At 42.0% G+C, this 210,822-nt stretch overlaps 12 protein-coding genes across 15 annotated transcripts; 5 read left to right on the top strand and 7 right to left on the bottom strand.

Annotated features, from left to right (window-relative positions):
- Positions 1 to 37,582: 37,582 nt before the first annotated feature.
- On the top strand, positions 37,583 to 52,420 carry mfsd2ab (MFSD2 lysolipid transporter A, lysophospholipid b). Of its 2 annotated transcripts, none has more exons than XM_080485249.1 (14): positions 37,583 to 37,821; positions 40,386 to 40,511; positions 41,492 to 41,616; positions 45,018 to 45,141; positions 45,954 to 46,032; positions 46,124 to 46,293; positions 46,446 to 46,536; positions 46,980 to 47,098; positions 47,448 to 47,531; positions 49,192 to 49,275; positions 49,368 to 49,480; positions 49,587 to 49,730; positions 50,165 to 50,341; positions 50,431 to 52,420. In XM_080485249.1, exons 1-14 carry the CDS (start codon positions 37,732 to 37,734, stop codon positions 50,483 to 50,485), a joined length of 1,581 nt encoding a protein of 526 aa, XP_080341375.1. In that variant the 5' UTR covers positions 37,583 to 37,731; the 3' UTR covers positions 50,486 to 52,420. The 2 variants fall into 2 exon arrangements, with proteins under 2 accessions (XP_080341375.1, XP_080341376.1); XM_080485250.1 differs by lacking the exon at positions 37,583 to 37,821 and adding an exon at positions 39,213 to 39,432.
- Positions 52,421 to 59,706: 7,286 nt separating this feature from the next.
- LOC308122526 (SOSS complex subunit C-like) lies at positions 59,707 to 60,650 on the top strand. Its single transcript, XM_080484362.1, has one exon. It carries the CDS (start codon positions 59,984 to 59,986, stop codon positions 60,296 to 60,298), a length of 315 nt encoding a protein of 104 aa, XP_080340488.1. The 5' UTR covers positions 59,707 to 59,983; the 3' UTR covers positions 60,299 to 60,650.
- Positions 60,651 to 62,002: 1,352 nt separating this feature from the next.
- yars1 (tyrosyl-tRNA synthetase 1) lies at positions 62,003 to 67,473 on the top strand. Of its 2 annotated transcripts, none has more exons than XM_080485403.1 (14): positions 62,003 to 62,123; positions 63,111 to 63,183; positions 63,267 to 63,413; positions 63,501 to 63,676; positions 63,785 to 63,914; positions 64,014 to 64,094; positions 64,301 to 64,393; positions 64,483 to 64,618; positions 64,727 to 64,812; positions 64,893 to 65,028; positions 65,991 to 66,082; positions 66,163 to 66,356; positions 66,455 to 66,596; positions 66,708 to 67,473. In XM_080485403.1, exons 2-14 carry the CDS (start codon positions 63,127 to 63,129, stop codon positions 66,816 to 66,818), a joined length of 1,581 nt encoding a protein of 526 aa, XP_080341529.1. In that variant the 5' UTR covers positions 62,003 to 62,123; positions 63,111 to 63,126; the 3' UTR covers positions 66,819 to 67,473. The 2 variants fall into 2 exon arrangements, with proteins under 2 accessions (XP_080341529.1, XP_080341530.1); XM_080485404.1 differs by having other exon boundaries at positions 62,031 to 62,127; positions 66,708 to 67,415.
- A 29-nt stretch (positions 67,474 to 67,502) lies between these two features.
- nhsl3 (NHS like 3) lies at positions 67,503 to 104,896 on the bottom strand. 2 transcript variants are annotated; one of them, XM_080485401.1, is made up of 10 exons: positions 104,805 to 104,896; positions 103,902 to 104,247; positions 74,718 to 74,876; positions 74,538 to 74,581; positions 74,299 to 74,437; positions 73,241 to 73,348; positions 72,990 to 73,156; positions 72,692 to 72,889; positions 69,150 to 72,579; positions 67,503 to 68,654 (listed from the first exon to the last, which is right to left on the bottom strand). In XM_080485401.1, the coding sequence occupies exons 2-10, from the start codon at positions 104,131 to 104,133 to the stop codon at positions 68,614 to 68,616; spliced, it is 4,518 nt and encodes a 1,505-aa protein (XP_080341527.1). In that variant the 5' UTR covers positions 104,134 to 104,247; positions 104,805 to 104,896; the 3' UTR covers positions 67,503 to 68,613. The 2 variants fall into 2 exon arrangements, with proteins under 2 accessions (XP_080341527.1, XP_080341528.1); XM_080485402.1 differs by having other exon boundaries at positions 72,692 to 72,886.
- Positions 104,897 to 117,155: 12,259 nt separating this feature from the next.
- Positions 117,156 to 121,613, top strand: sync (syncoilin, intermediate filament protein). The gene is made up of 6 exons (XM_080484885.1): positions 117,156 to 117,253; positions 118,246 to 119,686; positions 119,762 to 119,976; positions 120,061 to 120,268; positions 120,345 to 120,469; positions 120,550 to 121,613. The coding sequence occupies exons 2-6, from the start codon at positions 118,274 to 118,276 to the stop codon at positions 120,596 to 120,598; spliced, it is 2,010 nt and encodes a 669-aa protein (XP_080341011.1). The 5' UTR covers positions 117,156 to 117,253; positions 118,246 to 118,273; the 3' UTR covers positions 120,599 to 121,613.
- rbbp4 (retinoblastoma binding protein 4) lies at positions 121,330 to 125,427 on the bottom strand. Its single transcript, XM_080484886.1, has 12 exons — positions 125,185 to 125,427; positions 124,519 to 124,669; positions 124,288 to 124,433; positions 123,924 to 124,097; positions 123,698 to 123,813; positions 123,421 to 123,581; positions 123,197 to 123,323; positions 123,001 to 123,078; positions 122,820 to 122,896; positions 122,526 to 122,583; positions 122,337 to 122,447; positions 121,330 to 122,028 (listed from the first exon to the last, which is right to left on the bottom strand). The coding sequence occupies exons 1-12, from the start codon at positions 125,198 to 125,200 to the stop codon at positions 121,966 to 121,968; spliced, it is 1,278 nt and encodes a 425-aa protein (XP_080341012.1). The 5' UTR covers positions 125,201 to 125,427; the 3' UTR covers positions 121,330 to 121,965.
- A 1,191-nt stretch (positions 125,428 to 126,618) lies between these two features.
- Positions 126,619 to 136,843, top strand: tert (telomerase reverse transcriptase). The gene is made up of 16 exons (XM_080484190.1): positions 126,619 to 126,900; positions 127,990 to 129,274; positions 129,359 to 129,548; positions 129,632 to 129,785; positions 129,884 to 130,051; positions 130,143 to 130,304; positions 130,916 to 131,017; positions 131,114 to 131,199; positions 131,326 to 131,442; positions 131,585 to 131,656; positions 132,272 to 132,460; positions 132,759 to 132,885; positions 133,533 to 133,594; positions 134,627 to 134,751; positions 134,841 to 134,978; positions 135,871 to 136,843. Exons 1-16 carry the CDS (start codon positions 126,685 to 126,687, stop codon positions 135,972 to 135,974), a joined length of 3,297 nt encoding a protein of 1,098 aa, XP_080340316.1. The 5' UTR covers positions 126,619 to 126,684; the 3' UTR covers positions 135,975 to 136,843.
- Positions 136,844 to 136,946: 103 nt separating this feature from the next.
- Positions 136,947 to 141,774, bottom strand: LOC308122962 (sodium-dependent neutral amino acid transporter B(0)AT3-like; the record flags this gene model as incomplete). The annotated part of the gene is made up of 12 exons (XM_080485145.1): positions 136,947 to 137,162; positions 137,944 to 138,106; positions 138,200 to 138,359; positions 138,447 to 138,651; positions 138,769 to 138,925; positions 139,001 to 139,129; positions 139,215 to 139,327; positions 139,426 to 139,536; positions 139,596 to 139,777; positions 140,744 to 140,881; positions 141,015 to 141,155; positions 141,633 to 141,774. 12 exons carry the CDS (start codon positions 141,772 to 141,774, stop codon positions 136,947 to 136,949), a joined length of 1,857 nt encoding a protein of 618 aa, XP_080341271.1.
- A 1,238-nt stretch (positions 141,775 to 143,012) lies between these two features.
- slc6a18 (solute carrier family 6 member 18) lies at positions 143,013 to 153,087 on the bottom strand (the record flags this gene model as incomplete). Its single annotated transcript, XM_080485577.1, has 12 exons — positions 143,013 to 143,554; positions 144,254 to 144,416; positions 145,039 to 145,198; positions 145,286 to 145,490; positions 145,608 to 145,764; positions 145,840 to 145,968; positions 146,054 to 146,166; positions 146,257 to 146,367; positions 146,444 to 146,625; positions 148,851 to 148,988; positions 149,164 to 149,304; positions 152,946 to 153,087. The coding sequence occupies 12 exons, from the start codon at positions 153,085 to 153,087 to the stop codon at positions 143,339 to 143,341; spliced, it is 1,857 nt and encodes a 618-aa protein (XP_080341703.1). The 3' UTR covers positions 143,013 to 143,338.
- A 1,956-nt stretch (positions 153,088 to 155,043) lies between these two features.
- LOC308123212 (sodium-dependent neutral amino acid transporter B(0)AT1-like) lies at positions 155,044 to 161,061 on the bottom strand. The gene is made up of 12 exons (XM_080485575.1): positions 160,782 to 161,061; positions 159,895 to 160,035; positions 159,068 to 159,205; positions 158,809 to 158,990; positions 158,598 to 158,708; positions 158,390 to 158,502; positions 158,154 to 158,282; positions 157,734 to 157,890; positions 157,450 to 157,654; positions 157,218 to 157,377; positions 155,724 to 155,886; positions 155,044 to 155,625 (listed from the first exon to the last, which is right to left on the bottom strand). Exons 1-12 carry the CDS (start codon positions 160,975 to 160,977, stop codon positions 155,452 to 155,454), a joined length of 1,869 nt encoding a protein of 622 aa, XP_080341701.1. The 5' UTR covers positions 160,978 to 161,061; the 3' UTR covers positions 155,044 to 155,451.
- A 5,276-nt stretch (positions 161,062 to 166,337) lies between these two features.
- On the bottom strand, positions 166,338 to 173,687 carry LOC308123211 (sodium-dependent neutral amino acid transporter B(0)AT1-like). Its single transcript, XM_080485574.1, has 12 exons — positions 173,228 to 173,687; positions 169,684 to 169,824; positions 169,469 to 169,606; positions 169,203 to 169,384; positions 168,713 to 168,823; positions 168,519 to 168,631; positions 168,290 to 168,418; positions 167,769 to 167,925; positions 167,485 to 167,689; positions 167,235 to 167,394; positions 167,001 to 167,163; positions 166,338 to 166,899 (listed from the first exon to the last, which is right to left on the bottom strand). Exons 1-12 carry the CDS (start codon positions 173,418 to 173,420, stop codon positions 166,714 to 166,716), a joined length of 1,878 nt encoding a protein of 625 aa, XP_080341700.1. The 5' UTR covers positions 173,421 to 173,687; the 3' UTR covers positions 166,338 to 166,713.
- Positions 173,688 to 175,008: 1,321 nt separating this feature from the next.
- On the bottom strand, positions 175,009 to 181,446 carry LOC308123210 (sodium-dependent neutral amino acid transporter B(0)AT1-like). The gene is made up of 12 exons (XM_080485573.1): positions 181,035 to 181,446; positions 180,321 to 180,461; positions 179,156 to 179,293; positions 178,859 to 179,040; positions 178,642 to 178,752; positions 177,565 to 177,677; positions 177,350 to 177,478; positions 177,062 to 177,218; positions 176,775 to 176,979; positions 176,523 to 176,682; positions 175,690 to 175,852; positions 175,009 to 175,591 (listed from the first exon to the last, which is right to left on the bottom strand). Exons 1-12 carry the CDS (start codon positions 181,231 to 181,233, stop codon positions 175,373 to 175,375), a joined length of 1,917 nt encoding a protein of 638 aa, XP_080341699.1. The 5' UTR covers positions 181,234 to 181,446; the 3' UTR covers positions 175,009 to 175,372.
- Between the last annotated feature and the right edge of the window lie 29,376 nt (positions 181,447 to 210,822).

Below are 210,822 nucleotides of genomic sequence, written 5' to 3'. Positions count from 1 at the left end.
CCTCAGTCCAATAAAAAAAAAAGAAAGAAAAAAAGTCAGTTTGAATAGTAAACAGAACAGAGGAAGGAGCTCTTGGTAATTGCTGACTAAAACCGCACTGCCAAAGCTCTGAGAGAAATTTAAATACAAACTGGGCACTGCAGTGATTCACGATTGCCAAAAAATGCACACATAAAAAAAAGTAGAAAGTAGTTAAGTTCTAAAAGCAGATCTCGTTTTTCTGACTCTGTGTTTTACTCTAAATGATGTTATTGAACAGGGAACATTTCGCAGAGATAAGAGCTGATATATTTTTGTCTCAGTTGTTTTTGTTTTTGTTTTTTTTGATTGGTTGTGGTGGCTCAGATGGATAATGCAATAAACTGCCTCATAAACAAATCTCTAGTCTGAATGGTTTGGTGGTTCGGACCCTTATGTAACACCAAAAAGGGATGGGAACTTAGTTTATGCGGAGATTGCATGTGCCAGAGATTGACTCTGGATGAATATATAAGAGTGTGCCTGTCTTTTTTGCTGTGCAACAAGTGTGCAAAGCACTTCATCAGTTTGGGGTTCAGTGTCACGCTCAAGAACTGATTGGGGATCAAACCTGCAATCATCCGATTGAGAGACAACTTGCTCTACCAAGAGACCAGGGAGAGGGAAGTTCACAGAAATAGGACATGACACTCGTGTGTAAAATCACAAAAGGAACAAAAGAAGTTAACAAGACATTGCAACAAAACCAAAGGAACATCTGGAACAAAAGCCCTAAAAAAGAAACTCCTCTGGAAACAAGATGAGAAACAAACTGTGGTTGAACACAGACTGACAGAAAACACAAGGCAGAACGCAAGACTGAAGACTGCAATCTGCCTATTAAGTAAAGACCTATATTCTGTTTGAAATGAAAAGTCAAGAAGCTCATTGAAATAATCCTCCAGCCATTCATCTAGGATTATCTCAGTTTATTGTAAGTGATCATCAGTAGGGATGCACAATGGTATAGTTGTTAGTCCTCTCTCTTCACGGTGAAAATGTTAATGGTTCGAGTCCAAGTTTGGGGCTGTTCTGTGTGGAGTTTGCATGTTCTCCATCTGAGTGTGTAAATTTTTCCCCAATCGGTGCCAAATGATAGACGGATTAATTAAACATCCGAGCTCACAAACTTCAAAATGTGACGATAACTGTTTTATACCTGCTTCCGATAGATGTATGTTAGCTGAACAAGAATTATTTGGAACTATGGCGGGACCGTGCCACATTACCTCAAGGCAAAGCACATGTGCACGCGTCTGCCTTTTTAGACGTTTCAATCAGCTGTGCTCAATGCGAATAACGTCGCCCACTGAAAAGCAGCATTCAGTATGAACCATACACGCTGGAAATATTAAGCGGCCGCCTTGGAAATGAAAGCAAAGCAGTTGTGTTGCATGCATCGTGCACACTCATTTTCCATTTCAGTCATAATTTCTCATTGACCACAGTCGGGCTGGTCAGGGCTGAGGCGTGCACGTAGCCTGCAGGCTGTACAATCCCAGGGTCTGTGGCGGAGGTTGCTGCTCTGATTTTAATGGGATTTTGTTCTCTTCTTGATTGGCCTTAATGACTTTTAGCACTCCTGCCTCCCAGAAAGAAAATTCAGTGTTCCATAACTTCTTCTGGGTAAAGACATGCATATTATGTGAATGGATGTCTTAAAATCGTCATATGGATGAGAGAGTGTGTGATTGTCTGTCACCTATTATGTGATTTGAATAGCGACATGCTTTTTGATAGACTAGTGAATATGAGATATAAAGGATCTTCCCTTTGAAATGTGGCGTTTTAGTTGGACTCAATAGGAGTGTCAAACTCAATAAAAATCATGGCGAAGAAAGTTTGCTCTTTAACCTGTTACTTTCATTCCCTCCCATTCATTCTGAAACCTCTCATGTTATATTCATTTAGGACTTGTAGTCAGGCTTCCAGGGGATTCAGTATGCAGATTGGCTTTCAAGTAATGGGAGAAAGCAGTCGGGTATTCGACGAACCATCCGTTTTTATTTCCTCTCAGAAGACAGCTGATGTATATTTTTGACTTGGTTCATGGGTCTGTCATGTTTCCTTAACAATACAACCACGTCTATAAGGTAAAAACACAAACAGCTGTGTGTAATCAAATGAGGAATTGATTTTAATCAAAGAGCTGCACCGCCAATGATTAGCAGTTACACAAATGACATCAAGGTGGCAGGAAATCTATTCAGCCTTATGAGGCTACAGCTGGATGCTTCCACACATAACAAGCACACATCGCGGCAGTCTGCAGACAGGTAAATCAACTTTCCACCTTTGTGTTTGTTTATGTGTCTGTCTGCAATGAGGACACGGACACGGCCCATCCCAAATTACACATGCCCATCAGCGCAGACTGACAAGCAGTTGTTACTCAGCTGCTCCTCTTCTTTCTTCAGTGACTTTTATTGCATTCTTGGTAGAAATCAATTCTGGAGGAACAGGCTGTCAGCACAGACTGTACCCTAGAGACACACACACACACACACACACAGACACAGAGGTATATGGAGAGAGAAAGAGAGAGAGAGAGAGATTGTAAGTCTGAAAAAAGAGAGGGGTGTGTGTGCGTCGGAAAGAGGGGAATAACAAGTGTCTGCAGGAGAGGGGGAGACAAAGAGGGAAGAATTTAAGAAGGAAGATGCTGCAAAATAATGAATTTGAAGAGTGTGGGGGGAAAATGTAGACACAAGAGGAGGAGAGGGAGGGATGATGACAGAAGCGATGAGGAGAAAATGAAAAAAAAAGTATGAGAAGAAAGCACGATGGAGATTTGTGGAGGGTGAAGAGATAGAAGTTCACAGGAACAGACTTGGAGAAAACGATGCAATTACATAACCGATATTTGGCAGGGCAGTGTTTCTGAGCATTCTTGGAGCGTTGCTCACAATGACACACACACACACACACACACACACACACACACACACACACACACACACACACACACACACACACACACACACACACACACACACACACACACACACACACACACACACGGATGCGTATGCAAACCCTCATGTCAACACAACTGCAGAAGATCCTGCATATATGCATACAAACCAAAGTAAACAAATGCAAGCAAACAGTTGTCGGCGAGCGTTTCCTCAGATAAATCACCTCCTGTTTCAGATTACGTAACTGATGTCCGGAAAATGATCAGTGTTTGCATTTTCTCCCTCTCTTTCTCTCTCTCTCTCCCTCTCTCTCCCAACAGAGCTGATTGTTTTCAGTGTGTCAAACGTCTGCTCTGTTGACTGCCACTGTTCTTAGACATTGTGCCGAGCACGGGGTCTGGGAGACGGGTCTGATATTTGTCATTACAGCTCAACTCATTTCTCATGATCGTAATAGTGGCCAGTTTGGGATCATTTGGCCTCAATGGTTGTCAAGGTTTTGTGATAGCAAAGGATAGCTTGTGACATTTATGGTTGTATTAATCAGTAGCTAATATGTCTCACACAAATTAGTAAACAAATCATTTTGACCACGAATCCAACACATTCTGCTTGGTTTTCAATTATTTGAGGAAATACTGTATATCGATCTTGTGATGAGGTGATTACCTGTCACCGGCTCTATCGCAGAGCTGACAGTCACATATTACAATCAGGGTAGGCAGTCAAGTTTCAACAACTTGAGTTTAGTGAAACAGTAGCAGTGCTGCATCGCACTGAAGAAGACAATATATAAAAATATATATGTATACATATATGCATATTTTTTTTTTCTTCTTATGTAGACCTATTGTTCTAATATTTAATGTTATATTGTTCCTAACGAGCGTTGCTGTCTGCAGGGATTATTTCTTTTTTTGAGCTGCTGAACCCCCCCCCCCCACCACCAAAAAATAAAAAAATTCTATTAAAGTATCATTAAAGTTCTATTCTGTTCTGCTCTATAGAATCAGTTAACGTCTATTGGGCCGAACAATGAGTCACAAACTCCCTGACACTTCAGTAATCTCAACTGCCTCATCAAATATATAATAGTAATCATCCATAAGTGCCTGTTGGTGATCATGTTCAAAATAGCACGTTTCATATTAGATAAGCAGTATAGATATTATACCAGTATACAGTGTTTTTCTGTTCCAGTGGATCTTTGTGAGACATTGCAGTCCTTCACTGTCCAGATCACACACTGTTCGGTAAAGAGACATCTAGTGGTGAGAACTAAGAGTTTCCTGATCGCTGCACTTTGCTGCATTGGCCTTGAGGCCGTAAAAAAAAAAAAAAAAAAAAAATGCAGAGAGACAGACATTCTGTTTAGTCTGTACTTTAATTTTTTCTCCTCCTCCCCTCTATGTATTGTTGTGTACTTTTTGTATGTGACGCGTACATGAGCGTGAATTAAATATTTCTCTGTGAGCACCGCAGTGAGAGATGTACTGATTTATATGAGAAGTCACAGAGAAATGGACGAATCCCGCTGCTGTACTGACAAAAGAACGAGCACCTCACTCGACCTGTGAAAACACTGAAGATGTGACCTTGAGGAGCTGATAGGACAGGCCTGTGTGGCAGGTGTTTGTACAGACGGCCGTGTCCCAGCACTCTGATGCAGAGTCGAAATCACAGCCAACACAAAAGAATTATCTGCGCAATAACAAAGACCGTAACGTCAGATATATTCAAATCAGGTTGGAATGACTTATTCATGCCTTTAACTCAACTTGTGGTTGTTTATTTGTTGCTGTACTAAAGGTTTTACGCGGAGCTATTCGAAAATCCCCACAAACACCAGCAGCTTTTTTATTCAGAACATTTCAGAACAGATTTGTTACTTCTCTTTCCAGCATCAAGACAGATTTTGAAAACTACACAGGTGGAATAATAAACCGGAGAAACAATAATTCTTTTTGTCTTTTGAGCTGTGAATTTAAACAAGACCGACAAGGAAGGGAAACTTGTGGAGAAAGGTTTGTATTGAATGTGATGTTTCCACTCACCTGAAAGTTTGACCATATATTCTTACATCAGTGTCCTTCATTATTTTAGTCTTTGTCGCAACCAAAGAGACATTCGGTCTCGATCATTTTGTTCCATCCATCCATCCATTTTATATACTGCTTTACACAATTCAACAAAACAACACACACACTCACACACTTGCCTCTGGGCAGCTTATTTTTAAGAAATGCTTTGCTTTTAGATTAGGGGAAGAATCTAAGGCCCAGTTCACACGGCAACAGTTTCCAGTGAAAAAGGAAAACTTTCTTTGCGTCTTGAGGGTTTGTTTACATGACGATGGTGCTCGGAAGCACTGGAAATGGAGGAAATTGCAACTTTTCTGGAACGATGCTACTGCGCATGCACACCATGGTTATAGTAAATAATTCGTATGCACTTATGCAAGTAGCTGAATAATAAGAGCAATAGTTGCCTATTCTTATGGGACTTGGTAGTTTTATAGTAAACCGTCACCTGGAACAGCAATCCAACTTGGAGGTTTGTCCATATGAATGTCTGTGTACTCACCACTGTTAATGTTTATAGGGTATTGCTCGCCACACAAAACAGCCAACAGCACCCACTGGTGGCCGAGCATGAAAACTCCATTGTTTTCTGTGTGGAACGTGAAACTTTTCTGAACCGAAAGTGCAAAAACGATGCGCTTTCACATAAAATGTTCTGTAAACATGGTAAACTCCATAGAAAATTGCAAGCAAAATTTGAAAAAAAATGAAGATATACAAAAAAAAAAAAAAGGTCTATAAAATATATACTGTTGTAGAGAGCATCCATGAATAGTTTTTGATCGATAAACTTGTTTTGTCGGAAGATTTAATTTCGGTGGAACGTTGCAAAAACAGGAACAAGAAACAATACGTGCCTATTTTTCTGACAAACTCGAGTCTCTCAGGACTAAACTAATGACAGTGAAACAATTAAGCTGCAAAATGACCCAAATTCACTATTGAGGCTTTATTGTCATAACTTGTAGCGCATAATTGAATGCACTCGTCTATCAAGAGAGCTACGAAAGGCTCGTCGCTCACATTCACAATAAGGTCAACATACATCAACCACAAATGCATGGCTTTGACTGGGACACTTTTGGAGTTTTAAATACTCACTGATTGCAGAGGTCCAAGGAGTTTTTACTAAACTTGTCAAATAGTTGTCAAGCAGTGAAGTAGAGCTCAGATTCAGGGCACGAGAAAATCTTGATTACCGTCTTCAAGAGAAAAAAAAAAATGTTGTTGCTATGAGAACCGAGACGGTACGGATGTCCTTCAAAAGGTGACACTTTTCATAATCTTCTCAAAGCTTGTTTCTCTGTCTTTTTAACTTGAACTTGAACACAGAAGTTCTGTTGTCACTTTTATGTTACAGAAGCATCTGTAACTTTACTTCCCAAGAGAAAATGTGTACGCTTTCCACCTCTGTCACTTTTTACCGATTCGATGATAGCGATATGAATGATTATTGATTTACATTATTTGATGATTTCAAAGCCTTTCCCCATCTTTTGTAAAACACCAAAATAAGCTAGATTATCTCACCGTTCACATTCCAGCTCAGCAGAAAATGGCGCTGAAATTTAGCTGCCAGCTGGTGAACGTGATCGTGGCGTCAACGGCTAAAGAGCCAGATGCTCCCCGGCGGAGACCAAACATGAGCTAAAAGGAGAGCGAATGCTGAACGCCATCTCCCAAAGCAGCTGAAGACGGCATGTCAAATGAATGGGGAGGAGATACACGTGCACAAATGTTGATGTTACAGTTCACAGATGTTTGTAAGTAAAAATCAGTTTCCTTGTTTTAGTTTTTTTTAATCTTGTACAGTAGAAATGTATGCATGTCAGTCTCCCAGTGGATAGAAGGTGTTTGGGAGTTGATCAGTAAGAGTAATAGAGTAACTAAATGTCCATGTGGATGGACAATAACAACAATGACGGCCTCCAGAGTGGCATGACTCATTCATGCGCGCAGGATATTGCTCTCTGGGCATGCGTGTGTGGCTTCATTATGAAAATAATCAACAGCACCGGCTTGTTGCCTGACATGCTATGACCTGAAAAAAAAAGTTTTCGGATCACTTCAAACATGTAATGGAATCTTCCGGGGGTCTAATATCCATCTGTGGTGAAAATTTCGACGAAAATCCGTGCAGTCGCTTTCACCTAATCTTGCTAACAGGCTTACAGACAAATAATTATACGCCAATGATTTTATTACATCCTTGGCGGACAGTTTTTTTTCTTTTTTCCACCATCCAAGTAAAGCAGTGACGATAACTCTCACACACGAAGGGAGAAAGTTCCAGTATGAAACACAAGATAACAAAGATGTGCTTTGTGTCATGATGAGAGACAATTTCTTTAATCAATATCAGACTTAATGACTTTAAGATGTTGAAGGATTCTATAGACAATGAAAAACATTGTTGAAGGCGCACTAGCTGGATGAATTTACCGTATATGTAAGCCTGCGACTATCATGCCTGTGTCTTATTTCATCATTTTAAGAGCGCTGAATGTGCTCGTTTGCCGACTGGCCAACTGGCCCTGAAATGGTCTTGTTGCCTGGAGGCAGAGATGTGTGGCAACACACACACACACACACACACACACACACACACACACACACACACACACACACACACACACACACACACACACACACACACACACACACACACACACACACACACACACACACACACACACACACACACACAAAGAGCCTCTGCAGAGAGATCAAAAGAGAGGGTGAGACTCTGGCTTGTCAACAGTGAAGACTGATAGACAGAGGCATCTGTGTTGGGTCAGAGGGTGCAGGAAGCTGAGCGAAGGAGGACAGAGGCTTATCCTTTAAAATGACCAACAAACTCATCACACACACGTAAAATATCTGCGTTTCCGAGAAAGTTCAGACGGACTGAACCCATTTGTGCGGCAATCAGGCACAATATTGAGACTGTGTTATTTCGACGATACATGCTGTTATACAATAAGGATCGCGCCAAAGTTATAATGGTACAGCTTTAAAAAAACAAAGAAAAAAACAAAGTGCCAGTGGAGGAGAGATCAGAGGTGTTCAAACTATAAACAGAGTTGCCTACTCAACAGAGCAGGATGAGTGGAGATAAAAGCAACCGGGAGAAACCTCCTCGCCTCATAATTATTCATAATTAAGATTAATTGCCTTTTGGAGAGTGGGGGTAATTCCTATTGGCCCTGTGGGTGTGATTTCCCACACAAGGATGATTAGAAACAAAACAAGGCTGTCGACATAGATCTCCTCAGTAGTTAGCATTGTCTCTTCGTCGTTTATTTCTCTGAAGTAGTTCATTAATCTCAGTCCTGCTGAAAGGCTCTATAACATCATTCCTACAGAGGCGCGTGCTGGAAGCGGATCTGATTAACGCAATAAAAGACGCACGATTGGTACAAATATTCTACTTGAGGCTGACGTGATCAACATTTTACTGTACATCATGAATTGTTCATTCACATATTGTTGGTGGAAGGTGCCAAAGCTAAGGTCCCGTTTACACGACAACGAATACGAGTGTATCCACAAAACTTTCTTCACTTTTGGGGGGGGTCGGTTCAAACGACACTGGTGGGTGGATCCACCGTATCCGCGAAGGTTTTTATACCGGCTCCCAAGGTGGAAAGATTTTTTCACCCTCCTGCAGAGGCAAAGGATTTATAGTTTATGTTTATATCGTATTGTTCACCGCACACCTCTGTGTGGTTTCATTGGACCACTTTTTTTTTTAGTCTACACTAAAAACATTTTTTATTTCTTTCTCATTCTTCATTTGGCACTCTTTCCATCTCCATGTACTATGATGGACTTCATACACTATCATCATTTCACCAAGTCACAGATTCACATGAACATGAGCTGTATACTTTGCCATGTTTTTTTAATTTTAGAGCTCATGTCACCACCCCTCGAAGAGTATATAAGGCTCCTTTTTCCTCTCTAAATGTGGCAGCTTCACTGCTCATATGATAATTGAACATTTAAGGACGACCCAGAAGAATTGTGGGAGTTTCTCCTCATTGTCCCGCCTTTAAGATTTCTTCCAAATGACACATTAAGTGCCGGGTGCCCACACACCATCCGCTGTTTGGATTCATTGGGGTGTTTGGGTTCTCACCTCGCCACAAAGAGTGGCTGCTCGCCCTTCACCCCCCTCGTAAACTCTTCAACTCCTCCTCCGAGAGCCACGGAACACCCGGCAATTGTCTCACGCCATCCCTTGCTGAGGACGACACAATGGTTAATGTTAAACAATACCTCTTCCAGCTCCCCTGTAAGTGCAATGAGGCAGCCAACGTGTGTGTGTGTGTGTGTGTGTGTGTGTGTGTGTGTGTGTGTGTGTGTGTGTGTGTGTGTGTGTGTGTGTGTGTGTGTGTGTGTGTGTGTGTGTGTGTGTGTGTGTGTGTGTGTGTGTGTGTGTGTGTGTGTGTGTTTGTAATCTTTGTTTTTAAATGCCCGTGTGGAGCATATGGCCTTCTGACACCACGGCAAGAAGGTCAGCGACCAAAGGAATTTCAGTCATTCTGGGACTTTTCCAATCTCCCTTTCTCTTGGACAAATCCAGCCGTGAAGCACTCATGTCTGAAAGTGAATACACACACGGACACAAGCGTGCGATTTCCCACACACACATACACAAAAATGTGACAAATTGTTTGATGCAGGTGATCCGTGTTAATGACATTTTCTGAGTTTCTTGAAATAAGTTTGAATACAGGACCTAAATATTGATGTTTGTGTGATACTCACAAAATGTGTTTTGTTTATTATTACTGTCTAAAACAATTAAATACATCTTCAATAGAAGGAAAATAATCAGCCTGCAAGACAGCAACACAATTGACATGCTGTACCACCAAATGGACACTGGGTGGCAGCACCCTCCAGCAGCGTCACTCGGGGACCCTTGGCGAGCCGCCGAGCAAGTTGGGTTCATACTCCGGTTGAATGGAAAATGAACAGCTGTGTCCCTGCGTCGCTGATTTCATTACAACTTTTTCATTATTTACAGGTTGGTTACTCACACGCTGTGTTATTACAAATGTTAATAAGTTAATATGAATCCGCGGTGATGTGTTTTCTGTAAGCTAAATGTAGGTAATATGTAAGCATTTGAGTCTGTCTGTATACACCTCAGGAAATGGCGGCCGCCGTCCGATTCGACTGTTTTCTTTAGTTTATTTCTTTCGGCTCCACGACATTTGTGGGTTATTTCTCTGTGTGTGGCGCAGTGTTCAAGGGGTAGTAAGTTGGTGTTGCCGTTCAGATCAGGGTGAGCTACTGCTGGGGCCTCGTTTGGCAGCGCACAGGTTAATAACAGACGAAAGGTACACTTCAGTGCATTGGTTTTGGCGCCAATTTATGAGGCAGCCATCTTTATGATTATAGTTGCGTTCGGATTGTGGTAATGTAATACATTGTAGCTGCAAAGGGAATTTATTCTGTTGTATAAAGTGAACTCTTGCAAAATGTAGTTATAACAGTAATACTCTTGATGAGAAGACAGAGGTTTAAGGGAAGAAAGTGAAGACATGATTGATGAGAGACAGAAAATGTGATCTAAAGAGAAAATGTGTGTTTTGGTTTCATGCTACTTTTGATAAGTTATTGTTTAAGAAAATATGTCAGGAGACATTTACTGTCTGAAGACAGATCTATGAAGGATGCATTACTTCATGTTATCCAAGTGTGGATATAACTTGTGCTTCAATACAAAGCAAACAAAATAATTCACAAATGCAGTTATAGTGTTAAAATAAAGATGTGAATAAAGATACTCCGGTTGAATGGAAAATGAACAGCTGTGTCCCTGCGTCGCTGATTTCATTACAACTTTTTCATTATTTACAGTGAACACCCATCAACGGGTTATCTATACATCTGCCAGCGGAGACCTAGCCGGGACCCGCTACAGATTCTTGGGGGCTCGTCCGGGATTCTTCGGCACCACCTATGGGATCGGGAGCCGAGTTGTGACTACGCTGACCAGCAACTAGGAGGGAGGAGTGCATCATCCAGCCGCCAACCAGCAGCCCTGTCCAGCCGAACTGCGCCAGCCGTGAGGGAGACGAGGAGCCAACATGTCGAGTGGTGAGAGGAAGAGCCTAGTGTGGGACATTAGGAAGAGCCTGCTCACCCTGTCAGCTGAAGAGCTTCTTCGGGTCGCCAGAGCGGTGGACCCAGTGTCGGATGAGGACGAATCAGAGCTTGTCGAGGAGGACCAGGAGGGATGCTACGATCACATTAACTCGTTTATGTACAGTAAGCGGTTACTGGAAACAGAGGACGAGGGTATGGTTCAGTTGCTGGTGTTAAAAGATGCTATTGATGATGTAGTGAAATGTCGGGAGGACGAAATGTTAGTGTTAACTGGAAAGGGTGATTCTGAGCTACACACGGGGCAGAGTGTTTACAAGCTTGGTGACCAGGTTGATTTTCCTGATGGTTCGGTTATCATCCAAACACATCCTGAAATCACCACAGACACTCACAGTCGAATTCGCCACCCTCCTATTTCAGTCAGTACTGCATCACCTAGGGATATTGTGATACCAGATTCAGACTCAGTTAAGACCAAAAAGTTAAACGCACCTGATACAATGAACGCTGATTTGCTTAAAGCTCTTGCTAGCTACGAAGAGCTTAGTAAGACGCTCATACAGTACATACCAACGCAGGCTTTGCCACCACAGACCCATACTCCCTCGTCTTCATCTCTGCAAAGTCAACCAAGCAGAAACCCACCAGGGGAGCTCTCCTCTCAGTCGGCTTGTGAGGGGATGGTGTCCTTAAGGGAACTCAGTTACCTTCCCCGGAGAGAGTTCAAAGTGCAAGGGGGTCAGGTAGGTGATCAATCCTCAGACATCAGCTACAACAATGTTTGCAGGCAACTTGATGATGGCATCAGAGAAGGTTTTTCAGACTCAGAGATTGTCCGTGGTGTGCTCAAAATCATAAGACCGGGCATATTCAAGGAGATGTTGATAAACAAAGATGACATGACAGTGACTGAACTCAAGGGATTTCTCCAGACCCACCTGAGAGAAAAAAACAGCACAGAGCTGTTCCAAGAGTTGATGTGTACAAAACAGGATGAGAACGAGACACCACAACAATTTCTCTATCGCTTGATTGGTTTAAAACAGCGCATCCTATTGACCTCAAGATTGACTGACACTGACATTAAATACTCTGCAGCTACAGTACAAGATGTTTTCCTGCACACGGTGTACCAAGGCTTTGGACACAAACATACGGACATACGGAGAGAGCTCAAACCTTTGTTGACAGACAGTGGGATCACTGATGAGATGATTCTTCGTCATGTGATGAAAATCACCCGTGAAGAAAATGAGAGAATGAAAAGACTTGGCTCTTCCCGCCGACAGACTGTAACAAATGCGCACAGTGCACAACTCGAACCTGATTTGGGAAAGGGACCTAGTACCAGGTCGGAGAGTGTTGAGTCCAAGTCAAAACAAACAAAACCAGATCCCCTGAGAGACCTTACGACCAAAGTAGAGGAGCTTACCAGAATGGTTGAGACCATCCAGAAACAAAATCAACAACTAACCCACAATGGGCGCCAGTACAGTGAAAGTAGGACCAAATCTCAACGTGGAAAACCCTATGGTTGTCCAAGCTGTGTGGAACAAGGCAGGCAAGACTGTAAGCACTGTTTCATATGTGGGGAGGACGGACACCGTGCAGCAGGCTGTCTAAAACGACCAAAGAGACAGGGAAACTCCAACCGGCCACTGGAGAGGGACATCTAGTGACCGAGCCTGAAAAGAAGTCCCAATCAGAAAGTGAAAAAAATGACAAAACACGCCCTTTCTCACTCTCAACCCCAGTAATAGCAAGCACACAAAGTCATTACAAACAAGTATCTCAGCTCCCTCCCCAATCACCACGTGTGGCTAAAGCTGGAGCTATTGCTAGCTTGATTGGGAAACAGGCCCTTGTTCAGAGTTATCTAAATGGCTTAGCAGTCACTTCTTTGCTCGACTCTGGGTCACAAGTCAGTATAGTTAGCCGTGCCTGGAAAAATGAGTACGTACCTGACCTCAGTACTCACCCAGTTTCAGAGATCTTAGGGGAGGAGGAACTGAAAGTTATTGCAGCAAATGGTGGTCTCATTCCATATGATGGGTGGGTAGCTATTACAGTGAACTTACCAGGGAATTTGGACCCCAATCTGTCCATTAGTGTCCCATTCCTCATCAGCAGCTACCCCATAGATAGACCATTGATTGGCTTTAATGTTTTGGAAGTGCTAATTTGTGGACAACCAGAGAGGCTAACGCCAGTCCTTGCTAGCCTTCTTAGCAAGGCTATATCTGTTCCAAATGAGACAGCCGAAGCTCTCGTCAGCTTTATTCAGACAGCAAGGTCAGTCATGCAGCAGGTACGCTTAAGAACAGGTGCCAAGGATATTGTACTCCCAGCTGGTCAAGTGTCGTGGGTGAAGTGTCGGATTCCGTCCCAAATGGATGCCTCTACCCGGTTAGTGTTGTTCGAGACAGATGAGGACAGCCAACTGTCTGCACAGTGGGATGCAGGGACAGGTTTGTTTGAAATCCAGAACCCAACAAAGCCCTATGTCACCATTCCAGTTGGTAACAACACCAACCATGACATTACAATACAACGTAAAACAGCCCTAGGAATTCTCCAGCATGTTGAAAATGTTGTGGAGGCTGATATTCTGGACAAATCACAGCCTGCAGTGACTGCCTGCCAGGTCACCACCACTCAGATCAGCAACTCAGATCCACCTCTGTGGCACCCACCTGTAAACCTCGATCATCTTGAGGAAGAACAGCAGGAGGTTGCGAGAAAGATGCTTCATGAGGAGTCAAACGCCTTTGCAAGGGATGGGAATGACCTTGGCTGTATCCCAAATCTACAAATGGTGATCAACCTAAAAGACGACGTTCCTGTGCAGAGAGCGTACACATCCATTCCCAAACCATTATTTAAAGAAGTTAAAGACTACATTCAAGACCTTCTGGTAAAGGGTTGGATCGTGAAATCTAGGTCTTCCTATTCAGCTCCAGTTGTATGTGTGAGGAAGAAAGACGGCACTCTTCGTCTTTGCATAGATTATCGTCTCCTAAACCAAAGAACCGTGCCAGACAGACACCCACTGCCGCGAATACAGGATTTGATAGACACGCTAGGTGGATATTCAATGTTCAGTATACTTGACCAAGGGAAAGCTTACCACCAGGGATTTATGGAAGAAGGATCACGCCATCTCACTGCCTTCATAACCCCCTGGGGGTTGTACGAATGGGTTAGGATCCCATTCGGACTTTCTAATGCACCTGCAGCTTTTCAGAGGAGCATGGAGGAGATGCTGGGCTCTCTGCGAGACGAGTACTGCATTCCGTACCTGGATGACCTACTATGTTTCTCCAAATCCTTCAGTGACCATGTGGAGGTGATTCGCAAGGTCCTCAAAGCGCTGCAGACCCATGGGGTGAAACTACGGGCGGAAAAGTGTGGGATGTTCCAGAAAGAGGTTCGCTATGTGGGACGCTTGGTGTCGGCTGAGGGAGTTCGAATTGACCCCAGAGACCTCGAGGCAGTGATGGCTTTAAAAACCAAAACACCCCAAACAGTTGGTGACCTCCGACGGGTTCTCGGCTTCCTGAGTTATTACCGCTCCTACATACAGGACTTTGCTAAAATAGCAACACCATTGTATGAGCTGCTCCAAGTCAAGTCCTCCATGCCCCAACCCCCTCTACGTCACTGTAAGTCTAAGGGTCCGCAACTTCCGTCCAAAACACCTATCAAGTGGGAGACGGATCACCAAAGAACCTTGGAAAGGCTTGTCAGTATGCTGATCAAACCCCCAGTCCTCGCATACCCCAACTTTGAGGAACCATTCGTCCTACACACAGATGCCTCCGAGAAAGGGCTGGGCGCAATCCTCTATCAGCGACAGTGTGGAAAAATGCGAGTCATTGGGTATGGATCACGAACTCTGACACCTGCAGAAAGAAACTACCGACTGCACAGCGGAAAACTTGAGTTCCTTGCTCTGAAGTGGGCAGTGTGTGAGAAATTCAGAGACTATCTCTTCTATGCTCCACATTTCACCATCTACACGGATAACAATCCGCTTACCTACGTCATGAGCACTGCAAAACTCAATGCAGTTGGACACCGCTGGGTTGGAGAATTGTCAGAGTTCCACTTCAATATTAAATACAGACCTGGAAAAAACAATATAGACGCCGATACGCTCTCACGTATTCCACTCGATATCGACAACTATGTGGCGACATGCACGGAGGAACTGTCTCAGGATGTGCTGCATGCGACTTGGGAAGGTGGTAGAGCAGCCCAGAAGAAAGATGTAGCATGGATAGCTGCACTGTACACCTCTGCTAATGTAATGCCACAGCCTCATTCACTCTTGCCCGAAATAAGTCAAGAAGAGCTGGCAAAAGCCCAACGAGACGACCCTGGGATAGGGGAAATAGTAAGACTGAAAGAGACAAATAATGTTCTCACTGATGAGGTCAGAAGGTCAGGGAGTGGTCTCACTCGCAAGCTCTTTCATGAGTGGAATCAACTACATTTAGAGAATGGAGTTCTGTACCGTCAAACACAAGAGAGGAAACAGTTAGTCCTGCCCAGCCAGTATCGGTCAGTTGCTCTAAAACATCTCCATGACGACATGGGACACATTGGCACAGAACGTGTGCTCCATCTGGCCAGAGAACGTTTCTATTGGCCACACATGAAGAGATGTATAGAGGAGTATGTGACAAGAAAATGCAGTTGCATAAAACAAAAGAAACCCACCACACATGTACGCGCGCCAATGGGTGGCCTGACCTCTGCTTCCCCTCTCGATCTGGTTTGCATAGACTACTTACATCTGGAGAAAAGCAAAGGAGGCTACGAGTACATTCTGGTAGTAATAGACCATTTTACCAGATTTGCTCAGGCTTACCCAACCAAAAATAAATCAGGACAAACTGCAGCTGAACGGATATACAACGACTACATACCCCGTCTTGGTTATCCAAATCGTCTCCACCATGATCAAGGGCGCGAGTTCGAGAACGACCTTTTCCGCACCCTTGGACGGCTGTCAGGGGTCGGACACTCACGAACATCCCCATACCACCCGCAATCTAACCCCGCTGAGCGGTTCAACCGCACACTGCTGCAAATGTTACGGACACTGACAGACAGGGAAAAAGAGAGATGGAAGGAACACTTGCCACAAATGATACATGCATATAACTGTACTCGCCACGAGTCCACCGGTTACTCACCTCATTACCTGCTGTATGGGCAACACCCCCGTCTCCCCGTGGATCTGTTGTTTGGATTATTGGGAAACGCCGAATCAGTAACACACATGGGATATGTGGAGAAATGGTCAAAAAGAATGACTGAAGCATACAAGATTGCAAACAAATCCAGCCTGTCGTCAAGTGCAAAGAACAAGTCCTACTATGATCAAAAGGCGAGGGGCGTGGTCCTCAAACCAGGAGATCGAGTACTGGTTCGAAACATGGGTGAGCGAGGTGGACCCGGTAAGCTACGCTCATACTGGGAAAAGAGGATCTATGTGGTGAAGGAGCAAATCTCAGACAATCCTGTATATGTCATTCATCCTGAGGGAGACCCAAATGCAAGGAACAGAACCATACATAGGAACTTGCTGTTGTTAGTAAATGACCTGCCTGTTGAAAGCCCAGCACAGTCAGCTGACACTGTCTTAACACCCCGTCAGAGACAAAAACAACCTCAACAGAGGGCAAGCCCTGCCGACTATGGTGGTACACTGGACACCGATGAGGAGGATGGTGAGTGGACAGGAGGTTATTGGTTGAGAACACCTGTAACCAGGACAGTGCCTGGTCAGACTCCAAGGGGTCCAACTTTGACCCACAAAGAATGTCCAAATACATTACCGACGAGGGGGACCAACCCTAGTGATACGGATGAGACAAACCTACCTGAAAGAGACAATACGCACACGGATGAGACAAACCTACCTGAAAGAGACAATACGCACACGGATGAGACAAACCTAGCTGAGAGAGACAACACGCACACGGATGAGACAAACTTACCTGAAAGAGAGAATGAACAAGGCATTCCTGTAAAAGACGATAAACATAGCCCAAATGACAGAAAAAGGGATTCAGTCGGTAATGAATCGCGGATTAGTGAACAACCTGATGTCACTTACCTACGACAGCCTGGAGAGGATGAGCAAAATAGACAGGCTGAACAAGTACAGGAGGGAAGACTAAGTGGCCACCCTTATATGACTTGGCCCGCAGAAGAGGCACACAGAGAGATGAGGAGGTCGACCAGAGAGAGGAGACCGAGACCAATGTTCACTTATGAGTCGCTGGGCCAACCTTCAATACAAACCCATGTAAATCCCATCTCCTCACAGATTACCTCTACCCCCCTATCTTTCATGCCACACATGGCCAGACAATTAGTCCTCCCTGCACCTTGCGTGCCACAAATGTACATGCCTTACACATATTACATGCCAGTCACCGCACAAGTTTATTAAAAGAAAGCAAAAGGGGGAAAGAAAAAGGAAATTTTTTTTTTTCCGTTGTCATAAATGTCTGGAGCCATTTTTGTTTGTCGGGGTGGATGTGATACTCACAAAATGTGTTTTGTTTATTATTACTGTCTAAAACAATTAAATACATCTTCAATAGAAGGAAAATAATCAGCCTGCAAGACAGCAACACAATTGACATGCTGTACCACCAAATGGACACTGGGTGGCAGCACCCTCCAGCAGCGTCACTCGGGGACCCTTGGCGAGCCGCCGAGCAAGTTGGGTTCATACTCCGGTTGAATGGAAAATGAACAGCTGTGTCCCTGCGTCGCTGATTTCATTACAACTTTTTCATTATTTACAGGTTGGTTACTCACACGCTGTGTTATTACAAATGTTAATAAGTTAATATGAATCCGCGGTGATGTGTTTTCTGTAAGCTAAATGTAGGTAATATGTAAGCATTTGAGTCTGTCTGTATACACCTCAGGAAATGGCGGCCGCCGTCCGATTCGACTGTTTTCTTTAGTTTATTTCTTTCGGCTCCACGACATTTGTGGGTTATTTCTCTGTGTGTGGCGCAGTGTTCAAGGGGTAGTAAGTTGGTGTTGCCGTTCAGATCAGGGTGAGCTACTGCTGGGGCCTCGTTTGGCAGCGCACAGGTTAATAACAGACGAAAGGTACACTTCAGTGCATTGGTTTTGGCGCCAATTTATGAGGCAGCCATCTTTATGATTATAGTTGCGTTCGGATTGTGGTAATGTAATACATTGTAGCTGCAAAGGGAATTTATTCTGTTGTATAAAGTGAACTCTTGCAAAATGTAGTTATAACAGTAATACTCTTGATGAGAAGACAGAGGTTTAAGGGAAGAAAGTGAAGACATGATTGATGAGAGACAGAAAATGTGATCTAAAGAGAAAATGTGTGTTTTGGTTTCATGCTACTTTTGATAAGTTATTGTTTAAGAAAATATGTCAGGAGACATTTACTGTCTGAAGACAGATCTATGAAGGATGCATTACTTCATGTTATCCAAGTGTGGATATAACTTGTGCTTCAATACAAAGCAAACAAAATAATTCACAAATGCAGTTATAGTGTTAAAATAAAGATGTGAATAAAGATACTCCGGTTGAATGGAAAATGAACAGCTGTGTCCCTGCGTCGCTGATTTCATTACAACTTTTTCATTATTTACAGTGAACACCCATCAACGGGTTATCTATACATCTGCCAGCGGAGACCTAGCCGGGACCCGCTACATTTGGTTGCACTTTGGAGCATCGTGTAGTGGTTTCACATCTTGTTTTGTGGTTTCCATGTTCTCCTTGTGCAAAGACAAGCCTGCATGATTTCTGATTCAGTTTCAGCAGCATGAATTGATGAGTCCAAAAAAACCTCTTCACACTTCCCATGGAGAGATTTTAGCGTTGGATTGAGGTTCAGTATGAGGTCTTCTTGCAGTTTTGTTTTGGAAGCTCCACCAAACAGAGTCCCATCATCCCGTCATGCCCCTGTGTTTTCCTCACTGCCTCTACGATCCTTGTAATGCTGGTCAGGTACCTCAGTCAGGATTTCCAGGGTTATTTTTTATTTATTTCTTTTTTGCAGAGAACGGGCTGCATCTGGAAACAACGCTGATGAAAATGGTGAGAGTGAAGCAGAACAGTAAAGCTGCAGGCCTGAAGATCAACACAAAGAGATGAAGGATGAGTAAAGCTGAAACACTCCAGAGGCGCAGCGCAGAACTGGAGTGATAATCCCATATGGGGGGGAGGGGGGTATGAATAACACATTTTACTCTGTGCAATTCTTTAACCTTTTTATCTGGCGATTGAATATATTTGGTAACTTCCACGTTTCCTCATTTCCCTGAAACTTCATATTTGTCACAGAACACATGAAGAAATAGTTGTACCACAGCTGCATTATGCAGTTGACAGATAAGAAAGAAAATAAAATAAAAAATTGCACTGTAAGCAATTGCATCTATTGAGGCATACATAGGGGAGCAAGCTTTTTGCAAATGATACTTGATACTGAACACTGATAAATAAATAAATTGCCTAAAGGCATGTTTGGTGGACAGTGTTAGACTCACACATGAAAGATCAGGTCGCAGCCTCGGACCTAGAAGAGGTTTTTATGTGAAATAATTTGATTCACGCAAACATTTTTACACCGGCTAAATCATTTTATCATCCACAAATTCCATACTTACTGCTGTTTACTGATTTTGACTTTGGAAAGTCATGCGGCCAAGAATAATTACATAAGTAGCCCAGGGGTTGGTATAAAATGGATGCTACTTTTAAGTATTTTTAAACGCTCAATAATTAGTCAAATCATGCGACTATAATCCCTTGATTGGGTAAACCAGGAACAAGCCCGCACAGGCAATGTGTAAGTCCAACAATTCACCAAAAACAACCTGGACCCATGGACGTGATGTGTTATCAATATTTCACTTTCTCAAACTAATGAAGAAAATAATTGCTTATTTTGTACTTTCTGCACTTTACCAATAACCTGTAGTGCCAGAACATGAACCAGAATCGTGTTCTGGGGGAAAGTATTGAGCTGTGAATGTTGTGCACCATTACACACACACACACACACACACACACACACACACACACACACACACACACACACACACACACACACACACACACACACACACACACACACACACACACACACACACACACACACGCACAAACAGAAAATCAGATATGCCAGATGTAATCAATGGGGAGCATCTTGTTACATCTGAGAAGGGTGGGACTCTGAATAATACACACAAGCACTATTGTGATGTTGGTGTGTATGGGGGAAGGGAGGAGGAATAAAGGTGTAGGGGTGTGTGTGTGTTTGGGGGGGGGGGGGGGGGGGGGGAGTAAAGAAATGTCATTGTTTCTTTAATCACAGCCTATTTCCCCAATACAAAGGGAGTGAAGGGATGGAAAAGTGGCACTAAAAGAAGACAGCAGGAGATGGGAGAAGTATGAAAACAGTGCAGGCAGGGGTTCAATGTGGTGGAGGTGCTGGGGTGGGGTAAAGAGATGAGGCCATCTGACCCCAGGGAGAGGCTCTGGTGGTGGGCTGCGGCCTCTCAGGTGGCTGCCTCGTGCCTCGGGGCTTTGGCTGGGCTTCCATGTGTCAGTCTCGGCTTGTGACAGATGTCTTCTCTTCGAATGGAAGCCCAGAAAAGAAAAAAGCAGTGATCATGTAAGGGTGGAAGATGGGGGCTTAAGATAAGGTGATTGTGAAAATGTGATTCCTGGATTTTATTCAGTCTGCATTAACATTATATATATATATATATATATATATATATATATATATATATATATATATATATATATATATATATCTTCCACCATGATGATTCTCCCCCTCTCCCTCTCCCCTCCAGGCCCCCCAGACTCCTTACATGTAGCAGCCATGATGAGAAGGTGTTACTGACATGAATAAATGGTGACGATCACAGGCCGTGTGCCTCACTCCTTGCAATAAATCCATCTGTACACACAGCTGTTATTGTACCGCTCCTCTCTCCACACGCTGGTGCAGGAAGATTGGGGTACTTTCTGTGCACTTTTTGCATGTTGTGTGCACGAGACTCCCGCGGCAGCAATCCGTGAGTGCAAAGTGTGTGCTTGCAGTGGTTATGCTCTGAATCAGGCCGCGGTTGATGAAGCATCCCTCTGGGAAGCTGATGCTCACATCGAGCCTGTCAATCACCAAGATTGATCAGTCTGCTGCCCCTCCCTTGCTCATTCCAATCCGATCCCACTCGGCCCCCCCACCCCCGGTGATTAATCACTCAGTCAGTGGGACAGGTAACAGTGACATCATCCAATACTTCCCCCCTCCACCGGCCCTCTTAAAGAGACACACTGAGGGTCGGTGGTCAGCTAATTCATGGAAAGAGATCACTGGAAAATCATCCACTGCGTCTGCTGCGGTCCCTGAGGTAATCAGGTCTGCCAGGGGGTGAAACATAAATCATTATTTCCTTTAGCAAGTAGAGGACTTTATATCAGATGTACACACCGCTTTATCCGTAATAGCAACAAAACGATGGAAAAGTTCTTTAAATCCGAGGCCTTAGGTAGATTCCAGATTTCACTCTGCAAAACCTCTTTTACTTGCAGAAGGATTACCGATGTGTTATTTTGTACTTCCAAACATTTCATGATTTGAATTTGGGTGCATTACGTCTGCGATAAGTTCAGTTTGGATCATGTTTATTTTGATAAGATAACAAATAGTTTGATCCCCAAATTTGTCTCTGTTAACTTCTTTGTGAGGCCCAATCCAATACAACACAATACAAATGAACATTTGCTGTCTTACACGTTGATGTAAATAAGCCAGGAAAAACATTTATGCAGTTTGTATATATGTTATAGTTTATCTTTACAATAAAATATGGTAAAATTTAAGGTTGTGGTTTTTTTATTTATTTATTTATTTATTTATTTATTTATTTATTTATTTTGACGGTGGTTGTTGTTGAAATAATATTTCACCTTTTGAAGACCTGTCGGCATGTTTGTAGTTTCTAGTTTACTTTCATGAAATGCTCACATCCAGATCTCATAATCAGATATAATCAATTACAAATGGTCAACAAATTGCACAACATTAATTAAACGTAATTATTATTCAGATATTTATTGTGTTATGTTGACACACACACACACACCTGAAACACTAGAAATTGTAAACACAGCATCCGGATGGATATATTTCACCTTGTCTCAGCTCTTGAATATTGATCTTTGCATAATGTTAATAATACATGTGGTAGTGTGTCGTGATACAAATGATAACAAGTACAGTGCAAATGAGAGCAACATCTCACATCATGTGATTGGTGTGACCAGCGGTGCGTGGCGTGAAACGGACAGTTTGGACAGTTTGAAGTTGGGTTACACGTCAGGCTTATAGACAGACCATGAAGTAGATGATGTTTTTAGGCATTGAAAAACATATATTGCAGTTTTACAGTAAAATGTAGCACTAATTCTTCTTCTTTGTCTCAAATGTCTCTATGAAGACTTTAGCAGTTAACATACTGTGCACTGTAGGTTTACAGCTTTTACTTCTTTAGCAACGTTTAATAATACAATCGCATAAATCCATCAAAATGGGTAAATTCTTAAACACCGAAACACAAAAAACAATCAAAACAATGAAGGAATGATTGAGGGCGCTCGCCTTCCAAGAGCAACCAACATTGTCTCCTTGTGACTGTAGTTTGCATTATGACTCTTACACGTCCATCGACTCCATAGATGAGATCTCATTTCCTCCCAAACTACCTGCAATCCATCAACCAGCATGTGGTGATGGTTTCCCAGCTGGTGGGAATCAGTCAAAATTCAGCCTTGAAAGTTGGGCAGCTCCATTCTCCCATGGTAATGAAAGATGGTTTCCGCGTGAACTGGACGGCAAAAGCCTGGAATTTAAAAGCTTTTGCAAAAAATAGGAAATGCCCCAGCACAGAGTGTCTGCGCTTCAAAGCGTAATGCAAAACCATGTTAGCAGATCTGCGTCTGATGTGTGGTGTCATATCTGGGAATATTTTGTGGCGCTCGAGTGTTGAATAATGCAGCCTAACTGATTTCCCCTCCCTGTCTGAACAGCATTTTTCACCGGGCGAACTGCGCCCTCAGATCAATCTCCTGAAAGCCAACAGACTCCTGGAACAAAAACAGTAATTTCACCTGGCAGGTCGGAGGAGAGACGCCGGTCTACCGCCGCCTCCGTTGGTTAGTTTGTTTGTGTTCTACCAGCCAAGTGAAATTGCACCATTTAAGTCAAGAGAGTATGGCGTCGAAGAAAGTGATGTAACGGTTTCACATCCAAAAAAAGGGCAGAAAGCAAACACATGGAGATAAGGTTGATATTTTTTTAAAGCTTGATCTTATTTCAGGTGTATATTGGTTAACATAAACCCTATTAAAGCTGCTACAGGTTTTTAAAATCAGACTTTTATAGTCTTTATCAGGCAATGTGTAGTTAGGGGTCTGCACGGTAATCACAATAAAGAGTACTTTGATTACTTCTAAGTACCAGAAATACAAAAAAAATAGGCGGCTTGTTCTAAGATGGGCCTTTTCAAAAGTGCCAGTCCACAAGAATGAAACAGTAACAAGAAAGCTGTAACTTGTAATCAGAATCTTGCCGTGTCCCTTTCAGCTCTGCTTCGGCGTGACGTGTTTTGTTTGAACTCAAGGCCTCGGACATGAACAACACTTCGTCCGGAGACCCTGAACACCGCGTGCAGGTTTCAAGGTGGCTAAAGGAGGCGAAACACACTTATTCAACCAAAAAGTGGATTTTGCCTGGGTGGCATGGGGAGCTTTGACAGTGAATGTCTCCAGCTGCCATTTGTGTAATATTATCCCTGTGTTATGTTAGAGATATGTCGGGCCGGTAAGGTCAGTGTGCCGGAGGTTTTATAACCTTTCTCCTGCTGCTTTCAGTACAGACAGTGTGGACTGTCTGCTCCATGTCGCCAATAAATCAATCAAATTGTTTAAAGCGCTGCATCAGCCTGCTACAGGGACCTAATGCACTTTGCAATTACAGAGGATGAAGCCTTTGTTGAAAGTTGCGCATTAGAGAAAAGCGTAATCATGGGAAGTTGTTGAAAGCTGGAAGTTCAAAGGTTTAAGTGATGAAGAAGTGAATGCGTCCACGTTTTATTTCATATTTCTACAGATATTTAGACAAACACAAAGAGTTCTGCTTGACAAAGATGAATAACGTGATAGAAACTCATTTTCATCAGTGCTAAAAGGGTCATTTAAAGAGATCGCCTCTTTCAAGATCAGAATATGCAGATAATATTTTTGTTTAAGGCATCGTTTGAATAAACGCTGGTCAAGGGGAAAAACTGATCATACAAATGATAGATAGTGGTTTCTATCTATGAAATACCGTTTATTTGAGACAGTATACAAGCACAATGCAGTCCAGCATATTCAGCATATTATAGACGATTTCTATTTCTGTGAACTGAATGAAATGTAACACGTATAGGCTGAAGAAACACTTCCTGGAATAACCGCATAGCACATAGGTGACACCAAATAGATCCCCTACAGAGCAGCAATAGACTGTTACTGCCCCCTACTGGGGAAATTCTGATTCTCTTCCACTCGGTCTCGTTAGTAGATGATCTAAGCAGTAGAAGAGTACCCAAAACATATTGTGCATTATGTTTTTTCAAGGTCTTGCAACTCGCATGAAGGTTGCCTCGCTTTAATGCCTGTTCAATGTTTAATGACTGCATTGTCCGTGTTGAGGAATTTCACTCCAAGTCCCCAAAAATCTCTAATATATAAACCAGATTGTTTCCTTTTATTGAATTAATTTTTTGGAGTGATATGAGACATTAGAATTTTTTTTTTTAATACAATGAAAAACTTCTTTCTTCAAATAGAAATATTTAACTTTTTCAATAGACGCATTCCTGCACAAAGATAATGTAAAATCCTACTCTACAATTTGCATAATATGTAAGAAAATCAAAATGGAACACTGCAGTTTGGCACAGAATACATGTGTAATAATTCATCCATGCAGCTTTATCAGGCATTCTGAGTCACGAATACACATCAGAGGTTATGTTTCTGTACTCACGAGTACTCACACGTACACAGAGAGAACGCGCAAACTCACAGAAACGCAGAGAAAAGCTCAGCCTCGAGAGGCAAATCCCAGCAGTACACAACAGCCCAGGAGCTGCTGGAAACACAACGTGAATGCCATCCTTCAATAGTCCAAGCAGCCACACCAAAACTGTTTCTCAGTGAAAAAGTGATCATCATACAAAGCGTTTTTAGTGAAAAGGGTAAACAAATCAGGGGTAAATCATATAAGGAGTGAGCTCTATCAAAACAACATCTAAAAAACAACGTTTCTGTACCAACGAGACCCATGTGAAAGTCTTAAAAAGTTGTATAATCGGACCCCTCTAAGTACATGTGTGCTTGGTGGATTCGGGACGGCACAGCCCTATTTACATACTCAATTGAGATATGAAGGAGAGGCACACAGGACACAAAAACACACAGAAACCAACGCAGCCGTAACACTACTGTGAGGCACTCGTGCTAACCACTACACCAATCATAAATGTTGTGGAAAAATTGGAATTCTCATGCCAGTTGAATACATTTGTAATGTTAAAGTAAAAAAACCCAACAAAACAAAAAGAAACCCTTCAGTTTGTTTGGAGTAAGTGTACTTCTGAGGTTTTGGTTCCATCTCTGATACTTGTTTTCACATTATAAATTAACAATATTCTTATATTGAAGCTCCCTCAAGCTCAGGTATCATATGAAATATTCAAATAAATCAGATTTTAATTAACTACGTTTTCTTTTTTTGAACTCATTAATAAAAGAACAACGTATTTCTGCCACTAGGTGGCAGCAAAGTATTGGGGGGGAAACTATTTCATAGTAGCGGTTTGCGCTTGAGTTTATAATCCTTTGGAAGTTCTCTATGAGGAAATGAGGAATATCTGAGAGAGAGAGAGAGAGAGAGAGAGAGAGAGAGAGAGAGAGAGAGAGAGAGAGATGGCACATATTGATCCACAGCACATGTCAAACATCCATCCATCATCTGCTCTGCTTCATCCAACTCAGGGTTGTGTTGTGCTGGAGCTGAATGCAGCTGTGGCCACCAGAACCACAAACACTCACAGGATATTCTAAAATCACAAATGATTGTTTTATGATACTCTACTGTGAATCTGATCCCAATAAATGGACCTAGATTTATGTCCATTTGTGACAGAGAATGTGACCAAAGGTCATTTATATACACTACATCCAGTTTTATTGATGTATTTAAATTATATATATGCAGTCACACTGATTTAAAACTTGAAAGAGATGATAATTAACATGCTTGTAAAAATCCTCGTCACTGCCGGAAGTCTCAAGACTTTCCACGAAATGATAATCGAAATGATGATAAACGTAAACATTTCCATAGTGGATGATTTACAGTGCCACTTTATGGATCTGTGTGAACATTTTACTGCAAGCCGCAAGTGCCTTTCTGATCTCATAAAGCTTCCGCTCGCTCCCCCACTCTAAGTGATATACCGGGCTGCAAAGACGCTCACTTCATAAACAGTTCAAATGCAAATATGAAGAGGTCAGCGAGGACAGCAAAGCAAGAAGCAGTAAGTGAAATTCCTCTGGAGAGTTTAAAAAGGTAATTTGCAATCATCCCAGTTAATGGTTAACGCCTGAAGATAAGAATATCAGGCGTGTGTATGGCCTTGTCGGAAGTAGTTTTATTATGGCCTTTAAGATTTATGACATGGAAAAGTACTGAAATGATCTGAGGATGGATCTTAAATGAGCTTTTGTATTGTTTCTATATCCTGCTGCGACTGCTTGGCCACTTATGTTGACCTTTGCGTGCTTTCATTGTCCATAGTGGTCATTTTACTTACTAGAAAATACAATTAAGTGGCAACTTTGTTACACTGACTGAAGTGACGAGGCAAAAGAAGAGAGTGAATTGAAAGATTTATACAGAAATCATGCAGAAAACCAAAAATGATCCTATATTTTGTTGCTGTTAGAAGTTCTCTATTAATGAAATAGAGACTTTAACCTTAATAAGTTTATCCCTGCTTAAGTAACCTGAATAGAGAGTGCTGCTGGAGATGCAAGTCGGCAGTGAGTTTCAAGTGCAATTACTGGCAAATACATGTATAAGAAGTGTATCTGCAGCCCGTGTTCTGTTATTTACTTTCCTGGCTGCATAGTAAGTGGAAGACAGCTGCCAGCGCTATAGTCAAATGATGGGTCACTCGACCTCTGCCTAATGGCACAAGTATTAAATGCAGTTATTGAATACAGCTTCTTAAAAACCCTCAACACTTACCTGACACATCTGCTCGATTTACTTGATACTTCGTCTCCCTCTATGGGTCTTTTGAGACACTGCTAATTAATACTGAATCCCCCCTCCCACTGTCATTCACCTTTTAACGACAAGTAATTGCTTTTTTATACAGTGGATGTGATTGTATATATTTATATAAACCATCAAAGTTCAAAAAACATTTCTAACTCCATAAGGTATATAACCCATTGCCAGTTAGTAGAGGGATGTAAATTGGACTTAAGTCTGAGCAAATCACACACTTGAAATAAACCTACTAATAAAAGCATCCAAACACAAGTCGTTACTTTCACTTCTGCAAATATATCTCTATTTGAAGGGTTCTTTTCAAATGGGAATGTCCTAAAATAATAGAAACACACGCGGCAACAGATGTAGGAACCTGAGCACAGAGCCAACAAATCATCCGGCTGAAGGTTGAACCTGTGAACTCTGATTTCCTTTTGACAGTCCTTGTCTATTTTCTCCTGAGGGACAGGGGCAGACAGGCCAGAGGCTGAACGGACCTCTCTCTCTCTCTCTCTCTCTCTCTCTCTCTCTCTCTCTCTGGGAATCACACTCATGCACATGTCACAGTTTCCATTCTAAACATAAATAAACCCTGAGCACCTCCGGAGAGCATTGCCATACACAGTCAGCTGGATGAGGTCTATTATGACCGCCCAGCTGCTCTTGTTTGCGTCACATGAGGTGCTGAACGTATGATTGGTTGCGGTGACGAATATCTACCACAAAACCGCGATGGAGAGTCGGAACGCAGTCCAAAGCCTCCTCGCTCAGGTGCAAGTCGTCGTGTCCGGTGACGGTGACCGACGGCACTTTGATGCCCTGGGACATTCAGCAGTCGGGGTGACCTTCGGCAACCTACTAACCTCTGCCTTGAATCATTACACAGCCAGGGCCACCAGGTGACCTCCCACGTGGCTCACATGATCCACAACCTGTGAAACAACATCACAGAAAGACGCTGCTGCTGCGGCATGTGCGTTATCATTGTGTTGGTAATTACAGATATGAGGCCTTGACTTTATTGGACGAGATAACGATAATAAACAAAAACAAAAAAAGCGAGACTTGGCACATTACAGTATATACAACCCTTAGACAGCTCGACTTTGACCTTGTAACTTCAGTAATTGCATGTTCTTATGAGTCATGATAGTATTTGAGAGTGGAGGCTTTTCTGTTTGTAGTTCTGGACATGCTTTGATTACACATTGTCAGATTCCCTGTCATCTCTTCTTGCAGGGCTTTTGACAGCAGAAGTGAAGGTTCATGGCCTGGGCCTCCTGTCAGCGCTGCAGAGAGTGGATTAGAGCTCGTTGTCAGATGCACAGTGTTTGGTTTGTTTCTTGCTCTTTCATTTCCTCCTTCACCGTCCCCCTCACCACAACTGGTGCAAACAGAAAGCCGCCAGCTCGGAGTCTGATCGGCAGGAAGTTCTTCTTTCCCGCAATGCTTGCTATTCTTTCTCTATAGTTTAAAAGTACCAGGAGACGGTTATCTTGTAATTGACGCGGTTCAAAATGAACTGAAATTGGATAGAAGTGTCACTTTTTCCGAATAAATGCAGGAAAGATCTGATATTTATCACCTGCAGCTTATTTACTGTCTGCAAATACCTGAAAATATTAGGAAATACACTCATTTATTTTCCCGCTGAAGGTTGAAAGACACCATTTATGCCACTTCGATTCCCTTAACTCACCTTTTCCAAAGGCAACTGTGTGATTTCCCGCAACCATGTTCTGTTTCCTGCAAAGCAAAACATGTAAGTTGATTTTCCAAATAAACGGAATGGTGACTGTGCCCCATCAGATGATTGAATTATAAGTGAAAATACAGTTTCTTACCGGCTGCGCTGAATATCCTCATTGTCTGTGTTGCAGAATCACACATTCATAAGTTCTTCTCGGTGAAAATCTGCTGGGTTGACGTCAGAGCTGATTTACTGAGTGGAATGTTATGCTTTTGTACAGTGACGTGCACAGACTGTAGCAGACGGACACGTGTTGTTGTATTTTATTTATTTATTTTTTAAATATCATGTTGCAGAGGGTGGTGTTTGTTTTAGTTGAGACTCTGTTTAACTACATATTTGCATACGTGATTTTGTTAGTTACACATCAAAAAGGTTTGCATTTGATTGACTAATAAAAGTTTTTATATTTTTGACAGGAGGAAGGGCTTCATTCTTCCAGGAAATTGATCCTGTCCATATTAATACTCAAGTGTAAACATTTTAGAGATATCTCCCTCTATTTGTCCTTCATGTCATTTATTGTTTTACACCTTTTTATTGGCGTATTCCATTCAACAGTTCCCGATGTGTCTTGGTCTCTATGTTACTTGTATTAAATGTGCACATTTGGGCTCTATTGTATGTACAACTATGTATGTATGCAAGGATCGAGCCCTTGTTATCCTGTTTGAGCAGTTTGTTGGTGCTATATGAGCAAAGAATAATTAACGGTGTATTGACATGTATAGGCCAACATTGTACTCGTGACTGGCAGTACCTTCGACCCAGACAGAAGTTGCCTCATGTTGAGTTCAAACAAAGTCAGATGTAAAGGTACACAAATGATATGAACATCAATCTCATGAATGGATTGACGGACCTCAATCTTATCTTATGAATCACCGGTTTACATCCCGATGTTTGCGGTGAATTTATTCCATCGGTGTGTGACGTCACGGCTTCTTTCTATTTCTCACAAATCTCCTCTTGTCATTTCCTTCCCTGTGAGGTGTGTGAAAACCGCCGGGTGGCTTCTCTTTTATCTGCATGGTTTCATAAAGACACCGTCTGCACACAGGCAGCAATATTGACATTAACAACACAACCTGTGATAGAGATATCGGCCTGGTGTGCTTGTGTTATTACTTTATTGTCTCTTATAACATGTTCAACCTTTATTCTCCTCCTCGGTGTGTCTCACGGGGTAAAGAGTATACCTACAAAGATCTGAGCTCTCCGATCACAGCTTGCAAGACGAGTGGGAAGAAACTCAAAAGTTTTTGACCTCTGACTTAAGTCTGAGCTTCCCAGTGAACCTTGACAGGGTTTCGAGAGTTTGCATTTAAAGTCGCAACATTTTGTCTGTGAACACAGTATGCAGGGTTCCCGAGGCTTCATCAACTTGAGCAGTGACACGTCTACAGTTTCAGTTTGAGTGTTACTGGATCGCATTGCTGCTTTAGACTCAGTTAACCACAACATAGATACATAGATACATAGATACATAGATACATAGATACATAGATACATAGATACATAGATACATAGATACATACATACATACATACATACATACATACATGCATACATACATACATACATACATACATACATACATACATACATACATACATACATACATACATACATACATACATACATACATACATACATACATACATACAAACAACAAAAAATTGTTGGGAATTTCTCACACTGCTTTAAGTTGGTTTAAATTTTACTTGCAAGAAAGGGACTATTCTGTGTCAACTGGTTATTACAGGTAAAATAATAATAACAAAATCAACTTACTATCATCTGAAAAATGTCACAAGAATCAAAGGATTTCGGACCAAACAAGATTCAGAGAACCTGAGGGTTATATTTATATTTATATTTGTATATTCCAAATAAAGTTTCATTTATTCATTATGTAGTTCTTTATGACGCCACCTCAAACAAGGCCAGATGATCTGGAGACGGGGGACAGACAGTGACATCACCCAACTAGGTGAAAAGTCACGCTACGAACAAGGTCGGTCCAGTCTGATAACGCTCAGGTTCAATGTTCCGGCCTTCTGGGCCACACTGTCAAGAAAAACAGACTTTGGTTCAATCACCTCAGTGTTGTCAACAGAAGACATGTTTTGTGTTTGCGCCATTGTGGTTTGTTGTGTCTGGAGCAGGAGCAGGGTCACAACCGAGGCAGAGACTCTAGGTCACTAGGAGGACTGTTGGGCTACTTTATATAAAACTGACATGTCTGCTCTGCAAATTTGGTCAAAAAAATGTTAAAACCGCAAAGAGGAAGATGTGTTACTTCCTCTTCCTCTCTATGGTTTTCTTCAATCAGTTAAAAAAAGTGAACTGATGAATAGTGAACCATTATCTCTGCACCATTACAAATCACCCATTTACATTATTAAATAAAGTAATGTCTGTTTAAACCACGGCTTTTCAAAGAAAGGGAGGATAAAACCTCCTCACAGGGGTTTGACCACACAAGTACTGACGCAACGTAATGTGATAAATGTAAAGATGTAAAAAATCTCTACATAATTTTTTTTTTCTTTGAAGACACCAACAAAATATTTCAGGTTGTACGTTGTAAACTGAATTCTTGCTTAAATCGAGCTTGAGGGGCACAAAATTGAAAATCAGGCAAATTGTTGAAATCAAGTGGTGTGAGAAGAACAGATGAGATAACTACAGACTTGCATTTACATTGAGGTGTTTCTTCTGTCAGGACGTGGCTGGAATCATTTATTTTAGGGGAAAGGTCATCGCAGGAAGCATTTATCAATACAACACATGGCAAGCAATGAGTCAAGGCCAGAGAGATTCTGACCCCAGTCTGATAAGGATTCAGACTGATTGGCATGTTCACCGTAACCCTCCATTCGTCCTTACACTGGAAATAGAGAGATTTAACAATGATACACTGTATTTTGGGCATTTCGATACCGAATAATCTGTGTTATGTTCTTTATCTCCTTCAAATCAGACAGTGCACTTTTTGACCAATTCAATTCAATTCAATTCAATGAGAAAAAACACGCAGAATAACTTTAGAGGGTTTGTTCATTGGTGTTTTTTCTGTTCTCAGCCAGCAGAGGAACAGGTGAGGTGCACTTTGAACAAGTTATCACTCCTTCATCTTTCCATTAGGAAGACATATAAATCAGACAGGATCACAGTTTAACACAGGCCGGCTCATTCATTTCCCTTTCTCTGTTGGTGAACAACTTGCCTTTATGATAAAGGAAATGTTTCTCACGGAGAGCTTGCCAGACAGGATGAATTACTTTCTGCTGTGGCTAGATTCTTCTAACCGATTTAGGATTCCTTAAATCTGCAGAGGAGTGGCAATGTCAGACCATAACAATGCAACGATATCAATCTTCACCTACAGGACTATATTTGGTAACTTCCAAATTTCTTCTCTTTTCTCCCGAACTAACATTCAAAAATTGATCACGTGATAGATTTAGATAGTTATGAGTTGCAGATGTTTCGTTTCATCGCTTTGATTTAAGTTGTCAAGGCAGAAAAGGTAAAATGAGTCCGATTTTGGTGTGTTTATAATAGTTGTGTTTATTTAAATAGACTGTAAATTCATGAAATGTCCAAAAAATTACATTCTGGGATTAACTTTTCAATTTGGACTCATTATTTGAAAGAGTGCCACATGAAGGGTTGAGCTTTTAATACAGAAAGGCTTAGAGCGTTTGCAGAATTCAATGACTTCTGCTTCAAATGCGAAAATTCAAATAGTGATTTTTGCAGGTTGTGTGGAATCAACCGTCAACAAGCTGGAATGTTTGGGTGCAGGAAAGAAAACAGCTTCGGATTCTGGTCACAACAAGTCAAGCAACAGTTTTTTTCACCTGCATTGGCACAATCACGTTTATCCCCTCGAGCAGGATGCAGCAACCGGCGGTTCTGTCCCTGAAGCGTTCAGAAAACTAAACACAAGCAAACATTTTATCTTAAATTTGGGTAATTTACACACCAGTCATTTTCAAATAGACTCTTAACTTTTGACTAAAAATGGCTTTAAAATAGCTGGGGGGAAATAGCAAAATAAACCATAAGTGAAGAAAAATGCTATAAAAAAAAAAAAAAAAGAAAGAAAAAGATAAAAAAGCTTAAAAAAATGTAAATGACTTTAAAAGAACGCCAAAACTGTTAAAAAGCTCAAATGTCAAAATTTTAAAATACAATGATAAAAAAAAAAAAAAGAAGGGCGAAACCACTGAAATCAGGTCCAAAAACCACACTTGCAAGTAAAAATGAATGAGTGCAAATTTTTGTACATATATCAAAACTTCAAGTTAAACCTTATAAGCTGCATTCACCTCATTTTAAAGGCAAACATGTTTTCCGGCTCAGTTTAAATTTGATTTGATGGAAAGTTTCGAAAATGGTTCTTTTGGTTATAAAGGTTGCAAACCCCTGCCCTAGAGGAGATCTGTGATTACGACAACAGGTTAAGTCAGGACTGTTGTATGAGACTCGGTCACGTTTCATATAGCTCAAGGTCACATGACTATAAAAATGGGTCAGGTTAAAAACAAAATCAAGATCTGAATCAAGCAAAACAGGATTTTCTTTTCTTTTTCTTTTTTCAAAATACAAGAATTGGATTCAATATAATACATTTTCATAGGATTGGAGTTAATAGGTCACCAAATGTACAAAGTGCCACTCAGTACAGAACAATTGCTTCCCACTTTATCTCACCTCTTTGGACTCCGCTTCATGGGAAAACACTGAACTTCTGAAAACAAAGCACATGACAACTCCTCCTCAGCCCCTTCGCCCCTGCTACTGGCCTCACACATTATCATCGTGTGTGTGTGTGTGTGTGTGTGTGTGTGTGTGTGTGTGTGTGTGTGTGTGTGTGTGTGTGTGTGTGTGTGTGTGTGTGTGTGTGTGTGTGTGTGTGTCCCCCTCCCTCCTGAGTTTCCATCCCACCTGTAGCTCGGCTCAGTTTGACGCACGCAGGGTTCAGTCCGCTGGACAACCTCGGCATTCGCCGCATTGCGCGGCACTCTCAGATTTTTCACGCGCACCGTGTTTAGCAACAAACACACACAGTCATGTGGCTCCACTCGCTGCACACACTCACTCACTCACTCACACACACACACACACACACACACACACACACACACACACACACACACACACACACACACACACACACACACACACACACACACACACACACACACACACACACACACAATAAATATATCAACTGCCACACTAGTAAAGTCATCACAAGTTTCAGTGTGACGTCCATCAACAACACTGGTGTCACGGAGGTAGCACGGAGTGTACTCACACACACACACACACACACACACACACACACACACACACACACACACACACACACACACACACACACACACACACACACACACACACACACACACACACACACACTTATAAACTAGCGAATCTTGTACTCATGCTTTTCCAGTGTAACTGTCTCTCCCTGTTTCACAAGGAATAATCTCATATATCATTAAAACAAGTGAAATCATTGCTTCAAGGCGAACACAATGATGCACATTTGACCTCCGAGGGCACGACTCCAAGCGGCCATTGCCAAAGGAAAATGGGACAGGTAAGGTGATCCATGGGAAAGTATCTCGTCGGGCCGGGGTTACGTCTCTCAGGACGCCGAGTGCAGAGTACAGTCTTTGTCTGGTTGCAATAAAGTACAACAGTTTGATTTCAACACGCGAAAAGAAGGGAACGTTCATTAGCAAGGAGATAGCAGTGAGATACTTACCTCTGACATCGGCTGCACATTGAAATACAGCAGTTCAGTAGATTGAAATCATGGGGAGATAAATTAAAGGACATTGTGCTAAAGGTCTACAGACAAGGAAACAATTAACTGACTCAAACGTGTATGTTTTAGCAGCAATATTTACCCTCTAAAATCTGCATTTGTCCCAGAATGCAAAGAAAACACATTGCAACATGCACATATACAATAACTCTTAACTGTATTACGTTTTGGGACATTTCTGATAAGAAACGTCCATCCATTCATCGGCTTCATCAAACTTAACCAACTTGAAAAAGGCAGTGTACACCCCTGCACAGATTTTCAGTTAATCACAAGTAGTTGTCCCAAACAAATATTTGGAAAAGCCGTGCCTACCATAAAGGTAAAGACGCATGAACATTTTATCGACTGTTTTTCTCGCTCTCTCTCCATGTTTGTCAAAAGCAGTAAACCTTTCAAGCCAGTTGAAATTTACCAACACAGCTTCAGCCCTTCTTATCTAATCTGCAGTACACTGACACACATTGATTCGTCCTGCAGATTCACACCACGTGTGCGAACGCTCCGAACTTGACTGCAGAGTTGGTGAGGTCGGAGGTCGACAATCAAAAGACCGACAGCGCAGACGGGGCAGCATCCCGCTTTTAGGCAAACAAACAGTTGAATGGTTGAGTGATAAGGCTTCCTTGTACAATGACGTTGCAGTGTAACGACTGCTTGAGGCGGCGAAGGTGTGTGTGCTCGTACCTGTGTGGGGTGTGTGTGTGAGTGTGCCAAGACTGTGTGTGTGTGTGTAAGGCCGTGAGTAAATATTGCAAATGTCTATATGCCTCCTGCGATCCAGAGGCTCCTGTCGGACACACAGATGAGCATTCAGACCAGTGGCGGTGTGTGTGTGTGTGTGTGTGTGTGTGTGTGTGTGTGTGTGTGTGTGTTTGGCATATGTGTGTTGCCGTCCAGACATCAGTGAATGTGTGCTCAGCTAAACTGGGAACATACACTGTACAGTGCAGAAAAGGCTTCGCAAACACATGCCTGAGCCAAAGAATCCCAGAAACCCTCCGGCAACAATCGGGCAATCTGAAACACGCCACATATAAAAAAAATGTTGTTGACTTTTCTTTTTTCTTTTTTTTAAATTATACCACAAATGAGAATTCCTGTGTGGGCTTTCATTCAGCAGTCAAACTATATGTGTCGGCATTATCAAGTAAATATTTGCTGTGATGGTCAGTACAGAGAGAGGCGGTCACTTTGATTTGGCAACGGGTTGCAGGTAAGTTGCCAGAGAGCACGAGTGACCAGAGATAGCGCAACTGCAAACAGACGTCGGCCAAAATACACTGTCGTCTCAAAGGAGGTGTAGGCGCTGGAGGAGAGGCTCAAATGGATTTGGAGAAGTACATAAGTGACAGATCTGTGTTTTTTCAGGAAATCATTTAACAACTTAGAAATATTTTTTCGACAACTGAACTTCAATATCTCTGTGGATGGAGTACACCAGGGATCATTGTGAGGGCCACAAACATGTCATTACTCATTGCAGGAGGACCAAATTCTACATCTACTACAATTAGTGGGGCTTATGGAAGCTAATTTAGTGGAAAACACTAAATGTATTTCTTTAATTTTAATCAACATGCATGTATTTGATGTTTGCTTTACCTTGAAAAATCAAGTTTTAAGTGAGGTGAGTAAATCCAATTGGTTTAAATGTGTGTAAAATGACCCTATCCTACCTTTAATTGTGAAATCAAAGTATTGGGTCATGGTCACATGAAATCACGTCTGTTGTTGAACCAAGAAGGTCAAATATTCCATCCCTGCAGAATGAGCTTGCAATTTCATTTTTAAAAAGAAAAGCCACATCTGTTTATGGTTTATATATTGGGATGTCACTGTTATTGTGAGACATAAATGCCAGCTTAGCATTACTGCATGAGCTCATTGTGAGGATGAATTTATCACATTTCTTTGTATGAATTGATCATTTTATTATTATTGTTTTAAATGGCAATAAAAAAAATGTATTTCTATTCTATTCTATTTACTGTCCATTGACTGATCTATCTATCTATCTATCTATCTATCTATCTATCTATCTATCTATCTATCTATCTATCTATATATTCTTTTAATGTAATTATTTTCTTCTTTATATTAAAAAAATGAGATCATTGGATGAAGAAAAAAAAAAAACGGCCCCAGCTAATGACTGTTAATGATAAAGGCTGTGGTCACATCGAATGTAAACATGCAGGTTTGTTTGGGTAAATTTCAGCGTGCCATCTCTGAATCTCTTCTCAGGATCTTTATCTTGGGATCTTCTGGAGAGACATGTGCGGTGGCTCTGTGTGTCTGCGCGTCCCGCCCGGAGGGGCGGGGCTGAAGAATGGGGTGAATGGCACGTTGAAAAAAGTGGGCGGGAACCTCTAAAAATTACTACATCCACCCTGACTGCCACCGTAGCTCCTCAGTTTTCAAACAGATCCGAGCCACGAGTGAAACACTGGACTTTCTTTATCCATTTTTTTTTTTTTTAACAGAAATTAATCATATTATCTTTATTATTATTATTTTTTAATCTCTGCGTGAAGTTTCACCAATACAATAGTCGATCTGCGATGGCAAAAGGAGAAGGAGGTGAACAATACTCCAACGCCAGCTTATTGAACAAATCGGTCAGCTCGGATGGCATCAAGCTCGCGAGGAAGGTGAGTTCATTCATTCATCACATGAAGGGGGCTTGAGGGACGCATCTCGTGCGTCTGCGTGAATCCGTTCAGCAGGTGGAATAAAGGAGGTTTTGGACACGTTGGAACTCCACGTTTGAATGAGTGGGTCTCACCCGACAGGCTGACATTTTCCTGGGAGGGTCGCCTTCAGTTAGGGCGCGCGTCGCTCAGGTGCGATCTTCTGCACGATTACCGCCTCGAAAGGGAATTAAATGTATGAAACAATCGATAAATATGATCCGTTCCGTGTCCAACGCGGAAATCAATAAACCTCCGTGCTCTGGAGACCTTTTCTCCTCTGCGTGAATCCGAACGGCCGTGGAAATTCCGAAAATACTTTCATTCAAATTGAGGTTTTTACGCAGTCAAATGAGCGGGTTTGCAGACGACACCGATCGGTGGTTTTGTTTCCTTCCGTTTCAAAGATCTATTTTAAAATTTTGAGTAAAATGCAAGCTCGTCTGACTCTAAACCTGTGTAGGGTGTTGTCTCCTGCTTCATCCCTCATATCAGTTCATATGTGGATCTGTGCGCTCTGGATAGGGGTGTTTCAGTGCTGCATTCAGGGACACATCCGACCAACCCTCAATAGAGAAAATGATTTTCTTTAAAAAAATTTAAATCGATGTCTTATAAGTCAAACTGTTAAATTAACTTATGCAAGAATAGCAATATAATGCAAATGAGGACTATTTAATCTCCCCCTCGTTTGCAAACTGACACTGGAGTGGTTGCATCATACTGCACGCTATATGTGGGTTTTTGTGTGCAAAAAAAAACCCATAAACTAAATCTTCTCTCGATTTAGACTGCAATAAAGCGCGTCTGCTGCAAACGGTCCAGCAGTTTCATTTTCTCCACTAACATTGAACGCAACAGGGAAGCGCGCTCCAAGCCGACGTGTCACATACAGAAAGGACAGTTTCCTTTATAATATCCCATCTAAAATTGGTTACTTTAATCTTGTTTTTATTTGCTTATTTATTTATAAGCATGCAGAGTACTGCCCCTTGCACCCCCCCACCCCATATCTGTCCAGATGCAAAAGGATTGTATGTTATCAGTTTACAGTAGTAACATATAATCACTGTTAGCACTGATAGCAGTCTGTGAAGAAGTATTGGGGGGGGGTTACATAATACAACTGGACCCGTTCATAAAAGCCACATCTCACTCAGTAGATAATTCAATTACAATGGCATGATTGAAGCTGAGTAATGATCATGACAATAATGGAACAAGACATTCCTCCTGCTTGAAAGAACTGTCCATTCATCACAGGACATTATAAAAACAAAGGAGGGCGGAGGTATGTAGAACCACACCAATTCAGGTGGAACAGGTATAGGAGGATTGTGAGAAAAAGAGTTGCACTTGAGGTGTGCGTGTGTGTCACTGCAGCTGACACGGCAGGGTCAAGTTTGTTCCTCGATCAATGTATTTAACACCGTGGAGATCTGACCCCCCAAACATCCGATTGTCCAACTGTTGACATGAAAGCCATTGTGTTTGTGATTGCCTCTGTGTTCAGATGGAGCTGGTTTCTAATTTCAACCAGAGAGGGTTTTTGTCATCTACACAAAAGTAGAGGTGGGTGTAACGACAATGCTGTGGCTTGTTCATTCAGGTGCGCTCACAAAGACGTCTTGTGTTGTGGTCTAATCCCAGATGACATCCAGGCGACACACCAACACAAAAAGAAATGTTTTCGTGGCTCTAGGTCGTGTTCATAAGCTCACGGGACAGTAAAATTCCTCATTCAGCAACATTGAGGGGAAAAAAAAAAAGTCCTGGATTAGCTAAAACCGAGGGCATGCTGATCTGCACTGAACACACAATCCTCTGATTGGTCAGGAGGAGGGTGCTCGTCTGGTCCAACCTGCAGCCGTCGCTTTGTGTCATAATCCACTGCCAAGGTGGTGTCACCCTGGCTTTCTGATGTGAGTGACACCGCAGTGTTGTCATGCCCGGGCACTGACCGGCACAGATATGTGTTGTTATTAGAAGAGCTGCTGAGAGTCTGTGTGTTCAGGATGATATTCTATCTACAGTGCAGAAAAGTGAAAGGAATCCCTTACAGATCCAAGGGTTTGTTCCCCGGTGAGCTGTCCCTAACTGCTGCCAACACGCCGTGGTTCGCTTTCTGCCTGCGAAACTCCCGAGCTGCTGAGCTGCGCCGGTGTAATGACAATTTGGGCCACATTCCTTGTGAGGCACTGAGAAATGAGTCCTAATCGGACTAGTTGTAAAGAGGCAAGACTTGCAGATTAAAGGGTTCAGGCGGAAACTGAGAAAGTTGCCTATTTATAAGTCGAGGAACTCTCAACGTGTGTGCTGTGGTGTTGCAGTCACCCTGTTAGGAATAAGCGTCTGTCGCTGACTCTGCAGAATTGACCCCTCCTATAATTAAAAAAGGCTTTGCCCTGCCACAACCTGAAAAGCTGGCAGACAGCTGCACACTTAAAATCAAGTTTCGTGTGTGTGTGTGTGATTGTTGTCATCCATTAAAATACTTTTCTTTTTTTTTCTTCTTCTTTTTACAGCATGAGCACAGGAACAGGTTGTCGATATGCAACAAGATATGCTACGCCATTGGTGGAGCGCCCTACCAGATGACCGGATGTGCCCTGGGCTTCTTCCTGCAGATCTATCTACTGGATGTCGCTCAGGTGGGTATTTTTTTTATTTATTTATTTTTTTTTAAGTAATCACAAAATTCCTTCAGCAATCTTTTACAGATGATCAACCTGCGGAAAACAAATCTCCCTCATAATAATTGCTTGGACGTATTGCCCCCTTATTAGTTGGCCATATTCACACTGATCCATGCTGGACTCTCTATTATCCCATATTAGTGAATTGTTGCTGTAAAATTGGGGTTTTGACGCAGTTCTGATTCATATTTGAGTGAAGCAAGTGTATGAGCATTACCGACTGTGCACTGCAGTGGTCAATTCTGAAAATTTGGTGCACATCCTGCCACCCACGCTACTGCATCGGAAAAAAGGTCGTTCGAGGGTAAAGACTTCTACACGACCGGTCTCATGCCCTCGGACCACCGCCACTGTAAGGGCATACAGGACATTGTGAATGCCACAGCTTATCAACAATGGGACTTATTGTCCTGGAAAAAATGAAGTGGTGGAAAAAGTTTCTGTGCTATTTCAATGATTGATTCAGTGGTGGCGCTCTGCTGTATCAGGATGGCTTACAGGGGACTTGTTCGGGAGGGGCGGGGGTGACTGTGGAGGGGCTCGCTTTAATGGGCTCCGACACTAATCTGATGTTTAAGGCCACAGCGGCATGAAAGTCAGAGGCTTCTAGGGGGTTCGGCTTTGTTCGGCCTCCGACATTGTTGATTAATAGTCTATTGGGTGACACAGCGTGGCGCGGGTTGTACAGTGAGGACTGGAGCATTCATCGCGTCTGGACTCCACTCAAGCGACATAAATGAAGAGCAGACGGGTTCGGCTGCCAAGTGGCACCTCCAGAGTTTGGCCGGATTCTTGCTGTGGGCTGCCATTTCACTACTGTCATTGGAGAGCACATTTAGCATCCCTCACTCACTCAGTCAGGTTTACGGTCTCGTCTGAAAGCTTCACTGTACCGTGACAGTAGATCTTAATCCTTCTATTGTCCACTTTCACAGCTGGATCCTTTCTATGCCTCCATCATCTTGTTCGTCGGCCGAGCTTGGGACGCCGTAACCGACCCCACAATCGGGTTCCTTGTCTCCCGAAGCCCTTGGACACGATTTGGACGGATGCTGCCCTGGTACGTGTCACTCCCAACAAGTCTACATGTTTGTTTTTATTCCCTCTCTTGAGTTAATATTTGGGTCTCTGCCAAATTATGACCGTGTTGATAAAATTCAATTACGTGAGCCAAGCATTTGTCACATATTTCCTGCTGAAATTCCTCAATGGGGGAGCTTTCTGATCAGCTGCAGTGAGTCAGAGCTCCCCGTGGAAGTTTTCCAACTGTGCACAGGACGTGTGTGTCATTGTTAGGGGGCGGGGCCCGACTGCATCAGGAGAGCCAGCATCATCTCCTGTGAGGGTTTGCTGTAGGTCAGGCTGATGCAACTTTCTCATTTCTCGCACAGCTGGCCTGTGCTCATGTGAGCTCCTATTGGTGAACCTTCCGTCCAGTGTTGACGTGTACACACGCTATAGAATAATGCTCTGAACACTGGGCTGAAGTGGAAACAGCGATGAAATCGGGAGAGGTGGAGCCAACGTTACTGTACATTTCAGTACTGGCATCTGTCTGTAGGAATTAGTTTCAGCTGAACTCTTCAGATACAAAAAAAAAAAAAAAAAAAGAAATCCACCTTATTGTAGTTTGATTTGCTTTTGCATCTGTGTGTGCTGCGGCCAGGCTGAGAGAGTGGGAGGCCCTTGACGCTTCGGGGTTTTTTACACAGAAAAGCTCGCTGACCCTTTTTAATTTTTTTTTCCCTTTTACATTTTGCACCGCCTCTACCGCATACTACCACCTCAAACATCCTACACAGGTTCATCTCACTCTTTGCCTGTGAAGATTGCAGGGCCTTTAAGCTGGGGCTGCTGCATTGTCAAAAAGTGTTGGACCCCTCTTGATCTGTGCGTTCGAGGGGGGAATAGATCTTGCGGTTATGTCAGAGTAATGTCGGTGTAGGGTGTCGGAGGGCTGCCAGTTTTAGCAGAGGTTGCCTGTGTCCTGTCATCGCACAAGATGTCTCAACGCTACTGTCCCCTCAGTACATTGAGTACTTGCAGTGTGATCAAGATAGAAATGGGCGAGTGGAGGAGACAACATCAGGACATCTTTAATAATGAGTAGGACAGGGGGCTACAGGCCTGGGTGGTGCTACTCCCTTGATTGCTGGATGAAACATCCCCCGAGCTGCTTATTAATCGCAGCAGAAGGTGCGCACATGGGAGATGGACCTCGCCGTGAAAAGGCTCCAGTGTGATTTCCCATCTCAGCGTCAAGTGTTAATGTTTCCTCTGGTGTGCACATCTCCTGGATACCTGCATAATTGATACAAACCACATTGGAATCGCCAACAAGACGGTGGTTAGTTGAGTGAAAACCATTGAAATATGAGTGACGACCCATAAAGTAGCCAGTGTGAACCTCAATTTCAAATAGAGCTTTTTTAGGTTACTTTAATTTTGCCAGTTGTGCCACGAAGTAACAGTTGATTTTCAGCCAGCGCCGAGATGCTGAATATCGAATCCCAGAAAGTGGGTCACACAGGATGCTGCTTTTTGGATGGGGAGATGCAAATCTCACATTTGCCTTCAGAGACGGGGCGTGTGTCGGCAGTGAGGAGGAGAGGATGCAGGAATGACCGGCATGTTCAGTCCCGTTGGGGTCGGGGCCGCTCGTAAAGACGCGAGCAGATGAGCAGCCGTGCACGAAGGCGGCAGTCAAGAAAGCTGGACAAAGGCTGTCAAGGCTGCTTCTTCTTAAAAGCGCTGTGTTTAGGTGGTGGGGGGAGGGTAACTGGAGTCAGGCCGGCCTCTCATTGGCAGACACGACAACACACCACCCGTCTCAGCCAATGAGGCTGCAGCTCGCGCCAGCGAACGGCCCCGTTCGGATTTTTAAAGTGCGGCTGAGGAATTCATGAGGTTACTGCAGTTCAGGTTGCAATGGGTGTCACTGTTGCAGCAGCTACAAGGCGGAGGTTGTAGAATTTGTGGTATTTCTCAAAAAAAAAAAGAAGAGGAAAAAAAAAGGGCAAAATGTATTCAAAAATATGCCGAACATTGAAGCAGATCATGTAAAACATGATTTAATTTAGCTTTTTTTTTTTCTAGACCATGAACTCGGTTGAGTTCATTACGGTTCTGAGAAGCTGCAGAACCTGAATGCTTGGAAATGCTTCTCATACATATTATTGGGGCTGGGTAAAATGAGGAGCAGTATGATGAACAAGTTCTCGACTGAGGGTTGTCACTTAGTGAATTAACTCCCTGAGATTAAATAAGTCACCGCTCTCTAGTCAGCACAGCTATTTCCGATTTGAATATGATAGCAGAGCTCCCATGGCTCTCTGTGTCACTGCGGCTCTTCAACAGCATATTATAGTTCATGCTCCGGCTAAGAAAGTCATTCTGAAAAAACGGGGGGGAAAACCATGCAGAGCTTCTGTGGCTCTGTACGGTAATTGAATTAAAAGCATTGCCGTTGAAGTCAGCTGATGAGCCGAGCCCAATGTGGCATGTGTTCCCGTCTTGTGGTACGGATGAAAATGGCATCACTAATGCACATTTGTAAGTGTTCCGTCATCCCCTGATCGAACACCCGCTTTAACTTGCCCACCACTCCTGCACGCGCCCACTTTGATTTGACTGGAGTGTGCGGTTAGTCACGTCACATGCTCGCCTGCTTCTCTACACTCACTGGTATCACTGGGAATGAGCTTAAGTTGACGAGCAGCTGAAGGGAGCCTGCATCGCCGTGTCTTTATCAGTGCTGTGTGCATGACCTCATATCCTGTCCGATAAGGATTTAGCAATTCCCGGAGAGGTGGATGAGACAAGCAGGACACACTGTGTCTGCTTCTGTTTCCACATCCCACACAGGCGTGGCTCCTCTTTCAACCGTGCATCTGATTGGAGAGTCTCAGTCTGACCATCGGATAATAGCAGGAAGTGAGGAAAGCAATGTTGCTATCACGCACTTCCTGCTCTTTTTTTTTTTTTTTCTTCTTCCTCCTCATGACTTTAATTCACAGGATATAAAATGACCTAATTTAGCATTGTCTCAGTAATGGGAGGTGCCGAGTTCAAAAGGGGCACATCAAAATGGATTTCTTACTCAACAAGCTGTTACTCCAGATTCCTCAGCGATGTATCCTCACATTCATGTCAGATCTCGCCATACTTGAAGCGGAACTGGTTTCTTTTAGCAAAGGGAGCAATGTTCCACACCAGATGATGAGAGCCGCACGCGAAACACGGCTCTGGAAGAACTGGCACAAGCTGAATGAGTGACCCTCTCCAATAGGGTCCAGTTTGTTATGTAATGTGAGGCCCACGTCTGCATAAAGAACAAAAACTGTTTAGACCATTTCACGGTTAACTGAAATCACGTTTCATCCACTGATGTTGTTGTTGTTGTTGATGTGTCTCTCCTCCCTCCCTCCCTCCCTCCCTTGTGCCCATCCTCTCCATCTGCAGGATCCTGCTCTCGACCCCTCTGGCTGTGCTTTCCTATTTCCTCATATGGTACGTTCCCCCCTTTGAGGACAGCAAAGTCATCTGGTACCTTTTCTTCTACTGCCTCTTCCAGACCCTTCAGACGGTGAGTGCCACACTTGTGCGCACAAGAATATACAAGTTGTTCCATCTGTGCAACACAGGTCCAAGGAAAATAACGGTTAGCTGTATTCAAACATTTACAGCTTCTGCACTCCTTCACTATCTTTATACCAATCGTACAAGTGAAAGTCATCATCAGAAGTACACTGACTCCTCTTCCTAACCTGATAAGTTCAAAGAAATAAAGAAATAAAAGTGGGGCAATCATTTTCCAATATTTAAGGACTTTTATAATGCTTTGATTGCTGCTGGAAACAGGAAAACATGCGCACGCCTGGATCCACTAAGGGTAAAGTCAACACTGAGATTTTTCAGTGAAATTCTACGTGTTGGCATTCACTAACTTATCAGCGCATTGATGATCTGATAAAAGCCTAATTTGAAAAAAAGAAATGATTGCACCAGCCCAAAGAAGATACGAGACGTTACGAGAAGTCTTCACTGAAGTGGTTGTGTAACGTGACCAGAAATAGTTTGAAAAGAATCTGCAGTGCTCAGGAGTGGCATGAGATTCCTCCAACACATCACAATATTCATCTATATCATCTAAATAAGCTAGAAAATATCAACACGTTAAAGATCAATCCACTATTTTTCATCTGTAATTTCTTAACTGGAGGCAGTAAGCTTTCCTTTTTTGTAGTTTTGTCATATAAAGACATGGGAGGCGATGGAGGAGATTGATGATTTTCTCAAAATGCAATTTATTTGTCTATAATAACGTTTGCTGCCCCAAAAAGGCAAACACACCTCACTTATTTTTTAAATTTTTTTATTTTGTTTTGTTTCCCACAGTGCTTCCATGTGCCGTACTCTGCCCTCACGATGTTCATCAGCTCCGAGCAGAAAGAGAGAGACTCCGCCACTGCTTACAGTGAGTGAAACGGCAAAAACAAATAAATACAGCCTTCACATGAAACTCCTGATAAACCTCATCGCTTAAAATCTCTGATGGCTCTCGTCAGGGATGACGGTGGAGGTTTTGGGAACTCTGCTCGGTACGGCCATCCAGGGGCAGATTGTGGGCATGGCGAACGCCCCCTGCCTGCCCGGACCCGCAGACCTCGTGGCAGATCTGAGCAACTCCTCTGCAGGACTGAATGAGTCGGAACACGTCATTTCCCTGGATCACACGGTAACCGCTCCATCAGTCACGAGTTTAGCGGCAAACACTCAATGCATCTCTCTGTTTATGTTTGCGTTATTGCTGAAAGCTAGTTGAAATGATAGTTGGTGTTTTCTAACCATGAGCTTACCCCCCCCCCCCCCCCCCCCCCGCCCCCACAGAAAGCAGCCTACATGATTGCATCTGGCATCATCTGCCTGATCTACGTCCTCTGTGCTATTGTGCTGTTCTTTGGTGTCAGAGAACAAAAAGGTGAGGATTTCATCTGTCTTATCTTTCCTTCATCTCATTTGGTGGCTCAGATGGTGGAAGATTTTGTTATGATGAGCAGCTGTAAAATACTGTATGTATGTAAATATGAAGTACACTGATCCTGCTAAAAGCAGTGAAGTTCACCTACTATGAAAGCTGCATTCCAAGTATCCAGTTAGTTCTGAAGCTTCTTCTCTTCTCCAGTGGAAATACCGGGTTATAGCTGCAGGCTGTGGTTTGACTCCCGTCTCTGGTTAAGTGTGAGGTCTCGTGACTTGTCCTGGGACTAATTAGCTCGTCCAGCAAAGGGATGGGCTGCATGTAAAAAAATAAAATAAAAAAATAAAAGTGAAGTTAGGAATCGGAATAGATCAGAGGACATCAGATGATCTGAGAACGTATTGAAGCAGATTTAATTTGGTGTCTTTGCACATTGCTTTCAGAGTCCTGCCGTCCCAGGTCAGAGCCCATGTCGTTCTTCCAAGGGATTAAGCTGGTGATGAGACACGAACCGTATGCCAAATTAGTCATGGTGTTCTTATTTACATCCCTGGCTTTTATGGTAAGTGTGAGCTAACGACACACACACACACACACACACACACACACACACACACACACACACACACACACACACACACACACACACACACACACACACACACACAGTCTCACATGCACATGTTTTATGATGTAGTTCTAACTAGTTAATTTAGAGTATATAAGTGACTGTTTTGCAACTTCTTTTTTTTTTTAGTTCAACCACTTTTTCAACTATGTTTAATGTGTGGCGTCTCCTCTGGTCTGAGTTTACTTGGCATGCTGCAAGTCTTGGCCCACGGGTGTGTTTGTGTGTTTGGCTACGTTAGTAACATTTGACTAAAGGGGCCTCTGTGTTTTCTCCCCCGCAGCTCCTGGAGGGAAACTTTGCTCTGTTCTGCAGCTCAACGCTGGGTTTCAGGAACGACTTCCAGAATATTCTGCTGGTTATCATGGTGAGTGTCTTTTTTTTGTTTCCTAGAGCAGCCCAGTTTGTGTGGAATGGCTCAAGGCATTAGTTTTGACTGTAGACAAAGGCTTCGCCTCTTAAGACGAGCACATAAATTCGGCCTCTTGTTACAAGGCCACTGTACTGGGACACAATGTGAGGCTCCCAGCTGACAGTTTCTGTGATGTGTGTCCACTCCGAATGCCATCCCATTCCCACGGACGGTAGAGAAGACACATGTGTTTTGCTTTTCTCACCATGACTTCCTCATCAGTATTAAACTCAAATAATCCCTAAATGTGCCTCACACACACACACACACACACACACACACACACACACACACACACACACACACACACACACACACACACACACACACACACACACAGAGAAAATGTACAGGTTAGTGAGGGTGAAAAGATTACAAGCTTTGAGCCTTTACTTTATGGAAAGGATTACAAAGTCAAGGCAGTGACCTTCTTCTTTAATAAAACTGCAGGTATTTAGTAAGATGATTTAATATTTTTTTAGGGGCTTTCACAGAAACTTCCCTCTCTGAAGATTTCCACTAAGAGATCCTAATCCTCACCTCCTGTAATGCGATGACATGTCAGAGTTATCAGACCTTATTAGCCTTAATAAAGTTGAACAAATTGAGAGGACAGGTATTACATAAAGCGCCGGACCGGCTGCCAGCGGCCGGACCGACACGGGGAAGGTCGAATATAATGAAACCCTGTGAGAGAGCAGCGGGGACTTCGTTAAAGTGAAACAAACACAAAGAGTCTTGTGTGCCACCCATGTGAGGCACGTTGCAGAGAGCATGCTGCACTCGGCGCTTTGTTCTCCAGGCCTGTTGCGCAGCATGTGCGCTCATTTTTAAAGGACCAGGCAGTGTTTACATCAGAGGGAGTCTCCTTATGCTCCTCAGTTTAATTTGGCTGGGTGAGAGTTAACTTAAGCAGGTTTTATGAGGTCCAAACCCTTATTTGTTTATATCAACGATTGCGGTTGATAAAGCTCGCACAGCTGAGCTTGTTCTCTGAGTGATGGGACTGGCGTGACAATATCGAGACCTTTGCATGCAAATAAAACGTAAAAGGAGTGAAGCCACGTAATCGTCCCTATAGAGGACTGCAGGGAGCTGGAAGAAGTGGCGTGTGAGCGGTTCATCTTTCAGCTCAAAAAAAAGGTGGACAAACGGTGTTACACAGTGGTTTTGTGTTGCTTCTCCACCTTAGTCAAATATGTGACGGGTCAGAGGCCAAACCGATCGGACCCCCAGAGAGTCGGGCGATTTCCTCTGTGGAATCCTCCGTCGCATCCAAGCTCAGTTTTGTTTTGAGAAGCGCCCTTGAAGCCATATTGTCTTCCATTGTCACTGTTTGGTTTGGCAGATATGACGAGGTATTCTGCAGCGCCATCCCTCTGGTGCAGTCGATCTCTGAAGTGTTTTGAGAATGCATCCAATATTACACCCTCTTTTTCTGTTATGTAATGAAGATATTTGTCACTTTTTCCATGCACAGTCGCATTCACCTGCCATAGAGGCGCTTTTGTGGGATTTACGGAAACCTATTAGAGTTTTTGGCTTTAAAAAAAAAAAAGAAGAAATAGTGTGGTTAAAACAACTCTGAATGTTTTTGTTTTTTTTCCACTTGCAGCTCTCGGCTACTCTGGCCATCCCGTTCTGGCAGTGGTTTCTCACACGCTTTGGAAAGAAGACGGCAGTTTACACTGGCACCTTGGTAAGACTCGGTTTGCCCGCATCATAAAACACACGCATCACTGACAGGTATTCAGTATTCTATCTTTATCGTAATGTTTCCTTTTCCTCCAGTCTGTGGTTCCCTTCATGATCCTTGTGGTGTGCGTAAAGAGTAACCTGATCGTCACTTACATCGTGTCCTTCGCTGCCGGGGTCGGGGTGGCCGCAGCTTTCCTGCTTCCCTGGTGAGTCCCCCCCCCCCCTGTTGTTTATCTGGTGGCTTTTATTAAAATGTTTTATTTAAACCACATCGGATGAGTAGAGAAAATCATAACGCGTATGTATCCTCAGGTCTATGCTTCCCGATGTCGTTGACGATTTCCAAGTGCAGAACCCGGAATCCACGGGTCACGAGGCCCTCTTCTATTCCTTCTACGTCTTCTTCACCAAGTTTGCCTCTGGAGTTTCCCTCGGCATCTCCACCCTCAGTTTAGAGTAAGTCCTCACACAAACTGTAATTTAAGAGCCATGGGTCTTTTCTTGCGATGCACTGGGTCAGAACGGTAAAAAAACCAAAGAAAAAGAAAGAAAGAAAAGCCTGAGTGGGGCTTAGTGAAATCTCTTCGCGTACAAATCCCACATCAAAGCAAAGAAATCCTTTCACTTTTATTAGATTAAGTACAGTAAGTCTGGCTCTGCAAGCAGGCATCACAAGACTGACGACGGGAGCGGTGACTTTTTGAGCCGCACCTTTCAGTTTTTTTCACATCTCAAACACGTTCTGTCCAGATTTATTATTCTAGGTTATTTTTCTCCGTTTTTTTCTAATTGTGGGTAAAGGAATCGCCGCTCTCAAAACGAGGCTATTGATTTGGCGTGCACGACAATCTCGCACAGCAGAAATCTCAACAGAGTCACTCCCTTTCCAGCTTCGCAGGATACATCAGCCGAGGCTGCTCTCAGCCGAAGGAGGTGCACCTGACCTTGAAGTTGCTGGTTTCGGCCGCCCCCGTGGCTCTCATCATCATCGGCCTGAGCATATTGTACTCGTATCCGATCGACGAGGAGAGGAGGCAAGGCAACCGCAAGCTCCTACAAGAGCAGAGGTAACGCCCCCGTGGCCTAAAACACTCCACTGTCCTGCGTCCGAGTGATTCTCCAAACTCTAACTGGGGTTTGTATTGTTGTCGTGCAGGGACAACGCGGCAGACTCGGAAACGGACTCCACGGAGCTCGCCCCCATGGTCTAGGGTATTCTTCCGAGACCCACAGACCAATCGGGTGATCGGCTGACACTTTTGCACTGGGTGGGACCAAAACAGACCTGGGGCCCGTCGGATCGAACACACACACACACACCATCCGGCCACACTGCTGCTGTACCACCTACTAGACTTGATCCAAGTGTCATAGGGCCTCTGCGTTGGCCTTTCTGAAGACAAACATCCTCCCCTCTGCATTTCGTGATGTCCTCCCGGCGCGATGGTCCCTGCGTTCAGTCAGATCTTCAAACGCCTTACTTTTTGTACTACCTTTTTTGAGTACTTGTCGTCCTACTTTGAAATTGCACAAAACCATGAAATGTGTTGGGCGGGTGGGGGGGTGTTTTGTTGACAAAATCGGTGCTACTCGCTGGAGCTGAGCGGTTCCTACCTTTTGTACATAACACATCGAGCATTGACCTTGGTGCACTGCGCTTAAAAAACAAACAAAACAAAAAAAAAACCTCTCTTGTTCTGAGACGTAAACATTGTGAGCAACTTGAACAGCCTTAATGATTTCTCCCCGCTTCGGGGTAAAAGAAGAGCCAGAACCGACTGAGTGAAACAAGCCTCTGTCACTTGAGTCATTGACTTGGTGTGTGTTATTGTGCATCTTTAAATGTGGGTTGTTTTTTTTTTTGTTGCTACTTCTCCTCATAGTTTACAGAAAGCAGGCTGTCAATCAGCCTCATCTTATTTCTCATCTCGCAGGCTCCCTCTTTACACAGAGCCACACTAATGTGATGTTGCGACTAGTGGTCGAACGTTTGAGCTGTTAGGGGCTTGTTTTCCGTTCCTCGCCATCGTTCTGAAACCACTACAAGAGAAATGGCTTGTATCATCCAGCTATTGCCTTTTCTATTTTATTTATAGAACAGCTACTGACGACAGAGAGATGGCCTTACCTCTAAACGCTTTAATTACTTTAACACTGCGCTAAACGCCGGTACTAATTCAGAGAGATCATTATTTAAATATTTATGAGTTTGGATTTTACTGTCAATCAGTTCCTGCTTTTCAGTGAAAAAAGAAAACAAAGGTCATGCGTCCTGCAGTATTTAACTCTATTTAATGCCTGTAAGGTTGTTCCAACTGAACTAAAAGTTTAAAAACTGATCAAATCGGGTGGGAGTGGATTATTATTATTTTTTTTAAACATTCATGCGCCTTTTAATGCATGTTGCCGTTTTTGCATTTGAAAAGACCATATTAAGAGAAAAAAAAAAAAAAAAGGGAAGCACATAATTGTGGGGAGAAAATAAGCTGAGAAGATGGAGAGGTGTTGTTGGGTGTGTTTGGAATGTTTTCATTGTATGCACGTGCGTGTGTGTGTGTGTGTGTTGAAGAAACATCTGGAATATTTTGTGATCATCTCAATCCCTGCCATGAGGATTGACAGATTTCATATCTGTTGATATGGAAATGTGTACATGCAGTTTCATATGTTATACATACGGTTACATCTTCGACATGTTGTCTCTGACAACCGAGTTGCTGATGTGAAAATGTATATTTTGTTCACTTTATTATTATTATTATTTTTCTTTTTTTGTTTACGTCCCTGGAAGAGGATAAGGTGCCAACATGGTGTGGTTTGTTTTTCCTCCATCCTCACTAATCCTGTTCTAATGGTTGTACATCCTGTAAATGTTACTCTTGTTTTATTTCGCTGGTGTATTGTCTGAGGCTGTAGCCAAATGTGTGAGCTTTAAATCCCACAGGGACACACAGAAGCCTTGTGTACATGCCTCCTGTGCATATGTATATATTGTAAATGTCAAAACATGTAAATATCTTTGATATTTGTGGCTGCAAGTGAAATGGAACCTGTACTATGTACACTGTGCTGTAGTTATTTAAGGTAAACAAGCATACATTGAGATAAAAGAGATACGGTTAATAAATACTAATAGGTGTACTGTGAACACGTTGTCAACACTTCTTTGGAAAATGTCTATGCCCGTAAAGTAATGTCGAGAAAAACTAATGGAATAGCTTGCATTTTAACATCCTACAAAGAAAGTGGTATTGTGTCTGTCATGCATAAAACATAAAACAGAGAAGGCTTTAAACGCTTTAGTTTAGGTTCACCAGTCAACCTGAAATGTATTTTTTGGGACTATTTGGGGAAACGAGAAAACATGCAGACTCCACACAGAAAGGCACCTTCAAACCTTCTCATTTTGAGGCTGGAGCAGTAACAACTATACCAGGTGTGGCTCAAACCTTAATTCTTTTCTTGAAATTTAGAGGCGCTGATTCCCCACGGTACTGGAACATTTACATTGTAAAGTGATTTATTCAAGCATAAACTGATATTGCACAGGAAGAGCCTCCACTGCAGTATACTATGAAGAAATGCTGCTGTAGCTGAAATAAGTCAGTCGTGGTGGAACATTGATGGTTAATTGGAAGATGGTAAAAAATAAAAAGTTTGTATATTGAAGAAAGGAAAAAGAAGAACTTGGAGTATAAATATGAGCAATATCAGTTCTTATGGCAGAGATGTCTTTATAAGTCTCTTGCTTTTCTGGAATTCATTCTTTTTTAACTTTCCCTATTATTATGACTATATTTTCAAATTTTCTGACCCAATTAAAAGTTATTCTTTCACCAGTTAGAAATCAAAGCTTTTGTTACTGTGAGCTGCTCCCATCTAGTGTTGGAGGCTTTGAATTGCTGGAAAACATCAATATAAGGTTGAAATGTTTCAGATAAAATCCTTGTCGTTGTGCTTAGACATAGAATATTATGAAATGATAGAATAATTTTCCATTTAATTCAGATAAAAGCATCACATTTGGTTCCATCTATGTTTTCACACTTCTGTGGGAGATATCTTGGTTAATTAATCAAATGGTGGTCACTCACGTCAGTCACTAAAAGTCAACTGTTGGTCTTGGCCTTTATTTCATTCATGAAAATATTGTCGGCCAATGTTGTGCTATCCTTTGCTATTCTGATTGGTTTTACAATTATTGGATGGAAATTCAAGAAAACCATCGGGCAAAGAAATTATGAAGAAAATTTATAATTCTATATGTTCATTAGATTTCAACAAATCACGGTTAAAATGACCACAAAGTAAAACCACCTTATCTTTCTGCCTATTGCACAATTCAAATATTTTCTTATTGAACTGATCAAAAAGTGGCAAATAAGCTATTATCAAAACCTTTAAATGTATAAAAGAAAACTTTACCCAGTCCTGATCAGTTTCATCTTTTGGACACTAGAGGGCAGCAGAAGACACATCAAAACAAAGATGAGGGTCTTTTCATACTTCAAACTACAGTGTGTCATTTCGAGGTGATGACTTTATGTCCTTCAATACATTTCCATGTAAAGGTTCATTTCAGGGGGCTGCACAGGGGGGAAGTGGTTCGCACTCTACACTCACAACAATAAAATCTTGAGTTTGAGTCCCAACTTCAAACCTTTCTGCATAAAGCTTGCATGTACTTTCCCCTCTGAGTTTTCCCTGGGGAGTTTGGTTTCCTCTCTCAGTCCAGAAACACATATTTAAAGACATTTGGTGACTCTGAAATAGACCATATGTGCAAGAATAAATAAATCCTGCTGCTGTTGTGGCTCAATGAATGAATGAATCAATCAATCAATCACGTTGATGTCATTGTCATAAATACAGCAGAATTCCATTGAAGCAGCACAACCCAACATAATATGTTGAAGTCAGAAGAAAAAGAGAATAAAAGTGCATTTCTGTCAAATGGAATAAACACCCTAAATACTCATTCTCACAGTAGAGCCCAGTACAGGAACAAAGTGTAAACACTTGTATTTTGTTTGAAAAAAAAAACCCATAACATAGCATAACAGAAAAACATTTTTAAAACACCAGGGGCATCAAAAACAGAGAACACGTGGTCAGTTTGTGGATTTAATGTAAGCTTTGCAGCAACGCAAAGTCCAGTTCACAGTTAATCGGATAATCCTTTTACTTCATTTTAATGCCATTTAAGACATTTTATGTCCAGACAAAAGGACATCAGGATTGTCTGGATCAGTAGACAGAAAGTCTGATGTGTGAAGACTTTGCATTGTTGGACAGAGGAGGTGAAGATTTATCCATTACAGGCAACATGATGTTGGGATCCCCCGTTATTGGCGACTGGTGGTCAGGAGCCTCCGTTACTCCCTCTTGGAGGTCAGCATCCTCCGTTAACGGCCAATGGAGGTCAGCATCCTCTGTTAATGGCCAATAGAGGTGTGGATCCTCCGTCTTTCCTCCCTGGATGTGAGGATTCTCTGCCACTTCTCCCTGGAGGTGATGGTCCTCCACCACTCCCCCCTGAAGGTGAGGGTCCTCCGCCACTCCCCCTTGGAGGTTAGGATTCTCCACCACTCCCCCTTGGAGGTGAGGGTCCTCCGCCACTCCCCCCTGGAAGTGAGGGTTCTCAGCCACTCCCCCTTGGACGTTAGGATTCTCCGCCACTCCCCCTTGGAGGTGAGGGTCCTCCGCCACTCCCCCCTGGAAGTGAGGGTTCTCAGCCACTCCCCCTTGGAGGTTAGGGTCCTCCGCCACTCCCCCTTGGAGATGAGTTTCCTCCGCCACTCCCCCGTGGAGGTCAGGATTCACCGACACTCCCTCTTGGAAGTGAGGGTCCTCCGCCACTGCCCCCTGGAGGTCAGGATTTACAGCCACTCCCCCGTGGAGGTCAGGATTCACCACCACTCCCCCTTGGAGGCGAGGAGCCACAGTTACTGGTCCGTAGATGTGACGACTCAGCATATTTGTCCGACCGTTATCTTTGGTAGGAGCTAGCATCCTCCTCTTTTCGCTTTTCCCCTGAAAAAAACAGAAACAATTTAACATGAGTTGATCAAATATAGTTACAGTGCTTGTTCAATCGGTTTTAGTGTTGTCATGTAAACATGCAGCAATATCTGTAGACTCTGCCTCCTTACATAGTTGGCGCCGGCGCTCCATCCTGGGTGTTGCTGAGCATGGAACTCAGCTGCTCTTCTGGCCTGCTCTTTATATCTGGCCTTCTGTTCTTCTGACATGGATTTCCACTGTTGAACAAGTACAGCACAGTATCAGCACACACGCTGATGCTCAACCACAAGTTCAGCTTGTTAATATAAAAATCATCAGAATGTCATTGTTACTGCCTGGTGAGTGCTGACAGAGGGGATAAGACACTCACTCTCTCTGCCAGGAGCTTATTTACAGAAGCACTCCCGCTCCTGCTGTTGTCAGCCACCACGTTTGCTCTCTGGTCTTTAAGAAAAAGCATGAAGGCGTTCAGTGGCTTTTTGATGAACTCCGGCTTTTTCGCCTGCCGGTCCGCACGCTTTCTCTTTCTACAAGTGTAAAGAGAAAATCAAACTGAGAGAGTGCACATGACAGTTTTAACTAAAAGGAACATTTGAGATGAAATGAGCGAAAGAATTTAAGAAAAAATCAATTAACAAAGAAGTATAAATGAACATCTCATTAAAGACGCCCATCATGACGAGGTTCAACTGCATTAATAGAAATCTGTTCCACGTCATTTCAAATGTAGAGCCCGTCATCAAGGTGAAACACACATTCAGCTCAAAACCAGCAGAAGCAAACTTACTTTGAAAAGCGAACCACAGCGCCAGTCTCTCCATTCCTACACAGGCCAAAACACACAGACATTTAAACAGTGAGCAAGAGAAGCCACAGGAACTAGAGACCTGCGCTTACATGGATCAGATTTTCTCACCGGTATGAAACAACCTGCAGATCACTGAATGCGTTCGGTGGGAGTCTGGTCACTGGTACATTGCCCCACTGTAAACAAACAGAACGTGGCGTGAGACGGCATGTGAGGGTATCAATAACCAGTAAGTTTATGCATTTTGGTGAGCAAAACTCATTGAAACATGTAAACGTTATAAGTCAATTCAGTAGTTTCTTACTGGGTTTGCTGGAGCAACAGGAAGGCTTGCAGGTCCAGATGTGGGGCCGTTATTCACAATCCACTGGTAATGCAGAGGGAGGAGTGAGTGTCAGTAACCACAATAATCAAAGTCAGTCCATCAATATGAAGGTAAGGTTTTATTGTGGTTTGTTATTATCATTTTTCAATCTTATCTTAATTATTTATTGGTAAATCACGGAACATTGCAACTGATTATCTGCTTTTTATCTTTTTCGCCCATTTTAGTGTCTGTTTATAACTGTCCTGATTTAGTTAGATATTTTGGGGGGGATTATTTGGAAATTAAATCTGCTTTAATTGGAACTGTCTCGCCCCGTGATGTCATTGAACCTGTGTGACCGTTAATAAGTAAAAACCATAGCTAGTATTTCCTGGGGTTCAATTCCCCAGGTGGCATTGTCAAACATTCAATAACTTAAAAAAAACATACATACATACAACTCATATGTGAGAACTACAACCAGAATGTTTGTCACTAAAATTTTACAGTAGTGTCAATTTGTTCTGTCAGCTAACTCATTAAAATCAACAGAATCCTTCACTAGCGGATGTTCCTAATTTTGTCGGTATATAAACTTGTATTTCAGCAGATTTCCATGGTACTACTCTGTAAATGTATTGCAATGGAGTGTGGTGATGTCTGTCCCTGTGTCTTACCTGTCCCTGGCTAAAAGTCCCTGCCTGACTGCACTGGGCTGGCTGCAGGGTGTTTGGACCAGCCGTCAGGAGACTTGATGGCTGGAACACCTGAGCAGCTGCCTCTGTGGTCATCCAGCCAACATTTTGTCCTGCCTGGTGACCAGAGGACTGAGGTTGGATGACTGGCTCAGCACTGGATGTAGCTGGAACGTTTTCTGTGTCCCAGTTATGCAACCAGTCAATTGTATGTTGAAGTTTTGCACATGGCAGTTCGTCCAACAGCTCATCAAAAGTACTTTGAAACTCGTAATCCATGGCTGAACAGATGTTTGAGTTTTGGCCCTTGCACAACTTGAGTTTGATGAGAAATGTCACGATTCCAACAAAGCTTTGGCTTTTTTTTTTTTAATAGTATCTCTATCCCCCTTCGTCAAAACTAATCAGAGAAATGCTCACTCAATATGTTCAGTGATCAATTCTGTGGTTAAACTCACTAAAATGGTTAAGTGTATCGAGCAGCTCTCAAAAACACATTGACGCTCCCAACTCTGCAGGAAAGGACAGCAACTTCCAAAAAGCTCTTTGAGACATCATCTTTGTGATGTCACAAATTAGCGTACGGACATTATGCAAAATGGCCACGCCCTGGTTTTGGCATGGAATGCATAGACATATACGTGTATATATCTATGGTCGTAATATAAATATATATAGTATAAGTCAGTGACGTGCGGTGAGGTTCATGGCTGGTGAGGCACTGACTTCATCACAGTCAGATTTACAAACATATGAACCCTAAAGAGTATCTTATTCACCATTTGATTGGCAGCAGTTAACGGATTATGTTTAAAAGCTCATACCAGCATTCTTTACACATACAAACTGTAGCACACAAAAAAGCACATTTAATAATAAAAAAAAAACGTTATTATGGTGTTACCATTACTTATAAATGAAGTCCATGCGCCGCTCCTTCTGAACAAAAGTTTAGAAAACAGTTTTATTTTAGATATGTAATCCTCCATGTTAAAAGTAAGTCCAGGCGAGAGGAAAAAATAAACGATCGCTGCCGCTGCACTTGACTTGCTAACTGTAGCTTGTTGTCACTTATTCTGCAGCCGAGGAGTCGCAAGAAGGATCCCTGGGATCACTAGCGCCCTCTACCATGAGGCAGGAGAACTGCGTGCCTCACCCAGTGCGTCTTCGCAGCCGTTTTATGATTGCTCAGCACAAGAAACACGTTACACACATACAGTTGTTGACAAAATACACTGTACATTATATACCTCAGTTAACTAAACTATGGAAATTTATAATATAATTCATATAGCAAAAGTGTTTGAACATTTTAATCGCGACATACAGAGAGATAGCAATACGGTCTCACTGCACAGCAGGCCAGCAGTTAGCCGAGTCATTGCGCAATCCATGGTGAGGCTCAGCTGGCTGCTGCCTCACCGCAAGTCTCTTCTCAGTATTTGAACGGTAAATGTGAAAATTCAGCAATTTTGAATAAAAATAATCTAAGACTGGTGAAGTTAAATGGAAAATAACTTTATAGTATAATCACTGGATACATATAACAATTTAATTAATTTTTTTTCTTTTTACATTTTTTTTCTTTCCATGATGGCAGGTGAGGCACTGCTTCACCTGCCATCCCTGACTGCACGTCACTGGTATAAGTCATATTGACGCCTGGCGCGACCTACTGGAGTTTACTTCGCAGCGCGACGCCATCTTGGATGGGTCACCCCGTGCCTCCAGTGTATTTATTTCTACTGAGGAAGGCATAGTCCGCCTGCAATAATCATCACTCCCCGAATTTTCACACATAACGAGTAGGATCGTTACTGCTGAGCTACTTTGTATTATGTTTTTTATGATATGGCTTATTAATAAATGTTTACATTTAGAAACGGAGAGAGAGAGAGAGAGAGAGATGGCCCTTATGTACACACTAATAACACAAGCATGTCTTCGTTTTTATGTTTTTAAAACCAAAAAACGCCAATCTTGATTGTTTTGGTGAAGATTTATTCCAACACAACTGAGAGAAAAAAAACTGTGTGTGTGTGTGTGTGCGCGCGCGTGCGTGTGTGCGTGTGAGTGTGAGTGTGTGTGTGTCAGTGAAAGGGATGTTAACATAGTTATCTATTTATAACACTCAAAGACGCTTTGCATAATGAAACACACACACACACACACACACACACACACACACACACACACACACACACACACACACACACACACACACACACACACACACACACACACACACACACACACACACACATTTTAAATGAGAAGTTGGTAGAAAAGCTTTTTTCTTTATTTTGCCAACGATATGACTATAGCTTCAATACGAAATCCTAAAATGAACAACTCTTTTTTATCATGGGTACATACAGGAAGGTTTTATTGATTATTATTCATGTACATGGAATGTGATGGATGAAAGCGATTCCAGCCAACTTTCTCTCTCTAATGTTTTTTGCCACTGCCGCATGTCAGAGCTCATTGACCGCCTCAAGCGGCCTAATGTGTCCAAATAGTGTCATTAAATTCGCGCGCGCTCGCGCACTTCTGCGTATCTGCGTATTCGCACAACCGGAAATTAAGAGTGTACGCGCCTGCGTAACGTCCGGTTCGTTTGGTTTGTTTTTTTCCCCCCTCAATTCAACTCAGTAACGGCAGGAATTAAAAAAAAAAAGAAAGAAAGAAACACTTGGGTCATAATGTAAATCAGCTATTTCAAAAACTGCGTAGAGTAACGTGAGTGAATTTAATTCGTTGGTTGAAACCGCGGTGTGAAAGTGTCCGTCGACCCCTCCACCCGCCGTCAACAAGCCGCGCAGCGCCGCGTTTGGACCCGCTTCACGGACTTATCTATCGGCTGAAAGCGACCATGGCGGCAAACCCGCCGCCTGGCCCGGGCTCACAGAACAAGACCCGAGTGGCCATCCTGGCGGAGCTGGACAAAGAGAAGCGGCGGCTGCTGCAGAGCCAGTCTCTGGGGAGCCCCGGCGCCAGCGTCGGCCTGGCGGCGCGGCCCGGGCTGAAGGAGACCCGGGACAGCGCCGAGCAGCAGCACATCGCGGCTCAGCAGAAAGCCGCGCTGCAGCACGCGCACGGACACTCCTCCGGGTTCTTCATCACGCAGGACTCCTCGTTTGGGAACCTCATCCTCCCGGTGCTTCCCCGGCTGGAGCCCGAGCTTTAACTGCACGTTATAAACTGATTATTGTAGGTTAACCAACACCAGCAGGCTCCAGTTCTACTCCAATGTTTTGCATGCAAGTCTTCCCTCGTTTTGTTTCACGATGCACATGGAGCGTTGTTCTTTACAAATACCTCCAAACAGCACAAATATTTGTTTTTGTATTAAAAATTATATTGATGCATCAGGCAGCAATATAAGGCTTTGCAGAGAATCACACGTGTCCTGGTTCTCTGCATGTATTTCTTATCAGAACCTCTTGTGTCACTTCTCACTGATGTTTTCAGTCTTAAAGTCTGGAAAGGGTCCATGAATCTGACAATAAATGCACCCCCTGTGTGTTGGGTTTGACATATTTTTGTCCTTGATGTGTCTCAGTTGGGTTGACCTCAGGAACCTGGATGAAGGTGTGTAATCTGGAGGCACATGAAGCTGCATCACTCATACAATCATCTTCTTTACTGCTTATGGTAACTTCAAGTGCGAATATTATGGGACTTTGCCATGGAAACCAAAATGTCCAGAGAAAACCCAGACCGCCTGCAGTCTTTCTCCACACAGGAATACCCCCTGGTATCGACCTGGAGACGTTCTAGTGATGCGGTGAAAGTGCGAACCACTGCAAAGTGAACATGAATTCATTTGATGGGAAATTTCTTAAAAACTGATTGAAGCAATGCAACAGTTTGGAAATTCTTGAAATCTTTCTCATGAAATGAAGGGCAATAAACTAGTTTATAACTGGAAAGTTATTTGTTTTGTTAATTATTTCACCACTATCAGAATCAAACAAAAATGTACAGACACATTTATGGTTTTTTTTAACTGATAATTGATGCCTCCAGTAAAAGAAAATACATGCAAACATCATCTTATCAGTTTGAGCGTGCCTCATAGTTTTTTTTTAATCACTTCCAAAATCGAACAACTCAAAATAGCATGAGATATTTGTGTTTGCACAATAGTTATAAAATGAGTGAATGTGTTTACTGTTTGAATTCAAATGTGAAATGTAATGCTTAAATTCCAAAAACAGATACCATTGTATTGTAGTTTTAATATAGATGCACCAGTAAGCATGCTTCTATAGTTGTTCACTTCAAGTACTGAATGAGAGTTAAAACTATAAGTCAGACCTCTTGTCACGTAATAGTGGGTAGCACTCTTGTCTCACCGTGGAAGGTTCCCTGTTATGATTCCAGAGTGAGGAGGCTTTCTGTGGTGAGTCTGCACGTGTTAGTGTGTTGTTTTTCTGATTTCCTTCTGCAGCCTAAATATGTGAATATGTGTGTTTCTGATCTACAATGGACTGGTGACTTGAGTGGGACCATGTCACATCCGTGCAACTTTAGCCTCCTACAATCATAAATTAGATAAAACTGTACAAATGATGAATGAATATCCATTGGAATTTTCCCATGGCACTGGTTTAGTTCACCATTTCATAAGAAAATCTAGTTAATGTTTGAATATTTCCCCAAGAGCTTTCCCTACCTGCTCATCTTTCATAAATAAATATTGTAGTTTAACTGCTTGGTGTTTATGAGTGAATGGATCAAGTTTGTTGGCACTACACCCTGAAAGTAATGACAAAAATAAATATTTATACCACTAAATATTGTACATAAAATATCAGTATCATCAATGTGACAAGTGACAAACGTCTGACAAGTGACATACAAACAGAAATCGACTCACTCTGCGCTCGATTGCTCTCTCTTGTGAATCGAGCACAGAGGCTGCTGATGCAACACTCGGACCCTGACAGCTCCTCCGCGGCTCCTCTCTGTCAAAGATCTCCGCTGTGAGACCCGCACAAGACTCTGGGGTGAGTGAGTACCTCCACCTGTGTGGCTTCAGTTGAGAAGATACGAGAAAAGGAGGCGTTTGTGGGTTTGTGGCTCGTTTCAACCCGAATCGAGATGCTAAGTATTGTTAGCTGCACATGGGTGTCCGGCTAAAGGGCTGCAGTGGACTGGTCCAACAAGGCTAAGATAATCCCATTTTAGAGTTACAATAACGACATGTTATTCACGTATAAAGGGCTGAATTCTAGCTAAATGTCGTCTATTGCTTGTTTTTAAAAGATTTATCCACGGCTTCAAGTCATTTAAACTTCCGTGTGTCATCCCTCCCAGACTATTTTGGTATCGCCCAAATTATGAAATGTGTGATTTCATTCATACTAAAACTCATTTTAACCTTTTGGGAGAATGTGTTGTTTAGGCTATTTGATGTCAAAAGACAATTCTTGTCTTGCTAATTCGATTCAGACGTGTCAAATCCAGGATATGAAACCAAACAATCTGTTTACACTGATATCTGCCTGTCTGACAGTAGGCACACATATAATCCCTTTATAAACAGATGTATACGTGTGTGTGTGTGTGTGTCCATTGTACACACACATACAAATAGAAATACACTTATAGCACATATATCTTTTTTTTGACATGTCTGAATACTGTAAAAGAAGCCCTGTTTTGGGGCTTTTCCTAACAGGTTCAAGTATTGCATTTCTCAATTAAAACTGTCAAAATCTGTACTTTACCAAATGTATTTATGTAAAGTTAAACCCCTACATGATATGTATTCTTTCGTCTCACTTTATTTTTTTTGGCTTTATTGTCTCCCTTTTTTTCTTCTTCTGCAGTTCTTATTGAATTGTTGTAGGAGATGAATGCAATTTGGACTCTTGTACTGCTGCTATTACATTGGCTACTTAAAACCATGTGAACCGACCTGTTCTTAATCAACTATTAAATGCGTTAAAGCCAGCATGTCTAAGCTAAAAAAGAAAAACGTGTCTCCATAGTGAAGGACTCTGCACCATGGCCGATCAGCTGAGTCCAGATGAGAAGTACCACCTCATCGCCAGGAACCTTCAGGTGGGCCGTCCAGACGTCCATTCACAGTGAGTGAACCTCTCTTTCACATCAGTTCCCCTCATGAGGGTCTGGTTGGGTTGCAGGAGGTCCTCGGCGAGGAGAAACTGAAGCAGGTTCTTCAGGAGAGGGAGCTGAAGGTGTACTGGGGCACAGCGACCACCGGCAAACCCCACGTGGCTTACTTTGTCCCCATGTCCAAGATAGCAGACTTCCTCAAAGCTGGGTGTGAGGTGAGGATACAGCTCACAGTGCCGTTAAATCAACCCTTATTTTCCGGCTGCTCGTATATGTTATTTTGCTTCCCCTTTTTTTTTCAGGTCACGATTCTGTTTGCGGATTTACACGCCTTCCTGGACAACATGAAGGCTCCCTGGGAGCTGCTGGAGCTCAGGGTGAAGTACTACGAGCAGGTCATCAAGGCCATGCTGGAGAGCATCGGCGTGCCTCTGGAAAAGCTCAAGTTTGTCAAAGGAACCGACTACCAGCTCAGCAGGTCTGTTTTACGGACAGAACGCAGACATACACCGAACTGTTCTCCAAAAAACAGCTTTGCGGCGAAAACCTGAGATTAAGCGACACGTGTGTTTATCATGTTTGTCAGAGAGTACACGCTGGATGTGTACCGCCTGTCATCCATGGTGACCGAGCATGATGCCAAGAAAGCCGGCGCGGAGGTGGTCAAACAGGTGGAGCACCCTCTGCTGAGTGGTCTGCTGTACCCAGGACTGCAGGTAAGAGCTGCTGTAGATGCGTCACACTGCTCTTGAGTAGTACGATTCGACTCGCAGTACTGGGTTGTCTCAGCGAATACCATCCGTCTGTGTCGTCAGGCTCTGGATGAGGAGTACCTGAAGGTGGACGCTCAGTTTGGAGGAGTTGACCAACGGAAGATTTTCACTCTGGCTGAGAAGGTACGAGCGCCTTTTCACTTTCACCGGATTTTGGTGCAACACATACACACCGACATGTCGCGTTGACTCTTTAACAGGCTGACTAATACTGTAACACCTTTAACTGGGCGAGAGGGGCTAGAAAAATATGTATTGATGATTTTTTAAAAAAAAATTTATAACTTATCTATTAATTCAAGTTTGACTGTAACTTTTCTTGTTCTCAGTACCTGCCCTCTCTTGGCTATGCTAAGCGAGCCCATCTGATGAATCCCATGGTACCAGGACTGACTGGGGCCAAGATGAGCTCCTCAGAGGAGGTGAGGTTTCAGGAATGTTGTTAATCGATGAGGGTTGGGACTGAATATTTAGAAGTCGTAACTTTTAATTTCTAATTGGTGCGGACAAGGAGTCAAAGATTGACCTCCTGGACTCCAAGGAGGACTTGAAGAAGAAGCTGAAGAAGGCCTTCTGTGAGCCGGGCAACATTCAGAACAATGGAGTTCTCTCTTTCGTCAAATATGTCGTTCTCCCTCTGCGAGAAGGTACAAATCTATCCCCCACAACTCTTTCTGTTCCTCAAACTTTCTTTTGTTTTAATTGTAAAGAGAATATGTCCATTGAACTGATAATTGTTCCTGTTGTGTTTTAAGAGTTCCGCATCAAAAGAGATGCCAAGTTCGGTGGAGATAAAGCTTACACTGTGTTTGAAGAAGTTGAAAAGGACTTTGCCGCGGAGGTAAAATGTGTTTTCTTGTGAATAATGTTTAACTTTCTCTTTGAGCTCTGCTCTGGCTGACGAATCTCTCAATTTTCCAGATGATCCATCCTGGGGATCTGAAGGCGTCGGTGGAAGTTGCACTGAATGAGCTGCTGGAGCCGGTCAGAAAGAAGTTTGAGTCTCCAGAGCTGCGCAAGCTCACCAACTCCGCCTACCCCAGTTCCTCAAAGACGAGTCAGTGTTCTCCCGCAGCACAATACAGTTTATCGTTCCTATAGGAGAGGTCCTGTTGGGCAGATGCAAAAGCAGAAAGAATCTAAATTGCTGGGTTTTTTTGTACTTCACATTTTACCTCATCACCAACTCTTTCAGAGGCACACGAGAAAGCGAAACCAACAAACTGTCACAGACATATTTCATACAGAACGTCTGCTTTTTTTTTTTCTTTTATCTTTATCTTAGGTTTTCATGTGGTTGACACCAAATATTTTCTCATGAGGTTTTTATCTGCTGATCAGAGTGTCTGTTTGTGCACATCAGGGTACGCTGAACCTTAAATGACTTGTGTTGTGATCTGTTGCTATTTAGAAAATGTAATCTGACAAAACTAACTAGATTCCCAAACCGCACCCAAAAACCTGTTTTCCATGATTTCTTTCCAAATATTACAAGCTGAAGGACATGTTCAGAAATACTTTTTTCCAGCACCAAATCCTTCGTTCTTACTTAGTCCAGTCATCATTTTCTCCTTTAATGATTAACTATCCACTCTTTAAACACAGACTGGGATGAGTGTGTGTGGGCACATGCGCCTACACTTAACCCCACCGGTTAAAAAAAACAAACCAAAAAAAACCCGTAAATTCAAAAATATGGACGATATAACTTGCAACAGCTGAAGTGGATCTTCAATGAAATGCATTTTTAAAAAAAATACAAAAATGTAAAGCGCATGGCAAAATAAAAATGTGAAGGGTTTCTGTGAATAAAAAGACATGGTACACAGGTAATTTTAACATAAAGGATTTAGTATTAATCCAATGTGTTTTAACAGCTGTCTTTCTGTCAATAATAACCTTGATGGATATTGCCACAAGTGAAGCTGTGAATTGTCCAGTAGGGGGCAGAATTAGTCTGAAGTACGACTGAACTGCTTGGCCAGAATTGACATTGTTTTTGGGTGTGTGTGTTTTCAGAAACGGGAGGAAAAGCTGCTGCCTGTGGCGATGATGAACTCGCCCCCTCCAGACTGGACATCAGGGTGGGGAAGATTATCAGTGTGGAGAAGGTAAATATCACAGCATGCCCGGTGGTCTCATTCATCTGAACATGGCTTTTCATTTTTTAACACTCCGGATAAACTCGCAGCATCCGGATGCCGACTCGTTGTACCTGGAGAAGATCGACGTCGGGGAGCCAGAGCCGAGGACGGTCGTCAGTGGGCTGGTGGCCTACGTCTCTCCGGAGGAGCTGCAAGACAGAACGGTGCTGCTGCTGTGCAACCTGAAACCGCAAAAGATGCGAGGGGTCGAGTCTCAAGCCATGCTCTTATGTGCCTCAATGTGAGCATGATTGCATTTTTTCCACACAGAGAAAAAAACGGCTAATCGCTGGTCTTTCTTTTTACTTCACTTTTCTGATGTGTCGGATTTACTTCTAGTGAAGGAGAGCCTAGAAGGGTGGAGCCACTGGACCCTCCAGAGGGCTCGTCGCCAGGGGAACGCGTGTTCGTGGAGGGATACGAGACTGGCAAGCCTGATGACAAACTAAACCCAAAGAAGAAGGTGTGGGAGAAACTACAGGTATGTTTCAGCCACATTTTGTTGCCCTTAATAATAATTACTGTCTTGTTGAATCCCAGGTCTTATTTGATCTCTGAATAATTTAATTATGTACAAACTGTGACGTTTTAGGTGGACCTGAAGGTGTCCGGCGACTGTGTGGCTCAGTGGAAAGACAAGCAGCTGATGACCAAACTGGGACAGATCACGTGTAAGACGCTAAAAGGAGGCAACATCAGTTAAACACACACACACACACACATACCCTCATATTGCACCGACCCAACTGCTCCTTCTGGCCACTTCAAGAATACTCTCATCAACAAATCATCATGGCTGCCACGTCAGCTCTCATCATAGATCTCGGGGAGTGACGGGACATTGATGCTGCAAGTCTCGGATGAAGCGCGTCGCTGTGGTTTTACTTAAATACGTAAAAAGAAAATTCCTAAAATTCTTGGTTATGTGGTATCACTACTGCTTGTAAATTTGCACATCCAATGTTTAGAAAGTTGGGGAGAACTGAGCCTGCTCAGTTAAAGTGTTGTACTTTTAGCTCATTCCAGGAAGTCGCTACTAAAAAGTATCTCCGGTTTCTAGAATTGATGGAACGTTTCAATACTGCTCCCGGTCAAATTCGCACTTCATCCTAAATGTCAAAACTGTGGCTGATTTGTTAAACCTCATTAAAGGTTAGCTGGGCATCAGATTTCTATAGATTTATCATACCTTGTATTTCAAGATGGTTGTAAAGTCCACAATAATCCATCTAGTCACTGTCCTGTCATATCTCATCTGAAATAAATACTGGTTGAATTCTATGGTCTCCAGAAATGATGTAATTTTGTGATTTAATGGGAGAAACTTCATATTAGTTTTATTCAAGTAACAGAAGTTCAAAGAAGAAAAAAAAAGGAAGAAAAGTTTAATACACTTAGATTTTATTTATAGAAGTAATAACTGTACATTATGCTTTATAATCACCAAAAGTAAGCATTTGACCCATTAGAAGGAGTCAGAATAATTCACTCAATGATGATTCTGCTGGGGAAAAAGTGTTTTTGTGCAAATAGTGACGAGCTGGATTTTCCCCACATTAAAGGCTTGGGCCCGAGTGTTTAGATACATTTCCAGAAAAAGCAAGCCACCTCACACCAAGGCTGCTCCAGTGTATCAGTCATCCAGGGCCAGCCGCCTTGGTCGTAGCCCTGAAGGAGGTTTTCAGATGAAATAAGATTCCTAAATATTTCATATTTTGGTAGGAATAAAGGTGACCGACAGTGCTAATTAGTGGAAAGAACCACACATAAATAAATACGATACTTGCGTAACTGTTTCCCTAAAGGTTTCTAGGTATTGGCTGGTCTGACTTTTACTACAACCAAAAGCATCTCATTTGTTTTCCTTCCCATTAACGCTGTATGAAGGAGCCGCTATCGGCATCCCGTTTTTTTCTCAAATTCTGTTCCACACAGCAAAAAGCAAGACTAAGGTGTTGCGATGTTTTCATTATTCATAAGTCCAAGTGAGTAGTTCACGTCCTGCCATCCTGTCCTGCCAACCATCCGTTTTTCAGATTTCTCCCGACATCTGTGTGGATTCCCATGTGAGAATTCTGCATTAGTATATTACAACAGGAAAACAAAAACCCGACAGAAAACCTCTGTACAGAAATGCTTTGTGAAGTCTTTGCTCTGAGCTGCAGTTAAATCTATTCGTCCTCTGGGAGGCGATCCCGCACAAGCCAAAGATGTGCAGTCACCGATCACCCTGAGGGGCCTTAATAGGAGATAAACTATACCTTAGAAAAATACTCCACCATAAAGCTATTTTTAAGAAACTGGGAGTGACCCCCCTTTTTTTTTTTTTTTTTTTGCATAAATATGAAGGAAGGCCATTGCAGGCTAAGGCTTTCGGATAAGACTTAACACAAAACAACACTCGGATAGTTGAGCTTAATGTCTCTCAGTAATGTGATTCAGTCGGTCTTTGCTTGTTCCTCGGTGGAGGGGGGTTAGGGGTCTGGATCTCGGCTTGTTCAGAACAGCGTTTCAATTGTGTCCGCTGTCACTCGTGTAGCTGCGGGGAGACAAAAGACGAGTAGGAGGTTAGACCTTATGCCATCACTATAATACAGTTACAGGACCACATGTATTGACTATCTTGTCTTCAAGTAACTGAATTACTCAGACATGATCATGAGGTTGAGGTTAAGGCAGATTAAAGCGCGTGTTTGCACATTTGTTTGAAAAAAAAAAAAAGAAGGAAAAAAGCTAAAGGTAAGTCGGTAGTATTCGCATTGTGCTGGTGCAGAAAGCTGTATGTGTGCACAGTTTCTGTTTGCTGGCTCGAAAAACACAGAACCTGCTCGTTAAAGCAACATTTAAACTGCTTTGCTGTGCAAACTCAAGGTAATGCCTGAATTTCCATTCTGCTTTGTCATGACAGTAGAATGGTCAGCGAATTATTGATTCATGAATCAGCAACTCAACAGCAGTGCACTGGAACACACTTATATGTTTTTAGAGTCCACAAAGATAATTGTTAAGCAAACACAAAAGTTGCTGCCCTTACTTGTTTCGGGGAGTGTTATTGCACTCTTATGCTGCACTCCTCCATTCGCGCCATTCCCTTCGATGCTGAGCTCCGCCGGTGAACGTCGGGAATGACTGTGTGAGGGACTGATGCTCCCGGGGGCCGGCTTCTTTGCAACCGGTGGAGGGACCTTGTCACACTTCGCTCCACCGTTTGAGAAAGGAGCAGCCTTCGATTGGTCAGACACCAGCAGGAGCTCGGACACCAAGCTCTGCTTCAGCGCTGCCTGAGCTTCAGGGGTGGCGGCAGCTGTGGACTCTACAACAACCTTTTTTGTGCTTCTGGAGAAGATGAAGCTCGCGGCGGAAGCTGGAGATTTGTGCATGTTGCACGCTTCGGGTGATTTCAGGGACAAAGCTCCCGGGTCACCAATGCAGCTATAAATTGGTGGTCTCACCCCCAGTCTGGAGGAAAGACTGTCTCTTGAAGACATGGCAGCTGTTTTCAAACGTATGGCTTCCTGCAAGCGCATTGAGGGTGTGCTCATTATCACAGAAGATGTCTTCACGTGCTGAGGAGAAGACTTGAGTGACAAAGACTTCCGAATGGGCTTTTGAGGAATACTCTGAGGTCCTTGGACTGAGGCAACACAGCCCTCCTGAACTGGTGCGCTCTCATCTGTAGGCTTGGTGTCCTGAGAGGGCGCTTTCACCTGATCTTCGGTCATGTTGACTGATCTGAGACGAACCATCTGGAGCAGGGACGGCGTGACAAGGGGTATGTTAGCATCCTCCTTAGGAATGGGTGCACTTTTGTGCCGTGAGAGGAGCTCTTTGCTTCTAGAGTCTCTATGTGTTACACTGGGTTGCCTTCTGAAATTCACCCCGTGGGTTAAAGCCTCTGCTGGTAGAGGGGGTGCAAGTGGCACAGTTGTTGGCGCTGGAAGTTGAACGTTGTTGGGAATGGAAGGGGGACACGGGTCCTCACTTTTCAGAGAACTTTGCTTCAGGAAAATAGTTTGAGGACCTGCAGGTGTGATTGATACTGGGCTCTCTGCTCTTGTCACAGGTGGTATGGGAGGTGATTCCATGAATGCAGGTGAGACAGTGTCTGGGGCAAGTGAAACACTCTGCTCTATTGTAGAGGAAACCTCTTCTCTATCGGCATTAGTGTTTGAAACCTGCACAACAACGAGTGGTTCATCTTCGGGGGAAGCTGCTTCCAAGTCTGAATGTTCCAAAGCACACCCATTAGGGATATCCATCTGTGTAATACTGTTGTCCATCATCTCTGGCACAATGTCTGCCAGAAAAGGCGGGGGAGGTGGTGGAAAGTCCACCTCATCCGCTCCATCAAATGCAGGGTCCCCTTCCAAAGGAGGGGGTGGAGGCGGCCAGCAAGACTCCACAGCATGCACCTCCTCCTGCACCCGCTGCAGTTCATTCGGTGGCATTGACACTGATGACGGTGTCTTTCTTGATGGAGGAGGTGTAGGATGATAGGCCGGAGGAGGTGTAGGTGGTGGTGAGGCCTTAGTGATCTTAGGAGCTTCTATTGCAAGTGTTTGCATGGGTGGGGCTTCATTTGTCTCTTTCTCATCCTCACTTTTATCAGTTAAAATGGTTAGATTGTTTTGTGAAGACATCGTGTGGTCCTCCACAGTTAACTGGATTACTGGTGTGGTGCTGTCACTCGCGATCTTCTGCTGAGTGTCAGATGACTGTTGTGTTACCCAGTGTTCCTCTCTCTGCAGTACCATAATGGGTTTCTTCATGACAGGAGGCGGCTCTTTCTTTGGAGTTGTCTCTTCAATCTCTAATTCCTTCATTACAGAAGTACAAGTCTCTTCTTGACTGAGAACAACTACACTTGCTTCTCCCTTGTCCTCGATTAATGGATCCTCTTGTCTTGTACTTTTCTCGCCCTCCTGCTTATTATGTACAATGCCAGGATGCTTTGCAGGTAAAGTCTCATGCTTTGTTTTGTCTTCTCTTTCTTCTAAATCAGATTTTGCTGGTTTTGTGTGGCTTTCGCCCAAAACGTGTATTTCTTTACCGGTTTCTGTCTCGTTCCCAACCTGTTCCTTTGTGTCATCTTGTTGCTGTGCTGATTTCTGGGTGACTTTGCTTATATTGGTGTGTGAACCACACAGGAGCTCAAAGGTGCGTCTGTTGTAAGCCCATGTCTCTGGTGGAGGAGGACATGGTGCTTTGACTTTGGGAGGAGGTGGGATATTCAACAATTCTTTGATTTCCTTTGTGAAAGATGAAGGGTTGTTTTCCAATGAGGATTCTTTTGTTGCAACAGTAGGTGAGGATCTATGCTGAGGCATATTGGGGCTACACAATGAAACATCTGTATTGGCAAGCTCAGATGTGCCAGAGGATAAAGAAGTAAGCGAGGACGAAGGAGAAGCTCCTGAGGATGAAGCCCGAGACGCTGATCTCTCTGGCTTGACTGGTGTTTTCTTCTGCTTGTCTGGGGAAGTTGGTGAGATCCCTTTTGGGGAATGAGTTGGAGTGCCACTCTGACTTGAGTATCCACTGGAAGGTGACATTGTCCGTTCAAATTTCCCACCTTCTGAGGGCGTTTTCCGAGGGGAGGAATTGCCGTACTCTGGCGGTTGCTCTGTTGCTTTTTCAGCTTCAGTGGAAGCATCGTGTGTGGGACTTAAAGGGGTGGAGGAAGAATCTGGAGAACCTGTGTAGTCTGTTACGGGTGTGAGGGTCGCTTGATCTGTGTTGGTTAACTGTTTTATTTCTTCAGGTACATTTTCTGCACCAGTTATCACTTCTCCAGCATTGGAGTCATTGACGTCTATGCTATACACTTGAACTTTGGCGTTTCCTCTGATCTTGTTACCATGCAGAGAGTTTGTTCTTCTCGGTGGTGCCGGAGGCTGTTTGGTCTTCATAACTGAAAGACTACGAGCGCAGTTGCGCTTTGGATGTTCCTGATCAGCAGCCGACTCTGATACGGCCAGCTCTGTGACAATATTTTCACTTTTCCCACTGGGACTGCTAATTACACTCACTGAGCTGCAGAGACTGACGAGGTCTTGGTCCCCGCGAGCCTGATCTGTCTTGCCTTCTTGCACATTCACACCCACTGGTTGGGAGTTACCACTGCGTGTACTGGCCTTCGATGACACAGGAGAGGAATTTGATATTATTGTCCTCGAAGAATCGCTCCAGTTCGAACCTGAAACTGATGTCGGAATTTGCAAGAAGCCGTTTTGGGAACCGTCGCCATCTGATCTTCTCGACAACAAAGGGCTGATTGATGAGTCCCCAGATGTCAGACTGCTTTTGCTTACAGTGCGAACACTGCTGCCATGGTTGATACTGCCACTGTGAATCCGACTGTTGCTGCGATCAATTTCAATGACTTCAATGGAGGCAGGCAAAATCGCATTTGGGATGATGGTAGACAAGTAGGTGGCCTGAGGGGAGATAGACATCACTGGGCCCTGGGAAGAAAATAGGAATGTTGTAAATTTGATGTTGAAATAGTCAAACACAAAACTAAAACTTCAGGAATGTGATTTAAACATTGCAGGGATGTTCTTAACTCTTTCTTACCTGAGCCTCCTGAAGGAAGTTGAACAGTGAAGGAGTGAATGAGGAGGAAGTTGTCATGCCTGGAACTGCAAGGGACTTGGGCCTCAGGCTGGAGGTAGGGCAGAGATAGGTACCAAAGCCCTGGTGGTTGAGGGACTGCTCATCTTGATACATCATTTGAAGCTGTTTCCTCACTAGCGGATCATCACTCAATGTCTGCTGAAGAATGAAGAAATGGCTGTTGAGTGACAATACCCCAGCTGTTGTCTGTAAAGTAGCTTTAAACAAATCAATGTATTCTTCCTGAATTGTCCTTTACCTCAAACTCTGAAAGGTGCACTCTTGCCCCCTCTTTTTTTGCCATTGGAGTCCCTCCATCGACGGTAGGGATGATCACAACCCCTGGCTGGCTGTCATTCACTTGCCTGTCTTTATTGGAGAGCTGCGTTGACACGAGCGGTTGAAAGGTGGAGCTTCGGTGCAGAGCTACAAAGGAGGATCAAACCACTGTCAGCTATCAGCAGCATTGTTTCAATCACTTTTCAGGAAGTACTAATCCTGTGGACGTACCAAGCTCTTTCTGGACCTGGTTGGGAATACCCATGATGGTGGTCCTTCTGCTTCTCTTCTTGCTCTTATCTAATCTTTTCACTGGATTTAGAGGCTTGAATGTAGAACCTGGCAGACAGAGAAGAAGAAATCTTGACTTAATATGTAAACAGCAAGCATTAAGTGAATCCTGTCTCACGCTAGACTTTTGCCAACTGCAATACTGCTGATGGTAATCTGAGTGTGGACATTAAATGATGGATGGATTTATTATGAAATAATCAGCAGTTTTAAACAGGCCAGAATGTCTGTTTCTGAGTCACAGTCCCGTTGGGGGCCATCAGTGTTGCAACAAATTTAAGCTGTCCTCATGTCCAAAACTGAAATGATGATTTCATGGTGACGAGGATTAGAAGTCAGTGATTCACTAAAGCTTGTTAGAGTTAAGAATATCTGTAAAGAATTTCAAAAATATTCACAAGCAGATGTTGAGATGTTTTTGTTTGGATCAAAAAGATTAATGTAAACCTTGAGTCTGGGCAGGGGGAAAAGTATTTGGCAGCAAAGAACAAACCAGAGAAGTAATACTTTGCATTTCAATGATGAATCAAGTATATGTCTTTTTTTCTATATATGTATATATATATATATATATATCAAAAGGATGCATTATGATCAGACAGGAATCACACTAACTGAATGCACACACACATTTACACACAGTCTCATGTGCTTTGCCTTCTAGCTGTAACATAGACTGGCAGCCGCAGCCCGTCTTCAGCTGCTTAGAACCCTGCGTGTGTGTCAAGTTCCTCTTCTTTTGATTTCACACCATAATGGCAGGGGCACCAAGCAGCAAAGGAATGCGCTGTGCACTTTTTAAATATGTACATGGCTATGAATGACATCCCATAAAGTACTATACTCAGAAACAAAGGAACAAACCTTAATCTGCTTTTATCGCCTCTATGATTAGCTCATATTTCTTTGGGATGAACATGATACGAGTGATTCCCTTCCAAGCACCTCAAGACACACACACACACATTACCGGTTACAGATGTACGGATGCCCATTACCTTGACGGGTAAGCACAGGCCTTGTCGACACAGTGGAGGTTACTGTGGTATCAGTGTTCCCGGTGGTGGATCCTGAGTCCAGAGAGCCACCTCCGTCCCTGGAGCTGATATCCTGCTCCGGGCGGAGAGTGTCTGTGGACTGTGGAGGAAACATATACACAGCAGAGTTTAGGATTGTGGTGTTCTCTGTGTGCAGGAAGTGGTGGGAAAATGATCTGCAAAGCTTGAGCATCACTTACAGCAATGCTTTCATCGTCGGGGAAGTTCACTCCATTCTTGGTTTCTATACAAATCAAATTCAATGGGTTAGGGCATGGGATCCACCTTTAAATGTGTAATTTGAGCTTGCTTACTGTGAGTACATTAAGCAGGTTATGCATTTTTATACATGCAGCAACGACTCTCTGAATGTGTCTTACCTTCTTGTTGTTGTATCTTGAGTCCCTCCTGAGCCTCGATGTGCAGGTTCTCCAGGTACTGAGGCCTGCTGCCCTCGATAAAAACATTCTCCTGGTAGTGCTGCGAGGCCGTGTAGTGGACTGTTAACCTCTTGTGGTCTTCATTCCCCCTTGGGCCAGCTGCTCATATAGACAAATCACAAAAGACAGAAGGAATTGGTATTGCTGTTATGTGTACACTAGAAATGACTAGTCATTGCAGTCATTCATCAGCTGCTTCAAAAATGGCTGGATGCAAACCACCCTCGTTTCCCTACCAAAAACGATCTAATTATTATGAACTTTACTGTCATTCACAACATCCCACATTTGAAATTGCTCTGTAATGTACATACTCTACTTGCAATACACACTCTACTTACACTACAAAACTTCTGACACTACAAAAGAAAGCTATAAGAATCTTTTCATGGTCGATGCCAAACTCTTCTACCAAATGCTCTCTTCCATAAATATGGTCTCCTCAAGCTTCCCTAAGTGAGTCTTTATCACAATGCATGTATTATGTATAATGTTGTTAACAGGTCAAATATTAGATGACACGAACACACTCCATTATACTCACCCTCTCACCAACATGATACCAGAAATAAACGACTCCTAAAAGGTAACTATAGAAAACTAAAATGTACCAGTTTTAGTATATGTCATAGAGGTCCAAGCATATGGACTGAGCTGGAAAGCAACTTAAAACAATCAGCCACACTATCTATATTTAAAAGGAAACTAAAGAATCAACGACTGGAGAGTTATGTATGTATCTATGTATGTGTATATATTGCACACATTAGTCCTCATTCATCTCTACTCTCTAGTGATGTCTGAGGGACTTGGTTGTGGTTAAGCCATTTTTGGTTAATGTACAGGACAAGATGCACTGGGTGGTGGTGTGTTGGACCCCTGCATGATAAGCTCAAAGCTTTTTCGGGTGTCCATTGTTTCATAATTTTGCAAATTCATGCACATATCAAAATCCTTGTTGTTTATGGGAAATTGTGGAAAATAAATAAATGAAATAGAATAATGTCTTTGGACTAGTTTCTCAATATTCTCTCAGGACAAACGTCAACACACTCAACAGGTGTTTGCTGGCCAACTGTGAATCCTTCACACATCCACCTGGCGAGAGCTCACGCTTATCAGTGCACCTTTGACACGGCACACTCATCAAATCTCCTCAGCTAAGTACAGTGGGCAGAAGTCCCAGTCTGGTCGAGGCTTTCGGCAGTAAACCATTGGCCTGGCTAATCTCTTGCAAGTATTCTGCTTCTTTGCTTGTTCGTCAGGGAGAAAGAGGCGGGGGTGTAAGGATACAACCGGACCGCCTGCTGCGAGACCTCTTGGGTGACAAATAGGCCAAGCTCACCTTCAGAGTGGATTTTGGTAATGTCAGACGGCATACCCAAAAAACAGTTGAGAACAAATGAGATTTCAATATTAATGCATTAACGCAACTCACCCCAACCACTTGACCATACTGGCAAAGTTAATGGCTGAGACTGAACACACTGTGCTGAGATTTGTAAACTTTAAATGACCAAAGGTCATAAATGTACGTATATATTTTGTCTTTTTGTTGATGGTTTAAACTCAGCTGAGGTCTGTCTTTGTGATCTATTGCTTTGAGTGTGGGGTGTGGCTGTGGAAGTGGAAACTGCCTTGATTTGAATCCGGTTTTACTGTTGTCTACACATCTCATTTTGTGGTGTGAGCACTCAAGAAAATTTGACTTCTGTGGCTTTAGATGGCTTGTCAGCAGGACATTTCATGTGGGTATGATTGTCAATCGGCCTATTATTGCAGGACTACGAGACGCACACAAAGCACAACAGAAGAGTGTAATGAGTCTCATGCTTGGAGCATGGCCTCTGGGAGGGCAGGCATGTAAAGTTCCTCCAAGCTTTGGTAAGCAAGCGTCCACGTGAGGCGTCTCCTTTCCCTCTTTTGTCACTTCAAAGACAGAATGAGTCCAGACGCCTCCACCCTGTTCTTCTGTATTCATGCCACATGATTTCCCCCATGAAATCATGTGGCATGAACCGTCTAAATATAAGACATTATTGTGGACATCTCATCACATAAGCTGGTCACATGAGGTGCAGTAACCACCAGCAGGAGTTAACTGGCAAAGTACCCCTCTCTGAGACTCTGCCAGACCCCCAGGGGAGGTTCAGGGATTCTGCTTGATTAAGACGATCGCCATATAAGCCAGTAAATCTCTTTATCTCATTAGAAAAGACCCCCGAAAACTGTGTTCAATGCTAATACTTGAGTGTCTGTGTGTGTGTGTGTATGAGTGTGTCTGATAGAGTTACTGTCTGATTCTAACGCAAATGCAGGCTAAAATTATCTGTATGTTTCGTCGTATAACTTAAGTTAAGGTTCTCAAACTGCAATCAAAACAAAGTAAGCATCCAGGAACCTAAAACCAATGTGTCTGCTAACTGATTTCCTCGACCTGAGGCAGCACTCACCCTTCTTCTTGAAGACTGACAGCAGCGAGTGGATGCTCTTCCTCAAGTAGACAACCATGCCTACACCAGCGCCATAGCAGATTCAAGATCAAAACAGTAGAAAAGCAAGTCGGGGATCCCGAAGTCCTCTTTCTGTCAGCCTTGAGAAAAATCTGATTTACAACGGAGAATCTAAAAATGCTCTCAATAGTAAATGGGACTGAAAGGCTTTGCAGGTTTGTCAGCTCGTGACCGTAGATGCTCCTGCCGAGTGTCTGAGTGACTTGAGGAGGACAAGTGCACAATAAGATCTGCTCCCAGCCAAAGCAGCCTGTCCCAGCTGCCTTATCCCTGAGTCTGATACTCTCCTCCCTTCCCCCTATCCTCCCTATCCTCCCTCTCTCTCTCTCTCTCTCTCTCTCTCTCTCTCTCGCTCTCTCTCGTCAAATGATGACCCCCCCCCCACCAGCAAAACAGCTGTCAAAGTTTGGCTTTGGGGAGGCAGCCGCCCCCCACTTCACACAATGTAGGCAGACACGTGTGAGGACGCACTCATGACGAACCCCCCCCCCCCCCCCCACACACACACACACTCACATCCTCCTCATACTGATTAGTTTGAATACATTTCACTTGCCAGAATAGATTAAGTTATCCCAAACATAGTGACAGATATTGTAAAGTCCAGAAAACTCATAAAACAAGTCACGTGGCAACATAATTTCAGAAAAAAGTTTATTCACATCTTCTCATATATACAGAACATGCTTGTAATTTCAGGAATATCATTCATTTAAAGACATCAGCTGTCTTGAATATGGATTCTATATTTATGAGGACCACAACCGAAATAAGTCTTATCTATGACTTTTTTTGTGTCATCCTCTGGGTTTTTTTGTCATGTTATCAAAATGATGAATATATAATTGTATGTTTTATTTTGTATGCACAGAAAATCCAAATAAATTAATTAATTCATACACTGAGAAATAAATATAAACAAAAATGCATCAGAATAAAAGATAATAAATGTCTTGAAAAATCTATATTTTATAGTTCTATTATAATAAATGTGTGTATTATAGTAGGAATACCTTACCTGTAGCACTAGAAACACTCTTTCATGCATTAACTATTTCAAATTTTTAAATGTCTGTGACTGTGGACCAAACTATCTTATAATCGCTGATATATTTGACAGTTATAAAGTTCTCTTTGTCATTGTCTCTTCCCTAATGGAGGCCCTCAGCGTTGTGCGTCTGTCTGAAGCTGTATCTCATTATCAAAGGGCTACGGGGGCTGCATTTGACAGTAGAGGTTGCGTCCTCACAGGAAGAAGCTTAACAGCCCCTTTCATGTACTTTCCGTATTGTCCTCCTCCATATCGGTGCATCACTTTCTCCTGTCTCCTCTTTCCTCCTCCTCTGTCTCTGCCAATCTCTTCCCTCCTCACATCTTTCTCTGTCTCATGCCTTTTCTTTCTTCCTCTTAGCCTCACAGCCAACTAAAAGTCTACTCTGGGCTAAAAATAGCTGACATGGCCACAGTTCATCTTCTGCAAAGGATGACTTTCTCTACGCCTGCTAATGTTTCCTGACAAACGGCAGAGGGTATGAAATACAACACGACTTTGGGGGGATAAAAAGGCTGATTCTGGCCAAACAAACAACCTGCTCCATGACCCGGGACAGTTTTTCCAGAAGACGCAGTCCTTCGATCTCTGCGCTCAGTGAATGGATGTTTGTTCGCTGATGAAGTGGCACCGCAGGGGGGCTGCAGCTGGCCCAGACCAGCTGGAGGGTTTAATGCAATTACCTTCAACAATCACCCGCCGTCTCTCCTGGCACTAGAAAATAGAGATGGGGAAGTTTCTGAGCTCGACCAGTGAAGAAATCTGCACCCTCTGTGTCTCGGGGTTAAGACTGACCAGCTTAGGGTTCTGGCCTGTTCAGCCAGAACCCTAAGCTGGTCAGTCTGACCCGGAATAAGACGAGCCATACAGGAGAGAAGCTTTGAGCATGGGAATCATGCCAGAGGATTAACTGTGCCAGTAGCTTAACCTGTCCATCTAACTTGCACTACCGCGCTCATGACATTTGTCCATCGAATGTCACTCTCGCTCATGACATGTCTTGGCGCCATATCTTCACTTAGTCTCTTCACGACATCCCTCAGCCAATCAATTGACACTCATTAAGTCCTAATCTATTTTAATTTCTGCCAAACAGTTTAACAACATGTGACACGCGGGAGCTTACGTGCATGAGAAAAGAGCTTTGTTGTGCAGTGGCGTGGCCCTTTAAGTACCAAACACTCCCTTTCTTCCTCTCGCTGTCGCCTTCACAGCAGACTTTTACTATGTGCCAGTTTTGGGGGTCTCTGGCCCAGCCTATGTCACCCCCTGTTGTTAGCCAAGACCCCTCATATCAATATTCATTAGAAGGCCTAAAGAGACACCATCTGGTCCTGGGGGAGAGGGCAGAGGGGAGAGGCGAGGCTTCACATGCCTCTGATTCAACACGGACAACCCACCATTCCACTGCACAGACCATTGTAGCACACTTCATCACAAAGGGGGAAAGCAACATATGCTAAATTCATGCTGATGCAGAATCTCAAAAAACTCCCAAGTTTAATCATCTGGGCACGAAGGAAAAGGCCAGTCAAGAATATTTATCTCTGGAGTGTTTAACGCAGCGCTTTCTTTCCCCGTTCTCCAAAGATAATAACATAAATCAACGTTACCAGATTGTCAGACTTGTTAGCAGGTCAAATAGTCTGTGAAAGAACAATCAGGGTTCAGGCAGCCAACAAAACTAGCTTGTTAAAATGTCAGAGGCCAAAAAACATACGCTGCATTACTTAGAGCCACATTTAGAATAACCATAAAGATCCGACAAGTTGTTCTCCCGCACTGATTCGTATCATGAATTCCAGTCAGGTACAACCGTAATCAGCAGAGACACTAAATTTAGCGACACAGTGGTATGCATGTGCTAAATGATTTAATCATGATAACTTTAAACTCTGTCTGGTTTGAACTTGGCACCTCTGAAGGCATTATCTTAAATTCTAGATGTGAAGTGAAATCAAATGAGATTGTGATCGATATTTTTCATGCTGTGTTGACATGTAGCAGGGCCTGAGGGGCCTCATGTTAACTACTAATGGCTTATCTCTTGTCCTGGCTTTAACCTTAACCCTTCCACATCATATAACCCCCCCCCCCCCCCCCCCCCCCCCCCCCCCCCCCCCCCCCCCCCCCCCACACACACACACACACACACACAATCACGGGCAGAGCTTTCCTTTGAGCTAATCCAATCTATCATGTACCACATAACTCCTTCCTCCACTAGAGAGTGCCATACCAGCATTTCTGATTCAGTTTGGACTGCAAGCATTAGACCGCAAAACAAAAAAACAAACAAAAAAAACTAAACAAAGAAAGGAAGAAAACAGCTGGTTATCTGATGAGTCTGTTTACTGTAACACACACACACACACGCACGCACGCACGCACGCACGCACGCACGCACGCACACACACGCACACACCCAGTATTGATGACGAACTGCAGCCAAACGTAATATATGACTCCCAACGGACTGAACAAGGCCAAAGCCTGACACTAACCCACTTATTGGAATACTTTGACCACATGGTGTGTATTAGCTCATCTAATGTCCTCGACTCACCCTGTTCCTCTGCACATGGAGGTGAAGGAGGTAAAGAGGGCAGAGCACAGACAGAGAATAGCTGTACCGGCTTTGTCATGACTTCAACCTCAGTGTCAGGTGAAGCAGACGAGCCGCTGGACCGTGACGGGCTGCAGGGTTTCCACATCACGCCCAGCTGGGCCTCAAAACTGCCAATGTTTAGGTGGTATTAAAGGGTGTGAGAGTGCATGTAGCTGGGATATGAAGAGGGCAGGGACCTGGCAGTGAAGTCAAAAAATAAATATCATAAAAACAGGTTGAACGAAAAATACTGAAAAAATGGGATCTGTGCTCTTGTTTTTCCATTTACACATATGAGGTGCCTGTAGGGGTTAACAAAACATCACAGCTGCGGACGACATGAAGACAGCTGATTCATTTTGAAAGACAAGAGCTTGGGATTTATCATTGGGCAGCTTATCTCTGTTTACAGAAGACTTGTTGACTTAATTTTTTCGTTAAGGATTTAATTGAGGGAAAAAAAACTGAATATGACGAGTGTTTTATCATTAAGACGGGATCGCAGACTAGACAACCATCTCCAGCGTTATAGTCAGTAGATGGACCACGGGGGCCTACAGTGATGTTTCTGTTCACTGACTCTCCGTCCCTCTGGACAGAGCTAATGAAACTGCCAGAGTGCAGGAACGGAGGGTTAAATTGTGACCAGCAATAAACCTCCCATCACACACACACACACACACACACACACACACACACACACACACACACACACACACACACACACACACACACACACACACACACACACACACACACACACACACACACACACACACGTCATTATTCAGATGGTTGCTGCCCTCCTGATTTGTATTCAGCGGCTGCTGTGGTGAACTTGAGTTATGAGCTCCCTTTCCACTGAGGAGTATCAAACCAGAGAGAGTTTGCTAACCTCTATACTCGAGTACATAAAGGAAAAATATTCCATGCATCCTGCTATGATAATCTGGAATCATCCATTCAGGTTTGGCCGCTCAGATCGAAACTCGAATTGCGAGATCAGGCCCGTCACTGCGTTTTATCTGGTGAGAGCTAACAGCCACAGATGGGTGCATTATGAAAACAGAAGCTCCAAACCGCTGTGGTCGCCTGGAGGACATGAGGACTCCAAAAAAAAAAAAGAAAAAAGAAACGATCGGCAGTAAAGAGAGGCTGAGGGAACCGGTGGAAGGTTACAGGGTAACGGAGAGAACATAAATCACCAGGCAGAGTAACTGTCTTTACCCATGAATCACATGCATTTCTGATTTCCTCTGGGTGGGACGCAGGAGAGCCATAACGAGGGTACAAGAGAGAACCAGAGCAGGACGAGTGCAGATAAAGAAAACGAGTCCCTGTGGTATTATTTTCGACGGATTCAAAAAAATAAACAGTTGGTTTATTAGCAAACAGAAAGAGCTTCAGTTAAGTTTACAGTGGCTGAAATTTGAACCGGCTGTGGTTTCTATAAGAAGTGTTTTTTTCCAAAACCACGCTCAGATGTGAATTTATCAAAGCATATTTAGGAAATCAGATTTAAAAACAGAAGTAATAAGTGTATGAAGGGTAAATGTGATTTGGTGAGGATAAAATCTAAGAAAAGTATAAATACGGCTTATTTCCACTGAGATATTAACATGGTGTTCCACTTTTCTTGCATTTTAAAATGTTTTCTCTATTTCACAGTGATAAACTGCATTTAACAAACATTAGTTTATCATTCAAGAAGGAGATCTCTTGATAAAAGTTTTTGCAGTCGATGAAGAAACATTGAAAGCATGTGTGGGGTGTACATCAGGAAGGGCAACGATTGATAAGATTAACAGAATAGTATTTCTCAGCACGTTTTCTTCCATATTCAGTTTTCAGAGGAAATCGCAGCAAATACAATGTGAGAGCAGATGTAACGTTCATCCTTATTAAAAACACACTGCTTTGCTTCAGTACCAGTGATATGATCAAATTAAAAGCTATTAAACAGACCATGAGTGTGATAGTTGCACATCTGTACGCAAGTAATGCATTTCCGATATCATGAAAACCAAATTTTAAACACAAATGAAAATCTGCCTATTGAAAATGTGCAAAAAGGGATTTGTATTGACGTTTGAAGTTGTAGGGGTGTGTCGTGTGCATGTTTTTTCTTGTGCTTGGCTTTTTTTTCCTGGATTTTGTAATTAGCTTCCATAGCCCGAAAACACGCGTTTGAGGTTAAATTAGTGACTCTGAAAATGTGTGTGCATCACCTCTTTTTTTATGCCATTGATTTATTACATTTATTTGCAGAGCCCACTTGTTTGCATTCCTACTACCTGTTATATGGGTGATAGACAAATAAAATCTTACTCCTTTGTGGTTTTGTTCCACATTTATAAATCTGAAATCAGGGTAAAAGCAGGAAATAATCCAAGCAAGTAGAATTGGAAATGAAAGAGTAAATTTAGTAACAAATATATGAAGCTAAAAAGGGCATATATTGGCGGTAAAAAGTGAAAATCTGTCAGCTTTACAAAAGTTAAAATAACTACACACACTTTAAAACTCCAGGTAAGTTCAGTCCTCTGCAGGAAACATCAACCTAAACCTTTGACGTGAATGTTGCAGCAGAAACAACAAAACTTGACAATCACATTTTCTTGAAAACCGTTCCTTACCTCATGCCTCCTGCCGTTAACTCAGCAGATAAACTCCTGCATTTGTTTTTTTTTTAACTGAAAGCGAGCTGTAAACCTGAGCTGAGGCGACTGATTGCACCTCGGCAGGCTCATAAACACGACGCTAAACTTAGCAGCTCCAGCTCCAACCGTGCCTAAAAATAGTCACTGTCACTCTTTTTTTTTTTTTTAAATGATCCCTCTCTCTCTTTCTCTCTCTCTCTCTCTCTCTCTCTCTCTCTCTCTCTCTCTCTCTCTCTCTCTCTCTCCCTGCTGTTCTTTCTTTGGCTGCCTGATAAGGGGATTGTGGGTATTTTTCCTCAAGGAGTTTTTATTTTTTGCAGCTTGTCGTTCCAACCCGAAAAGCTTTGTGTGAAGCTAAACCGAGAGCCGAGGTGGATCGCGATGCCTCACGGCAGTGACGGCTTTGACCCGCCGCGTTCATCTGCGAAACAAGATAATAAATCTATTTGTTTCTGATTGCTGCGTGGGAGTGAGCGCAGGAGTCCCCTGGGCGACCCCGGAGAAAGGCTGGGGAGCGACGCAAAGGCCTCGAGACAAAAAAGCAGCCCGGAGGGAAGACAGACCACAAGTGTCACACACACACTGCAGATTATTGGGACACGGAGGCAGATACCAGTTGAGTCAAGGGGCCAGTGAATTTTCCCAAGAGGCCACATGACAAAGCAGGACTTCTGTGGAGTGGAATTTAAACTCTATGTGAATATATCTCATGTTATGAAGCGGTTTGTGTACGTCTTTGAGTGTTACAAGCGGTAGCCAGAAGGAAAAAAAAAACTGATTCAGGAGTTGAGGTCATGCATCTGATGGAAAATAGTCTCATTTCGTCTGATTAATGATAAAGACTTTCTCTATGAGCTCAGAAGTCCAAATCCATTTTCAGACTGAATATTACCTTTCAGTAACGTCTGTGAACATTATTCTTGCTACTTCATTCATGGTTTTGCCGCTGGTTGAACCATTTCAGGATGGGATATACTGTAATATCACGGTATACAAATCAGCCAGATGTCGGTTTGTTGTGCATTTGGCAACCAAAACGGATACTTCAATAGTATTCATAATATTATGGATAATCAGTGGATCGGATCTGTCTGAATGTCCTTTAAATTTTAATCCGACACTTCAGGAGATTTGGGCTGACCATTGACCTGCTGTAGTGACACACTTTGGTCCATTATTCCTGATCTTCAGCCAAATTTGTCAAGCTCCTTTAATGGAAAGATGCCATGGTTCATGTTTAGTGTTCTTGGATGTCTATACTGGATGTCTTCTGTGTTTGTGAGTTCCTGTGTTGGGACTTTCCAGAAATTCTCTCGCGTTCTTAGTTTTTGTTTTGTTTTTTCATGTGGGAATTGGCTTTGGGCCACCAATGACAGTTTCTAGCATCTCGAGTCCTCCTCTGAGCCAAACACAACAAAAGTGTGACATACACACTGTCAACAACTTTACTCACTTTGATTCTTCAGCATGTGGATCTTCCTTAATTCACTGTGGTAGAGAATCCACAACGTTTCTCTGAGATCCTGGATCATACTGGGATAATTCCACCACACAGTCAAAGATTTGTCGATCATGTTGAAAGCAACCCAGAATACCTCCTCAGTGAGGGGCTGAGGCAGCCTCCTGGTTAGATACACCCATGAATCATTAACTGTGAATTAGCAAACTTTGTATCTGAAGTTTTATGTTCGCTATTGAGGCCACGGCCCAGAAGTTCTGATCATAAATGAAGATAGGAACACCGGATCTCTTCATTCTTCATCGTAACAGATCACCAGTGTGAAAATGATGATCGACGCAGCTCCAGTGCAGCTGGTTGTCTCTTTGCTTCTGTCCACCATCACTCGTGAACTTTCAAGACCCCAAAATGCCTGAACTCATTCACCAAGGGCAGTAACTCCTCCAAAATAGTTTCACTTGTAGAAGCTGTTTAAACTTCGACCTCTTTTGCTTTTAGGACACACAAATCTAAATGTCATGGTCTGGTTTATCTCATTATGTACATCTGCTGTAGTTTTCCATGTCATTTATAGAGTTTCTGCAGTCGTTCAACTGATGGGTTTTGTTTTGTGCATTTTTCTATGAACCAATCCCCTTTTCTCTTTTGTACATGGACTACATAGACAGTTGATTTTATTTTGGTTAGTCGATAACTGGGGAATATTTGACAATATTTGAAAATGGAAAAAATAAAACTTTAGCTTTAGCATCCACCTGTTTGTGAGCTGATTAAGAAATTGAATGTACATGCTTCGTGTTAAATTACACTTAATTCAGCAAAATGAAATACATAAAAAATACATTTTCTCTTAAAAATCTGTAGTTTCTTTCAGTGTCACAGTGGGAAAAGTATCATAATTATCAAGTTCAATTTCATTTAAGAAATTGATGTTTCTGATGTTTAAAAATTGAAAAAATAAACAACGTGCTGATATAGGCAGCATGGTGGATGTGGTTGATATTCCTGAGGGTTTTTCTCCATGGTGTTTGCATGTTCTACCTGTGCTTGCATGCTTTATACTTGAACTTCAAGCCAACAACATGCTCGTGGGGTTCATAACTGACTCTGCATTGTCCGTGTACGTGCGTTGTCCCCCAGCGCTGTATTCTGCAACGCAGCCAGAAGAAGCAAATCCTGAAAAGACGGACGGACGGATTCACTGCCATTGTATTCACCAAGCTGTGGGATGTGACCCAGAGAAGCTTATTTCATTTGACTGTGTGTCACCCGAATCACACCGGACACATTAGGCTCGAACACATGCGGCCCGTTGTCAATAAACAGCAACACGCGTGTAACAAGCCCCCACACTAATGTGCCGGCAGTGAACACATGAGTATGTGTCGGCCGCGCAACAATGTGTGAGTGTTTAAAGCAAAGCGACGTGGAGTGAACGAGCGTTGTGTGCGTCAGCTTGTGCAAGTGACGCGCGCCCTCAGAGAACAACACTTGGTTCTGTGAGCCTTCGTCAGTGTCCCAGAAACTCACTCTTCCTCTCTGCTCCACCCCCCCCCCCCCCACCCCCCCCGGAGAAATCCCATCATACACGCCTTGTGAACTAAGCCCCCCTCACGTAAACAAGTCGAAATCATCTTGACTTGACTGAAATCAGTCAGAAAACACTTGTAAATCCGCGTGAAAAGATTTGAGTTAACCTGCTGCCAAATATTGGAGTTTGGAAAAAACCACAGAGACTGGCAGCGACTCGGCGCCATCTGCTTGGCACCGAGAAACATCCGAGGTGTCGCAACACCCGTAATTACGGCTCGTGTTTGACTCCAATGTGTTTTTGACTTGAGTGACTGTGTTAACGTAATGTTTTGTCAATTATTTTGCTGTGCAAAAAGCGTTTGCCTCAACCGAAGTGTTGAATTCTTCACCCTCCCCGTTGAAGTTTTGAACGAACCAGCCTTCGTGTTTCAGACTTTGTGGCGGCGCTGGTAAGGACGATTCTGATCCGGAGAAATGAAGTCCAGGCGTCCTTTCAAGGCCTGAGATTGAATTTAAAGCTTCGTAAATATGAACAAATGCAGCATGAAAGCTTGTGGCCTCAGACAAAAATACTGAATCTAAATCAAAGTTAAGGCTAAAGTGAACAAGAAGTTAGATTTACAATGGAAACTCAAGGTTCATCCACTTTTTGGGTAATTCTGAAATACAAAGAGCAGCATTGTTGTTGGAGTTGTGGGACAAGAAATGTGCAGATAAAATTTTAAAATATGACTAAAAAGCACAAATTCACAAGTTTATTGAGTCTTACAGGGCAACTTGGTGACCTTTAAAATGTTTAATCATTGCTCCAAAACTTCCCAAAGAAAAAAGATAAATACATGTATAATCACATAGTTTAACTTTAATTTCAGTTCCAAGAAGACAAATAAACTTCAAAAATCTTAGTTTGTCTACTTCAACTGTAATATATTTGCAGATTATAAACATCTTATATGATATGTGTTGTCAGAATGACATGAAAGAAATAGACAACGTGATAAATGACACCTCTATACGGTACTGTCATATAAGAAAAAAAAAAATTGTGTATATGTGTAAAGGGATACAAATAGACAAATATCTATATCTATTTCTGTGTTTATATGCGATGTACATAATTACATGCATGCATTTGCATACAGATACACAGAGAATCTCGATACTTGGCTCAGATATTCATATTTTCTGAATGATTAAACTGCACATAAGTATCCTTGTGTTATAATTAATACATTAAAAAAATAAATCAAATATCTGCACCATAATGAAACTCTACTTTCCAGAAATTTCAAGTCCTCCCACACTGCTGATCGACTTCTTTTCAGTGAATCCTAATTTCAGGTTTGATAACATTTTCTCCTTCAGCCATGAATCGATGAAACAGTCACAAGTTTTAAATCAGAGATTTTACAGTGTTGACAGATAATGAAGCCGAACATCAACATAAAGGATGAGTTTGTTCTTGTTTCAAAACGATAAGCATGAAATCCCCCCTCCCCCCCTCCTCTCTCCATGTCCAGAACTGGAATAATGAGCATTGAATGGGAAGGTCACACACACAGGTCAGCGTGTTCTCTTTGACAGCATGATCTGATGCACTAATTCAATTTAGGTTTCAACATAGGAAGCCAATTGACTGAGCTCCGTTAACGAAAAGCAAGACATTTTCAAGCCAGACGCACAGTCACACATAATTACATGTGGCTGGTACCATATTACTTCAAGGACACTACAAATGTACAATGATGTAACAATTTTAGTTTGACACACTTTTCTTGAAAATAACAGTTTTAATTCATAATTTAACACGCGTACTAACAAGCCTCCAACTTATAAAGTCCCACTGCACTACATTACCATTTGGTCCATGTTGTTTTTGTTCCCAATTTCAATGCAACTCCAATAACTTAATTTGGCCTTTAGCTTGTTCTCAAGCTATTCATTAAATGTGCTTTTCTGCTGAGGTGCCACTTTGTTGTTTTGCTCAAAAGCTTCAGCTTCAAACTAAGTTATTTAATGTGTTCGGTTCGGAAAAATGGAAAATGGTTCTTAAGAGCTGATGTGAGATGTGTCGAGTTGGAATCAATTCAGCACACCCTATTAACCCTGCAAATGTCATTTCAGCTACTTGTAATGTACAATTGTTGACAAGTTTTAATTTAGCAGCAAAGCGCGGTTGTAACGAGGCCAGCGCCGCTCTCAGTTATGGCTGATGTGGCAGAATTTTCTTTCTGCATCGCAGCTTGAATTGAACTTGGAACCAATTTACTACAATCTGCAATACAGGGGAAAAAAAAAAAGTGTTGCAGTGTTGCGCTACAAGCAATTCATTTGAATACGATCTCAAGTTTGACCAAACAAACTGAGGCAATAGTCACACTGAGAATTTTTATTGTTTCAAAGATGATCTTATTCTCATTCTTTAGCATTCATTCATTAAACGTCTCTCTAGTCCAGAACTGAGCCGCCAGAGGAGCCTGACCATGTGATGAGTCAGGGAGTTTGCATGAAGAGGTTACTGAGACCCAAAGACAAACTATTTATATACATATATATAATGCTTTCCTTCTTTGAACCATCTCCCTTTTTAATACTGTTTATTAAAGATCAAATGATCTTCTTCCACCTTATATAAGGTTTTATCCAACTTACGACCTAAAACAAAAGGCACAAATGTGATGGGTGTGCACACTGAGGAAGCTGATGTACTAATAGGGAATGAACAAAACACTACACACTATCCATCAAGCAGCTTTGCCTTCATAAATTTAGAATTTTGATTAAAAATTTCTTCTTTTTTTTCTAGAAAAGCATCTGAAAGTTGCTTCTGTCATTTTTATTTCAATTTCTTCATATGACTGCTGATTACAACGGCAATGGGGGATGAATTGCAAGCTGTTGCATCATGAATCTCCTCATGTCCACTTTTTTTTTTCTTTTCTTTCTTTTTTTAAATAGAGCTGGCTTGGAGCTCGATGGCTATAGATCAGTCGAGTGAAAATTGTCCATGCTGTCATCCAATAGCTAAGATTTCCCATGCTGCATTTAAGGCCAGAATAGGCAGACTGCGACCATGATTATACACTGCTAAAAATTGATTTCATTGAGGGCGAGAAGACAAAAGCGTTGGAGGCTAAAGGGAATGAGAGGACGGGACGTTAAGACTTAAGAGAGTAATAACCTTTTGCGGCATCTTATATGTCGCAGACCTGACAAGTTTACAAAAAACTATAACAGTGACTGAAACATGCAGCCCCTCGCTGGGAGCGTTCGCCCTGAGAAAAGACTTTGTGTCACAAGAAGGAGGAGAAAAGTGATGACAGGCAGAAAGTGGAGCAAAAAATGAGAACAGAAGTCGGTTTTGACATTATCGTCGCTCTCCCAAAACAAAAAAAAAAACCCAGCTTTTAAGAGATGACAAAACTAAAAGAAAGCCACGGGAGGTTATAAATGTGTAACGCCGAGGATGATCCTGCCGCTACAGGTACCGCTCGGCCGCATGTGGAACAGAACAGAAGGCAGCAGCGAGGAAATCGTCAGCAGAGCGGTGCTGGAAGAAGAGGTGGGGCGAGGCGTAGGAGGAGAAGATAGCAGAAACAAAAAGTCGTCATTCTCTTTATCCAGCCGCACGGTGCCTAAGCTCTCTGCAGGGAGTCCATGACTTTGACAGTAAATGGAATCTTCAAAGGAGGACCAGGAAGAAGAGCGCCTTAGCCCCGCTTACGGAAATCAAAAGGCTTAGGCGAGCATCACCAAGAAGGATAATGGAATATGCAATATCAAACCCGCCGCACAAGACAGTCGTAATGAAAATGGCAGGAAAATCTGCAGGCAGCCTTGTTGCCTAATTGTACACAGGGCTAAGCAACATGTTTTATTTTTCCTCTCCTGTTCCCATTATATCCTCCAGACCCGCTCTCCCTCCCGCTCACATGTTCTATTGAAAGACTTTTCTATGCGAGCGGTCAGTGTTAATATTACTGAGTCCACCGACAAATACCTCCTCCTGACTGGTGGTAGATAAATTCCAGGGAAACAGTCCGAGGTCAGGGAGATTGTTTGCATAAAGAGGAGGGACTGCAGAGATACAGAATGTGGAGACAGGGGGAGTTCAACGATTTCAAGGCTATGCGCTGATATTTCAAGTTTACAGTTTTATTGGTTGATCAGTCGGTCCGTTCCACATATCTCAGCGAAGGCACTCTCCGAGTATCCAGTGATGAAAGCCAGCTGAGTCTCTCCCCGAACCGAGGATAGCTGATAGTAAGTAACACGAAAACATCTGGAAACCCCCGCCAGCTGCGTCTTCTCATTTCGTGAAACTTCAAACGGGTCTAAAAAGGCAAAAGATGACGGAGGGAGCCGGGGTGTGTGTGCATGCGTGTGGATGCTTCTGGCTCTCACTGCACCACCTGTGGATGCGCTAATGTGTATTTATGGTGAGCTCATGTCGTCCACGATTGCCACAGACCTCTCCCTCAGCACTGAGCACTGCCGAACACTATAAACCACAATAAGCTCACGCTTATGTGTGTTTTTTTTTCACTGAATCACATACTTTTAGATCAAGAATCCAAAACACCTTCAGATATTTGATCAGTCCTATCTTTCGGCTGTCTGACCTTGACCTAAAATAGCCGTTTCTCAGTTGCAAGGAACATAAACAAGCTCTCAGGGGTTATGAGGGACACAGGCTTTGGCTTGGACGGGGCCCAGAACCACAGCGATGACACATATCTCAGGAGCAGCATGGATCTCGTCACCGAGTTCATCCTCTGCATGCTTCTCTGCTCCACCTACGTCTGTTCGCTTCGCGGCCGGGCTCCCTTAATCCATTAGAGACGCTTTATTGCTATATAAATAAAGTGAACACGCTTAAAGGTGTATTACATGAAACTACATAAGCTCCTTCACCTCGTCTGTGGCTGAAATTGTCTTTATTTCGGCTCCTGAGCAGCAAAAAAATAAAATAAAACAAACACAGCTGCAATCATCGAGACTGAAAAATTGAGTCTTGGCGTGCTGGATGGGTGCCCATGCGTAAGGAAATTAGCTGGAATGCAGGAATGCATTCACACCCCGGGCTTCTGAATAAACTCCACATGAATGAGGCGGCGACAATCGCACACACCCACATGGCACGTCGACCACCGGCAGAGTAAATGAGCATTGTGTTTCCATGAACACACGCTCATCGTCTACTTTGTGCACGTGAATAAATACATGCAATGCAGACGTTTCCGTCACAATGATGCATAAATCCAAATGATCAAACACACAGGAACAGAAACAGGAAACGGTAGTTCAAGGCCAAACACGACGACGAAAGTGACAACTTCAAAACCTTTTGGTGAAATCTTTGCTCCAGTATAAAACCGTTGCCCTTCTCTCAACTGAAACCTCTGCTGCAATCGACAACATAGCCACAGGAAAAATGGAAGCCTGTTAAGATCTGATTAGCCCTGGTCTGCTTGCTGTTTGGTTCCAGCCAATATGGCTTGTGCTTCATGTCGACACTAATCTGCTTTCAAAGTCTTTGAAATTAACGTATTTGTAAAAGGAAAAAAAAAAAGAAGATATTTTGATAAAACCAACTCAGCCTTTCTGAATTTGTTCCATTAGTCGTTCCTACCAGTATCCAGAGAGACCCCCGGCATGTAAACGGATTAAGACCAGAATGAAAACATGTGGTTTGCTTACATTTATCTGTCCGCTTCAGCTCTGCTTCGCTGAGAGTGTATTCAAAACCGAACGAGCCAGAGAGATAGAAAAGCAGGGAGCAAAATAACCAGGTTCCACAGGAAGAAATGGAAGAGTAAGACAAGAAAGAAAAGAAATGGAAAGAAAACGATTACGTCAACAGCTGCTTGTGACAAACAAATCTCAGCGACAGCGTTATCTGCCAATCTCTCTGTGTCTGTGTGAGTCTTAAACCTGTTTGTCAGGTGTGTTTTTCTTGCTTTAGGGGCAGTTGACAGAGACAAGGATCAGCGTGGGACAGACTAAGCTCAATTTTCCACTGCAGGTATGGAGAAGTCAGGCAGAGTCATACAATATTGAGCTCAGGATCACACCCACATAAACACACGTAACCGCAATATCACACATGGTGGCATCAAGGCAGATGAAACAAAAACAAGCAAAACAAAAGAGCTGGTCTGGATTCATTTATGATTGTAAAACAAGCCACCGAGACAAAAATAGAAGGAGAAACAAAGACCTTTGCCGACACACATTAATCTTGTGCACACTCGCGCAATAAGCAGGAAGCCTTGAAGCTGACTCAGGTGAACTCAGCATGGGAAATAATGTCTCTCTGCACCTAAACAGCTTACTGTGGGAACTAAACCAGCCGTACGTCAAACTCAGTCTAATCCTTTTCCAGAAAAACCGCTGGGTTTAAAAGTTCACCTCTTACAACAAACTATGTTGGAATCTTTCGTCAACTTACCTGTTTTCAGCTTGTCAGGACGGCCAAAGAGCCAGATGCTTTTAGGTCTGTCCCGGCTGGGGCTCGATATCGGGCTCCAGGATTGGGGTGAAGATGGGTTTGATCCTGTGTGGACTTTCTTCTTCTTCTGGATGCTGTTTCCCATCTTGGGGCAATCCCCAAGCCCCTATAGAGGATCGAACATCTTGCAATCCTGTACTATTACATCTGTACTCCAGCTCTCGAGACCCTCGCCCTTCACTCCAGGTCAACGTCAATAAAACCCTCCTGAGTCCGTGCGGTCAAATCATTCCCGCTGAATCAGCCCAGCACACACACACACAACGTACACCACACTAAAGAGTATCTGTGCTAAAGACCTACTGACACCATTCAGCTCCAGACACTATCAGAGATGCAGATCCTGCAAGGTGAAAAATGCAACGCACACACTCAAATCAGTCTCCGAGCTGACTCGATGCCAAGCATGTACATCAGCTTCCGAAGCAGCGGCAACATCCTCCACTGACAAGCCGGAGTAAGAGTGTGTGTGTGTGTGTGTGTGTGTGTGTGTGTGTGTGTGTGTGTATGTGTGTGAGAAATTGTATGGGTGACTGTGTGTGTGTGCAAGTGCCCCTCCCACTTTCTGCCTCTGTGATCGCCGTGCTCCCAAAGCAGAGCAGCCACACAGCTGAGCATGTTTCTGTGTCAGGGAGGAGAGAAACACACACACACACACACGCACACACAAATCTTAATGATGAAGATAATCAGAGACTGTAGCCTCCTCTTGTGTCTAATTGCACCTTCGCTGATTTTGTCTTGAGCGTTATATCAAACCGTTTACAAGCTCAGCTGACAGATTCTTTCAACAGACTGCAGTGATGGAGAACACAAAAGATTCCTGAGTCACACACACACACACAAAAATGTGTAGAGAAAGCTACCGGTGGAAAAAAGAGTGTGACATCAGCAACGTTTGTGCTCATCAGCGAGGAACTAAAATAAGCTATAACACCACGATGAAGGTACAAGAGGAGTTTTAAAACGGCAAACTGATGCTTAATAATTCAGGTGATCATGGCAGGTGCTGCTCCACTGTCTGGCACCTTCTGAAATTCCTCACATCGTGCGCACACACACACACACACACACACACACACACACACACACACACACACACACACACACACACACACACACACACACACACACACACACACACACACACACACACACACACACACACACACACACGCAGCCTCTGGTACAGATAAAAAGAGCAGGATCTATGCCCATCAATCGGTCAGACAGATCAAAGCTCGTTTCGAGATGAGAACATTCCAGCTCGGCTTAGAAGAAGTACAGACGCTCAGGCAGACGCGTGAGTTACACAAACAGAGATGATGGTGAATTGTAGACAAATGTTTCCTATGTTAGATCACCAGGCACACGAGTGTTTCCTGTCACTTTGCAGCTGTAATTCGTCCTGATTCCTAGTTCCTTGTGTCGTTTTCTCCTCCACTTCCCTCCATAAAATGAAACCGATCTGGCCAGAGAGCCCCTGAACGTTGTGATGACTTTGCCCCTGTGTGCACCCCAGTGATGACGCCATGACCTTTGCTGTCACTGTCAGACGGTGACACCACTTCCACGGCTTTTAGATCAATGCCAGCCGACCAGAACGAGGTCGGGGAGACACATAAGGAAGAAGACAGATGACGACAAGAAACGCTGCCTCTCGTATTATGTGAAACTGAGATTCCTCGTAGGAGCAAGATGGAGGAAGGGGAAGAGAGAGAGAGAGGAGTAGAGGGAGAGTGGTGATGATGAGGAGCGTGGAAATGAGACCGCTTCATCGTGGTCACCCTGTTCATGTTTCCTCCAAGCCCTTCATCCCTTCCCCTACTGATGTGCTGCTGGAAGATAAAAAAGCCTCTAATAAAAAGCTGATTTACTGACTGAGGGTGGGGCGGAGTGATGTGGAGCAGCAGAGCTGCCGGGTAAAGAATTTACAATGTTTTCTCTAGAACAGGCATTGATTGGAATCAGAGGAGCTGATGTGAGAGGCTCTCAGTATATGTGTTATCTGCATGAGGGAACGAGAAAGCATGATAGGCTTCCTGGTGCAGAGTGTAAAACGATCTGCAATTAAAAAAAAAAAAAAGAAGAAGAAAACACTCAGAGAAACGTCCTAATGCATCCTCACCAGAACCACACCCAGTACATTTGTGCCGGTGGAGTACGCCGAGCTCGCCGTCTCATCCGTCACAGAGCAATGAGAGTGCACTTAGTGTGCGCGGGGGACGCTCTTCTGCCTGCACCTTACAGCTGCAAAATGTGGCTGCAAACATGCCCCAGATACATTTAAATACGAGTGTGATCAAAGTGTGTGTCATTGTCAGGAGAAATTTGAGGATTTGACAGCTGCTGGGAACTCAAAGGAAGAGCAGAGAGAGAGGCAGAGTGTGTGTGTGTGTGTGTGTGTGTGTGTGTGTGTGTGTGTGTGTGTGTGTGTGTGTGTGTGTGTGTGTGTGTGTGTGTGTGTGTGTGAGTGTGAGTGTGTGTGTGTGTGTGTGTGTGTGTGTGTGTGTGTGTGTGTGTGTGTGTGTGTGTGTGTGTGTGTGTGTGTGTGTGTGTGTGTGTGTGTGTGTGTGTGTGTGTGTGTGTTTCAGGCACATTTGTGTAGAGGAATGGCGTTGTCAGGGAAAGTGGTTGTCAGGGTGACCATCACCAAGGTCTCAAGACAGGAATAGGGCATCTACCTTTCTGAATGTTTAATTTAGCGCTTTTGTTGGATTGTTTGTGAGAGAGTCGAGAGCCTTATGCAACATCAGTTTAAAAAGAAAAAGTTCCTGATGAAAGACTCTCAGTGTGCAACTCTGCATGACCTTGACCACCTCTGTTCACCTTGACGTGAGTCTTTACACTGAGTCATTACGTCTATTAAACCTGCTGTCATCAGCCCGGTATCCCCACCTTGTGGCACGGCTCTGCTATCGCCATTAAAACCCTGGAGATTGGCAGCGGTGATGCAAAGCACTCAACACAGTGCTGACAAGTTGTGAATGGAGCAACTGCTTCGTTTTAATCCTCAGTGAGTGGATTTAGATGGACTTTAAGCAGCAGAATCATATACATATAATCATTCAGACACGGACACACACACACACACACACACACACACCAATGGATAATAATGGTGCTTCTTCAAACGGAGGATTGACTCGCCAAGTGATTTGTGGGTTCACACGATATAATATATATTTCTGGCAAATGCACTTCAAAAGTTGACTGGGTCCGCAGAAGAGATGCATTTTAAGCTTCATATTCATTTCATTTGGATGCAGATTTTATGAATAGGCTCCAGAACGAGTTGTGATTTGAGAGGAAAACAATAAGACAGAATCAGGTCTAATCTTTTTTCTGACAATTATTAGGCAAGAGAGACAACAAGCCCATTTATTCTTTTCATTCCAGTGGGTTTCTAAGGGTTAAGCATCAAGCATTTGGTCAGTCTTACTATGTATTCTGCTAAATAGGGAGAAAGAAATAATACAAATCATACAGCTCTGGAGAAGTTACATCATTTCTGTTTTATATCTTTATTTATTGTTCAGGTTTGTTCCATTCACATCTGACCAGACATTGAAAAAGACATAAACCAAGGAGAAAAACAACCAAATTACTTTCAGCTGCTTTACTACCTTAAATTGTCCTTTTCTCTGAAATTAATTTACACGTTGACTCCTTTACCAGCACTTTCAGATTTAAAAATAAGATTTTGCAATATAAATATAGAAGGAAGTAATTCGTATGTGGAATTTCTGACTTAACCTTATATCGATTTATTTAATTTGGTACAATTTTGTCAGGTTTTGGCAATTCATCGTGGTTAATTCAGAAAGCTGATTCATTATTTATGCTTTCTTTCACCATGTGAACAATTCTTCCATTTGTCTTCACCATTAAAGTGAGGTTAGCCAGTAACACAGATGTTTATTGTGAAGCATATTTACCAGTCAGTGGGAACAAAAATACCAGCTAGAGCAGTGTGTTTTTAACAGCCACCAGATGCAAATGTTAAACTACGACTGTGAGCAATTTAAATTTGGCAACATAAGTTTGAGCTCATCAGAGATCATTAGATGAAAATAAAATTAAGGTTTCATGAAAATGTATGATTTTTTTCCTGACCAAAGAAAAAAAGACGACAAAGAAGCAGGACTGTTTTGACATTTTTAGTCATTATTTTCTTTGATTGCGTGTGGGAATGTTTCCTAATGTACATGTACAAGTCTAAACGACTGCTGCTGCTTCTGTTCCTCCCCCTGTTGCTATAGTGGGATTAAACACGCTCGAGCATTTAAGCCATGGAGAGTTCGTCTGGATGGTCAATCATGCTGAAAGTGTGTGTCGCTGCAGCTTAAATCAGGACAAAACACAAGACAAAGGACCATTTGACAGTGGTTCCAATATGTTTTACTGAACACACTGTGGCAGAACTTATAAGGTCCTGAGTGTCACTTTAAACAAGACTGAATGAATTCCGGGACTGCTTTGTCATCGTCTGGGCTATTCTCTCTGCGGAGGGGGAAAAAAGTAAAAAAACGTTAAAAAAAAACGGGGAAACACGCAGCTGGATCAGGTAAACAGCGCTCAACAGGTGTATCTGTTACAGCAAGTTATGTAAGAGAAACCACACAAAAACACGCAGACTAAGTGTCTTAAGGGAAAATGAGTTGTATATTCTTGTGTATACATACTCCCACTCCCTCCCACTCATGCTGATGTCTTCCAGCTGCTCACCCCCGACATCAAACGCACCCCACATCCAGTAAAACAAGCCATTTCTTTTTCTTTTACAATCTTACATCTGGGGGAAAAAAAAAAAAGAAAAAGATGGAGGATAATCACAACCTAGCAGAAAGGCTTCTTCCTACACGTGAGTGTCCTTTTGGGTATTTGCATGACGTCCCTCAGAGTGATTCTCTGTCGAAAAATAATGCAAGAAATATCAATTTCATATGAAACATATGAAAAGTAGCATCTCGTGACCTCTTTTCCTGAAATGCCTGCATATTCTTTCTATCTGCGTTTCACTCTGCAGCCACACCTTTTGGGATAAATCATAATGAAAACTGTTCAGAATCCATCTCATAGCACTGCTGTATGAACAGTGGCATCTTGTGACCTCAATTTTCCGCATGCATCCATACTCTTCTACTCTTCTTTGACGTACGTCGCATTCAACGTGACCCGAAGGACGATTACGGCGCTGGACCAACGTCTCAGTTGGATTTCATTGTTGCCTTTAGGTCTGTGTGTTCCTCACAATGGCGTTGCCTGGGAAACCTTTACCTCGGTGGCGTGGCTTTAGGGTGGCGGTGATGGATGAGGCCTGGAGGCGTCTGCTTACCCAGGTAAAATTACCCCGCTCATCAAAGTATGTGTGTGTGTGGTGAATGATATTGGTAGGGGGACACGGTGAGGTTGCATTAAACTTTCACGCCGCTCCCTCCCTGCGGCACACCTTTCTCTGCCCTCCACCCACCGCCTTTATCCTGTCAGAGTGCATTAAAGTCGCCCTGAGTTGCGGCCTGTAATAGAGCCGGGGCTGTATACAACGTTCCCCGATGTAATGAGATGTTTGCTACTCAATTACTCTGCTGGCTCTGTAATCTACATTGCAGTTTGTGAATCTGAAACACGCTGACTGCATCGTGTGATGTGGCAGCCACACACACACACACACACACACACACACACACACACACACACACACACACACACACACACACACACACACACACACACACACACACACGCACACACACACACACACACACACACATACACAAACACAAACACACACACACACGACACGCTGTGCAGAGAGTCAGAGAAACCGAGCAAAGAACGGCTTCCATTACAAACAGGCTTTCGCTTGTGACAAAGTAAGAAGCGTTGTGATACACGCACACACTCACTTGGTGAAAACAATGCGAACACACACACAAACACACACACACACGGACGCACATGTGGAATCCCGGGGATTGTGCAAATGATCTCACTGCTCAAACAGCCGGCAGCCAGAGATGGGACAAAGCAGGTAGTTGCAGACTGTCCAGTGTGTGTGTGTGTGTGTGTGTGTGTGTGTGTGTGTGTGTGTGGGTGTGTTTGTGTGTGTGGAGGTGATGTAATGATTGTCAGCACTGGTTTGGCGCCGCCCTAAGCCCAGCAATATGCTGCTGACACACAAACGCCCAGATAGCCGCTGATACAGGGTAGCACTCGGTCACACACGGCCCCCTCACACACACACACACACACACACACACACACACACACACACACACACACACACACACACACACACACACACACACACACACACCCTGATTGCACAATAATAAGCAGAGGAGACCAACACACCCACAGAGATGCTGAATAGAGGGTGTTAAGCAATCCAAGAACCAAGTCCAAAACAATAATGTGCAGCAACGAACACACAAAAACACTGAGATGGTGAGAGAGGGAGAACGATGTCTCTCGGTGTACAAATTTGTGAGTTGTGCATGTGTGTGTGCGCCCAGACGTTGCTCTAATTAAAAAAGCATTGAGAGAGTAGTCCCTAAGAGTCCTCTCAAGGCTGAATGGGGCTTTGTGATTCGCCGTAATCTCTCCTCTGCATCGCATAACTTTAGGCCCAATCTGGCATCCAGGCTGCAGAGCACTTTTAGACACACACCAACGTGCACACACACACACACACACACAAACCTCTCAGGAATCCAGCACATCAAAGGGTGCTTTTTTTTTTTTTTTAATCTAATAATATTTCTCTTTTTTGAAATATAGCCGGCAGTCATTATTCCACTGCAGAGCTGTGCATCTGAGGGGAGCTCATCTGAAGCCTGTCGTACCGGAGATGGTACAGCTCATGTGAACCCACCAAGAAAGACTTATTACAGCGGAGGGCGATATGGAAGTGAAATATCGAGAAACGCAGTGAAGAAGTGTGCTGCTGACTGCAGAAGGAAGCTGCAGTGGATCATCTGAGTGAAACAAAAGCGGTTTCAATAAAGAGAGGGGGCTGGGTGGGCCAAACAATTACATTTTCAAGGTAAACGCCGACTAATTTAAATCTGTACGGAACTTAAAAGAAGCATGCCATTGAGAATTCCCATGAAAAGAACAATCAATGCAAATTCAATCAACCTGAATCCTTTTCATCACACTGATGAAGACGAGCATTTAGAAGAAATTGAAAGAGAAAGTTACAGTACAGGCCGATTTACTGGACATAATAGCTCTGTTCCAGGTAAGAACAATAATTTATGGAAAACTTTGCTTGGTAAACTATTCTAAGCTTATTACTTGTGACCTATAACGGCACAGCGTTCATGTTTTTGTGCCATTCTGTCTTTGTGTTCATCTCTTCAACAGATCGGAATGACCTTGTAGCAACCGGTAATGTAATAGTGGCCAATAAAGTAAAAATATTGGCCATTTCAAATGTAATAAAGCAAATAACATAATAATGCCCCAGTAGTGTAATGAGGGAACTGCACAAACACTTAAAAAAAAAATCTTTCATTTGCCAAGAATTACAGTCTCATATTTATGATTACTTTATTGGCTGCAGTTGTTACATTTTGAAAGGATTTCTAATATAACAAAAAAAGTAAGAATTGTTTTTGCCAGAATTTAATTACAATATTGGCTCAAATGTTATATTGTACTAACAGCAAGCTTTTATGTTATTGCCTTTAATTCATTTAGAATGGCCAATAACCTTTCTAATATGGCTATCATTACCTAACATTGTTTCAGACCTACCAACCCAAAATAATTTAGTTTTATCATACATACATTGAAAAATGTCAAGGTTTTTAGTTTATTTTCTTTAATTCTAGCAAATCAAAAGGTAGAGTATATCCAAATGCAAGAATATTGTAGTTTTGTTAGCCATATAGAGAATTATGGACAATACAGCAGATTAAATTAGAAATATATAAGTTATAAGTCCTTGCTTTTCAGAGATGAACAAAAGAAGTTCAGACAATTAAAAGAAATGATCAGTCTTCTATAACAATATTTGTCTGACTTATAATCTGTTGATCTTCGTTGGTGCGTTTTGTTGCTTGTTTTATGAAACTGAACTTTTGTTTTCTGTTTCACGTTTTATCTGTTGTGTTCTTTTTGAGATTCTGACTGGTTTCAGGCACCTTGACTTCCCCTCCTTGTGTCTGATTGCTGTTTCCCACCCTGACGTGTTTCACCTGTGCCTGAGTGTGTGATTGTCTGCATCTGGTGACAGTGGGGTATATATATTGTGTGTCTTCTGTGTGTTCTGGTTGTCGGTTCGTTTCTTCGTGTTTCAAATTTTTGGTTATTGTTTTTTTGTTTTTAGAAATGTAGGGGAGCTTCACCTATGGCAGTGTCTGGTACATTGAGTCCCTTTGTTTTAATCTGTCAGTCCACAGCAGATTTCATAGTGATGTATTCATGAACTCTCCCTTTTGCTCTAGTTTTCGACTCATTGTGTCACTTACAACAAGATTTCTATCCCCCTATTTATCCATTTTTAATATATCTTATATAAAATGTCTCTTTTTTTTAACTGGAGACAATCCCACCTGACTACTGTTAAAGCCCAGACCATTTAACCTCAAACACATGGTGTTTCACTGCAGGAGGGGAAACTGAAGCACATGCAAAGTCCACACAGTAAGGCCCCAAAGCAGAGTTGAACCAGAGATAAGTTCACTGTGATGCAATAGTGCTAAAAAAACTCCAGAAGCTCGCCGTCTGTGTGTGTTTACCTGCGTCTCTAGAAATCATAAGGTGTGTAACTACATGTGTCTGTGTGGCAGTTTTCTCAGTACAGACTAATTCTTTGTCTCCTCGGGTTGATAAAGTCACCTAGCAAGTTCAGAGAAAATAAATGACCTCCATTTACTCGCAGGAAGAGGGTAAAAAGGTCTATTAGACTTTCTCAGACCAAACAATGTGTTCACACGGGTCAGACAGAAAACACTGGGAGCTCATGTTTGTTAAATGACGTGACTATTCTTTCTATGAGATTGAAAGAAAACTCTAGGCTACAGATTTACTGTCTGGTGATGTACGCAACAACTTAAGTTAGATTGAAACCAAACAAACTAAATACGATGATTTTAAGCTCAAATTCAATGAAAATAAGCATTAATTTGCTTGCTGTGAAGACCAATGAAATATGACGAACGTCAGGAGCTGCCGTCCCTGGCCTCGCTGGATCTTCATGAATATTTGTGTTCTCTGCTCCTCGTCATGCATCTCAGCGGCCCCCTTTAGAATTCAAATGGAAAAAAAATAATCCCTGACACAAAAAGCCCAAAAATATGGTTCCCACACACATTCTTAACATCAGCCTTTGACCACATCCTCAGCTGGGGAATTAGTAGCATTACTACTAGTTAATCTTCGGTTTCAAAAGGAGTCAGTGTCTGTTACCCATCCAGCTTTGAAGGAAGCTGACAAAACCACAACATCAGGCATAATAAGGAACCTTGGACGTCCCTGTGAGGCAGAACAAGTATTAAAAACCACAAAGGAGACCAACTGAATAAGACTGAAAGACCTAGAATGTGGATTTCCAGGAGTTACTGCAGTAACAGACATGTACAATGACAGGAGAGAAAGGGACGGGGTTAGAGGTGGAACAACAACAGGAAACGGGGTCTGTGAGTAATCTCTGTGCTGCCGACCAAGCAAACGCATCGGTAAACAGAAAAAAGGGGATTAGACCTCCGTGTGTCCCTGTGTCTGTGCGCGTCCCCTCGGCAAAATTGTGTGTTCAGACTGATGTCCCGACGATAACCGAGTCCTTCTATCTTAATCCAAAAGTCAACATGTTCCTGGGGAACTTATCGCGGCTGCACCTCTGTGATCATGAAAGCTGGTAAACACGTAAAATCGGTGATCCTGACCTCACGTTAACCCGAGGAATACTATCTCAAAGAAATCATTTAGGCTCTTAGTTGGGAGGTTCAACAAACTGTTAGCTCATTTATGACCTTCATGGAGAGCATCTAATATTTGCACATTTAAACATGAAGACATTTTAACCAAATGAATTAGTTGCTACTGCGATCCCACTATGTTCACCAGCAAATTACTGTCTTTCTTTCATTCCGTGCTAATTAAAGTACACACAGTACCATATTTGCTAAAAACAACCAGCTGTTCTGCCTAAAAACACGGTTCATGAGGGCGGGGAGGACGGGGAAGGATGTGTAGGCCATCTAACCAATACAATGAACTGAAGGACAATATAACACACCATGTGGAGTTTTGCAGGTAAATTTTCTCAGTCGAACACGTTCAACATTCGGTGTATAATCTGATCCATCGCCAATGCAGAAACATTGATCGATGCATTATGTACAGTGCAGCTTTGATTTCATTGGTTGAGATTATGACCTTTCAATATACAGTAATTTAAGAAAGTTTAATCCAATTTCCATCTTGGGAAATGCAGATTACATCGGACCACATTAGGCAGGGTCCATTCTGAAGAGGTCATCAGTTTTCCACAGACACACCCCCAAGGTCAATTTAGAGTGATCAGTACGTCTATTAATGTCTTTTGACTTTGGGAGGAAACCGGAATGAGCGTGCAAAGCCACACACAGACTCCTAAAGCAAGAACCTCGCTGTGAGGTGAGAGAGCAAACCATCGACACCACACACTCAATTTTAACTAGTTTCAATAATGTTAAGAATAAACGTGTGTTCCCGAAACACAATTTCCTCTATCCTCATACCTCGTCAACCTGTGTCGACGCAGCACTTCAACAGCGTAACCTGAAGACTCACTCACCTTTGGCAGGTTCCTGGTTCTGATATCCCAGTTTGGCATCTGTCACACCTGCACCATTCCGATTCAGTCCGTTCCCGACGCTCTTCTTCTTTTTGCTCCCCTTCAGCCAGCTGAAGGCCAGTCCCAGGGAGCTCCCCGGCTTCCTCTGCCCACGCTGAGCCTTCGCCTCTCTGGCTAAGACCTCAGTGATGTCCCTGGGCACCAGCTCACCTGTAGACCTCCTCCGGGACATCCTGGAGGTCGGTCCTGGAGGCTAAGTCCTGATACCTCCACCCGGGTGTCTGGTTTTGGCAGTAGGTCCCAGGATGTGAAACTTTGAAATGCTCCACTCTCTCTCAGTCACCACCTGGGACAACAGTGAGATCAGCAGGATGAGTCAAAGAGGGCAAAAAGGGGAAGAATTAAAAATAGGCTGGAAATGAACGTCAAATGTAGGACAGAGATCAAGAGAAACCCAAGACATCTCACAAAAGGAAAACATTTCTGCCAACGTCTGTGTTAAAAGCAGTCCCACCTCGTCCTGCTAAAGTATTCCCGTAACTTGTCCGCCTCCAGTCCCCCTTTTTCTATTCTCTAAATTTTTGTGCATGTCCTGGCCCCGAGCAGGGGAGCTGGACCTCTGCACAGCTCCAGTACTGTATGTGTGTGCATGTGGGCCATGTGGTTCACATCAGCAGAACACTGCGTATGGTTGAGTGAGAGAAGAGAAAGGAGCTCAATTTAATAGAACAAGCATTGAGACAGTATGAAATGCAGACTCCTCGTGCTTCTTAAATTCAGCACACATTTCTCCTCACAAACATCGGTTACATCCCCTACAAGCCGCCACAATAACCAACGATGCAGCAACATTTTCTTTTGCTGTGAAACAAGCAGATATGGACAGAAGTGTGTATGACTTACTCAGCGAGCGGGGCTGTCCTCTCCTTTACTCTCCTCTTCCCTCTCAGCCTGAGAACAGCTCTGCAGAGCATGTGTGTATGTGTGTGTGTGTGTGTGTGTGTGTGTGTGTGTTTAGCAGAGTGAATGAAGCTCCATGCTCTCTGAGCAGGCAGTCCCTCCCTCCGTTCGAGAGCCAGCCTCTTCTCCACCCTCTCACTGTGCTGCTCGGGCTGAGCCACGCCATTCCAGCACTGCCGCTTTTCAAAACAGCTGGGATTTAACATTTTCACCATCAGGGTTAGAGGACTTTCTGTGAGCCGCACAGGCCGGCATGCAGCGTTTTTTCTTGGTTCTTGCAAGTTGACTCTCTTGAGTCTTTTCTGCTCGGGATCAGGTGCAGTCGTCTCACTCGTCCTCAGGAGGGGAACTCCTGAGTCATGTCAGAAAAATGCACGTCAGACCAGTGAAAACCACGGACGCACAAATCCCAAATGTAAGACAGAAAGGCTCACATATACACAGTTTATGAAGACAATCTTACAACATAGCTGCCTGGAAACCACTGGAAACTCCAAATGAACACATTCAACTGATGCTGATAAGAAGGAAGAAGGTGGAAACTTGAAACCCATTGTGACACACACACACACACACACACACACACACACACACACACACACACACACACACACACACACACACACACACACACACACACACACACACACACACACACACACACACACACACACACACACACACACACATTATACAGCAGACAGGTAAGTCGAGTCACCGAGGGCCAGGTAGCTTTAAGTCACGTCAACCTGAGCGTGGAAGCACAGCCAGTCAGTTTCATGTTGCAGCACAGTGGGGTCACAATAAGCCGTGACACCACTGTATTTGAGGGTGGAGGGGATTCGGGGGTGGGGTTACAAGACTGGCTCATCTGGTTTGAATGAGGACTAGGAGGAGGAAGGGGAGGAGGAGTGTCGTGGGGGTAAAAGCAGGAGGTTAAGGTGCCTCAGCCTGGAGGGGGCAGACTGACAGAGACAGACTGATAGCATCTCATTAATACTTGTCTCCACGAGAATGTAGACAGAACATGTTAACGGACATTTAACTGCCTAAATACCAAGATGGATGAAACAACCAAAACTTCCACTCTTTGAAGAGTTTTCTGTAAGCCCATGAGGTAAAACAACACCTGATTTAATTTGAGGCCACGTGATTAACCTAATATAACATGCTTTTAGCTTCCTATTAACGAGGCCCGTCTCATTTATGGTGAGCTGTGGGTCACCGTCTTCATTTAGCTCTTCAGATGAGGCAGTCAAATTACCTGTCTGTTGGGATTCTGGAGTTATTTCTGGCACAGTATGAAAAAAAAAAGCCAATATGCTGCTCTGTCATCGTTGAAGCTAATCACTACTCAGCATCTATTGTTATCTCTGGGGTAAACATCATGGAAAATTATGAGCATCATCCAAGATGGAACACATGTGGAGTGAATTTGGGAAATATGTTGACTATTGTGTCACGTTTGGATGGGTGACAGATCATAGACTGAGACCTGTTGGCTGGTATTTGTCGATATTTTGTTCTTATTTGTGAGTAGAAAGCAGCAGGTGGTTAAGATCTATACTGTATGTGTGTACTGGTGTGATGGGAGGGGTTTCATATGAGTCATAGTTTAGTTCACTCATGCCCAACACATTGAAATGTTTCAGCGTTTCCATGGCAATACAACAGAAAACAGCCACGTTCTGTATGTCTACAAAGAGGCCCAGTGCAAGTGTGTGTGTGTGTTCAGTAAACGGTACAAAATCATTAACCACCAGAACAGTGTGAGCCTCCTGTGGAATGTATCACCAGTCCTCCCTCAAACTCTTTCTCTTTATGTCTGTTTGCAACTACATTTGTCTATTACCTGAATCCCCTGCAAAGGATTCCTCATGCTAGAGAAAAATTACAAGTTAATACTTTTAGGATATAAACTCACAGGCTACATTTACTGTCATGGATTCCTCCTACAGACATACAGTTTGTCAGAAAAGCACTATGATCGCGAGTGTGTTGTTGTGTTTTACCATTTTGTGTTTCACTTGCATGAGTGATAAATTCAGTCTTGAGCTAAAGTGAACATTATTAGCTTTGTGGATGCAGATTTCACAACATTTTATTTATTCAGTGTATTTCTACTGTCTGGAGCTATTCTGTCTTTTAGTAAAATAGCTTCACTTAATGGAATCAAGCTATATTTTGTAACGGTATATCCTGGACATGATGAGGGGCAAACAACCACACACGCATCCCAAAATCATCCACTTACCCACAATTGCATGGTTTTGATTGCAGAAGGGAAACCCGGAGAAAGACCATACAAGCACCGGTAGAACATGCAAACTCCGCACAGAACAATTCCAGACTCAAACCCAGGAAATTCCTGCTGTCGGGAAAGAGTGCGTGCATGTATGTGTGTCCCTCCATTTCTGCGTAATGATATTTGCATGTCTGTAATGGGATTTGTTAATCCACACACACAGATTTTTGCATGAGGCGAGCAAAACTCATGCAAATGCAATTATACTCTTGCACGCTTATTATAATTTCAGTTTGTATAGTATGTTTGCTGTGTGTAATTTGATTTGTGCGTGCCGACGGGGACCTGTAAACGTTCCTGTCTTCACCTCAACCTCAGGCAGACCTCTCAATAGGATAGATATTCACAGCGAGGTTTTCCTTCAGGCAGCGCAAGGTGTGCCCTCAGTACGGACTCGTAGGCTCTGATCACTTCCTGTAGTGTTATGTGTCTATATCGAGTGTTGTGCATCATGCACTCAGAAATTCCACCAAGCACTTACAAATAAAATACAAAAATCATTACAAACATACAAATATCAGTGATAGAAACACACAAAACTCAGTAATTGTGTTACTATAATAAGCCCATACTCACAAACATGTCTACATAAGGCTTGTCAGAGTTCACTAATTTGACTTGATTATCTATTACCTTCATTATTTTTTAGATCATTTGTCTTTGATTTTCACAATATGAGATTCACAATGGGGCTTTGAGTAAATTTGATAACGCTGATGATAATCAACTTTGCTTTACCTGGTGTAACACTGAGTCAGCATAAGATATTCATGTGAAGCTCCAAAACTGCAGTAAGCAAGTAAAATAAACACTGATCCTAAGTAAGTGTGAACACTCTGAATTTTGATGTTGTTGCAGCCTTGAGTGTTGCTTTAATTATGGTCCTGAAACTGCAAAAAAAAAAAACAAGGGATTTGTGGATTAAAGTTTTGTTGGTCCTGAAAGCTGTTTTCTCCTCTGGTGGTAACTACAGCAGAAATTGAGCGATTTCACCAAGTAATAATAATAATAATAAGGTATCAGTACTGTCATAATAGGACGTTAGGACATACCTGAGACTGTGACTTGATAGAGACTCTGATAACACAATATGAACTGTCTGCATGTGTGTGTGCATTTGTGAGTTGAGTGTGTGTTTGATGTGACTGAACGGAGGCCGAAGGCAGGAAATCCATACTGCCGGTTTGGATAAGCCCGGCTCTCTCGGACCAGCATTATCATTCCTGACTTGCTTTTGCTGTGCAACATTTCTCTCTGCATTCGCTGCTTCCAAAGCAATACATCCAACAGAAATACTCACTCTAATATGTGCATGCTTGATAATAGACATATGGGTATAAAAAAAGCACAAAAAAAACAACAAATGTGCTTTCCACAGTCCGTTATTTATAACACCGGTGGGTTGAAAGGATGGGAGGGGTGGAAAAGAAAAAGAAATGAGGACACAGAGAGAGAGAGAGAGAGAGAGAGAGAGAGAGAGAGAGAGAGAGAGAGAGAGAGAGAGAGAGAGAGAGAGAGAGAGAATTGTGGAATGTGATAATAGTTTTAGAGAACAGAGTGGGGCTCCAGGTTGATACACACCGAGGGGTTTCCTCTGTGCAACAGAGACAGCTTTGTCTCAGCAGTCTGACTGGAATAGAAGTCTCTCTACCAAGTGCTGGTTAAAAAAAAATTAAAAATCAGCATGGAAAGAGCCAGGAATATGTGTATGAACCAAACTATTTTAAGAGAGAAAAAATTTGAAAAAGAAGAAAGAGGTTAAAAAAAAAGAAAAGAAAAAAAGTGTAGTCCAGCTTTCCCTGCCCGGGCACATTACTGCCCATCACTGTCCCACAACATTCCTCTGACCTGTCTTCTTTTTTTTTTCCCTCCACAGACATACAAAGACTAAATTATTTGTGGGAACAGCAGGAGGGATGTGCTCGTCTCGCTGCCTTCTTAAGGAAAAAAAGAAGAAAGCGGAAGAAATATTGCTGTGTCTTGCATCTTGATGGAGGTTAAAGTGAGATAAGGAGGAGGGAAAAATGCAGGAAAGGGTTGAACCTGGTGAAAATGAAGCTGTTAATAAAAAGTGATGGTCGTCTTTGCCTCTGGGGAACAGTTTTGTCTGAGAACCAGATGACAGAGACAATCAGGTCATTATCTTAACAGCTGTTTGTAAAAACAACTTTTAATACACCACCCTCTCATTTGAGCGTTGGATCGCAGCGAAGTAGAAAATCTTCCTTTCCGATGCATCTCAAAACCTTTTTGATGCCTCTGTGTCTTAAACGCATTTTAATTTCTCTGAATTAGAAAGCGTGAGAAATAAGAAATTAACCTTCAGTTCAGTCTGAATCGTCCTCCTGTAGATTCTCCATTTCCTTTATTTGCCCAATCTTTCTTACGTTCTGAAGAAGAAGGCTCAATAGATTGGGAAGACCATACAGAATGTTTAATTAATGTAAACTAGTTCACAGAGCTGTTCCACAATCTTTAATTCAACAGTACGTCCTCACAAGCAGCAACAAATGAATTTCAAATGAAAATTGTCACTGATTGACACTTTTTTCTTACATTCCTCTGCAGAAATGAGTGTTTGCAGCATTGCAAATGCTGCTTTTATGCATTTCTTTAGCTGTGAGTAACTCAGCTCTAATGCTGATGGTTTGAATTTCGCCCTCCGTCTGATACAATCTCGAGAAGATGAGAAGCTGGGTGGGATTTCCATGAGCGTGTCGATATTTCATACATCTGCTCTGTGAACCCGTGAGTCATTCATCAAACTTTATTGGCCTATCTGTGTTTGCCATTGTCCAGACAAGTTGAGGCTGGCCTTGCTTTTTTGGGGGGGCTGCCCGGACGCTTTTTTTGGACACACACACACATATCCAGGCGCTATATATGTTGTGTGTGTTTTCTGCAACAAATGAGATATTAAAACAAAGTCACAGGAAACATACAAAGCTCCCTGTGTCAGATGTTCTGAGTGAAGCTGTTTTCACAGGGGACAGTCGAGGATTTCTCAGAATTCAGGAGCAGCCGGAGCCAAAACACACTGGTCTGTGTAGTGAGCCATCTGGCCGGCAATTCTCACACACACACACACACACACACACACACACACACACACACACACACACACACACACACACACACACACACACACACACACACACACACACACACACACACACACACACACACACACACACACACACAGACACACACACACACACACAGAGTTTACTCAACCAAACACCCCACAATTATATTTTGCTTTTTCTTGGACTACATTCTGCAATTGTTCTATTTTCTTCTGTCCCTTGTGAGATTGGCCGTTCGTCCAGTCTTGTTATTCAAGCAGGAAAATGTCTGGAACTGAACAAAACCTAACATAGATTAACATGAGCTGCTTCTCCACTTCTGTGAACTATTAAGGATTGCGATGTTGCATATATTTGTTTAATTCTTAGAGTATTAAACCTCTAGACGTTGTGTATTCTGGGCTTAAAGCCCTTGATGCTTTGCATTGCTTATGAATCTCAACAGCTGCTCTTAAAAACGTGACACATATGAGGGAATCTGGGAGGTTCTGTTGTGACCTGATGAGGTTTAAGCTCTATCAGAGGGGGCTACTCCTCCTCCCACACGTTGTGACCCCCTGGGTTAGGTTAACTGATGACCCTTCAATTGCCCTGAGCTGTGAGTGATTGTCTGTTTCTCTGCGTCAGCCTTTTCATGGACTGGTGAGCCGTCCAGGATGTCGCCTTCCCTTTCGGTCAATGTCAGCTCGGATTGGTCTCCAGTTAAGGTCTCAAGTTCAGATTTACAATGAATAACCAAAAGCAATAGTATAAGTACAAATACCTAAGTGGTTTTCATATGTATCCAGAGTATGAGATTGTCCAGCGCGAGAGTGAAAAGATAACAGTTTTGCAGCAGAAATTCCTGTGAGGGTGTAGTCGCTGCTGGGTTGTTTGGGGATGGACAAAAACACGCCAAAGCTTTCCATTGAATCCATCCAACGACGGCTCTTCCTTTCCTTTTTTTTTTTTCTGTCATTCTTTATCTCTACCCTGAACCCTTTCGAACTGTTTTCAGTCTCTCCAGGGGGTCATTTCAAACGAGCGCTGACGTCACAGCCAGGAAACCCGACGTGACCTCTGTTGGTTCTTTGTTAAAATAACAGGATTGGTGCCGGCACAACATCTAATTATGACAGCTGAACGCAGAGCGGGGATTCTCTTGGCTGAAAACACTATTTTTTCAAAACAAAAGTGTGTGTGAGATCCAAGTCAGGAGCTTCTCGGTTGGTATCAGGTTGTGTGTACCACAGTGGTTCCAATTAAACATCATCACCACACCATTAAAACTATTAAAAAACAAACAAACTGCAGCTTCTTGAGAGAGCGAGAGCAAACACACTGTTCTGCTCCAGTTAATGACTCATAGCACTAACAAAGTTTACATTTTAGCCTCATGTTGCTTGGATTAAGACGCAATAAGCTTCAGGTGAACAGAAATTCCTGTCGGAGACTTTATGATCTGTTCTAAAAGTGGCAGCAGTAAAAGTTGGGCGAGCCTCAACTGTGGAGAGATAACGAGCATGTAGCTTTGCAGGGCAACAGTAATTAACACCAACTCAAAGAGCAGCCAGCCATTATAAGATTGAAAGCAGTTTTGTAGATATTTGACAGATTGAAAGTAAATTTTAATCCTTCTTGGGAGGTCCAGACCTTTACTCAGAATACTGTATGTTCACATGATAATGGACAATCTGGAATCAGTCGGATTCAGCCTCTTTGATTCATAAATATCTGTACCAACGTCAATGATATTTACAAGAAATATATAATAAAAAAAAAGTAGTAAATTCCTTTAACTTCATCCTATGGAAGACGACGACGTTTTCTTTTAGGAAATTCAATTTCTGAAGATATTTGACTAAAATTATAAATACAAGCACAGTTATTCTTGGTAGAGGCAGTTCTCATTATTCCAGTATTCTGGTTAAACAGTGAAAGTTTATTGGTGCCCAATTCAGTCCATGCAATTTAAACATAGCTGTCGCTTTCACTTCTGCTTTGTAAATCCACCATTTAATAAGCATAAAGTCCGAGAAGGATAGCTTATTTTACTGCCCAATACACCTATAATTATCAAAGGGAAGACTATTAATAGTTAAAATAACTACCCTGTTTTCATTAAGCCTTCAGAAAATGTTAACTATGTCACTCTATTGGTGACAGCGAAGCCAGAACGGGGTATTTCCCGGGGATTGTGAACAGTTGTTCAAGCATTTCACATCAAACGTACCAAACCTGTTTTAATCTTTCCACGCTTTTCAAGAGTATTCAAATTTGCTTACAAGCATGTCCGAGGACACACCTTAAACAATGGAGAAAAACATTTTCCCAAAGAAGACGTTGACTCCTGAGCCAGTGAAACCTCCTACCATCACAGACACGTATTGGTTCAAAGACATTTCACAAAGACAGAGACAATGATGTAACCCTCTTGGCTAAAGGTATTTTAGTTTTGGTGTGAAACAAGATTATTATCAGATGCCTGTTTTGCAGCAAATGCAAACTTTACACGCAAGCAGGCCTAAAAGCCACCTGGACACATAAACGCTATTCAAAGATATTTGAAATCTCGGAACTGCAGTTTTCTGCAGATTGTCTGAACCAAATTGAACATTTAGTGATAAAATCTTTTGACATGAAGTCTGTCATCCATTGCTGGATATACAGAGGTCCTCACAAAGTGAACATGTGTTCTCATTGCTGTCCACTTAATCAGATGTTTTCTTCCCTTTGTGGGAACCGCATTCGTATCTGTGCATCAGTAGGAAGCTTATACAGTGTTGACGCAATAGCAAAGTCTTTTAAATAAAAGCTACTCTCAAAACATACACTCAAAAACATCAATATGTTTAAATAAAGGGAAAAAAAAACACAACTAATTAAAGCACCATGTGAACAAGCAGTGTCTTTTAAAAGGTATGTCCGTCATCTTTAAATAGAGGAAACATGCCAAATCCAGCACAGTGGAAAAACACACGACAGGAGGACTCGGAGGGGGCCCCATGCTTCATTATATTAAGTGACCCTTTAAGACCGCGAAAGGCCAACTGGTGCAAACACTGGGTGGCTGATGACAGTAAAAAGATGCTTCCTGACAATTACGCAGCAGCGGCGCTTTCGTCAAAGTAAACTCGAGCTAAGGTCACTGTCATTAAAGGACACTCAGCGATGGTGAGACAATGCCACATGATGTACGGCATGACAAGATACACACTTAACGTCTCTAGACCATGTGGAAAATGTCCGGTACATTCAAGCACTCATGTACCACATTGCAGCATAAAAAGAAAGAAAAAACATGTTTGGTGGGCTAATTCTTTGTTGTAAAGATGCTTCTTGATAATAAATCTTGTACCATTATAAAGCCTGATTGTTTCCCTGATTAGTGGAGCCATATTTGTGGCAACTGTCACTCAGTTGTAAGATTGAGTCGTCCCCCAATTACAAGGCACATTTCTTAGTTCCAATCCTAAGATTGAGAACTGTGCATGGCAGCCATTGCCAATGGTCAGTATCAATGGGAAGAACAAGAACTGATGACATCAGTTACACCAAGATTTTCCATTTTTCTCTGCCAGTGCCAAGCAGCTTTCTTTTTGGTGTCTTTATTGGAGGACCTGATTAATGAAGCACAAAGAAACCAGACATATTGTAAATATAACTTTGCATTTATTGTACTGGTCAAGTTGTTTGCAGAGTGAATTTCATCACATTCTGGTGTCCGGTGCTAATCCCACAAATGCACTCCCTTTACAAATGCGGTGCAATTTGAAATAAAAACTTTACAATGAAGAATCTACAAAATGCAAAGATCCTGATTTTTAAGTGTGTGATTTTAAAAACCTCATACGACTTCATCAAGGTAATCAACTCTTGATTTAAAAGCAGAATAATTGATATTGTGGGAACTATACAGGTGACCTGAGTTCACTTTTTCCTGTCCAAAGTAAATGAAATGAGTTGCTTTACCACAATACACAACCTGTAAAAGCCAGACAATTGTGAAAAAATTAATAACGAGCAATTGACATGAGTGAATGATTGAGAGAAATTAAGTGAAAAATAACTTGTGACCTCTTCAACCCAATAACCTATAAATTCTAAATTAACTGCAGTTTTTGATGTTTGAAAATGCTTTTTTTCCTCGTCAAATATCCAGGAAAAATACCAAGTGTGTTTAATTATGTGTTCTCATTTCTGAATATTACGTCATGTATTTCATGTAGCTCTGCCTCACCCGGGGAGGGTCGTTCTGAACACACAGGGTTTTTAATAATTTAGGAGAGAAGGTATTACACAATGCATAGACTCCAGTTTACACTTTCATGTGAAAAACAATTGCAGATTTACTCCAATAAAAAGTCTAGAAATGAGAAAAAAAAAAGTCAGTCATTCTCAAAGAGCTGTACCTCGCCTACTGTGAAGCCCACTGTACGTCACTGGTTTCTGGGGATCCAGTTAAAATTGAAAGTGTTATTAAATGCTGCATTATTATTCCTTAAATATGCTGATTCAAAGCAAAATAAATGATATGTTGTATGCAGAGCCACTGCATAATATGGTTATAAATTCTATTTTTCAAAATGCACAACTGAACTGAAGTTTACTGTCATTATTTTGTTTAGCAATCAATAGAGGATTTGTAAGGGTTTGTGGGGTTTATGATTCTGTGAGGCAGAAGAAATCGTGAACTTGTATTTTTCAGTTTAGGCTCCTAATGTATCCAGCAGTCAACAAAACTACTGGCGCGTACACTAAATCAGAGCATCTTTGTTAAGCTTAACTGATCCCAGTAGAGATTGTGGTGCATATTGGGCCACATAGGTGGTCTGATTATGAGCCAAAGAATACAGAACCGCCTCTTTAGTGAGAGAAAAGGGTCAACATAGGAACAATTAAAAAAAAACAGCTACAGCCTGGTGGTCTGGCTAACCACAGGAAAAGCAGAAATCTTTTACAACGTTGTGTGGATTCACTCCTGCTTGTGAGATAAATGATGGAAAGACAAGAGAAATGGGAGAAGGGGGGAAGGGGGGAAGGGGGGGGGGGGGGGGCACACTGACAGGATGTTCTGGTGAGTTTGGACAGCACTGCAGATCAGAGGAGATGGCAACGGACCTTATCCAAAAGAAAGTCCAGCATATGGCCTATCTCAGTGGGACACCACCACAACGCCCCCTCAAATTTTTGTTTCCCCCTTTCTACACCCACACAACACACCCCCACACAAACTATTGATCTCCCCTTTCAGAAGACATCAGACAGGGCGAAAGAAAACTAAGGCAAGTGAGGGAGTGTCCCAGAGCCTCTGTGACTGTGGATGGGCATCGTCACAACAGTCTTAAACGACTGTTTTCAAGCAGATAAACCATGGACATGACGTAATGCAAATTACTGCCTCTCACCCCAGGGTGAGTAATGCCAAAGATGAAGTGCTCGAGTAGGGTGGAATTAGATAAACATTACATCTTGTCTTGACCAGAAGGGACCCGTGTCATGGAAACACTGAGTCAGAGCCTCGGAGGAATGACTGTCTCTTATTTACTCGATTTATTCGATAGAAAAGTAACTACACAGTGAAGAGAAACTTGTTTTGAATTGCTCAGACATAACTCATAATTCATTCTTCATTCAAGAAGTATTTGTGAAGAAGTGTTAATCTTAAAAATGCTCTAATTTTGATCTAATAATTCTAGACACAAAAACATGAGTTCCGAGGGTGGAGATGTTGGGGTTTTCCACCAATTGAACCATAACATTGTCTTTTATCCCAAATACAAGATGAAGCTGTGAGGCCATCTAGTGGTAATTCACTGTTAAATACGCTCAACTTGAATCAGTGTACAATAAAAACGTGTCCAAAACTAAACATGAAAAGAAATGAGTTCAAACAATAGCTGAGGTGTTGTCTCTGCAGCTGCCTTAGTATTTGTCAGTATTACATCTCCATCATTTCACCACCGCAGACCGTTCCACCCCCCCTTATTTCGTCTCCATGTGATTCATCCTCGCTTGTCTTTCACGTCCTGCTCTTTGGAGATCAGACTCCAGATGGGACCACCTGTCCGGTCAATTGTCGGGGTCAGAAGTTTAGGTGTAAACCAATCCCGACGTGGGGAGCAGCCAAGAACTGGGGGCAGCTATTTAAAGGCCTTTTGATAATGAGGTGGAATTGTGGAGCCGTGTTCTTCCATCGTAAACACACACACACACACACACACACACACACACACACACACACACACACACACACACACACACACACACACACACACACACACACACACACACACACACACACACACACACACACACACACACACACACACACACACACACACACACACACACACACATCGTAGATGCTTTTGGCTGTAGTTGAGGCGAGAACTTCAAAACTGAGATGGGCCTGCGTGTGTGATCTCACTCCGTCTTTCTTCTTTTACTATATCCAAGTCAGGGTTTCAGTGTATCCAAACAATTTAAAGTCATCAATTAACCTAACAGGATAACAAACAGTTTGTGAGAGAGAGCAAAAATACCAGGATTATCTTCCCGCATGTAAACTCTACATAGAAAGAACTCAGGCCTGGAATCAAACCATAGTCCGCTTGCAGTGAGGAGCCTCCTTCAAACCCTGTGGCATCGGAGTCAAGCACATTACTCAAAAGCAGACACAACTCAATGTTTGGACACGTTGCCATCAGGCGATCAGCATTCTGTCTCTCTCTCGCTCTCTCTCTCTCAGCCTGCCATGGACTCCTCTTTCGCCCTGCCCAGTGTTTATTAATAAACCTAAACAGATCTGTGGTAGTCATGGTCACACAGCGGCGCAGTGAAAGAGTGAGGAGGCTGGGTCAACTGGTACGCCCCCCCCCCCAGTTCATGTGCAGACTCTGCTCCCGCTCATTCTACCACACTCACTGCTCTTGTCATTTGGATCACAACATCTCAACCTTCGTCCAACTGATTCGACTGATTCAAGCACAGAGAGAGAAAGAAAGGATAGACACCAAGAGGTAAGCAGAATTATATTTTCTAATAACACGTGATGGTTGACACTGATCATGTTTAAATCATAATTTTAACACAAGTGATTTGATTTACTTATACCGATTCAATAGGTCGATTTATAAAAGTGAAGTATTGAAGTATAAGGAAAAAGTTTTATGAATGTATGACCAAAAAAGGAAAAGAGGTTTTGTGCTCAGAATGCAAATTAATGCCCGTCCTTTCACTGGGCGCCAGAAGTCCAAAGGAATTCGCTTTGTGCCCAACGGCTGTTCTGCAGCAGGACAGCTGGTCACTGTCATTCCTCCACTGAAGGCAGAACAAACTTCGAAAATACACCTCCGCTCATCAGCGCATCCACCGTCTGACCTAGTTTTAATATAAAGACAGGAGCTGCACCTTGGATTCTGTTGGAGGAAATCTTCCAGCTAGAAAATGGAAGACATTCGTTCACATATAAATTTCTACGCTATAAATCTCAGTGTGATGACACTTTTAGGTCAATTTGATCAATTTACTCCTGGGGAGTCTCACGCCAGTCCTGGCAAACACCTCAGAGGGTTATATTACAGCTGCATTATCCACCAGGGCACATCATAAATGTTCTTGTGTCCACATGATATGTTGTGATAATCCGTTGGCTAATTTAATCCCTATACTGCCTCTGCAACTTCAGAGAAAAGGTGTTTGTGCATGTGTGTGTTGATAATAGCTGTGTTGAGGTTTCATTGAGTTCTCTGAATACCATTGAAAAGAAGCGAGCCGAAGCTCAGGCGTGACGCCTCGAGGGGGAAGCCGTCAATACCAGACCCTCTGGTCAACCGTGCCCACCCCGCTCCACATGTTCACAAGTGCTAATGACATCAGCATAATCTGCCTAAAAATATTAACTGAAATGTCATCAGTGTCGACCAGGATTAAAATTTGTCTCATGTAACACGATTCACAGCTTTAATATGCTTCAGCTAGAGTTTCTGACATGTTTGTCTGCTCTGATCAGGGGAATTTCAGGAATCAGGTTCGAACCAATGGATGATCAAGATGATAAATGTCCTCCTGCCGGGTTCGAGCCACTCTTCATCGAAGAAGAGGATGGGCATCAGGACCGGGAGGGAAACACAGGAACGCAGTTTAAACAGTCGTCTTTACTGAAGCCGTACCTGCAGGAGATGGATGACTTGCTGAAGAGCTGTGAGGATCTCGCTGGCGTCCCGCTCGGCCCGCAATACTCTGAAAGTCACAACGAAACAAGTCTGAGCGAACCAAGTCACGGTCGGGGCAGAGGGGACGTTACGATGGGAAGCCATGGAGAAGCACACACATCTCCTCCTGCGTATCTGTCCACCAGCTACATGGACACTCACACGGAAAGGCCTGCAACAGAAGAGCCGCCGACAAGAGGCCAGTCGCGGAGCGCGAGCGCCATTATCGACAGGTGCAGAGTGACCAGAGGAAGCGCTCGCCAGTCAGAGATGCCCCTCACTACCGCCGGCAACAAACTGAGCGAGAGCATGGTGGAGTACGAGGGCCAGCTGATGGGCATGTTGGCCATGCTGGAGAACTGCATGGAGGAGGCTGACATGGACTTTGAGCCCCAAGACTGGGTTCCAGAGTCAAGCCAAGAATATGTACACATCAATCACAATCCTCATCTTCACTGGGGTGCAACGCTGGTGCCCGTCCAGCATGAGAGGCCGATGGATTTGGAGACCCAGCCGATGCAATTAGACTCCAGTCAACAGGTGGAAGAAGATCAAGTTTCCAAGGACCGCGGCGATAGAGCAACAAACGGATGCCAGTTAAATCTCCTGCCCAGCTGTGACGACCGAGAGTTCAGCTTCACACAGTCACCACCCCTGCTAGAGGAGACAAACACAGCACCGATGTTCAAGAAGGGCACAGACACAAAGAGAGACATCACTGAGACAGAAAGAGACGACACTGAACTACCCGACGAAAAGAGACACAAACTGAAGACGGACGCCGCTGACACAGGATCCGGCCTGGATGAATTGGAGGAAGTTGGGTCTCAGATGGAGGAGTGCATAGAGGAGGTGCAGCTGTTGGAAAAGAGGAGGAAGGAGCTCCTGGCGGAGGTGCTACTGCTCAGAGGGAAGAAAGACCCAGAGGAGCCGGAAACGACGGGAGAACGGGAGGAGACAGAGGAGCAGATTGATAGCAAGGTGGCAGAGCTCATGAATGTCCTCAAGATGGAGAAAGAAGGGCGAAGGGAGGAGAGGAAGAAGGAGATGACCATCCTCAGGGAGGAGAGGGCCGAGGAGGAGAGGAGGATGTGGAAGGTGAACCTGGAGAGACAGGGGCTGCAGGACGAGCTCCGGAAGCTGAAGAAGAGGCTGTTCGCCGTTGCTCGAGACTGCGCCCACAGCCAGGCTGCCCTGAACAAACACCGGCGGGAGGTGGAGCTGCTCAAGAGAGAAGAGGTGAGAAACACAAAACGCTCGTCACATTTCGAAGAACTCCGCGTGTAAACAAATCTCTTTCCCGCCGTCTTCCAGGAGAAGGTGAACTCGGCCGTGCTCCAGCTGACGGAGGAGGGCTTCCAGCTCAGGTCAGCGCAGAGACAGCAGCTCTCGGACCTGCGGGCAAAGCTTCACGCCCGGCGATCCAGCCAGACCTCCAACACTCAGGACGAGCTGAGCGAGTGCAGGAGGCACTCGTGTGGCGACATCCAGCAGTATGTGCAGGGCGGGCTGAAGTCCCTGGAGGACAGGTGTGCATCACCGATACCTGCTTTTCAGATTAGAAGTCCATTAATGAGGCAAATCATTAAAGATTCTGCGTCTTATGTTTCCAGGTACGAACCCATTTTGATGGCCTTGCTGAAGAGGAGAGAGGCCGCTGAGGCGGCTCTGGTTAAAACCAAAGAGCAGGCGCAGGAGCTGCGCGCCCAGCTGACTCCCCTCAGAGAGGAGATACAAAAACTGCAGCTCCAGAGGGCTTGTTTGGAGGAGAAACTCAAACTGATTCACATGCAAAGAAGAGAGGATGTGTGGCAGTATAAGGTGAGCATGATGATGAACCAACAGTTGTGTGAATATGAGAATAAACAGGCTGTCAACACATGTATGTGCCTTTCAGGAAACCGTTTACTATCTTGAGGAGAGCAGCAGAGAGCTGAAAACAGAGCTACAGATCCAGAAGAAGAAAACTAAGGAGATAGCCGAGCTGAAGGACAGTCTTTCCAAGCAACTGCTGATTTACAGGTGAATTATCCAGTTTGTGTCACAGCTTAGAAAATAGAAATTGAGTAAATTCCTTCAACTTCTTTATTTTTTTCTGACAGGGCTGTGATCAAGGACCACAACAAGTCTGACCATGAGGAGAAATCATGAGAGCACACCTTATTTAATGTGTTCCTCAAAATCGACTAGAGAACCTTTAAAGTTCACCGAATGCACTTTACACAACTAAATACACACGATTGTTACAAAGCTCAGCTAAGATTTAGCGAATGTTGTCCTGGTGTGAGCTTGTAGAAGTTTTTTTTTTTTTTTTGTTCTGAATAAAAGCAGCGTTTCTTGTAATCCGGGTGCAACTGATGAGTTCATGTCCTTGCGGAGAGCCGAGAAGGTTTCGTGTACTTATAAGGGCAACATGTCTGCGGAGCCACACAACAGGACAAAGAGTAATAGAGTGAGAGTCGGCATGGGAGACGGGAAAGTACCGAGACGTCACAGCACACATGAAAAGATCTGCTGCGAAGTACGGTAAGGCATTACCAGGTACTAGCATGGAAAGGATTATTAATTCAAGGCGCCACATACAGAACTATTTCATCTTGAGTGGGTTGAAATGGTAAAAGAATGCCATGACCTTTAAACTATAAGGTCTTCCTTTTCGCCGAGTATACAGAATGAAAAGGTCTATCTTTACACAAAATCAAATAATTACTATGAAAAATGACTCATCTCAACAATCTCAAGACTTGGAATCTTCAGGTGCAAAAGATGTTTTATGTTTTCTTTAAAAGTTTTACCATGTCATTGGTGGTTTAGTTCGCCGGATTGGAGCCTCTTGTGGACACCCCAGATGTAGAAGATAAAGAAATGAAGTGGAGCCAGAAGTCTATCAAAGACATTTTTATTAGGAATGCATCCACTGTACAGTTGAAAAATATTAAAATGTAGAATAATAATAGAAAAAAAATCAACTTGTAATGTATAAGATAACATTTAATTGATTTACCGACGACTGAGGCAAAGGGGAGTGGGACCAAAATAGACTATTTAAACATGCACTCAGTAAAAAACAGCTGGTGTGTAAATCAGCATCCAGACCGATAAGATGGAAACGAGTCTGAGCTAAAAAAAAAAAAAAATAATAAAAATGATTGTTTTGTAACCACGGGCTCACCTTCAAACGAGCCCGACATCAAATCCAAAGCAAATGTTAAAATACTGTGCGCTGTGTACGCAAGACGTGGCAGTAAGTTTTTTTCAGTTTAGTTTTTCAACAGAAACTTAAAAAGTTAAATGTTTCAGTGTATAAAGAGGAAGCCAATTTGGTTCCAAAAAGGTACACAGCAAAAAAAAAAAAAAAAAAACAACAACAAAAAAAACATGGGCGAGCGGTTGAGGTGCAAAGTTACTTTAAAAACAATACATACTCTCCCCTTAGGATTTACAGTCAGTTTTGTTTTTCATAGAGAAAGAGGAAGTTGCTGGTTGGAAGCTCTGAGGTGATGGATTGTGGCGAGGTGCTATGCTGTGGCTTCAGGATCCGTGGAGCCCTCGGGATCCTCGTCGTTATAGATGTTCTCGGCCTAAAAAGAAGGAGCAAGTTCAGCCATCTTGACACATTTAGGTTACAATGTGAATATTTGTTCATTGCAGGACAATTGGTTAAAAGGGACATTTCTGCCACAGAGTTTAAAATATGGGTCAACATATTTCTCTCTCTGGATTTTAACGCCTCCAGCTTTGATATCAGCAACAGCTGCAGTCATTGACCTTCTAATGATCCGCGGTGTTGGTATTATCTTGTATATCATATCAGAGAGACCAATCCCCCCCCACCTAAGCAGGAGGAGGAGGAATCATGTTCGCTGCCGCGCTGTCACAGCTGACTTACCATTTGCCAAACTTGCATTATGTTGTCCTCGGACACGGAGCAGATGATCCAGGGCTCGTTTGGGTTCCAGGAGAAGTCGGAGATCTTTGCCGTGTGGCCTCCGTGAATGAACTAGTGTGGAAGAACGAAGTCTGAGTATCAAAGTGTTCCCGGACACACCAACACGTACAGGAATTCACTGAAACTCACCAGCAGCTCAGGAGGGCCATCCTCCGCATCTTCTGGTGACTGCTCCTCTCCAATTTTGCTGAAAATATAACAAGAGTGTTTCTAAGTTTTAGTTTTCTGCTTCTTTCCACTGACAGCCATTATTGTGCTACAATAAATGTATTACATCTTGAAAATGTCTCTGGAGACAATTATTGATCAGAACAAAGTCGCTGAACTGGCCAGACAAGAAAATGTCAAATTTGGAAAAAGAAGGAGCCTCATTCAGTGTTTCATCGGTTCGTGAACTTCTTCCCACAATGATAACTTGATTACCTGAGGTCCCAGACGTTGAGGCGACGATCCGTCCCACTGGATGCCAGAATGGTCTCATTATGAGGAGACCACTGGACCTAAAACATCCAAGTACGCAACCGTGTAAAACTCCTGCGTGCATCACAGCTTTAACTGTTCTTATCTTCTCATTTTGATCTCCTTCTAAAAACACACAACCTACCTGGAAGATCTCGTCCTTGTGCGACTCGAAGGAATGCAGCTTCAGTTTCAGGTTCCTCAAGTCCCAAAGAGCCACCGTCTGCAGGTGAGGAGATAGGAAGACATTACACATACCTGCTGCCCTAAACTAAAGGTAAAACCGAGGGAGTAAATCAAATTAAATCCCAAATTCACTTCGGGGGAAAATATTTGCTTACCTTGTCTGCCGAGCCAGTGGCCAGGATGAACTCGCTATAGGGATTAAATGACAAACAGTTGACCTCGGCGGTGTGTGCATCTACTGCATGGCTGGGTTTGGAGGTGTTGTTGGAACGTGTGTCCCATCTAAAGAGGAAAAAAAAACAAAAACACAGGTTGAATATCAAACCCCTGTGAGCGTGTCTGAGGTGCTTCATTAAACGCGATTAAAAGATGGTTTTACATCATAAGCTTCTGGTCATCTGCCACAGATCCAAACAGCGATTCGTGAAGCAGGTGCCAAGACACGTCTTCCACCACCGCCGTGTGGCCTGTGAAGATCGTCTTGGCGTCCACGATCCTCCCCTCCTTTGGCACGGCACTGATGTCCCACAAACAGATCGTCTATGGATTTAAATAAAAGCGAGTTTGCATTGCAAAGACCTTCACTCCAACGTTTTTTTTTTTTTTTTAAATGCACACGTAAGACTAGATGTTTTATTTATTTATTTTTTTCTTACATGATCATCAGATGCACTGAGGAGACAGCCAGACAGGTTTGGATTCCACGAGAGACCATAGCCTTCTTTCTGATGGCCTCTGAGCCGCAGGTCAGGGTGACACTCTCCAGAAACATCTGTGGACATCAATATTATTTCACACTATTACAAAATCCAGCCCATTTTTCTCAATGTACCCAAATACATTTCGCCGATCGTACTGTATGCGTGGGTTCAAGATATGTACCTGGCTTTGAGGGATGTTTGGTGTAGTCAAACACCAGCACATCCGAGGTGGGGGTCTTCGTGGCAATGATGCATGGGTTCTGGGGCATGTAGCGGGCGCGGTTCACTTCCCCTTCGTGATTGATCTTAATTTCTATCTCAATCTTGCCCGTCACTGAGCCAAATCCACCAAATTCTGAAAGAAAACACAGCAGAATGCATATCCAGTTAAAATGAGCAAAATAAAAGGCAACCAGCAAAGTATTTACAAGCAGGATGGTTTCTGTTTTAGTGATCGAAAGTACAACTCACAAAAATTCTGAATTCACCATAAAGAGCCTGAATGCGTAAAAATCCAGGTTGTTGGACATGCAAGCACTGCTCACCTCCTTTATCACTGTCATACTGTGACGCCTCCAACTGGGCGTCATCATTGGGTAGCTGGACAGTCGCAATGACCAAGTGATTCTGCTCATCAGAGGTGTGTGTTCCCAACACCAGCCGGTGCACGCTGAAATCCTTTCCCTCTGGCCTGGTAGAAACAACAAAGTGTGGTTTAACTTATAGGTGAGTGTACGGCACAAAGAAGAAGCAGTGCAGGACCACTGGGAGTCTACCTGGAGACATCGGGCAGCCACTGAGCGGTGAGACTGGGCCACTCCAGAGCATGGGTCATCACCAGGTCGTAGAGAAAAGGAGTGTTTTTCTTCCAGATCTTGTACTCCTCATTGATCACTCTCTCCTCCACAGCATCGTCAAACGCTCCAGCTTGAGAGAGAGAGGATTAACAAAAGACCCAGAGATGAATCAATCACGTGCAATGAGATCCCTTGTTACGTTTAGTGGGTTCAAACTGTTGGAAGGTTTGTGCGCAAGTTATGCAAACAGAGGAAAAGCTGCTCAGATAACTGAGTTAATAGAGAGGCGTGTAGGTGTGTGTGTGTGTGTGTGTGTGTGTGTGTGTGTGTGTGTGTGTGTGTGTGTGTGTGTGTGTGTGTGTGTGTGTGTGTGTGTGTGCCACAAAGTAGAAGCTCCAAACGCTCAAATACTGAACTTGAGGCCTGGCCAGTGGCCAATATGAGACATGCTATTTTTGTTTTTATCCAGACAAAATCAGCATCTCGTGACGTTTATCGACGACCGAGTTGTTTTTTTCGTCCGGCTCTTACAATAACTTGGCAGCTAGCCGCTGCTTGAAGCTACCCGGCTATTCAGCTGCGACACGACAGAACACATTTCTTTTTGTTTTAGACACAGTGCTAACAATACACGCACTCATTTACCTTCCTTGTCCGCCATTGCGCGTATCTTGAAGCGATTGACAGAAACACGGAGATGTTACCCGAAACACGGAGCCAGTAAACCGACAGTCCCAGCTCGGCCTCCGGCTGCTATTTAAACCATAGTAGGAACTATGCTAAGCTAACGGGGGGCTAACTGAGCGGCCGCCTGTACGCTGGACGTGGGTGCGTTCGCGCGCTCAGTCCAAGCGCGAGGGGGACGTCTTTCTGCCAATCACCGGCTGTTGCTGTTGGTGACCAACAGAGGGCGTCATTATGGCGCTCAGACAAAGGGAGACGGGTCACTGGGTTCATCTTTCTCATCTGGCGCAACAATCAAGGAAATCAATAGAAAGACAATGAACACAAACTGTAAACAAACTCAATAAATAAACAAATACATGTGTAACGTGTAAAAGTATTATAAATGGGAATTTTTGTCAACTGTATTATATGTTTCACTCTATTTTAATCATCTTTGTAATCGATACGCTGAACTATTATGGATTGCGTCATTAGATGATTTATAGTGACATATTAGTGTGTGGGTACAGCATGTTACTCAGTCGCTGCTGCAGATGTAGGAAGTTTAACCCACACAGCCACTTTGATGCAGTGTGAGATAGTCAAAGAAAATAGGCCATGGGTGCAAATACGGGTCATGGCTTTCAGCGTGGAGTTTGTATGTTCGCCCTGTGTGTGCATGCGTTTCCTCAGTATACTCCGGTTTGATCCCACAGTCCAAACAGGTTAATACATGTCAGGTTAATAGGCGACACTAAATTGCCCCTAGGTGTGAATGTGAGTGTGTGTGGCTGTCTGTCTCTCTGTGTTTGACCAGTGGTGTTGGACTGGAAACCTGTCCGGGATGTTTCCTGACCTCACCAGTTTGATGGGATTGGTTACATAGGATAAAGCGGTGGATGAATGACTTTGCAATGTGAGATAACTGTTATTGTAACATTTAGTTTATTTTTGAGGTTTACTCTCTTACTACCTTATTATCACCATTTAACTTTATATATTGACATATATGTATATGTTTTGTAACCAATGCTGCTTTATATAGAAAATGTTTTTTCCTTCTTGTTATCATTGTTATTATTGTAAAGACTGGTTAAATGTTTAAAACTGTACAGCTTGTCATATTTATGTTGTGTCTCACCATCATCTCATCAGAAACTAGAGCTACAGATGAAAGTAGAGCAATATTGTTAGAGCGGAGATTTATTTTAGTGGGTTGGAAAAATAATCAATAAGTGAAATTTCGCGTGAAGAGGACTTGCGTTTTTTACGTGGACCTTTTCCTCGTCAATATGACAACACACATGTTTTTGCTCGCTATTGGTCAATTATGACAGACATGAGTATGAGCTTATCTGATAGGACGATCAAAATAAGCTGATCTCTCATTGGCTGAAATTGAAGCGGGTCCTTAGAACAGTAAATATGGCCGCCATCTGGCTCAGGGCGCTGTTAACCTGGCAGCTTTAGGTCGACAGGATGTCGTCCACTGATTTTTCGGGCGTGCTGGACATCCTGCGGTTACTGTATCGGCACGTCGAGGCTCTGGAGGAGTTTGCGGACGGCATCGTGTTCAGAGAGGGACGCGGAGCGGCTCTTGTGGAGCCGACAGACACAAACCGCTTCAAGGCGTTCGTCAGCAGCGTGTTTGTGTGCTTTGACAAGGAGCTGCAGCAAACACCGAGCTGCAACCAGGTAACACCTCCAAACTTTACTAAAACATAGATTATATCGGTAAGTAGCTGCTCTGTAGAGGTCACATAAAGCGAGCTTCGATAAACTATTGCTGTCGTCGCACAATCAAATCAATGCTCCACTTTGTAGCTGTGTTATAACTTCCTAGTATGTTGTCCCTTTTTCTACATATATGAAAAACATGTCGTCCTGAAGTTCCAAATATTGTGAGTCATATACTATTGTTAGAAAAGAAAAGGTAAGCAGCATTTATCACAGTTCAGAATGAAATAAAGAAAACACATCAGGTTATCAATAATCTTAATCTTCAATGATTCAGATTACTAAAAACATCAAAGTAAAACAATTACGAAATGCATTATAAATAAAATAAAAACTTTATCAAGGTAACAAAATAAACGATTTCATTTTTATTTCATTGCACAGTAATAATCCCCAGAAAAAGAAAGCCAGACTAAATAATAATGTAAAACGGCCTGATTTAAAAGAAGTGCTTGTGTCAGCAGTCCTTAGTTGTTCAGGAAGTTTGATCCACATGTTGAGAGTGTCAGAACTGAAATTTGCTTCACCTTGTTTGCTTTATAGACAAGAAGTCAGTTTTTGAAGTCTATCCTTTGACACACAGGCAGCCAGTGCAGAGATTGAAGCTGGGGGTCTAATGTGTTCCACCCTCCTTGTGCTGCTAAGGACTCTGGCTTCAGTGTTCTGGATGATCGAACAGAATTTTTATTTTTACTGACACATGTAAACACACCGTTACAATAATCCAGCCCACTGAAAATAATTTCATTAACAAATTTCTCTGAATCTTGTTCAGTCGGAGTAAATCCTTTATTCTTGCAATATTTTTCAGATGGTAGTAAGCTGATTTTGTGATTGTTCTTAATGTGGTTCTCATATCTCACCTCTACTACACCCAGATTACTGACTTGATTTGTTGTCTTGAATGACATGAAGTTAAGATATGAGTGATGACTTTTAATCAAATACCTCAGTTTTTTTCTGGGTTAATTTGTAAAAGGTTTTGACACATCCACTCATTAAGGGGCATGTTACTATTTGATTGAAAAACATCTCTCTTACCAACAGATCTGCACTCTGCCCGAACTTCTGGCTTTTGTTCTCAACAATCTGAAAAGGAAAAAAAAGAAAAACGTCTTGGCACACGGTTATCACCTCCTGTCCCTGTCTCAGGAGGATCGGGATGCAGACTGCTTTAAGTTCCAGGGAGACGTAACTCAAAGCGCCGCTTACATCCATGGCAGTGACCTTTGGAAGAGAGTCATGATTCGACTCGGCACAGACATCACGCGGCATCTTTTGGAAAGCTGCTCCGTGTTTGTTGCTGTTCCTCCTTCGTGTGCTTTTCAAGTGTGTGGTGGTCCAGTCCACGACAGAGTGACCATGACCACTACTCCCAGCAAGTTTGGTCTGAAGCTCCAGTCCAGCCGACATAACCGTACAGAAGTTGGGAGGTATCAGGGGTCATTGACCTCAAAAAGGAGACAAACTGAGCATCCTGCTGCAAGCGGGAAGAAAAGGAGAACAGATGCCAGAATTGAGAAAAGAAAAAGAAGGAGAGAAGGAGATCAAATAGATGAGATGACTTGTTCAAGAAAGAGAAGATGTGTTTCACATCAAAAACACGGAGAGGAAATTCAACAAGAGGAAAGACAGACCAAGTCTATGGGCCCAACGCCATCCATGAAACCCGTGGAAAGCAGCGCTCTGACTTTCAAACCCTCCATTGAAGCAGCAGCAGCCCATCATCTCGTAGAAGGAGGTCCCAGTTGGAGATCGGGAACCTTCCCGCCTTTGCCGCCGTCCCATTGCTTCATCCGCACTCTGGGATTCCTGTATGGAGGCAGGGGCCTCCGTGGCTTCCTTCTCAACAGAAAAAAGAAGACTGCTGATGGAGCCAGGAAGCTACATGGGAAAGATTTGATCAGAATAGTGTTCTTTGAGGGCTTGGCTTATTTAAATGGGCTGCAGAGGAAGCCAAAGAATCTCCCCCGGCGCTTTTTCAACATGGTTCCCCTCTTTAGTCAACTGTTACAACAGCACAAGAGGTGTCCTTACAGCAAAATACTGCAGAGGATGTGCCCAGTGGTCGAGGATCACAGTGCAAGCCCAACAGAGACGAACTCCCTCCTGCCTTTGCACTGCGCACCTCATCGTGTCTACCTGTTTGTTCGGGAATGTCTCTCCACCGTGATCCCACAGGAGCTGTGGGGCTCCGATCACAACCGAATTCATTTCCTCGTCAGGGTCAAAGGCTTCCTGCACAGTGGCAAGTTTGAGAGGCTCTCACTGGCAGAGCTGATGTGGAAAATGAAGGCGAATGATTGCGATTGGATAAAGATCAGTAAGACGGGTGAGATTGCAATCTTTCTTTTTTTAAATTGATTGCTATATGTATTTGGGCTGCAATCTAACCAGACTTTTCTCAACTGTAAAGGTAAATTCTGTCCCAGTGAGCTCGCTTATCGGACTCAAATCCTGGGTCAGTTCTTAACCTGGCTTCTTGACGGCTATGTCTCAGGCCTCGTAAGAGCGTGTTTTTATGTCACCGAGAGTCTGGGGAAGAAGAATGCGCTCAGGTTTTACAGACCAGAAGTCTGGACCAGACTGCAGGACTTGGCATTCAGGTACACATTCACTGCAAAGTCGTGTGTGGATAATGCCCTGCTACATCAACCCAAAGACTGACAAACACACCTGTGTCTTGTAGAGGCCATCTTTCTAAAGGCCAGATGGAGGAGTTGACTCCAGCTCAGGTGGCGTCCCTCCCTAAAGACACAGTCGTCTCCCGCCTTCGCTTCATTCCCAAGGCTGATGGCATGAGGCCGATCACCCGGGTCGTAGGAACAGATGCCAAAACGAGGGTAGACTTAATTCCTAACATGCCCATGAATTATATGTTGATATATTCTGTGTGCGAGTGCTCAGGGAGTTTTGGACTATTTAGTATTATTTTTAACAGGTCTATCGAGGGCAAGTCCGAGACTTGCTGGATGTGTTGCGGGCCTGCGTGCACGCCGCTCCGTCACTGCAGGGCTTTACAGTCTGGGGGATGGCCGATATCCACAAGGTTTTGTGCTCAGTCGCTCCAGCTCAAAAGGAGAAACCACAATCCCTCTACTTTGTAAAGGTGAGCTGTTATACCTAATTTAAAAACAACAGCATTTTGCATAAAGCCTCTCGCTGTTTCATTTGTTCTCTGTGTTTTCACGGTATTCAAGGTGGATGTGAGTGGAGCCTATGAGAGCCTGCCGCATGACAAACTCATGGAGGTGGTCAGCAAGGCCCTGGTACCCGTCCAGGACAAATTCTTCACAATCCGGCGCTACTCCAAGATCTGGAAGGATTCCCACGAAGGCCTGAAGAAGGCTTTTGTCAGACAGGTACCATCATGCCTTTAAATATAATGACGTGAATCACTGAGTAATCTTCATAAAATTCGCTGGAGTGATTGAGGATTGTTGGTTTCTACAGGAAACTCTACTCTTTTTTACAAGAAGTTAGTTTTGTGAAATGCGTTGTACAGAACATAACTAAAATTATTATTTTTTTCTTCCCACTTGAAATATATTGCATCTTTCGGTATGTTTGTCCATGAAAGGGTCTTTGCTCAGGTACCCACAGTTTATGTTTTCGTGACGTGTCACAGTCTGTAGTGTTGCCGGCATTATTCAAAGATCGGTTTGTGTTTGAAGGCAATCTATTTATTTTTGACAGGAAGACGTCATAACAAACTCCTCCATATAAACCTAAATACATGGATTTATTGTAGTAAGATGGAGTGAATACAAAGATGGTGAGGTTTCTTACCGCTCCCATGTAGGACAATAGTGAAACGGTAAACAACAAGGCAGGAAACCGATTGAATTTGTGTTGTTAAATTTGTAAAATGACACAAATAAACACCCATTTGTTTACACCAACAATTGTTAATGAATTAGCTTTTTACATTATTTATTCGTCCTGGTTTTAATTCTCGTTTGTATCCCCGCAGGCTAATTACCTGGACGATAACATGAACTCCGCCAACATGAAGGGATTTCTGACGACGTTGCAGAACACCGGCAAAGTTCATCACTCCATCCTGGTTGAGCAGGTGACTCTAGGTCAGGATAGTTTCTATAAATGAAAGTTCTCGGCACTCTCAAACGTTTCATTGTTGTTTGTTTTTTGTTATTTTTTTGTGTTGCAGCATTTCTGCTCAGAACTTCTCGGCAGAGAGGCGTTGCAGTTCTTTTCTCAGATGTTAACTGGCAGTGTTGTGAAGCATGGGAAAAAGTATGCTTCTTTTTCATTCTCTTTTAAAGCCTGTGTGGAGAGTTTGAAGAGAGATAAAAAAAAAAAAAAGTTTTTGGATTGGATTCTTCTGCATTTTTGTTCTGATTTATTACTTTTATTGTCCAGGACATATCGTCAGTGCCGAGGGATTCCTCAGGGATCAGTTGTGTCCAGCCTGCTCTGCTGTCTCTGCTACGGTCATATGGAAAATGCCCTGTTCAAAGATATTGCTGAAAACAAAGGGTACGACAGAGCTTTTCGCTTTGTGTCAGTCAAGGTCTTCTTGTGAACCTGCAGTAACACACAAGGAGCAGGAGAGGGCAGCCTTACGGTGTCACAACTCTTTTTCCTCTCTACTTTTCTTTCCTCTTTCTCTGCTCTGTAGGTGTTTGATGAGACTGGTTGATGACTTTCTTCTGATCACTCCAGACCAACACAAGGCACAAACCTTTCTGAAGTACGGCACACATACTTTTCACTTTCACAGATATTTTACTGTTGATTGAACGATTGATTTGAATGTCTGAAAAACAAGTAATCAAGAAAAAAAAAAATACAACCAAATAAGCCGGAATGGGCATGATGCACATATTTTCATCCAACACAGGGATGGCACTCGCTTCAATTAACATGCAGGCATTGTATATTGGTAGTCTTGAAAATAACTAGATTTAATAGTAATTTGAAGTATTTTTAAGGGATACCTGGGTCAAAGTGACCATCAGTCAACCACTACCTTTAAATACAAAAATATACTGAAGGGTGGGGAAAGGGGCTGCATGTGGCCCGCAATAAAGAGTGAAGTTATAGTAGTTACATAGTAACTAGTCGCTCAATTATTACACAGTTACTATGCAACAATAGATATTTGTTCAGGGCTGCGCGTGCGCTGCAGCCGATCCCTGCAAACAATGCACAACATCTGAAGGGCAATTAGAGTCAACAGTTGACCTCAGACTCATGGACTGTGGGAAGAACCAGGGACACCCAGAATGCATGCACAGGAAGTACATAAAAAACACATACGGAGAGAACAGCAGTCAATAATTGGAGACTTGTATGTTGCTCGTAGGATCTTGCTGGCTGGAGTACCACAGTATGGGGTCATGGTCAACCCACAAAAGGTGGCGGTCAACTTTGAAGTGTCTGCCAACGTGAGCTCCTGTCCCAGCATCCGCATGCTGCCTTCTCACTGCCTCTTCCCCTGGTGCGGCCTGCTGCTGGACACCCGCTCACTGGATGTGTACAAAGACTATTCTAGGTCTGACATCCGGTCATATGCGTCATCATAAGCATATCAGATGCCCATTGAGTTTTTTATTATGGTTCCTGTAAAGACTGAAATATCCACTTTGTACTCTGGACCTGCTTGTAAACCTGAGATAACTCCTACTCTAGCATGAATAATGCGTTTTCTAACATGAAAATCTGTGATTATCATACCTACTCCTCGTCGTGACGTTGTTTTTAAAGCCTTTTTTCGCAATGCTTTCACATTTCCTTTCTTCTCAATGTTGCCCCTGTCTTTTTTTTTTTTTTTAACTTTCCCTTCCTCACAGCTACGCAGGTCTGTCTCTACGCTACAGCCTCACTTTAGGCTCTTTCCGCTCCGCTGGACAGCAAATGAGGAGGAAACTGATGGCGGTGCTCAGGCTCAATTGCCGCTGCTTGTTTTTGGACTTGAAGGTCAGGAACAGAAGGAGTGGTTCGATTTTAAAATCCTGTATCAGTTTAACGAGCGCAAAGCACGATGTTCTAATCCTGGATCCCCATCCCTCGCAAGAAATAACACGTCGGATGAGATGTTGACTTGTTAGAACTTGATCAAATACACATAAAGGAGCCTCTTAGGAGGATAGCAGTGAGTGACTGATACAACCAGTTTGTCTTTTGTACAGCTGAACTCAATATCATCATGAAATAGTAACTCTAAAAAAGAGAAATCTTTCAAATTAATCTGTAAATTAGTTTTTTCTCCCAGTGATCAGTATTTAATCAAGTCTCTCAGCAGGTGCCCTACAAATGTTTGCCTCCCGAAGTCGCTTGACCTTATTGAAACGGAAAAATCTATACTTGCTGTGTCACGGTTCAGTAACGGTTGTAAACTTGTCAACTTCAAATATAAAGGTGTGTTTGTGTTGTGACCTTTGGCTACAACACACAATGAACAAAAACATAAACCATGGAAACATGTTTGGAAATTATAACACATTACTTGTTTGGAGCGGTTCGTTTACGTTTCATGAACATACGTGTACTTGTCATGAAATCAAAGCAGTCGCTTCATTCCTCAGTTGTCCTTCATATATTGATAGACTATTTTCTCTGCTCAGGTCAGTTCTCTTGAGGCGGTCTACAAGAACATCTACAAACTGGTGCTGCTGCATGCGTGCAGGTAGTGAAAAGGAGCTTGGATGTGACAGATGTTTGTCTTACTGGAACTAACATGCATATAAATACTGTATTAAATGGTGAAAAACCTTCCTACATTTGGGGGGGGTTTGTGCTGTTGCTCGTTATTGTAATGAAACCACACATACATGTGTGCAGAGAACGATACGCTATGAACATTAACAAAATTGAGAGAACTCAACATCCGTATGGACAGATTGGATGTGGTTAGAGGTGAACCCCCCCCCCCCCCCCCCCGTTTGAATTTCAAAATGAGTGCAAGAAATTAATAAATCAATAAAGATTTAATGAAGTATAATGGTAGGAATTGTGAAAATGGTTAGAATTAAGTTAATGTTGGAATGTAAGTAGTGAAAACCTACCGTAGCTTTTTCTTTGCAGGTTTGTTTGGTTAAGTTCAGGTACAAAGAGTAAAAATACATTAATATCAATACTTCATCGTAAAATTTACTTCCTGTTCGTCATAAACGTATTCAAGATTATGCTCAGGCAACAATCGCTGTTATAGAATGTTAATTACGATTGTAATGGTTTTACTTGATGCAACACAATCTTTAGTTGCATCTTTTTAGAAGCCATCACCTAAATCATCACTCCATTCATCCAGATTAGCATCACATGGCATTTAAATGTTTATTTACACTAAAATAAGTTTGATAAAGATAATTATTAACTTTGCGGTGTATTTAATCTTTTCTTAATTGTTTCATTAGATTTCACCAAATTGAATAAGTTAAAGAGACACTGTAAATAACTTGATGCTTTAGGTTAAGCCTAGGCTAAGTCATATTGTGATCCACAGATTAGCAACGCATATAAAGATGTTAACACAGGATTCACTTAAAAAAGGCACGTGCGTCCCTCTTTATGGGCTGTAAAGATGCTGCTAATGAACCAGCTACAGAGATGATTTGCCAATCAATACCAGAAATCCTGCGTCCTTTTTTTTTTTTGTGTCAAATTGAATATATTAATGGTGCTTGTCGATTTCTGTGTCTTGTTTTTCCCTCTCTAGGTTTCATGTTTGTGCCCAGAGTTTGCCCTTTGGTCAGATGGTTGCTAAGAACCCTGCTTACTTCCTGCGGATGATCTGGGAGATGGCGCAGTTCACCAACAAGATCATCAGGCGGAGCAACAAAGGCACAGCCTCTGATTCCAACCTCACAAATAAAGCCTTGAGTGGGAGAATGTTTGCTTCTTAATTATATTTCATTTTCCCTTTCCTTTAGGAGTGATTCTAGGTTGCAGGGCACAGACGGGCATCGTGCAATATGAAGCGGTTGAGCTGCTTTTTTGTCTGTCCTTTTTGCTGGTGCTGTCACAACACCGTTCCCAATATAAAGATCTGCTCTGGCACCTGCACAAACGTACGTACCCTCATGAAACACACATGCTTACAGCAGGGTTGTGAAGCGTTTCTTTGTCCACCTGCGCTCTGCCTGTCTTTTTTGGGCCTTAACCAGTCTATTATACCTCCATGGAGTTTTTCTCCTACCACACATTACTTTAGCTTTGATTGGTGCTATGGTATCAATGATGTTTCTAACTTTAGAGCTGAAGTTCTCTACAAGGTCGTTGATAGAAGCTGCAGGAAGAGCTGCATGCTAGTGAATGGCTGGCTGAAAACTCGCCGTGTGTTTTCATCAACGTGACGTGTTCTGATCAACTCTGTTTTACTTCTACTGCGGTCAGCTGAGATAGAGACTTTAAATGAGACAAGGTAATGGTCAGAAACAGCCACATCTTTCACCAAAAACTCAGAAATGTTTAGGCCTTTGGAAATAACCAAGTCTAAGATGTGTCCCTTGTTGTGTGTTGAATTTGTCACATGCTGGAAAAGTCAGAATTTTTCGAGTATGTTCAGAAGTTCCTTTGCACTGTTATCTTCTGGATTATAACAATGAATGTTAAAATCACCCATTACCACAACAGAGTCATAATCAATACATCCAGCAGACAGCAGTTTCCTAAAGTCATGAAAGAAGTTTGCATTGTCTTTGGGTGGTCTGTAGATGGTTACTAGTATTGCCCGACAAGAAGAGTTGACCCGAAGCGCAACATGTTCATAAGAGTCGAACTTTCCATACGACAGCTGTTTGCATTGATACGTATCATTATACAAAGAAGCTACTACACCTCCTTTCTTCAACACTCTGACCTCTCTGATAAAACTGAAGGGTGGAGGAGCTGATTCAATAAGAGCTGCTGCACTGTTGTTTGGAGGGGAAAAAAATAATAAATTATTCCTCCTTTTTACAGGAAAGCGCAGCCTGGAGCGACGTCTCGGTGATCTGCGGCTGGCCAGGGTCCGACAGGCCGCAACCCCCAGGATCCCTCCTGACTTCTTAGCCATCCAAATGTAGACAAACCAGGTGGCTCCAACTCTTAACATGTGAAAATATCACGAGCTGAGAGCTTTAAGTGAAATATTTATTTGTCAAAGAAAGACATATGTTTTTTTGGGTTTTTTTTGCCATGTCTGATTCTCAGATTTGAGGCAATCCCTCATCTAGGTGGTACGTGAAACACATCCAATATACCGAGAATAACCCAGGCCAATCTGTGATTGAAACACTTTACTGATAAACCTTTGTTGTAAACACACCCTACGAAATGACCACAATCCAACCAGTAAAGAACGATAATTGAAAAAAACTCCCAGTTGCTGCACCTAGGTCAGTTTCAGCCTCAAGCTGTTCTTGGACTTTGAGTCACACTGTGTGGTAAGGCAAATGTCCACAGAAAAAAGTATGTAACATGAAAGAGGAAAAGAAAAAAGACTGGTTTACTGTTACAAGAAGGTCTTCCAGTTCAGAGTTTAATTGTCTTGTTTTAGCATGTATGGATTTTGGTCTGGTGTTTTCCCACAGTTCAATAATTCTTGAGGTGAACTGTTGAATATGATTGAGCGAGTGTGATGGACTGCTAACATGTAAAGGGTGCAACCTGCCATCTTCAGCTGGGGTTAACTCCACTATCAATAAGTACAGAAGATCGATGGGTCACACAAAAATGCTGAAATGGCGATATAGCTTCAGTTCATTTGCAGGAAACTTGTGACTGATATTCTCATTCAGTGGTTGTTTGAGATGATCAGATTACACACTAAAACAGCGTTCAGGTCCAAATGTACACTTTTGTTAATGTTCAGTCAAATGAGATTCCATTTGATGTGCTTCAATGAATGTCATTGATTCAAGCCATAATAAATCCTTATCCTTACATTGAAATGAAATCTGAGTGCCTGATTAAATGTCAGAATGGCAATGAAATGTCCACAGACACTGTGGGTTTGTTACGGCCTTGTTCTGAACTGGGATCCAGCAGCTCGCAGTTCAGGCCTTTTGATACGTCTCAAGCTGCATTTCCATCTCAAAGACTTCATTGCTGTAGAAGTTCAAGTCTGCACTGGTGGATGAAGTGTTGAATCGACCAATCAGTTTGTAGACTGCCACCACAGGGATGGACATCACAGGCACAACGGAGAGGAGGATGATGATGGCAAACACCCAATCGGGATATTTCTTCAATTCAGTTTGAGGGAACTTTTCCTGAAGAGGAAATGAAAAGAACGGTGAGGAAAGTACTTTTTTATGTTTCAGCTGCATGATATGCGAGGTTAAGAGGTTTCCTGTTCTCATAAGATGTGAAACTAATAATGAAGAAAATGGTGCTAAATTGGGATGAAATCAACATTCTTTTTTTCATTGCATGCGAATAAACCGTATGTATAAATAAACCTGGAAAACTGCTCTTGTACGTATCATAAAGTTCAGAAGACAAAACCGGAAATCCCCTTGCTCAACATCACTAAGAATTTGTGGATAAACAGCTGTGTGAACTTTATTTTATGCGTTTCAAAGTTGTTCAAATGCTCCAATCAACAAGGTCCTCAATTCCTCCGTTTGTTTAAGGGCAGGAGTCGGCGACCTTTATCGAGTGCCACACCAAAGGTGGCATCTCTACTGTCTGCAGATGGAGAGCCTCCAGCGTGTGCCGGACCAGTTCACCGTCGGGTGAACTGGTCGGGCTCTTGTTTGGTCTGGGGGCGCATTGGCGTCTTCTCATAACAGCTGGAGGAAGTTGACAGGGATCCCTCTGTGATTTTGAGCTCCATAATTTATGAGTAGTGAAGAAGATCAGTTTTGGCCCTTTTTTCCCCCTTTAGTTTAGTTTTGTCTTTTCTCCAAATTTGTATTTAAATTTTTTGGTCTTTATGATTAGTTTTCGGTTGTTACACAGTATTGAGGTCATAGCATTTGTGTATGTGGTGAAGGTAGATAACTGTTGTTATGATGAGCATTGTCTAACCAGTGCACTTGACTTGCTTACATAATCTGGATTCCATGCAGGATAGGAAGGGTGTATCTGTGCTTGCAAGGCCACATAGGCCACCAACACTGACAGGAGTAGTAAAGGACTGATCACCATGCAGCACGCCTTCCAGAAGATGTTGGGTCGCCTCCCAGTCATGAAGTAAAGGTCGTCACTGAAACTATAAAAGAAAAACGGTGGTCTAAAGGTGATATTCAGTGATATTGCTGCACGTGTGTCAAGAAGGAAGGAGACAAAATGTAGGGAAAGTTACGTTTTCATCCCGCGTCCATATACGACTCCAATGATCTCAAACAATGCAATAGTGAGCAGAGGCACTGAGCCCACATAGCCATTAAAGACCTCCACCCAGTAGTTCCCTGAACCCTGGGCGAAGATGAGAGCCACTAAGAATGACACCAAGCAGATGACCCCTAAAGAAAAGCAACAAAAGCAAAACTCAAAAGAGGGAATTTAAATAACTCAAGGTGCAGTTTTACTTTCTGCTGATAAGCGGTTACCTGTTACAGCATGAGTTGGGATCCATTTGGGAATCAGATTGAGGTCACTAAGAGGTGTGAGTACACCTTGTATGAGTCCAAACATGGAGGAGAGACCCAAGCTGAAGAGCATGACGAAGAACAGCACTGACCAAACCTGCGAGCCTGGCATTTCTGTCACGGCCTGAGTGAACACGATGAAAGCCAGGCCGGTGCCTGATGCGCTCTGGGGGAGGAAGATGAAAGAGAGTCAAAGAAAAAACGGCAGACTGACTGAATGCTTTTGACCGGCACAGGATGTGCTGTCCTTCAGGAGAGTAAAAACTGGAGGGATGTGTCATACCTGGTCAAGGAATGTTTGGAGATCACAGGGCTTCAGTCCCAAACTAGAAACTTCATCTGGGTGATTTTGACTGAGATGATCAAACCACTGCTGGTAGTTTTCCACTGTCATGTTCTGGTCTCCAATCTCAAAGTGGTTCGTCAGAAGCTGGATGTTCCTGTTAGAAAGAATTTATTAAAGTGTATTTTTCTGCTTGGGCCTAGCTGTCCAATGACACTAAACTAATACGTACTCTTTCAGACAGAGGTTGAAGCTGCTGGTGGCCTTAAATCCCAGGATGGCAAAAATAGGAATGGCGGCGTACAGAGATGTGGCACTGTTTATTACCCCCACAAGAACAGCATCTCGTTCACAGTTGTTCCTAAGGGATACAAATGAAGAGAAGTAGAACTTTGTTAGCTCCTTGGTGTTGTCTGATAGATGTGTTGAAGAGTTTCTGTCCTTACTTCTCCTCATTGTAGCTTGAAAAGGATATAAGTCCTCCGAATGCCAGAGAAAGAGAGAAGAAAATTTGTGTGGCAGCGTCCAGCCACACCTGTGGATTCTTCAGAATCTCCCACTTCAGAAAAAACAAACAAATTGTACCCCTGGGCATGTCTGAGATTCAAGATAAATCCATAGCATCATCTTGAAATAGGAACAAATGTCCCAACTCACATCAGGAGTGAAGAGGTACACCAGTCCATCAGTAGCTCCCGGCAGAGTGAGGGCACGGATCAGGAACATAGTGAGCACCAGGTACGGGAAGGTGGCTGTCACATACACGGCCTGCAATAACAAGATACCCTGGTTTGATACGGAGGCTGATTTAAATACTGCCTACTGACCTTTCCCATGGACTTGATGCCTTTGATGAAGCAGATGTAGACGATAATCCAGACGCAGAGCTGAAACATGACCACCGGCAGCTGGAGGGAGCCGCTGATTTCAATGTTGGACGTGATGTTCAGGGTCTCGCGGTACCAGAAGTAATTCACTGGTGTGCTCTTCTCACACTCGTCTTGATGACCTGGACACACATTTAAACACACTTGGTCACCCTGTATAAACAGAAGAAAAATGGAGCAAAGTATTCTCAAAAAATAAAAACCTTTATCAGTTATTCATTTCTCTGAGTGAAGCACTTGACTACTTCTTAATTGGAAGAGGAGGAAATGCAAGTGAAATGTAACTTCAAATGGTGAACAGCTTGGGTGAAGCTGTTGGCGCTTTCTCCTCACTGAGAATGTTACTGCTTCATTACAGGCTTGGGGGTATTTCCATGTGGACTTTGCACTATCACCTTGTGGGTGTGGATTTTCCTCCCACTTTCCAAAGATATGCTCCATGTTCGGTGAATTTCTGTCCCAAAAGTTGATTGTTCGGTGTGTGTTTGCTGTAAAGGACTGGTGACCTGCGAAGGGTGGGCTCACGAGAGAGCAGTGATGCAGCAAAAGTATCACTGTGATGGGATTTCAGATGTTTCGCCTGTTTTGTCGAATTAGGAAAGAAAATATGGTTTTCAATTGTGCATTTCACTGTATCTTGAGCCGGGGGTCATTGTTGAAATGGTATAATGTTGAAATTGCACATGTTGAAGATATTTCATTGAATGTAAAATTTGACCCTGAAAACAGGGGAAACATTTGGAATAATCATTACTTCAAGATTATCACGCTGTTGTTTTAACCCAGGCCTATTTGGACACTATGTGGCCCCTGACTTAAAAAAAAACCCCGAAAATCAGAGTTTTTTATCCCCCCCCTCCCGTGTTTATATTTACTTAAGTAATCCCTAGTTTTCCTGTCAAATCTCAACTGGAACACCAGTTTCACCTTGATGGCTTTCTCCCTGATCATGACTGACTTCAAATTTCATCACTTCACTTTTTTTTTTTTCCCAACCAACTATTCTGCAATAAATACTGGGCTGACCTGCAGCCTTTGTTGTGTGAACACGTAAGAGGTCAGGTGAATGTAGCAGTGTGCGTTCTCACTTGTTAGGTTGTCCCGGAGGGGACACTGGCTCCACGGCAGCGGGTTTTGGAAAGACTGGAAGAAGTACCAGAGCACCCAGGCCAGGATGGTGACGTAGAAGAGGCCCACGAAGAAAGATATGATCATGGAGGCAATACCTGCAGGAAGGAAATAACATCAACTGTGAGTAAACCATGTTTGTTTCTTAAAACCGATGAGATGATTGATAACTACTGATTTTTTTTCATAAATAGGTCACAAATGTGAATCTTTAAATTTTGAATGACCCACCAACCCCACCCAGCAATGGAGAGATGGTGATCCAGACGCTGATGCTGCCCATGCGGAGCCTCTGACCAATGGCCAGCTCGAGATAAAGCAGTGGGAGACCCTCAAATACCAGCGCTATCAGGTAGGGGATGAGGAAAGCACCTGAAGACACAGTCAACATTTGTCTCACAGTTAGAAATTAGACATTGCCATATTCAGCAAAGAATCCCAATCAGGATTCTAATCTTGAGTGACAATGGGAAATCAGCTGACCTTCAGGAGTTTTTAATATTTCATGTTAACACACATGAACCCATGACTGCAAAAAATGAAATGCTACAAAACCCATTAATCTCAGAGTTAAGAAATTGTGTTGATAGAGTCGGTACAGAGTTGGTTATTAACACCTCTTGCTGGGAACTATGAGGAAGTAAAAAAAAAAAAAAAAAAAAAAAGACAGATTGGGTGCATTGTACACGAACCATTGCTAATGTTTCCTAAAATCAATGAACCGAACATAATGTTCACCATTTCCCAACACTGGTTCCTGTCTTGAGTCGAGCATCACTGGATGGCTGGTAAAATATTTAGAAGCTTTTCCAAGAGTAAGGAAAATCTAGTGCAAAGGTAGCAACTCACCTCCTCCATAGATTTGACATAGGTAGGGAAACCTCCACACGTTTCCAAGTCCCACTGCAAAGCCAATGCATGTGAGCAGGTACTGAATCTTGTTATCCCATTTAGGTCTCTCCTCTACTCCAGAGTCATTTGTTTCGCCCATCCTCAGCTGGCGCAAAGTTATCGCAATATCCAAGATTTCAAATTGCTTGATTCTAGCATACACCTTCTGGTTGGAGGTCGTATGATTCCAGACCAGAAATATTCCTTGGATCTCTGTTGAGTGTTTTTCAGACTCAGGTGACCCTGGACTCTCTTTTATCCTCCTCCGACTGACAGTTTCACTTGGCTTCTCTATTTAGTTTCAATAAATTGTCACATTGAAGTAAGGATACAATTTTCATTCCTTTTGTTTTTTCATGAAGGGATCAGGCCAACGTTGGGGGAGGACGATTGTGTGGTGACGCCTTCCAGCTCGTTTGACGTGTGATAACTTTGTTACGTTGTCCGTGTGGGACCTCATATTTAACATGACCAAACCCTTTCTTTACCCCCCCCCCCCCAAAAAAAGTATCAAATATGGCAGTGTACATTAAATTTTTTTTTTAAAAGATCCAATCTGGTGACGTTTCGTTCAATAATGGTCTCGGATCACATGACACCATGAAGAGGAATAATTGCAACACAGTCATATTATTTTGTTAACTGTAACTTTGTACCCTGGTTTCCTTTTTGATTGCATGAACTAAAGTGTTTTATTGTGGTTTCCAGTATTTATTGATTTCTTTATAAAACAAAAACATATTTGCACATTTAAATGAAGGAAATGATTACAATGTAAAGATCAACGAAATAATTCTTGATTGGTAATGAACTCATCAGTTGAATCTATTCCACTCATCAATACATTCATTTTTTTTCTTTTCTTTTCTTTTCCCTCTTCATGCAAGAGGTCAGGGGGAACTGCAAGCTATCCCAGATGAAAATGAAAGACAGATCGCCAAGTCCATCACGGGGACGTGATACGCATTGAGATTCACTTTAGAGACACCAGTTCTCATACTACAAGTGTTTTTGGATTGTGTGAGGGGGGGGGGGGGGGGGGGGCAGACTGAGGAAATTCACCCATGTGCATGGAGAACATACAGGCTTCACACAAAGGGGACTTTGATACCAGAATCATACCGGAGATTGTCTGGTTGTGATGCAGGTTACAGAGAACTGCACGTCTTTACAGCTCCAGGCCAAATGCCATGCCTTGCAAAGGAAAGGGCTTGTGTAAACCTTGTATATAAATGTTTGTTTCTTTGTAATCAGCTCACAGGATTTTAGGGACAGAGATCCTCTATCTCAATGAACGATTCACAAAATCTCAGGCTTTAGTGATTCTTTCAGACAATTCAGAATACATGTTTTGTTTAATCAAAGAAGTGTTCATTTGATGTACGATACAAAATGTTATTTACATGAGGACTGCACAGAAGAAAGAATTCCATTGGTTAAAAAAAGTTGGTCCCCCCCCTCCCCCCCCCCCCCCAAGATGAGAAATAAAAGCTTTCACATGTTGAATCAAACCCTGAGAAATCCCGAAGATGACATATCAAAATCAACAAAGTGTGTGCTCAACTTTCATCATAAAGTGCCTATTTGGACGTTGCCATGAAACATCCACAGACGATGTGGGTTTGTTTCGGCCTTGTTCCGAACTGCCATGGTGAGCTTCTAGATCAGGCCTTCACATATTTCTCAGGCGGCGTTTCGATCTCAAAGGCCTCATTGTTGTAGGGGTTCATGTCCACCCCGTTGGATGAAGTTCTGGATCGACAAATCAGTTTGTAGATGGCCACCAGAGGGATGGAGATCACAGGTACAACGCAGAGGAGGATGATGATGGCAAACACCCAGCCTGGATATGGCTTCACTTCATTTTGAGGGAATTTTTCCTGAAGAGAAAGAAAGTGGGGAAAAAAACACTGTTGAACGTTCATTTTCCTCAAGAAATACAACGATTGTCGAAGCTCAAAACACACTTTTGCAGTGTATACCAAAACTTATGTTTCACTTATGAAGATGAAGTAAGATCTGCTGACATTTCAATGAACTTTTTAGCTCTTGTGGTATACAAAACCACCAAAGACACATTAATGAGCAGGGGCGGAATGGGACGGCTGATGAGTTATTGAGGGTGGGATTATTTCATTTTTAAAGATTGTTGCCAGTCATCGACTAGTAATTTTGTGAAAGTGACACGAAGCCACTGCAGACTAAAGCACAGGGTGGCAAAATAGGTTTAGAGCCACATTCAGCACACACACACACACACACACACACACGCAAATTTGCAGTAGTTACTCTTCGGTCATTAGGTTACGATCAGGAACTGTTTGTTTTTTTTGACTCACTTCTCTAAAATTAATCTTTAGAGATTTGCTGTCATACTTTATCAATTCAGCTTGTTTTAAAAATGTTTTGGGGAAAATTCATATGACTTTATCTTAACTTTAACTGAGCTTTCTCTCTTCTTTTGTTTGTTCGGTCTCTCTCACTGGTTTTCCATTGTTATGCAGCATTTCGAGCAGACATTTGTAGGGATCAGATGGTCGCGTATTATCATGATGAGCCAGTGCACTTGACTTGCTTACATAATCTGGATTCCATGCAGGATAGGAAGGGTGTATCTGCGCTTGCAAGGCCACATAGGCCACCAACACCGACAGGAGTAGTACAGGACTGATCACCATCCAGCACGCCTTCCAGAAGATGTTGGGTCGCCTCCCAGTCATGAAGTAAAGGTCGTCACTGAAACTGTAAAAGGAAACAGTGATTCAAAAAAACATATATATCTTTAATATTATTACTGTATGTGTGTCAAATGAAAACAGTTATGTGAAAAAAGTAGGACACCCTACCAAAGCCTGTGTGATTTAATTTTTTTATATACATTTTAACAATACTTAAACATTTGAGTAATATAAATAAACAATTAAAACAGAAGAAAATACTTTATTACATTCTGTAAAATGTAAATGATAAATTACCCCACACAGCTTCCTGGGGTCAGATAGAAGATTCTAGCAGCTCATGAGTCTACGGAATGATTTAAAAAGATCTCAAAACAATTTGGAGTTCATCCACTGTCTGGAAAATAGTCTAAAAGTGGAGGGTATTCAAAACAACAGTCAAAATGCCCAGTTAGGATCTGCATTTTTGTTGATATCTTTTGATTAATAAAAAAACCCCCAAATGTTAATGTTTGTTGTTTACCTGCAATTAAATCACTTTCTTTTCCAGAGATGAATAATAACAAGATTAGACATCAATATGTGAACATTTCTTGATGCAGAACTGAACATTTAATTGGGTGTCCTAATTTTTTTCACATGACTGTATATTTAATAGGAAAGAGAAGAAATGGAGGAAAAGTTACGTTTTCATCCCGCGTCCATATACGACTCCAATGATCTCAAAAAATGCAATAATGAGCAGAGGCACTGAGCCCACATAGCCATTAAAGACCTCCACCCAGTAGTTCCCTGAACCCTGGGCGAAGATGAGGGCCACTAAGAATGATACCAAGCAGATGACCCCTAAAGAAAAGCAGAGAAAACAGTTTTCAAAAGAGGGAATTTAAATGACTCAAGGTGCAGTTTTACTTTTTGCTGATAAGCGGTTACCTGTTACAGCATGAGTTGGGATCCATTTGGGAATCAGATTGAGGTCAATAAGAGGTGTGAGTACACCTTGTATGTTTCCAAACATGGAGGAGAGACCCAAGCTGAAGAGCATGACGAAGAACAGCACTGACCAAACCTGCGAGCCTGGCATTTCTGTCACGGCCTGGGTGAACACGATGAAAGCCAGGCCGGTGCCTGATGCGCTCTGGGGGAGGAAGATGAAAGAGAGTCAAAGAAAAAACGGCAGACTGACTGAATGCTTTTGACCGGCACAGGATGTGCTGTTCTTCAGGAGAGTAAAAACTGGAGGGATGTGTCATACCTGGTCAAGGAATGTTTGGAGATCACAGGGCTTCAGTCCCAAACTAGAAACTTCCTCTGGTTGATTTTGACTGAGATGATCAAACCACTGCTGGTAGTTTTCCACTGTCATGTTCTGGTCTCCAATCTCAAAGTGGTTCGTCAGAAGCTGGATGTTCCTGTTAGAAAGAATTTATTAAAGTGTATTTTTCTGCTTGGGCCTAGCTGTCCAATGACACTAAACTAATACGTACTCTTTCAGACAGAGGTTGAAGCTGCTGGTGGCCTTAAATCCCAGGATGGCAAAAATAGGAATGGCGGCGTACAGAGATGTGGCACTGTTTATTACCCCCACAAGAACAGCGTCTCGTTCACAGTTGTTCCTAAGGGATACAAATGAAGAGAAGTAGAACTTTGTTAGCTCCTTGGTGTTGTCTGATAGATGTGTTGAAGGGTTTCTGTCCTTACTTCTCCTCATTGTAGCTTGAAAAGGCTATAAGTCCTCCGAACGCCAGAGAAAGAGAGAAGAAAATTTGTGTGGCAGCGTCCAGCCACACCTGTGGATTCTTCAGAATCTCCCACTTCAGAAAAAACAAACAAATTGTACCCCTGGGCATGTCTGAGATTCAAGATAGCATCATCTTGAAAAAGGAACAAATGTCCCAACTCACATCAGGAGTGAAGAGGTACACCAGTCCATCAGTAGCTCCCGGCAGAGTGAGGGCACGGATCAGGAATATAGTGAGCACCAGGTACGGGAAGGTGGCTGTCACATACACGGCCTGCAATAACAAGATACCCTGGTTTGATACGGAGGCTGATTCTTTTTTGGGGAGGGTTAAAATACTGCCTACTGACCTTTCCTATGGACTTGATGCCTTTGATGAAGCAGATGTAGACGATAAACCAGGCGCTGGCCAGACAGACCACCAGCCACCACTGCAAGGAGCCGCTGATTTCAATGTCAGGCGTGATGTTCAAGGTCTCGCGGTACCAGAAGTAATTCACTGGTGTGCTCTTCTCACATTCACTGTCATAACCTGGACACACAAGTAAAAAAAAAAAAAAAAAAAAGCTTAGATCACAGAATTGAATGAACTGTCTCCGATATGTATCAACTTTGGATTTCTACAAGTTTTGAATGGGTGAGCTATTCTCCGGATAAGGTTTTACACTATGTCCAACAAAGTACCTTTTTGGTGAGAAGATAGAGGAAGTGCAGCTCGAGGGATTTTCAACAATTTGATCAGGTTGGCTTGTCTTTTTGTGGAATGCATATTACTCATTAATTGGAAGGCATGATAACATCAGTGTAGCCAGTCGGATGAATGACCTGGATCGTTGTGGTCGGCTCACAACTCGTCTCACTGTGCGACTCCACCTGGTTTATCTGTGCTCCTCACAACTCCCAAAGACAAAAACATGTGACAACACCGCCAGATGATGTTTTGCCAAAACGTGTCACGGTTTGTTTAAAAACTTGCCTGAAAAGACTAAAGTAAAACTGCTTATGAAGAAGCAAAAGGCATAATGAAATGTAAGTCCATCTTTGTGCTCTGTAGATGTTAGTTTTTTGTTGTTGTAGAATACTGGCCTCATGTTGTGCTGGTCCTTCGCATACATCAGCACAACATGTGAACTGGTCCGTTGCTGTTACTCCCCGGTAGTCTGGATCAATGTTTAACACATGCCGGAATGCTTTTATTTTTTCTAAAGTGATTTTTCCGACCTCCTTCCCCACCTCTTTCCATGAATTCTGCACAGAAGATCCTTTTTGAACATTGATCACCTGGCATGTGAGCCACATAAAGTGCCTTAAGCCACTGTGACGGAATTAAGATCTTTCAGATGCTGGGATGACAGTACCTCAGTGCCAGTGATGTGGGGCTTTCTGAGGCTTGTAGCAAGAACACGTTTCGAGTTCTTGACATTGTGTTGGGAGGTTGTCCAAGATTCTTCGGCAGGCTCCCATACACTGCTGGCTCTGGCGATTCGGACTTCATCATCGAGAAACAACCCACCCCGCTCAGTTTGTAACCATTGGATACGTCTCAGGTCTCCTCTTTTGCCTTTAAGTCTGCATCTCTTACCAGTTTGTCACTTCCTGTTTTATTTTGCCTCACCTGTTTTGTCCACATCATTGTTCACTTGTTCTCGCTGTCTACCTTCCCTCAGTGGGTCTGATATGACTTGATTTGTTTCACCTGTGTTACTCCCTCTACGTAAACCCTTCTCCCCTATATTTTGGTGCCAGTTCGTCTTGTGCCTTAGTGTCTCAGCATTCTTTCATTATTCCTCATGTTTATCCCTTGTGATTCTTCATGTTCCAGTCCTGCTGTAGTCCTTAACAACAAGATGCTGGGCCCAACAACTTTTTTTTTAACCTCCCGATGGAAAGGTTAAAGTAAATGCAGACAGTGGAAAACCAACTTGCATGCTGAATGCTGCAATCATTGTGTGTCTTGAGAATCAACAGGCTTTTGCAAAGATTAGTCTCAAGACAAACAGTGTGGCAGATAGAATGTTAGACATTTCTGAAAAAAGATTCCCTAAAAAGCACTAAATAATTTATAAGCAGGAAAAAAATCACAAGGTTTATAGAAGTGTCAAAAGAACATGGTTCATTGTACATGAATGTTGAAGTACACTTATTTTTCTTCAAAATATTCAAATTGTTCCCGTTTTGTAGGATTTTTCATAATGTACTAAAACTAAAACTTTTAAGAGTTTTTTGAGAGTTACATTCATGTTTGTATGATATTGAATCAAGACAAGAACAATGATAAAATGAGGATGATTTGTCTTCAGGTTTACAGTTTAGTTTTTTTAAAAAGTGTTTTCTTTCATTTTGTCACATGACATGCAGTAATAAGTTCGTTTAAGATGGATTGCAAAGGTTTATCATCATGACATACCTTGAATCAGCAAGTTCTGAGTTCTGCCTGTCTTTCATTTGGCTTTGCATCTCTGAAGAACCCTTTTAATTTTATACTGTGGTGCAATGTCCTTTTTATTGTTAAAAGATGATCCAGTAGTTCTTCTCTTAAATCCGAGCTGGAGCATCATTTACAACCTGATGACTTCCTTATCTGCTCATCATGTCTAACTTAAAACTTTATGACAGTATTCAGTTTTCCACACCCAATTTTCAGCATTAAAACTGATCACAAGGCATGAGGCAACATCATTGTTGTTGTTGTTAAAATAAATGAAGATAAATGTTTGGAGGTTGGAGAGAATAACATGTTGTTGTGTGTATTCTCACTTGTTAGGTTGACGCTGAGGGGACACTGGCTCCACGGCAGCGGGCTTTGGAAAGAGTGGAAGAAGTACCAGAGCACCCAGGCCAGGATGGTGTTGTAGAAGAGGCTCACGAGGAAAGATGCCATCATGGAGGCAATACCTGCAGGAAGGAAGTCAATGAATAACACGTTTTACAAAAGTCTCGTTCACATATCAACAAAACAATGACCGTAAAACAAATGAAACCAAATATAGCCAAACCGAAATCATTTTTATTCCCCATGATGAACACTAACAGAGATACATTTCATAAATTTGAATTTTAGATGACCCACCAACGCCACCCAGCAATGGAGAGATGGTGATCCAGACGCCGATGCTGCCCTTGCGGAGCCTCTGACCGATGGCCAGCTCGAGATAAAGCAGTGGGAGACCCTCAAACACCAGCGCTATCAGGTAGGGGATGAGGAAAGCGCCTGAAGACACAAAGTCGACGTTTAAGTCACAGTTAGAAATCAGCCTAACTAAAATCACAGCGTCCTCAGGGAGTGTGGTGTCTGACCCGATTAATATTAACTTGGCTTTCCATGAATATTACTCCAAGCTCTATGCTTCTGAATGCAGTTCTGATCTGTCTTCTAGCCCTCTCTCATTGCTTAATTACCCTAGAATCAACGACTCAGTGGCAGAGGAAATGGTTCGTGCCATCTCCCCCTTGGAGATTCAAACTGCCATCCAATCGATGCAGAGCGGAAAGTCACCAGGCCCAGATGGCTTTGGGACTGAATTCTATAAGGCCTTTCCTTCCCTGCTGGTCCCAATACTAACCAGAGTTTATAACAATTCTTTTCTCACAGGTAAACTGCCCGACACCTTTTCACAGGCTTCAATATCACAACTGCTTAAAAAGGATAAGGACCCAATTTGCTGCAGCAGCTACAGACCAATTTCTTTGTTGAATGTCGACCTTAAAATTCTTTCCAAAGTTTTAGCTACTCGTCTCCAGCGGGTGATGTCATCTATCATTTCAGAAGATCAGACAGGTTTCATTCAGGGCAGACACTCTTACTCTAACACCAGGCGGCTCTTCAACGTTTTGTATGCAACCCCATCACACTCTCCAGAGATAATTGTATCACTAGATGCGGAGAAAGCCTTCGATAGGGTGGAGTGGAATTATCTGTTTTATATTTTGGACAAATTTGGGTTCCATCCAAACTTTATTTCCTGGATTCGGCTTCTCTACACTTCCCCTTGTGCATCTGTTCGAACTAACAACACCCTATCTCAACCTCTCCTGCTTCAACGAGGGACACGCCAAGGGTGCCCCCTCTCTCCCCTGTTATTTAACTTAGCCATAGAGCCTTTAGCCATTTGGCTTCGTGGCAATGACAAATTTGAAGGTGTTATCAGACATGGCTTGACACACAAAGTGTCACTGTACGCAGACGACCTCCTTTTATATGTCTCCAACCCTCTCTCTTCCCTTCGCCCAATACTTGACATTTTAAACAGTTTTGGCCGGCTATCTGGCTATAAACTTAATTTACAAAAGAGTGAACTACTCCCTGTGAATGCTTCAGCCAGAGCCCTCTCACTAACAGCCTTCCCCTTTAAAATAGCCATGGACGGCTTTAAATACTTAGGGATATTTATTTCCACTTCCTTTAAAAGCCTTTTTATTAAGAATTTCCAACCACAACTAGAAAGGTGCAAACTAAATATCTCTCGGTGGGCTTTACTCCCTTTGTCAGTCGCTGGTCGCATCAATCTAATTAAAATGGTAGTGTTGCCCAAATTTCTGTATCTCTTTCAACATGTTCCTGTCCTAATTAACAAAGCCTTCTTTACTAAACTGGATAAAATACTTGGTGCCTTTATTTGGGGTGGCGGGCCTGCTCATATTAAGAGATCGACGCTTCAGTTAGCTAAATTAGAAGGAGGCTTTGCCCTGCCAAATTTTCGTACATTTTACTGGGCCTGCAATATTATGAAACTGCCAATTTGGTTAAGCTGTCACTCCGCTCCTGATCCCCCAGCATGGGCCCAAATGGAAGCTTCTTCATTCAGGTCTGCTCACAATTACCCACCCCGACCTCTAACACTGCTGACAATCCAGTGGCCTTACACACCATTAAGATTTGGCTCCAATTTCGTAAGCACTATGGCCTACACAGAGCCTCGTTGCATATACCTATTCTGAATAACTCTTCATTTCCCCCATCTCTTACAGACTCTGTTTACCGTGTTTGGTCAACTAAAGGCCTTGTAACCCTCGATGATTTGTATGAAGATGGGATCTTCCTTTCCTTCTCTTCACTCGCCGCTAAATTTAGCTTACCCAACAGCCACCTTTTTCGTTATTTCCAAATTAGACATTTCGTACAGGGGTTGTTCCCCCATTTCCCCAATCGACACCCCGAATCTGAAATTGACCAGTTTCTTCTACTTTCACCAAACCACAAGCGAATCATCTCGGTCATCTCAGGCAGAATTAACTCGCTGAACCCTTCACCTGTATTCTCTCTTAAAGAGTCCTGGGAGAACGACCTGGGTATTTCCATTTTAGCTGAGCAGTGGAACAAGATTCTCCAACTAACACACTCCTCGTCTATCTGTGCCAGACATGGCTTATTACAATGTAAGGTCCTTCACAAAGCACACTACACCAATGAGAAGCTGGCTAAGATATTCCCGGGTAAAAGCGGTGCATGCAATAGATGCAACCAATCCCCAGCCAATCACGTACACATGTTTTGGACCTGTCCCCGGCTCACCAAGTTCTGGTCTGACATATTTGAAACCCTCAGCCAAATTCTCACTACCCCTGTCCCCCCGGACCCACTGACTGCACTTTTTGGCCTGTCACAGGGTCATGGCTTGTCCTCTGCAGCAAAACGCCTTGTAGCCTTTACCACTCTCCTGGCCAGACGTGGCATTCTTCTTAAATGGAAGCAAGCCGCCCCTCCATCACACAATAGATGGGTCCAGGAGGTCCTAGCCTGTGTCCGTCTGGAGAAACTGCGGTATTCTTTGAAGGGATCTCTCGGAACCTTTCGGGAGATCTGGAATCCCCTGCTGAGTCATGTGAAAAATATTGACCTAACCCCTGAAGTTAGTGATGTAACCCCTTGAGGTGTCTCTCTCCGCTAATTACTATTATTGTTATTATTTTTTCTGCCTTTCTCTCCTTTTATTTGTGTTCTTTTACTATTATTATTATTATTATTATTATTATTATTATTTTTTTTTTTTTATTATTATTTTTTAATTTATTTTATTTTTTTTTTATTTATTCATTTATTTATTTTTTCATTTTATTTTATTTATTTATTTATTTATTTTTATGTGTGTGCGTTCGTGCGAATGTGTGACGTGCTGTGTTCTGGTGGCTAATAATGGGTGGGGAGGGGGGTGGAGGGTTGGGGCTTAGGGGGATTAAACTACAGACACTTTACCTTATTTTATAGACATTGTGTCAGGCTGCCACGTTCTGCTCATATCTATGTACCCTTTCTACCTCAATTCCTGTGAACTAGTTCTGCACCAACTGTAAATGTTCTTTTTTTGCTGTTGTGATGCCTACTGTTTGTCTGTCGAAAAACCTAATAAACAGATTTAAAAAAAAAAAAAAAAAAAGAAATCAGCCGGAATTAGATGGTGATATTTAACAACACGACAAAATCGATTTGTAAAATTGAATAGATGATTTAAAATAACAAACTGAAGACATCAAGTAATTTATCAGTCAGATAAGATCAAACAAAGGATCCGAGTCTGAAACGAAAGGGTCGGTTATTTACTCATCTTAACCCTGACCTGGACCCTCGAGGGTTCGGTGGCTGGAGAGATTTAACACCTCTTACTGTGGACTATGAGACAGTAAAATAACAGATTGGGTACTTTGTGCAGAAACAATTGTTTCCTAAAATCAGTGAATCAAAGACTGTACTCACGCATAAAATAACACTGATTTCAAAAAACTGCACTGCTCTGTTTGTTATTGACCAAATGAAAAGGCCATCTATGATGATTCAAGCATCTCTGAATGAAAGGTAAAATATCTCGAAGGCCGTTGCATTAGTAAGGAAAATCTAGTGCAAAGGTAGCAACTCACCTCCACCATAGATTTGACATAGGTAGGGAAACCTCCACACGTTTCCAAGTCCCACTGCAAAGCCAATGCATGTGAGCAGGTACTGAATCTTGTTATCCCATTTAGGTCTCTCCTCTACTCCAGAGTCATTTGTTTCACCCATCCTCAGCTGGCGCAAAGTTATCGCAATATACAAGATCTGCAATTTCTTGACTCTAGCGTACACCTCACAGTTGTTGTATGTATGGTTTTAGTATAGAAATACTCCTTGGATCTCTGTTGAGTTACAGTCTCAGGTGATGCCCTCCTCTCCCTCTCTGACAGACGTGTCCGAGCTGGGCTTTCTTATCAGCTGAAGCAGGGATACAACTTTTATTGCTTTTCGTGAAGAAATCCGGCCAACGGGAAGGGAGTGAAAACAGCAGGCGCAGTGATTTAGTGGTCAGCCCTCCCAGCTTGTTTAACATGTTGGTGTGCTCAGCTTTGAATTAATGGATAACCCGGTGATGCTGTCTGCCTTTATGCTGTCCTCTGGCGAATCGTTAAAACTTGTAAAAAGGAGCTGAATCTTTGTACAATGACCAATCCTCAACTTTAATTATTTAATCCCAAAAAATATCACATTTTGGACATAAAATGCAACGTGAAAAGTATATATTTTATCGCTGACACAACCTCAAATTATCAGCCGTGCTAAAGCTTGTGTTACACTCTTCATTATTCTGCGCAAGATAAGCTATCGTGGTTTTGAATACAATTTGAAATAAGAACAACATGTTTTTGCCTACTGCACACTGGTTTTAATCTGCACTGTAGAGAGAAAAAAGAAATCGGACTCACTGATGTTTCGTATGATAGTGAATTTAGTTGCTCAAGCGCAGATCAGAAGGTGCCAGAGTCATGAATAATAACACAATGCAGTTTGTTTCCAGTGAACTTTGCTTTCAATAAGTTCAACCAAAATACTTTTTTAAATTAGGCAGTAAAGTTTTATAGGAGTCATATAAAAATGATTGATTAACTAAAGTCAATAGTGTGTTATTGAAGTTAATTTCTTTATTAATTTTTGACTCAAATTGAAAACAGATTTAAAGCAACAAGGCCATTACAACGCATAAAGTATATTTCTAATTAATAAGTTGAACCCCATCCATCCATCCATCCATCCATCCATCCATCCATCCATCCATCCATCCATCCATCCATCCATCCATCCATCCATCCATCCATCCATCCATCCATCCATCCATCCATCCATCCATTCATCCATCCATTCATTTGTCTCTTATCTTCAGTTACTCCTCACACCGACATGCTGTTCATTGTTTCCTTTTTCACTTGTAATGTTCTTTTCTCTCCTTCGTCTACTCTCCACTCAACCAAACCAGTTTTGGTTTGGTTGAGTGCCCCCAGATAACCGACAAAACGGATTATCCAGCTCCCTCTGCAGGAGAAGTGTCATCTTTGAGACGGCACACTTATAAAACAGTGAGTCAAAATATCTTGCATTTTACAAAAAGCACATCTGAAAGTTTAAAACGACAAGGCTCAGTTTAAGGAAATAAAACATGGTATTGATGATTCCTTTGGAATTCTTTGTATTGTGTAATTCAATGCTCTTTAAACTGAAGACGTTCCAGATCTGTTCTGCCACCTGTTGGTGGGAAAGGGATTGTGCGAATTTCAGTCAGGTGCAATTTGCAACACAGAACAAATGACAATGTTTACCAACAGCTATTAGTAGCCTTGTGATACCAACATATGTAGCAGTCACTCTGGGAGATTGGTAAACATCAGACTCTCAGCATGTGCAGAGAAAGGTCTCCATATTAGACTAAATTTTAAAAATTGAACCATTAATATGCACCTGACTTTCTCCTGATTAAGAATACATCCTTTGAGTTGAGTCTCAGCATCAACTGGATGAGCTGACTCTCTTTCAGGTCATTACGGTCTGAGGTATTTCCAGGGATAGGAAGGTATTAAGAAAGGGCAGAGGGAATCAAAAACATGTTTTCCTAATAAATATGTTCAGGCGATGCTAGTCAGGTTAATCCAAGTCATAAACTGCTCAAAAAATATCACTGCCATATTTTATTTTCCTTATTTTTTTTATTTTCAGTCTGTTAAATTCCCACACAAGGTCATGCACCAGTGGCCACAGCTGCTGCATTAGGAGCAATTTGTGGATCAATTTATTGTCTTTTCAATCTTTGGATTGGAAGATGACCCGCCCTATCAGATGAGGAATATCTGGTGCCTTTAGTGTCCCAATAGAATTTAATATTTTGCCTCAGGGTGTATGGTTTCCCTCCATATACATAGAAGCTCAGTCATTAATTTTCCTTTTTAATAGGTTTATAAATTATACAGCTTTACTCTCCAATGTGGGACCCAGTGATAAGTTAATATAAATAGGAAATACAAGTATCTTGTGGTGGCAGTTCTTATAATACTTAACATGAAGTTTATTATCCAACACATCAAATGACGGTGCTTTTATTAAATCTTTACTCTGTAAGTCAAGTTAAGAAATGTGGTTGATTTCCACAGGAATCTGTTTCTTTTTCATGCACTTCACAAACACTAGCCAACACAATGCATACACTGGCAGCACCAGACTGGGGATTCCAGCCAAAATGAAGATGATGGCGTTAATCCATGACGGGTAGGGTACTGACGCCAAAGCTGGAAACTGCTCCTGTGATTAAAAGGAAAAGGTGCCAGTGAGTTACAGTTATATGCTTGAGTTCAGTCTTATTTACCATACAAAAACGTGTTATGAGCTTGTGAGCTTACAGAGTTTGGGTCCCAGACTAAGTAGGTGAGTTCTTTCTGAGCTTGAGTCACTAAGTAGAAAATTAAGATGACCATGATGGTTAGAGGACTGGTTAACCTCCATGAAATCTGCCAGAAGATGGAGGGTTTTCGTCCAATCATAAACTTTATGTCCTCATTGAACCTGCCATGAAAAAAACAAAAAAAAAAACCACAACAATAATTATGACAATGAGATATTTGGAATCTCCACAAGCAGATGTTAATGAACCAATGCAGTATAATTTGATTGTTTCTCCACGACTGGAACAAATATGTGTTTTGTTTCGTGACATTAGTCCAAACATAAGATGTATCCTTCTCACAGTTATTCGAGTCCCGCCACATGAGGTATTGTGAGTGATTTTTCTGCTAAACAGCGGAACATCAGAACTATTAGACGGTTAAATCAACCAGTGTTCGTCTATGAATCAGTTTGCCTGTCTTACAGCTGCCTGCCAGTAGATGGGGCTGTAGAGTCAGACCGGATTTAAGAGAACTGCACAAAACAATGGTTACTTCTGCTTGAGTTGTTTGCTACACTCAATTTTGCATTGTTTATTTGGAGAGGATGTTTTACTGCCTGGTCTGATACCATTACGACATTGACCAGATAGACTCCATATATAATGTGCTGTGTAGATCATCCAGTTAACCATTTTGATGTTAAAGGTTTCAGGAAGTTCCTGGCATGCTGGGACTTTGACCGCGAGTACGGGGTGGACAGAGGTGACAAAAGCTGATTTCACTCTTTTAGATTAATCTAATTTGTCATGGAAAAGTGAAGCATGAATAGAAGTATCTGTTCATTTGGGTGTAATTTATTAAAAAAAAAAAAAAAAAAAAGCTCTCTGAAAAGTGTTTTTTTCAGAGACTTGCAATGTTGGTGTCTAAGCAAACAAAACAAAAGCTTTATGTTGATACTTTCAAATTCCATCTTGTAAACATATACCATGTGCTGAAAGCCAGTACTCAGCAGCAGTACACCAGTTGTCAACAAATGACTCCAGGTCGCTCTGGATTGGCAATAACTTTAAAAACTACAAGCCTCAAAAGAAATCCACTCCATGAACAACCTCGGTGTGAAATTTAAAGATTAAGCATGAGTAAGTCTGACTTGTCCTTGAATTTTTAAATCTTTTGCATTTGCAAGATGAATAAAGGATCAATCAATCAACTTTTGGTTGAGCAAATTTTGATCACAGGGGAACAATAATTGCATCTAATCAGGAAAGCACCTGTGTGGAATCCATTTTTATGGAAGCGCACAATTCAAATTAGCAGAAGAATAGGCCAGATATTGAGGTTTGGACACATAATACACAATCAATATATCCTTCGAAATTTGATGTACAGTAAAAGACTGAAACTTTGGGCTTTTAAATTATAGGAACAGACATGTTGCCTAAAACATTTATAGAAGTTGGGCATGTCAGCAATTTGTCACCTTAAATTAGGCAGTAATTGTGTACAAACCTGTCTATGCCGTAGACGTAAACTACAGCTATCATCTCAAATAATCCAATGGTCAGCAGGGGCACGGATCCAGCAAAGTTGTCAAAGAGGGTCACCCAGTAAAGTCCAGACTTCTGCGCGAACAGGAGGGAGATGATGAAGGCGACCAGGCACGTTACACCTGAAAAACACAAAGACGAGGGAGTTACAGCACAAACCACTCAATCTGAGATTGCAAATGGACGCTTCATACCAGTCAGTGCTTCTTGGGGCCATTTTTTAGGTAACAAGTTCAGATCTTTCAAAGGGACAACGACTCCCTCGATGTTGCCAAATAACGTCGACAGTCCCAGGCAGAGGAGCATCACGAAGAAGAGGACGGACCAGATCGGAGAACCAGGCATCTTGGTGATGGCCTCCGTGAAAACAATGAAAGCCAGCCCAGTTCCCTCCACGCCCTGAACAAAACGCAAACCAGGTTAGAGTAATCAGTATTACCAACATGGAAGTATCACAGATGAGGGTCTGAAGAGTCACCTCACTGAGAAGTTTTTGCATGTCACAGGTTTTGATGTTCAGACCAAGAACAACGTCGTGATTGGAGGCGTTCAGTTTAATATAGGCTTCTTCATAGTTGTTTGCTGTGATGTTGTCCTCGGGGAGACCAAATACATTCAGTAATGTCTGGATGTTTCTGAGGAAGGAGCATGACATGTGTAATGAGCTCTGGGTGACCTGAACAAGCATCCTTAATCCATTTTGGAAATTTTATTTGTAAGACATGGACACAATTGAAAGAACTGGGCTGTTGGATGATAATTTAACTAAGACTTTACTAAAACATACAGATTTAAAATGTCCTCAAAATTAAATTTACTGTAAACTAGAAGATAAATATTTTAAAAGTTTTTGATTATTGTGTTCAACAATTGGAATCTATTTCATTTAACTACTTACTCACTGATACAGTTGTCATATTTCTCAGTGGCCCTGAAGCCAATGATGGTGTAGGTCACTGTGGCTGCGTAGATGGACGTGAGTCCAGTTATAGCAGACAGCAACACGGCGTCTTGCATGCAGTTGTTGCTGGAGGAAAAAACAGAGGTATGAGGGTGGATACCAGTCGTGCCTTTCGTATTGGAGGAGCGATGAATGATAATGGAAGTACGAGTTGACGTCTGCATGTCTTTTACTGAATAGGGTTATAGCTTGAGAAGGAGATGAGCCCCCCCCAGGCCAAGCTGAAGGCATAAAAGACCTGGGCACCTGCATCCAGCCAAGTTTCTGGTTTGAGCAGCTCTTCCATCTGCAAATAGGAACATACAATGTAATGATGCTTCATGTTTAGACCTTTCACATTTCTTTTTTGTTTTTTCCAAGTTAGAGAAATGTGAAACGTACATCAGGTGTAAAGAGGAACTTGACTCCATTCAGGGCCCCTTTAAGAGTCAGTCCTCGGATCAGAAAGATGGCCAGGACGATGTAAGGCAGGATGGCTGTGACATACACTGCCTGAGGTCCCAATGAACAAAAATGTAAAAAAAAAATATATATATAGATTGTAGTGATAACACATAATAAATAAAACATGGATTTTAACTCCAGCTTTCACCTTTCCTGAAGTACCAATCCCACGTATGTAGCAGATGCAGATGACTGTCCAGGATGATACCAGACAGAGTACCATGGGCCAGTGGATTCCTCCAGAGTCGGCTATGGATGTCGAAGTGTTCAGAGTCTGTCTGTAAAAGTAATAATCCACAGTGGAGCTTTCCTGACACTCCGGTATATACCCTGAAGAACCATCAAACAGTCAGGCAGAGCTGGGACGATCACTAGAATTAAATATATGAACGTGTACTTTCTGATACCTGTCATATTTTCATTGAGGGGGCAGTGGCTCCAAGGCAATGGAGACTGGAAGGAGTTGAAGAGATACCACATGATCCAGGCTATTAGGGTGTTGTAGTACAGTCCGATCAGCAATGACACCAGCATGGAGCCAATACCTAATTGAAAAATCATTAATATATATATATATATTTTTTTTTTAAATCATTTCATATCTCACTTCTCATCCTAGTGTGAAAAGTCTGCAGGGATGCAGCGATACTGTAAAGTAAATACAGGAGGAACAGGGCGGATTCTTTCCTGGCCATGAAACAGTGGGCCGGAGAGTTCAATAAACCGGTCTACATGTGTTTCGTGGACTTTTAGACGCGCCACCTCGCATCTCCTCGGAGAGTTGAGCTGCTGCTCCTCCACATTAAGAGGAGTCAATTTAGGTGTTGCATCTGATTAGGATGCCCCCTGGGGGTCTCCCATTAGAGGTTTCCCAGGCACTTCCGACTGGGAAGAGACCGAGAGGTCGGCCCAGGAAACACTGGAGAGATTACATCTCTGGCCTGGTCTGATAGTGACTTGGGTTACCCGCAGAAGAGCTGGAGGAAGTTGTGGGTGACAGAGATGGGTATATTGTGCTATAGTGCAACTGTGAACCTAGCAAATGTATTGGCATTACATTAATGTGTTACTGCATAGCTGACTATCCCCGTCACTGGTATTCATTTGCATCTACTATGTTATTTGCCCTTGTCAAATATCCAAAACCACATTATTATTTTTTTCTGATATCAAACTTAAGAGGAACCAAATGTTCATTATTGTTCAGCTCTGGATAACTGGATCCAGTCCTTACCAATACCAGTCAGATACGGACTGATGGCCCTCCACACTCCCACGCTGCCTTTTCTGAGACGTTGACCGATGGCAAACTCCAGCAGAAGGAGAGGCATTCCTTCCAACACCAGAAGGATCAAGTAGGGAATCAAAAAAGCACCTGGAAAATGTATGATTATGTTAAACATCCCGAATGGGAAAGTGGTTCGAGATGTGGATATTGAACATCATTTTTTACCCCATTGGTTATTTTTTTTATTTTACTTTCCCTTGCATGTTATAGGAACTTCTTCAAAGAACCATGTTGGGTGTGAAACAACTATAAAAATTAATGTTTGCAGAACCATCAAATATAGTTGGTGGTGTTTATTGTGAGCTCTCAATTGCAGCAGTCAATAATTCACAGATGACTCAAAATATCCTGTAAACGTCTCTGGCAATGCATTTCGGGCAGTTTGTTCTAGGAGGCTGCTCACGTACCGCGCATGAGCAAATGGGCCGTTGATTCTGAGACGGACAGATCCAACTTGACCGTGTGATTTACAATGGCGTCTTCGCAGTCATACAACTGTCCTTAAGTTGACTGAGGTTGTGGTGCCTGACTTGGGCATCATTTCTTGTTTTTACCACTCAGGAGTCCTTCACTTTTCCCAAATATGCAGATGCTCAATCAAATCAAATTTGCTGTGAAAAACTGTCCACATTTATAATTTTGGACATAACTTTAGCCTCAATGTGACAGCTCTAAATCTATTAATACATCTGCAGTGCTACAATGACTTAATCACTTGGAACTTGAAACTAAATATTAAGTTATCTCAATCATGTTGAAAATTGTTGACCAATCATTGAAAACAGGCACAGTTTCACCATTTCCCTCAAGCTAAAATTCCTCTCTTGGCTTACCTCCTCCATGACTTTGACACAGGTAAGGGAATCGCCACACATTCCCAATCCCAATGCAGAAGCCCACGCAGGTTAAGATGTACTGGGCTTTATTGTCCCACTTGGGTCTGCCGATGTCCTCTTCTTCCATCTTTTCCAGCTCCTCATAGCTCGGGATCCGGTCGTCCAGCCCGGGGTTAGGAAGTTGCAGTTTCATGTCGAACGCCGTTTTCCAGGAACCTGACACGGTTGCTGTCTTGTGTCAAACTGACTGCAGAGGGAAATCAGCTCAGCAAGCTTCAAACACATTTATGATCTTTCGCTTTTATGATCAGGTTCACTTTATAGATTAGCAAGTGCATAGTTTGTTTTTCCAATTTATATTGTCATTAAAGGTTATCATATAAATACATATATAAAAATAATTTCCAGCAACAGAATATTGAATTTCAGTCAAACTGCACAAAGTAAACCTCACCCATCAACCTTAGAGGTAATTCTGATTTATGTCAAACTAGTAGTCTTGTTGCTGGGCGCCACAGGAGCTGATAATGACGTCGATAACCTTTGCGTAGTGCTCTGAGGCGCCGCCATGGTGATGCTGCTGAGTTCTTTCTTTGATATCACTAAAAGCATGATCACGTGAAGGTTGGTGTCACTAGAAATGTAGCCGGGAAAGCCAGTCGCTGAGTGAAAATATATTTAGATAGTTACATAAAAGCTTAAAGAATAATATACACCTGTCCCTGTCATGTCATCAGGTTGAACATGTCTCTGATAAAGGAAAGATAAGATTAAAGTTTTGCTCAAAACTCTGGCTTATTAAAATTCAATGTTTTGTCAATATGGTTCATTTAATGCACCAAAGATATGGTCATTTAGACGTGTGAACAACCCCATGACTTTTGCTGCCACTGTAAAACTATTTTTACATGGGTCATTTTATTTGCAACGCTTGTTAAAGATTGATTAAACACATTTTTGAACTGAGATCAGGAATGTTTTAGGGTATGTTGTCTTAGATGTTTTAGATGAAATAACCAAACGCCATTCATTAGCAAAACTAATGAAGGTAAGGCGTTGACCAAAAGATATTTGGATGAAGTTACAGAGTGATATGAGTCTGGTCTGATTAGACTGTTTCCGTCTCAAGTGAGGGTATGTTGTTACTTTTTAAGTCATTTTACTTTATATGTCTCATTGTTTGGTACTTGATCATCCCCCTGAATCTAGTCCACATATCTTTCATCAGAAGCTTAAATGTTTTTCTTTAGACATCTACAATATGGTCTATGCTCTATGTCTGATAGGATACAGCTTTGTGAGAGTTAGGCATAATCTTTCTTTTGTTTTTATTTACATTTTGAGATGTCAGAGTTAAGATTGTAGTTAAAAGGAGTCTGATCCGTTGACTTATCTCGTTCTGTAAGAACAGAAATGTACTGTTGGTCACGCACTGGCAGGCCTTGATGGGTCCAAGGGTCTTTTGTGGGATTAAAGGAAACAAAAATGAATGGCGAGCTTTGATACGAACAATGCCTCATATATAGAAACGATGGCGCTCTTAGGATTCTTTGTCCCAAACCTTTATCATCATCTCAACAAAGAACACAATAGACTTGGTAAAATTTTATAAAATCTTTATTATTTTTAATCAAACCTCTTCCATTTGGCAGCGTCTGGGGCAATACATCATGTGTGGGTTTTTATCTCACACTTATCGTTATTTCAGTGAATCATTGAAAGATCATATGTTGGCAGCCCTCCAACAAGTGCATAAAGAGACAAAGTTCAGTCTTACTGGAATATGCTTCGATGAAACTTATTAAAGGTTTGCTGGTTCCGAATTGTGATGAAAACATTGAATGAAAGTTGTACTGCTGCGGCACTGGATGGCACATTCAAGCTTGTTTGGAAGAGATCACACGCGTTATCATTTTTGATTAAACAAAACGTCAAAGTAAGTTTACAATAAGCTATAGGTCGAGTTCGCATAAAATGTTGATCTTCTTTATCAACACTACAATAATGAGAAACTCGATCTTAACACAAAACAATTCCCATCGTATGTATATAGTGAAAAAAAACACAACTTCAGATTATGTCAATCATTGATTTGCTAAAATAAGATATATTTTAAAAATTAAACCCTGCTGTTTACCAAAAACTATATATTCACCATGCATACATACTGTAGACAGTTAATCTTCTAGCTGTAACTCAGAAGTTGGATGCTGCAAGAGCACCTTCCATCTTTCACACAGCTTTATCCGAATAAGGTTGGTAGCAGGAGCTGATCCTGGCTGACTACAGTATGTGTGGAAGGTGAGTTCATCCCGGACGAGTTTATCACAAGATAATCAGAGAGGCACAGACAGTCACGTGCATGGCAAAGTGGCATCATCAACCAATCGGATGCATGTTTTTGGACTGTGAGAGGAAGCCACAGCACCTGGTGAAAATCCACACATGCACATTGAGAACATGGTAACTACAGGACTTGGACTGGAGGTGTTCCCTATCGGAGGTGTGAACCACTACACCGCTGTGCATCCCATGTAAGAAAACCATGAAATTGTGAACTGCCATATCACCGAATGGATTCATACAAACAAATTCTACCTTTTGACCCAAAGATTCTTCCTCTAAAGGCAATTGCTCTGAAACTGAACCTGTTAACGGTTTACTGGAAAAAGAATTGAGGCTAATGTTTTAAGGTTCACTTTTAGCAGCATATGTTTGTTTGTCTTTAAACTATTACCACTAGTTTATTTGAAAACCAGTTTATTAACAAGGTTTTATGAGATCTTTTTGATGCTGAAAGAAGAAGGGACTCATTCATTATTTTTTACAGTTGGAAGACCCCAAACAACAACAAAAAAGCCATTGGTATATTTAAAGCCTGGCACTTTGTCTGCTCTTTGGAGTCTATAATGTGTTGTATGCATATTCACATTCGTGCAGGAAGGAGGCATCTCAAAACAACTGAATTAGGTCAAATGAGCTTGGACTTTTCTGTCTTAGGAGACATTTTACCTCTATAGCTCCTTGGATAAGACATACAGTCCAGTTGACCAGATTCAATTGCTTTGAGATTACGGTGTGTTGTTCTTTGTCTTGTGTCTGCCTCCCTCTCTTGGCCAATTTGTGAGATAACAGCTTTTTCTTGAGTATAACATTTGTACTGTAGAGTGGCGTTTCCCTGACCCACCTGGTTGGGATTTACTGCTGTAGTATGCTGGCAGGTGGTGGTGTAGTGGTTCGGTGGTGCCAGGACATACTTGTAAAAGAGATTATTGATCTCAATGTGGTTCTCCTGACTAAATAAAGGCAAAAAAAAATAATAAAAAAGTAGTATCTCCTCATTGTAAGAGTGTCTTGGGTACAACTCCAAGTTGAACTTCTGTGTGGACTTGGCATGTGCACGCTTGAGATGACCTAGGTGCCTGGCGATGGCCGATTGTACGGTGCCCCAGAAGAGTCAATGCAACTACACAACTCACAATGCAACAGCAAGAGCCATAACGCAACAGCACAAACCACAACAGCAAAAGTCACAACACAACAGCAAAAGTCAAGACCTAATGGCAAATGGATTTCACCTGCATAGCACCTTTCCACTGTTTGAACAGTCCCCAAAGGGCTTTACATTGTTAATCACATTCACCCAAACATTGAGACACCAACAGAAGCTGGTAAAAAGCCCGCTCCACCCACGGGGATGGAGCTGCAAGAACAGTGCGGCAAAGGCCTAAACTGCACAGGTAACTGTGTTTCTGAATTCATCTATTTAATGCTATTTCACTGGTTGAACGGTCCAACGTGCTTCACTTTGTAAATCACTTTCACCAATTCACACACACATTTAGACACCAATCCAACCTGTTAAAAAGCCCGCTCCACCCACAGGGATGGAGCTGCAAGAATGGAGTGGCAAAGGCCTAAAGTGCATAGGAAACTGTGTTTCTGATTTCATCTATTTAATGCTCTTTCACTGATTAAGCAGTCCAAAGTGCTTTACGTTGTTAATCACATTCACCCATTCACACACAAATTCTGTCATCAAGGGAAGCTGTTAGAACGCCTGCTCCACCCACAGGGATGGAACTGCAAGAACCGAGCGGCAAAGGCCTAAAGTGCATAGGAAATCGTGTTACAGATTTCATCTACATAATGCTATTTTACTGGTTGAACAATCCAAAGTGCTTTACGTTGTTAATCACTTTCACCCATTCACACACACATTTAGACATCAAGGGGAGCTGGTAAAATGCCCACTCCGCCCGCAATGAGGAGTTGCGAGAGCAGTGCATTCCGAAAAGGGAAAACGAACACCTAACAGTAAGACCCAAAGGACAAAACTGCATAGGAAATTGTGTTTTCGGTTTCACTTATAGAGCGCTATTTCACTGATTGAACAGTCTCCAAAGTGCTTTACATTCTTAATCACTTTCACACACTTAGACATGAGGTTTTGCCAGAGTTTGAGGGTTTCTCAAAGTGCTTTACGTCGTTCATCACTTTCACCCATCCACACACACATTCACACACCAATGGAAGCATCTGACACCCAAGGAGCTCATTCTTCGCAACAGTAGTGTTCAGTGTTTCTTTTCACACAGCATTGTAAATGCCAACACCAACAGTAAGAGCCAAAGAGCAATACTAAAGGCCAAGACTGTACAGCAAATAGTGTGACAGATTTCATCTATATAGCACTATTTCACTGACTGAATAGTCCAAAGTGCTTTACGTTGTTAATCACTTTCACCCATTCACACACACACATTCGCACACCAATGGAAGCATCTGACACTCGGGGAGCTCAGTCCATCCACTGGCTGAAGTTTGGCTACTTCATTTTCGCTAGAACACCGGATGCAGTTTAATGTCATACCCAGGACATAAAAAGAACAAGCTTTAACAACAAACTACACAACACAACAGTAAAAGGCACGATGCAACCGCAAAAATCACAACACAAACGCAAAAGATAAAGCGGAAATATCGTCCTCCGGAAACAAAGCCTTCCATTGTGGGTTAACTTCCGTTGTGGCCTTTGCGTTAGTGTTGTGACTTTTGCTGTTGCCTTGTGACTTTTGCTGTTGCCTCGTGACTTTTGCTGTTGCCTCGTGACTTTTGCTGTTGCCTCGTGACTTTTGCTGTTGCTTTGTGACTTTGTCTGTTGCAATATGACTTTTGCAATTGCGTTGATGCTTCTGGGCCACCGTACTATTATCTTAGGTATGAACTGAAAACAGCAGTATTCTAAACACAAACTACTAGTAAATATGAAGCAGTATGGTCAACAAGGTAAAAGTCAACATTGTAATTTGAATCAAGAAATAGATATATATGAAAAAAAAGTATTCAACTCAATAACTTAGATGTCCCCACTTGGCCTGCAAAAATGGAATGATAAAACCCAAGAAAAAGTAACAGTCGCACATTGCAGCCACACCACCATGTGTAATTGTATAATATGTAACACCGGCCATTAGCACATGTGGTCGGTGGCGGCTCCTTGAAGCAGAGACGTCCTTGTGTGGTGAACATGAAAATGGGAGCAGCATTGTTCAATTTGCTTTTACTCAACACTGCCCTCTTTTGTTCTCTGATGGTAAACAGTAAGGATTTACTCTTGCAGCCCATCAGAATTCAGTTGACATAAATTCATCGAGAAGCCTTTAGTTTGTTGCATGTCATGCCATAACAACACGATTTAAAGTTGTTCAGCCATCCAAACATTTTTAAAGGTCCCCGTAGGGCAATAGCCGTTAAGTATAAGTTGAAGACCTCAGTGTTATAAGTACAAACTCTTCAATAAAACTAAATAGAAAACACCATTTAATCACTCAATGTGTGTTTAAAAAAAATGGATATATGTGTTTTTGTTAAAATCAATATTGGACTTCCAAAATGTTGATTGTTTCCATTTCAACCGCTTGAACATTCATTTTGCCAAGTCTGGCTGTAAATCAGTTGATTGGTTCCTTGGGTTCCCTCTTTTGAACTGCATAACGATCAGCCGACCGAATGCGTACAACAGTGACATCAGACTTGGGACTCCAGCCAAAAGAAAGATGACCCCTTTGATCCAGTTTGGGTACGGGACAGATGCCAGAGCCGGGAAGGCCTCCTGTAAACCAGGAAAACAGTATGACGTTCGGAATATTCACTTTAAAATCTTTTTTACTCGTTATACAACATAAGGATTCCTCATGAATATTGGGAGCTTACCGAGTTGATGTCCCAGACTGAATAGTTGAGCTCCTCTTGGACTTCAGTCACCAGGTAGAAGAGCAGAATGACCAGGATGATCAGAGGGCTGACCAATCTCCATGTGATCTGCCAGAAGATGGAAGGTGCTTTCCCGACCATGAATCTGATGTCCTCGTTGAGTCTGCCAAACACAAGAGTTTTCTGGAGCCTCAAGGCACAAAACCGGGAAGGCAAAAAACAACTAACACTCACCTTTCGATGCCGTAGATGTAAACCACAGCGAGCATCTCAAAGAGTCCAATGGTCAGCAGGGGCACAGATCCAGCAAAGTTGTCAAAGAGGGTTACCCAGTAGAATCCTGAACTCTGAGTGAAGAGGAGGCCGATGAGGAATCCGGCAAGGCAAGTTAGTCCTGAAACAGGCGAGCAGAAAACCATGAAGGGACATCATAAGACAACATCGAAATCTGGAATGATCAGCTGATTTATAAGTGGAATTTTACCGGTCAGTGCTTCATGAGGCCAATGCTTCGGTAAAATTCCCAAGTCTTTCAAAGGCACCACAACTCCCTCGATGTTCCCAAACAGGGTCGACAATCCCAGACACAGGAGCATTAGGAAGAACAGGATGGACCAGAAAGGAGAACCAGGCATCTTGGTGATGGCCTCCGTGAAAACAATGAAGGCCAGGCCTGTTCCCTCCACTCCCTGAACCAGACACAATCCAGGTTAGAGAAAACGACATGAACACCGTGGAAGTCTTATAGATCATCATCTAAACATTCACCTCACTGAGGAATGTTTGCATGTCACAGGTTTTGATGTTCAAACCAAGAACCATGTCAGGATAGGAGGCGTTCAGGTGATTGAAGGCGGCTTCATAGTTGCTTTCCGTGATGTTGCCCTCGGGAAGATCGAACGCATTCACCAATCTCTTGATGTTCCTAGGGAGGCAAAGTTTCACTGAATAACAGCAATACAATAGTCAAATGTACTCACATTTGCACTTTTTAAGCTACTGAAGCGTCTGTGATCAGTTCTCCCGTTCATCCAGCCACCTTATTCAAGTTCAGGTTTCTGCTACCAAGAACTGATCCCACCGGACAATGAGTGAAAGGTAGGGTACACCCTACACTGGTTACCAACACCACCACTCACAAACATTCACATTCATAAACAATTGTTTGTCAGCTATTTCTATATTCGTATGTGCATTGTCTGGAGTACACTGAACTAAAAAGGTTTCCATATCGATTTCTACAGGCTTCAAGCGGTCTCAAACCTAAATATACTGTATATTGCACTTACGCATTGAGGCAGTTGTCAAAGTTCTCGGTGGCCATGAATCCGATGATGGAGTAGGTGACCGTAGCAGCGAAGATGGAGGTGAAGCCAGTTACAGCAGACAGGATCACTGCATCTTGCACACAGTTGTTGCTTTTGGAAAAAGGGAAATGCAAAAATAATTTTAAGGACTTTACTGTACTACTCAAAATGATAGAATGAAAAAACAAACAAAAAAAAACCAGTTACTTACTGCACAGGGTTGTAGCTGGAGAAGGAGATGAGGCCTCCCCAAGCCAGCCCCAAGGCATAGAAAACCTGGGCGCCTGCGTCCAGCCAAGTTTTTGGATTAAGCAACTCATTTACCTGCAAATGAAGAACTCAAGCTTCTGCACACGTTCAAACTATAGTATATGTTTGTTTTATTTCAAAAATCTGAAGCCATACGTCTGGTATGAAGAGAAACTGCACTCCAGTCAGGGCGCCTTTCAGCGTCAGTCCTCGGATCAGGAAGATGGCCAGCACAACGTACGGCAGGAGGGCGGTGACGTAGACCACCTGAGTAATGATGACAAAGACAAAAAGACAAACCGCAGATGAATACGTTTTTCAGATTTCAAAGAATTAGTCTAATGTCCTACACCCCTATATCAGTTGCAATTGATCGAGTTTGGTTTTGTCAGAAACTCCATGGGTCATAAATATGGAAGGATGCTGAATTTTCACCAGTAACATGCATTTAATATGACGTATGCAGTGCGTTCAACCCAAACTGAAGGGGATTTTACAGAGCTACGTTCATGTCTTGAGTCAGCAAATTATATCATATTAATATAAATCTATACTATTTGCCTACAACATTGTGAAGTTGATTGGCTGCAGTGGGAACCTCCACACTCATATGGAAAGTGAAAGCTCAGTTTAACAAATGACAAACCTTGCCAGTGGTGCTGACACCTCTGATGCAGCACACTCCGATGACGGTCCAGGCACTGAGCAGACAGAGCACCATTGGCCAGTGGAGGCCGCCGGACTCCGCGATTGAGGTGGAGACGTCCAAAGTCTCTCGGTAAAAGAAGTATTCCACAGAGGAGCTCTTCTGACACTCTGTTACGTATGCTGGAAGAGAACCGAATCAAACAACACAAATGGCAGCTTTGTTTTTTTTTGTGGGGTGGGGGTTGAATTAATGCAAAATACCACCTGTCAGGTTTTCATTGAGTGGACACTGAGACCATGGCAGTGGGTTGCTGAAGGACGTAAAGAAATACCACATGACCCAGGCTACCAAGGTGTTGTAGTACAGTGCAACCAGAAAGGACACAAGCATGGAGGAGATACCTGAGAAATAGCAAGATTTTACTGTAACACCGCCTGGAAGAGTCACTTGCCTTTGTTACAGGATGGGGGTTACATACCGATTCCAGTCAGATAAGGATGGATGCTCCTCCAAACCCCAACACTGCCTTTCCTCAGACGCTGACCGATGGCAAACTCCATCAGGAGGAGAGGCATTCCTTCCAGCACCAGCAGGATCAGGTAAGGGATCAAAAACGCACCTAAAACAAAGAGTTTATTTTTATTTAATTTTTTTTATGATGCAATGATCTATGACTCCCAGTTCTTATTTCAAATTAAAAGATACATATTTCATATTTGCAATCTCAAGATAAGTGCGATAGATGGATGGATGATTAATTAAATACTGGTAATTCTGCAAGAGGGAGTATTTGTTGAAGAATTTTCATTTGTGCATGAATTTCTACTTCCATTAGATTCATTAATCAAATGTGCATTGCTAGAAAATCTTCTGTTCAGTGCAGTTTGACTTTTCAATTTGATTTCCTGAGGTTTTCCATCCATCCATCCATCCATCCATCCATCCATCCATCCATCCATCCATCCATCCATTATCTAAACCACTCCTGTTCAGGGGCACCGAAGCCAATGCCAGGTTGCTGAGGGTGAGGGCAAGATGAGGTTTTTCATGATTGACAAAAAAGATCATCGCACTCACAGTGTAGTACTCCCAAGCAGTAACACTGGCTCACTAACACACAAACACACACGCACACACACTCACACACACAGGCACGCAGGCACACACACAAGTAGATGCAGGACAAAGACACTGCCAAAATTTTCCACAACCTCTTTAGCTGTACCAGCTGACACTTTATGGTCATAAAGCTGCATAATGTTAGCTATTATGAAGACACAATCTTGTAAATCATTACATGATGTTACATCCTCTCAGGCACTTTCGTTGCCATAAATAAGTGATATAAATTCTACATTCCATCAAGCTGAATGAGTAGAAAGATGGCGATTTAGGGAAGCATTTATGTTTACACATGGCCTCGAGATACTTCTACGTTTTGTCAGTTTACACACAAAAAACTCTGTATTTTTTATACAAGGTGGCATCAGCATATTTTGTATTATTGTCATTCAATTATTGTTATTATTTAATTATTATTGTTAATAATAATAATAATAATAATAATAATAGTTGTTGTTGTGATAAAACATAGCAAAACCCGATGAATAAATTAAAACAAACTGGGACACATTAGTTAAAGGAATTAAAGGAAGTTCTTCAGCCTGCCTTTGAAACATGAACATTCTCTGCAGCCCTCGGGTTCTCTGGCAGTCTCTTCCATAAACATGATGTGTAGTGCTGGAAAGCAGCCACACCGCCGGTTTTTGTATTAACCATGGGAATGATTAAAATGCCAGTGCCGGAGGACCTGAGGGCACATGAAACTTCATACGATAAATCTAGGGTATAATCCTTCATTGGTTCATTTTTATTTTATTTTGAACATAATGAATAAAGACAAAATGATAAAGACACTGAAAATGAAAACTCTTAAATCTCACCGCTTTTCCAGTCAGTCAGTTGGCATCGTGCCTGCACGTGTGTGTGCATGTGTCTATCTTAACGAGTAAAGAGCATGAATTTAAATAACCACAAAACCAAGCAAAGAAAGCAAGTAAAGAAGCAGGCAGATAAACAAAATTATATATATATAGCACACGTTTAATTTTGATTAGATTCAGTGAATAATTTAATCCTGTCAAATCAATTCTTCTCAAGAAGAGATTGAAGCCCCCTGCATACTCCCTTTATTACGGAAGACTTTTAGGGCCACTGAAGAAAAAAAAAATTCGGAGGCTGAAAAAAACCCAAAACCTTCATGCGCTCCAGAAAAAGTCGAAAATCAAAGTCGAGATTTTTTTTTTTCATGGTGGAAATAAAGGTCCGTCCATCCACATGCCAGCGCGTGTGACTTCTTCCTCAAAATGTGTATCAGGCGGTTTAATGAAGTGATGAAAAGACGCTTCAGGACAGAATGTAGCTCATAAACACGGTGCAGTTATCATCAGTATCAGGACTGTAAAGACCCCTGCACACTCCCTTTTGAACCCATAAGAACAAGGAGAAAATTCGGCAGTGACGTCAGCCAGCTGCAGGAACAATAAATCTTTTTCGGCAGGACTGTTCATACTCCGATAAGAAGCTGCCGAACTCGCAGGCCACGCCCCCTCGCCGCAGCCACACGTCTGTGGTGCGGCGTTTAAGCTTTTCAACTGCAGTTTATTTATCGCCTCCAGTGCTTTCAGAAATACATTTCTCTGAACTTTTTCCAGTAATAAAAGAGAGTTTTTGTCCGAGCGCCATGTTGGTCCGGTATTAACTGCAAGCGCTGACAGCTGTTCGTGATGCGTTCAGGTGCATCACGTAAGCCTGCACCCCGACATTTTAACGAGCTGCGGCGCTCGTACAGTCGAGATGTTACGAGCTAAATATGATTAAAATATCACTGATAGTCATGGGCAAACTGGAACACGCATGCGCAGCACACGGCAGTGTTTCGGCAGTGCGGCACCCATATAGTTCGGCCAGGGCGGTTGGCACAGCCGAAACATATTTTTTCGGCCAGAGGGAGCTGGCCGAAGGAAAATTACGTCATTTTGTTCGGCAGGACCCCGCACTGCCGAACTTTCGTCTTGTTCTTATGGAGTATGAAGAAGCCTTTAGAGTCAGAAGAAACAAGTAGAAGCAGCTTTTGAACAAACGTCCTGAACATCTGAGGACTGCTGACACACTCACTTCTTTTAAACCAGCCCTTAAAACACTATTACCTGCTCAGGCTTTCCAATAAACAACAAACTTTTCTGTATTTTATTAACTTTACATTAATAGTACATTAAAAGTGTACTATTCTCCTTTTATGCCTTTTATGCCTTTTTAAATCACATTTTTCATCATCTTAATCACTTAAGATTAATATTCTGAATTGCCTTGTATTTCCTTTATTTCTTAGTAAAGCACTGTGGATGATTTTGTGTCTGAATGGTGCTGTATAAATGAATTCAATTTGCCTTGCCTCTAATATTATTTATACTGCACCATTTAGTCACAATTCAATTCACAGTGCTTTACAAAGAAATAATTAAATACATTAAAGCAAAGTGAACACGGAATGCATAAAAAAGGAGAATAAATTAAGTAGAAGCTTAATCCGAATACAGGTAACACAATGAGTAAATTCTGTAGTTTATTGAAAAGCATGAAAAAACAATGTTTCCGTCCATTTATTCTGAAAAGTAACGCAACATTTAAGCAGCCTGAGGGCAGATTAAACATCCTGCAGTATTGCGTGCCTCAGACGCGACATGTGAGCAGTCATGCACGAGGCATGCTCCTGAGATTATGCCCCACACAATAAAGTTAACAGTCCTTTTAAAAACCACGGACTACACCTTTAAAACCTCTGAGCTCAAACTCACAATTCTGACTGAATGCAAAAGAAAAAAAAGAAAAAGAAAAGAGGAAAAATGAAATAAACTAAACAATGAAAATGAGTGAAAATGCCCCAGGCAGGATGGAACAATCCATCCACATTAAAGCAGTCACTTAAAAATGTGAAAATGTGATCAAAAGTCTTGTCTTACCTCCTCCATGGCTTTGGCACAGATAAGGGAATCTCCAAACATTCCCAAGACCAATGCAGAAGCCCACACAGGTCAGGATGTATTCGAGCTTGCTGCCCCACTTGGGCCCATCTGCATCCTTCTCTTTCTCCTCCAGACTCTCCCGGCTGGGGATCCGCTCATCCAACCATGGGTTGGAGACTTCCAATTTCATTGGGAGCCCTCCTCTCCAGAGCTCAGGGGCTGATGGTATTGCGTCCTCTCACTGCAAGCTCGCCCCTTTTATACAGTAGTTCGGCCTGCAAACTTGCTTATTAACCTGCTTGCCTAGTCAGTCATCCACGCATCCTCGGAGTCACAAACCACGGGCCACCATCCGTCAAACCGTGACAGGGTTAAGAAATAATCCCAAAAGTTAAAGGCTGTGGCAAGAGTGGAGTGGCGAGCTAATGTATAAGCATGAACAAACACAAGGCAGTATTCAGCACAGCTGAAGCAAGTTTATGAGCATATTCCTTATCTGTTGTAGATTACACAGCTGACCCTGTCTATTTTTTCTCCACTCTTGCACAGTGTGAAAGACTTTCACAAATAAAAATTAAGTCAAGAGCAACATTTGATTTTTAAAGATTTGTTTTATTCAAGTGAAACAATTTCATGATACGAATACAATGTTCAGAATTGTTTGTGCTTCAAGTGATTTACGTCGAGAAAGGTTATGAAAACAAAAACAAACAAAACACGACCAACCAAGTTTGTACAGCTTTAAATGTTCAGAGCTTACCGAGATTTTATTTTCTGCCTGATTCATTGATTCTTCTGATGTTTCAAGAGATATATGTCAATGTCACATTCAAACTAAAACCGAGGATGAGTTTCTCTGTTTCATTGTATATTTAACACACACATACACAAACAGCAGTAAACCTTGAATGTAAAAAGAATAGTATGCTTATTTGTCCACCTATCGTCCATGCTGTTTATCCACCTGTAGAGGTCACTAGTTCATCAGCAGGCAGAAACACAAGGAGGCAGAAACACAAGGAGACATTAACACAGGCTCATACCCAGGGGGCATTAAAAATCACCAATAACCCTCAAATGCATGTCGGTGGAGGCAGTTATCAAACATATGGAAGCATTACAGCAAAAAGAAAGAAAAGAGGAAAAGGGAAAAACACAACATGGCAGATGATTGGTCACAATATCAAAGTTGAATTTACAACACAAAATATCATGTAATAAACTTCTAAACAAACGCTGCAGCAAGCCAGGTGAGTAAATCCCTCTCATCACAATAACAGCACCACCTCTGCTGAAGCCTGAGCCGCCACTTTGTACCAACTATTTAAACATATTACACACACACACACACACACACACACACACACACACACACACACACACACACACACACACACACACACACACACACACACACACACACACACACACACACACACACACACACACACACACACACACACACACATTTTAAATCACATTACCCTTTATTCAATTAGCATTAAGTCTTCCCAGTATTTTATATGACCTGGTAGACATGCCTCATATTCTGTATTCTGTAAACTTAACTCTCAGGCCCAGAAGGTCTTCCAACAGGGACTCGAACTGGGGATATTCTCACTCTGACGTGAGTCTCTAATCATGAAACCACAGTGCAGCTCTCTTTGTCATAGAAGAAAGAGAGGGAGGTGGGATTAGAGCCAACCATAAATCACTATAAGTCACATGTTTTGTTTTGGAGTTTTTTTTTTTTTTGTTTTTTTGTTTTGTTTTTTATTCATCCGCAATTAGAGCAGATTAAGTGCAAATATATTTGGGAAATTCAGAGAGGTTATCTGGGACCAGAGCTCCTTAACACACTCACGTTAGTCCCATTTCCTTCTCTAAACTGTTAAACAACTTGACTGATCCTGGAAGCTCATCACATGATGAAAACATTAAACAATACTAACAATACTCTAATATTGTTTTATTATAATATTCAAACATTTGTACAGAAAACAAAAATGTGGGAATATATACTTTATATAATATAAACACCAATAGTTACATGGCTTGTGTGGGTATAATCACATTGCAGAACATTGGAAGGAAGGGGCAGCACAACCGAGCAATATGTTGGTGATTACAGTGGCGGAAAATTTAAAACTTCACTCTGCCGTTAATTTCCATTTCTACTTTAGCAGAGATCGTCTCCAGTTTGTTATCCCCATGGTTGTCGTTCTTCTTGCAACATTTTCTCTTGATGAATACGAAGACAGCGCCCAAGGGAACGGAGAGACTGGGAATTCCAGCGAGGATGAAGATGATGACGTAGATCCACTCAGGATAAGGGCGTGGTGCCAAAGTGGGGAAATTCTCCTGCGGGCCAGAGTGGAGGACGAGGTTGTTTTTTTTTTCATTCTTAACAGTTGTTAAAGCAAATTCTTCAAACTGCTAAAGTAAACAAAGAGACTCACCGCCTCTTGGTCCCAGACCAAATAGGTGAGGTTCTTCGAGATTTGGGTAACAAAGTAGAACACCAGGATGAAGACCATGATGAGCGGGCTGACCACTCTCCAGGTCACCTGCCAGAAGATGTTGGGTTTGTGGCCGATCATGAACTCGATGTCCTTGTTGAAGCTGTTGGGAAGCAACCAGAAGGAGACATGTTGTAGTTTATGAAATCATCCAGGATATCCACTGTGCTTTGATTGGTTCCAGTAATTTAATGCAACATGTGTTTAGCATGTTGGAAGTCGACTCCATATATGGATTTATTGTTTTTATTTTCCTTTACATATAATATCAAAAGGATTAACTCGCTTTCTGCTTTCATAAACAATATCACTGAGACTGGATGGAAATAGACGCTTGTTTTGCACATTGTCTGTCACAGACTGAGTCATCACATAAGACACACTCTGCACCTTTTTATCTCTTCTATGTGCTGACTAACACATTATCTATACTCCAAGGTCTCCTTACGGGGCTGTGTTGTTCCAGGTTAAGCCCGAGCTATAAAAACACTGCTATTAGCTTCACTAAACATCAGGAAAGAGATGTGGTTTGTTGAGCAACTGTCTCTGCTGCTCGAGCCATTACAGAGCTAAAGGCTGATTTATTATACTGCTCATAAGGCAGTGTGTAGCGTTTACGTCAGAGGTGTGAAACTCCTTTTAGTTCTGGGGCCACATACAACTTTTTGCGAATGAAGCATAAATCAGGCTTAAATGATGGTTTCTTTCTTGTAGTTTGCTTTTATTGGTCTGGACCAAAGCAGGAGCTGCACTGGATTTGTCGACAGACTCACCGATCAATGCCGTAGACATAGATGACAGCAACCATTTCAGAAAATCCAATGACCAGCAGGGGGATCGAGCCGGCAAAGTTGTCAAAAAGAGCAAGCCAGTAGTTCCCAGAGCGAAGAGTGAAGATGAGTCCAATAGCGAAACAAATCAGGCAAGTCAGCCCTAAAAAAAACAAAAAAAAACACAGACTAATGGTCAGATTAAAGTCATGAATAAAATGATTCAATAATTATAAGAAAATATCGGAAAATTACCACAGATAACTTCTTTTGGCCAGGATCGGGGCAGGATCTTCAGATCTTGTAAAGGAACCACGACTCCCTCGATGCTCCCAAACATAGTGGACAGGCCGAGACAGAACAGCATGATGAAGAAGAGCACAGCCCAAAGTGGGGAAATGGGCATGTTGATGATGGCCTCAGTGAATACGATGAAGGCCAAACCGGTTCCCTCCACACCCTGAAGGGGGCACGGACCATCGATTTCACATTCATAGTCTTCGTTGACACTAGAAATCAATGATAATCTGGTGCTTACTGACCTGACTGAGAAAAGCATTCAAGTCACAACGCTGCAAATCCAATCCCTGGATGATGTCTGGACTCGTCTGGTTGAGGTAGCCCAGAACGGCATCGTAGTTGCTTTCTGTGATGTTCTGTTCAGGGTAGTCGAAGGCATTCATTAGCTTGAGGATGTTGCTGCAAAAAGAAAAAAGAAAAAAACACACACACAAATTAAAGGGATTTTAGTTGGACACACATTAGTGTCACACTATACCTATACTTCAATGGCTTCACAACACTTTTTAGAAGTTGACGTTGAAACTCACTCTCCGTTGCATTCATCAAATTTCTGCGTGGCCCTGAAGCCGATGATGGAGTAGATGACGGTTGCAGAGTAGACCGAGGTGCAGCCATTAATTATAGAGATAAGAACAGCGTCCATCTCGCAGTTGTTGCTGCAGGAACGTCATGAAGGGACACGTGAGGGGCGGGTCCAGAAAAGCGGTGCGACTAATCGAACGTACCAGAGATACCGACTCACTGAATAGAGTTGTAACTGGAGAAGGAGATGAGACCCCCAAAAGCCACGGAGAAGGAGTAGAAAACCTGAGCCCCTGCGTCCAACCAGGTAGATGGATTCATGAGCTCGTTCACCTATAGGGGCATCGAAAAAACCAAAACAAAAGAGAGATCTCCTCAAATTAAAATGGCAGATTTTCCAACGACAGTTTCCAATAAGAAATTAAACTGCTGATTTAGTGTAGCTGACCAAACAGTCAGGGTCTTTCAACGGCGTTACAAACCCAATTCTAATCAAAAGTTAAAACTAAACTATGCTAATTTCCTAAAGGAAGTCCGTTCTCTCCCAGCACAGCGCTGGGGCCGATGAGTTTTATTCAAAATAGTTTTTCATTTTTGCTTGCTGTATTTCACTTGACTTGAAAATGAGTACCTACAATCTAATCTACAGTAAAGTTATCCGATTTAAAACTGATAATATCTGCTATTGTCATGGCCATTATTAATAATTAGTCTGTGAGGACATTGTTCAATGGGATTAAGGTGTTGTTAGCTTTAAAGCTCATATCTGTACAGAGATCTACAGCATCAGCTGTATTGTTTTCCTTTAGTGTCGGCTTTTATCAGTGTCGAGATGCTTTATCGCAGACACCTGAGTGACTGTTCTGTTCTTATCATGTGGTGGTTATCACATTTATATGAAGGACGCTGTTCAAAATAGCAAACGTAAATGTATAAAGATACAACATGACATTTCTACCTTCGAGTTCGATAAAATAACCAAGACTTAGATCTTTCAGGTAAATTATAAGCTACCAAATCGTAGCTAAATTTGGCGTAGCATAAAGACTGGAGACAAGGAATGTCAAACAAAAAATATGACAACAATTTTTACGCATTTTGTCTTTGAGTTTAGGTCTTTTTTTTTTTTTTTTACTGTTTGTTGCGCGCTAAATTACAAACTGCTTCATATATTGCATTTCAAATAGAATTGTAGACTTGGGAAGATAACAAAATAATTTGTTAAACAAAATACCAAACGAATGATTTTCATCAACATCTCTATCATGGTTTTGGCCAAATGTTGGTTATTGCTTACATCTGGAGTGAAGAGGTATATTATTCCCGACGTAGCGCCTTTGAGGGTCAGTCCTCTGATCAGGAAGATGGTGAGGACCACGTATGGCAGAGTGGAGGTGACATACACAGCCTGACAAATGAAAGAGTGAACGAAAGACTCATTCAAAGACCAATGTTGGACCAGTGCATGTCGGCAATTGAACTTGCAGGAAGGAAGTGGGACAGATTTTACAGACCTTTCCGCTGGTCTCAATGCCGCGGATGCAGCAGACATAGAGCAAAGTCCAGGCAGCCAGCAGAGAGATCACCATCCACCACTGCAGACTACCAGAATCATCGATGGCTGTGGAAGTGTTCAAAGTGACTCTGTACCAGTAGTAGTCCACGGTGGTGCTGCGTGCACACTCTTCCACCACACCTGCAACAGATTTAGAAACCAGACGGCAAATCGCACATTTAGCGACACGCACAGCCGTCAACAACCGCCATGCGGAACTGAAGGCTCGGTGCCCTCTCAATAGATGATGAGATACCTGTCTCGTTAGCATTGAGAGGACACTGGCTCCAGGGCAGAGGATCTTGAAAGGAGTTGAAGAGGTACCACATGATCCAGGCCATGATGGTGTTGTAGTACAAGCCCACCAGAAATGAGACAAGCAAGGATGCAATACCTGTAATAGAAAGAAAAAGAAATGTACTCTCGATGCATACCTTAGTTTGTGTTATTTAGCACATTGCCCACCATAAAGCTGCAGAAAGCATAAAAAGCAGCTGTGCATTCGTGGTTAGTGCTCTCGACTCTTTGCCACAATGTCACTGGTATTTCTCTATTGTGTGGGTACTCCTGCTTCCTCAAACGGTCCAAAACCATTCTTTTAAGATTAAAATTACCCCTTGGGGGAATCTCTCTTATTGTTGAGGGTCCAGAGTGTGTAACACCTGCTTTCTCCCAGGGTCAGCAGGGATTACATGAATTGCCCTGCAACCTAGAATTAGTTGGAAAGAGTGGTCTTGATGATGGGTGGCTATTTAAATGTGAGTGATACTGCTATTTTAGACCAATGTCCTTTTCTGATACAGTCCCCGCAAATTTTCTATTGTAAATTGTAGTGTACTACTGCATGGTGGTCGTAGAAAAATATGGACAGACTGGTGGCACATTGCTTTGCTGACTTAACCGCACATTTGGAGTAACGTGACTAAACTCTTGAATCCCTACAAACCACAGAGCTACACGCTGAGAATGGAAGATGTTGGTTGCTTTTATTCACTTTATATATGTGAGCTGTCACAGAAGTCCAGGTTTTTGATTCTGAGCTGCTGCAACTTCATCACGGTTGCTGATTTCACATTGTGTTCAAGCAGAATAACTTCCTTTGTTTTACTGCTTGGTGATGCCGCAGTCATATTTACAGCGTTAAATGAATGACACCCGAGCAATAAAGGGAGCGACACGCCTAATACCATTTGGTTATTTAGGAGACACGTCCCATGTGAACAGTGAGGCTGAACTTTGCATTCAGATTATCCACTGTGAAATGCACAGAAAGCACTTCTTTCATAATGTACAGTCTGTTAAATGATTTACATCATAGAGGTGAACCTCATCGTAGTACTGCACAACATACCAGAGGATTTACAAAACTACAGTTTGGGGAGGGAGGCTATTTAGCAAACTCACACAGATCAAATACTCACCAACTCCCATCAGGTGAGGATTGATGGACTTCCATACTCCCACGCTGCCCTTCCTCAGGCGCTGGCCGATGGCGAACTCTAAGTGCAGCAGTGGGATTCCCTCCAGGACCAGCAGGATCAGGAAGGGGATCATAAATGCTCCTAGAAGTGCCAAATTGACAATCATAATGAGTCCAAGATGTGGCGTGATTCTCTTTATTCGGCACTTAAACAAACATTTTGATCCTATAAAGACACCCATAAACTGTAAAAAGCTTTGTGGCGTGTTTTATTACCCGCACCAGTACGAACTGACAACACGAGTCACACGTTCACTTTGACCAAGCAGTTAAGTTCATAAAGTAATTTTTTTTCTTACAGTTTCAATAAATGATCTAAACAGGCCTTACTGTTACTTACTGTTTTTAACTATGAACTTCAAGGTAAAATTAAACTCATCAAACTATTTATGTTCGACAACAAGTACAACATGCTTAAATTTTAAACCTCTATCGAGCAAATTAAATACGCAAAATAGATTAATAAGACATGACTTGAAAGGCATTAATCTACTCGAGGAGGGTAAGAGTTTATAGTAGTACATAGAAATGTTATTTATTATTTTTCCTGTTGGTGTGTGTGTGTGTGTGTGTGTGTGTGTGTGTGTGTGTGTGTGTGTGTGTGTGTGTGTGTGTTAGGACATGTTGAGATGTGGCTGCTGTCATCGCTCCTTACCTCCTCCATGGCTCTGGCACAGGTACGGGAACCTCCAGACGTTACCGAGTCCCACACAGAAGCCGACACAGGTGAGAAGATATTGGGCTTTGTTGTCCCATTTGGGCCTGTCTCCGGCCTCTTCTTTTTCCATCCTCTCCAGGTCTGTGTGACTAGGGATCCTGTCATCCAGGCCCGGGTTGGGAAACTTCAACTTCATGATGGCTTGTTGAGCAGGCACAGAACAGGAAAATGTAGCCGACGACTATCCTTTTTGTGAATTGAGTTCCTTGTCCAGCTTTCGAGCAGCTGCGTGCTTTTCCTGAAATGATCTTCCACCTTTACGAGAATCGTTGAGAACTGTCTCTCTGTCTCTCACTCTCTCTCTCTCTCCTGGTTTGTTGCCCTTCTGTATTTCCTGATGAAGGGGACTGATGTACTGGGAGTGACCCGTGGCACTTACACTTGACTTATCAGTGGCTTATTACAGTCTGTGTTTCATTATGTAAGCACGTCAGCAAGTTAGAGCAAAACAACCTTTTTGATAATGGTTAATACATCACACAACATGATCTCAGCAGGATACAAAAGAAATTATTCATTTGAAATATAAAAAAAATAAAAAATAACGTTTTTGGTTTATGTTTACATTTTTGTGATTAAGAAGAAAACATCTGGTGGGTGGAGTCAAGATCCCTTATTTAAAAGATATAAAAAAACAAAATAAATGGGTACAGAAAATCAATGTATCATTCTTCATTCATTCCATGTCAATTCCAGTATGATCCTAATTTAAGTCACTCATTGCACAGTTTGTCCCGGGCTGCAGGTCTCGCCTCTTTACAGTCCTTGAGAAATGTAACTGGTTTACGACACAGCAATCAACAAGCCCTCTTTACAAACGCTAATAATTTCCTCAATAATCCAACACAGCTATACAAAACCTCCAAGGCACTGTGTGGAGATTGTTTTTTTTTTTTTTTTGTGCACAGTGATGTTCATAGAAAACCTTATCAATGCTCTTTTCTAATGCAATAATTAACCAGAGTGTGGCCGACCTCTTCACGGGGGCAAATCTTCAGGAGTTATAAATTTAGCGAGGTTTGCTACGAGAAAAAAAAAATCTAAACCAACTTTGATCCTTATTGCTGTAAGTGATTCAAAGTTACACAATAAAGAACCATACTGTAACTTTAAATGACCTGTGTGAGTTTTTAGTGAATCTCAGACCCATAACTTGCTCGCTGACTTTCTCAGAACATCACGCGTGTTGATTTTTATGCTACACTTCTTAACCCGGTGAAGAACATTAAGAGTCGGTCATCACTCTTCACCAGACCAACGCCATCATTGCAGCGAGACATTAGTCGTGGCAGCATGCTGCAGGGATAGACTTGCCCCGGGAAAGAGCATTATGAATCAGGCATCGCTGAAAATTATGGGTCAGGCGCCGCTCATCTTCAGACCAATATCATCCTACAGTGAAACACGGTGGTGGCAGCATCATGCTTAGAGAGTATTGTCCTGGCGAAGAACATAATGGATAAGGCACCACTCATCACCAGGCCAATACCATCCCTGCAGTGAAACACGGTGGTGGCAGCATCATGCAGGGATATTTCTTACAATGATAATGATAATAATAATAATAATAATAATACGTCAAACTTATATAGTGCTTTTTTGAACACTCAAAGATGCTTTACATTGAAATAAATAAATAAATGAATAATAATAATCATCGTCATCATCATCATAATGAAAATAAAATAAGAGTAAGAGTTAGAGAAAAGCAAGTTTGAACAGGTGGGTTTTGAGGAGTGTTTTGAAGTTCAGTAATGACTCCGGGGGAGTTTTTGACCTGGGGAAGAAAATTATGGGTCAGGCTCCACTCATCTTCAGACCAATATCGTCCTACAGTGAATCATGGCAGTGGCAAAATCATGCTGAGACAGAATTGGCTGAGCGATGAACAATATTGGTCAGGCACCACTAATCATAAGGGCAATGCCATCCCTGCATTGATGCATGGTCCTGGTAGTATCATGCCAGGAGAGTCTTGAGCTGAAGATGAACATTATAGGTCAGGCACTGCTCAGCTACAGAGGAGGACCACACCAGCGGTAATGAATGGTCATAGCAGCATCATGCTGAGTGAGTGTTGGCCCAATGCAGAACGTTAAGGGTCAGGCGCCACTCATCTCTAGGGCAAGACCATCCCAGTGGTGATGCCTGGTTATGGCAGCATCATGCTGACATAGTCCGGACTGGGGGAGGAATAATGTTGGTAGGCACTGCTCACCTCCAGAGCAATATCATACCAGCAGTGATGCATTGTAATGGCAGCATCATGCTGGAACAGTACTGACCTGAAGAAGAACATTATGGGTCAGGCACTGCTCATCTACAGGGCCAAACTATCCCAACAGTGAGGACTGGTTGTGGCAGCATCATGATGAGTTTGTGTTGGCCCAAAGCAGAACGTTAAGGGTCAGGCACCGCTCACCTTCAGGGTAAGACCATCCCAGCGGTGATGCAAGATCATGACAACATCATTCTGAGATTGTCTGAACCTGGAGAAGAACATTGTGGGTCAGGCACTACCCATCTCCAGGCCAATACCATCTTTACAGTGAAGCATGGGAGTGGCAGCATAATGCCGAGACGATGTTAGACCAACACAGAACATTATGGGTCAGGCACAGCACATCACCAGAGCAATACCATCCCAACAGTGATGCATGGTTGTAGCAGCGTCATGCTGGGATAGTCTTGACCTGAAGAAGAACATTGTAGGTCAGACTCATCTCCAGGCCAATATCGTCTTTACAGTGAAGCATGGGACTGGCAGCATCAAGCTGAGATGGCATTGGCCCAGAAAACAACATTACGGCTCAGGCACCGGTCATTACTGGGGCATTGCCATCCCAACAGTGATGCATAGTCGTGGCAGCATCATTCTGGGAGACTAGTCAGAATGGAAGGAAAGATGAATGCAGCAATGTACAGAGACGGCCTGCCTTGACTGGCTCAGCCAGAGCCATTGGAATGACCTATAAACTGCTGTAAGAGGAATAAGCCAAACTGTTCCAAAGATAGACATGCCAAGCTTTCGGTATCATGTTCAAAAAGAGTTGAGGGTGTCAATTGCTTCCAAAGGGGCATCAACAAAGTATTGGTCAAAAGAAAGGAATCACATATACATATAAGTATTCACAGCCTTTGCTCAATTATTTGTTGCTACCAAAGGAGCGTCAACAAAGTTGTGTACAGTTGATCACTTAGTTTGAAATCCACATTTCCAAAAAAAACGTTGTCACATTATCATTATGGGATATTTTTTGTAGAATTTTGAGCACGTTCTTTTTTAACCCATTTTAGAATAAGGCCTTAATATAACAAAATGTGGAGAAAGTTAAGTGCTGTGAAGGCATTGCTGTACCTGTGACCATAACCTGGGAATTAACTGATGTCGGATGCTTGTAAACATGGGCAATTCCTGTAAATCTTGCTTGTTCCAGTCTATCTGGAGCATAACACACTAAATAATGCACAATCTATAGCCACTTTGAGCAGTGAGCACCTCTGGCTCTACTTTCAGAGGTGCTGGCTGGCGGTAAACCCCTGATTCAAGGTTAAAAACTCTTCTGAACAAATAGGATAACAAAAACGATCGTAAACCTTGAGACACACCAAGCTAAACTGAGATAACCGGAAAGATAGAGGAGCTTTTGTTTACTGTAGCGACTCACATGTTCAATGGTCTTACATAGCATAGAACTGAAATAATGTTTGACCAAGATAAGCTTTATTTTTTTATTTTTTGTGCTTCTCTTTATCCCCGGTTATTCAGTTGTATTTCGAGTTAACTCAGTGCTATTGCTGACTGTCTGCCCCCCCCCCCCCCCCCCCCCCAAAACAAAAGGTAAGCAGAAGCCAAGAGCAATGAATGATTACAGCTTTTATTGTTGTCATTATCACACGTGATGGTGGAGGTGGAGCAGGTTTAGGGTTGAAAGGTTACCGTGTGCTTGAGATAGCAGAGATCGGAATTTGCTGATAATATTTGGTCGAAGTGATACATCAAGTTATGATCCTCCTTAATCATCTATTTTGGATTGTAACTCAATAGATGGTGGTCACGCTGATCATTTAATCAGGACTTAAATCACTAAATTGTAACAGTTACACCCACTGAATATTATCCAAATGTGATAACAGCGGTTTGCCTGTGTCAGCAGCAGTGTCCGGTTTACCTTGAGTTCCACTTCTTAGAGCTTTTCAGCTTATCTTACTGTTGTCACGAGGGTTCATAGTGAGTTTAATGTAAAGTCTGCTGTTTTCTGTAACAGCGTGGCTCTTTAGGTTGTCCATTTTCAGTCAGTTTTCCACGGCACACATAAAAATATCTCAACACTTTCAGAACGGGGTGCTAATAACCTATGAAAAGATGTTTTTGAGCAGTGGCAAAGTGGTATTTTTACATTTCAGAAAGCTTAGTTTTATGTATTAACATGGAATATTTATCTGCAAAAATTGGGTCTTTATGAAGATATTGGCTATATATGAAAACTCCAACTTATTAGTTGAACTGCAAACAATGTTTCATAGTTTGAAAATTAAGCATAAACAGCTTTACATGTCTCCTAAATTCCTCCCCGTCTGTACTTCACCTGCCTCCAGCTGCACCCACCTGTCGGTCAGGTAAAGATCACGAACTCTGCTCCATCCATTGTTGTGTTATTGTCAACTAAACAAACTGTGATCAGATTAAGTCAACGCATGAGTCTTGTGGATAATTAATATTAATGTCATAATATCAACAGAGTTTCACTTTGTTTAACCAGTGGACGGTGTGGTATTTTATTTATTTAAACAACAACAACAAGTTTCCATCAAATCATGGTGATACGATCTGAGCACATCCATTGTAACGTTTAATGAGTTCTGGAATGTGATGAGGGAATAAAATGTCTGAAAACATTATATAACTTTTATTGTACTATCACATTATTATTTTATCTCCCACTCTCTATCTTTTGTCATTTTCAAAAGCATCTATAAAGATTAATCTAATTTAAGGTGTGAAAATAGGAGCATAAGTCATTGCTCAGATTGTTTAGCAGTTGTTGAGATAATTCACTTTAATTTTGAAATGTAATCCAACACCAAATAATCATTGTTGACATGACACAGCTTTCTTATTGTTTATCAAATACACATCAACTTTAACAGTAAAAGGTTCTTATATTGTCCAGATGATGCTGAGCTTTAACATACTGAACATTTAGGCAATTCGGCCCTCTCTTACTAACAATTTACATTAAATTTAATTAAACACTGAGACCTGAGCTGACCTATCAGTGATGCCGTCATGAAAGATAGTGAACTAGCATTAGCCTTGAAGCCATGCTGTCAGGGTGAGTTTGTAAAAACATGCTTAATGTAACGGCTATAGGGGAAGTTCTCCTGACATTTCTCTGTATTTTGCACCAGAAGGTTTCATTAAAACTGGCTTCATGTTGAGATCAAATTCATTTTTGGTTGTAATTACTGGTTTTATAGACATTTCTATCACATATAACTCTGTACCACAACAAAGAAAAACTTTTTGGGCATTATTTTATTGGTCCGGTCCACTCAGAATAAAATTGGGCTTAATGTGAACTAAAATGTATTTGACACCCCTGTCTTAGAGGAGCATGGAAGGGTTGCAAAGTCAGTTTCCTCTTATAACTTTAACTATTCATGAAATGTTTTTGTAAGCCTCTCTTCAATACCGCTATATCAGGGGTATCAAAGACATATTGGTGTAGGGCCCAGTTTCATTTCGATTGCGCTGGACTATTAAAAGAGTGCCATAATAACTTTAAAATTCAAACTTCAAAGTTGTTCTTTGTTGTGACGCAGAGTACATGTGAAGAAAATGTATATATTTTCATGAAAGCAACAACTATGACCAAAAATGACTAGAATCTCAACATGAAGTCAATTTTAACAAAACCTTCTATACAGTGAAATATCCAATAACCATCTCCTGTAGCTGTTGCATTATGCATGTTTTTGTAAACCCCACCCTGACAGCGCGGCTTTGGCGCAAGTTTAATAGCAACAAGGCCTGTCATGGCAGCATCAGTGATATCTCAGCTCAGTGTGAGTGTTTTCTTTGACATTTTCACAATTTGCTTGATCTTTTGGTGGCTGGATTGGAACCTCGTGTGGGCTGGTTTTGGTCCATGGCCCTTATGTTTGACACACCCTGCTCCATAGTGTCTTCTAGTGTGACTATTTTTGAACATGTTGAACTATTTTCACTTGGATTCTTCCATGTGCTCTACTTCCATTTTGGCTTCAGTCATACGTAGAGACAAGGAGTCCTCTACTGTGATTGGCCCGGAGTGGAGCACAGGAAGTGGGTCACAGGAAGCGGTTCACAAGAAGGATGGAAGGGGGACTGAATCTATAAAGATTGTTGTTTGTGTTATATCGGCCTCTTCCTTCACCTGAAGAGTTAGGGGTTGCACGGCCATCCTGTGCGAGCTGCCATGTGGTCAGAATGTCTTTGTTAATAAATACTTGCTAACCTCTTAATTATCTAAGGGTGTCATCTCGAGCCAGCCACAGTTTTGGAACATGCAGAATACTGAGAGAAAATATCTAGCAAACATAAATGATACATTTAATTATTTAGTTTTCATTATTACAACTAAAAGCATGTTGTAGCGGACACGCTACTAAAATACGAGCATCAAAAACAAAAGTATTTTATGACGATTCTCTACATTTGATTCATGTTTTGCCATTTTTCACACCTTTTATAGTCTTTCATCCATACTCTCATACTTCAGTTGATTCACTTATTCACCAATGTCAGCTTGCAAACGCCAGAGTTGTGCTCAGACTTTGGTCAAATATTCAACTCATATTATACACGTTCAAGTTAAATACTGTGCGTCAAACTCGAGGTGCCAAGTGAGCCAGTAGGAACTCACAGGGTCGTATTAAGATAAACTAGTTGAACATATTGGACTATTTTGACCAAATATTTGAAGCAGTGTGATTATATTTGTGAACAATTCAGATGAATTGGAGATTTTACGTTGCAGTTAAAATCTACAAAGAAAGCCATTATATCACAAATAACCTAGAACTGTAATGTATCTTGAACACTGCAACTTGAAAATTGAAAAGGTTCAGGATTTATTGTGAAGTTTTCTCCTCCCACAGACCAAGGACTGAATGCCATTGAGTAATCTGTTAATGTGTATCTAGCCCTTTGGAAATGTTCATGCGTTTGGGGGTTTCAGATCAGGAGTTTTCCAGAGAAGGAGAAAGAGAAAATCTAAGTTTTTAATATTTCAGGTGTAACCAGAGATATAGTCATTCGCATCTAAATACCTCTGACAGAAATAACTATTGGAAATAAGACATGCCCAGTGGTGTACTGGCCAGCCGGCATAGCGGAATTTTGGGCCAGGTGTATGTAGACCAGGTAAAGAATGTAAAGCATGTTGCCGTCGTAAAATCAACTTCTCCTCATCTGCGATTGACTCGTTCTGCCTGAGACCAGGCCCCGCATGTGTGGCACAAAAACATTTAATGGAAAAACTGAATCTGAATGGAGGCAAGTGAAACTGAAAAGTGACAACTGAATTGAATGTAAAACAGTTTACATTTTATCGTGATACACATCCAAACTAATAGCTTCAATGTCAAATTGGACCATTCAGATTCAGATTTACAGAATTCAAATTCACTTTCTACTGGCGCAAGATTTATCCCAGTTTTATGTCACAATCACCCTTTAGGGCAGTTTCTGCGCTTCTGTTGGGGTATTAATATACAGGATAGTTTAGGAAATTGCAACTGTCCCTTGAGAAATGGAATAATGCATGTATTTAAAAACAAAAATAAATGTGTCCCATATTTAACTAATAGTTTATGCACATTCACTTACTTCCATGAGAATCCATGATAGACTATGGGAAGAATAAATGAAAAGGAGGATTTATAGTAACTCTTAACAATTAACTGACAGCAAAACAATTCTCATTTTCTGATAATTCATGACATACTTATGCCTATACATTTGGTCTTTTATAATAATAATATAAAAAAAAATCACAGTTGAATAGTTTGAATGACAAAGGTACCGTTCGTGTGATCTTTCCATTCTGTATTTACTGAAAAGATTCCCACTCGGACGGTGGATTCATCATCCAACAAAGCAAGATAAAAAATAAATAAATAAAGAATTCGCTGACACTTACCAGAATTGATCATTCAGTAAACATTTTAGGTTTCATAACATCTTTTATATCTAAAAATGACTTCCAAACTAAAATCTTGGTAAACGCACTGTGATCATAGTTAAAAGGATAAAACTGAAGAAAACAGAAACTCACTTTTCAACTGTCCAAATTTGAGCATCCTGGTCTCCTGTGGATCAGTGGACAGGATTCTCTCTTCCCTTGGATATAGGAGGAAAAGGAAGAAAAGAAATATTCTGAGTTCATATGATGTCACATGAGACTTTTCTTGTTAATGATTTCATAATACTTTCATACTCCAACTGTACGACTGTACCACGTTAATGTTTACAGCATTTAAAATGACATTCTGTTTGCGCTGTTGTTACATGAAAGCAACACAACTACAGGAATTTTACTTTATGTCTTTCTAATGTTTTATACCCTCTCAAATCGCTTAATAAATATATTTATTGAAAGAAAAAGATGCTATTTCGCACTAAAATTAATTTAGGTCAGGTGCTTAGTATTTTTATTTAGTAAAAGTTTTATATATTCTGATGTGTGAAATGAAGGGAATATCTCACAAAATCACCTTAATGCAAGTGAAGCGGTTATATTTCCAGATCATTTATGGATTTATGGTGCAATAATTTCAAACAAGGCTGGTTAAAGCTCTTACTTGAGCTATTTCAACAGTTTTGTTCTTGGTTTGTTTTGGGTTTTTTTTTTGGGGGGGGGGGGGGGGGGGGGGGTTCGGGGGTGTCATAAAGGTTGCAGACTTGCAGATTTAGAATCTACTTTAACAATGAACTGACAGCAAAACAATATCCATTTTCTGATAACCCATTAAAAAACGTAGGCCTTCAAATTTGGTTATTGAAAAGAAACAGAGAAAATCACAGTTGTGTAGTTCAGAAGACAAAGACACTGGTGTGTCCAGCTCCTGTTTCAGAACACAGAAGATGGACACACAACGGCGTATTGGTCTTCCAAAACAGCAGGATCTCCATGAAAAAAAGAATCAAATAACAGTGGGAAAAAAAAGTGAGTAGATGTAGTCAATAAAAGGTTGCCACATTTTGTAAAAAGATTTTCACGGAATCCCTGAAGGGAGAATCTGATCCTCTCAAGCTTGATGCAGTTTAAGATTTCAAGTAGCCATGTATTATGTGTAGGAGCGAGCGGACGAATCCATTTAAGGAGGATGAGCCTTCTGGCAAGTAGGGTGGTGAAGGCTGAGACCTGCTTCGATGCGTTAGGCATGTCACTCTTTCGTGGGACTCCGAAAAGGGCCGTGAGGGGGTCGCGATCGATCCTGCTACCCAAGTGTAGTAGAGATCTCTCTGTTACATGAGTCGGCTCTATCAGAGTACATTTTTGCCAGTTTTGCATTGGCGTCATGGCTCCTGTGCAGGGTTTTACACTGGAGTAAGCAGTGCCTTGCACATATAGATGATGTGTGTACTTGATCTTTCTCATGCCGATGTACATTTTCTGCTAACTCATAACAAACTGATGCATTTAGCTTTGGTTATTAAAAAAAAAATAGAAACATCGGAGCTGAGTCGTTCAGAAGACAACAACACTGTTGTTCTCCCTTGAATTTCAGAATACACAAAGGAGATAAACAACAGAGATTTTGTCTCCCAAAACAGCAGGATCTTCCAAAAAAAACCCAAAAGCATCAACTAACTACAACTAGACAGTGAAATGTTTCATATTTTTTGATCATTCATTAAAAAACTCATGACTTTAACTTTAGTTATTCATAAATAAATAAAAAAAAGGAAAATAAACTAAGAAAATCACAGTTGAATAGTTCAGAAGACAACGGCACTGGTGCATCCAGCTTCAGTTTCAGAACACAGAAGCTGGCCTGTAAACAGCATTTTCGTCTTCCATAATAGCAGATATAGCAATATTTTGACACAGTCAATCAGAACACCATGGCAGTACGACATGACACACAAAACCCTCTTCACTCCTGGTTGCCAACTTCCAAATATTAAACTAAACTAAACTAGATCAACTAACTAACTACAATAACTAAGCAACAAAAAGACGACACAATCATTACCAACACTAACAAGCCTAATATAACCCCAGATAAAGACATTTGAAACACCGCCAACCCAACTCCCATAATGCACTGCAGCGATCAGCTCCGTGACGCTACAATATGTTTCGGCTGGCAAAGTGTTAATCTAACAAAATCAAGATGGTAAAACACCATTAAAGAAACTTAAATAATGATTCAATAGCGGTCTCCAGACTCTCCCAAACAAGTTATAGCTCATGACATGGCAGCACATCCGTTGTTTATGTTTGGAAACACAGAAACACAGAGAGAATTAAAACAACGGCTCGGACGGCAGAGCGGTCTGCGGTGCTGAAACCGCTCCTGTGGCGCCAATTGAGATGAAAGTATGAACAATTTTCTGACCTTTCCTTTGCTGAAGGTCTGGTAGCTCAGGTTTGGTCACCCATCTTTTAAAAACTGCTGTTTTTCCTCAAAAGAAAGTTGTGAAAATGTCTTTATCGTCTCTTGCGCTGTCATCTTTCCTGTTAACCCGCCAACTAGCTCGAGAGCATAGCAGCGCTGCATCAATTCACTAATGCACTGTGAACGTACGTATAGCATTTAGCATAGCACGGTTAAGTCCAAAGGCAGCATAGCAATCTGCCTTTTTACGTAAATGATTTTCATATTGGGGAACTGACTGCGCATGCGCAAACACTTCGGAAGGGGTGTGTGGCCTTCAGGAGAGGGTGTGGCCTTCAGGAAGGGGTGTGGCTTTCATGAGGGGGTGTGGCCTTCACAGTAACACAGCGCAGGAGTGAGTGACTTGTGCAGCTTCTCTGCCATACCAGGAAATAGCGATGTTGAGTCATTTGTGCTATGAAAACACACTGTCAAACCTATAGGTACTGTAAGCGACCGCAAATTGAAAAATAAATTTGAATTAATTATGCCATAATTAAAACAAATAATCAAAGTAAATATTTCATTCATTCCAATTCAGCCTTGGGTAGGCACTGCCTACCCTGACTGCACGTCACTGGACTTTAACTTGGGTTATTCCAAAAAAAAGGGGGAAAAAACAAAGAAAAATCACAGTTGAGTAGTTCAGAAGACATCTGCTATGTCGTTCTCTCTTCCATTCGAGAATACAGAAGAGATAGACGACAGAGTAGTCGTCTTCCAAAATAGCAGGATCTCCCAAAAAAAGAAAAAATAATCAACTAAGTACAATGAGACAGTGAAAAGTGTCACATTGTCTGATCACTCATAAAGAAACTTATGCCCTTTAACTTTGGTTATTTAAAAAAAAAGGAAAAAACAAAGAAAAATCACAGTTGAGTAGTTCAGGAGACAACGACACCGGTATGTCCAGCTTCATTTTGAGAATACAGAAAGTAGACAGACAACAGCGTATTTGTCTTTCCAAAAGAAAAAAAAGAATCAAATAACTGAAGTAGAGGCTCAAACTGATCAAAATTCATCTTTCTGTAAACATTTTAGTTCAATGCAGCTTTTAGCTTTATCAATATCGGGACCAAAACTTTTCATACTGTACATCAATGACCTGCGTGACGTTTCTAAAGTTTTGAAATTTGTTTTGTTTCGCAGACGACACAGATATTTTATGTTCTGGAGAAAGTTCAGAGCAGCTTTTGGAGGTTGTAACAGCAGAGATGACAAACATTTAAATGTGGCTTGACTCAAACAAACTGTCCTTAAATTTGAACAAAACTCAAATTATGTTATTTACCAATCGCAGTAGCAGGGAATAAGTGGAAATTCTGGTGGATAAAGTATGAAATGAAGCCAGTCTGTAAAAACAACTTTACAATAGAACATAAATGATCCTAGGAACATAACATAACACAATTACGTTGAAAATGAGAAACATCGGAGTTCTGGGCAAAGCTCAGCACATCCTGGATCCAAAACCAGTGTACACGTTGTACTGTTGTCTGATTTGACCATATTTAAGTTATTGTGTCGAGGTGAGAGGAAACACAAACTAAACCAACCTGCAACCGTCATGATTTCCCCAAAAACCAGCAACGAGGATTGTTCATAACCTGTTTATATTGTCAAATGCTCTGAAATGCAACAATCTGGTCAAATTCTAATCTGCTCAAATCATGTGGAAAACAAAAAATAATTGAATATTTGCTGAATTAAGATAGATAACTAAGACAGCACAGGGGTAGGGCTGGATAAGCATGTTGCTTCTCCTTTTCGGGAAGCAAATATACATGATTATCAGTGATGATTGTCATTATTGTAGTTATGATAGTGGTTATAAATATTAATAATACTGTTATTCCTCATTATTATTATTCGTTCAAGAAGATGCTCATAAGTTTATGTTCATATATCAAAACTATATATGAAACTTTAGGAGCTGTGTTAGCCTAATTTTTGCTTTGGTCATAAAGGTTGCAATTACAATTACTCATAAAAAACATGTGCCTTTAACTTTGGTTATTCAAAAAAAATAAGAAAAATCACAGTCGAGTAGTTCAGAAGACAAAGACACTGTTGTTCTCTCAACCATTCAAGAATACAGAAAGGAGATAGACGACAGAGTATTTGTCTCCCAAAATAGCAGGAACTCCCAAAAAAGAAAAAAAAAGAGTCAACTCACGACAACGAGACAGTGAAATATGTCACATTTTCTGATCACTTAAGAAAACTTTAACTTTGGTTATCCCCCCCCCCCCCTCCAAAAAAAGGCAAAAAAAGAAAATCACAGTTGAGTAGTTCAGAAGACAACGACACTGTTAAGTCCAGCTTGTTTCAAAACACAGAAAGCAGACAGACAACAGCGAATTCGTCTTCCGAGAGAGCAGGACCTCCCGCAAAAAAGAAAAAAAAGAATTAACTCACGACAACAAGACAGTGAAATATTTCCCATTTTCTGATCACTTAGAAAACTTTAACTTTGGTTATTCCCCCCCCCTAAAAAAAGGGAAAAAAAAGAAAATCGCAGTTGAGTAGTTCAGAAGACAACGACACTGTTAAGTCCAGCTTGTTTCAAAACACAGAAAGCAGACAGACAACAGCGAATTCGTCTTCCGAAAGAGCAGGACCCCCCCCCCCCCCCCCACCACAAAAAAGAAAAAAAAAGAATCAAATCACTAAAGGTCGAGGCTCATACTGATCAAAATTCATCATTCTGTAAACTGTTAAATTGGTTATATTATAATATTGACCTGTTTATAGTGTCAAATGCTCCGAAATTCAACAATCTGGTCAAATTCAAAACATCCCAAACTTGTTCGGTAACAGAGAGAGAGGGGTGTCGGTCAGCATCTCAGAGGGGAATTCAATATAAAACAACACTGATTTCACACCACTTGTAAAAGTATGTTGTGTATAAATTTGTGAGACGACGCTGAATTGCCGCGAGTTCAAAAAAATTTAAATATTAATGTAAAGGGTGATATTGAGAGCAATGATCGGGTGGAAGCGGGGATGGTTCTCCTTCCTCCTTTTCGGGCATCAAATATACATAATTATTCGTAAAGATTGATATTATTATTGTTGTTATGATTATTATTATCGTTCTTCATCATTATTATTATTCATACTGGTCATAAGTTTATGTTCATAAATCAAAACTATATATGAAACTATAAGAGCTGTGTTAGCCTCATTTTTGCTTTGGTCATAAAGGTCGCAGACATGCAGATTTAGAATCTGCTTTAACGATGAACTGACAGCAAAACAATTTACATTTGCTGATAACTCAGAACCAACTTATGCATTTAGCTTGGGTTATTCAGAAAAAAAAAAAGAAGAAACATCTGAGTTGAGTAGTTCAGAAGACAGACGCACTATTGTTGGGTTTGTTCCTTTTGTGAACACAGAACAGAGACACGCAATAGAGTATTCGTCTTCCAAAGTGGCAGGATCGCCCCAAAAAGAAAGAGGAAAACAAGAATCAAATAACTAAAGGCAGAGGCTTAAACTGATCAAAATTCATCATTCTGTAAACATTTAAGTTGTTTCAGCACAACGTTTAGCTTTCTAATTGACTACCATGGCTGAAGTTATACTTTTATATCATTAATACGACAACTATTTAGAAATAGCATATTTAAGTTAAAAATCGAGTTAATAATCAGACTTCAGGCTTGTTGTCTTCATCTCAACATCTCGTAGAAACACTCGAGAACAAACCAGAACTGAATTTAAGAAAATCACCAAGCCAGGGGCGATTTAAAAACCGCCCCAAAGTCTCGGACATGAAACGACGCTGATTGGTTTAATTTCAAGTCAGTCGCTCTTGTGTTAATCAGTAATTGGTGAGATCGCTACTAAGCCCCGCCTCCTCAGCGCGGCAGGCTGCTCACACACGCTACCAGAGAGGGAGAAATCAAGAAATCTTCTCTTTCATTGAAGATTATCTGTAGAAAATTAAGCGAATACAGTTCAGGGCTCATTGTTAGTTTGTTGGCATAAACAAATTTTGACAGAATTACACTTTATTCATATATTCAAGCAGACGCTGTTCTCAAGTAAAATATCAAAGTTGTCTCAAAATGATGACTAAGAAGGTTGAAGCCTTTAAAAGCAGGTACAAGACAGCTGCAAATGTACTGAAATGTTTACCGTTTTTTTCTTGGTTTACTGCAGTTGCAGACCCCTGATTTTGAATCTGCTTTCATAATGAGCTGACGGCAAAACAATTTACATTTTCTGAAAACTCATTCACTTATGCCGAACTTTGGTCATTCAAAATGAAAAATAGAATAAAATAAAAAGTAAGAATAATCACATTTGAGTAGTTCCGAAGACAAAGACAGTGTCGTGTAGCATTGTCATTTTGTGAATACAGTAATTCCATGCAACACTGTATACGTCTTCCAAAATAGCAGGACTTCCAAGAACACAAAACAATAAAAAAAACTAATAACTAAAGGCAGAGGCTTAAATGGATCAACATTCTGTAAACACTTAAGTTATTTCAGTGCCGCTTTTAGCTTAATAATTGACTTCCATGGCTGAAGTTATAGTTTTATATCATTACTACTACAATTATTTAGAAAAAGCACATTTCAGTTAAAAATCTGTTATATTACAAGAAATTTATTTTTTTATTTCAATGAATTCAGTTTATCTAAACAACCGGGCAAGATTTACTTTGAAAACTGTATTATTGGTTTATTATTGATAGACTAAGAAACCAAAAACCAAAATCTCCATACCAACACGGGAATGAATTTTGTGTTTTATTGTTGTGTTTTGTTTTGTTTTTAGACAAGGAAGAGACTAATCTACTCACAGAGCACCATTTAGACACAAGGCTTAACAAAGAAATAAAGAACTATATTCAAGTTTCACAAAGAAATCAAGAAACACTTTCCGGTTTTATAGCTTTAGGCTTAATTTACCTTAAAATATGTCAATATCAAGTTCTCACTGGTAATAAAAAAAGTTGGTTGCTATGCGTTTATCTGGGTCTAAGACATACAATCAATTGAAGTATTTTCTCACACAAGCCCTGCTGACAAAACAACGGACCAAAGATCACTGGTAAGAACTTTATTTTGACATATTTTAAAGTTAAATAAGCCTAAATCGGTAAAGCTTTAATGTATTTCTTTAGAATTTTTTGGGTGAAGACTAAAACCATGAACTGATGAAGCCCCAACCAGACAATAGGTGAAATGCCTTCCAAAGCATTCATTCAAATGCAGCCAAAAGCTGTATGGAGATTTTTAAAAAAAATTTGTGTGTGTAACTAGTTTAAAAGACTGCAAACTAATTTGAGAGAGTATGAAAGGTATTTAACTATTAAACAGAATGGAATTAAAACATTTTTCTTCACAGAAAATAGCAGAATTACATGCTATATGCTTTAAAAGCAGCCAAAAGTTCAACTAGTTCTTTAAAAAAACTATTCAAAAAGGTTCAAAAATGACTGTAGAGAGCAGAAAGTTTGAGTTTAATTTCACTTGTTTGCGCGCATATTGATTCCATTTTAAATCCACTAAATGAAGTAAATATTGAACGCTAATAAATTAGCTGCAAATGTGGAGATGAAATAAGAAGGACAAGAGGCAACTTTATGAGTTTAGCATTGAAAGTTTAGAAAAGTTTGCAAAGGTTTGAGTCTGCAGAGCGAGAAAATAAAAAAATGACAATCTGTCAGTACTTACGTTCTCTCTTTCTTCGGATGAGGACCAGCTGGACGGTGTCTTGTCCTCCGCTGGATGGTGACGGTCGGTGTCCTCCGCTGGATGGTGACGGTTGGTCCATTGGACGATTTCCTCCGCTGGTTTCCCCCGCTGGATGTGTCCTCTGCTGGATGGTTTCCACCGCTGGAAGGTTTCCCCCGAAGTTCTGCGGTCCTGCAGCGGAGCATCGGTTTATATCTCTTCCAATACCCAAATCACCCACCATACGTTTGATAAACGTCATTGGAATTAATGAGTGAAAATTATGCAGCTTTGACCAATCAGCTGCCTGCGTTTCCAGACGTCACTGTGAGGTGCAGTATCGGAACTTCTCATTGGTCGAAATGGGCGTGACTGCCTGCTACCTGCTCGGGTACGTGTCTTGCGCCGACAAACCTCTCATTTCTTCTTAAAACTTACTTTAAAACATTCAAACGTTTATAGAAATTTTCTATTTGATTCACAAAACAACCCATTTGGCTATGTTGGATGACATTTAGGCTGTCGTGACGATCTCACTTTGTTTTGTATGTTTTTATAAACTCCTAAAAGTGACAAATTCACTCCTCACTGGCATTTAAAGGGTTTAAGGTGTCCCTGCATGTAGTTTTATAAGACACTGAGGCTTTTTAATAGAGTAAATTAGTCTTAAATGAATGTAGCTACGCTGGTAGAGATAAACCACATTGCAAAAAAATGGAAACAAACTCTGATCACCATCAAGTAGCAGATCAAGATTTGTTTTAATCAATTGAGTAAATGTAAAGACAGAATTTTTCATCCCATAAACCTTTCCATCATGAATACTTTTAGCAGGGGTCCAGGTACAGTATGTCTCATGCTAATGTCAAGCTAATTGCCCCCCAAAAAGAGAAAAGAACTATAAATGCAAACGTGCTTAATGCAAAGAAAACCTGCAATTTAAATGTACATGTGTTCTTTATCCATGCAAAAAAAAAAAGACAAGTATTTTGTAGCCCCATTTATCTTGAAGATATTCTTTTAGCTTGTTGAGATGAGAGGCTGGATCTTGTGCAGTGGATCTGGATTCTGGATTCTGTGTTCCTACTCCATTGTTACTGAAGTGCAGAGCTTTCTATATAGCTTACCATCCATTCAGATTCATCAGCTGGTCTTAGACCAAAACATACAGGTGGCTGGTAATATAGTTCTTTCGCCGTGGGGTTTAGAGGTTTGCTGGGGTTATGCTGTAAAACATACAGATTTGACTGCTCTGAAATTAATTCAATGATTTCTTCCGAAAAAGAAAAGTTAAGTACTGATAGTGGGATAAAATATCTTTTGATCTTGTGAGGCTTCTCTTCTATTCTAGATATTCATTGGAGCTAGAATGGATGGCTATTGTCAATCTGGGTTCCTGTGTGATACCAGACTCTTTTATGGTAAGTTTATCTTCATTTTCCTTGGTTCTTTTCAGCAGACTCAGTATCACCCACTGGTCCGTTTACTTGGAAAAGAAAATTAGGACAAAGCATTCTAATGGATCATTCCTGCTTCTCATATACAAACATACACATGTTTCTTTGTTACACATTTATTATTTTGACCTCTGACTTTCACCGCACATTCTAACAGAATCTGTAACCTGATTCTGAGATTCACTCTCATCTGTCCACTTCACTCTCCATTAGAATCACCCTAACTTGCATAGTTACACTTCTTTATCTCAGAAAATGTAGTTGCTTCCATTTCTTATAATTGAAAGTATATCGTACATTAAAAACATTGAGTATGCTGCTTGCTTTCCAGTCCAGCACATCTCCAATCATTTGCATCCTTGATGCATGGAAACACCTTCCTGAACCCGCTCTGGGGTTAAAAGGTTAATGGATGATCCACCACTTCCCCTCAAACAATGAGAAACTCCTCTTGGTTTGTCTTATGTTTAAATTCCGTTACACATTGATGACACGACCTTACACTAGATGTTGCTCAAAGTTTAAAAACAGTAATGATCCACCTGAGAGGTAAACACTGAACTGCACGTATGCTTCTGTTGCTGTGAACATCAGCACGTAGGCCAGGAAGGACCGTGACTAAACCAAACACCTCAAACTTACATGGAAAAACGCTGGACATTTTTCACACATACGTGATCCAATTTCACTTTACTTCAGTTTGCAACGACAGATATCAGACTGAAGTGCAGTTAACTTGTTATGTGATAAGGAAACGTGGATGAAAAGGATGTAGCAATGTAGCTTTTCTCTTCTTTACAGTCTACTAAAGTTATTTCATTCAACTGAAAATACTTCACAGCCAGTAAAAGATACACAGATTTGTCAGGCATGTGCAAAAGTTGAATTGAATTAGTTTATTTAGTTGGTACAAAGAGTAAATAAAGGTTTAAGAACACAATAACAAACAGTACTCAAAAAGGAGCAGGAAGAAGTATATATATATATATATATATATATAAAAGGTCCTATCCCTTCTCACAATATACAGATTTGTTAACAAAAGTGCATCACCCTTTACAAACGGTGTGTTTGTGTGTTCCCAGATACATTGTGTAAAAAAAACCTAGTGGAAGTACTGATTTAACCTTTTTTCTAACTGAGAACTAATAGTAAGATGTGCAACTTGCTATAAGTATTAAAGTAAGAAAGAGACCTTTTGAAGAACAACTTATACTGGATTTGTTCTGTTCATGCAGCAGAGAGTTTCAAGTTTAGTTGTCATTGTTTTCTGTTCCACCTTCAGTCATGTGGCTGTTATCACGCCAATATCTGTCTTTTCTTCACCTTTTAACTCAACTTACTCCGTCTTTTAAGGTCTCTTGCTGCCATCAGACTGAGACGCCTGCAAGCAGGTATTCGGCAGAAAGAGATTAAAGAAATGAAATGACAAACCGAAGAGGAAGAGCTGCCTGGCTGATCTGGAGAGGCGGGTTCGAAGCCAGGGCTCGGCCACGTGTCAGCAGCTGGACACACCCACCTCGACACAGACTCCTCGGAGCGACAGGTAAGACGGGACGTCTCCACATCCAACACAGACAAAACAGCAGCCAAATTTGATATAATATAGAAACTGAAGAAACGAAACTGGGAAGCTGAGACACTTGGAAACTCTGTGTATTAACTTTTCTCTTTGTCTTTACCTTCTGAAGATGTCAGATTGTGTTTACCTGCATTTAAGCACTTTGACCACAAGAGGTAGATATTAATCAAGATTGTTTTATAAAGGATTCAGGCTATTTATAACATTTAAATTAAAAGATTCTGTGCCAATAATTCTGATCAAGCTTGTATCTTAACTTAAGGCCATAATGAAAGAGAACGTTTCAGATTTTGTTTTGCAATTTTACTTAATGATTGAATTTTGTTAAGATTTTATGAAGTCAGGTTTTCTTTCTTTATTGGGAATCTCAGCTCTGGTCACATAGAGAGAGATCCCGTACAAGCAAAAGCATCTTCTGGGGAGATGTGCACACGTTGTAAGAGAACCTATGAGATGAAATGACACAATAAACCACGATTTTTGTTGTCAACATAGTGACTTGGTGCATTATAAACTGTTTTAACATTATTGTAAAAGAATTAAATCAATACAAAGTTCTCACATTGGGTGCAGAAAACCTCTACATAGTAGCACTAATCACCTTTGGACTGTTGTTTTTTCAACCTAAGCAGACGGTGTGAAGAAGCAGTGAAGAGGAACCATTTGTCACTATCTCCATGACCTCTTGACCCTTAGTTGAAGACCTTAGTTGAACGATACCAAGATCCATCTCGGAGTGTTAATGAGAAACTTTCTCATGGGATGCCTCTTCCTACATGATGAAGTTACACATTGATTCAACTTTTTTTTCAACCCAAGAGTTTCACCATCTAAATCTTAAGAATGTATAAATGCTGAATACACTCACACATAGGTGACTAGAAATATGACAAATAGATAAAAGTTGTTCGCGTTGAGCACCTTAATATTACATTTTATAAAGAAGAGCACTAACACTTCAATTATTTTCAATCTGCAACTACAGAAGTAAGGCAGGAGTGTGATTAATGAGAAAGTCTAATTACAATAATGTATCTATAACCTATTTTCTTCAAATCAGTGTCATAACCATAGACTGAAATCTCTTCAAGCAAAGCCAGTCAAAGGTACACATTTCTGTCATGCATGCATGCATGCATGCAAAAATATATATATATTGTGTAGGAAAACCAGGTGAAAATAGAAATACTGGTTTAACTTTTTTAAAGTATTAAAGTCAGAAAGAGCTAAGAGGGCTTCAAATATTTCTTTCAGAAGGGATTTCTCATTGTTATCTGCTTCGCCTGCAGTCGTGTGACTGCATCACAATACAGTCAATATGTGTCTTTTCTTCACTGTTAAGTCCACTTCTGTTGAGGTCTCCTGCTACCAGGAGACTCGCTCTAAGTAGTAAAGTCACAAAAAGATAAGATAGTTTCTTTCGTGGTCTCAACCCAGCAGCCATGCTGGAGATCATGTGGATTGATGGACGTAGACCACACACACATATCCTGGACGTGTCCAAACATAAAACGATAGTGGGACAAAAATACAGCTAACGTTAAAAAATAATACTAGGATATGAGATACCCAGATCTTGTAAGGTCTTATACTTGGGACATGTGACAGGTGAGGTAATTCAAGAAGAAGATCAGTATCTAACTAAAATACTGATGTTGGCAAGTAAAAGGTTAATCAAAACACTATGGTACAAAGTACTGGTGACCTGTCCAGGGTTCATCTTGCCCTTACAGAGAGTAAGCTTGGATCGGTGCCAGCGCCCCCCCTCGACCCTGAAGCGGTGTAGAAGATGGATGGAGAGGGTGTTATCTCCTTCACCTTCAGTCATGTGACTGCCATCACATACATTAAAGTCAATATGTGTTTTCTCTTTGCTGTTAATTCCACTTATTCCGTCTTTAAAGGTCTGCTGCTACCATCAGACTGAGATAGGATCAGACAAGGATTCAGGGAAAGAAATTAAAGAAGTGAAAAGACAAACTGAAGAAAAAGAGCCGCCTGGCTCATCTGTGGCGGCGCGTTGGAGGCCAGGCTCTGGTCTAGTGTCAGCATCTGGAGGTGGAGGACCCACCGACTCTTTGGGGCGACAGGTAACACAGGAAGTATCCACATCCAACACAGACATCGAGGCACGCCAGCCCCTTCCTTGGAAGAAACAGCAGCGTCTAACGTGCCCATCAGCATAAAGTAGAGAACAAAACAGAACTGAAATGAAGAGAACTCGTTATGAACGAGCAATAAAAGGCAGAGTGCCAGACAGGAGTGGATCCGAATAAAGCTGACGTAGATGCAGTCATCACTGATCAGCATCTTGATGTGCCACCTGTGAGGTGGATGGAGACGTGCTCACTAACACAGATTTAGACACATTTGTGAACAATATTTGAGAGAAATAGGCTTTTTGTGTGCATATTAAAAAGTCTTAAATCTTTGAGTTCAGCTCATGAGTACTGGGAGCGAAAACAAAAAGTATCATATTTATATTTTTGTTCAGCACAATTATAATAACCCTGTTAGTGAGCACTTCTCCATCCATCTTACAAGTGGCACATCAAGATGATGATCAGCGTGTTTGATGATTTACAGTTACAGTACACCCCCTGTACTGTACTTTAGATTCCTCTGGTGGAGCATTTCGCTTAATCAACACTTTATCCGCATTGACGGGTTCTTCATCAGCTTTATTGGGATCCACTCCTGTCTGGCACTCTGCTGTTTTCTGCCCGTTCATAACGAGTTCTCTTCATTTCAGTTTTTGTTTTGTTCTCTACTTTATGCTGATGGAATGTTAGATGTTGCGTTTTTTTCCGAGGAAGGGGCTGGCGTGCCTCCATGTCTGTGTTGGATGTGGATACTTCCTGTGTTACCTGTCGCTCCAAAGAGTCGGTGGGTCCTGCACCTTCAGATGCTGATGCTAGACCGAAGCCTGGCCTCCAACCCGCTGCTACAGATGAGCCAGTCGTATCTTTTTCTTCAGTTTGCCTCTTCACTTCTTTAATTTCTTTCCCTGAATCCTTGTCTGATCCCATCTCAGTCTGATGGTAGCAGCAGACCTTAAAAGATGGAATAAGTGGAATTAACAGCAAAGAAGAAAACCCAGATTGACTGTAATGTATGTGATGGCAGTCACATGACTGAAGGTGAAACAGATTACATCCATCCATCTTCTACACCGCTTAATACTGTCAGGGTCGCGGGACGCTGGAGCCGATTCCGGCCGACTATTGGCGAAGGCAGGATAAACCCTGGACCGGTCACCAGTCTATACAGGGAAGCAGATAACAGTGACGCATCCATCCATGTTCTGTCCTGCTTAGTCCGTTTGGGGTCGCGGGGAAGTACAGAGAGCAGAGAAGCCCAGGCATCTCTGTCCCCCACAGCTTCCTCCAGCTCTTCTGGGGCGACTTGAGCCGTCCCAAGGCCAAGCCAGAGATATAATCTCTCCACCGAGTCCAGGGTCGGCCTTGGGGGGGCCTCCTCTCAGTTGGACATGCCTTGTAAAGCTCGAAAGGGAGGCGATCAGGGGGCATCCTCATCAGATGCCCGAACCACCTCAACTGGCTCCTCTCAATGTGGAGGAGTAGCGGCTCGACTTTGAGTCTCCCCCGGATGGCTGAGCTCCTCTCTGAAGTGGCGCCCGCTACCGTGCGGAGAAAACTCATTTGGACAGCTTGTGCCTGCGATCTCATTCTTTCGATCATGACCATGGGTGAGGGTGGGGATGTAGGCCGACCAGTAAACAGAGAGCTTTGCTTTTTAGCTCAGCTCCTCTTCACCACAACATTCCGGTACAGTGACGGCATTACTGCAGCCGCCTGCCCGAACCTGTGGCCGATCTCATGAGCCCTCCTCCCATCACTTGCGAATTAAGACCCCGATATATTTGAACGCCTCCACCTGAGGAAGGTCAGAGAGGATCTGGTCCAAACTGAGCTCCTTCCTGAACAACGTCTCTCAGCCTCCATGATGGACAAGTGACTCTGCAAAAGCACAATAAGGATTTATATTAAATATTAATTTCAGGCCTGATCAGAAATATTGGAAACATTCAGTTGAGGGTATAAAGAGTTGAGGATTTCAACAATCCTTTGTAGGACGTTAGTAACAATCTCTTGGAGCCAAAGTGCTAAAATGCAGGTAAAAATCAAAATGTGACGTGTTCAGCTTCTTAAAGACCACATCACAGTATTATTATTGTTACTCTCATTACTCCCACCATGTGTTGCTGCCTTCACTTTGAAAATGAGCTGATATTTTCCTGTTTGGCCAGATTTCCTCTCTATTTGTCTTATTTTTAGTCGGTGACGTGTGAGTGTATTCAGTGTTTACCACATATGTTGGAGTTTTAACAGTTAAGTGGTGACCCTCGTTTGTGTTGATGAGTTCAATCAATGTTTATCTTCAGATAAACAAGAATCGAACAAAGAGGTTGCTCACTGTGGTTGCAGGTGATTGCAGCTCCGCTATCTTTTCACTCAGATCTTTAAAGAAAAGTCACACTGCCTGAGCAGGAGGTCAAAGGTGGTTCGTGATAACTAAAACCGCTTCCTCACACCCTCTGTCATTCCATCTCGCCGTGCACACCTCACCAGAAGATGTTCAACTCTAAGTACTTCTATTGTACTTATTTGTTTCATAACTTTTATTCTAAAACAAATTCCTGCGGAAGCTCTTCAACTCAATTATTGATAGATTTCTTTTTTAAATCCTGATAGACCATTAAAGGATCCAACACCAAACCTTGAAGAGCCGCCAACTGAGGAGTGTGGAACGTGCACTCAACCACAAAGCTAATTAAAAGAAGCCCCTCTCCTCCAGTTACAGTAACTGTTGGCCCGTAGCGCCGACTCCTGAAGTCATTAGGTGCTTCGAGAGAACATTTTCTCGTGAGTTTTTTTCAGTTAAGATAAAGGCCAAACCGGTCACCTGCTGAAAGCCCGAGAACGAGACAACATGCAAACACGACGTGGAAAATACATCATCACAAGGGAGAATGTGACGAGTCTTATGACATGCTCATAAGACTCTTCCCATTTGAAGTTTGCTGATTTCAGCTGGAATTCACAGTCTGATGTACCACAGAGCATTCAGGTGAATTAATCAAAAGTCAGTGAAGAAGGAAAACATTTCTCACTAAATCTGCCATCATGGCTTTTGGCAATTGGCAAATTGTGGCAATTTTTTTAGGAGCTGAGAGGCTCATTCCACCTGATGATGGTCCAAAACCAGCTGAAATACTAAAACACAGACCTGATTCTGATTCATGTTTTTTAGTGATAAAAAAAACCCCCAAAACAATATGGAAAACAAATCTTTGATCAAGATAGAAGAATAAATAGATACCTTCTGCTGTTGCATGCTGGGGCAGCAGGCTGAGGGTGGAGTCACCAACAGGCTCAACAAACCATTCAGAAAGGCCGGTGACGTGGTGGGGGTGGAGATGGACTCCGTGCAGGTGGAGTCAGAGAGGATCTGGTCCAAACTGAACTCCTTCAGTTACAGACTCACCAGCAAAATCCAGGACAGAGTCTCAGGAGATCCTTCATTCCTGTGGCAAGAAGACCCTAGAACTCTGTTCTGTTCTGTTCTGTTCTGTTCTGATTGAAAGTAACTCTATAAAAGCACAATAATGATTTGTATTAAATATTCACTTTAATTAGAAAGCAAGATGAAACCTGCCGAGTCCTGCTTTAACTTAACTCGTAGTCAGGATACAGGCCTGATCAGAAATATTTGAAACACTGAATTGAAGGATCACAATTGAGAGATATCATTATTCCTTTATAGGATGTTACGAACGATCTCTTCGAGCCAAAGTGCTGAAATGCAGGAAAAAAAAATCGAAATCTAACCTTTTCAAGACCACATCACAATATGATGATTGTTACTCTCATCACTTTTAAAATGAGCTGATATTTTCCTGTTGCCTGTTTCCGACGACGTTCTTTCTATTTGTCATATTTTTGTCACTGATATGCAAGCGTATTCAGTATTTACCATATATGTTGGATTTTTAAGGTTAAAATGTTGACCCATGTTGGTGTTGAGGAGTTTGATCAATGTGTAACTTTACACCGCCTGAGCAGGAGGTCAAAGGAAGTCCGTGACAAATAGTTTATCTCAAGACCGCGTCGTTACACGCTCTGTTTAGGCTGCTAATGATTTGGGTTCGCAGATTACGTGACGACCCTCCACACCTCATCTGCAGATGCATTCAAACACATTTTAACTTTCTGTTACTGTTTCACTGAAATCCCTTAATCTGTAATGATTGGGGGGAATAAAACCTTCCAGTTGAACGGCTCTGAAGGTTCACACTGGATCTCCAAAAAAAACATTCTAGCATTTGTAAGTTTGTCTTTTTTAACTGACTATTTTAGAATTCAACATTCATACAGTCTAAATTAAATACTGTTTCTATATAAAAGATACAGTCGGATGATACAGAAATACATCAACACACAGTATGAATAGACAATTTATTGTTCATAAAAAGTTACTTTATACAAATTTTCACAATATTTAAATAGTTCCTTTGTTAACTGACAATTTTAAAATTCAATATTCAAATGGTCTAATTAAAAAGCCGTTATGATTGTGTTAAAATACAACAAGATAATACATAAACCTAACATACATGATCCGAAGACCACTTCTTTCTGAGGTAAGTGATTTTATTAAACCATGATAGGGATTTATGATAAATATTCACTTAAGTTAATTTGCATTGTGAAACCTGCGAAGTCTTGCGTTAAATGAATTCTTCTCAGGATGCAGGCCTGATCAGGGGTATTGGAAACATTGACATGAAGGTAAAGAGTTGAGTATCGACCTCTTGTGGCCAAAGTGTGGAAATGCAGGTAAAAAAACTAAATCTGACCTGATCAGCTTTTTTTTTAAGACAACATCACAATATTATTACTGTTACTCTTGTTATACTCACCATTTGTTGCTGCCTTCACATTTAAGATGAGCTGATGTTAAAACTCTCATTTTCACCACCTGATGATCTGTGCAGGGTGCATCCTTCAATCCTGAGTGTGTTAAAGAAGTATAGAAGATAGATGGATGGAAATTAAACAGGGAAAAAACCCCTGTTTTTGCATCTTTCTCGACGTCTGACGCACGTCGGATATTTGAAGTATTAAGGTTATGATGTATTCTGATTATGATGATTATCATGTCGTGTTTGCATGTTGTCTCGTTCTCGGGCTTTCAGCCGGTGACCGGTTTGGCCTTTATCTTAACTGAAAAAAACTCACGAGAAAATGTTCTCTCAAAGCACCTAATGACTTCAGGAGTCGGCGCTATGGGCCAACAGTTACTGTAACTGGAGGAGAGGGGCTTCTTTTAATTAGCTTTGTGGTTGAGTGCACGTTCCACACTCCTCAGTTGGCGGCTTAGAGTTGAACATCTTCTGGTGAGGTGTGCACAGCGAGATGGAATGACAGAGGGTGTGAGGAAGCGGTTTTAGTTATCACGAACCACCTTTGACCTCCTGCTCAGGCAGTGTGACTTTTCTTTAAAGATCTGAGTGAAAAGATAGCGGAGCTGCAATCACCTGCAACCACAGTGAGCAACCTCTTTGTTCGATTCTTGTTTATCTGAAGATAAACATTGATTGAACTCATCAACACAAACGAGGGTCACCACTTAACTGTTAAAACTCCAACATATGCTGTAAACACTGAATACACTCACACGTCACCGACTAAAAATAAGAAAAATAGAGAGGAAATCTGCCGAAACAGGAAAATATCAGCTCATTTTCAAAGTGAAGGCAGCAACACATGGTGGGAGTAATGAGAGTAACAATAATAATACTGTGATGTGGTCTTTAAGAAGCTGAACACGTCACATTTTGATTTTTACCTGCATTTTAGCACTTTGGCTCCAAGAGATTGTTACTAACGTCCTACAAAGGATTATTGAAATCCTCAACTCGTTATACCCTCAACTGAATGTTTCCAATATTTCTGATCAGGCCTGAAATTAATATTTAATATAAATCCTTATTGTGCTTTTGCAGAGTCACTTGTCCATCATGGAGGCTGAGAGACGTTGTTCAGGAAGGAGCTCAGTTTGGACCAGATCCTCTCTGACTCCACCTGCAGAGTCCATCTCCACCCCCACCACGTCACCGGCCGGGCTGATTGGTTCGTTGAGCCTGTTGGCGACTCCGCCCTCAGCCTGCTGCCCCATAATGCAACAGCAGAAGGTATCCATTCTACAGTATGTGTCGGTTTATTTATGTGCCATCTTATTGTATTTTTATATAGAAACAGCGTTTCAAATAGACTATCTGAATCTACACTTTGAATATCGTTGGATAAAAGAGAAACTTGCTGCTATAATGATTTGTTTTTTTGTAAATCCAGAACAGTTCACATGCAGGGTTTATTCCACTCCTTACACATTAAGTGATTTCCATGAAACAGTAACAGTAACCTCTTTCTAAGTAACCGACTAACCAGTAAATTCTACAAATCCACTGATAATATGAAGGAATAAAGAAACATGGTGATCAGATGTGAGAGTTGGAAGGTCTATCAGTTTTGTTTTGACTGTCTGGACTTTAACATTAATATCTACATATGACATATTTTTTTTTTAACCAGAGTTTCGTTTCTTCAGTTTCTATATCATTTAAGATTTTGTATGAACCCTTTTAAATACACAGCCCTGACAGTGATCCAGCTTTTTTGGAATTGGTAATGTAATGGAGAGTGACAAATACCCTGTTTGTGCATGCATCAGTACATCTTGTACACTGATCTGATATATCCCAGTTTATCCTCCACAGATTAGCAGTTCAAAAGTCGTCTTTACCAGGATTTTTGCATTTTGCCATACGTCTCTGTTAGTGTTTTGTCGTCTCAACCTCCGTTGCTTTATTGAACAGATTTTATCACATGATGTCTTGAAGGCTTTCCGAAATGTTTCATGTGCTGTGCTGATATACATTCCCTGCCTCTTCGCTCACCTCCAGAGTTCGTCTTCGTTTTTCACAGTCATACACCGATCAAGTGAACTTAGTTAAACAATAATAACGTTCATGCCCGAGTGTTAATGAGGAACTTTCTCCTGGGATGTCACTTGAAGTTACACATTGATTCAACTGTTCAACCCAAGAAAGGATCACCGTTTGAAATCTTAAGAATTATAAAGTAAATTCTGAATACACTCACACATATGTGGCTTTCCCAAAAGGAAGATTAAATTTTAAGTCTTACACACAAAGATCAATTATGTTATAAAACCTGACATTTTCTTTTTATTGAACCTTAAATTAAGATATAGACCTATCTGAAACTACTGCTAATGCTTCATTTAAAGAAAAGAAAAGAATAGTCTTATACATGCTGAATTCTTATTTACTATAAAGTTTAGCTTACAAGACAATCGTGAATAATATCGCCATCTAGTGGTCAAAGTGTTTACTGCAGGTGTAAACAATTAACGTGTTCAGCTTCTCACACACACAAAAAAATATTATTATTCCTTTTTTTAAGTAACTGATTACACAGCAAATACAACAAATCCACTGATGATATGAAGGAATAAAGAAACGTGGTCCGATGCGAGAGCAGGACGGTGAAGATAAAGAGAAAAATAAATGTAGAGTTTTCAAGTGTCTCAGCTTCAGATTATTTATCTGTTATCTTTTCACTCTCTGTATATTTACATGAATACAATCACCAATGCACATCATATATTAAAAGATGGAAGAAGAAGTCGTTGCAGTTGAGGAAATTCACATGTTGACTGTGAGGTCTGGAGCATATTAACGGGAGAGCAAATAACTCTGACAGCAAAAGTTATTAGATACATATTTGGGAGCTTTTGCTGCAGGAAACAGAAACAAAAAAAAAAGAAAAAAAGAGAGAAGTTGTTCAGGAGGTACCTCAGTTTGGACCAGATCCTCTCCACCTGCGCTGAGTCCATCTCCACCCCACCTCGTCACCAGTCTTTGTGATTGGTTTGTTGAGCCTGTTGGTGACTCCGCCCTCAGTCGGCTGCCCCATAATGCAACAGCAGAAAATGTTTATTTATTCTATGTGTCGGTTTGTTTATATGCCATCTTATTTTATTTTATATATATATATATATATAGAAACAGCATTTCAAATAGACTATTTGAGTCTTGAATTTTAACATAAATAAAAAAAAAAAAGTACAAACTTGCTGCTATAAAGATTTTTAAGGAAACCCAATGTGAACCAGTGGAACTAAAAGAAATATGTGCTACTGCACATAAGTGTAAACACAAAAGCATCAAAACCACTTAACTTGTCTTTGTAAGCTTTTATTTTTTTTTTTTAAAACAAGATTTAAATAGC

The sequence above is a fragment of the Lipophrys pholis genome, assembly GCF_963383615.2.
Source record: "Lipophrys pholis genome assembly, chromosome: 17".
NCBI classification, from domain to species: Eukaryota; Metazoa; Chordata; class Actinopteri; order Blenniiformes; family Blenniidae; genus Lipophrys; species Lipophrys pholis.
Note: the sequence above shows the minus strand (reverse complement) of the source record. Positions and strands in the feature narration are given on the sequence as shown.

Coding starts and splice junctions, on each gene's coding strand:
- yars1 (XM_080485403.1), top strand. CDS start 63,127: ATGGCCGATCAGCTGAGTCCAGATGAGAAGTACCACCTCATCGCCAGG. Junction 64,619..64,726: donor CGTTCTCCCTCTGCGAGAAG/GTACAAATCTAT, acceptor TTGTGTTTTAAG/AGTTCCGCATCAAAAGAGAT. Junction 64,813..64,892: donor AAAAGGACTTTGCCGCGGAG/GTAAAATGTGTT, acceptor TCAATTTTCCAG/ATGATCCATCCTGGGGATCT.
- mfsd2ab (XM_080485249.1), top strand. CDS start 37,732: ATGGCAAAAGGAGAAGGAGGTGAACAATACTCCAACGCCAGCTTATTG. Junction 46,294..46,445: donor TCATTTCCCTGGATCACACG/GTAACCGCTCCA, acceptor CCGCCCCCACAG/AAAGCAGCCTACATGATTGC. Junction 49,481..49,586: donor GCAGCTTTCCTGCTTCCCTG/GTGAGTCCCCCC, acceptor ATGTATCCTCAG/GTCTATGCTTCCCGATGTCG.
- tert (XM_080484190.1), top strand. CDS start 126,685: ATGTCGTCCACTGATTTTTCGGGCGTGCTGGACATCCTGCGGTTACTG. Junction 129,786..129,883: donor GAACAGATGCCAAAACGAGG/GTAGACTTAATT, acceptor TATTTTTAACAG/GTCTATCGAGGGCAAGTCCG. Junction 132,461..132,758: donor GTGTACAAAGACTATTCTAG/GTCTGACATCCG, acceptor CCTTCCTCACAG/CTACGCAGGTCTGTCTCTAC.
- nhsl3 (XM_080485401.1), bottom strand. CDS start 104,133: ATGTCCCGGAGGAGGTCTACAGGTGAGCTGGTGCCCAGGGACATCACT. Junction 73,349..74,298: donor GCCTGTGCTTACCCGTCAAG/GTAATGGGCATC, acceptor TCTGTCTGCCAG/GTTCTACATTCAAGCCTCTA. Junction 68,655..69,149: donor AATAACACTCCCCGAAACAA/GTAAGGGCAGCA, acceptor GTCTCCCCGCAG/CTACACGAGTGACAGCGGAC.
- rbbp4 (XM_080484886.1), bottom strand. Junction 124,434..124,518: donor TGGCTGCCCGATGTCTCCAG/GTAGACTCCCAG, acceptor TGTTTCTACCAG/GCCAGAGGGAAAGGATTTCA. Junction 122,897..123,000: donor ACAAGGACGAGATCTTCCAG/GTAGGTTGTGTG, acceptor TGGATGTTTTAG/GTCCAGTGGTCTCCTCATAA.
- LOC308123212 (XM_080485575.1), bottom strand. CDS start 160,977: ATGAAACTGCAACTTCCTAACCCCGGGCTGGACGACCGGATCCCGAGC. Junction 160,036..160,781: donor GTGTCAAAGTCATGGAGGAG/GTAAGCCAAGAG, acceptor TACATTTTCCAG/GTGCTTTTTTGATTCCCTAC. Junction 157,378..157,449: donor GCCCCAAGAAGCACTGACTG/GTATGAAGCGTC, acceptor TGTGTTTTTCAG/GTGTAACGTGCCTGGTCGCC.
- LOC308123211 (XM_080485574.1), bottom strand. CDS start 173,420: ATGAAATTGGAAGTCTCCAACCCATGGTTGGATGAGCGGATCCCCAGC. Junction 167,926..168,289: donor TTTGACAACTGCCTCAATGC/GTAAGTGCAATA, acceptor TTGCCTCCCTAG/GAACATCAAGAGATTGGTGA. Junction 167,690..167,768: donor TGCAAACATTCCTCAGTGAG/GTGAATGTTTAG, acceptor TGTCTGGTTCAG/GGAGTGGAGGGAACAGGCCT.
- LOC308123210 (XM_080485573.1), bottom strand. CDS start 181,233: ATGAAGTTGAAGTTTCCCAACCCGGGCCTGGATGACAGGATCCCTAGT. Junction 178,753..178,858: donor GCATTGAGACCAGCGGAAAG/GTCTGTAAAATC, acceptor TTCATTTGTCAG/GCTGTGTATGTCACCTCCAC. Junction 175,853..176,522: donor TATGTCTACGGCATTGATCG/GTGAGTCTGTCG, acceptor GCTTCCCAACAG/CTTCAACAAGGACATCGAGT.
- sync (XM_080484885.1), top strand. CDS start 118,274: ATGGATGATCAAGATGATAAATGTCCTCCTGCCGGGTTCGAGCCACTC. Junction 119,977..120,060: donor CTGAAGTCCCTGGAGGACAG/GTGTGCATCACC, acceptor TTATGTTTCCAG/GTACGAACCCATTTTGATGG. Junction 120,269..120,344: donor AGGATGTGTGGCAGTATAAG/GTGAGCATGATG, acceptor TGTGCCTTTCAG/GAAACCGTTTACTATCTTGA.
- LOC308122526 (XM_080484362.1), top strand. CDS start 59,984: ATGGCGGCAAACCCGCCGCCTGGCCCGGGCTCACAGAACAAGACCCGA.